Below are 249,219 nucleotides of genomic sequence, written 5' to 3' on the forward strand. Positions count from 1 at the left end.
CGGATTATCACCCATTTTCACTCGACCAACAAGTTAGCTTGTCCAACTATTTAGGCGAACCCATTACCAGGCGATCGCGATGGCGATGGTGGATCCGGAGGCGTCCGGTGGGGCAGACACACCTGATACGAGCGAATGCTCATCTCATGAAAAATTGTCTTCGACACCCAGAGACCTGGCCAGCTCCACAGCACACAATGGGAGACCGGATCCCAACTCTCGCCAAGCCGGCATGCTGATAATTTGAGTATGCGAATAGACGAGCCAACACATGGCTATATGGCAACTATAACTGAGGATGAGGCACTGCCCAAGGCGCTGGCTTTAATGCACTTGAAGAAAATTCTGAAAAAAGAAGCAATCATTTTTCATATGTCGTATGTAAATCAAGTGATTAGTTATAGTTTTATCAAACAATCCTTACTTATAGATCCTTAATAATTTCTTTTTGAATTGAAGAAGATACGACCTAATAGAATTTCAACCTTAAGTTGTTGCCTTGCCAATTTGTGCGCTATTACTTTTCCTGAGTGTGGGCTTAAAATGACATACAATCATATTAAAAATGGTTGCCGTAGTATTTTTGCAACGTTTTGAGGTGACCTCTTGCAGCTCCTCGGGCCGCCCGCCCGATCCGCCTGTGTGGCTCTACCCACCGCATTATTAATAATGCCTGAGCTGAGCTGGGCCAGGCAGAGCGTTTTGACCACCGCCAAAGCGGTTTCAAATGCTGGCCCAATGCAATTTTATTAACGCAACGACAAATGATCGCTCCATGTTGAAGTCAAGCGCTGCTGGCAACTGAGAGAAACTGAGGCTGAGACCGGGACCCGCAGCAAAGGCTTTGTAAGGAGACCTGAGCAGAGACCCTATTAAAATTGAAAATGTCGCGAGATCACTTATCGGACGGCAATAAAAATGGTGCTTTTAAAAAACAATTTGGCTTTTGGGTGCCACAACAACAGCAGGGCGACCTGAAGCCCCGCACTATGTAGATGTAGGTTGTATTGTAATTTATATCACCTTTTGGTGCGTGGACGGAGGCTCGGGGGCGAGAAGATCATCAGGGGGCTCTGTAATACAAGCCACTAAATATTTATGATCTGGCTAACGGGTTGCAGACAGTTTCGTATTACTGCTCAGTAAACTAGCAATCGGGGTTAATATGCCCAAAGTCCTGCTTTACTAAGGCCAAAATATTTAATTTGCTATGAACTCTTAAACTTTCTTTTGTTTTATTTACATTTTAAACTATCCTATCAGAGGATTTCATAACTTTAAAGCCAGAAGTTCTATAACAAATTTTTCCACCTCAAAAGAAAGGTGCTAACCATAGGCTGAGCAACCGACAATTCGAAGTGCAAACAAACATGTCAAAGTTCTCCCCATTCGAAATCCCACAATGCCTGCCAAATAAAGCTCACACAGTACCAATAGTTCGGTCGCCATTGTTTAGAGTTTAATAAACGTCTAAATCATACTTTTGTGAGGCATATGCTAAAGACAAACGAATATGTAATGAGGGGGTGTTCGGCTCCGATTTGAGTATGAAGTTCGTTTTGTGGGATCTAATGGTAATGTGTGTGGTCTTTTGAGGTCTGGACCTGAACAATCAAAGTGTGTCAAATTAAACAAAGATGAATAAACCGTTCTAAACTGGTAATTTGGCTGGTGTTTGTGGGAGATGAAATAGAAGTAGCACGCAGACGACTTAATATCTTTTAAGAATTCCCAGGGAAATACTTAGAATCAACATCAGCTAAGCTGCAATTATACGGTGCTAAAAGCCCCCTTTTAGTGGCACCCCTGGAAAATGTCGGATAATTGGCATGCAACTCGAATAACTGACAGAAATCAAAGCCACACAAAACAAATCAAAATGCATGCATATAATATGTTGTTATATGATTAATGCCCTGCACAGGGCATAAAATCAAGATATCAAAACGGAGGGCTACTGAAATTCTTAATAAAGATAAAGATAAACATAAAGGCTGGGCACTGCAGGGCAGGGCAGGAAAAGGATCTGTATGTAGCTCTTCCTCATTTTGGAATTGAATGTGAGCTGCGACAGCAACTCAATCGTGGACTCTTTTAGGCAATTCGCAGGCCAATCACGTACGGAGCGTGAGCAAACTTTAAGTTAGATTAATCGAGGCATTGATTATGTTAAGGAGAAATGTCAAAACGAAAGGATATGAGCATTTCCTTTTTTGAGTTACGACCGGTTTCCGGTTGGCTAAATATGATTTGCAGGCAGCAAGGTACGAAATGTAAAGAAATCGCCAGACTCGCATCGCGCCCTCTGATTTATAAGGCTCTTGGATCCAGCTTATGTTTGATTTATGTCCCAGTTGCTTGCACAGGACTTTTTTCCCTTCCTCCCTCTCCTTTTTTCCCAGTCCCTGCCACCACCTACTGTTTCCCAATAACAATGAGATCGATCCCTGCAGCTGCCCCTGGTCGAGTTTGTTGCTTGTCCCAACATAAAGACATAATAACCTAAATAGATCACTTGTCCGGCTCGCACCTTCGAGCAAGTGTGTGGTCCTTGTCCCGAGACTGGCGCCAGTTTGTCACTCTTTCTGTGGTTTACCAATTGTGCAGGTTGGGTCTTTCTCTAAGGTCGATCTATGGCCATTTTCCGGGAAATCATTTCACGTTCGACCAGATGAGATCGCCTGCGTAGGACCTTTGATTTGGTGCTCTGTGGGAAAAATCCACGTTTCTTATGCAAAAGTTAAGATTAAGATTGAGTCTTCAAAAGATCGAATAGGAGATGTATTAACATTTACGAAAATAAGTTTATATGATTAATGGCCAAACTTTAATGAAATATTTTTTTAACAAAGAGATCTAGAATGCATTTATTATTAATTATTAGCTGCGACAGCAGCTTATATTCTAATTCCCTGACAGATGCGTACCAACTAAAGTTCGTTTCCTGAGTCTTTTGTCTACCACATCAAAATATAAGCCAAAAAATCCTAATAAATAAAATCAACTTACTACATTTTGTATTACAGCTAAGACAGAAATTCACATGTATAGCAAGTGTAAGCAATTTGACTGGAAATGTTGGAAACCAATTCAGATCACATGCAGGTTGAGCCCAACCCATTCTGTTACCGATTCCGTATAACCATGATTCATCACCGTGATCTCCATCATTGGCATTGTCATTGTGATTGCGGTTCATTGTCCACAAGCCCACACTCGATGGGCACTCGAGCCCCTGTCCCTGTCTCAGTTTCAGGCGCCCGTCTCAAGACTCTAATTGAAGCCTCTCTGGGGCAAACAAAACTGGGCAAAAATTAGCTCAAAGTTATGCAGAAGCCAAGCGAGATGAAAGAACAATATTATTCTTTTGGGCGACGGCAATATTTAGCCCAAGTGTTGCTTAAGCTTGCCCCAAAGACACCGCGTTTACGCACAATGCCCCAAAAGGCCGCCTCTTCATCGAAACTCGCCAAATACTTGGATAAACAAATCGGTGACCGCAAAAAAAGCGGAAAAGAAAACAAACCGAATCAGACTAGGGTCTTTTGCTCTTAGAATGAGAGTTTTGAAATCACTTATGGGTTTTTTTCCGATGATTAATTGTGGAATTTCTGGGGCTTAAGATGTGCGCTATAAATATGTAGATGAAATAATGCGGGGCCTTTACCTTAACACAATTGCCTGGCCGGCAGATCGGCGATGATTAAAATAAAACGCTCGGCCAGTTTTTGAAAAATAACTTTGACAATATGCCAAAGGGGGACACCGGCTTAAGGCAATTAATTTCGATAATAATTGTTCAATGTGGAGCTTTGGCAAAAGTTACTGAAGCGTCGACAATAATAATAACTTCCCCAACTTAACCCTGAAATCTATATATATACCTATATACGTGCACGGGTATATATGGGGAGCAAGTCATTAACGAGCTCTCGAACAGCTCTCGAACAATGAACAATTTCAGTTTTCTGTGTCACTGAAAATCACACAACTCAGTCCAACTCAGCCAACTATAGCCAGCTTGTAATTGGCGGCCCCCAGACGGGGGAGGCTCAAGATCGGCGATATGTACATATATACGGCGCTGGTGTCTCTGGCAATTGTCAAAGATTGTCAAGTTTTTGGCCTCTTGGTCGTGTGCCTGAGTTTAGTGGGTGAAATTGGTTGCCTGACTTAATACCGGCGACCTTCCTCGCGTTTAATAAATGCATAGGAAAAACCTTGCAGATACAGGTTGCATCATAAAATACTTATACCCTTACTTCTACTTACATTCATTACATGTACCTGTACCTATCTCCCCCCGCTGGCACACTTCTGGCATTGTCTCTTATTACTTCTTATACCGTTCGACTCATTGAACTTAAGCACATGAGCATGACTCTGGTGGACGACGACTGTAACAGTGACAAGCTCCGCACAGCACACTATAGTTTGAGATATATGTAGCTGCAGCTATAGCTTCGGCAGATTGCTAGAAGAATACTGCCCAGAGACCGGCGACGTATTCTTTTGTCTTATTGTTGAGCAGCGGCGAAACTTTTCTGGGTTAATTTTCATGTTTTTCAATACAATTTTCAGCAGATTTGCTGTCAAGGCTTGAATAATTTTCCATGTCTTGGCGGGCGGCAAATTAATCAAGCACACGCATAATAAAAACAAAGAACAAATTAGTCGGATGGCCTTGAAGAGAATTGTCCACAATGCAGACAATAAGTCAAGATATGTTGCATTCTAGAGTCCTTAGCTACTAACTAATGGGTTAAAGAAAAGCACAGAATGCAAGAAAATTTATATTTTAGAAACGTCACCCTAAATTAAATATCAGAAATGTTCGGAATCGTTTTACAACGATCTTTGGCATTGATCGATTTCATACAGCTCGCCGTGCTTATGCTCCAAGATTTCTGGGAAATCCCTTGCTGGTTCCCATTAGTCTTCACCCGAGGCCAGACTTCGATAACATGTGCTACAATTTGTCTCCGGAGCGGAAGCACACAGGTCGACTTCCTTCCAGATCGGGAAACCGAATAAAAACACCGAGATGCATCCTCACCGGGGAAGCAAAAGGGTTCTTCGATATCGCTTTGTTCGGTCGGCATTCAACAGCTGTAGAGACTGGAGACTCTCCCCACTATTAGAAATTATTACCCTAGATATCCGATTGTCTTAACTGATTGTCAATGGCCATAAATTTATTGAGGTATACAAATGAATGGCCCTTGCAGAGGCAGAAGAAATATTAATGATAACGCACACATGCATACGAAATCAAGGCAAATGCAGGAGGACTGAGACTTTTTCCCCGGGGCAAGTGCAGCATTTGTCGACCAACTGCTGGCACTTTTTGTCCGCTCATTTCGTTTTTACCCATCATAGACAGCCATGGTCAAGTCATCAGCAACTCGGCAGCCTGCTGTTGACTTAGAATACTAATTCAGTTCGCTGCTCGGGCCGGATGTGGTGACATTTGGTCGGGCTAGCCTGGCCATCAGCTCTAGCTCTAGCCCTAGCCGCTCCCGCCCTTTTTTCTCTCTTGGCCCTAACAAATATTGGTTGCAATAAAAAGCTAATAAAGAATATGGAAAGACAAATGCCTGGCTGACAAGTGCATGGAGCCCAGGGATGGAAAGTAGTTTTTCCTCGTAAAGAGCCATTTAACATTTGGCCGAGAGTAGGGGAAGAGTTTTCCTAGTTATCAAGCATATAAGAATGTGGCATACATGAGAGTTCGCAATTAGTAATAACCGTACTATATTTTGTACACCTAATAATAGGAATTTATGATTAAAATATATATTATTGTAACAAAGAAACAACTAATAAGGAATATAATCGACTAAACCAATGAATCTCTACAAAAGGTAGAATAAACTATGCCTAAATTAAAAATACATGTATTTTGGGCAGGCTTTATAGACTACTTCCATATCACAAACTTCGTGGAAACCCATATCTTCTGAAATATTTCTGTTCCCATAGCCAATAATGGATTTCCACATCCCTGGCGCTATTGTGCATGTCACTTGCTTTCCTTTTGTTTGCTTCTCGGGTAATGCAGCGGCGTTTAACAATTCATAAACATGGCCTGCACTGACGCCACTCGTCTCGGATTTGTCGTCGTCTCCCGTCTGGTTTTTGGTTCACTTTTCAGAGCTCAGTTGGTCTGGAGTGGAATGGGAGGGAGGCCAAGTACAAGTCCAAGTCCAAGTCCATCTATCCCCAGACAAGAGACTATCCCGAAGGGAAGTAGTGCAGACAGGGCCATGTTTATGTATGCAAAACTAGTTTCTTTTTTAGGGCCATGTCTGGGAATCGATTCGGAATCGGAATCGAAAGCGAGCCAGACCCAAAACAAAACCAAAACCAAACCCAATCCAAATCCCCAATCCCAAACCGAAACTGAAACCAAAATTAAATGCAATACTATTTGGTCTACGGGAGGATGGCACGCATTTACACGGCCTGGAAGACCATTTTGCGTGTTCGACAAATTTGTAGCTGCCTGTCCAGAGCCTGATCACGTTTTAATTGTACAAAAGCGACGACAACAAAATGTTTCGCTACTGTCGGCTGTAGACTGGCGCCTACCGTGGGCTAATTAACATTGTCGGTGGCTACGGGGGATATGGGGTATGCGGGGGGCGATTTGGCTTTTAGGTCCGACGAAAAATGCTGGCTGTGTTCCCATTCACACTCGCTAAACATTTTACTTTCTTAAATCGTTTTTAATTGTGTTTGTCAAATGGCAATGTGAAACCGATAGACCGCATTTGATAAGGCCCCAAGGTGAAGGAGCCGCCGAGGGGTTGACTCTCGAGGTGAAACTGGGTGTTCGAGATGGGTCCACAGGCACGACTCACGCGCAGTCAAGTAAAAACTCTAGTTACATAATTTGGGGTTTAAAGTAGAAGATGCAATGTGCACCTTAATATAATCCTTTTACGACTCAGTAGCCAAGATAACGTATTAACATAAGAAACTATTCTAGTTTATTTATCGCAGCATAATGATTTGGTTTTGGATTCACGGCATCGTGTCACGTGGCCACCTCTAACCCTGGATCATTGGAAAGCGCTCGATTCTCAAGGGTTACCCCAAAAGATTGTTATGCCTGGCATTTAATTGCCTTGTAAGTGAGGAGCACCGGTAGCAGCTTCTCATTGTTTCGATGTCTTCTCGATTCGCGTTGCACGCATTTCACAGGCCAGTTCCAAACAACAGCCGCAACATCGGTAGCAAAATCAGCCGCAGCAGACGCAGCAGCAATATCTTCACAACAGCAGCAACATCAACTGCGAACTGCAACAACTTGCTACGTTTTTGGCATCTCGGACGTCCACGTAAGAGATATCGGGTATCGACGGCGGCTACTGATTTTGCACCTGTTTAAATGCTTTCGATATTTGTGATCGCATTGATAATGGCTGGACATAAAACTAGGATGCCATCGACCAGCCAGCGCGACTTGATTGCGGAAATGAGTCGGCTGAACAACGGCGATTCCAGCGAATGAGACGCGTTTATTGGCACGCTACCAAGGCACGGATAAAGGCACGACCCATCGCATCGGATCGGATCGGATCGGACCTGCAACAGTAGCAGCAACTCTAAATTATATATAAAGCACATGTCACCGGGCACATCCCCGCATACAAATGATGGCCAAATGATGAAGTGGCCAACTTCTAGACATGCCCAGGGCACAAACGGCGAAAAGTACATAAACAGAATGGCTAAGGGCGCGGCTCGATAGTGCGTCCGATCTGGCAAAGGGTACCATAAATATTCCATGAAGCCAAGTTTTCGGTTCGGGCTGCGATGGAGTGACACATAAGGCAGTTCTAAAATTTCACTAGCTTAGGTTTTAAATTGTCATAGTATGAGTATAGGATTTTCCCTAATCCGATTTACTTTTACCTCTTAAATCTATTTGAGATCTAATATTTTAAAATTTAACATGTAAAATGTAATATTTCTCTGAGTAATAACAATTCTAACACTTGAATATTAGAATTTTTCATCCACATATTGATTAAATTAACACCTTCTCAAAGCCAATCCCCGTTTAAGAGTACCCTAGAATTGGCCTTTTGTTTCTGTGCGACTTTTGCGTGAATTATGCAAATGAGTTCGGCCCTGGCCAGTTGAATTACGCTCAATGGCAATTGCAATTGCAAGAGGTTTAGCAGCGCAGACGGAGACGACCGAAGCCAAAGCCAAACATCACATCTTCGTGGCCGCCGTGATGATGATGGGTCCGCAGCCACTTGCCCAATCCCAATGTGTCTTGAGCAGCACTAACTGCAGCAACAAATGCACGGACACATCGGGCACTTGGACCACGGTCAATAAAGACGAAGACCAAAGGCCGAGGACCGAGAACCAGAACAAGAGCTCTTTGATCTGCGGCCGCCCCAAAGCGGGCCATTCATTGAAGTCGATTCCCTGACACCTCATCCTCCGCCTCTGCCTCTGCCTCTGCCCAAGTCCACTCTGAAATGGTCTAAAAGGCCGCGGCCATTAGCCAATATAACAGCCACGCAACGTTTTGTATTTTATCATGTCTACAAAAGTCAAAAAGCCATATTACATCATAACGCAGCCGAGGGAGATGTGAGAGATGAGATGCTGATGCAGATGCTGTTGCTGTTTCTGATGCTGATGCAGTGGGAAATGGAAATGGACACGGAGTTGGAGTTTGAGTTGGAGTAGGAGGTGGGGAATGATTCGTTTCGTGCCTAAGTGGCCTTTTGGGAAAAGTGTTCTAATAACAAGCCTAAAAATAGAGGGGAAAACAAAAACTGTTTTAACTGGAAAGCGGTCAGAACGATATTGTTTGCATTTGTCAAATAGATCGCGGCCCAAAAGGGTTTTCCTTCGGCTTTTTCAACTGACCGCCATAAAGGGGTTGGGGGCGTGAGGCCAGCGTGAAATTACACATGGAAAAAAATGTTATCATTAAATATATATTGTTCTGAATATAAAGTTTTCAAATTAAAGCAATCCCTTCTTGTCCCCTAAGATTTCCAATATTGTATGCATTTAGAGGGGATTCTTAGGAGTTAGGCTCAGAAAACTATATGCTCTTTTTTCTCGGTGCTAAATCCCTTTAGCACTAGCTTACCTTCGTCGTGAGTGGTGTGAACTCGTCACTAGCACAGGGTCCTATTCAAATGGTCGGCAAACAATGCAACACCCAGCTGAAATCACCTCCCTCCCCAAAGGGCCGTTCTAATAAGCCGAACTCGCGGAGCGATCACGGGCAAACAGGCGGCGGTCAGCACGCTTGAAAGAGGGCCCAAAGGGATGAACGAATACCGACTAACAAGGCCATGAAAGGAGTGCATTGTGCGTCGTCCGTCGGTCACTTTGAGTGTCATAAAAACGGTCGGTCGGAGGGCTAAAAACTTAAAAGCCAGCAAACAAAACGCTGCTCTGCATTCTGTGCTGCCCAGCTAGAGCAGTTAATTAGAATGTGGAGGAGCGCGAGATGGATGCTGCATGCTGGACCGGGAACAGGTACCATAAAGGTCTCATGGCAAACCATGGCATCTTAACCCACACCATACCATCATCCTGCGATGGCGGTGGTGTGAGCGGCGAAGTGCGCTAGACAAACAAGCTGGAACCAAAAGGCGGCTTGATTGAGTGGCTCTGCCCCTGGAGGAGAAGGTTGCGAAAGCCACGAAAAAGCAAAAAATAGTCCGTATGAAAATCAAATCAAGTCATAGTCACCAGGCTCAACACCCGAGCAGTTGAAGCCAAGCCACCAGTTATGGAGTCACGTCTTCAACGGCAACTGCTGCTCAATGGTGTGCAGACCTTGGCAATATTTACCAAATGTCAATGCAAAAAGTAGACGGTGCAATGCAGAAGAGTTGTGAAGAAATCGGAAAAATAAACCGAGGAAAAGGGCGCAGGAAAGCACTGACACGAACCATGAATGCTCTGCAGGAAAGGGTTGTCTGAAAAACGAATTACCCTGCCTATAATTTCAATCATTTGGCTTTTGTATATAGATTTGAGCATATTTTCCTTTAATTTAAAGCTGCGTTCTTACGAGCATAGGTGTGATTTTAAAATTAAGCAAGCTAAAGAAAGACTGTGCCACTTTATGTGCATATCTATGCAAATGGCGACCCCCCTGATGCACTTCCAAATAGTTTCCCACCGTTCTGTGATAATCGACCTGCCTCATTTCGCAAGAGTATGTGGCCCACCGAAAAAAATAAATAAATATCACTAAACACAGGCGCAAACGATCGCGCACGTTTGGTAATGGATCACACGATCTTTTAGCAGGCAAAAGACTTGAGCTTGAGCTTGAGTTTGAGCCAAGTGCACGGCCTGCCTGTGAGTCTGGCTCTTCGACTGGGATCTGGGACTGCGACTGGGTCTCCACGAGGGTATGGCCATAGCCAGGCTATGGCCATGGCTATGGTATGGGCCTGGCTATGGGTAGAGCTCTGCCGGGGTAAAATGACATTGACAGTGACACTGCTCCAGCAACTGCAGAAGCCGGAGCGATCGAGTGCGGAGTGCAGAGTGGTTCTGGGTTAATACGTGCACTAAGCGTATCAGTTAACCACACAATAACCCGGCGACCGTTCGCATAAGTGTTGCTAGCTGCTGAAGAAGCCTTAAGTGTCAGCTCAGGTGATTGCTGGCTTGAAGTGCAGCGATTCTGCCGTTCGAAAAAGGAGGCATCGGTGGAAATTCGCTGAGGAATGGCACCCAAGAAGGTCGCACACGTTGCAATCGCAGCACTGGTTTCGTCGTTGTTTTGGTGGCCCAAAGCTAGATCGAGATCCGTCCTAATGATGTCAACCCTTTCCACAGCCTGGCCTGGCTTAGAACCACCAACCACTGGACAGCTGGCTCTGCCCCATTAGACTAATTTAACGAGCTGTAACATAAATTCCCTGTCTCTACTCGATCGGTTGCAGCTAGAGCTCCTGCTGCGGTGGTCGATACTCAACGATACAGCGTGCATCGTGGGTTTTCCCACTAAAAATTTTGACTTCTTTACGAGCTATCAAAATCACTTGTGGCCCAGCCTCACGCAGACCTTTAAATCTAATTTCGTTTTTCAAAAATAAATAAGGGTAACAAGATAAGAGGCACTAAAAAACAACAACCAATAATCAGGCAACCAGATAGGTCATATACACTCGAAAAAGTACTAAGGCCATTCTGTTGAAAAGCTACCTAGGTTGAATAAAATATATGATATTATAATATTCTACATTCGTAACTTAAACTTAACAGTTTCCCATACCATTAGATATTAATTCTTTCTAAAGCTTAAGAACTAGCATCTTCGGTTTTAGGGTTACAATCAGTTTAGCACCACTGAGTTCACTAATCATATTTTTCTTTTTATCTCAAACTATGGATAGAATTTTTTTGAGTGCTCTTCTCCCGATAAGGATCAGGCCCCTGAGTTGATTTGAGCTCGAGTTCGTTAGGCGTTTTGTCCTCGTAAATGTTCGAGGTGCTGGCTGCACAAATTAATATTGTGGATTGTGGTGTGCGGTCCTCGGAGTTCGGAGGTCTGTCCTCGGTGCTCGGTGGACATGGGACCTTGCTGGTGGAGAGAGGCACGCTGTCGGGGGCCAAACACACCGAACGCAAAGACAAAAGGACATCATCAGGCGGTCAAAGCAGAACAATGGGCAAATTTGTCGTAAAGAAGCAGGCCCCAGAGAGAAAGTCCACGAAAGGATTTATGCAGCTGTAACCGTGTCTGGGTTAGGTCAAACTGGTGATGATGATGCTGCTGCTGATGCTCTTACCCGTTCTCATCATGATCATTTCACTGGCAGTGCAACCTCAACTTTATCGTTGGCATGCGTATGCTTGACCTGTAAGTTCACTGGACACGCATGCGCCTCGGAAAGCAAAGGAATCATTTGAAAGACCTGCAAGGGAATGCTCGAAATGCAATTGATGGTCGAGGTAGTTACCCTACATTGAATTACTTTCCTCTCAGAATTTATTAAATAAACTTCTTTAGGATCTACGGTTGTATTATAATTGCATGTAAATATATTCGACTTTAATATACCTATTTGGGATCATCTTTATTTAAATGATATATTGAAGGTCGCAGTAAAATCGTTAAGCTCACCACGACACTAATAAAGGCAAGTTTTATGCCCTAACTTGATCGTTTAACTCCCATGAGGCAATATACCCAAAGACAAGTGGTCACCAAAAATCAGAAAAAAGGAATGAAACAGATACCAGAAGACCGGATCAGCTCGTACCTTAATCGCAGCACTTTAATCGACACGCAAAGTTCGTTTAAGTTAAATAAACGTTTAAACGAGAACACGGCGCGCGAAGGGAATGGCAATGGAGAAGCACAGCCAAACCAAAGGCACCAGAATGAGAATGAGAATGAGACTGGGAATGGGTCAGAAACAAGCGAACGGCATGCGCTACACGCAAAACTTGTCCGAGGACCAGGATGAGACCCCAAGGAATCAGAAGAAGGGCCCCCAGTCGGATGAAAGAATATATACAATGAAAAAAAGGAGAAAAATCAGAATGCGTGCCCCGACTGGGTGTGTACGAAATGTTTAAATTAAGGTGCATATCAAGTGCACCAGATCACTAATTACCAGCGCCAGTTTTAAGCCAACTCCGGGCCAGGAATCCCTTTCGGCCAAGTCCGATCTCGTGTGAGCCAAGCGCCCCCAAAGCTCAGAGTTTGTTTTTCCATTCGATCCGTCCGTAAGTCCAACCGAAAAGGGGGTTAAAGGTGGTGGCGGCGGATTCGAAATCAATAAAGATGAGCCTCCGATTGGCCATGTGCCATGTGATTTGCCCAACTCGGGCTCTGCGTTCTCCCGGCCACATTAAGTGGGTTAATGTCTTGCTGGGTGGAAGAACAATGGAACTGTCCGTCATCCGATCGGATCTTGGGATAGCACTGAAATGCAGTCGGAATATGGTTAAGGAAAAGAGGCAGAGAAAGAGTTCAGCTCTGGGGTCAAGTGGGAAGTGCCACACATCGCAGTTCATTAAATGCAACTCTTAATATACGGATTATAGCTAAATGAAATTAGCTAAGGAAAAAGCTATAATACACGGCTTAGCTGTACTAAAACAATCTTTCAGTACCAGAACCACTATTAATATAAGTTTCATTTTTGCTTCCTCAATCCACGACTCCTTGAAAGTTAATGATCTCGGCTCTTCAGTCCAACTGGCAGCTGAAGATATAAATATGATGCGGTATGTCATAGTTTGTTTTGACTATTTGTCAGCGAGTTGTGAGTCTACGAACACGCCCCTTACCCTCTAGAGAATCTCGGCGGTAATTAAGGCCGCTACCGGACGCAAAAGCGGTTGAGGCATTGACTCTGTTCAGATTGCTGACTTGCCTTTAACAAAATTTTATGCAAATCTTTGCATAATTTCTCATTAAAGACATGTTTCCACCATATAATGTGTCAATAATATTTGCGATTTTTTCTATATTGTTTCTTCAATTCCATTGTCAGCGATCGAATGCAAATTGGGAATTTTTTTTTTCAGCGCGATGCCACTCCACTCCGGCTGCAATTATTTAATTTAATAAACATGTTCTTACTGCGCACGTATTATATATGTCTTGCATGAATTAATTTGAAAGCTTTAACTGATGGAGCATTAGCATTGCGAACGGTCATAAATAATTAAATGCGAATACCCGTAGAAAAAGGCATTTGCAGGTGCTTGTCTTGAACTATTTTTAAAGATGTGCTCAGCCCGAGTCGCAGTTCAAGTCGGAGTCTTTGTCCATAACTCGGCGAACTCTCTTAGTATTGCATCTATCATAGATCACCCGACAAGCACACTCACACACATGGATACCCTACACGGGGTCAATAAAGCATCTTGAAAGACCCCTTTGGCGCCAGGTAACTTGATCTAGCCCGCTTGTCTGCGGACATTTTCGTTCGGCGCCTGCATTTTGACAGTCAATAAAATTTTGAAATGTTATACTTTCAGCCCATTTTAATGCTGAATCGATTTTATTTCCCTCCGCAGGTCTCATTCTTTTCGTCTTTCTTGTCTAAATGGGTTTTTGATTGGAGAGATTTGGGCGATGAGGCAAATGAACCACTTTTTCAGTTTGACAGCAGGGTGAACCCAAAAAACGAAAGTCTTGGGCAACGAACTTGACGAATGATATCGATATACCCTGACATCGGGTTAAAGAATACTGAAATTAGACGCAAGCTTTGTTATTGTTGAGGCGTGTGCTTCTTATCAGTCATAAAGAAAGCTGAACTCGTTCCATTAATTTTATCGAATGCTAAACAAAAGACTTAGGAAGCGAACTTGATTTGGCGGCATATCTAGATGGTAAATCTGTGCTAGAACTGAGTTAAATGGAATATTCCTACTACTCTAACTAGCTCTCAAGTAAATATTCTGTCAATTGATCTTAATTTAGTACTATTTATTAGAGAAAAGTTTGGTATCCAAAATAAGAATTATTAATTAGCTTCAACAGTGTTTTTTTTATTTCTTACCAAAGCGTAGAGATGGGCGAAATTGCATTTGCTGTTTTTGTTTTATGTGAAACCTACTTAAGCGTATATTGACTTCTATGGCTCGAGTGTATTGTATTTATTTTATTTTACTATGACTCTTTAATAAACTATAAAAATAAATTTAGAAACAATGACGACAAAACACACGTCGGAATGCGATCGTCAGCGATACAATGGCGTGCGCTGCTCATCCAACCGCCCCTCCTCCCCGTTTAACCCATATATAGGCCCCATCATGCATATTGATGATATGCTGTTCGCCTGCCCATCTCTCCACCACGGACCGATACTTCCAAATCCCACTTGGATGGTTTATTGTCACTGACGCCTCACGGGTATTACTTTTGACACAGCCAATGTCGAGCATTACGATATTTTGCATCCAAGAATGCCGGGGATCCTGCATAGTTCTCGTGCCGCGGCCGACTGTCCCATTCATCATCGGGTGGATAAGGCAGTCAGTCAGCCAGTCAGGCCGTCGGGCCATAAACAAAGTTCGGCCCGATCGGCCAGTCAGCCGCCTAATTAAGTGATTAAAATTCTGGCCATCAACGGGGCGTATGACTTTTGTATGTGTTAATATAAAGTTTATTATTTGAAGCAGCACGTGGTCGCACTGCCAGGCAGAATCGGCACTGCCGGAGATATCGAGTCGGCCCATATCGGAGGCACTGGCATAGGCCTAATGCTCATGACCGCAGCATATAAAACATGGAGCTTAGGGGGGCTAGCATCGAATTTCTGTGCGTAACATTTGTGGCATTTTTAATTTACTACACAACTGCCTTACAGCAATCGCGAGTGCAATGGGCAGGCACAGCAAGGCACTTAACGGCTGCTATATCGGTTTTATTATCGGCCATCGCCGATCGACTTGCAACCGAATGTTGATTGAATTTATGCCAAAGCATTTGTTTTCCGTCTCTGCTTGGTGTTGCCATTGACAGGCCACGCCCATTTGGCCCGTGGTTAACGAACATCGAGCCAAAGACACCGCCGATCAGATATTGTATATAGATATATGCTCGCATGCTCGAACAGAACTGATTTTGAAACAAGAGCGGTAGCTGAATACGTAAATAATTTATTGGCTTTGATCCTATGGAATGTGCGGTAGCAGATACATCCGAATGATAGTTTGCACCTGGCATATGGTCCATAAAAATGTGCTCAAGTGGGGTAAACAAATTAGAAGGGTTCGTTAACTTTGAGGTACTACGAAAATGTTTTTTGAGTATTTTTTAAAGTAATCTTCCCAAGTTGCTTAAACTGCATGTTTTGTAATTTAAACACATTTTTCAATGACGAAGTAAACGTGCCATGGAATTAATGAGTTTCAAGACGACATTGTAAATAATTTAGTTCAATTATCCGTAAGCAAAAACTGTAGAAATGTATTTGTGTATTCTGTAATTTTAAATAGATAGTTCTGAAATACACCCAGAAGCATTTGAAACGACAAAAGTTTAATATTTAATAGTTTTTATTTTTCTTTGTATAAAACTAAATGCCAATCTTTAGACATACCATAACTAGGACTAAAATATAATAAAATACTTAGAGACAATAAAGATCATTCTTAGACTTAACAATTTGTATGTACAATAGCATTTGAGGGTGGGAATGATTACTACTTCTACGGCTCTTCCGCCGGCTAACTTTAAAATACAATTGCAAACAAGCTCAAAGATATATTTACAATTTTAACGTTTTCATAAAAATAATTTTTGGATCCGAGCTCAATAGGTTAGTGTGAGTGTGTGTGATGGTTTATAGGTGTATGTGTGCGAGTGCAATGCAACTACCTGGTCAGGCCGTCTCTTTCCAGCAAAACCTGTCTGTCCCTATCTCTTTCCACTTCCCTAAGTGTGAGCGAGCACACGAATAAATTTACATTTTCTTTAAGTAACAAAAAATAAACAACGAGGGTTTTTGGGGCGACTCCTCCCACTTGGTTTTTTCGCCGTGTACTTAGACACACACGAATATTCCCCGCATGGCACTAGCCGCATTGTGGGCCACCGCAAAGCCACCGAAGTGGGTGGCCTCTGCACCACCTAGCTTCTGCCGCTTGACTTCCGCATGGGCGGTGGTGGTGTTCGGTGAGTGGGCGGCGGAGTGGGAGGAACTGCTGCTGCTGGTGGTCAGGCACTCGGCCTCCAGTTGGTAGAACTTCCGGCGCGGAGCCACCTCCACTTCATGATCCTCGGAGCCGCTGTCGTTGAAGCTGTGCACGGAGCTCCTCGAGGTCTTCATGCTCAGATCCATGGGTCCATCTTGGGCGGAAACGGTGGGGGGATGCACTGGCGCAACGCTGGTAGTTTCACCGCCAATGGAGCAAACCGAAACGGGCGACAAGCTCTGCATCTTGGCCGCAAAACTCAGCGGGCTGCTGCTAGTCGGAGTGGTGGGAGTGGCTCGGATGGCAATGGGATGCAGGAGGCTTCCGGTCGACTGATGGCTGTGCACGGAGTGAACATCCTCCTCCAGGCAGACATCGATGGGCGACTGGCGGGCCGAGGAGGTGGGCTGCACCACTGGTGGCTGGCTGGCGGGACTAAAGCGGTTCTGCGACTCAACGGAATCCACGCTCTGGCGGTGTTTGTACATCTCCTGGCGGTAAGCGGCATCCGCAGCAGAAGCCGCTGCAGCGGCAGCACTGGCATGGTAGCCTGGGAACAGGAGGTGCGGGGGCAGCTGGAAGGGCGACTGGTGCGGTACACTGCCCATCATGCTGAAGAAGGGCAGGGCGGCGGATGGGTCGGGCAGATAGCTGGGATAGCCCAGCAGAGGCATATGTGGATGACGCGGCACCTGCTGTTGCTGCTGCTGATGATGGTGGTGCAGATGGGCGGCCATGTCCCCGAATCCGGGTGTGTGTGGCGAGCCCACCGGGGAGGAGGCCGACGGGGCACCACCCACCGATACGCCACCCGCTGATGGAGGCGCCTTGCCCGCCGCTGCGGCGGCCTGTTCGTGCTCCTGCAGCAGACAGTGGATCTTGAACCAGTTGGAGCGACGTCCGTAGCGGGATCCCCCCTTCGACATGCCCACGTTGTAGCACTTCCTCAAGCGGCACGCCTTGCAGGTGGTGCGGTTCTTCTTGTCGATGATGCACTTGCCCTCGTTCTTGCACTCGCTGATGGTGCTGATGTTGTTGTAAGAGCGGCCAAAGAAGGACTGCAATGGCAAAGGGAAGGAAGAATGTGGGTTAGTTAAGTGGTATGAAACTGATTAGGGGCAGAGCAGAAATTCATTCAAGAACTTAAGGCCAATGTTATAGACAACGTTTTGAATTGCCGATGGCCTGTCTTCGAACATGTATCTGAAACCTAACCCCTTGGGGTCTCTGGAATACGTTCTGCTATTCATTTGTCAATGGATTTCTTGAGACACAACTTACCTTGCAGCCCTCGCAGGTGAAGGCGCCAAAATGGAAGCCCGCCGCCGGCTCACCGCACACTTTGCATGTCTGGTTCATCTGGAAGATAGTAAAGAAATCCCGCGTTAGTAAGGGTTTAATCCACTGGTCGAGAGGTATATGTGTAATCCACAAGGAGGCGAACGGCTCTGGACACTAACCAAGTTGAACACCATTTTGGAATGATATTTGTTGGAATTTTGAATGCTTTTCTCACGATCGCTGTGAGGATCTGCTGTATGATCTGTTCGCTTGGAATGCTGCTGAGCAACTGATGCTGAGCTCTAGGCGGGCCAGGATATATATAGGAAACTGGGAAATACTAGACAGGATGGGCGTTTTTTATGATCACAACAGGCCAAAAAACTTAAGCTGCCGGATTATGCAACCCTATGCGTTCATTTTCATTTTTTTCGCGCTGTCCAGTCATAAAACTCAGGTAGATTTTCTTTTTTATTCGAAGTCATTACGAGTGCTGCGAAAATAGTGTTCCCTAAAAAAATGCAGCAGCACTCCAGACCTTGACGTTCGGCCATAAAAACTCACGCCGATTTTTCCCGAGTCAAACAAAAAATTGAAAATTCAGCTTATGAAAATTGTGATTTTTTTCCCGCGGCCTCGGGCCGCAAAAAAATAGGGAAAAGATGGAAATATGGCCGTTAGTTTTTCGCGTGAAACAGTAAAAAATAAAAGTAGTGCACAAGGGATCGTAAAATCTGCCGACGGCCGCGACCCAAAAACAAGAACCGTGAATTGACTTTGATCTCATGTTGTCTCCCTCGCTCAGAACTTACCTTTTTGCCTTTTTTTTTGTTGGATGGGCACTAGGTTTATGACGACTTTTTAATTGCAGCGATTCGCGATCGTTGCTGCACGTTTTCTCACTTTGGCAATTTGTGTCTGTTGTTTTTGTTTTTTTGGGCTTGAAAGCACTTTTCGATCAGTCTGGGTGATTCAGGTTTTCAACACTTTGATTATAATTTTGGATACGATTTGATGTGTGGTTTTTGATCGCCGAAGCAACGCGGTTTGGGAACCCTCGATGTGTGTAACTGACACTTCGGCTACTAGCTGACGACTGATTTCTGGCTGAGAGGTTCGACTGGCAAGAAGCGTTTCTGTGTTTCGCCTACTGGCCGAACTCTTTGGCTTATGTACTCGCACTCACACCAACGCAGACTTACCAGTTTTCAGCCCCAGCTCTCTGATAAATCACGGCTGAAACCACCACCTTTAAGACTCGGATCGAGTGAGAGAGCGATCGAGCACGCACACATGCGCATTGAGTTCGAACCCCACTCGAGCGAAATGTTAGCAGAATGTTAGCGCTCTGTTATTGAATGAATAGAAAACACTCACTCATTCAGATCTCACGCTCACTCTCTCTCTCTCTCTCTCTGTCTGTCGATTTTGAGTCCGCTGTAATCGGGCTATTTGCATGGCCCTGATATTATTCGTTTATTTATTAAAGATACTCGCGTGCTAAGGGCGGCTGGATTTCTCACTCACTCGAACACCACACACACACACCGCCTCGACTAAGCTATTGACTTCATTTTTAACAGATGCTCATTTTTTTGGCATGGGCGGAGCCGTTTTGGCCGCTCGAAATCGAAATGGTTGGAGGCCAATTCGCTGGGGGTTCTCTTTTCAAAGTCCGCCGGTTTTTGGATACATTTAGAGTTGCCTGTATGCCTAGCCCCTAGATTGATTTTCAAAACCTTTTTCCGCGGGAAATATTCCCTCATGCTGTGTGATTCACAAACTGATTCTCAAGATTTCAGTAAATATGTTAAAATTTGCATAACCGCGACTTAGCAATAAATGGAAACGCTTAAATTAGAAGTTGATCAATAAGAGATCAGTATTGATTCATACCTATAAAGTGATAGTTGAGTATTATTGAGTATGTAATTGCGTCCGAAAAGTTATAAAAAATACTTTTTAGACGGGCTATTACCCGGATTCAGAATGAGTCATATAAAAATAGTTGATTTGCAAGCAGCTTATAAAATAGCATACAAAAAATAGGTTTAAATCATGCAAATTGAATATGAATAGAATATGATTATATTTATTATAACAATTTTATAATTTTTACATTTTTAGTAGAGTAATATTTCGCAAAGATATCACAAAATTTTCTTTATATATTATAAAACTGTTGTATCCTCACCTTCTCCATCATTCTGCTCAATAAAATAAAAATAGCAATCGAATTTAATTGTAACCCTTTTAAAAGTCAACTTCCAACATAATTTCTCCTTTGTGTAAACAAAGAGCCTTATGGCGGCACTTAACTCTTTTTACGAATATTTATTGTTGTTTGCTCGGAGCCAAAAGGGAAAAAGGAGCTACCTGTTTAACCCTTTTATGCCGCTAACCGATGTGCTTAACCCTTTTATGGACGTGCATTGTACCGAAAGGGTTGTTCAGACCAAAAGACAGGAACCTTGACTTTTTCACTCCGAAGTGTGGCTAGTATTATAAAATATAAAACTACAACCGATGTACTAAACCATGTCTAAGGTATGCTCTTAACAAAAACTCGTTAGCTGACTTCCCAGAAGATTTCCCATTTGACTTTCATTTGTTGCATCAGGCAGAGGAATTCCGCGTAAAAACGGGAAAAAACGCACAAAAGGCTTGTAAAAAAGTCAAAAAGCAACTAGAACCATCCTTCGCTTCGATTCCGGCATCTCGTTTTTCGCTCAGCCACCCACCTTTTTTCTAATCGATTCATTTTTATTGCTCACCGTTTTTTTTTCTATTTTCTCACACCATAAAAAAGACTCGTTGTCGAAAATTCGTTGCAAAAAAACGCAGTTGAGGCGTTTTCGCGAATTTCCGCGCAAGCCAAATGGGTAATTTTCCCGGGGTAATTAGTTAGCCCGAAAGGAGAGGAAAAAATGAGAACAATGTGACTTTAATCCGGTTTAATCCCCGGCTTAAGTTTTTTGCCGCCCAGCAATGCGTTCGCATCTTTCAAAAATAATAAAAAAAAAACCGAGCCGAGTGTCGCGTCCGCCGTCATAATTATGATCCTAGGATAATCTGCAGCTTAGGTAAGCTGATCCCGCGATTAGGTAACGAAATCGCTGGCTTAGGTACCCACAAGAATTGGCCTAAAAAACTCAGCCTGCGTTCGGGCCACGTTTGCTCGCTGTGGGCCGTGCGAGTCATAAAGTCAGGCCGGTCGGTCGTAACCATAAAAATTGTCGAGCAGCCGATGGTTATAACCCGAGCCAAACAAGAGCACCCGAATTCCACCCATCCGTCCACCCATCCGCAATTTTTTAAGCGGAAAAGGGATAAAACGGCTGCATCTCGGCATATGTCTTCACCTTGAGAGACAGCGGGTCTGAACCAGAACCAGGACCTCATATAAAAAAGTCAATTGCCGCCGCGGAGTTGCGTAAAAAATGACAAATTTTCCCGGGAAATAGCCTCAAGGCAAGCATATTACTAGAAGGCTAAAAAACGGTCGATTGGTAAAAAACACAATAAAAAAAGTAACGCACAAATCTGCGCTGACTTTTTGACTTTTCAACTTTGGCTTAATTGCCCAATGTCGTAAAAAGGCAGAAGCTGTCGGAAATGGCAGCTACTAAATTGTGCCTAGGTATGAACATAACCCCTTCCGATCCGCACGGTTCCGGATTTCTGGCTATATTGCCATATCAGCCTTAAATACCCGAAATGTCAGAGAAGCCGAGAGGCCCCCGTTCGCATTTACATAGTTTTGATTGCATCATTTTGGCCAAATGACTGTATAACCAGCACATATCAATCAAATCGACCCCAGGTCCGTCCGAACTTGTTCGGATTCGATTTTCAGACTCGTATTCGCTCACAAAGGTAATTTGCATATTTTTGATTTAACAGCTCGGACTTAGCATTTTGTTTTGCCATCTTTGTTATTGTAATTATGTGCGAGGAATTTGCATTTTCGATATCCTACACAACGGGCTGCTCATCTGTCCGGCTGGCCTGGTCCACAAAGATAAGATTCAGCTGGATTCTGCTAAATATTCGATGGGCAACATTACAATTAGTAAATTAATGGCTTACAGGCCACAGATTTGGGCATAATGCCTCAGATAATCCAATGAATCACATCACGTTGGATAACAACGGCATCGAGCTGATGGACTGAGATGCGTTCATTATCTCCGATGACTGTTCAGGTTTCATTATATAGTAAAAATAGCTGTGATGGCCGGCGACGGGCGGCGACAGGAGAACCTCGGCTTTTCGTTATATAAAATTGGAGGCGGAAAATATTTATCACACACAACGGCTTTTCTATCTCACATCGGTGTAAATTAAGAATTGTTCGGTTTAAGCACTATTATTATCCGGTGTAGTTTAGAATGTACTGAAGCTGCATGTAGTTGAGTTACTGATCTGGCATATATTATTTATTTTATAATGTTATTTATCTATGTTATTTATCTTTTTTTATAACTTAAAAAAAGATATTTTGGGAAGTATATATTTTTTATAATTATTATATATCATTTATAAAACGATAGTTAATAAGTTGAGATTTTCAAAGCAAAATACATCTCTTTTAAAGTTTGAAAATTGTTAAATATTTTGGAAGATCAGTTTGCAAATCAATATAATCATACACTGTATGATTAACATCTATATTCTATATTCATGTATATTCTAAATTTATAATTATTTCTTTATTATTGGTTTTTGCAGGGTATCAAGATTATTTTTCAGCCGAACTAACCCTACTCCGTGATTAGTTTTATATATATTAGATTTACTTTTTGCGCACATTCTCGAAAAATTAGAAATTCAGCTTGGGGGCTAGGAAAAGTCAATAAAACTTGTTTGGCTAATTTCTCAAGGCATCTGGAAGTTCTCGATGTCTTTGATATGTGGTTGGTTCGGTTTCGCCTGACAAATGTCTTGTGTTTAATTGTGTTTCAGTAATGTCTTCATTACGCTTTCGATGCTCCTCTCACCTAAAACTCGTTTCGATGGCTTAGCGGGCTTTGTATTTGATATATGGCCAGCGTTTATTGATTCTCTCGGCGGGAATTCTTCAGCTTATCACTGGATCGGACAATTGATATTGTATTGGAATTATGAAATTATGCAAATTCCAAAATATGATTATTGATGGCAGCACAAAAGGCGAACAATGCTGGCGCAAAGGGGTTGAAAACGCTCCTAAGACATTTGGCAAATATGAGATTTGTAATCGAGTGTGACAGCATAAATAATAATTACGCTACAATTATGACAGTAGGGTTTATCCGATCCGGTGAGCGGATGGAATGGAAATAGTTCCGATCTAAGCCTTTCGCCAAATCTGCGAGTTTTCCGTTGGAGTTTCCCTCAGGTTCAGTTTCAGTTTCAGTGCGAGTCTGGCTTGGACCAACGCCAAACTTCCCACGGATCACAGTCCGGAGATCTAAGATCGCTAACGATATGTTAATGTAAACCGAAGTACCCACATGTTTGAGATTAAACTCTGCTCCGGGACTGGGCAAAACCAACGAGCGGAAGTCGGAGCTGCGGTTTGGCAATCAAATTTCCAGCCAGGCGGGAAATGCGGCAAATTTTCCAAAGCGTTTCGCGGTTTTTCACACAGTTTCCGTCGCTGGCTGGCTGGGTGGCTGATCTCAATTAAATCCGCCTGGCCGGCGACTCGGGACTTGTTTGATCGGATCCTGGCTTTGGAATTTACACAGATTGCACAAGTCGATGAGATAGCGACCCCGAAGGACTTCGCCGGCTGACTGCCTGGCACAACACCGACCCGTAATCCTGGTCTAATGCTCGATAATCTATCTAAGCCGCAAGCAAGTTAAGCTAACTGGGAAAAAACGCCGTCAATGGACAGCCTGCCGGGAATTCCTCGTTTCACTGAGCATCGTGATCTCGAGCGATTCGTCCTACGAAATCGCCCTTACTACGAAGCCAGATTAGCCAACATGACTTTGGTTATACCCAGGTTGGTCTATAAGATCATAATTATCGCGGCGAAAGTAAGCAAGCTGGGAGCAAAAAAATAATCATGATCTTTCTGCGAAGAGAATTGTAATACCAAACGCGATTACATAACTTCCGAAAACAGTAATTACTTTTGGTTTATTATCCCATAAATACTCATACTTATGATGTCTTTACATATCCGCTAAGTTCTCATACAAAATTAGTGTTATAAAACTGCAGTCTATGAAATAAATGTTATAGAAATAAATAACAAAGTTTTATTGCAACAGAGCTTAACAATAAAAATATAGAATTTTCTTCAGGTTACAAACTGTTTTCCGGCACTTATTTTCTATTTCTGGCACGATCAGTTCGATCACAAGCCCAACTTTGATTCCCAGGCAATTGCAAACAGTCCGTGGCCCACACACATTAGTTTCCTGGAAACATATTTCATTGCGTATAAATATGATTTCTCTTATCGATTTTAATGATCGCCCATAAAAAATCTGACCGGATACCCCCGGATCCACCCCCTCTAACTTTTTTAATACTTAACTTCAATCACTGAAAATAAAGGATTCACCCTTATGAGCTATGATGTGCAGTCAATATTTTGAGCTAAACTAAAAATTAAATTAATTCTTAATAGGCAGATACTACTTTATTAACTCTTTCAAGTATCCGTTGCATTTCTCTATACGTATTTTTTCCAGTGTAGGGAGTCATCTGCCGTTTCATGCCAACAAGTGCAGCAAACGCCCCAAAAGCGGCGGCAGCGCCAGTCGTCAACGTCATCGTTTGCTTTGAGGTTGAGTACAAAAGTACTCAGTTATGCAAAGCGCATTTATGCAACGATACTCAACCAATGGTGGGTGGGGGGAGGGGTTGATTGGGGAAAGGGTTGCCAACGAACGTCGACCATTGACCATCGAACGATCATTTGGAATACGCCTTGGCATTCAGAACGCGCTGCATTTCCTGCCCGCCAACGGGTCAAAAAACTCGCCCACACTTCATAGACCTGGCTGAAAACTGTTGAATGAAATTGAGTAGTGCACTGGGGAAAAATAATAAATGAATAAATAAAATGTTTCTTGAAACCACAAAAAACTGATAAAATCCTTCAATTAAGTTATGGTTAAGTGTAAAAAATCCATTGCAAATTTGGTTTAGTAAATGTGTTGTCAAGATAACTTCTTCTATCGTTTAAGGAACCATTAAAAATATCACACTATTCACTGTATTCACAGAAAACTGCTAACGTTTTATAGTTCGTTCAGTTATGGTTCAATATATAAAGTCCCATAGCTAATCTAGCTTAGTATTGGTGATTGCCAGATAACCTGATCTGTGCTTCCTTAAACTTTTATACCAACCATTAATCTCGACCCTTTTTTCTCTGTGTAACTGCATTCAGTTGTTTCGTGTAACTGTTATACTATTAATTAATTGTGTGCCCTTTGGCCGATTTAAAATGCACCACATCGACCCGTGATCGGCAATAAAGACGTCTGGCTGGCGCCGGTGGCCAGAATTTAGGGGTCTACATGCGATTACCCTTCGATTTTCCAAGTTGGTCGGGTGAGTACTGGACTCCCATGCCCATTGCCACTTCATTCATGCTGATCTGTTCCATTTCCAATTAGCTGCACGTTCGCTATGCTAATGACTGCATTTTCCACCTTATCATGTCCTTCCGCCAGCTTTTGTGGCCAAGACGACTCGGCTTTGCAGCGGCACTTTGAGCCGGCTTTTTTGACAAACTCACATGTCATTTGATTTTATGTTCACACGGGACAATTTATATGCTAATTTGCAGTGCGCATCCGCATCAAAGGCGAGCCGTTGACGGTTGCCTCTGATGAAGGTGTTAGAGAAGTAATTACGCTGCATTTAAATGCTCAATTAGTGCGAAGACAGTACCGCATCGCCTGTCTTTCGGCCCACAGTGAAGCTCCCCCTTGGACGCTTTTCTTCCCGATTCTGCACCACCCCGCCACAGATTTTCCCCTCCTTGATTGCTGGAACCGCGCACATGTCACAAACGAGCGCATCGAACTTCAAACGCTTGGAGATGTGGTTCCTTTTGCGGCTCAGCATCGTTATCCACCCACCAATGTGGTTTCGCTGACCGCATAGATCTTGGCTAAATAGGGATAGAATGAAGACGGTTGCGGTAGTTCCACGAAGCCCTAAACATACGTATAAGTAAAGAAAGAAGTAAGATCCATCCTTACGAGCTAAGACCAGTCTCTCGACTACTAAATAAAGAGGCTTAAACTAGAAGTATTTTATTAAATATATAATTTTCATATTAGGCTTATGAAAAATGGCCCGCCTGTCAAGGGAAAGTTGACCATGCTCTGTCCACATCTCACTTTCTCTAGACCCACTCCAAGTCCCTTATCTCTGCAGCTCCATTTGCCCATTTTGACCATTTGGCGATCTCTTTTCGCTCAGTACCTTTCCAGGTCACCTGCTCGTAAAAAGGAATTACACAAACTAAACACTCCTATCTAAGTTATTCAGCACTAAGTGGTCTCACCTCGGCCACATCCCCATCCTCGTCCACTGCAAAATGCCTTTGTCACCGACTTTCCCAAGGCCCCGACTGGTCGCATTCGATGCGATCGAGGAGTAAACTCCTAAATTATAATAAACGTGCAATCGTAATGTGTGCTTATGAACATAATCTTCGGGTGATTTCGCATGAATTAGCGATGCTAAATGTCAAATCGAAACGATATCAGTGCAGTTCAAAAGCATCGCAGTTCGCCGGTCCCCCAACCGGTATCCCAATCTCACTGGCCGTCGTAAAAACTGAGAAAAAGGAGGAAACCAATCTGACTCAGCGATTGATTCAAATGTGCATGCGAACGCATTTCGCAAATGCCAAACACACATAAAATCCAGAGTTGACTTTCTGTAAATGGTGCACTGCACCATGGACATACATATACTGGCCATCGTCGACGGAATCCGCGAATCGAGCTGGGGCCTAAGCTGCACGGAAATGCAAATTAGTTCAGTTCTACTTTTAAAGCAGATCGAAACAGACTTCGAGTTTAAATGGAGCATTTAAGATCTTCCCTATATATCTGTGGAAAAAGAGCAAAAACCAAAACAAAATAGTTTTAACTATTTGTAAAATGTAAAGACAATTTATGGTAAGATAATTCATTATATTGCTAACATTATATATTCATTTATAAATCATGTATTTACAATAACTGAGTAAACTAATTTTAATAATTTCACTTTTATGTTAACTATAGTCACAATAAATGAATAAATTTGTTAGATATAATATTTGATATATTTTATAGCAGCATTTTTCCAATTTCATGTAATATTCCTCAGTGTTTGGCCACCTGGGAATGGGAACGCGTCGGACTTTTGCACTTGTTCTGGCAGCAGTGGGCAAATAAAAACCAAATTTGCATAGCATTTTGTACACGGGACTGTGCCTGATAAACTGGGCTGCTCCAGGCAGGTGGCCCAGGTCCCAAGTGGCCGGTGTCCCCGATCCTCCCGAGGAGCTGCCACTAAAGAGGAACATTTTGATGATCGCGTTGGACTTTTACGACACACTTTGTGGCTATTTATGCGGTGCATCTATAACCGACTTGGGTGGTATATCGAGCATTTCGGACCGCCACTCATTAGCCGCGCTGGCCATAAATATTTTGATTTGTGGCAAACGCAGTTTTCCGCTGCAACAAATGCAGCACGAAGTGCACATGCGATGGCCGCAACTGGAGTGACGTTTTAATGAGCCACAACGGCTAAGAGCCAGCGAAAAGCTAAGAAGTCGAACCCAGTTGAACTTTGACTTGGCGTTTGTTCAAGTGTTTAATGGCTTTCGAACGGCTCGAGGGAGTTGCCCAGTTCCAGATGCAAAGTGGAATGCAAATCTTGTGAAAGCGATCGCCGCAAATTGAAAATCATATTTGTCTTGGCCAGCACTTTCGGCCTCTCTTTCTCCGCTAGCATTACAATCGAAATGTGGAACAAGTTCAATCGCAAGGGCCTTAGGTAAAATAAGGTGGACACACTGAAAAAAAGTATCCTTTTAAAATATAAGTCGTTTCATTCAGATTCTCTGAAAGAGAATTGATTACAAGTTTTCTTAGCAACACATGCCACACATTTAATCAAGCAAATTGAACAATGTATTAGCCCTCTTCAGAGCCAAAACAATTTATTTAAATAATAGCTGTAAACGGTCCATGTTTTTGTTTAAATTGTAAAATCCTTAAATTACTTATATATCCATTGATTTTCTTACACTTCTTCTTAGTGTAACAATTCAAAGCCAGGCTAAAGCGAGTCATAGTCACTGGCTATCATCAGCCAGCCGGCCAGCATCGATCTGGCCCAAAAGCAAAGTCAAACTCAAACCCATTCCGAAAACTCAAAGGCAAAGCAACCGCACCCGCACCACCAGGGCAAAGATAAAAAAAAAACAAAAGCAAAAGCAGCAGAGCACCACTCGTGATCATTGTTTGATGTCTGCTGGATTTTGCCATTTGTGCCACGCCGTGTGGGTGTGGGTGTCTGTGGGAGTTGAATGATCTGCGCCCGAGCGCTTTCCCATGCCCCAAACCCCAAGTCCCCGGCGCGAGCCCAGTTCGAATCCTACTTTCGGGCAGTTTTTGGAGCGAAAAGATCGGCAATTAATGATCTCGAATGTGGTTTATCTGGAGGCTGTCAAATACTATATACTAACATATAATATCCGCCAGCCAGCAGCGAGATCATCTTCGTGTGTGAAGGCATTCCGAACCGAAAGGTTTGTCAGCTCGTTGGCCTCGTGGTCACCTGGCTTTAATTTGAACCCAAGCCCAAGCTCAATCCCAAACCAAAGCCGAATGCCAAGCAGAAAGCCCGAATCCGAATCCCGAAACGATAGCCACGATTCGATAAGTTTTTCTCACACACGAACAAAAGCAGCGAACAAAGGGAAAAGTGGAAAGTCAGAGGCGATTGCAAAGATCGCTGCGATCAAATATGTTATGGAAAATTGAGCACATACCGCAAATCGAACGCGAGGAAGAAGAAGGCTCTTCCATTGGCCAACATTGGCTCACTTTGATTTGTTTATTTCGATGTACAGTGGAGACTCCTCACAACGTTCCCGCCATTTAAAATCAGGGTTGGCTTAATTTTAAAGTAGGAAAGTAAATACAAAAATCACATAAAATTCACATAAAATCAAACGCATAGAGTAGTTTAAACAAACGTTTTTAAACACATTCAAAAACTTGCATCTTCCATGAACATTTTCAAAATACAATCCTAATGGATAGTTAATATACAAAATTAATTGTTATCCCCAATGCTCCTCTATTTCCATTAGAATCCATCTAGAATTATAAATCTTTAGATTTCGGTTCTCTAATTTGTCTTAAATGGTAAACACTGTACCTTCGCTCGCAATCCCACTCCAATGGGATACAGCTCCCTGGGCAGCAGTTTTCCGCTTGCTCCGGCTGCTTTTCTTGGCCACATCTTGACCTTTCACTGGCTCCGATTTGCCGGAAGCGCTCACCCAAAATATATCACCAAGCGAATATCTACGAAATGATGATTGGAGCAGCTCCAGCTTCAGCTACGGCATCAGTATCAGCATTTTTGCCACAGCTCCAACAATGAGAGGGCACAGCCTTTGTGGACTGGACTTGTGAAATTGTAAACAATATCTGTAAAAATAAAAACGCCCAACGCCGCCGAATGCACCGCCGAAAAAACGTATACAAATGCCCATTGTTGTCTTGCAAATGTAATGCAGTCGAAGTCAGTCAGTCAAATGGCCCGGGGCCATCAGCTCGACTCCTCCGATTTCGGGGAGCACATTTGGAGGCTCTGCAACCTTAGGAAGCTAGAGTTCGCATTTCGGATTTTCGGGGTTGGGCCCCAGCGAACTTGAGAGCTGCCCACTCTGAGGGTCAAATGCGGTGAACTAGTTAAATCATTTGAATAATCACCGAGCATCGATTTGGAATTGAATTTGGGTTGCAACGGCATTGTCTAGCATCTTCATGGCTGTGGTAGCCCAACAGGAGGTGAGCCCAATAATAGACCAAAGTTCAAGTATGTTGTGGTAGTAAAGTCGTAGAATGAAGTCTTCTAGGCCCAAAACTCCTTAATCTTAAGCTGATTCATATTTAAATATGATTTGAAAGGTATATAATATATTCTCTATTGGAAGCCCTTACTAAACCTACTACTTCTTATATTATCTTTTGCTAACTCAACCATTAAATTCTTAGAATAAATATATATTAAAATAATATGAAAGATAATGTTAATTTCGAAATAGAGCAATCAAGCCGTCCATTTGTCACCTATCTGGACCCACGGAACCCACTGCTCGCACGTTCCGATAAGATCAAAGTGAAATTCCAGCGGATGATAGACAAGTTGTGGCCTAACCATAAGATGCCATGAATTACTCTATTCCGATCCCCAGTCGGGCTATCGTTGCGAGCCATCTCAGTTGGCCAGTGTGTCCGGGCAGAATGCATCAACGTGCACTCCTTACAAATTATGTTTAATTAAAATTTCTGTATTAAATATGACACAATGCTCCGAATTCCAACGCGAAGCGTCTGCCCAATGCCCAATGAAGAGGGTTTGCGAATGCGAATGCGGACTGTAATTATTATATAGCACCCAGGATCGGATCCATCCATTCCACGATCGTTGAGTGCAGCATTTATGATTTTGTTTTATTTATACTTATGAAATGCCCAGCGATCGCTGGCTGCGACCAATGATGATATTTACAATTTTCCTTCTGCTGCCTCTTTATTTCATTTTTTACCAATTTTGATTTGTATTCTTTCCCCCTCTTACATTTGTCGCATAGTTCGGATCTTGGCCAGGCTCAAAAGCATCCTTGGTCTGCTGGCCTTTGTCTTTTGGCGGGGCTCGAAGGTTTCGCGCCCGGCGCAACAGCATCGGATGTCCATATCTGGTGTTATGACAAATGCTGTATGTAATTATTGGTCGCTCTGATCGCCGAGTGTGTATATATATATATATATATTCTACAGCATCGGTCTTCCTCTTCCCGGGCAGCCGCAAAAAGATATCAAAAATGTCGCATATTAATAACGCTCTTCATTGGCGGACACAGGACGCGAAATGCGTTTTGTGCCTTAATTAACCCTTTTTAAATTGGGCATAATTAGGGTGGAGCAGGTGCACTGAAAGAAATAGTTCAAGGGTTTGTTGCAACATTTATGCCATCTTTATTAAATGAGCGTGCCATTATTAATTATAATAATTATACAAATCTGAGTAATAGATTCAAAAAAATTCTCATCTTGTAACTTAGAAATTCATTGAGATACACCTGCAGTTTTCCTAAAAGATATATTCTAAATATTTTTTAAAGTGCCTTTTGACATCCATCGCCTCATCATTATATCATTCACATTCGTTAATATTTTTGAAATATTTTCGCGTAATTTGTTGATATCAATTTACACAGAGCCGCCCTTCAGACCTGGCCATAATTATATCATTTCGATTGATCGATGCGCATCGCTCCTCAGCCAGCCCTATATGTACACTACATATCGGGGCCATAATGGGATGCCACGGATTCCGGACGGATTTCTCATTGTTCTCAATATGAGAGTTATTTAGTTGCTGGCAGTGTAGGATCCCTGCAGCTCATTATTATGGCTGGGCTCCAGTTAGATGACTTTGAGAAGTGGAACCCCATTCAGCCCAGCGGGTGTGCCTGCTACAATGTGTAATTAAAGATCTCTCCCCTCCCCCACCAAACCAAAAGATTCCCCACCCAATGGACCCCAATCTGGTTCTCTTAGCAGCAGACAGGTGCAGGTGGGTTTCGTTACTTGACGATGATAAATGTGTCGCATGAGCCAGACATAAATGGTTTGATTTGGTGGCAGCAGCCCCATCTCGAGATCCTCCCATTCCATCACAAGTCGTCGCCACCAGCGCCTTCGGGCATCGGAACGCCTCGATACCGATACCGAGAGTATTTAAAGCAACTTTCACACTACACTCAATTGTCTGTTTTAGGGCCAAAGCGCCCTAAAAGGCAAAAACAAGCGCAAGCTCAACAAAGCTGGGCAAAAACTAAGACAACTTATGAAATCAAGTCGCATCTCAGGAGGGTACTATTTAAGCAGATGGATACCCTGTAAAGTTATTTTATTACGTGCTCATTTATAATACTGCGGATTTCAATAATCAAAGGTTTGATTATTCTATATATCATTGTTTTAAAAAATATTCATTTGCTTTGTCAGGGTATCTCCTCTAACTCAACATAGTTATTTTTCCACAGTTTTTATTTGTATGCTGCACAAATTTGGACACATGTTGCATGCTAAAAACGCACAACGTAAAAGGATACTTTTTGCCCCGATTCCGATGCCAACTCGAGTCCCGGCAAACGCCAATAATTTATAAAGCGGACAATAAAATGTTATCAAACAAAAAGTATATATGTGTGTACATATAAGCAAGCCACAGAGGAATCTTCGCAATCGGGGCCAAAAGGAGGGACAATCGAGAGTCGACAGGCTGAACTAAATGCCGCACGCCTGCGCATTCTGAACAAAATGAGTAAAGTGGGAGGAGGAGGGTCCTCCGTGGCTCCGATGATATATGAAATCATATAACAGCAATCGGCAGGCCACAACAACATGAAGCGCAGATCGCATAAAGTGTGTGTAGTTTATTAAGCGCGCCGGGAAAATGACACAACAACCACACTGGCCAACTGAGTTGTTGTGGCTCTGGGGCTTATAATTTATGGGCCTTCAGCGAGTTGGCTTAGAGAATTTGCCACAGTTTATTTATGAGGCAGACAACCGCGCGAGAGATCAATGCCTCAATAGAAATGGAAATGAAGTCAACTCCATCAGCTTTGATGTGCAAAACAATCGAAAGAGATTTGATATTCACAGGAGCAGAAGATGGACTTTTAATGGCCAATAATATTGATCGTTTCCATAATTTTATTAGGGGAAAAGATTCAAAAGTCAAACTGGTAGCAACATAAAAAGAAAGGTAAATGGAACTACAAATTTCCACAATTCAATCAAATGTCCACGAATTTAGTCGAAAAATGAATTTAAAAATATTTAAGGATTAGCCACAAATACTTAATGGCAAGGCGAACGTTCGCATTAAATCAAATGAATTTCATCGAAAAATGTTAGCGTCGTAAATCACTGTTCTATTAAAACATCGTAAATCAAATCCATAAAACTTACAATAATTCAATCCATTGGGGATCATCAAAAAGCTGCTCCCTCCTTCACTTTTGCATTCCGATAAAGCACCTTCGTCACATGATATTCGAAAAACAAAGAACAGAATAAATAAATAAGCCACAGCCACATTTAAATAATTCGACGAGGCATTCAATCTATATTTAAAGCGAAAATTGATCATAAAGTTTGCCAGGCACGTTTCGAAATTAAATCATTTTAGTTGAGCATAAGCAAAGGTTTCGTGCAGTAAAAACAAAACAGAGACCACAAAAAATCATCAAATCTACGGCCATCTCGGCTTTTAAATGATTTTTATAACACTTCTACATGGCAGCTTTTCAATAAAACAAAAAAATCGATGAATTTTATGGCGTGGCAAAAATTTAATGACATCAATCGAACTCCCTCCCCATTGTTTCGCTTTTCTAATATACAAAAAGGCTTTAATGGATTTTCTGTTTCGCCTCGATTCGGTTTTGTATTTCCATTTATTTAAGCATATAAACGTTACCGTAAAAACAACAAACATGGACTCCCTGAAAGCGTGTTAAAAGTAGACTAATGGGTTTTAATTTAAGCCAACGAACCTTGTAAAATACCAAACTTTTCATCCGCTGAACGCAACAACGGAAAAGTCAACCAAATAATTGAATAATTGTATGCCGGCCAGCGAACGAGTGAGTGTGAGTGTTTGATGAACTTTCTCCGCCGTTCATTCAAAATTAAATCACTTTACGCACTTTAGGCTCCGCCTTTCCAGAGCCTCGATAGCGCAGCTCCGAGATTTTTATCTCCATTCAAAGCGGCGCCTTAAACAAACAACAATTTGCCCGTTTTTTGTGTTTTTCTATTTTGTCTACACACAAACGCATGTATGTATCTTGAAGATACATTTGCGTGCCAATGGCGTAATTTACCACTTAACATATCAATTGTGCGGCTATTAATCAAACAACAGACGAGCCGGGGGCTCGGGGCCTCTGACTCTGGATTCCTGCTTTGATTTGTACGCATCGGTTGTCAAACAAGTGAGACAAAAGCTGAAAAGATTTAAAAAACTCCACGCACATGTATACTCGAAGAAATGCGACTTCAATCTAGGATTTTTTGCATTTCATTCGATCAAATATACTTTAACAACATTGAAGGTAAGGTATTTATCTCTCTCTCAGAAATAACTTATTAATTATTATAATTTATTTATTTAATTTTAAGAAGGAATACATTTTTTTTAAGTGCACAATCAGATACTTCTCATATCGTAAACGTCCATCAAAGTCCACAAGCAGCGAGTCAAATCATAATAGGAGCATAAAGAGTAGAATTTTTAACACCTCACTCCTCCGCAGTGGAGCTCTTTTGTTCTGCGCCCTGGATACAGTGGCCCCCCCTCGTCCCATTTGTATTTCACTTATTTTTTATTCGGCCCGGTCTCATTGGCAGTTGGACATCCCATCAGAGGGCGATCGATCGATAAACGCTGCGGCATTCCTCCGGTATTCGCTCCGAAAACTATTCCATTGAGGCTGTCAGATGACGCCGTCTAATTGCTTTTGTTTGCTCCACTAAGGTGCCTAACGAACTCGAGTGCACGGAGCCACAGAAAATATAACAACTCAATTCGAAAAGCGAAACAAATATCTCGAACTCCTTCACTTGATAGCTGGCGATGAGGCTACGGAGTGGCGGGAAAACACTTAAGCGCCAAAGTGTATCTTTGATCTTTTCAAGATGAAGAACTGACCCCACTCGACTGCCGTTGATGGTCGATTTTTGGGCCAAAGGGGCTTGGAATTGGAATTGGAGTTGGGGTTTTAGAACGCTGCTTTATTCGCCAGGTAGTTACTAATGCTTGGAAGCAGGGCAGGTGAGTCGGTGGTTTTCGTGTACTTGCTTAATTATAATTTGCCTATTCCAAAGGTAAGTCACTATACTAAATAAATATATGAATTTGCATTTGTTTATGCGGCTGCTTCCATGAAATTGTTTAAAAAGCTTCGGCTGGCAAGGGAAAAATAATATAAATGGATCATCATTTAGCATTTTGATAACTGACATAACCATTAAAAACTTAATTTTAATAAGCACACGACTAACTGAAATAATTCACTTTATAAAAACATTTATTTCATTAACGATATCTACAAGAATAGGAGAAAACTAAACAATTTCCACGAAGGAATTGGTGCGACACCTAGCGCCTGGCAGTTGAACCTACTGAATTCTACATGTATAACTTACACGTTTTCAACATCCTCTTAACAGGTGCATACCCTACGGATAAAACAATAGTTAGCCATTACCCATTATGTAACTATACCCTGCGAGTAAAATAAATGTAAAATATAAGAAGAAAAATATAAGTAAGTTCATCGTGAAAATTATAAGATTTGGTTTGTTTGTTTTATATGCGACGAATTAAATTTGTTTGGATTTGTTTAAATTTAATTGAGTATTTCTGGCAATTTATTTGCATTAATTAAAAAATACGTATGCAAATACAAACAGCATAATTTTTTGATTTTAATATCAAAAAGGTTGACGAGTAGATAAAAAGTAGAAGTAAGCTTTTTCGACCCTATAAAGAATATATATTCTTAATCCGCATTCAAGTCGATTTGGACGTATGCGTTTGTGCACAAACCACCCAATAAATGGGTTAATTATTTTGTATACCCGTTACTCGTATACTTGATTCGTTGAAAAGTATGTAATAGGTAGAAGGAAGTGTTTCCGACCAAATAAAGTATATATATTCCTGATAAGGAATAATAGCCGAGTCGTTCTGGCCATGTCCTTATTAACGTCGAGATTTCAGGAACTTTAAAAGCTTCAGGGTTGAAATTAGGCATAATTCTATAGAAGAGAAGCCCTTATTATAAACTATTAAGTCCCATAATAAAGACAATCAAGTTTCGCTTTGTTTTCTGACCACTTATATATTTTCGATGCTGTTTCAGTTAGCAAAATTTGTCATTCGGCTTTATTGTTTATTGAATGGCTTGACTTAGGCCTATGGAAAATTCCAACATTTTGCACATTTCGTATTTGTTATTTGTTTAAAGCAATAACATTTTGTAAATGTTTTCCAATTATTGTTTTGTATATTTTCTTTTCGGGGGCAGTAGGAATAAAAATTGCAAATTTATACATACGTACGCGCTTTCTAAAAACAATAAAGTAACAAATGTCTTAGGATACATACATTTTTGTCTTTTTTGTCTATGTCTCATATGTACTTTTTCCTCATGTATATGTATATGTTGTTATATATGTACGTTATTAATAATAGCCATATAATTAGTTAGAAGTAAGCATACTATCTGTACAGAGATTCCACATTTTGTTTTATTGAGTTAAGAGCTGAGAACGCGGAAAGTCGCAGTGGCACATTCAGGCCTCAATCCTTCAAGATGATGCTAAAAAAAAGGGAATTTTGCTATTAAATACAAATTAGAGAAATCACTTCAGCTTTGAAAACCATTATAAAGGGTATCTAAAAGTTCACAATAAGCAATTGAGCAATTGAGACTAAAAAGATGCATACTTTTAGACACCTTTTTATAAGATTTCAAGCCCTTGGTTATACTTACATTCGTTTCTTTAAAGATTTTCGCTTTCTGCGCAGTTTTTTGTATGTGAATTTGCTCGGTGAGATTTTGTAGTCTTCATCGAATTCCTGTTCGAGTTTTATTAGATTTTGAAGATTCAACTGGCAGTCCTGGCGGGAAATCAAGGCGTATTAGAAGGGAAATTTCTGCGTGTGAGTGGATGGATGTACCAACCTCTAGGTTCTTGAAGTGCCAGCGAGAGTCGTCGGGGGATCCCCCATCGCTGGTCAGTTCGCTGAGACAGGTGCGCATAGTTGGCCAGCACTGGCAGCGTTTGTTGGTGATCTCGCAGCCCGGCTCCAAAACAATCGAATCGCTGTCGGAACAATTATCGTGCTGACTGTAGGTCAGGGCGGTCAGGTGCTGCAAATCTATTTCAAACATACAAGCAAAACAAATGCGGTTATTAACACCAATTCGGTGAAAAGGGGAGCATTTCTGGGTCGTATTAATCACACATTAAATGGTAATTAAGCCCCACAATGAACTTTGATTCTTAACGCATCAAAAGAGATTATGGTGGCGTTTATTTTAAATTATGCGAGGCCTATATAAGCCGACCCAAATCCAATTTTTCGCTTTAGTTTGGCATAATGCTGGCCCGGTTTTCGTTTTTCGTGATTATTCTACCTCTGCAATTCGGACTGGCAAAGGTTTGTTGTACTTGCCCCGCCTAATATTTTAAAAAGAAACTCTACCCGCCAGAACAACTATGACATCGCGATCAAAACACTGAGCTGCCAAATTGTAGCCAAGAAATATGTCAATAGCTTGGAATGTCTACTTGTGAGACCAAGGATTGCAATGGTATCTTTTAAATTCAGTTTAAATCAAACCATCGAGCACTTCGACGTGCTTGCAACATTTGATTTGATGAAAAAGGATAAAAGCCGCATGAATATAGCCGATATCAAGATGGACGGATGCAAATACTTGGGATCGATGTACCAAAACAACATCGTTGGCAAATTGTTCAAAAGGCTCAAGTCGGTCAGCAATTTACCAGCCAGCTGTCCTGTTTTAAAGGTTAGTGAAGAAGGCATCCTTAAAATGTCATTCTTAATTTGCTCTAGATGCGGAATATGTTGATGAAACATTAGCTTTCCAGTCATTGTTACAATTTGAGAACTTCAGCTTTTATCAAATTTTTCGATGACAACAAGCCAGGAGAGCAATTTAATGAAATAGGACTTCCGCTTGTTTTTTTGGAGCCAGTCAAACTTTGCCCCTGCCCTGCACAGCAGAATGAAGACAAATATTTTCCCTTGAGATACAACTTTCAATGAATAAAAGCAAATATTTGTCAACATTTCGTGTTGAGGCACTCTCGTCGAACGAAACTAGTTAAAATTGAACAACATTCTGCAGTTATTTCATTTACCATTTTCCATTTTCATTGAAAATTGCTGCACAAGCGGGACGCATTAATTCCCCAAACACGATTATACACAAAACCCGAATTGATGCCATCAAATTATGCAGGGAAAACTGTACGAGATCCGCAACTATACATTCAATTCGGACGAATTCCCGCCAGGAGCTCCGCAGGCCAAATGGCAAGTGCGACTGAAATTGCAGAAGCGATCCGAACTGGTTGCGGACATATCAATTGAGGGCGCTGTGGTCTATAATACGTGATGTTAATGCATAATGGATGCGACTAAATACGAATGCTCCATAACCCAACCATAACCAGCTCGCCGGTGCCCCGCCCACCACGCCCGCCCTTTTCATTATTTTTACAAGTGATAAATGCACGTTGGAAAAAACCTATGTTTCAAAAACCTATAACCTAGCAATAAAGAAAATTGTAATGTATTAATAGCTTTAAATGTACCAAATATGTACCAATAATATCAATAATAACATCCTTAATAATATTATTTTAAGATCCAATCCACAAGTTAAGCTAGATATTTGTACAAAAATAAAGTCCACTCACATACCCTCTTTCTTATGAACATATACATATAATATAGCTCATTGGACTACCCTTTTTTCTGAGTGCACATTTGTAGTGTGTACATAAAACTAAGGACTCACCCATGCACACGCCCAATCCGCTGCTAATGGGCAGCTTGGTCACACACTGCAGGGGCGGCTCACATTGACCGGAAAATCCGCCCGGACCGCCGCAGGATTCGCCCAAAGTTTTGGCGCATATGCGGCAACATCTGCGAATAGTTGGAGGTATGTATATGACATATAGAATAAATTGATGTGGGCATAATCCTCGCAATGGACTATGAATGGAATGAATCCCAGTAGTAATTGATTAGATTCCGTCTTCGATTCGATAAGCGTTAACAATTAGTTAACACTCTCTACTCGGAGTGAGCTGAGCAGAAGGATGCCTGATGTGAATTCCAATCAGTCCATTACGTGACTTACGATGCGAATTGGGTTGGAATTCGGAGGAGACACTCTGATGTCTGACGCTCTTAATTATATCAATGCCAATTATTAAGATCGTGGTGAGCTTATGAATTTGTGACCATTTCATGCTTAGTTAGGTAATAGTAAAAACGTCACAGCTCTCTGCGAATCATTTAAACTAAACAATTTATTATAGGTAAAGTAGAATTTAAGTACGATTCAAAACTATAACCATGTCGAATAATGATCTAATAGGCATTGTTATATCAAAGTTTGCATCTTTGTATTATTCAAATAACTTGTAAATAATTAGTATATTTATTCAATCATAAAATCATGGGAGTTTAACACTAGTATAATTTGGTCTATGTGTATACATAAAACAAAAACGTTGATAACCCTGCGGGTAATCATCAAAGCATCAGAATTACGCACTATTAAATTGTTTTCTATTGTTTTGACCACCATTGTTCAACCAACGTTAATATAATGAAAATAAGGCTCGTTCGTGTGTTAGGCAATCAGAACAACAAAGCTTTGTGCATTAAACCTAATTTTGAGTCTGCCTATTTATTTTGGAAACTAACATTTTGGTAAAGGAACAAACCGAAATTTAAAATTAATTTAATTGGCTTGATAACAACACTATAGCGCGAAATGAAATGGGGACACTGTATAAATAATTAAATCATAGAATGATTTTATGATTACTGGCGTACAGAAAATTGTATTCCATTATACCAAAAGTCAGAAGCTTAGAACAAAATGAAAATTTTAAACAGAGCTCGACCGCTGGAATAAATCCTAATATCAATTTCTTTGGTTTGGCTCACATACAAAATGGATGGCATGTGCAGGCCGGAATATATCGTTTTAATTGGAGCTCTGGGAGCGGGACTTACTTGCAGGGATCCCACAGCATTAGTCCTTTTCCGGGGCAGTCGGGTGAGCGGATCACGTCGCACTCCTTCGGATTGCAATAGCATTTGAGGCCATTTACCACGTGGTTGCTGCCGCCAGATGCTGCCATAACCAGGAGCAGATAGCACCACAAGTAGATGAGCAGCGCGCTCACGTTCAGGCGGCCAAAATAACTTCCGTTCGAGCGCATCCTAAGCGGAAGCTTGGCATTGTTGTGCTGCTGTTTGCCAGCGAGCCCCCTCTTCCGCTCCCCCTGCGACGACCTTGTGCGTACATCCTGCTCCAGGACCACGCCCCTCCGCCCCACGCCTCTGGCACTTCCGCCCATTTATAGGCAATTTTTATTGCGCCCTGTTGGCTGGCTCTACGGTGCGTTTGCGTTCCACTGCCTCCAATGATGATGATGCTGCTGCTGACGATGAGGATGCCTGGCAAGGATTCTGGCCCTGGATTCGACTGCGGGTCCGGCGCAGACAATTTGCATGTTGACTGCAAAGAGCAAGAGCGTTTCTAGATGATTAAAATGCCATAAACTGCGGACAGGAGCTCTGTGCCCCATCCCCAAATAGCTCCAGAATTGGCGTTTTACAATTGAAAATTTGCGGAAATCGCGTGCCGGTCTAATTTCATTAAAATTTCATTGACGCCTGCCTACTTTCGATGGTCATAAATTTGTAAAATGGTTCCGCAATGTGTTTCGCCAAATTGAAATATCCTAAAATGGTGACACTTTATGAGCTAATCAAATTATTCATTAATAACATTTATGCAACATTTCATTTAAAACACAATTTATTCCATTTCTTTTTTTTTTATATTATGGAAATGTAATTTTTCCGAAAGGAATATGTAAAATTAAAGTTTTCAAGCGCTGGAATAAATTAAATATGAAATTAAGTGCATAGCTTTCTACCAATTTCGTGTTGAGCCATAAATTAGTAATTAGTGGCTTACAAAACTTTTAGATGAAAAAAAGCGAAAGTGGAGTTTTGACATACACAATGTACATATATAAAAAGACATAGCTAATACTAAACTTTTTAGGGCATTGAATTAAACAAAAAAAACTTTAACTTATTTTTGCTTACGGACTTAAATGAATTGCGCCTTAGTGGGAGCGAGCTAATCCAAATTGCATTTTTATCGCATTTTAACTAATTAAAATTAAAACGGATTCGCATAAGCAAATTAATTGCCTTTTACATAAAAACAACATATTAACAATCTCATAGATTAGCGAATTATTGCCCTTGTGATGCCAGAAAAACTTTGTTAATGTATAACAGAAAATATGTAAAGGTCAATGTGCTGCTTCCTGCTATTTCCACAGAAAATGTTTTTTAATTGACTGTGAAAACTTTCACAGAAACCTAATCAGATTCAAATTAAAAAGTAATTTTTGAAAGCAAGCTCGACGTCCATCAGTCCATCAAAGTTTCCGCAACCGTTGCTCCCAATTAAAGTTTTCCAATTCAACTTGGTGACACCATCGACATTTTTTTTAATCAATGTCTGCTCAAGCTGGCTTCAAATCGCACTCCGGCGACTCCGCTGGCTTAATTAACCAAAACGTGGTCAGGGCCAAAATCAGAGCCTGGAAAATGAACTCGCTGCCCATACACCACAAAAAAACAAAAAAAGGAAAAATACATCGAAACAGAAAACAGAACTTCGGAAATTAATTTCAACGAAACCCGAAAAAGTATGCCACATGCCAAAAAGTTGTTGAAAATTCAACACAGAAAGAGACGGAACGACGCGTGTGCGAATGAGACAGCGTGATGGGGAAATCGAATTTGTTGGAACACATGCCATACTAATTTGTATTTGAACGTTTGATGTTCTGTGACTACTCCCACTCTCACAATCAAACGGAAGAGTCCAGGCTTACAACATATTTTCGGAATTGTTGCTCACTCTATTTGCTGGGAAATCAATGGAAAAATAATAGGCTTTCGGCAATTGCAACTTGCTTTTCGATCGCTGTTTTGTGTATTTTCTCTATTTTTCGGATGCGTATTGCTTTCACTTTGCCTTGGCCGAAAGGACACTCGAAGCTATTGCCTTGGCTCTTGTTGTTTTTCCAGTTGCCTGTCAACCACTTTCAATTTGGCATTCAATTGTTGTTGTGTTTTTTAACAACGTCACTGACACAGTCACAAATCCTCCACACACACACACACACAGGAGCACACCTCGTTACACCTAACGATAGACGTTTAGGACTAGCACTCGATATACTATATTCGCTATAGTAGTGCCGTGGTCCTTGTTGTTGTCGCTATCCTGACGCTAAACTTTCGGTTCCGACGGTTCCCAATGAATTTTTCATGCGCTTTTGTCTGCCGCACGCGGCCATTTGAGGCAAGAGACTGAACTAACCTGCTGCCGCCGTCGCTGCACAGACCATTTGCCAGTCAGAACGGACATATATCGCTCCGATTTCGGGATTTTCCAGTGTTTTTGTTCTTGTTTCTGGTGTTCCACAGAGGAATATCCCACTATTTCCTCTCACCACGCAGGCGCTCTCGCCGTTGAGCCTGGAAGGCAGAGTCATCAGACGCAACACGCGAAGGACCCTCGTAGTACTACTGAAATTCGGGTTCACACGGTGGCAGATTTCCGAATAATGACAGTGAGGAAGGTATGAGAAAAATTTCCCATTTTTATTTTAAACGGAAATATTAAGTCTTAGTGCCAATATATGTTTATAGTTTGTAACCGAATATATATATTAAAATATAACTAGCAGGCTTATCATTATTTTGTGTTATTTTTGTAGCTCTTTTAGGTAATTAAATACTTTTTATCGGGCTAGAAAAATATTGATTTAAAGAATTGAATTTCAAATTTTAATAATAAATTGCCCGAAATTTCACCCACTATTTTTAAAATCACAACTTTCGGCACCGCATAAACACCGCGTTAGCGAAGAGCTCTTGATGATAATGGCGCGACGAGAGCAAACAGCGGATGCAGAAACATCCTTCAAAATATAAAGTCATTTTTGTTTATTATAATTACAAATAAAGAGCAGGATGCAGGGGCTTAAGACTAAGCTGATTTTGGGAAGGGCGTAGCCGAGATTCTCTGACAGGGCCTATCGCGAAAGCGGGCTAATGGCCAATTTAAAAGTATGAAAGTCAGGTCGTTTGTCTTGTGATTATTTTGTATACGTATTTTTTAAGCTGCTCGCAGTTTAGGCCGCAACTTTGATGATGAGACAGCCGTAGCCATGTCAGCTGCTAATAAGCATCGCTCTAAGCAATTTGCCTCCAATAAAAGCCACACACCGCACGGGCCTATCGAGTAAAGTCCGCCCCCTGCCATTTAGGCCCCCCTAACTGGCAAAAAGCGGGGCAAAAAACTTGCAACTTTTCCAATTAGCGTAAAACAGACGTTTGAGTCCAAAAGTACACGAGAGAGTTCAAGTCCGAGCTGCAGAGATGTGGGTGCCCACGTACGCCCACCGCCACCCCACCAAAAATTTCCACCGAAGATGAGTCCGATGCCACAGCAAATGTTGCGTAAAACAACTGCGGACCGGGGCTGCCGAATATACCCATCCCCGCCGAAGCCCCCACTGAGTATCCACCCAACACCCCTCACCCCTCAGATTTACAATTGAGCAAAAGAGCAATCGGGAATTATGAGCGGGCAAACTTTTTCAACAGCAATAATGGAACGTAAAGAAAACACTCAACCCACAAAATGTAAAAATGCAAAAAATGGGCAAAAAACAACTGAACCGAAAATATGAAAAAATCGGTGCAGTGTGGAAAAAATTGGTAATCAATGCGGCGTTCCAGTGGGAATCAAAACATCCGGTTAAGATAAAAAAGATATATATATTTTAAAACAACATGTTGACTGCCCATAAAAAGTTCCTATTCATAATATTTAAATGCAGTAGAGTTTGTACAAATGAAAATCCAAATAGCAGGAAACGTGTATATATTATTAAATAATATTTTTGCTTGGCATTATTTGCATAAATACTTTCAGTTAAAATTAAACATTGTTACCTTCGCCAGGAAGGTACTTTCATCCCTTAATTTATTTGTATAATACAAATATGATATTAATTTACTTTCTTGAGATTTAAACGTACGTGTTTAGTAGTGTATCAATTTGACAATAAATTGAAATGCAACAGCACGCCATTTAATTTATAACGATTTTTTTCCCGTGCGGTTCGATGGCCAGGCAAAAAATATGGAAAACTTATGCGCTCAACTTGATATGCTGCAAAAAGTAAATGTGCAACAATGGTGGGTGGGTTGTGGGTGGTGGGTGGCAGCAGTAGCTTAAATTGTAAGTGCCCCACCCCAAAGAATTCAGCATTTCGGCTATTAATTCTTGAACAATTGCCAGAGGCAAAAGTTTGCTTCACTGGTCGGGGAAACAAGTAAAAGAAAAAAAAAGCAAGAGTGGCAGAGGAGAAGAGACTTCCCGCAGTCGGTGCACACATTTATTTTCAATGTTTCATTACTTAACAACTTTTTGATGACAGTTTTATTGGCATTTAAACAAAAATTGAAGTGTTCTGCTCAGCCATACATATTTTTCACAATTTTTGTTCGCTTTGTTAGGTTTTTGTTTTCTGAGTACGTCATAAAACATTAAACACGAGAAAAACGCACACAAAAAGTTTTCTACGATTGGAGAGGCTGCGGCTGGAAAATGAAACCATCAAAGCCGGGCGGAAAATGGCGATGGAAAGAAGGTTTTCATGTTGCCATCGACGGCGCGCTGGTTGGCTTGTAATCTGCATTATATTGAGGTATTCAGACTCTGATAGAAGCAACACCCTCTGCGAAAAGTTGGATAAACTTTGATGCACAAACACAAAAATGTGATTCAAATAAAGTTGCACAGCCTGAGTACGCTTCAGAAATAACTAAATGTTAACTTCAAGAGGCAGAGATAAAATCAAGACAAACTAAAAGATTTCAATAGGAGAAATAAATTGAGATATTCGGCAGAAGTACAAGAAAAATCCGTCCGCACTTTTAAGCTTTATTTTCGTATTGATTTAATGATACCTACTTCAAAAGACATAAAATATTTTTCAAATGTATTCCACACACTTGAAATGGAGAAAATAATAAAATAATTGGATGTGGTAGGATAGCTAGTGGTTTTGTATTTTAAATAAATTGTTTAGCCAACGCTATATATTTTAAAATCAATATTTCTTCGATTTCCGAATATTAAAGTCATGTGAAAATTGCAAGTGCATCTTTGAAATGATTCTACATGTTTTAAAGTTTTTAAACTTTTTATTTTCGATTGTCCACTAATCAGCGTTGATCCACAGCTCTCTCATATCGTCCTTTCGACCAGCCAATTAGCCATTATTTCGAAATAAATTTGAATTACAAATTAATGCAAGCCAATCCTGGACGAGGAAAAATATAAAAACCAAATTTACGCAACGCCCACACAATTTATTTGAGCAATTTTTTAAGGGATTTCTTCGGGGTAATTTGCGTGTTTTTTTCGCCGCTTGGATTTTACTGTCCTCGGATTTTTAGGGGTTAGGAGTTTGCGGATTGGGGTGCGGAAAGTCCGCAACGGCCGAGTAATTTGCCACTCGACCATTTTAAATTACATTAGCTGAGTCGCGGGCAAGAAGTTGGGAGTTTTGGAGGGGCAGAGTTCTGGCCAAATGCATATTTTGCGTTTCAATTACTTTGGCGGAGGGAGAAACACTGATGGCAGCGGATGGCCGCACTAGCGGATATTTTCACCCCCAGACAACCGCATTTTCCTTAATGAAATTTGCATATAAATTGCAGGACCCAAAGTTGGAAGTTGAAGGTTGATTTCGATTATTTGATGGGCGACTTTCATGGAGTTCATCGCAACGCGAGCTCGCCATCATCATCCATTGTTCCATCTTGTTTTTTACCCGTCGTCGTCTGTTGTTGGCTTCTTTCATTCCGCACGGGATTTATTCTTTACTTTTTAGGTTGTCAAAATGTCGACTTGTTTATCTTTTACATGACGCAACACTGTGGCATCGCTATCATCATCGTCATCATCATCATCGCCGCCGCTCCGTTGCAATGTCATACGGATCCGGAGCGTTGTGGCATGCCGCACGCCAAGTGGAGCGCACTGCTGCAAAAGTATGCAACTGCATTCTCCCTCCGCCACATCCCCCCCCCCTCGAAAGCCACGCCCCTTTAGCGGCCCCAACAGCCACGCCCCCTTGTCGTATAACCAAGCCCTGGAAAATGAGTGAACTAAAGCTGGCTGGCTGACTGAGTGGCATTTAATGCACAGCTAGGACAAAAAGTCGGGACAGCCGGAGATACCTTCAACCGCAGAAATGGCAGCACACGCGGAATTTGGCTCTTGCACGTGGCCTCGAATGGCAACTTTAGACGGGGAAATGTCCTGGCAGGATATCCGCCTTACCCATCCCCATAAAATTTGATCTCTGGATTAAGAAGAGCTCTACTTTTTAATAAGCTGAGGGGTTCAACTTCTTTCAAACTCAGTGATTTCAGACATAGGTTGAAAGGTTATTAGGAACTATAAAAAAATAAAGAAATCGTTTAGGTTTTAATATCTCACCAATGAATCATTTGTAAACATCTGGAAGACTGGGAACTGGTCCACTGTTTCATAAATTTGTTATAATTTCATTAAGAATATAAAAAGGGGAATCACACCCAGACTTGCTGACATGTGAGCAAATGACAAAAAGACAACTTGCCATAAACTCTGCCTAACTGCAAAAACTAAGCCAGAAATCCGCTTATGCTCGCTGTATGGAATTGCTGAGAATATTATTTTCTATCGCATAAAACACAACCATCGAGGCCATTTTAAATCAAGATTTTGTGACGTTTTAAGGGCAAATAACACGCTCGCCTGCCCGAAAATCCCTTTGTGCCGACCATCAAACGCAGGTGTTCTGGCCAGGTGAACCATTCTACCCGAGGAGGAAACGCTCACGCCCAGGTGGCATCAATATTTGCCAAAGGGTTTGGCTCCTGATTCCGCTTTTCCGCCTGCTGCTGATGTTTCCGTTGCCTGCGGAACTCCCCGTAATATGTAACGTGTAATATAGATGCCATCTCCCATCCCATCCGATCCCATACCATCCGCTCCTTTGTCAACTATGTCATATTTCATTTCGCTCAAGTCCTAATACCTTAGATATGCAAACACACACGGAGGAGCCACATTGGAGCGGCGGCCAGGCCGGAGCACTTAATGTCGAGCCCGTTCCGTTGATTTTGCGAGCACATGCAGCCAAAAGCCCACATCCAACATCCACGTTCCCGCAGCCTGTATCCGTCCGCATCTCCGGCATTTGTACGCTTGCTCCAGTTTTGAGCATGCAAATTCCGGGCCAGCTCCTTCATGCCTGGCCACACATGTCGGCCAGACTCCGCCTCCGCCCCCACGCCACCCACTACACTGGGAAAAACAGTTTGAAGATTGTGGGACTCCTTGCAACGGGCAGCCAGCTATTACCTCTTTGTTAGACGTAGAGCTCTCTAGGTATATAAGCCAATATGATTCATAAGTACTTTACATTAACCTTGAAAAGGACATAGTTCACTGAAGATTTTATCATTAAAATATAATAAAGAAAATATTTTTGTGCAGAATTAATAGAATGCATGATCCAAATTGGTGGAAAACTTAATTTTCCTCAGTGCGTACTCTCGTATTCTTGTAGGATCCTTATGGTTAGTCAACATCGTCATCGAGTCAATGAGCAAATGAAATTTATTTCATTATAAAACAGGCTACTTTTCTGGAGCCGTGGACCAAAGAGCGAAGAAGTAGACCAGACCAGACCAGACCAAACCAAACCAGACCGCACAAACATTTGTTTTAGCCTAAATGCCCCGCCCATTCCACTGGCCGCCCTTCACCGCATGCCATACCAGGCAGCCGCAAGAAAATTTCATTTTGAAATATGCTTTCTGAAATTATTCCGCTCTTATATGACAGGCGGGTTGAAAGCAAAAATTGCAATATTAATTTTGTGTACAACCGAACAAGAGGCGAAGGGCCAATGCGGCAGGCCGACCCTTTGCCCCGAGTTTTCCTGCTTTTCCGGGTTTTCCGCCCCTCCGGACTGCGAAAACAATGAGCCAGGAGCCCCATAATGGAATTTGGTGGTAACGGCCCTTCGGGGTCGACTTCTCCATCCGGACTACCTCGGCGGCAGTTGTCTTTGTCAAAAAAGACGGAACGGAGTCAAGGCGGAACGGAAACAGGTTCCGGAAACGGTTAGACAAGCGACGGAAGATGTAGATCCTTCTGTTAACTTTATTATGGCACTGCAGTCTGTGTGCGGCTGGATTTGCGGAGATGGAAAAGAAGGGGGTTTTCCAAACACTAAATTTGTTCGGACAAAAGTGTCGCCTGGGAATTAGGCTCATCAAGGCTTGATGTGCCACCAGGATTCAAAGTCCGCAGCCAGAACTCATCCAATTGCGAAAAAGCGAGCGATAAGACCACAGCGGGCAGTCGGAAATCCGACACTTCGTTGTCAGAAGTACTCCTTTGGGTCTTGGGATTGATTTAAGATAATTACGGATGCTCTATCAGCACTTTATAAAATATTACAATTATTAAACAACTGACTATGTAAAATTATACAATCAAAACAAACAATATTTTTATTGCGTAAATTTAGTAATAAAGTTCACAATTATAAATCCACTGTAAATACTAACACTGCTCTATTCCCAGCGCCGTAGTTTTCACTTTTCCGACTTTTCCCCAGCGTGTCTAACATTTATTCTGAAAGATGGCAAGAAGTGCTGGAAAATAAGTGAAAACAAAGCAGACAGCGAAAAGAACGCAGAAGATGGGGCTAAATCTGGTGTTGGCATTGGTTTGGCTTTCTGCGAAAAGGTAATCAAAATAAATGAGCGACGCTTTTTTCGTACCGCTGATGGAGGGCCGAGAAAAAGCAGGGGGAAAATCCGTGCTGGACCGCAGAATATAACTCGTTAGCCGTAAATGATGGCCAACAGAAGAGCAGCCAAGGGGGCAGCCAAGTGATGGCCGAAAAAGGGACCGCGATGAAGACGGGCTCCCTCGAAATTATGAATTGTTTGTCTAGTAGGTGTCAGGTGCTTACCTTGTGCATCTAGCCGTAATCACTTTGGTAATCGCTCAAATGCACACACAAAATGATGTTGGAATTTTCCCCAGCGTTTTTTCGACCTGCACCTCGTCTCCATCATCGTCTTCTTACACACTGTCACTGTCAAGTGTCTCTTTTATCCGCCGAGACTTTCCCGCCAAGTTGAAAATGGGCGGCCAAAAGGTGGGTGAGTGGCTGTGCGCTTCGGCTTGTGACCTTGGTGTCAGCCCACATGGGAATAGAGTGTGCCACCAAATAATTGATAATAATGGTTTTCTTAATAATTCATCGCATAAGGGTGGCAAAGAATTTGATGAGATGGTATTTAATTAATATGATATTGTATATGCCTGTACCTTAGGAAATTTAGTTTAATAATGTACGCTCTTTATAAGATGGAAACATAATAAATAAATGAGATTTTACTTGAAAATTATTTATTCTTCTACTGTACTGAAACCGAAACAACTTTATTAATATCGAAATCAGCCCTTTTATTTCAAAATTGTGCGAATCCTAAATTACAGAACTTTGCTCCTTTTTTCTTGACTGAACTTTTTCGTCCTTTAACCGTTTTTTCACATTAACAATTCCCTTTCCCATTTTGCGTTGGGTTTTTAACCTTTTTAGGCGCTTCACCCCGCTAAGCGTTTCGTTCAACTTTCCCCTTTTGGCTTTATAACTCACTCAAGTAAGGTTCCACATCTTTTCCATTTTACATTCCCCCTTCATGTCTTTACCCACTTTCACTCAACCAAGTTAAGTAGAACACGTTGATTTGCTGCTTTTAATTTGTGCCCACCTTTACGTAGTCAAATTCATCTTGGCCCACTTAAGTCCATGACTCGTACATCCATCCAATCCAGGCCACATTTTGCCTTCCTTTTCTTTTGCGTTGGCTCCCACTGATGAAAAAACTGGAACTTTAGCTAACAGATTTCTTGACACCTCGCAGTTTCATATAGTTCCGCCCATAAATTATCATTTGGCAGCTACACCAGCTCCATAGAACACCGAAACTGACACGCCTCCTCCTTAAACATCCTGCTGTAGGATCCCAAAATGATAACTTTTTTGGTTTGGGGAAAGGCCAAGTCAATGGGGTTGGATTGTAGGGGATGCACAACATTATATGCCTCTCACTACCGCAAGTCGTTGGCTCTTATCAGCGCTTCCTGCGGGCCGATTTAGCAAAAACAGTCGTCTAAATGGATCCCAGTTAACTTGGACTTGGCACTTAGAAAAAATATTTCTTCAACTAATCTTTTGGATAGACGGTACAGTATCCATACAGCGTAGCATAGCTAGCTGATCTCAGAATAGTGCTCACCGAAAATATATAATTTATAGAAATATACATTGTATGTAATAGTTTATTTTAATCTGCAAAATATTTTTAGAGCTACAATATACATATCTACATATATACAGGAAATACCAATAGCAAGAGTGGCACTTTATTTTTACTTTTAACTCTTTAAGTACATATACATATGTATATTGAGATAAAAGTAAATTGGGGGTTTTTGCATGAACTTTTCTATGGGCGCTATCCCATTAGTCATTTGAAATATCTTTTCTCATAAGCATTCATATGGAATCCAAAGTGTTGAAACTGAAAAACAGGCATATAATGTATGTTTAATTCAAATCTAGTTTGTTTTAACATTTTCTTGCAGTGTCATTTCGAAAACGCCGAAGTTTGAAACAGGACCAAGTAGTCCTAACTGCGCTTTAGAATGATTCTGAGGCGCTGGCGACAGAAGCCGACACGTTCCTTAGCCCCTTATCATCGTTTATTGTTGGCTCGTGTTTTATTTTTGGGAGTTTTTGGGCTGCAAGGCGCAACAACTTTCACCCAGCCTTGGCTCGTTATTATCCTATTAGGATGTGACGGCAAAAGTTTTCATCCAGTGGAATACACAACGCCACCAGCAGCAGTACCATGCCAACTGCGTGCTTGCTGCGTGGCCCACATGTCGTATACATAACGCTTTTTATATACTTTTGCCGCTGAGCCGGCTCAAAGACATTACAAGCTCGTTAAAGTGAAATCAATGTGGTTGTCTCCGGGTTTTTGCTGCTATTGCCGTAGCTGTTCATTTTGATTCCGTCCGTCCGTCCGTACGTCCGTCCTATTTATTTAGCTATGTATTTTTATTTCATTATACGGATTTTTCCTGCCTTTCTGCTGTTATCTGCTGGCAGTTTATGCGACAACAACACTCTGGCTAACTGACCATGAAAACGGCCACGAGGAGTGGAAATGCGGAAAAGCAGCAGGAAAAGCGACAAACTTAAGTAAAATATACCCGCACTCGCTGCAATGTCAGAGAAAATCTAATGGCGTCGAGATAGAGAAAGTATCCGATTTCTTCTCTGGCTTCGTTAATGTTCTTTTAGAAAGAGAAAAATGAGAAAATAGTAGAGTCAATGTGATTTAGTACTCGGAACTGCATGTGGTAAAGGTTTAACTGCATTAAGTCTGTAGAAATTAAAGCAAATAACAATAATCGCAATAAACACATAAAAAAGAGATACAACTTAATTAAATAATAATAAATATTTTTGCTAAATACATAATGCACACATAAGCAAAAACGCATATACACATACAATTTTTTTCAGTATTTTAAACTATTGTAAGCTCATTAAACGAAAAGAAAATGGGAATAGCCATTTACTTTTCATAAATATTTCACATATAAAATGTTATATGCATATTTTTGTATATTTGCACAAATGGTGAGTTAGAAACATTTTGTTTAAATATAGAAATGACATTCACTTTATCAGATCAAAAAAGGCAGGTATGATGATATTTGATCGTTAATTTCAGAACAATTTAAGTTGTGATATAGTGTCATCGAATTAATGGCAGGGTAATTAAGTATATATTAAATGTTTTGGGGTCATCATGAAGTGTTTTAACCTGTTGATGATAATGACAACATTTAACGCACCTCAATATCATACTGATACTGACATCATGATATAATGAAAGAACCAATTATCTTGAATTGCATATAAAAGGCAAACAGTTTCAGGCGTAAGCATTCCGACTTGAATAAGTCCGTTTATAATATCCAAATTCCGCATTCCCCCAATTCGAATGACTCCCAGCCAGATCGAAACAATACATTTATGCCAGATCTGTAAATATGCAAATCCAATAATTTCAGAAGCAGTATTCCCTTGACATTGTTGTATCTGACTCCAGACACTTGCAACAGATACCAACCTACGAATCCGAATCGGAAAATTACTCATTCGCCAACGCGCCGCTCACTTAGCAATTAGTCACCTGAACAATCTGCAAGTACAAGCGGATTATACTGACTCCCAAATAAACGCATGCGAAGATCTCTGCAGTCGCAAGTGGTACACTGAAAAAAACGATTCTTAAAATATTTAACTTTATATCACAATAAATAGTAAGTACAATTTCAAGTAGCAAAATAATTTTTAAGTTAAATTTGAAGGCTAAAATAATGTAAAATAAATTGTATATATTTTGATCTGTTTCAAATTTTATAAATTTTAAGTAATTCTTATTTTTAATATCAAATAATCGAATATTCTTTTTCGTATGTCATACTCATAGATTTCTCAGAAAGATCTCAGCACATCAAGGCTTTATAAATGGTTAAAACAATATTATTAAAACGAGTGAAAGCATATTTTGAAGTGCATAAGTATGTAAATAAATTGCTGGCATATTTTGCATTTTACATTAATCCGCAGCTCTTCTGCTGATTCGATGGGCGTGAGCGGGTGTTGTCATGATATTCCATTTCGCAGTTAGCACTTCACATTTAACATTTTGCATGGCGCACACGCCTTGGCCTGAAAAAGCGGAATGAAGGCAACGATCTTTACGCTTTTCGCCAGATTCTTCGGTTTCCCAGATACAATTAATATGCGTGTGATCGATCGCCGCTGCAGTTTTTGCGAATTTGCGTATACGGGAATTTGTGCACGTGATGCACTCGCCGAAATTCCATCTGCTCACTTGCTCTGAAAATTTACGACCTGTTGTTTTTGACGTTGATCTATGCTTTTTGCCTCCAATCAAACAGCTTTGAGAGAGAGAGAAAGCTTCTTGCGGTGAGCGTAAGAAGGCTTGAAGAGCGAAGATCACAAGAGAAGACTGGTAGAAAAGAAGCCGGCTGCCGGCCAAAGATCAACAAAAAAAGATTTAATGCATGGCTGCGAAGAATGCGGGCCAAAAGAGAGCGAGCTTTTCTCCCGATCGTGAGATAACGCTCCATTCTCTCCCCCAAAACCGCGAACGCTCCCCCCTTAAGAGAGCGTGCCCAAGCGATTCCCACAAGCTATAAAGTTTTTGTGGATCGAGCTTGGAAACTCAGTTGAATTTGAGCAGTGATCGCGGAAGCCTCATAAGCTAAAAAAAAAAACACAAAATTCATGCACCCACAATTAATTTTCGTTTTGTGAAGTGAACAGAAACCGTGCTATAAAAAAGAAAAAACTACAGCTAACCAAGCCCAATAAACCGCAGAAAAATACAAAATAAATACAAAACAAGTGTAGTGCGAATAACTAAAAGCAAACCATGTGAGCAAGCAGAATTTATGCTCGAGTGACAAGAGAAAAAACACGAATTTTACGTGGCAGGTGTGTAGAAGCGCATTCCACAGATTGTACATAATCTATATAATATAGGCACTGGCGGAATCTGCGACCAAGTTGATTTTTTCGCTCCCCTCACTCTGCTCGCATTACCTTCTTTATAATTTTTTCCTACCGCCGCCGACGATTATATAAGCCAGCATAAAAGTAGAAGGGTAATGACGGTAGCGTTGTTGGCCCATACAAACACCCAATATGGCTATACAAACAAACACCGACACGCACATTGGGACACGCTGAGCGTACATAGATAAGATAGCATAGCTAATAATATAACCAGGGGAAAACTGTACAATAACGTCATTTATAAAATATTTATGGATTTGGCGTACGTTTTTTTCAATTTGTGCTTCGGATTTTGGCTCCTAAGCAATTTCCAGATGCTGCTGCCCTAGGGTATATTTAAACATTATTCGCACGCATTTGATAAATAATAAACAAATTATAAATAGGTAACTTAATAAAAAGCCCGATAGCGAGAACAGATGAAAACGGCAAACACCAGATGAGTAGAATACACAGGGACAAATAGTCGGCGCGACTGACAGATCGTCAAATGCTGAAAGCTTTTCGTACTACTCTATGCTCGATGGATGTATCTTTGTATCTCGGCATCGTTTATCATGTGTCTCACTCCCACTCGCTGGCTGTCACTCGCCTGGGTAGCGTTTTTATTTGTATTTAATTTTGTTGTATTTTTTCCGATTTTTTCACTTTTTGTTTACACTGAGAAATCAAGGTTAAAAGCGCAAAGCGGCGTGCGTAAATGGACAGAAATTAGGCAGAGTTGCTATTGAATTTATCGCAATGATCAAACAATTTGATTTCATTAGCCATATCATGCCATGCCCATGCCCAGCCAGTACCTATACTATACAATTCCCCCTCCCCTGCGACACGCACAGTCCATTAAAGACTTATTTAAGCTTGGCAGCCAACTACTCACAGCAAAAAACACCAATAAAAAAAGAAAGAAAGAAGCCGGCCAAGCTTTAAAGAGCCGAAAGCGAAAAAGCAACGCCGAATCCGAATGTATGAAAACCAGAGCAAATAAATAAAAGCCACAGGGGAAGTGCTTACGTGACGGAGTCGAAGCATCAATGCCCTAGGGAAAATGGTTTAAGATCTGCTCGACAAGAGTTATTACCCCATATTTCAGATTTTCAAGACATGCTTTAGGGTTATCATCCAAAAATGTGCAAACTTATCTCTTCGCGATAAATCAATCAAATATATAAATTAAAGGGTGTATGAACAACAACGCAAAAATAACTCTTCAACAATCCTGCGGTTCCCCGAAATAAAAAACCTAAGTAGACAAATAAGCAACGCCGCAAAATAAGAAACTAGAGTAAATAAAGAGAAGTCGGAATCTGAGAAATAACTTTTCAGATGTAGCCGAAGATTAGATACTCTACAAACATGCCAGCATACATAAAAAATGTTGAAGAATGTAAAATAATGGCGTTAGATTCGATATTTATTAGACAAAAATAGAAAAGATATGTACATGAAAATTATCCAATGATTCTTTTAGTAAGGATCTATGTAAAACTGCTTCAGTTTCAATCTAGAACAGCAGTTTTACGATTCATTCAAGGCAATGAACTTCAAAACCTTTGAACTTCCACCAGACCATCTTTTCATGCTTTAAACCCGTGAAAGGCCCGATAAAAGCCCAATGGCGCTCCGGTCAGGGTTCAAAGCGATTCCCATTAGCAGCCCAGCGAAATGCAAATGGAAGTTCGCCAATTGATGGGCAATGCCAATTGCCGTGGAAAACTTTACAGACTCCACCTCGAAAGAGTATTCTGGGCAAAAAGCGAACGGCATCGCCATCGAGCAAATTCAGAGGTCAGAGCGAGGCAAAAGCAAAAGCAAAAGCGACCAAAAGCATAACAAAGCCGTTGAGAAACGAGACGAGACGACGACTTCAACCAGGCGGTCTACACTGCGATGAAATCCGATACCATGTGGCGTCAATTGGAAGCCAATTCGATACATGAGAAAAAATTGTATGTTTCTGTCACCGCTGCCAAGTTGAATGCAAATTTTGAATATGCTTTGCATACAATTTGTATACGTTCTGTCGTAAGGAATCCTGTCCATGAACTTCAGAAAATCATATAATTTGTTAATGCCAAAGCAAAAATATTACTATGTATTAGCTTCTCGAGATTTGACACAAAATGTGTGCTAATATATCACCATAACAAGATGATCTTAAATATTTTCGTCTTGTCTCTTGCCCTATTTATAATACAGCGACGGAATTCAACATAAACAAACGAACCTCCAATGAAGCATTAAATACGTACAAATAAGCATATTAATCCCATAATACGTATTTTTAATTTTATTGCACCGGGAAAAATGGAAAAAACCGACCTAACTTTTATGATTCGAGCGAAATTCCTACATGTAATTAAATTCATTTAATATTTTTCGTATGGTCCGTAACGACGTATTTAACTCAAGATGAGACTGTGACGTAAAAACTATAAATTTCCCACTAAATTCCACAGCAGAAAGCTGATTTATTTAGCATTTCGCATAATCACTTGACGTCATCGCTATCAACATTTTAATTGACCATTTACGATCTCACAAGTGCAAGCTAATATTTATAATTTTTATTTGCACTGTACATTGATTAAATCGTATATTTGGGCTTTAGTTTCACCAGCATCTAGTTTAAGTGTCGTACTGATTTTAGAATGGGGATGTTTTACTACAACAAATGAAAGTTGCTTCGATCATAATACGTTAAAACTACAATCCACCCTCTGCTTTCACTATTTTCACTTAACGAAGTGCATTTTAATTCATAAAGGAATCTGTTAGATTTATAGAACTGAATTTGTTCCCAGATAATTTAGAGTCTTGGAAGCCTGAAATGGTTAGTATGTTGGCACTTTTTCGCCGTGAAATGCTATCAATTTTTATCTACGAGATAAGATATAGATAAATTGGTCTGGGTTCTGATAACTTTTCGAACCGTGTACTTTTCGCTTTAAGTTTCGCCAGCCAGCTCCGAGTTGCAGTGCGCTGAAAAGAGGTGAGAAGAGGAGCTTTATGGCAGTAGCAGTAGCGGTGGCTATGGCAACAGAAAGAGCCAAACTGCCCGCACATGAGGTTCGCTCTTAGCCCCCCTAAGCCCCCAAAAAACCCCTCTCTGGGCCCCATGGTGCCCATTGTAATCGCCCCGCCCTGCCCTGCAGTCCCCTCCCCATACAAAACGTACCTTTCAAGTGCGGGCTGCCGATGTAGCTGCTGCGATGATGTTGCTGCTGCTGCTGTTGTTGCTGCTGCTGCTGTTGCTGTTGTTGCTGCTGCTGTTGCTGCTGGCTCATCAAAAAGCCAAAAGTTGTTGAACGTGAAATTATTGTACGCGAACACGAGCAAATACCAAGGCAGATGTGTGTGTTCGCAAGTATTTATGCACACAGAGCCCGTCGGGTTTTGCATGTGTTGCCTTGCCGCTCCAAGATAAACAGCTGAAAAAAAGAAAAAGCTATAGCTAGCTAGCGCCGATGCTAAAGCCAAAGCTAAAGCCGAACTGGAAGCATCGCATAGATGCATCAGATTTCGCATTCAAGTGAAATTTATGGCAAAAATAAAGCTTAACTCGCGTTCGAGGTAAAAAGATGATGAACTATGCAGAACCGAGCACAAAAGGAACTGGAAGTTGCCATTCGTCAGCGTTTCATACTTCATTTGCCGTTGCCAACTCACAATCAACCATTCAGCCAACCAGCCAACAACCTCCCACTTTTCAGACCCCTTGACTTTACGCGGGAAAAAGATACTTAGCCGCTATCACAGTTTAGTCATCTACACAAATATGCGATTACCGCACAAAGCGCAAGATACAGATACATAGAGTCAAATACCGCTATATAAGCTATACAAGATATGTAGAAGCTCAGAAGAATGCGCGAAGGTGATCGTACATGTAAGAACTTTTCTATAAAGTAAATATTACTTTGAACAGTCTTTGATTTCCAAACATTCTGAGAGCGATTTGTATACTCAATCTGACAGAAAAATAGACAATTTTTACTTCAAAAAATGATGGACTATCGAATACCAGTTAGTTTGATTTAAGGAGAAAGTTCTAATGATTATCACATCACTGTGCCACACTAGTAATGCACTTGGATTGCATTCAACTAATTTCGAGAGGAAATCAAAGTGTCATATTTGCTGGTATTGATGCAGGGAAAGTTCTACCCAAAATGAAAGTCTGGAGGTGAGAGTGTAGAAAAGAAAACAAGTGACAACAGGAAGCTGAGATTAAAAGATCCGACAAAATGCGACCCATATAAGATAAGATCTGTTTGGTAAAGCCAACGAGACGATAATTAAAATTCCTCCAGATACAAACAATATCTGAGTGCTGATTGTTGTCGGGCCAACTTCTCGGAATATCCCATTCAGTTCGCCGCCAGTTTGCCATTTAAATCCAATTTTCGGACTACTTGTTCGCTCGATTTTTCTTATATTGTATATCATTTTTCGTGAGTTCATTAATCTGGAAATGTTTATGGCTACGCTTAGACAAATAGATGATGTTTATGGGGTACTCTCTTTGGAGCGTCAGCACACTTCGCAGGTTACTGAACCTGCAATACTCGTACTCTCGTTCATATGAAGCTCGTCCAAAGCAAACAAATTCCCAGAAATTTCTATGGTCGCCAGCACTCTGTTTTCACATCTACAATATCGCAGTTGGATGTGTAATCAGCGTGGACTTCTAGACGAACTTACTCGGTAGATATTCACATATATATGGATGTATATACATACGTGCAACAGGAAACTGGCATCTCGGTTTTATCGGCCAAGTGAAAAACAACACTACGCAATTAATGCGTTTTCCTCGAATTTTGTCTACCTGCTGTGAGCAACGCAAATTGTGCAACTGATAAGATAAAGCCGAAAGGCTCTCATTTGCACATTTGCTCTGAGGACAAGCTGCTGTATCCAGCCATCGGAAATTCGATGAAAGGAAGTTCAGTTTCCCCAGAAATTAAACGGAGCTTCTGTGAACGGCACACAGCTCGTATCTTATAAATCTTCGGCCTCCTTTAAAGGAGACTGGATGGATACGTTTAGAATTTGATTGAATGGATATGAAAAGCAAATCATCGCCCGGCATTCAATGCCAATAAAGCACTGGGAGAAAAGGGGATGAAGTTGATAAGTATGTATTCCGGAGCTGTTTTTTAAAATGTTGGTTTAATCATATTGGTATTTTGCCTAACTATTTTTAAATTCCTAACCCTTCGAATTATTATAAGTGTATATGCAATAAATGTGTTATTATTTTGCCCAGTGAGCACATGCAAAATTTGTTCGATTTGGACACGTAGGCGGACCTGGACAGGTCTTTTATGGTACCTGGGACAAGCCAGCAGTGACTGGCCCCCATTTCCCAATTCCCCCCTCCCGACAATGTGGGGCTGTGTGCCTTTATCAGTGCCTTTTCAGTGGCGGGCCCATTCAGCAAAGCCAGAAAACATGCACAAACATTTTCAGTTGCCGGGGAAATGGTGACCCCGACCCTCGCTGATACCCCGCACATACCCATGCCCATACGTCCCAAAAATGAGAGACTGGCACTTGGTCATTAAAACTACTCGCAGAGCCAAAAAAAAAGGCTGCTATTTTTAGCAGTGACGAACCGGCAAACCAAACCAAAGCAAACCAAACCAAAACCAATCCGAAACCGCGAAAGAATGAGAGGGCATTTGGCTGTAGACTCTAGAGGCACCTTCTTATTGACGCTTCGAGTGTTTACTGCCTTTCTGGCCCGCTTTTATTCCCTCCGAATGCAATTAAATTAGAACTCGCATTTCATCAGATGTACGAAATAACAAATGAAATCAGTAGAGCATTTTTAGCGGAGGAAACGAATTTGTAAAATGGGAACACCATTTATAATGCCATTGCGAGTGCTTAGTCGCTGACTTAATACGTACTATTCTTTTGAGGTGACAACTAAAGAGAAATACTCCCTTCAGGGATTAAACAGACCGCTTTATATGGTTATTTGTATTTGCAAAAGTCTGCAATGGATTAATATAATCTTAATCTTAATATTAATATTAAGATAAGTAACAATAACAAGCATCAAACTTAACTTAAGACAAATACTAAACAACAAATATTTCTCAACACTACAGTGTGCTCTTGTTTTCTCTTTTCAGTCGATTTGCCGAGAAGATGCCAATTGATTTTGATTTTCGCAAATTATAACGAGACATTTATATGATTTGATAGCTGGCCAGAAATTCGCAAACAATTCCCGGCGACCAGGCAAGGTCATATCGATTGTCATCAGCTGCTGTCGCCGCCCCACCACCCACCGCCCATCACTCGCCACCAACGAGCCACCGCCCACCGCCCACCGACTGACACCACCCAACAACCCTCTGAAGAGCAAACAGAGCAAATATGCCATACTCGCTTACGCCAAGGAGGTGCTTGCACCAGATGCTAATAATATATGTGCTAATATTTGTTTCCAGTGCAACGACACGTAAGTAAAGTCACCCCTTTCATGGGATTCTGTATGCTATCACTACATATGGATATATACATATATTTACCCAACCTTAACAAGGGAACAAATTAATTTATATTTATTTATGGCCATTGTCTGGGGAGTTTGTCAGCTATTGGTTTAGGACTTTATCAAACTGTATCAGTATCATGAGATATTCCAGTATTGCACCCACGATGCAAAAGAGTAACGCATTGTTCAGCTTAAATAGTCCACAGGCGCTGACGGCATATACATGCTCCACATTCTTCAGATACAGGCCGTAGTAGTGCATCTGGGGAAAAAGATACATTATTGAAATTCTGGCTAAAGATATAAATATGACTTGCACACAAGCTGTTTATCATATGCTACCATAAAAGCCGATAAAAATTAGCTATAATTTCTACTTTTCCACTGACTATGAGTGGTGAAAAAATTATAGAAATCCCGCTTATTATATTCATAAACTGGAATGAGTAATACGTAACGACGTCGGTATTTCTCTTTGATGATTACTTTTTTGTTTCGATCACAGTCGAAGTTATTTAGGTATTCCAATCACTTTCGATAACTATTTTATGAAGTGCGATTTACAATCAACACCTGCTGAATATAAATGGCACTTATTAAATTAAACCTATTTGCTAGCTTGCTGCAACAAAAATAGATATTTAGATATTTTTGACAGAGCAATATTTAGATTGAGGTCACTTATAGAATGGGACTTACAGTGTGCCTGAGTTGCTTTACAGTGATCCTGGATGGAAAGGCCAATCCTCCGCCTTTGATGATTTCCCTGGTACAGTTGAATCTTCTTTCTGAGTAGTAGGTGGGTAAAATGACCAGCAAAAGATTGGTGAAGAGACCCACCAAAAAGGCGATGGCTAAGTAGTTCAACGGAAACGATCTTCCATATTTTCGCAAAATAAACTTGCTGTACTTCATGAAGTATGTGAAGAACAGGTGAATCATGCACTCCAAGGGCACATATCCCAAAAAGCAGACGGCCTGAACTGCGCACAACGAGCATATGGAGCGATGGAGCTTCAACAGTTGCTGATGTACATGAAGTAATCTCCACAATTCGAGGGCCAACCACTTTTGTTGGCCTTTGTACAGCTCCTGGCGGTTGGGCCAAAATCCGGCCTTCTGGGAACTTTCAAAAATGTGCTCGAGGTGACCCAGAAATAGTAGGGCCAGTGTGTACATCCCCAGGGAGAGCTGTAGGATGGCCTGGCATACGGTTATGAAAACCAAAGAGCAGGCGTACATAAAGTTCCTTCGCACTTCCGGATCATCCTTGAGTATCTGAATGGGCTGTGACATGGAGAGCAGATAGGAACCGAGTAGCACCACCACTTCTAGCAGGTGTCCCTTGGTGGCCAGACAATCCATGGAATCCCTTAGCTTCCGAGTGTGCATGAGTCTCCTTAACCGCCTTCGACACTTCAGCAAACGATTGAGACACCCAATAATCTCCGCCTGCTTGGAGCAGTGTATCCACAGAGTCATAAAAGCACAGACCAGCAGCAGGACATATCGATTAAAGCCAATCATTAGCAGAATTCGGTTTTGCCGCAGAAAGGCCATCCTTTGGAAAATGCACCAGAAGGCGAAGGGCGAGAAACAGCCCACAAAGATCAGCATCGCCCAGCCGTATATGCGAAGATAGAGGCTCTGTCTGACCCTCTTAATGCCTCGAGGACTCCAGTTGGCGGTGGCCATTAGGCCAAACACCCTGGTCAGACTGTACAGTATACCCAGGGCCGACATGCCCAGGAGTAGTAGCCAACGCGGCATCGCTGTGATTCGAATGTATCCGAGCTGAGGCGAAACTGCTAGTGCTAGTGGGTCACCCAAAGGCAATGGCATAATCGAATCACAGCCAGAGGCAGCACTCAAGGCAATGCACTCGGAAAAAATGTGTGCCATTTTAGGGGTAGTTTAAATAAATAAAAAATATTTTTATTTTTGAAATTGATGGTTGGATTGCAACTTTTTGCGTTAAATATTATATTTACGAAGACCAAACAAAGCACTCAAAAGGTAAACCAATAACTATATAATATGGAAATAGTAAGAACAGAAAAAATTGTAAACATGCATGATTGTATGTTACATCTGAAAATGTATCCCAGTTGTTTCTTTCAAATTCTCGCAAAACTGTGAAGTCGTATGGCAAGGGAAAACTCCCATTTATGAACGACTTGTTTCCGAGTGTGGTTACGCCAGCTATTAGCCTGATTGAATTTCGTTTAGCCAAGGCGTTCACTCAGCCAGATAATCTGTCCAGATAACACACTCAGTGAGCAGCCCAATAGTGCCACAACAAAAGGGTTTCGCCGATAGATGGATGCATGGACGGAAAGCTGGATGGCTGGATGGCTGATTGGCCAACAAGACAGGGGAAAATCACATTGGAATACTTGGATGGAAATTAGGCAAAAGCTGAGAGTTTATGGTCTGTGGCTCACTTTCCACCGTTGGATGGATGCAGAATGTATCTCACAGAAGCCAGCCTTCGGAATCACTCAATTTTCAAGTGGCTTCATGTGCTTGCTTCGCACCTGTAAATGGGGTTAAACTGGATTTGCAATCAGTGCCGAACGCAGATAAAGCTAACAATTTAAATTCCTGAAACAGTTGCCCCAGTCTCTCTCTCTCTTTCTCTCGCTGTCGACTGAAGATCTCGTATCTTCGTATTTGTATCTGTATCCGCAGGCCACAAAGTCAGGACGTTGTCGCTGGATTATTAAAAAAGTTTTTCGCTTTTAAAGAGTTTTTCCCCCTCTTGACTGTTTTTTCCCCATTTTTTTTTTGCATTCATGCTACATAAAATGCAAAACACTCGAGTGTCTATATGTGAGAGTGTGTTTTTGTACTTCCATCCTTTATGAAAACTTTCCACGGCTGTTTATAAGTTTCTCACCGAAGAGCAAAAGTGGCAGCAGTAGTGCGGGGGGTGGGGGAAAATATATAGAAAAATAGCCAACCATGTATGTATGTATGTAGGTAAAGTCTGTGTGCGCTTTTGTCCTCCTGCTCGGATCTTGTACATGGCTGTAACCCTGGTTCCAGATTCTATAGCTTCTGGTTTTGGCTCCGTCGCCTGCTCCGACTTTATCTGAATAGGCAGCCAAGTGTGCGGTTTGGTTTTATCTGGGTTAGGTGGCCGGCTAGTCTGACAGTTTGCTCCGCAGCTCGCTGCAAATTGCTGTGCAATGTCCTCGTCTGACGGCTAATTCATTCACATTTTTTTTTGAGTTCTCTACAACAGCGCTAGAGGTATACCAGCAATTCGAAACATTTGTATATATACTTTAAATATATACTTTATATATATACTTTATATATTTGATATACGACTAGTTTCGATTTCGTAGTTTCAGATATTAATAACATTAGCTCATTGTTTTCATTAATTATGGCTGTCATATAGAATAGAGTATTTATCATACTTTATTAGGAAACAACAGATTTGAAGTTGTTCTAGTTAGTCGAGATAAAATCCTTTTTGCTTCTGGAAAATGGTATAGTTTTAAGTAGTTTGTTGAAAAAAGAAAGAAGTAGGTTATAAAAGTTAAACATGATAAACTTGGACATTGTGACCATAATAAATACGGAAACAATTAAGATCACATCCATAAAAGAGCATAAGACCTCCTCCTAATCCCGAGTATTTGCACACTTTTGTAACGACATCAAGTTGAGCGGCGCATTTAAATTATTTCCATTTTTTGGACATGCCTCGTTTAAATCTAACCTCCCGCCGCCAAACTTCAAAGTCGAACTGCGGATACGAGGGCGGCTGACAACTGTCCCAGCTGTCCCACTGATAACACGACAGCGTCAGCGAACAAATGCGAAAAACAACGAACAAGTAAACTTTAATTAAATAAAGTGTAAGAAGTTTGTTGAGCTCCTTCAAAGCAGCCGCCGTCGACCCACCGAAAATCCAGCGACCCACCAAACAATCCCCAGCAATCCCCCAAAAAGCATTCTGCTCCCCCGACATCAAAGTGCAGGTCCAAAAGAAAAACCGAAAAAGTTTAGTTTTTAATATTCGACAGGCTGCGGAGGTTCTTGTGCTTAAAATCAAGTAGATTTTTCCAGCCAGATATTTACTTTTGTCCCGACCAGATCCTGATTGTTTACCCGGAAAAGGGAAAAGCCGAGGACCGAAAAGTCAAAGGGCACGGAACAGAGAGAAAATTCCCATTATATGGCCGAGTGAAAATGACAAATTAACTTGAACAATGAGCGCACACATTTCGCAGAAAGGAGAAAACTCCAAAGGAAGGAACAAAATGAATAAAATGGGGATTTAGTCTCAGGTATAGAATACAAAATTAATGGAACTCAAACAGGCAGGACTCAACAATCAATGGCAAGTGGAAAAACTTTAATTGGTATAAGTTTACTACATTACTTCGGGGCCAATGAATCACCTGGCTAGATAAGCACTGGACATTCGATCCGATAAGTTGACCTTAATGCATTACGCTTTTCATTTTCATTTTTTTTTTTTTTGACCCTTTAAAAAAGAGGGTGTGTAATTAAAACACAGAAGTGGGTGGTGAACTCTGAAAAATATGCTGCAAGGTGGGAGGATAATAAGTTGTTTGTAGTGTTCAGTTGCAAAGACCTTTAGCTAATGTTTCAAAAAAGAAGAATAATATATAAGGATGGGATTCTTTCTCCTTTGGGCTTTCTCTTTAAACTAAACTAAATAAATTAAATATAATTCCTTTAAAGTTAAACTACTTACAAAAGGTACACCTTTGCGCCAGGCTTACCTTTTTTGTACTTTTAAAATCAGCTTACAAGCCGAGCATCTTAGTTATTTTCTAGTTGGTAAATTTAAGCACCGCACTCTGCTATAAATAAGACAGCACCGCTTGAGGTGACCTCCATTACCCACCCACGCATTGCGCCCACTCCTACTTAAGTACACCTAAGCTGCAACTGAGACCTTCATGTTTTATTGACCACCACTAACGGCTGCAATTTCTCCACCCATAATTTCGTTACAGTTGACCAGGAGCCCCTGCCGGATTTGTGTGAGTCGGTTAAATGCCCTCCGGATGCCGAAATGCAGTGCCCGGCGGACAGTTCCATACGCCATAACCTACTTGCGGTGGACTTGATTAAATCGAATGCGGTGGAGTTGCCCAACGCGAGTGAGATGGCGTCAGCCGCCGACGGGGTATCCTACAATAGAGGTCTGATCTCCGATGAGGATTACGTTCAGTGCTGCTTGAACCGGAAGTGCGTATGCAAGACCTGTTACATTCCGGACTGTCCCTTGGATGCGGACGAGGACGCGGTGGTGGTTGAACTGGTGCCGGAGAATAATCAAACGCCCGGAGAATGTTGCGGCACCTACGAGTGCCAGGCGGAGCCAAATTGCACCGTGGTGCGGGACACTGACTTCCACTGGCTGAAGCAATGCGGGCGATGCAAGTGCGAGTCCGGACTGAAGATATGCCACAAGACTTGCGATGAGAGGGCCGAAGGTGTGTGCCAGTCGAAGATTTCGGGCATGTTCTACAAGGATGGGGAGAACTGGACGGAGAACTGCAAGACGTGCGAATGCGAGAAGGGGGAGCCGAAGTGCACGATGTCCTTCTGCGGCAACCTCAACTGTCCCAGTGAGCAGCAGGTGATGCTCAAGGACACCTGTTGTCCGGTTTGCTGGCCCAAGTGTGCGCCCATGCCGCACGAGAAGCAGGACGATGGGTCCTATGCGGACTATGTCGATGAGTCCGAGACGCCGGAGGAGGAATCCTTGCCGCCACTGTTGCCTGATCCACTCACCACGCAGCAAAGTGCCGAGCTAATAGCCACGAGCACCCCCACAAGCAGCGGTGGCACGACCTCAACCACAGCTGCTCCACTGGCCGCCACCATAAATTGCAACAACGCCTTTGACCAACCGAAAGTCGTAGAGGTGGTAAACCAAACCAACTATTATTTCTACTGGCTTGTGCCCTATTCGGTTATAGCCTCGATTGCGATTGTGGTAATGAGCTTCTATATTTACCAGCAGCGTGCCAAGAAACGTTCCTACGATCCGGTCTCCATTCTGGACCACAGCATCTAAGCAAGAGACCTTTCGAAATACTAACAATACTACTAAAATTGAAACTAATTTAGTCCTAAGTATTCCGTCTTTTCCAATTTTACGTTGCTAGCTTTTTGAGTGTGACCAGATGAGCTGGAAACGTAACTGTGCTTTACTTTCAGGCCTGGTCACTTTAAATTAATCAGTTTAACAGCATAGAAAGGAATACCAAATCCAAGCCTTTCTAATGCCTTTGCCTTTATTTGTTTGGTATTGATCTCATTTAAACTTTTCACTTTTCACTTGCAACGAAAACAAAAATTAATCGAATGAAAACTACACAAAAATATAAGCAACGAACTTAAGCAGCAACAAAATCAAAGTATTCTTATGAAATTACGCAAAAATATTTAATTACAAACGAAACAAGAGTTACTATTTCTAAACAAACGCAAATGATGTATGTACATACTGTAGCCTTCCTCTTTCCATGGGAAGTCGACTTTTTAAGCTTAAAGTTTGATTTAAGAGAAATATAATACCAAATCACACTTAAAAGCGAGTAAGCAAAACTCGAAACTAATCGAGACACGTCTTAGATTTTAGTGTTAGCTTCTAATTTAGGAAGTATGTGATATATATGCTAATTAGCCTATGTAATTTGTCATCCAAGGCGTGCAGCTGTTTAAAAACATGGAAAACAGTATTTGCAACACAAGACCCGAAAGCCCCTAAACGAAATGTAACGCATCGCAATCGCTGAAGGAGGTTCAACTTTAGCTAATGTCATAACGTTGCCACTTAAATGTATACTATAAAATCATTATTTAAATTTATGTTTAAAAATAAACCAAAATTGGTATGCAAAGCGATGAAACCAATTAAATTTAATGTTGTTCATTATAAAGGGGATCGTAATTTATGGGTTCATTACATGACTGCTGTGCTGAGAAGCCTGTAATGGAGACTACCCAATTATTAATTGAAAGGTCGGCATTTTATGCTGAATATAGGGAAAAGCTCTCGAAATCTTTCCAGCTGTCATAAAGTAAAAGCCAATCATTTCAATATATAGCCCGTAAAAGTACTTTATTTGTATACGGTATACAACAACTTGCCGCAAAAGTTTTGTACTCATTTTAAATTCGACCTTCAGAGCCGAACGAAGACAGAGTGGCAAAAGGTCGCTCCTTGGCAAATTGTATGCTAAGCATAATGTCAGGCCATGATATGATTTATAATATGTAATAAGTTCCAGGGCAACTTGAAGTGGGTAACATAAAATACGCAAAGGTGGGGTTGCGCGACTGGGGAGGAAGTCCGGATAGACCCTTGGAAAAAGAATTCGAATATGCATGGGAAATTGGGTCTTTGGCGGCGCCTTGTTGAGCCTTCCCGTTTTGCCTTTGTTACGTGGGCGAACCACTTCACGCAAATGGGAGCCCCACAATGTCATACATTTTGTTTTGATTTTTATCAAATACTAAAACACCCTGAACAAGGTACATACCCAACCGTACACTCGAAGAAACAGTTCTATTAAAATAAAAATCAAAATATGCAAACCTTAGTCTTTTTGCACCATAAATTATTTATAAAGACACAATTTATACACACTTTGGAAAGTGATTCTGAAGGTTATCAGCTTTGGGTGCCTATTTCACAATATCGGTTATCCTAGATCAAACGAAAAATAATCCAGACATACATATATGGCCTTAATAGGAATTCAGTTAACAGTGAAGCATGTATTTGTTTGGGCATTTATTGGATGGAGTAAGTATGTAGTTGAGTGGGTGGCATAGTGATTTACGGAGGCATACACCTAATAAAAATGCCACTCGAAGAGGGATAGTGGCGTATTGCATATTGGTTCGATTCATCTAAAAGCAAAGCTAAATAATAACGCCCCCCGCTTGAGCCGCCGTGGAAACACGTGTAAAACCCAAACAACTGCAGCCGTCAAACGTTTTGTAAGGATAACGCAGCGGGCAAAGGACAACCGGTGGGGAAGCGGAATGAGGGAATACAACAAACAACAAAGGGCCAACACAATAGACTTCAAGAGTTTGGATGACACTTTGAGTTATTTTGTTGTTGATGCTGTAAAAGCATGAAAGCAAGACCCAAAGATATGGGAGGGTAGATTTATTGGAGCTCGGCCGGAACGGCGGCAAAAAGCATCTGGGATCTGAGGAGGCTTCGATAGCGAAAGGACAAGCGCCCACGACACAGATTTGCTTTTGAGCCGCAGAGCAAAAAAAAAGAAATATAGAAAGCATAAAGTGGGTGAAAAAGTATACTGTTGAAATTTATATCTCGGCACCAGCATTCAACAGAGCAATAATCTAGACCAGAGGAGAACTGGTTTAACCCATCGATATTAAGGCTTTAGTTTTAGAAAATCATTCTTAAATTATAAATCGTATCGTATCCTACTAATGTCATTTACAACACTTACTTCATAAAAGTTGTGAAATTTGTTTTGCAGCTTTTGTTATAAGCAACTAAGGCTAAACACACTTACTCAAATACCAAACTCGATTCATTTTCATCTGTCTTATATTCAATTGAACTCTGACTGGTCGATTCTCGCCCACTGGCAAAAAATCGGTTAAAAGTGGAGAGACACTGAAAAGCATCGGAGCCATCAAATCCATGTCTCGAGAACAGCCATTGGCAAACATTGCACAAAAAAATACACAAAAACAAGGCGGAAGGGAGAGGAAAACCGAGAGGAGATTGGAAAGTGCAGACAACAAAGCCGGCCAACGGAGGAAAAGTTGAAAGGAAATGGGAAAATATTTTCAGCAGTCAAAGGGCAATGGCAAAAACTATCAACCGATACAACCGGTATCGAGCAAACAGTAAAGTGCTATTGTTTCCTGGAACGCTTTAATTGGTGCTTAACTTTGAAATAAAGCCAAACTAACCAAAATTTATTCTTAACAATTAATAGTTGGTTCATATTAATTAAATATCACTTTTATTTTGATAAAACTTAAGTACTGGCGTAGTAAAATAAAATTGAAACTATCTTCCATTTCATCAGACATAAAACAAACCATATCGGGGCTAAATCGCATTGAAACTGACATCTCTCAACGTTTTAGTCTACTGAACCAAAAACAGGCACCACTTCAAAATAAAATATCCGGCAATTCAAATCCAAACCAATAGTTAGTGCATTAAAGTGATCCGTTCTGCATTCGAACAGGAAACGGAAGCAGTCGATTTGAATCCATGTTTAATGGAAGTGCCATCAATTCAGATCAAAACCGGCCGTCATTAAAAAGAGACGCACAGTCGAATAGAGAAAGAGATGTCAGCAGGACTTGTCACATGCCATAAATGCAAATGATTTATCCAAAAAGGCAACCGAAAGCTAATAAAATCATCACAGACGCCTTGCCGTTGATAGTCACAATTGAGTGTGGCCAGGGATCTATTTGAATGCATATGTACATATATATACAGATTAAGTGTATGTATATTGCTTGCTGACGGATGCTCGAAAACCTCAATCCATATATCAAAAGCACATTAGCACCAATTTGAATTGGCAATTGGTATTTACTTGGCGAGCTGTACATACAGATGACAAAACCCCAAGCACATGTCAAAATTAAATAATGTACCGCACGTTTGCTGACTCGTCCTGCATTTTCCATGGCCTTCCGCCCGCTTTTCCGCTCACTTTTCCGTACCACCACCCACTTGTAGACACGGCATTGGCATTGGCTTTTATTTGAATTCAGTGCGTGCGACTGTCACTTGTCTGTTGTCTGTTACATTCGCCGTGTAAACACAACCGCAGGCAATTTTGGCAATTTGCGTCAACAGGCGAAACACGGAACCAAAACCTCACCCAACAAAACCAAATACGAGCTCAACCTATGCAGTGGAAAAAAGTACAATAATTGTTTCGCACTTTATTGGATGAACATATATTGTTTTCGGTCATAAAGTTGTATTTGCCCATCCCAAATAATAATATGAATGAATTACAAATATAACTGGAATTATAACAAAAAGGATTACAATACAATGGGTTGTCCTATTGCGCCACCTTAAGATTACTTCTGAAAATGCCTTTTATTTCTATATGGAGATTCTCTTCAGATTTTGGTGTTGATATTTTTTTCCGTGCTCCAGCAAGCCCCGAAACCCGAAAACAGATCTGGCGGCCAAGAGACAAACGTCTCGCCTTGGCTTAAGTCGAGAGGTAAATATAAGCCATGGGGGCTTTTGCCTAGACGGGCCAGATAAAGGGGCTATGATGGGGAAAGGGGAAAGGGCAAAAAGGGGGCGAAAAAGGGGGCTATGTAAAGTCGCCTACCCAAGAAAATGTTTGCTTTTGTGCCGAACAGGCGGCACGCAAGGGCGGAAAAAATAAAACGAAAATCCGAGAAGAACAAAAGGGAGACAAAAATTACAAAATACTGAAACAAACAGAGAATGCCTCGCGAAATAACAGGTGAGTGGCTAAAATACCCTATAGATACAATACAATACCCTATATAATACAATTATTAAAGTATTGTAAGCATGAGTCACAAGATGCTAAAATCCCCATTTTACTTTACAACACTACCCTGGAGCGTTTCGTCACTACGTGAAACATAAATGTATATATGGATTATATTATATTACTATTATCATATTATCTAAGCCATTATACTTAACGCCTATCAAATATTTACTAGAAAATGACCAATTTGCCATTCCCCGACCTATAAATTTAATTAAAAATTGCACTTAAAAACTTATAATTAAAAAATGTTTCTGTTGCAACGATATGCAACTCTAGTATTCCCCCGTGCCAATGATTCCTGGTCTCATTTTACAGGGTGCATGAGCGAAAACAAAATAAATGACACAGATACAAAAAATTTGCCATCTCAAACATAAACACTCACACACGCGCTAAAAGTTTCACGTAGACCAACACACTGACAAATCCACATATATTCATACATGTATAGATATATAGAAAGAGAGACATGCAGTAATTTTATATTATGTACCAACCATATATAAATATTTGTGCAAGGTAAGCGGAATATTTTATATTTGCCGACGCTTCGCAACGTACCAAGGCGGGAACGAAATGAAAATCCGCCACATTACGTATACGTACGTATACGTAACCTATCGAGGATGCTTTTTGCTGGATGGGGAATTCGGATTCAGGGCGGTGGAGCGGCTTGGGTGTGGAAACCTTAAAATCGGTTGGCGTAAGCATCTGCATGCACCGCGGAAATAAATCAAGAAATAACATTTACACGTTCGTTTTATGTTGTATTTGCCACGTAACAATAAAAGACTCAACCCCCAATCTCCCGTAGACCAATTTCCACACAGTCCAAACCCCATCCCCTTTTCCATTCCATCCTTCAAGGCACGTAAACACCCACTAGACAACCGTGGGATGGCAGTCCAGGGAGTTCTGGGATTTCACGAAGAGATTGGGGGACAAAAGGACGAGCGCCAAATGCTGCAAAGCCAACCAAGACAATGCCACAAAGGAATTATTTACTACGTGATACAACACTGAAGTCATTCCCGGATAAATGTGCTCTGGTGCTCAGTTTCCCGCCACGGGTTTCTGGGCGATGGTTCCCATCGAGCCCAGTGATGGTAGCGTGATGGCCGCATATGATGGGTGGGTATGGGGATTGGTAATTTTCATCATTTATTCACGCACCTCAGTTACGGACACTTTGAAATTACAAAATCATGTAATTTTGCACTCATTAGCTGGGTTACTTATTAGCTAGTTGGAATATTGCTAAATACATGCATTTAATTTTATATTATTCAAAATATGCATATTATTTAATTTTAAAAATACTAAAAAGGTAGATAACTCTTCTAGGTGATGCTTATGATATATACCCTTGCAATTATTAATTAGCTATTTATTTTTATACAGTTCCTACTGCCCTTTATAATTAATAAAAACAAAAATATATATTTTTTTACATTTTTTTTATATGTTTTCTTCAATTATTGACTTAGATACTACTTGAAATAAAGTTTCATACAGATAGCTTCAAAACTGGAAGTCTACATTGCGTAGAAACTGACACTGATAAAAGATACCTACTGAATGAATATAAAAAGGGGGGACATTTTCAAACCCCAATTTGCGTGTCATTTTTATTTCAATAAAACATAAATATTTTAATTGTTTCACTAGCTAAACATGGTTTGCATAATTTTCTACTTCGATCAAAAAACATGCTTTTTGCCTGACCAAAATAAAAGCACATAAAACATGTCGTGCCGCAATAAATTGTTTATGAGCCAAAAACGAGATTCTCTTTCTCTTGGTTATGCAAATATTTTTAACGACACTTTGATTAGGTAAATCACTCGTATTTTATTTGGTTTTTTTACCGATATGGTGTGAATTTTATGAAAACGCACTTTAAATCGTATTTCTCCTTTTAGAGATTCTCTAAATTAGACCAAAATCGATTTTAAATGAACTGTCAACTAAATGAAAAGCTTCTTGGCTTTGGCTGATTGATGTTATTCACAAATCTCTGTCTTCGTAAATAAGTTGCAAATTAAATTCCAAATTTATTAAACACATATTGATGTTGACAAAACATTTAGAAATTATATAAATGAGACTAAAGCAACAAGGTATTTCATTTTAATTAGGACAGTGTCATCTTTCTATGCTTTGTGTTCCAATAGGAGCATTCATTGAAATCCCATTTAAATAATAGTTAATTAATAATATATTAACACATCCCTACTAAGCTTACACAATAAAAACGTGGAAAATTATACCGATTCCATATTTTAAGCTGATTTAACTTTTTGCGAAAACATGTAAGCTACCAAAATAAAACTTAAACTTTTTCCGACCCAATAAAGAGACAATTTGCAAAATGTACAAACTAAATTAATACTTTATGAAGTCGTTGCCATCAGGCATTAACTCAAACTTCAGGGGGCGTTGGGCATTAAGCTCCAATCACGCTGCCATCCTTAGCCCGACTTTCGAGTGGTAAAGGGAGTGAAAGTACTATTAATACATAAAGAAAGCATTTCTCAGCCATAAGCGCCGAAAGGCCATCGTCACGGCCATCCTCATCTCCATCGCCACGGCCATTGCTTTGGCTATAGCCATGGCTAGATAGCTATAGCCGTGGCTATCTGGCGGATCGGAACGGGGCGAAAGGCACGCGGCGCATTAAGCAAACGACCGCGGCGAGCGTTTTTGTTGTCGGCCAGCTGCAGAAGCGCAATAATAAAATTTTGCCGCAGCTGGAGTGCGAGGGCGGGAAATTGGCTTTAAGATGAGCGGTGGAAAGCGGACGCCAGCACCAACAACCGAAGCGGGGTGGTGAGCAAAGGGGAGGAGGTGGGAAAATCTCCAACGCAGTTGCCATAAGAGAGTGGAAAGCCGGTCGGGCTAATCAGCTGTGCGCACGCTAAGTAAGTTTATTAGACTATTATTTTGAATTGGGTTTCTTCTCGCATTTTTTGGGCCATTGTCTGTTTGCTGGTCCACTGCATCTGGCTGTAAGCTGAGCTTCATTCTAAGGCCACCATTGTTCGGCTGCAGCAGTGAACGGGAAAATTGCACTTTGGAGAAACTAAAGCTCGGCGAAATTAGAGCAAAAGATATAAATCTTCAATAAAAGCCATCCTTTGAAAAATATCTACTTGAGCACCATTGGTGGTAAATAAATTAATATAAAAACTCGGTTTGGTGAGACAATATTATATAGTATACCATAATTTTTAGATAATTAAGCTAAGCTTAATTTAAATTAAAAAAAAAATAAAATAAAACATTAGTATTTAATTTAATTAATTTGTCAACTAATACAATAACCAAGAACACCTTTAAAACATACCAACATTAGTATTAAAACATAACTTGCTTTAATACGGATATCAAATTTACAACTTTCGTACATATGTACTAAAGATAAAGACATAAATGACGAATTTCCCTGCACAAAATTACCAGTGTTGACAAACAACGCAAAAAATTCTGAAGAACACGAACCATAAAATATCCGCGTATGGCGGATATGCCGGGTACGCTGAAAAATTTATTACATTTGTGACCTCTTTGTGGGACAATCCACAAGAATCCAGACCAACTGAAAAACAGAAAATCTGGGCGCCAATTACCAAAAAGACCATTGAACCTGAGAAATATATAAAAAATGACCCAAAATACTTTGCAATCTCGCACAATTGTGAACACATGTTTGGCCGGAAATGGTTTTGGATTTTTTTTAAAGAGGGTATAGCATTGTTTAGTTCTCCCTCTTCAACTAACGAACATTGGTAAAGAATTGCATAACAAGAAGCTATCAATTCAAAAGAAAATATATAGAACTATTCAATAGAAAGCGTTCAACGAATTCCAATTTCTGGGCCAATAAAAATCAAGTGGTTCTGTACCAGAGATGAGGCTTTAGTGCGATACCCTATAGAACAATATATTATTAATTTGTTACAAATTTCAATATATATGTTTGAGCTGCTCAACACAAACTTGTAATTAGTGTACCTAATGGATATACACATTCTGTATTGTATAGGTATACAAAACAATTGCCCAACTCTGTAAAGAAGAGGGGACATGGAATCCGGTTAACCCATTGAATGCGTTTGTCAACCAAGGCCGTTAAAGGAAATAAACACGAACACTTTCGCCCATATATGGTAGAGAGCCACTTGTCAGTTCTAATTGACAATAGAGACTGAAACAGGTCGCCAGGGAAATGGAGGGAAATAGCGGGAAAGTGGGCGAAAGCGGGAAAGTGACCAAGTGGTTGGGGCCTTTCAGAAATCTTTGCCGGGGGCACGAGGACAAGTCGACCCTTGTTGAAACTCAATCAAACGCCCACGTATCCGTTGAAAAGTTCAAACAATGAAGTTCCTGCCACTTTCGAGAAACGAAAGTGCTGCTGATTCTGATACTAAGGCCAACGCTGATGCTGATGACGATGCGAATGCTAAAGCTTCTGCCTGGCCCCAGTTAAATAGACAATTTTGCACACAAATCCATTTAATCTGGAGATAAATAACATTTAGGTCCGGGCTCAACAGCCAGTGCGTGCTGAATGTGAGACCCTATATCAGCACTAAGAAAGTTTATATATACATAAGTTTTTGGAAATACATTAAAGTTGATTTCAGTAAGGCTTCTATTATTTTAGTAATTTTTATTCTGAAAAAATTATGTAAATTTTTACAAAAGCCAGAGATAAACACATAAATATGAATATATTTATATATTTAAATAGTTGCTTATAAACGAAAACTTTTTCTAAAGAGCCTTTAAAAATATTACCGATTAAATAATGAAATACATTTTTTACTCAACCTTTGTAGTTCAATAATAATATATATGAGTTCGAACGTTATTAGTAAGAAATTACATACAAAAATTTCTTTTAGTGCACACGAAAAGCCCAAAAGGTCCTTTTGGGGGGCACTTAACGCACCCGGAAAATTCTTACGCAGCAACCTAATGATTCCCCCACAGTTTCTGCGGTCCGCCCACAAATGGTTGCCCAGGACCTTCGGCTCCGTTGCGCTTCCGTTTCCCTTCCTTCCGCATCCGCATCCGCATCCACAGCCATGTCCGCATCCGCATTCGAATCCGCTCGCATCGATTTGTGAGGCGGCAATAAAATCCACTGTGATTAGGTTAAAACTGTTGACTTTCAAACAGGGCCCTCTGTGTGTTCGGTCTGCTGATGTTTTGCCTTTCCATCGAGGGCGAATCAAAGTGGTTAACCCCCCTTGGAAGCCCCTTGAATGACTGGGTAAATCGAAAGAGATAAAAATACCCAAATAGCATTCGGCACCAGCATCAACCGAAATGTGATTGTGTCGCGTTCCCCCTTCGTTCTTCGATTCCTGGCACCAGCCCCGCTGTGTGACACTCATTTATTTAATGGTTTTAACTTCCAATTTTCCAATTGTCAGGCATGCAGTCTGGTGGCCATTAACCAGGACCAAAAGGGGCAAAAATAGGAACCACAGTGGAAAGTGCTTTTGAATAGAGAGCGAATAGTTAGATCAGGCGAAGGGCGAAGTTTGAGTACCCTTTTAGAGTAAGTAGGTAAAATAATAATATTATGAATCATACAAATCTTTATTCCGGTTGCTTGTTTAGTAAAAAGGTTATCCTACATACATTGAAAATTATGTAACAGGTTAAAGAAACAGTTTCCGTCCCTATAAAGTATATATATTTGCTTGTGTCCGCCCGTCTGTCCGTCTGTTTGTCCGTATAACGCCTCGATATCAGTAACTATAAAAGCTATGGAGCTAGGATTAAGTATCTGATAATAGCATGTTGGCTTCTTTGCAATATGACACTTTTAGAAAGATGATTTTAAATATCCACCACCCTTTCACAATTAGGTTTAGATACCATACATTCTTTATTAAGCTCGTCTTTGGAATGAAGATACATTATTTGCATTACAATTATATATTTATAGTGTCTGGTCATCGCTGTTTTGATCGCCTTGTCTTATCAAGTAAGTGTCCAATACAATTTGGTTATAGCTCTATTAATCTCGTAGGCTAACCAGTGTATTTCAATCATATAATTTCCCTCTGGGAAGGGCAGTATTTTGGTGATCTTATTATTTATGCTATGATATGGCATCTTATCCAGCACAATATCATGCTGAAATGAATATAATTTGAATATTTAATTAATACACTATGCGTATACCTACGTTAAAAGGACATGTGTGGTTCATGTTGGAATACTCTTTGAAACAATTATAAAAAAAAAGAGCGACCGGATTGGAATTCGGCGATTTAAGGAATTTACACGCATCCAAAGTCGCATTGTAGAGAAAAGGCTTATATCCAGTCAATCGTTTATAGAGACCAAAGCGTATCTGAGTTAAAGAATAAAAACTTATTATATTCGCTTTAAATATAATTAGACATATTTTAAGCAGTATACCTTGACTTTGTATATGGGTATCTTTAGGAGGTTAACTTTAATCGAAACATATTTGTAAGATCGGTTTACAGATTTCAGATAACAATATTCAATTAAAGCAAAGTTCTTATCCAGAGACTCGCACTGAACGTTTGTAAATTCCACTAGGGAATAAACCTAAAAGTAGTTTTTTTTAAATATTTTTTTAGTATTAACAATTTGTTACCTCTGTGAAATAATATGTAGAGATCATCAGAAAGGCAATGAACAAATTCAGCTTTATTTCCATTATAAATTTTTGGCGTGTGTATTAAACTGGCTAATAAACTTGTACAACACTTTATCTACAAACATATACAAACAGCAATTATAATTATAATGCAGATATACAAAGCACAAAAGTAAAAAATTACGTCTGATACGTGAACGTTGAGTTCAAACTATTCACTTTTGTGATGCGCTTCATTTAGTATAGTTTAATGACTATTATAATTATTTAATGAAACAAAAGGTTGCTTCCGAATCAAATCCTTTTGTACAGCACTTTATTAAATACATATATTAAAATTTAGAGCAGTGGTTCAGCACAAATTTTATTCTTCACTATGACAGTCAATAAAGTTTATAGCGAAATAGACTCATTACTGATTTTCGGCAATTACGGACCTATTCGGCATCAAGCAACAAAACGACAGTGGAACAACACACTCGCTGATGGTTTTAAAATATCGATGAATCCATTAAAAACCTTTTACATTAGCTCAGTTTGAACCCATCAATTAAAAAAGATAAGACTTATCAAGAGAATTACCTATTATTCAATACGTATATTATCTAATTATATATATTTATATATGTATATAAAACATCCGATCACAATTGATAAACTTAATAAACAGGTTATTATATTAAAAAATCACCACAAAACAAAGACAATAGGTCTATGCTCTATAGAGCATGCATATTCTTGATCAGGATTACTAGCCGATAGTATCGGGCAACGTTTGTCCGTTTGTCCGTCCGTATGAACGTAGAGATATCGGGAACTACAAAAGCTTTAAATTTGATATTAAGCAAAGACATTCGAGAGAAAAGATTCAGTTTGTTTCAGAACGCTACCACACCCACTTCCAACGCCCACAAACAAGCCGAAAGTATCACGACGAGATTTTTCATTTAATTTTTTAATGCCAATTCTAATCGATATGCCATAAAAATTTTGTGTTTTTCCCTGAGTAAAGGGCATCTAATAGTCGTTTCCTTCTTGTTCTTATGTCTTGATTATACAGTTAACCATTAAATAATAATCTTCCAAACCGATTATTCTTTAATGTTAAAGAACTGACTTTTCAAATTACCTTTATACTTGTGTATTTACATACCGGTTCAATTAAATTCAATTCAAATTAATTCAACGAATAAAAATAGCAACTTTTGGGTTGTAACCGGTGGAATCTTAATAGATTTCCCACAACATAAATATTTACTTAATAGTTAACACCGATCATTAAAAGTCATTATGCAAACCAAAACTACTCAATTTAATTTCGATTTGGATTAGCCCCAAACATATGCAACACAATTTCCACACAATTGTTCTGCATCAGTTAACTATTTAAATACCATTTAACCGTAGTTAAACGAGCACTGCTTTAATTATCCAAATATCAAACTGTCTACTTCTGATTTCATTCCAGCACATCCATCAATAGCAAAATCCTCTCTAAGCCAAATTCTAATATGTAAATTCAATGCGATTGAATGGGAGTTACACAAGTGTTGAGATTCGCAAAATTAACAAATCAAAACCGGTAAAATATTCGTTATACCTTCGAAATGCTTCACACGTCAGTGAATAATGTGCTGATGCTGCACTTGATTTGTGCCACTGGAAAAGGAGGGAAAATCAGAAATGGAAAAATGCCCTTAAAAGCTAATGAGTTTCAAATAAATATAATAAATGTATGCACGTGTGCAAGGATATAAAATGCAAAATCAGTAGGACAGGATAGACCAAAAAATCCAAAAACAAATGAACAAAATGGCACACTAAAGTTTACAAATGCAAATAAGATACTAAGCAAAGTCAGCAGCTACAAATATGTCATAAGGCCAGGGAAAGAGACAGCCACATGCGACAGACAGAGATGGAAGCGGAAGCAGATAGACAGATGCAAATGAAAGGAAAGAGACGGGTAGACGGCTAGTGAAAGGGAGAGCACGAGCTGACAAACGAAAACATTTATGAGCGCTTCGTCCGTCTGTTGTTGACTTTTACAAAAGAATTGTAGAATATTTTTTAGCTATATGTGGGTATGCAAAATATTCCACGACATTCAAATGCACCGAAAAAAACGAACTCTCGAAACAAAAAAAGACGTTTTAAACAATTTTAATGACTATTAAACTAACCTTAAGTTTGCAATCTTGCACTTAATACTTAACTTTAAAACAGCTAAATATTATATGTTTGATCTTCAAGGACATAAACTTTTGCTATGAAAACGATTATTATGAAAATCTAGGATACGAAGAAGTCCTCCTTTTTTCCTGTGCACGTGTTTGGCACACGCATACACATGTAGCTACAAGCTGTAGCTCAAACACAGGAAATGTAATTTGCATAAGAATAACACACAGACATGGGGTAGGGAAATTGGGGAAATTGGGGAAAACAGGAGGCGAATCGGGGCGAAAACCATGTGAATGTGGCTGCCAAGATATAGAGGGGCATATGGCACACATATTGAAGTGTAGTCTATATGGGATGCGAGGGGCGGAGCCTGAAGTGTCCTTTAACGAGATTTGCATCTCATCATAATAATGTAAATGACGAAGAGGGCCAACAGAGGAAAATGTATGGGGTAAGCAACATTTTGGCCTGGCCGCAGCACAAGTTTGGCCAAAAGGGTTTTCTATTTAAGGCGGGATTACATACATTACATATCGCAATGAGGCCCATTCACTTTGGCTCAACGGAGACGAAGCGATTCAATTAGCCTAACCACTTTGGACTTCAATTGGAATTTGGCCCCGGCAGCAACAGTTGAAGTTGCACAATTAAAGTCGGGTAATCCTGGATAAAACCCAATGTATTTGGCTCATGTGCCACAGGCAGAACACAGGCAGGAATTTTGATTGCCTCATAGTAAAGTACATAGAAATGTTCTACTCGCTTCATGGTATTGAATGAAAGTGATGTTTTTGAAATAAATGTCTTGTTTGTTTGCTTTCAATCCGATTTGAAACATTTTTCATTGTGTAGGAAAGTCAAGCTCTCAAAAACAGACGTCTTGTGGTCATTAAGAGAATTGGCAAAAATAAATCGATTACAGCAGCTGAGTTTTAAGTGGAACATTTTAAAAGTGGATTTAAAATATCTGGAATTGATGGCACTTTCTCCCTCTTAAGTAAACTTAATTTATTTTATTTTTAGAATGTGCAATCTCGCTGATTTACATGAAAATTTTGTTTCAATAGCCCAACTAACTCTAATATGTATATCTATTGTTATGCTAATCGTTTGCTAAGTTGCACTGTAATAACACTTGAAATAATTATATCTTTAATTAATTAAATGAAAAATTATAAGCTAAATATTGTGAATATTGTTGAATTCCACTCTAGTTTTGAATAATCAATTCTTGTTCAAATGAATTATTCGGATTACTGTAACGCATATACTAAATTTGGTGATGAAATCACCTCTATTTGCATGGAAATGAGATATAAATAAGAAAACGAATTGCTGTTGCAAACTTAAAAGACTACTCAGGTCATAAAAATATTTAGTTTATTTGGAGAATTCAAAAAGTTAGCACCGGTATGAGAGTCTTCGGAACTATTTTTCTGTTGGGTAATCAGCTTCTTTCATATAAATAATCCAATTATATACATTAATTTTATTTGTTAACAGCAATTTTAGCCCTAGATGTGTGCAATGCAGTAAAATGTGTTTTAACGTGTCATACATCAGCTGGCGACTACGAAGTCATTGAGATATAAGTTGTGTGCGATCTTTAAAACTATAAATTCGCTTTAAATGAATGTTGGATAATTCTGCAATAAAATATATATTGGATTTAAAATCATTATTCATACCTGTGGAAACAGATGAATAATTTACGCTATTATTATTGGTAGTATTGATATGCAATGAGTTTTTCTTATTACGTCTGTCTCTTCTATCCAATCGAAATCTCTAGTCTGACTACCAACCGCAATAAATTACAGAAATCAAATCTTATTGCTCTTCATCTCTTTATGACATTTTCTTGTGCACATTGCTTTTCGGTCGACAAAATCGAAACCAAGTAGCTGTAGCTTGTTACAATGTCAAGTTGATTTTTCCGATGATTCTTCAAGTAGTTCCTTATTGATGACCATCAGTCGGGAATAGCTGGGCATCGAGGAAATCCCTCCCACAGAAATTCCTCGAACAAGTTTTCAGCATTCCCATCTCGCCTTGGTTGCCAATCATTTACTCACTTTCGATACCATTCGAGCTTAAGATTAATCCGGCATTTGTTTCGAGATATTCGCTTGAAAGTATCACCTTATTGATGACCCAGTTTTCCGGGAGGGGAGCTGTTGCGAAAACCCTTTAGTTTGGCCCGTCACCTACGGCATAGCAATTTATTCCTCAACACTCCCCCTTCGACGGCAGGGCAAAGTTTTGTTTCTCGGTTTATGGGCAATGGCTTCCAGGACTCCGGCACTCCGGCCACGTCCAATATCCAACCATGCACGCAAAAGTTTGCCAAAAACTTCTCTCGAGTCTAACAAATTCAATTTGTCAGGCCTGGCGCGCCTCGGAGTGCGGCTAATCCATTTACAATTTCAAAGTAAACAAACAAAATGTATCTGCAGCTCGAGCTGCTCGGCATCCGAAGCTCGGCATAAGCTCGTCGAGACATTTAGCCCCGGCTTGAGTTTGAATTTCGTTGGTATTTCCAATGAAAATGCAGCGGAAACTTGACTGCCAACAGCCAGCCGACTCACTTGGTAGTTTATGCAGTTTTCCCTGCCTACTTTTCACACACTCGAACCAAAATACTTCAAATGTTCTCGAAAACAAAAACTGGGAAAGACTGGGAACATCAACAGTGAGTATTGCCCAATTATTTTGGCAAACAAGGTACATTTTACGCAAATTCAAGTGTTTCTTTTCAAAGTTCTCAAAGCTAAAAAAACTTTTGTTGAAATAATTGCATTTTCTACCAGTCTCTTTGGCCTGAATAAAATGCATCATAGTCATAGCTAAACGGAGTTTATATAATTAAGTTAACTATTTCATAAATATATACCAAGTTAAGGCTTAGTTTAAATTCCGAAATAATAGATATAATATATTTATTGATTAGGTTAAGCTAGTTGGTTAGTTGCTTGCATGTAACTCTAATCTACCATACCATTTTTCTCAGTGCAGGTGAAAGCAACGACACGGTACTTGAGTGAAATAAAAAGCCCCATTCTTCTTACACTTTTCGCCTTTGCCCAAATAAACAGCCAGCTGGTGGGAGGCGTTGGCGAAAGTTTATTTGGCTTTAAAGCAGCAGTTGCTATCCTTTAATATTCTGCTCCTGAATTGGCCCAAACAAAAGGAAAACTGTGTGGCAAACTAAAGCTGTGCGTTCCTGGTGCGAAATACTTATTCAGTGGGCGTGCCAGAGCCGACATCCCATATTTTAGTTGGAATTGGTTTTTAAGGCTTAAGTTCTTAAGTCCTCAAAATCACATTTAAGCCTTGATTTATGAGTTGTGAAGAGGGAATTTGTGAATACTGAACGTTGAGTATATATTGCTGGATTTAGCTAATAGTTAAAATTATTAATTCTTTGCTATCGGGCACTTAAAATTGCCATTTAAATTGCTCACAATTGGGGCATTCGAAAAACGCTTACACGCCCGGGGTTCACGCCTGGATTTGTGTGCCAAGATTATTTGAATTTAATTAACTGCTTACAATTTAATTGCTTTTTCTGGCTTCATAAGTGCCTAGCTTTTCTCATACATTTAGAGCAGCAAAATTGTCAATTAAATATCACGCATACGCCCTGAGTGTTTACTTATTTCAAATGTTAACGATATTATATATTCAATATGCAATTACTTATTTCTTAATTAAGACTAAAATTACTCCAAACTTGAGAGCAACAAATCGGTCAATTAAATATCGCGCATACGAAAAGTGAGCACGATTTCCTCTTAACCTGAATTTAATTAAAAATGTCCCAGCATTTAATGACTTCCGTATGCCACTTGCGGTATTTATTTAAATAACAGCCTTCAATAGCTCATAGTTAAAGTGGGTGGTTGAAGTGAGGCCCCTTTGTAAATTGTTCAACTATATAACGCGCATACGCCCCGTGGACAAGTTTCCTTTTCGATTGCCGCGAATTAACCTGAAAATTCAATTCGACGGCTTGGCATCCAGGCAAGAAATCTATATATAGCTATGTACTAATGTACATATATATACGTATGTATGTATATATATGCGCCTCTGTGTTTTTCCCTGTATTTTCGTGTAATGCCAACGGCGGCAATTTCTTGTACAACAATTTGTAAGTCTGCTGCGCTCAGCACTCACGTAATGAGCATAAACTAAAGGCACAAAAAGGCCAACACCCACACACTCACAGCAGGGCCCACTAACACCGAGTTGGCTAAGAGAATATCGCGCTGCCGTGCACATAATTGGTGCAAAAAGTTGGAAAATTATCACGGAAGCAAAGCCGAAACACGTACATACATCACCGTCGGCGGACGCGAGATGGCATAATGTGAGAGGGCACTTCCTCCGATCCTGCACTTCCCAAAAACCAGGACTATGCTTCTAACAATACCAATAACTGGGAAATTAAATGCCACTAAGACATCCGTTGCCAGTTAATCATTTTTGGATGCAACTAAAAAGAAAGGAACTGTATGTATCTAGAAATGGTGATTAATATGCGCCATTATTGCGCTATTGTTTAGGTATTTAAAGAAGTATTAAGAAATAAATTTAAGCTTGCTACAAACATTTTTATTTCCTGCCCACTCTATATTATTTTCATTCTTATTCTTATTTATATATTATATATAGTATGAGTATATATTATTACATTGCAGCTTTAAACGTTTTGCTCAGTGTTTTCCCCTCACATTTTCTCGTTTTTAGGCCATTTTAAGGCGGAACACCTTGTGACCCGGGATGAGCCTTAAATATCCATCGCCGGGAGCTGGGTGCCGGGTGCCGGGAACCGGGTTCACTTGGCCTTTGGGCGGCCAACGGCCAAAATTTATTGAAGAAAAGGCGACTGAACTAATCCCCGACCCTAATTACTCATAGAGCCCGTGGGTTACAAACCTTGTCCAGCAATTACATCCGTGCAAAGTCCTATCCGCCGGAACGGAAAGGCGGAAAATGTTTCACTCTATGTTAAACTGAAGAGTTTCCGCTTTTCGGTTTTTTGGGCAAGCAATTAGCCCGGGCATAGTGATTAAAAAGTGGAAAAGCTTAAGTCAAGTTGATTACATGACGATTGCAATCTACAAATGTGTGTTGTATTTACTGAGTATGGAAAATGATTAAAAGTGCCTGAGTATGAGATTACTTACACTAATAGTAAGTAAGTAAGTTAAATAGAGTAAGTAATTAGGTTCTTAATATAAAAATCCTTTGATAAATCCTGGAATAGATTTCAATGTCATGCATGTGGTATATTAAATTCCCTTTTCTAGTTATTTATCTTAGTTATTTTTAACTAAATTACCCTTATTCAATTGCGATCTCTCTCTCTCTCGACACATTAATTTACCTAGAACTGTGGCAAAAAGTAATAAATTTCACCCCTTTTCTCGCAGCAGGCAAAAAAGTTCATTTGGTTTGCCCCAAAGACATGTTGATTCACATTTAATTTAGTGTAAAAAGGAACTTCTTTTGCATTATTATTCATGTTTACCAACTAATAAAAAGCAAAACGTTTCACTTCACGCCGAAACTGGGGAAGACTTTGAGCCCCATGGCGACTAAGAATTACACTGGCCAGCAAGAGTGCTATAAAGTGAGCATGGTGTGTGTGTGTGTGCGCTGGCCATTAAAAAGTTTTCCTTTACCTCGACCGCCATTCCTCCGCTTTTCCGCTCTCCAGCTGCTTCTGTTACTTACTGGGTGGATAGTTGGATACTGCTCCCGATTCCGATTCAAATCCTGGTGGTGCTGCCATTGGCACCTGTGTGTTGCCAGTTGCCAGTTGCCGGTGCAACTGAAAATACGTTTGCATATGAATTTTTCAAAATGTTTTTTCCGCTGACCTCGTTTACGGGTCAGAGCAGCTATGAAAAGTTTGCCCTGCAAACTAAATTGCCGTTTGCAAGCGGCGGAGGGAAGACGCGGTAGCCGGCTTTGAGTTTTCCTTTCTTTCTCCTCGTTTTTTTTATATTTTTAACATTTTTTCTTTTAGGGCAGTACTGCTCTGAACCCACTTCTTGTTTTCTTGTTTTTTTTTTCCTTTTGCACAGGCGGTGCAGAATATTGAAATGCGATTACAGGGGTGCCCTGGTGGCTCGTGGATTCATGTTCATTAAACATGCATAAACTCACACTAGCGCACACCCACTCACACAAGCACAGTGACACGGACACGGAGAAAGTGAGACGGAAATGGTTGGGGGATAGAGATAGCGAAAAGCTGTACGCTTGGAAAAATGACTGAGGAGTGTTTTTAATCCCTATTTAATTAGGGTTGACCAGAGGGAAAAGTTTCAAAATAAAAGTGTTAAGTAAGATGAAACTTAATATCAATACTGTGGCATCAGTTTTTAGTTGTAGTAATCTTTTATTGCCAGTAAAAACTTTTATAAATTACCTCTTTTTTAGGATTTAATACTCAGAACAACAAATTAGTTAAAGTGTAGGGAATGACAGAGCTCGTAGGCAGAACTCTTAGAAACTAAAGCATTTCCAGAGCAGATGTCCCCAGGCACAAGTAAACAGTTTAAATTTTCAAAGCAATGTGCTAATTTAAAATCAATTACCCGACGTGACGACGACACTTTCGCCAAAAAATACAAGAACAAGGCCCAAAAATCCCCCGCCAGAATCCTCAAGTGCTGGCAGTGAAATTACAAACAATAGGCGAGCAAATAGCAATTGGAAATGCGTACAAGTCAGCAATGTTTGGCAACAGTTGGTGTGAAAAGTTTGTGCCTGTCGAAAGTGAATTTACTTACGACAGAAAGTTGCAGCCAATACCAATACCAATGCGAATGGGAAAACATCAAAGCCCCCAGGCAACGGCATCTTTTCTATTGGCAACCAATTTCCACACACCGCGGAAAATTATTTCGCAGCATTGAATTGATATTTAATACAAGAATATATGGAACTATTTACACATTATTTTTCTCTCTGCAAAGAAGACGCTTGAACAAGAAAGAAAGTTTAGCTTCAAGATACGCGACTCAAAGATACCCGGTACTTTACGAACCTCGCAGTACCTGTTACGTTCCTTTCAGCAAGTGCATCATACCCATTTATTCTACGAGTAACGGGTGTAAATATATAGGCTTGGGGAAAAACTTTTCCTAGTGCTACATTTGGCGACACAGCAAACTGCCGAACTGAAGCCATCTGCCTGTGGTTGGGTGGGTTTAGTGGCTTCAGATGGTTTCGGGTGGCTCCTGGCTGGTTTCCCACCAAGTTGAGGTGGACTTAGTGTCATGTCTTCTTGCCTCCACGAGTTCAGGCACACATATGTACGTTTCCCCGAAGGCTGAGGAAAATTGAGACTGGAGGAGAGCAACAGTTTTTCGTGCACTGAAAAAAAACTGAAAAAAATGTGTGGGAAGGGGAAAGCTGTTTGTGTTTTTGTAAAATTGAATGAAATGGTAATTGGGTTGAAATTCATACAGGAACTACTCAAAATGTCTTGCAATTTAAGTAGACAGCGTAAAAAATGTGAAGTCCATATATCTAAACGTTGTAAGAAAAAAGGCCAGCGCATTGACAAAATCAAATGGGCATTTTCTTATGCTCCAAAAGCAACGAAATCAGCTGGAAGAGCATTATTATAATGTCAAACATAAAATTATACACCCTTTCGTAAACTATTTTTGCTCCATTGATTTTCCTCGGAGTGTTTTCACATCCGCTTTCACAGCATACACAGCATACGTATAAGTGTATATGCGATTCAACAGGCCCACATTTTCCCGGACACTTTCCATTCCTTTTCTTTTTATTCGACTTAAATAAATACATTCAAGTGGATATAGCGGAGGGTGTCAGTGCCACGTTCTTTATGGTAAAAAGTTCGGGCCGTCAAAGAAAAGTCGAGTGGAGTCGGCCGGGTTGGGCAAATATATGTGTTTGTTCAGACACACTCGCACAGAAGTAGGTATATATATAATTTAGTGAACTTGAAACTTGCCTCCTGTTCGTCCTGCGGCATACATACACACTCTTATATTTGTATATCGGATGTCAAGGAGCTGGCCCCTTCAATAAAAGCAGATAGAGGAGGGAAGTAAGGTGGGGAGCTGAGGGGAGTTTCATGCTAAGTAATTTATATCGACGCGTACAGTGGTTGCCGAAAATCTGAAGGCCGAGGGATTCTTGCTCCATTTAGTTTATTTAATTAAAATAAATTGCTTCGTCCTTGCACTTAATGAAATTCTCTCCAATCAATTAGGTCCGCAACTATTACTCATAAATTAAGAAAGTGCCCGCACACCAATACGTTCAAAAAGTTGTGCACTTAATAAGATTTTAATTTAATGTTTTCCGGAAGGAAAATCACAATTATGGCAAAATATTCAAGCTGCAAAGTGCCTTAATCAAATTGAAAATATTTTGGTTATTCTTTTAATAAAAATGTATTTTGCCTATAACAGTATTAAAATATTAAGCCCTTTGCTTTTACAGCAACTTTTAAAGAGACAAAGCAAATTTATTGTACAATATTTTCGCTTGAATTAATAAAAAATCTTATGAAATGCCACAGTGGTCGTGTGTTCATGTGGCAAGAACACACGTAAAAAAAATGTATTATGTGTGTATGACGCAGCATGGCCAAGGAAGGCAGAATCGGCTTATTAAAGATTTAAAAAATATTCCATGCAACGCATCGGGGAGCAGGAAATTGATATGCACTTACCGGCAACACGAAAGTCAGAGGAAAAAGTAAAAGGATATCAGGATATGAGAATGAAGCTGGAAGAAAGGCGATTCTGGGGAGAAAGCAGCTGGGCAGCTGTAAAGTATGCTAAGAATCTTACTGGAAAAAAGGGAACAACATAACTAGTTAGTAATACTGCAAAAATATGTAATATGCACAATAATTGTAATGTGGTATTAATATCTCTTAGTAATGTCATTATTTAATATATAGTTATAATAAAATTAAAAATATTAAAGCCAGCAAATCTTTTTAAAAGTGTCGTGTTCTATATAAGGGAATAAATCATGTAATTAATAAAATGGTCAATTAATGTAAGATCTTAAGCCCCAATTAAATATTTAATGCAATTGTAAGAAGGTGTAAAAAAAAAGGATCGAGTAGAATGTGAAGACTATATTGACCGACCGGAAAGATAGTTCCGTTCCTCATTTTATCTTTTCCATTGCTTTTTTGTTTAGCCAGCTGCGTGTAAATTGAAAGATAATAACGAAGGCGGAACAGGATACGGAAACCAGGTGAGCGGAGCGGCAAAAATGAAGCGCAGCAGAAAGATGTACCAGAATGCCAAAGGAAATCAATTCCCCCTCCTCGCATCAATCACACATGGAGTCTGATTGAAAGCAAATCGCAGGTAAACAATGGATATAATGATGATGGGGAGAGCGTAATCGATATCCTTGTTCGCTACTCCTTCGAGCATTTGATTAAAATTTGTCGAGTTACCCAGTGCCGGCCGAATCAATCAATTTCAAAGACAACAAAATTAACGTTCGACATTTAATATATTTCACTTGAGCTCTCTGACGTCTTTAATTATATTAATATAAACAAGAAAGGAAATATCTTTGGTAACTTGTGTACACTGAATAGGAACATTTTTAGATCATAAAACAACGAAACTATGGTTTCATATGGAATATTTTCACTTCATTTTTCGACCTTCGATTTAAATTCGAAATTTTATATTGTCAAAAAAATGGTTTACAGCGAGAGTTCATTTCCAGTTATTCCTATGTCAGATATATTAGTTATTGGCCCGATTTGAACCGTTCTCACTTATATACTACCCTCAATTAAAATAAGACTTTTCGAAAATTGTGATGCAGACAGACTTAAAATTAAGTTACTTGTTTGCGTAAAAACTATATGGACACCACTGTTGATATTGGTTAATAATATAAACATATACTATAGGGAATGTGAATGAAACCAATATAGCCACTGCTAGCGTATTTTATTTATTTCCAAATGCAGTTGATGTTGCAGTTGCCTTCCGAAGTTGTTTTGTAATTATAATATTTTAAAAAATATATGTTTAAAACCTATTTTTCTGAATTCAAACATGTTAGGTTAAAGGTTTAGGATCTAACAATTTTTATCATGGATACAACAAGTGTATGTGTTCGGTGGATTTCGCACTTACCGACAAATTTAATGTTTGTACACTTTCGTTTCACGACCACAGCACCGCCGAATTTTTGAACGAGTACCTCAAATCAAAAAAGCCATTTCACTTTATGACACTTATCAAACGCTTCACGCAACATAAAGCAGCCGGACACTAAATAATTCTCGTTCAGAGTGCAAAATAAATCGCATGCGAAATAAACTAGTCTAAACTGCAATTCACCTGGAATCGCAGAAGCATCCTGGCAGCTGGCCAACTATCAGCTGATTCTGAGGGCGGGATATTTGAGTGAAGAGTCCATAAGTATATTCATTTATTATATTGTTGTAAATGTATTCTTTTCTTTACTAAACAAATCAAATACATAAGTTATTTTCAGGAAGATTCTTATGCCCAATCAATTTATAATTACTACATTTTTTAGATAAATGTATTTTGTTCTTATTACACTTTCGAGTTTGTTGAACTTTTATGTTCATAAAATAGCTGCCATATGGGAAAGTTTATTTATTCAGCGTCCTGCGGTAGTTCCTTTGCTGGGCAGAGGACCCGCCGAACGTTTCAGGACTATTTTGAAGTTCTCGCTAACCGTGTAGTCCTCTTTAAATACAACAATCAGATTAAGTTCAAACTCTGAAAGGAAGAAATATAATAAATATTGCCACGCGTAATAATAAATAACCAATACAATCCTCACCGATTTTGAAGTTCTTGGTGAGCAAAGTGGGGCAGGTGAACAATCTGGGCAGGACCATATGGATGGGTAGTTCTAGCTTCGGCAGCACATTGCCATCGGCTATTTGAATGGTCTGGATTTCGGTGGCATCCTTGGAGTAGCCCTCGTCGCAACCGCAGGTTTCCACACGAACCAATTGCATCTCAATGGACTTAATGGCCGCCTCCGTGTGTTGCACCGTAATGCTGCCAGTAATCGGAGTTGTTACGCAGAATTCACTTCGGTCCAAACGCCCTGTGATGAGGAATCTGGGCATGGACAGTCTCTCCTTGGCGCTGGCATTCTTCTGCAGTGAGTCCGGACTCAAGCTGAAAGGAACCACCTTCTTTGAATCCTCTCTTAGAGGCACCGGTTTGTATTGCACGCAGAACTGCTGGATTTTGGTCAACGCTTTGCCCAGGAAATTCCTTTTCACAGTGCAAGTGAGTTGGTAGTTCACGTTGATGAAAACTCCGTGGTATGTTTCATAAAGAATTCGCGGTTCCTTTTTGCACACCAAAGGCAGTTCAAAATGGAACTCCGAACGGCCGGCGCTCAGTTTTCCGGGCGCAGATAACTCCAGGCTATTCTGCAGCAGATTAATGGGTTTCACCGAGTTATAGAAAGCATCGAAAAGCCCAACGGTCTTAGCACTAAGTTGCAGATTAACGATTCCCTCCAGATACAATATAATTCCTTCGTGTTTTGTCTCCTGGGCGCACTGAAACTGCACGCAGCCCAATAGCATGTCCTAGGGAATAGATGTTTTGGTAAACTAAGACCTTAAGTAATCGTTAATTACTTACATTTTCATGGTAAACCTTATTCTCTCTCTTTAATTTTATATCGAAGAGCAGTGAACTCATTTTAATCAGCAAATGAAAACAAATATAACAGCTGATGTATCCTACGGCGATCTGGCATCCCTGGCACCAGCTGTCCAGCAAGTGGGCAGTCCCAAAATCGAGGAAACGAAAACAATCTCGTTTTTATATAAGTTTAATTTAAGCATTTTCATTCAATAACAAATGCCTCGCAATCAAAACGCAGAGCGGGATAATCCCTGCCTAAAGGTTTGTTAGCCATAAGAAAGTTTATAAATAATTAATTCTATCTTTTCAAATAGGAACAAGAGCTGTCATTCAAATGCCTCAACCAAAACAACTTTGATCGCGACAAGTGCGAAATATATTTTGCCAATTATAACAATTGCAAGGAGTTCTGGGTGGGTTTTTCAATTAAAGTGATTGTTTTATGAACTACATTTTAATATTCCTACAGAACAAAGTCAAAATCGAAAGGAGAGCAAAGGGAATAGCTCCTTATTTACCGCCCTTGGAAGAACGCGATGGGATTAAAGCAGAATATATGAAAGGAAAACCCCAACAAAGTTGATTTGTGTATCTTCCTATTTAATACTTTTGTGTATATAAATAACATATAGATCAGGCACCAAAGCTTGCACAACATTAGACCTCCTTGTTGTCTAAAAGGCTCTATCAAATCTGATATTTACAACAACCCTTTTACATGAAGATCTAGATATTTTGTTATTAATAACATTTGTATTTAACTAAACTTAAAAATCGCAAAGTTCACTTATTTAGCCTTAGCTGTGAATAGCGTCGGCGCCAACAATTTTTAAAGCGGGCATGGACTCCTCCAACATGACCGTGGCCAATTCCAATTCTAGAGTCTCCTTCGGATCATTCAGGATCAGTAATTTAAGCTTAGGAAAACGATACAGACACGCCAAGCCATTGGTGGTGATTTGGGTGCCCGAGAGGTCGAGCACTTCCAGGTTAGGGAAGCCACCTCCCGAAATCCTATCCAGGCACCAGTCATCAAAGCTTTCCACGTTGTGAAAGGACAGGAACTTAAGGGAGTCCAGGCAGCGCAGGTTCTCCAGCCCCTCGTAGTAGAGTTCCATGTTATCACACCTCAAGGCCTCCACTTTATAGCGAGGATCGAACTTATTGGGCAGGTTAAACTCGCCATCCTTGGAGGCCCGGCGCCAGTGGGTATCGTTGATGAACTTGACGGCCCCGCCGCGGTACAGTATGAAATGCGCCGCAGCCAGTTCGGCGCCCAAAATCTTGTGCCTTTCCGGGACAAACTGCTGCATGTGCCGCTCAATACGCTCCTCCCGGTTCTCCCACCACTGTCGTATGCTCCGCGGACTTAGATCGATGGGCTTCTGCATCATCACGATGAAGTCTGAGGTTTGCTCCGCATTGGAGAACAGCTTCAGCTTGCTGTTCCAATCCTCCGGCCGGTCGCCAATCGGAGTGCGCCACTTAAGTTTCTGCTTATCCGCTGCCAATTCCGAGCGGATCCTCTTCACCGTCGCACTGACCTCCGCCTCCTCCTCGCCCGGCTGCGCCTGATTTGTGGGCACAGTGGATGCCGATCTCAGGCCGCATCGTCTTAAGGAGGGAAGTCCACGCGACACGCGCTGCAACATCCTTCGAGTGTGATATCAATTTATAAATTTAGTGGGTAAGTGTATTAGAGATGAGCATGTTATGTGAACTGCGGCGTGACTCACGACGCGATCTAAACTCTAGGATAGTGGCTTAATAAATTACCTGATTACTCTAACTGCGTTAGGTTTATATGTAAAATTAAAAAGCGAATACATAAAAATAAAATATTTAAGCCAATATTTAATCACAAAAATTACGATTTAACAGTCAGATCTGTAGACATTTTCACAAATTGCTTGATATATTTAAATTGTGCCTGACTCACGAGATGCGCGCATGGAATCTCAGCAGCTGATGCATCAGCTGCTAGCACCGAATTTCTCGCCGAGTTGGCAGCACGAACCCGATGCGACGCCATCTTGCTTTAGCACGCTGAATTTCACATTTCCACCACAAGAAAAAAGAAGAGACAAAAGAAACGCAGACGACCTTTGCTGAAGTGCGTGAGATACCACCGAAAAAACGAGCTAAATCACTTAAATGCTGATTAACCGCCAGCCAAACGATTGAAAACAACGGCAGCCAGGCGAACGCCGCATAAACCTGCCGACAATTACGTGAACCAACGCAAGGGCACCCGTGCAATTGGCATTTTAATTGGCGACTTTAGCTGCGAACGGCGCGCCGAAAATGGTCAATTCGTCTGGCAGCGAGGATGGCCAGCTGCGGAGCCCCAACGATGTGCACTATCACAGGTGTGTATTATCCCTGGGGTCCTGGGAAAACTCAGATATTCGGTGTTCTCAAAATGCGATTCATGGAAAATTGTTGCTGCATACATACATAAAGAGGCGTACACATATACACACGGGTGCTGGTGGCGCGGCGAGAATTCCGCTAGAACTCTAGCCAGATTTCCTGTGGCATCCCGCCGTTGACATATCTCGCCCATTCATACAGCTGTGTTCATGATAATAGTGGTGTTTAAAATAGGGGCTTAAAATTGGTTACGGGTATTTTAAAAGAATACCCTAAACATTTTTTTATCAATAATTGGATCTACAAAGGTCGATTGTGTAAAAAGTTTATGTTTGAAACTAATAATATTGAATTTTCCTTACTTTACATCTACCATTAATGGTTAGTATATTAATTTAGAAAATTACTAGTCATGTTTATGCATTGACTTCATTGGCGAATCCAACTATTATTTTGAACACACGTGTACGAATAACTGTTGCATGTGTGTATGCAGAGAGTGGACAATTTTCCACCAACCATCTTTATAAGTTGACTATAATGAATAGTACATGCTAATTCTTTAATCTCGATACGAAATTTGCGTTTGTACAAAGAACATTCGCCCCCAATATATACATGTATATCACCCCAACATCCCTTTCGCGCTTGTTTGCTCTCCTTGAAAATGATAACCAAAATACCAAATCAAAAGAAAACAAAACCAATTTATGACGATTTAAAACTTATTGCTTTTATTGAACCGTTTAATTGACTTGAATTTTTTCGTTGCAAATAGGCCAAAAAGTGTGTACTTGTCCCAAGACCGAGGCGCGCGATGGCCAACAACAAACCTAATAATAATCGTAATAAAAGTAAAAATAAAAACCAACCAAAAAAAAAAAAACAAAAATGCTAAATAAAAACGAACGAAAAAGTGCAAGCTAGATGCAAAATTCGAGTTTAAAACTGTGCACCTGCAGTGTCAACGGCAGACGGGACCGAATCTTCTCAAGCCAACCTACATTAATCTCGCTTGACCCGCCGCTGTCAAGTTAATTGTGTTCCGAGAACCGAATACAGAAAACCTGAGATTCGCAATAGAGATCCGATAAGCTCCGAACCGATGGATCGATCAATTCGATCCCTCTCATGTGCTGCTGGCGGTAAATTGTAATACTCTGTAATAATCTCAATTGAATGAAACACACACAATATTGTACTTATACTACTTTGCTAATGCCTCTTTCCAAGTCCTGTCTCAATGTCTTTCGTGTCTCTCTGTCTCTCAAAAGATAACTACTCCCATTCCCAGCAGGTTGCGCAGTCAGTCGTGTAAGTGTTTGCATTTTACAGCCCTTGGAAGCTTTGGAGCTCCGAGCTCCATGGAATAGTTACGGGATCCGGGATCAGGTAAGTACTCCATTTGATAGCACTCAATGGTGGGTCGATTTTTAGTTTTGTGTTTGTATATATTCCTATTTAAACAATTTATAAAAGACTAAGCTTAGAATAATATTACTAGATTCACAGACTTATGCGAACATTTGTTCCTAAACGACTCCGTGATTAGCTTCCAACCTTGTTTACTTGCCTTCAATCGACCCACCAAATTTCACCCGTTGATGCTCAAATATGGAACAAAAACGCCAATTATCTGAGCAACACCGAGTCGATTGCCTCAAATAAATCACTAATGATTCGCTTTTGTACTGCACCAAAGTTTATGTATCTAATCTCGAAAGAATTCCAGAGCTAGCGTGGACTCGAGCTTTTAAGGTCTCCAAGGGCTAGAGTAAAATGTAATCCAAACACCGACTGCAGCAAAACACGCAACCTGCAACGAGCAACATGCAACACGGTCAGAGCAGCGACTGTTCTACTGGGTCTTCGGCAGGCATCGGTCCAGAATCATCAGCAGATGGGACGGAAACCACTTAAAGCATGACACCATAATTTTGGACTTTCTCTCTTACTTTTAGCCGAGGCGAGGATGATGAGCACGAGGTCGACGCTGATGCTTTGTACATACAACCACCGCAGGCCAGCCGAGAATCAGGATCCGGTTCCCGGCGTGAGAAGAAGAAACATTCCCGTGAGCGTCGACGCCACAAGGAGCGCGAAGACGTGGGCGGTGCTGCACTAGGACTAGAACGGGATCATCGATATGACTATCGAAACCGGGAGGAGCACTACCACCACCACCATCGCGAACGGAGCAGCAACGCGGCTGCAGCTTATGCGAAACACCACCTAGGCCATGCCTATCATTACCCTCAGCCGCCTCAACAGCAGCAACAGCCTCTACCGCCGGCGCCCAGCTATGCTGCCCATCATTATCATCATCACCAGCATTTAAGTGGAGCTCGACCTGCTCCCCGCGATTACCATTCCCATCCATCGGGCTACCATTCGGGCAGTCGACACGGCGAGTACCCAATGGAGGAGCCAACGCGACGCAGCAGTAAATACGCGGAGAGCAAGGATGCTGAGAGCCTGGAACAGGATCTGCGATCGAGGTTGCTAAAAAAGCGGCATAACTACGTTAAGGATTATGAAACGGAGGAGAACTATGAGCATCGGATCGAGAGGAGTGATCGCCGGGAGGGAGGACGCAAAGAGCGGGAGCGGACTGGGAGAAGTACCCACAAGCAAAACCGTCACGACCGAGTCATTGAGCTGCTGGACAGTCCTGAGCAGGAGCACCACCATCAGCACCAGCACAAATCGCATCGCAGCAAGTGGCGCGAAGAGGTTGAGGTCAGCAGACGAAAGGTGCCCGAGGACTTGGAGCTGTTGGCTCGCAGGGAAAAACTTCTTGCCGCTGAACGGGAAAGCCGCCAGCGAAAACAGACGGCTCGTGAGGAACTGGAGGCTCGGCGGGAGTTGCTCCGCGAGCGAAACGAGCACAGTGATGCACTTAGTCCAACAACAGTTGCTGCAAGTGTAACCGCAGGTCTGAACATTCATGTGAAGAGGAAGTCCAAGCCGGATGACTATGAGAAGGAAATCAAACTCAAGAAACGGCGGGAGGAGGATATCGAGGTTATCCGAGATGATGACGATGAGGAAAGCGAGGAGAGCGACTCAAACGAGGAGGTTCCTGAGCAGGACAGCGCAGGTAGCGCAACAGAATCTGGAAGTGAAGACAGCTATGCTAGCAAAAAGAAGAGCAAGATTAAATCCAAGTCTCAATTGGAAGACGACGACGAGGATTTACCCTTGCCCGACAGTCCACTTAGCGTGGGTGAGCTATACAAGTCGCCCAAGCAACGTCAGCGATCTCGCTCTGTGAGCTCCAAGAGCAGCTCCCAGTCCAGTCGAAGCACTCGGTCCAGATCCCGTTCTAGAAGTCAAAGCAGCCTGGAGGACGAAGTAGATCGGCAAGACGCGGGGGCAGCTGCCTCACCCAGCAGCAGCACGCGTAGCGAGGAACGCGGAATGACCCAAGAGCAGACGGAAGAGAAGTCCGAGGAGAAACTCAAAGAGAAACAAAAGTCTTTGGAGGAGCAAATTCCGTGCGATGACAAGGGCGTTCCCCTGCCCAACTATTACCCCGGTGTGCAGGGCTGCCGGTCTGTGGAGGAATTCCAGTGTCTAAACCGCATTGAAGAGGGAACCTATGGAGTGGTATACCGAGCCAAGGACAAAAGAACCAATGAGATTGTGGCTCTTAAACGTCTGAAAATGGAGAAGGAAAAGGAGGGATTTCCCATAACATCACTCAGGGAGATCAACACTCTTCTCAAGGGTCAGCACCCGAATATCGTGACCGTTCGCGAGATCGTGGTCGGATCCAACATGGATAAGATATTTATTGTGATGGACTATGTAGAACATGACCTGAAATCCCTGATGGAAACGATGAAGAATCGTAAGCAGAGCTTTTTCCCCGGAGAAGTGAAATGCCTGACGCAGCAGCTTCTGCGGGCGGTGGCCCACCTCCATGACAATTGGATATTGCATCGTGACCTGAAAACCTCCAATCTCCTCTTGTCCCACAAGGGAATTCTCAAGGTGGGTGATTTCGGATTGGCCAGGGAGTATGGATCGCCGATCAAGAAGTATACCTCACTTGTTGTCACTCTCTGGTATCGTGCACCCGAGCTGCTTCTCTGCTCGCCGGTTTACTCCACGCCCATAGACGTCTGGTCGGTGGGCTGCATTTTCGCCGAATTCTTGCAGATGCTGCCGCTCTTTCCGGGAAAATCTGAAATCGATGAGCTTAACAGGATCTTTAAGGTAAGCTATGGTTGACCATTAATGTTTAGGTATTAAAAGCAGCTTGTTGATTGATTGTTAGTGTTAACTTTGAAATTCATTTTCCGAGAATGCTCATTGACTTTTGATTTATTGTTGTAGGAATTGGGCACTCCGAACGAGAAGATCTGGCCCGGATACACCGAGCTCCCCGCCGTGAAGAACATGTTGTCGCAGAACTCTCAGTTCACCGAGTATCCCGTCTCGCAACTGCGCAAGCACTTCCAGGAGAAGACCTCTGAAATGGGTTTGTCGCTGCTGCAGGGTCTGCTCACGTACGATCCGAAACAAAGACTGAGCGCTGACGCGGCACTGAAGCACGGCTTCTTCAAGGAGCTGCCATTGCCCATCGATCCCTCCATGTTTCCCACCTGGCCGGCCAAGAGCGAGTTGGGAGCCCGCAAGGCGCAAGCCTCGTCCCCCAAACCGCCGTCCGGTGGCTCGCAGTTCAAGCAGCTAGGCCGCGACGAGCCCATCATCGTGGGACCGGGAAACAAGCTCTCATCTGGGATTATCACTGGCAACAAGAAGAGCCACGGAGCTGGTGGATCGTCGGCTAGCACGGGATTTGTCCTGAACGCTGGACTAACGCAACGCCAGTTGGCCATGGGACCGGGATTCAGTCTGAAGTTCTGATTCTGTGTGTTTTTAGCCCATTACGATTACGATTAATTGTTATGTATAGTTAGCGATGTAAGAGAAAAATTTCGTTTAATTGTATGTGTATAAATATTGTTCCATATATAATTTAAAAAGCCATACAAAACAATTGCGATGTATAATCATTTTTCACTTCAAGAGCTGCAATCCCATGTGGGTGGGTCAATTCAAGGAACATGAAAGTTGACTATAAACATATCGAAGATTGCTCCATCGTTTTATTGTGTAAACAACTTTCCCAGGACCAAAAGTCAACCCACCCTCTGTACACTCCGAAAGCGTGCACACCTGTAACTTTAAAACTTAGCCTAGGGGAATACTAACGCTCTACCTGAAATGCCTAAGTGGACCACAGATAGAAGTAAGTGCTTTGCCACGTGGGAATGTAATCTTTGAGGGGTTTGGCCACCACCTTAGCAATGGGCACACTTGTCGCCACAAAGTCGAGGATCCGCTCCAGTCTGGATTTGGTGAAGCTGTCATAGAACGGCGATCGGACCAGGAAGTACATGATGTTTATGCATCGCCTGCTCAGCTCCAGTTTTTGTTGCTTGGACATGAGGTCGCGATGCTGACGGTAGAGGTGAATGCTATACAAATCAATGGATAATGCCAACATATATTGCTTCCAACTTCTCCGGCCGAACAGCCCCATGGCGACCAGGTGGATTAGTGGCTTCGATATATACAGGTATTCTGCTTGCAGGAGTTTCCTAGGAATTTGCGTCTTCGCCGCTTCATTGTTGTCTATATGAAGCTTGAAGTCGCGGTATTGCAGGGGAGGAGCACCCTCCACTTTACGAATCACACGGCCAGATCGCTTCAATTGGAAGGTGATGGAGTGCTGGGACTGCAGCAAATCGTTCGTGGAGGAAGCCGCACCATCCCCCGAATTCTTCCTCTGCTTGCCAATGGCCCTTCGATTCAGTGCGGCGATGGGCGGTGAGGTGATTATATCCGAGGTGGAGTGTTTCAAGATAAAGAAACGGCCCGCTGCCTTGAAGGCCTGTATTAGCGCTATCACCAGCCACTTGCCGGATTGACCGAAAAGCCGGCGGGCTGATATCTCGATGAAAACCTCGCTATATTCGAGTGTCGTCAGCGTGACCTTTAGACGGTAGCAAAGTTTCGATTGCAGTTGGATCACCGAATTTTTCTCGGCATTGCGAGCCTTTTCGATGATCCGATCGTTGTAGAACACCAGCATGTTGGACAGCGTGTACACCAGCTCACTGACCACATTTGATGAGGAAATGCGACCTGGAAGCCGGCCAAAGAGATGAGTCTGTAGGCCCTATGTAAACAAGGAGTTCACTTTACCTGCTATAAAGTAGGATACCCACTTGGCTGTGGTCTCGAAATCTCCCACCACGTCGGGGTTTTTGCCCACCCACGCCTCGTACGCCTTCAGCATGTCCTTCAGAGTGTCCATTATGTCCGGAAAATATTGCCTGTTCCTCCAAATAAAAAAAATAATGAGGTGTTTCGGTCTACAGGTAATCAAATCTGTGCAGCTGTGGTGTTCTGGCGTTTTGGACAAGGCGTTAGTGCCTTCATGCACACAAGATAGAAGGTGGCGCAATATGAATACATATATGAATGCAAACACTGATAGCATTGATTAAACGACTTGGATTAATAAAATTGTAACAAAAATAAATACCAAATGCGGTGCTTAACTGCAATTCACCAAGGTCACGAGCTTATCGCCTTAACAATTTAAAATATTATTATAATAGAAAAAAAATAATAATTAAAGACACGCCACCAACAATTTGTAAGAACCGTGTTTGGCACATCTGCCACCAACCTTTCATAGCCTATTTTATTCTTCAATGTAAATATATGCTGGTTTAGTCTCGGCATCTTAATTCAAGTTTTCTGATTCTTTGTACTGCAGTATATTTTTATTGGGACGTATTAACAATAGAAACATTTTTTACCAAATTTTTCTGAAAAAAAAGTTTTTCCAAGTTCCCATTTTTATTACGTCACAAATTACCTGAATTTTATATGCTCCCACATAATAACTGCAGAAACGCTAATGCATTAGCGATTCCGAGAGCAGCAAAGTGTTTGGTCACACTTTTGTTTTTGTGCACTTTGCAATCGAATTGCTCGTGAATTCGGATTCAGTCCGTTTTGGTGTGGATTAGCTAGGCAAGATTGAATTAAGGGTCGATATACGGATGTCCAGCAACAACACGGATACTGGGGACACCAGCGTCATGGCGACGGCTACCTCGGTGCAGCACGATGTCGAGGCCGACGCAGATGAGCAATTGCCCCGAGAGTCGCTGGTAATATTTGTTCAACCCCTTCAAGTTTGCCTAATCTATAATCCGACTATTCGCCGCAGATAACCACTGCAGTCAGTTTTCTACAAAACACCAAGGTGCGCCACACGACACTTATCCAGAAGCAGCAGTTCCTACGGTCCAAAGGTCTCACCGCTCACGAAATCCAGCTGGCCTGTGAACGGGCCGGCGTTTTCACCCAAGACCCAAACAATCCCAATCCCAGTCCGAACACCGTCATTAGCATTGGATCCCAGTTGCACGCGCTGCAGCCGCAGCCGACTGCCTTGGGCCGGATCAGGGAAATCATCCATTCGGCAGCCCTGTTCAGCGGAGTCGTCTACGCAGTCTACCTCTTCTGGAAGGTGAGATGCAGTGGGATTTCTATTTCGGAGTCTTTTTAAAAGATTTATTATATTTACTCCACCAAGTCGAGTGCGATTTTAAAGATCACCATCTTGTCTAAAGCTAAGATACATATATATTTGATGACACTTTTACGAGACGACGTTGGATTATTATTATTATTAACACATTTTGTAAAAGTGTTAGGACCTATAAATAAGTTTTAAGTGGTCCACAGTGGTCCAGTCAGTTCAAAGTTCATGATTGCTAATAACTTCTAAAACCTGTATAACTTCAGAAATACATTGCGCCTTACCTGTTCGGCAAGCCCAAGAAGAAGGCGGTCGATGAAGTCCTGGATGACATAGACAAGAAGGTGGAGACGCGCACCAACGACCTCAACAAGGAGATTTTGGCGGTCAGGGATCTGATCACCACACAGCAAAGGGAACACGCCCAGCAGCTGAACCGCGAATTTAGTAACTTCCGCAGCGATCTGGATGCCATCAAGGGCCTGCTTTTGAACCGAAAGCAGTTCGCCGGCCCTGTGGCCCCCATCGCAGTGCCATCCATTCCCGCCTGGCAGTTGGCCGGCTCCCCGCACCACCATCACCGGCACAGCGGTTCGGACGACAACGAGAAGGGCGATGATGCTGGATCCGGGTCCGGCTCGTCGGAGACCGAGGTGGTCACCAAGAATAGTGACTCCAGCTTGGAGATCATGTAATGCAATCAGAATACTGGCTGGCTATATAGACGTAGTATATAGTTAAGCTGTAAATTGATTTTCCCCTTAAATGCCTTCAAGACTTTTTGGTTTTTTTCTTTGCGTTTATAGCATTTAAGTTTTCTTTATAGTCAACAGCTAATCCATATCCAAAAGTACATACACACACTCACATATACACACTTATGCGATACGATGTCTATACAATGTAATAATAAAAAGTTTACATAATAACAGGTTTGAATTGAAAGAAACTGTTTAATTAAGCGCAAAAATGCTTTGTGTTGTTTTTTTTTTGCTTATCGGTACATACGGGGTGGGGATAGCATATCGGTTTAGACAATAAATTTCGACTTAGACGATAATTGGTTTCTAAAAATTTTGCCGAGTGCTACTTTCTATAAATTGGCTAAATTCCCTTAGGTTTGATTTAAGATTATGCCGGGCGGAGCGCCTCGAGGTTTTGTCTAGTAGACTCCACCCATATCCTAAACGGATTTAAATTATTTATTTATTGTGCGGTGCGTAGTTATGGGTTTGTTTCAATTACAAATTTGGTTCTCTGCGCATTCCCTTCGTTAAATTTCCTTCACTACTTACGTTAGTTATCGATTTGTACATACGATAATTTAGTATTCAAATAATTGTTTGCCATTTTCGTTAAAGTTAATGTATTCTAGTAAGTTAATAGTCTCACAAAAGATTGTTAAGGGCTTCACAGTTCACTTGAATGTGTTCTTTATTTCTCATTTCGTTTTGTGAATGGGCAAGCCATTGCGAAATACCCTGAAACAAGGATAGAGAACAGTACCCCTACCCATACTAAGTATGCATTATTAGAGTCTTTTGTTGGGTAGCTTGGCCCTTGTTTGTTGGGTACAATCGTATAAGATAAACAGCGGCCAGGCCGGCATTTTTATCAGCTATTTCAAATTAAATATAACATATTTACAATAATTATACCTTGCGATGGGGGCAATACCAGCTGCCGAAGGCCGAGCACTGTGTACATTTGAAAATTAAAGCTTTGACAAGAAGTACAAAAATGTGTAACAAAATATTTAGTGTTTTAAAGCCTGTTGTTTGACCCAAACGTAATTTACAATTCGGACAGGCATCATTTGATTAACACCGAGCGATGTGTAACGTTACAAATTAAGTTTTAAAATAAGAAACTACAAAATATTGCGTAATATGCATATGCGTTTTCCTGGTTCCAATGATTCATTTTGAAAACGGAATTGGATAGTTGTACTCTTTCGGAAAAATATAAGTTGCCATTCCTTAGGCTTCCGTGTTTGATTAAATTAAAGCGATTATCATCCGATTACACAAAACTAAACCTCGGAACTGGGAGCATGGCCGCTAGTGTGGCTTCAGGCCCAATTGGTTTCTTCTTCCTCAAATGTAACCCTAATTTATGCTAACAGAAAGTGCACAGATAGTATGGACAAAATAGAACCATGTGTGGATAGCAAGATCCCAAAAAGAATCAAATCTAGACGGCTGAGTTGATGACCGCTTGCGTGGATGCGGAACTACTGATGCTATTGGCCTGGCCAAATGCAGATCCCGCTCCAGCAGCCGATGTGCTAGTCGTTGCCGTAATGCTCACCGCTGCCGCTGTGGCCGATGTCACTCCATCCGGATAGCCGCCCGAAGCAGGTGCCGGTGAAAGGGACATCGTCGACGAGGAGGGCGAAGAGCAATCACTTTGCACACTCATTGTGGGCGAGGCGGCCACCAAATTGCTGCTGCTGCTGGTGTTGCTGATGGTCATCGGAAACTGCGGCGGCGGATTCCCGGTGGGCGTGTGCGGGGACAGTGGCGACATTGAGGACGATGTTGTGGTCAGCGACGGACTGCTGCTTGTGCTCGTTGTAGTGGCTGTGGATGAGCTGTTGCTATTGACTCCACTGATCGTACTGGAGTTGGTTGTTGGAGCCGTGGATGCGGCGGATGGGGGAGTCGATGGCGAATGCTGGCTGGAGGTTACCCCAGCTGCTGCCGCCGCAACTGCAGCGCGCTCACGCTCCCGATCTCGTTGTGGCCTGAAGGCCTCGCGCAGTGCCTCCACGCGAATTTCATTGGGTCCCCATCGCGCGTATCCGGCGCTATTTTGCAACCACACCACCTGTGTGCCCTGCATGCACTTGATTAGCACATCAGACCTGGGGTGAAATTAGCAGAGTTAAATAAGTATGAATGGGAGGGAAAGTCGAGTTTAACCCACTTTTGCAACATGTGCTGATAGCCGTGTCTGTACTCGTGGGCCATGCCCAATACCACCATTGAACGGCGCTTGTACATGCTGTCGTCCAGCTTGGATATGCTCTTCCACTCCGGCAGAAACACTATAAAGCTGGATTGAGTAAAACAAGAATAAATAGTATTATACTCATAAGCAACATCAAACTGAAGTTTAATCCCACCTCAGAGGCTCCATGGTGTCGGTGAGCAGTTTGTCGATGTGCAGCAAAGAAGCCTCAATCAGCTCCTCGCAATGAGGAGGGTTTACTTGGAAGGAACCGGAAACGGGCTTGAAGTCGAGGAAGGGACTGTAAGGGTCACACATTTCACTTAGATTCAGCTCATTAAAATGCACTTATTTGGCTACATACCCCCTGGAACCGAAGTAGGCATCCGTGTCGGCAAACGCAGAGCAGTACTGTCGGAAATAGGAATTGAATGGCGAGGCGAAGCACTCGAAGCTTACACCAAAGTGCCTATGTAGGCACTCGAACACTGGCACTGGCAAGGCAGCCTGGGTAAGCTCCGCCTCCTGGGAGGAATTCAGGGCATTGCCCAGGAAGGTCTGGTACCTCTTGAGCAAACACCATACCCGGCCAATGAACAGATCGAACTTCTTGTCGTCGAAACAGTTGTGGCGGTACAGCTGTTCCAGCTTCTGCAGATAGGTGAGGTTGATGTACTGAGCATCCGGCTGGTTGATCGTGGCAGGCGTGTACTTGATGATCATGTGGTCGCGATCCTGTAAGTACTCGATCGTCGGCATCCGTGGCGATGGGACGGCAAACTGTATGGGATAGCACCACACTTTCTTTAGATGTGGCGGCGGCGGCGGAGGCGTGGGTTCCGGTATTCCGTGCTCCTTGAGCAGCTGCGAATGGCGCTCACGGATCTTGCGGGCATGATCAGCTGACAAGTGATAGATTTTCACGCACAAGGTCTCCACGGAACTCTTGACGGTCTCAACCAAATGTGGCTCACATTGCCGTTTAAGATGGGCCAAACGGTCCTGAAAATCTTCGTAGCTCGCGCCCACGGTACGCCTCAGCCATTGGAATGTGTCCTCCACATTCCACTTGACGACCTTCTTGGATTCCGCCGGCGCGGATCGGGATTCTATTATCTGCTTAGCGGCCTCTGCGTAACGGGAAAGCTGCTTCCTAGCATCCCCTGTGAACTTGGGCTTCACTATCTTGATAGGTATATCCGACATGATCTCGCGGTACATGGAGCTGGAGATCTCCGGCAGGCAGCTGCTGGGCAACAGTGGGTCGCAGCCGGTGTCTATCACCTTGCGTTCCATCAGCCAGCGGTTGAAGGAATCTCTGGGTGCCTTTATATTTTCTCTTCGCATGCACAAATCTTCGTAGGTTTTCAGCAGCTTCATGGTGAAGGCTGCCCGCAAAGCCTCCACCTCAGGATGCGGTTGCGGCAGAAGAGTCGGCGGTCGCTCTACAATCACGGCATTGGTGCACACCTCCAGGTCCCAGGGACCGGCCAGAACAAACTTCTTCATTGGAGGTCCACCGCCCATGTGATGCTGGTTGGGATGGATGTGCATGTCATCCGACGGCCGCCGCTTTAGGTGATGATGCTGGTGCTGTTGCTGCTGGTGCATATTGGGGGTCATCGGCGTCGGACCGCCCGCATGGCAGATGCCCAAAGGGTCGGTGAGCGGATCAAAGGGTCTGGTGCCGGGCATCTCCCACAGCGATTCTCCGGTGACTTTGTTCCAATAGTATGGGCGGTTTTCCCTCTTGGACCAGAATTTCCGCCATCCCTGGTTTACCAGCTCGGCGGTTAGCTCCTCGCCATAACCACCGGGTCCCAAGGTTGGCGGACCTTGCGGTGTATGAGCCATGCTCTCCAGCGGTGAGGGCGCATGTGTTTTCGTGGGCGTGGAGGGAGAGGAGCAACTGGCCACCGGTGAACTGCCCGCTCCTCCGCCCGGATTGTCCGGTAGAATGGGTCCCGTGACCGTAGGCGCTCCTGCCGTGGGTGAAGGTGACATGTTGTTGGAGGCACTCGCCGTCAGTTGATCCCAAGCACTCTGTGCGGCGGAGGAGGCGGACGATGAGGATGCTCTGGAGGGCACGGGCAAGGAACCCATACCAGGAGTCCCCGTCGACGCAATCACGGAGGACAGCAAGCCCTCCGTGCCCGCGCCCAGGTTGTGTATGTTGCTATTGTTGTTGTTAGCTGCCATGCTGCGAAATATTTCTGCAAGAGCGAGGTAAACAAAAACAAGTGTTTTCAATCGGAGATGAGAGTGAGAGCAAGGCAGTGAAAAGAAAAGATAATCAATGGCCAGTGATGACAAATTGGGTTTTCGGAAAATAGCTATTCTCTTGTTTAATATATGTTAAAATGACAAATCGATGTTATATATTAAACAATCAATATATATATATATAACAATAGTTATAGTTGTAGTGCTAAATACTAATAATAGTTTTTCAACACGTCTTGACCATCTATATTTCTCTTTAGTTCAGCTTTGTTTTTTTTATACTTAATACCATAAATCTAAAACCCCTTAATTTAGGAAAAAAAAACTATGTGTTTAACACATAGACTTGACAAAGTGGCCGAATTGAACCTCTTGCTTAGAAAAAATAATTCAAATGAAGGATAAAAATCGCCAAGTCCCGCTTTGGCTAGAAAAAAGCCAACGCGACACTGTCACGACGGCAGATAATGAAGTGAGCGCGCACCGCAATCGAATCGAAGAAACCAGAACCACCACCAGAGAGCTATAACTGCCGTTAGTCAGCCAGTCGACAACAGCCACTCAGCGGAGCGAGATCGGGGGCACGCTAGAGTCGGACGGAATGATGCGTGGGGATCGTGGGGAGTAATAGAAATTAACACTAAATGTTGGCATGATAAATCCAAAAAATGCAGAAGGGAGCCCATGACCAGAAAACAGTTAATACGACGCCCACTCAAACAAGGCGAAGAAGGCGCGCATGAGCGAGAGAGCCAGAGAGAGCGAACACAGCTCTGCTCTCGCACGAATGAGAAATCAAAACAAATTGCAAAAGAATAGAGATTTTCTGCCTGGGTTATGTGTATATGTTTTGACGAGCGTGTACCAAGCGTATGCGCACCGCCACAAGCGGAATAAAAAATATACAAAATAATTTGCTGCACTCGCACGCACACACACCAGCACACCTCCACCTGCACACACACCCGCACCAACTGCAGGCATTATGCACGCCATATAAACAATTGCGAAAAAAAATTACACTTGGTTTCGTGGCCCTCGACGGCTACGTCATAGCACTAAAATAATGGCGCGCTTTTTCAGTGCACCCACAAAAAGTCGCTTATAATTAAAGGAAAATGCAAATAATATCAATCAGGGGAACTTTGCAACGCTCAATTTCAGGCGAACTCGAGCAACTCGCTGCTCGACGGCGTAAACAAACAACATTCTGGATGCAACGAAAATTTCTCTACACTTTCTTTTTTGCACCCACCAAGGCACAGGCACATCAATATTTTCCATTTTATGTACTGCCTGGGCATCGTGTGGCCGCACTGCGTTGAAACGCCCTAAAACGCCACAAAACTCACCTAGTTTTAACTATCCTAGTCTGATAAGCACGCGCTACGTGTTTGCAAACATTTAGGCGTGCGATTGGCGTAAATATTCCCGCGATTTTCTTTGGAAATGAAAAATAAGTTCTTCTCAAATTCTTTTTCAGCGACGAAACTTGGAGCAGTCGAATCGAGATGGCATTGCTGCGATAGGCAGCACGATATCGATTGCCTGCTCTTTCCGTACTATCGCTTGCCTTTCGCAACTTTTCGTGTACGATAGTTCTGTGGTATTTGTTGTTAATCTATTAAATTTGAATTAAATAAATTAAAGAGATATAAAACTATTTATAACATTAGTTTATTTCTCTAATACTTTTCTAGTGGAATCCAAGGAGGCTCACCTAATTTGACCCAAAATCCGCTTGCTTGGAATGTCTAACAATATCTCTACTTTAATTTATCGTCTGCAATTTTAGACAAATTTCTATGCTTATATTGAGATCCGGTTTGTATCTGTTAATTAGCCGCAGTAAGTTGTACTTTTTCGCCTTGGAGTTGTTTGATTCCAGCTCATACAGCGTCGAGAGATTGACCAGCAAACTCTCGTTGAGGGACTTCTGGGGATTCAGGTTGATAGCGCGTTCGTACAGATTTATAGCATCCTTTAGCTTTCCGGCGTACAGAAGGCACACTCCCATGTTGTTCAGGATCATTGTGTTGCCGGTGTCCAGGTGCAGAGCCTTCTGGAATATCACATAGGCCTCGGGAAAGTCGTTCTTGGCCACAGCTATTAATCCCTTATCGACCAAGTCTCTGAGATCAGGCGCGGAATTTCTACAACAAAAGCATATCATTGAACTGAAAATCGAGTTGGTTAGAATCGGGCCTTACATCTCTCTTAATCTCCTCGAGACAGCAATCTTCTGCTCTGCTCCAAATATGTCACCAATTTGCAGATAAATGCGGCCCCAAGCAGAGTACAAAGATCGCCGATCCTCCTTGCTCAGGTTGGAGCGTTTTAAAAGCGTTCCCTCCATTATGTCGTCTATCATACTGAATTTCTTCATCTGCAAAAATTAAATGGGTAATGTTACACCCAATTAAAATTGATTTTTGATAAACATACCATTAATCCACAGTTGATGATTGAATGCAAAACCCGTTCGCATCTCCTTTGCCAAAACTCCTCTGCCGCCTTGTTGTGCAGACTTATATAGTGCTCCTTGATTTCCCGCGTGGTCACATGAAGTTCTGAAAGTCTGTCCAGGGCGATGTGCGGTTTGCCCAGATAAATGGGCAGCTCTGCAAGCAAGAGCCGGAAAGAAAAGCAGGCTATTGATCCACTCTTGCCGTTGTACATCTCCGGATAGAAGTCGTAGAAGACATCGGGGCTGGTAAGTTGGCCAAAAGGTTCTGCCTCGGAATTCAGCAGCTCAAACTCGCCCAACTTGGCGAGCAGCGCGAGGCGCGTGAACCACAGTTGCAGGGAGTGAGGCGAGTGCTTGGCTGGCTGACCAGATCGCCCGTAACCCTGTCCATAAATGGTCAGGAGACGACCCGTAAGATTCACGGCAGTGCGATAGCAACCGGCGTGGATTAGTGTTCTCAAGCCGCGCTCGTCCTGGGTGACATCATCGACTCGGAGGATCTTGCGGTAGGTCAACTCTGCCTCTCCGAGGTGTTGAGTCACCGCCACGCTGATGGGATCTACCTAAAACAGTCAACATAAAGTAAAAGTGTCATTACCTTTTAAAATAAGTATAGAATGCTACGCACCAAGTCAGTTTGCAGGTGTATGCCCGGCATAATAAGTTTGCCAGGCTCGTTTTCCCGCGGCAACTCCCACAGATTTCTTACGTCGTCACCGACTTTTACGAAATCCTCTCCTGCCTCAGGTGTCTCAACATATTCAGGTGGCTGGAAGAACCCGGCGAAGGTGTTGGACATCATGTTTGGGGCTGAACTGGTGCTACCGGCGCTGTTGGAACTCCCTTCTGGTGGCAAGTTGTTGCCCTTGGGTTTGGTGGCCAGCTCATCGAAGAAACTGGGCGGATCGTTTGCGAAATATTCGCTTATTTTGTGTGACATGTCTTTCTTTGATGGTTTTTCGATAGGTTTTCAGAGATGTCACTATCGCTGCTGCCACAGCAAGAGCTATCGGCCGCGAATGGCGCCAATACTTCAGTGGTTTGAAATTTGCATAATAAACAAAAAGTCGAAACACAAAAATAATCATGTATTCGAAAATCATAATGATTTTCGCATTCTAATATTATATATTTTTTCTGGACCATATTAGGAACTTGTGCTGCTCGACAAGCTAATAATTTAAAGTCTTAAGATTTTTAATTTTTTAATTTTCTTTAATTTCCTCTTTTTAAAAATGTCTATATTTCATTGCGTAACGGATATTAATATTTGTAGCGTTGGAATATGTGCTACATAACTTTTAAATATGATTTTAGTCTTAAGTCTTAGGATTGGGTTAGCGCAAGTGACTAGTTTGGCCACTTGTTTGTATTAGTTTTTACAAAAATAATGATTTTATAAGCAAAGGGTGGATTTTTTGCCAAGGGAAAGAAAGCAGCGTTTAACTAAAAATTATATAATCACATAAACATATTGTCTCTGGTTTATCTATATTGTATCCCTTTTGTTCGTAAGCCAGCATTTTCCATTTAATTAGCCCATCAAAATTATAGCTTATAGAAAGAAAGAAAGAAATTATCCATATTATCCATATGCAATGATTTTCAGATTCAGTGAATATATATTATTTTCCTTTTACATAACCAGATTTCCCAAATAAAAGGCGTTTAAATTCATTTGTTTGAGTTTATTGATCTACTGTCATTTGTTTATTATTCAAGTTATACAATACATAAAGCAAAAATTGGTTAATTCTAGAGCTAACAAAGATGGCCATTTGATGGCCACTTTCCAGTTGCCTGTGTCCTAACATAAAAACGCATTACTCTTTATTTACACGAAAACAGCCTCCTCCGATCGCAGTTTATTGCCCATTGAAAATCGTTTCGGGATAATAGCTTGGAGCATTGAACATGCGCGGGAATCCATTGCCATCCAGTTGGCCCACGGGCAGCACCGACATCATGTCCCTAAAATCAAACAATTAGTTTTTTAAATAAATTTTATAACTTTGCAGTTATAATATATTAAAATATATTTTAGTTTTAGGAAGTGGGACTATCTATGGCATCTCCCTTACTATGAGTCCCTTAAAATTCCCTTAACAATTATCAAAGTAAGGGAAGCATGACTCCATTTTTTAAGATCGCTGTGCGTTTTCCAAATGGTTCTAGTCATGGAAGTGCGACTGTGAGTTTTCGAGCAGCTAAAAAGAACACATTTACTCCACTTGTGAGCTCGGGTGTGGTATGTGCTGCAATTTGACGCCCTGGAGAGGCGATGCGATCAAACAGCGGGATGCGGACGGAGGAGGAGGATGGGAATGGTGAGGAGGATGAGGGGCATATGCTACACGCATGCGCTGCGTTAGGAGTCGGGCACGTCCCGAGTCCCTGGGCTCTATAAATATGCAGAGGACCGTGCAAGGAGCCGGCCGAAATTGGACATAAAACACGCTCAAGTGGGCGGCCTGGAGGCACAAGTGCCGCACGGAACGGTCACTTACAAACGATTTTTAATGCCAATTCCAGAACAATTGATTATATTCGTTCGCATTTCGGATTTCGGAGTTCGGTTCTGGGGCGCAACAAGCTCAAGTGTTGAATGAATTGTTTTACGAGTTATGAGGAAGTGGAAATTACCATGCCGCACTACATTCCTCTCCTAACGAACTTGGTTGTTCAGGGGAAATGTGAAAAGAAAATCTAACTACACTTCAAATGGTATCTTTTCTAAGTTGTTGTTTAGGGAAATTTTAAGAATCTCTAATTGCATCAAATCGATAGTATTATGAGCTCTTTTGATGGATTTTTTGACGACTTTGAGTTCTTGAAATATGGAAAAATCCTATTTTGTGTGTTCAAGAAAGGATTTGGGTAATAATTAGAAGGCTACGTTATATAGTGGATTTAATGGATGCCATTAAATGATATTCTATGACTTCAACTTACGGTCTTTGCTGGGGCGTGCGATCCCGCTGGCGACGATTCTTGAACCAGTTGGAGACCTGGGTGAGCGTGAGGCCGGTCTTCTTGGCCAGCGTCTTCTTCTCGTCGGGCGTGGGATAGCGGTTGGTCAGGTAGCAGTCCTTGAGGGCGTTGCGCGACTTCTCCTTGAAGCAGTAGACCGTCTCCTCGCCATCCCAGATCGTCTTGGGCAGGGGATACTTCTTGCGCAGACGGTACTTGTCCACGGCTCCCAGTGGACGACCACGCACCTTCTCGGCCTCCTTGTAGTGGGCCTTGAACCAGAGGTTCTGCAGGTCCACGTGGTACTTGATCGAGAAGCAGTGCGTCTCCAGCAGGTTGTACAGCTCGTGGAACTGGCCCAGATTGTAGGCCACCATGGCGCGGGCTCGCAGGACACTCTCGTTGGTCTTGAAGAACTCGCTGGGCGGCAGGCTGCAGAGGAATGTGGTCAGCTTCTCGATGTCGCCCTTCTGCTGCAGTGCCTCGCACATGCACTGGATCTGAAGAAGAAGTTCATAGCACTATATGTCTGAAAAGTCTGGGAGATATGTGAGAAGTATCCTACCTGATCCGTGGAGAACTGCAGCATTTTGGCGTCGATGGGAAAGCTGCTCACTGCGGACATGTTGTGGGCGGCTGTGAGATTGGATATGAGGTGGCCACCACTCCCGGCATTGCCCCCCAATCCGCCGCCACTTCTCTGCAGGCCGCCGCATAGATCCGTCTTCGTGTTCCCGTTGAGATCGCCCAGGTTGCCACTGCTCCCATTCTCGAATATTATGCTGTTCAGGCTGGGATAGTGTGTGGGCGTGGTCGAGGCGGTGGGCGGCGGCGACTTGTCGTAGTCGTTGGTGATGTCCTGGAACCGCCGCTCCAGCAGGTGATCCTTCTCCACGCCCTCGTAGGGTGCGAACTTGTCCAGCTGCAGGACCGTTTTGCATGACAGGTTGCCACGATAACCTGAAGATTGAAAATCGGAAACTTATGTCAAGCAAATACCTTAAATTTGTATTACCAAATGTTATTCAATGATAAAATAATTTAAATAATAATAAAAATACTCAGCTTAAAGCTGTCCAATTCAGATTCGTATAATCTGTTATGTTGCCAAGTAATTCCGTTTCTGGGACATCCAGATGAGCACCAGAAGATTTGCCAAAGAATCAGGTTGTAATGATCACATCTATCTGACACCTTGGATTAGCTATTGGTTCGTTCTTTCCCACGTGCCACTTCAGTGGTGGTCAATGAAAGCCCCACCTTCCCCGGGTGCCCCAAGCTCAGAAGTGACTAATCGAATACCCGACTTGACCAAAACGATCGCCGTCTTTCGACACCTCGGACGAAGTGGACAGCCACTGTGGATCATATTGAGCCCGAAAGAGACATCGGCAAATAAATAAATGCGATATGCTTTACACAGCTAAATGTGTGTGGATATGCAGTTGTGAATATGTAAATCTTAATACAATTTAATACAATTTAATTGATGGGCGAACTGCGGTTGCCCTTCAATAGTGTGGAATACCCTTTAGTTTAGAAATAATAAGATGATCTGAAGAAATACTATGTAAAGGATTACTGAAGTAGAGAAATTCTAATTAAATTTATTCGAATTGAAATATGTTTGAAGCAATCAAAAAATTGTTAACAAAACGTTAATCGGTAAGCCGCCTCGACTTCAATAATTATAGAGAATGATTCACACGATTCAATATTTAACTTCGTATATTAAACTTAATAAGCTGCCTGCCATAACTGCATTACCCACATCATGCACGCCATTCATGCAGTCCTCAAAAATGTGTGCTCCTCAGCAGAATAAAAGTCCCAGGCTTTAATTGTTTATGCAGCGCCTCATTGACGCCTCTGTCCCGAAACTTGATACCCTGGGTCTTCGGTCTCTGGAATATTTGCACCGATAAGACTAGACCTAGTTGGATCCGTTGGATTCGATGCATATATCTAATACCGGACTCACCAGCATTTGGCAGGAAGAGGGAGCCGTAGGCCATCGGCGAGCTGAGATTGTCCTGCTGGACAGCCGAGTGATCCGAGGATGTGCCGCCGGAACTCGTCGAGTCCAAATCTCCACCGATGGAGACCGACAGATTGTTGCCGTCCAAGTTCTTGTCAAACATGATGCACCACCGATTTACTGAACAAAGTTCAGATTGGTTGTTAACTTTAATTGGATTAGTTTTTATATTTTTCTCTCTTTGTTTTTATATTTTTATTTCAGTTTATCATTTTAGTTTCGTTCCACATTGTACATTTTATAGAAGCTTAATGTTTTTATACTATTTTACTTTGCACTTTGGTAACTGCTTTAATTGCTTTGAAACTTTCCGCCAATAGAACTATCCTTAAATTGACTTGACTTAAATCACTCGGTTAATCCCAATTTGTGTTGCTTTGACTTGATCAGTTGAATCACTAAATTGCATTCACTTGTCGTAAGATTATTTAGCTATATTTTGTGAACATATCTTATTTTAAACTTGTTGCTGACTCGATATTCTGTTTGTGTGTTATTTAATAATATGCCAGGAACTTTGAATTTATTTAGTTATTTTCCGGGACCGATTCTTCCCAGCGACTGGACGCGACCGCTCTTCAAACTCGACTGCAAGCCAGCGAAAACTGCATTCCGAGGGTGTGTTTCGTGCCGTGCCATTCCCTTCGTTCACCTCGGCCTGCGGAACGAGTGGTCAAGTGGAACGCCAGCCGCTCACTGGCTGCTATACCGCTAGTTTAGGGGTGGTTCCGTTTCCGCTTCCCGTCCGCGGGCGGTGGGCGTGGCACTCGGCAGCCATTTTGTCCCGCTGCCTCGAAACTGAGGAGTAACTTCTTTTTTTGCCATCTATGGGCAGAATGGGTCTTGGATTGGCAAACATCATGACCTCATTAGCGATTTCGAGGGTGTCTGATGATTGCCGTGTGCTGTTTCTCGGAATTTACATCGGGTTTCTGTGATATTGCTTCATTTGCGAGCAGCAACGAGTTCTCCTCGCACAGATGACCTTCTCGAATTGGAACTTTAGATGCCTTAAATTACTAAGATTCGGCTGAAACAGAAATATAGAAATAGATTCCATCAATTCTTACTTTTAATGTGGATTAAATCTGTGTGCTGAAATACTATTTACAACAGACTTGTTAGACAACCAAATCTTAATTTTAAACAGGAAAGTAAATTAAACGAAGCCTTTTTTCAACTTTAAAAGTTTATTATTTTGTGTTGATATGTTTATGAATCATTTCTTCATTTGCTTATAATGAAATATAAGTTACGCTTTTGGTTATATTATTTTATTAGCATTTCAAGAAATAAACAACAAACATAATTTGTTAGGGTTCAAGCCAATAAAACATGCAAATAGTATATTTATGTTTGTTATATTGTTTTGCTCTGTTCATGAATAATTTGTATATTTATTTACCATGAAATATAAGCTAAGCATTGGTTATTATTCTTAATTAGCAAATAAAGAAATAAATAATTGACAAAAATGTCCAGCTCCAGACTTGAATTTGTCTATGTATGCATATATTTATGTACTTACATAGGTATAAAGTCAGACGCGATGCAATTTGATGCTCGACTGAGGATGAGTTTGGGAAAAATTCCTTGGGCTGCGCATCCAAGGCGATCAAATTTCAATTACAAAGCGCTGCTCTCGACTGCATTCGGCGCAAAATGGTGTGATGGAATAAAATGAAATAAAGTGACATGACAAAGGTGACAATCCACAAAAAGGCCAAACAATTGCGTTGCCCCCGGGAACAGGAGCAGCAAAAGCAGCAGGAGCAGGAATAGAAACAGGAGCACTCCTCGGATTCTGATTGTTGTCGGATGGGAATTCATTAGCACCAAAAACCGTGAGGGTTGACGATTTCGTCACACTCGCAGTCCCAAAAACCCAGATTTGTCACACCGCACATCATCAGCACTCCCCTCGAACAATACTCCAGCTTCCTATCCCTTCTGTTTTCATCGCAGGATCACACAGGTGTCGAGCGTGATGGCGGATTAGGTCCACTTACTCGGGGATTACTTAATTTCATGTGTCCTTGCCGTCGTCAGATTCGAAACAGTTTGTTTAATATGTTGTTAGATCCTTAAAGTGCTTTATTGACATTTGAAAAAATATGCAGCTGATTACAATGGTGCATTTGAAATAAACAACTAATGTTAGGCATGTTTAAAATTGATTTATTTATGCACATATATGCATGTATCTACATCTTGTTGTTTAACCTCTCCCTTGTTATAAATCACCTATTTAAATGTTGCTAAGCAACTCCCCTTTTCGAAGGTGTGCCCTTTAATTGACCGCAGTGAAAGGATTGTAATCCCATCCGCGCTAATTCCATTATCAAATCACGTGTCAGGACTTAGGCAAAACAAAATAAGCTTTATTTTATATACTTTATGTTTTCCAAAGCCCTTTTGGTTCCCACACTATTGGGTTTAGCTGAGCCAAGCTGAATTTTTCACTCGCTCGCCTGGTGTCTGTTTCAAAAATAATGCAAGCGCACAAAAGCCATTCAAAAGTATTACAAGTTTGGGCGAAAAATAATAGAAAACTTGGGACTAGAAGTATAAAAATTGGTATAAAACAGGGCTTGGATTAAAAATAAGAGTAAAGAAATTTTCAATTAAAAATCATATATTAATGGATGAGTAAAGGTAAAGGTATATATCTATAATCTTAAAAAATTTGATAACATTTACAAATACGCTGGCGAATATTTGTATAAATTGTATATTACCCATCTGAAATCTTGGTAATCCACATTTCCTTCAACCACAACTACTTCCTGGCTTTCCTGGCTAATACTTTTTAAGTAGCTCCTCACATTTCACCTCAGTTCCCACTTTTGCATCATGCAGCATTATAATACCCCTAGATACCCGGAATTTCCAAGCACTTTGCGATAATCTGCGACTATTACTCAATTTTCCATAGCTCCTCTCAAATCGTTGTGTTCACCAGTAACTTCTTGCATAACCATTTGTGGCTGGCCAGCCCATCGTTTGCAATAGTTTTTCAATGGCCTTCCATTGTAGCCCATTGTTTGCCCCGTCGACGCTCAACAAATTGCTTAACTTCTCGCAAAAAGAGACAGGACGCTCCAGGATATTTAGCAAACGTCATCGTCCTGCGGCAGGAGAAGGGAAAAACTGCCCGGTTAATCCCAAAATTCCAGATTCAGACCTGAAAATAGAGCAGAAACAGCTTACCATCTGTAATCCCGAAACGGGCAACAATGCAAGGTGTCACCTTGTCGCTATCCTGTCTGCTCCCATTCACTCGCAGGATCTCTTTATCCTGTCGATCACCCAATAATGGGCATTGTGTGGGAGTTTCGTCTGGCGATGCCAAACGATTTTCGCACCTTTAGCTGGAAAATTTTTGGGCATTACGCGCTGCACACAAAAGGTGTTTATAGACACATCGCAGGGCAATCCAATTAATACGATTTGGAAACTAAGCAAACCCAGTGTAAATAATAAAATAAAATACTATAAACAAAATAATCAAAATAATACAAAAACTTGTTGATACTCATTCTTTATATCTTTAACTATTAGAAGTCACGCCATTTTAGATCGAAAATACTTTGATGTTATATTTTTGGGGACAGGCATCACGAGACACTCAAATTAATCAGAACAAGCAGGAAAACAGTTCATTTTCCCCGCCACTTAGTAACGCAAATCAATCAGTCGCGACTTTCCTTCGGTAATTTCGAACATATGCTGGGATTCTCGATTCCCGAGCACCCAAACAATTTCCACGGCTAATTGGGCGGCCGAGTTCCATGGGTCCAGTGCACTTTCCCATTGGGAACTCGGAAGGGGGTGTAAGACGATCCTTGGTTGGCAACCAGCTCATTGTTCTCATCAAGGAAAGCTCGCTGGTGTTTCCTTTCTCAACTCGACCGCTAAACAACAAAACTACAACTTTTCCACCTAATACTCTTCAGCTATTTGTATACCTGCCCAGATTTGAATATGATAATTGATTGCAGTTTACCTTCTCGATAGGAATTCTGTTGAAAGTCGGAAACCCGAGCAGATTGGCAACTGATTTCCATCATTCTAGCTGATCTAGATCAGTTTTTTCGATTTGCTCTTTCTAAATTTGGTATGCAGAGTTCTTGGGAAATTTTGGCCAAAAATGAATGAATTGGAAGGAAGAAACTTGATAAAATCAGAGCACCATTCATAAATTGGTTTTCCAAGTACCAGACGGCTGTTTCTCACCATTACAAAGGAAAAAAATGTTCATATATACTCCCTATATTATTTATATTCAAGTTCTATATTATTTATGCCCTGCTTTAAACGGAATTTTAATTTCTCTTGTGTATCGTTGTTTTCTAACGACTTTATTAAGCGAAAATTGTAAACTAATTATGCGCTGCGAAATGAAATTCCCGCGGGACACAATTAGTGCGTGATTTTTATTTTTTATTTTGGACATATGCTTTCCCCGGCCGCAAAATGAGCAAATAAATCATAAATGTTTCATTCAACGTAATTGAGCCCGAACTTACCCCTAAGTTCTCCTTCTCCGAGGGGCAGGGGTGGGTCACCATGCCTACACTTCTGTGAAACGAGAAAAACAATGTAATCCGAGAAGGTTTTTAGGAATGTGCGTAATATTGTGTGCGGGTTGCGAGGAGAAGGGGAAGTTGGTGGAAGAACTTCCTCAGTTTTAGGGGTTGTAATGGCTCCGCCCCCGGGAACAAGTGAAAACGAAACGAAACGGGCAACGGAACAAAATGGAAATGGAAATTAAACTGATTCAATAGGGGAATCCTTTTAAATAAACTGATTCAATAGGGGAAACCTTTTAAATTTATACTTTATAATAATAATATAATTTTCTGTCTTTAATTTAAAATAAGTAGAAATTATATAAAGTTGGTACTTATTTTTAATATAGCAAGAAAAACACTTCGAAAACGAACAATAACAATTTAACAGCGAAAACGAAACGAAACTCAAACCTCCTTGGCCAGCTTATGGACCTGGCGATAGTTGACGTCCACCAATCGGATACTGCCGCCCACCGTGGCCAGCGGTTTCATCAAGTTATTCAGGGTGGTGGCCACCGGATCGAGGATGTCCCTGGCGGAGCACAGTACATTGTATAGGAAAATCAGCGGCGGCTGCAGGTAGCCGTTGAAGAGCATGGTCAGGAGGGGCTTGACCAAGTAGTCGGAGGTCATGTGGAGCAGTCCAACGATGAGGGTGTTCACCAGGGAGTAGAGGACAAATCGGTAGCTCTGCAGGATGAAGGCCACCACGAAGGCCACGGCGATGTGCAGCAGTCCGAAGAGCTCCGCCCAGAAGTGGGTGGCATAGGTGGTGGCGCGGTCGGCCAGGACAATCGCATTGATCTTCGGATGCGAGTCCGTGGTGCTCAGATAGTCGGCGCAGCCGTGCTCGAAGGGATAGATGCCGATGCAGGTGTGCCGGTTGGCCTCCTTGCGATTCCACTGCGGCTCCGGCAGATCGTCGATGATGGAATTCTGGCTCTGCGGCTGGCACTTGCACATCTTGTCCAGCGACTCCACCAAACGGGTCAGAAAGCCACCGTTCTGCTTCTGCTTCTGCGCCTGCGATGATTTGTGGGACTTTGTGGCACGACCCTTCACCTTGGGCGCAGTTCTCGTTGGGACGCGCACTCGGGGACGCCGCTTGGAGTAACGCTGGAACTCGATCCTTTGTGGCTTGTTCTTGCTCAGGCTAAGCAGACTCTTCTCCGGCTCCGCGTGCATCTCGTACAGAGTGTGTGGTGAGCTCCCCGAATCCGTGGAAGCGGTCATCTCCCCTTGCGCCACATCCTTGAACATGATGTACTGCGCCTGACTGTGCTGATATGCGTCGGAATCGGTGGAGGAGTTCAGCCGTGGGAAGATCTTCTTCAGGGGAGACTGCAGCTTGGCCGTCACCCCCACGTGGTTAACCTTGATCAGGTTCGACTTGGATGTGGCGCAGTGGGGATCGGTTGACTCTGACATTGTGACTTTATGTTCTAAACTAATTACGTGCTACTTCAAAGCCAACTGACGTCTTTTCCGATCATATGATCTAAATTCAAGTTTAGCGTACCGAAAAGTCAACTTATTAGCTTTTTACCACAGAAAAGGACATGTACTTTTTGGCCTAGAGACAAGAATATATAATTTAATTTAAAAATTTATTATTATTATTTGTTTTTGTCCGTGCTATAATACGTTTCATTTCCGGTTTGCGCCACCACTACGTTTGCTGGTATGTTTCAGTATATTCCCGGTAGATGGTGTACTTGTCAGTGGTTTCCTTTGCCGGCCCGCAAACGGTCACACTCGTCCACACTAAGCAGATTTGGAGAAAAAAACAACTGTAATTAGGAGCCATAATTAATTCATTTCGAATCGCACACGCTTTTCAGTTTAGCTAGCCGAAAGCACAGAATGTTCGCCTCCGCCTGGCGCAGCGTGGCCACCTCCGTGGAGACCCAGTTGACGGCCACCTACTTCCGAGGTTCGTCCAGCAATCCGAAACTGCTCCTGCGTTCCTGGCGGACGATTCCTCGAGCGGATGCCCCTGGTTTCGGAGCGATTCGGCGGCGTTTTCTGGCTGTGCCCGTCATCTGTCCAAGTCTCGTCAAGCGTAATCTATCCGTACATACGTGTTTAATCTAATCTCTGCCTGCGCTGCACTTCCATTTCCCAGTATCTACGCTTTTTGTTCGTCCGTAGCTAGTCAGTCTGTTTATCTGTTGGCCATCTATGTAGCTAAATGTGAAACCATCGCTTCGTTTCAGTGCAAAAGCTACGCAAAGTCGGCTTCAGAGGCATGCACAGCACATTGGAGGACGTGCAGCTGGAGGGCATGGAGATCAAGATCCTGCCGGCCCTGCAGGACAACTACATGTATCTGATTGTGGACACCAAGACGCGCGAGGCGGCTGTGGTAGATCCCGTGGAGCCGGAACTGGTCATCAAGACGGTGCAGGAGCAGCAGCTGACCCTCAGCAAGGTGCTGACCACGCACCATCACTGGGACCACGCCGGCGGCAATGAGAAGCTGCTCAAGCTGTGGCAGAAGGAGCTGGACGTGTATGGCGGCGATGACCGCATCGGGGCCTTGAACAAAAAGGTTCAGCAGGACGACACCTTCACCATTGGCGGCCTGCATGTCAAGTGCTTGTCCACGCCGTGCCACACCACCGGCCACATCTGCTACCACGTCACCGCGCAGGATGGCAGCGGCGAGGGAGCCGTCTTCACCGGCGACACCCTCTTCCAGGGCGGATGCGGCCGCTTCTTCGAGGGCACTCCCGAGGAAATGTACGAGGCGCTGTGCACAAAGCTCTCCGCCTTGCCGGACGCCACAAAGGTGTTCTGTGGCCACGAGTACACGCTGCAGAACATGAGCTTCGCCCGTCACGTCGAGCCCGACAACGAGGTCATCCAGCAGAGGATCGAGTGGGCCAAGCACCGGCGCGCCTCCCAGGATCCCACTGTGCCCTCGACCATTGGCGAGGAGAAGTCCTGGAACCCCTTTATGCGCGTCCACGAGGCTACCGTGCAGAAGCACGCCGGCGGAGCCACCGATCCCGTCGTCACCATGGGCAAGCTGCGCAAGGAAAAGGACACCTTTAAGGCCTGATCTATTTGCTCGAAATTTTCGAAACTTGTGATTTAATATTGGATTTTAATGGTTAATAAAATTAACGCTGTGTGTGGAGTGCAGACAATGGCTTTTTAATAATTCGCAATTTATCGGAAATTGTCGTGACGAATTTTAGATTAAAATATTTTTCGTTTTATTGAAAAATTATTAATTAATATTAATTAATTATTTATACTTATTTAAAAGAATTTATTTTTGTTATTCTGGTCTAGCAATACTCTAGTGAAGAAAGTACTCGGATTTATATCGTTGATTCATAGAAGCAATGAATTGAACATTTTGTAAATCCAAAGATTTTATTGAATTTCGTAAAATTTGAATCCCAACGGTTTTGGTTAGGCGTTAGTGCTTTTTGAGCATATCAAAAATACCTTTGGTATTTCTAGCGACTCACCGCCAACGATCTGGCAACGCCGTCTGCCATTAACACAAAAATCGCGGCGTCTGTCCAATGGGATTTTGAAATAAAAACAAGTTAACAGCACGGCGCGATGAACGCAAACAAACGCAGAAGTTCGGTGAGTTCTTCGAAAACTAATTGATTGAGAAGCGCTCATGGTAGATCTATTACTTCTTGCAGCTGCGCAAGGCGCCGACCAAGGAAGATGAGACGAACACAACAGCGTCCGCGATCAAACAACAAATCAAGCGACGCATCAGTTTCAGTGGCAAGAAGTCCGTGAGGTACGTACAGTAAATATATGCGATGTACAACACTCACCCGCCCTCCACACAGGGAATTCGTGAACACCAAGGAGACCAACAACTGGGACGACTCGTACGAGGTGTCGGAACACCATGCTGAGGACAGCTCGGGATCGAAGTGCTGCAGCACAGTATCAGCATCAGTGGCGAGGGTTGTCGAACATGCCGACAAGGAGAACATTCCCCTGCCCAGCCACTGCGAGCGTGGGCATGTCGATCTGTCTGTGAATCTGCATGCCAGCGTGGATTTCACCCTCCTGCCCTGCGAAATGATGGACAAATCAAGGAAAACATCCTCAACCTCAGCTGTGTCCTTTTGCGTATCCTCTGAGGAGCGAAAACTGTTGCAAAGCAGTCTCAGTGACCGCCAGTTGGTAGACAAGACCATGGATCTGATGTCCGGATCTCTCGTCAACCGCCACCAAATCGCGTCGAGCGTTTGTGAGGAATCCTCCATCAAAGTGGCAAGCAACGAACGGGAGAAGGTGGTATTCACGCCAGCTGTCAAGGCTGTAAGTGACTCCTTCATGGACATCACGCCATTGGGATTTACTGATCCCACTCCTGCTGCTCCTGCTCCAGCTCCAGTTGAAACTCTATGTCCTCCAACGCAACAAAGTTTAATGGAGCTGGAAGAGGACAGCATTGTGAGGGAGATGCGTGAATCTACCAAAAACCAGAGCAAAACTCCGGCGCAGAAATCGCTTTTCATGGACATGGGGGAGACCAAGAATAAAACCCAACAGGGAGCTGGAGGTGTATCCTTCCCATTAAATGGTTAGTATTATCTCAGTTAAATCGATTCCTTAAAGTTTCTAATCACCAAGCTTTCGGTTATGCCACTTTATTTTGCAGTTTCCAATGACCGAGATCGTTCGCCATCGAACTCCTTTGAGAGCCTTAATAGCACCATGAACTTTACGAGAGATGAGTCCATGCTGATACCATTCGACATGATTTCGGGGAAAAACATAAGCAAGAAACTCAATTTCCGTCAACTCAACGAAGACCTGGAGGCGGGTAAGATCCAGATATTTCCAAATGGCCCAAAAACGCCGACCACGGATCGTAAGGCCAAGAAAAATCGTTTTTGGTCTGGCCTGGAAGAGGAGGGCACGGATGACACTAGTCCAAAGAAGGATATAAGAAGCATAGTACCACGAGGAACGTTAAATTTCAGTGAGAACATGACCTTGACGCCTACGAAAACAAGTCCAGTTGAAAAAGAGAAACTGAAGGCGGCGGATGAGAAGCAAAAGTATCGACTATCCCAGGCGGATGAGATGATGCTGGACAATACAAACTTCTTGGCCCATGCCAGACTAGGCGACGAAACGCAGTCGAGAAATACGTCGAAGAACTCGACGAGAAGGGAGACAACTTGCGAGACCTCGGAACTGAATTTGGAATATCCTACGATAAGTCAGGACTTTCAACCCATTCCGAGTTCGAAGCCTCGTAAAACAGATTTTATAGCAGAGGAAATGCAGCTGAGCCAGACAGATTACCCTGCTATTCCTGCATTGCAAACTGCTCCCACGCGACGTACCTTGCATCTCAATGAATCCATGGATCATGAAGCAACGAAGTCCACGTACGTTAGGAAGGAGATTTCGGTAACCACGCAGGAGACTATCTACGAAAAATCCACAACCAACGAGCAGAACAGCAACCAAAATCGCACCACATGGGGCTGCACTAAAACCAAGCGCAGGGAGACGCTTTTGATGCAGGAGAGCATGGAGGAGGACATCATTAGTCCTCTCAAGGACTTACAATTAAAGCCCAACGCGGCTCCTGGGAAAACAGGGCAATCCAAAGTGAACCATACGCTGTATCTAGCAGAACCACTGGAGGAAGTGGACATAAACCAAAGTAATATGATACCTAATAAAAATGTCGCCCCTAGAGAACAACTTAAGGCGAGGAAAACGCTGCTATTAGAGGAACCCATGGAAGAGGAAATGAGCAGTAACATTGGTTACAAGTCCAAAAGAAAGACTCTCCACTTAGCGGAACCTCTGGTGGAGGAGGGGGAGGATGTCATTTCGGAGAAGCACATACCAATGAAAGGAGTGGCGCATCAAAAAAACAAATTCAAGGGTAGGCAAACTCTTCTGTTAGCAGAGCCCATGGAGGAGGAAATGTTTTACAATACGAAAGATCCACAGGAATGTGATTTGAAAAGAAACAAGACTGGACCTCTGGAATACAGTCAATTAAACCAGGGGAAGAGTTTCACTTCGCAAAGCAGATCCAAAGCTAGGCAAACCATCCTGGTCGAAGAACCCATGGAGGAGGACACGGATTGTAACAATAAAGATAATACTGCCAAACCTGGAGAGGACCACATAAACAAGGTAGTCAAACCCAGACAAACACTCCTTATGTCAGAACCTTTAGAGGAGGATATGTGTCTTCCACCGCCAAAGAATAAGTCAATAGTGACACATAAAACAATAGATAAATCAACCGAGCAGCAGCGATCAAAATCGAGGCACACGCTATTATTATCCGAACCTATTGAAGAGGAACATGTTCATCAGGATTTGCCAGCTGGAAAGGAGCACAATTCAGCTAGACAGCAAAGATTCAAGCCAAGGCAAACGCTCATCATGGCAGAACCCATTGAAGAAGATGTTGGAGAGACGGAACGTAAATCACATGCGAATAGGGCGCAAACTAACATCACAGGTTCGACAACTTCCAGACCAAGGCACACTCTTCTGATGTCCGAACCAATTGAAGAAGAACTAACTAACGAAGATAAAAGCACGAATGCCAGCACCAATAGGACCCTAAGATCGAGGAGAACCATTCTGATGGCGGAACCGATAGAGGAAGAGGGCAATATGTCTATCGCTAAAAAAATAGGTCAATTTCCTAAAGAATCTTCTGAAGAAGTGGTATTTCAAACCTCCAAACCTCGTCAAACTCTGCTGATAGCCGAGCCTATAGAGGAAGATGTCTTCAATCAGTCAAATGGTCAGCCAAAGCCACACTCTGTATCTAAGGATAACATCACTAGGAAGACCTCAAGACGCCACACGCTTATTAATGCCGAACCCATTGAAGAGGATTTGGATGTTCGTAAACCGCTGGAAAATTCAAAGGAGTCATCTTTGACCGCCAGAATTATTCAGTCATTCGCCGAGCCCATTGAAAGTGCCCTATTTTCAATTACTGATCAAATAGCTAAACAGCAATTTTCCGAATCGGTTCAAACTCTTCCAAAGGAACCCCTAAACCATCTCCACCAGAAGCCTCGGAATACCCTCACCTCGCATGAAACTATTCAGGAGGATTTAGAAGTCGAAAAGGAAAACTCATCAGTTAGGCCTATGAGATCTAGTTGCAGAAAGACCCTAATCATGGCAGAGCCCATCGAAGAAGATGTTTATAGCCACAATATGACCAAACAAAATAGGATCTGTGACTCTTTAAATGGTCCACAGTCCGGTGGATATATGGCTGCCAAAACAAGACAATCCGTGCATATACCGGTACCCATTGAGGAGGATCTTATTCCGGGCCAACAGCATAGAGAATTCAAAGCGGCGGCGAAGGGCATAACTACACTGCTTTCGACTGAGTCCATAGAAGATGATGTACCCGCGCAACATACTCGAATTTCTAAAAATAAACCAATGGGCTCGAAGGTTTCGGCGGAGCACATCACCGAGGATTTGGATTCCAAAAGACCAGAGATTTCACAATCCGCGGAAGCGTCTTTACCCCAAAGGAGCCAGTTTCCTGATGTTCCGTCATCCAGAAGACATACACTACTTTTATCGGAACCCATGGAAGAGGATGATGTGGGTATTTTCGAACATATCTACCCCACACGAGACACAAAAATTTCCGAAAAATTAGAAAAACCAGAAGGACACATTCATTCGCCCAACAATTCTGTGGACAACGAAGAGGTAGGCACTTCTCCCAGTGCCATGGCCCAGCAATCCATGGCAATGTCCGAATCAATGGACTTCCAAAGCCCGCAGTTCAGGCCCAGGGGTCCGGACTTTAATGCAATCACGCCGGGAATGTCCTTGACTGAATTTGTGGATCAGGAAGAGATGTGCAAGACCCCGATTCACAAAAAAGTTCTCCTGACTTCCCATCGGAAAAAATTGTCCATGTACCAACCAGTGCCAATAGACCTTGAGGCGGATGCCTCCGGCTTTGGAACTCCAAAAAATCACGTCCAGCTAAAGCGTCTACCCACGCACCTCACGCCCAACCTTCCGGAGTCCAAGAAACGACACACCCATCTGTTTACGAATGGCAACATGGACATCGAAATGGAGGAGGATCAGGAAGGTGCTTGGGGGACGAAAAGTATTCAAATGCACACAGGGACAAGTAAATCTCGCAGGACCTACACGGTAGAGCAGTTGGACGCGTCGGTGCAGCCAGTAAGGGACTACAATCCTGTAGTGACTGAGCTGAACAAACAGGGCGGTCTTAATGTGCTGAAGGTGCCACGAAAATCGGCTTATAACATGGATCTAGAGGATAAACCCATCAGTATCTCCGATGTAAACAATTACTTCCAGGGGCAAAAGGAGGAGGAGCGCCAGTCTAGCGAAAGACAGAGCGGTAGCTCCAACGATAGAACCTTCAAGAGCTACGCAGCAACTAACTCAAAATTCATCAATCTGACCGGGAACACAACCATCTTTGCAGCCGCAGAAGATTTGGGTGGTGAGGGGAATGACCAGCCCCACCAGTTAGACAACGAGCACCTAAGTCTGGTTTCCACGCTGGCGGAGGAAACAGACGATGACGGCGACGAGGAGGAGGAAGAGCAGGAGCAGGAGCAAGAGCAGCATCTCTTACAACCTGAAATCTGCGAGGCTCAGCTGAATTCAATGATAAAAGCTGGCAGCGAAGGCTCCTGCAAAAAGTGCAGGAATTGCAATCATACTTTGAGCGAAACGAGGCTAAGTAGCGATTCATTTGTCCTACCACCTCGGAAATTGTGGGACTTTTCAAGGCTACAGCAACGGTTGCGCAAGATAAGGCAGAAGCCGTCGTGGAAGGAAGTGAACACTTACTGGGAGATCGAGGAGGAGGCTAGGCTGTCCAGGAACCAGGACTCCGACGATTCAATGGACCAGACCAAGGTGGAGGAGGAGGCCACCAAGTGGAACAAAGCGGCGCTTCTTGAAATGTGCAGGCTGTGAGTACCGAATACACTTGGAATTTTGAATCATTTCTTCAACATTTACTATTTCCCCAACAGACGAACAGAAGACAATGCCATAACCAAGCCCCCGGAATCCTTCTTTTCGAGACTCAAACGTTTGTTGGCCGAACAGCAGCCCAACTGGATCTTCGACTACCAGCGTAAAGTGTCCCAGCAAATGATATTTTACAACCGACAGCTGACCACGATCCGAATCGTGGTGAACTACCAAATCGAAGACTTGGTGGACGAGTCCACCATTAGCGTGTGTTCCATTGAACTAGACAATGAGGTGCCCACTCCCAAGGACCAATGGTCATCGCGTGAACACTTTTTAAACTTCCACCTAAGTCTCCGCCTGCCGCTGAATCCTGGCGACGAGATCGAGGGCAGTGATGAGACGGCTTTCTTGAAATTTCTAAACAGCATTGATCGCCGAATTGCAGAGGTCAAGCAAAAGTTACACAAAGTTTTAGCTCTTCTATCGCAGAAGAGAGCTAGGCTAACAAGGTAAGGCCTTCTCCAAGTTGTATTTCAATACATTACTAATTTAAGTGTTCCCTTTTTAGAGAAGCAAATCGAACTATTGTCAGAAAGATAGTGCGAAAGTGCATCGATCAGGAACCCATCGTGCGTCTCGAGAAGATAAGTTTCCTAATTGAAATTGGCAATATTGAGGACGTTTCCTTCACGGATATCCTACGCCCCGAACTGCATCTCTTCAATGAAAACATTCAGTATCTGCCCAAGGGAATTCCTTTCCTGGAAGCCTTTCTCACCGATCCCGAGCAGTACCTTAGAAACTAAATTCGTATGTTAGACTACCTTTTAAATTGTTTTAAATTAAAATAAATGCATTCGTCTGCGTTTTTTAACGAATCAACATTGACAGTGTAAATGGGCAAAGTGGATTTCCATTGAATGAAATAAAACAAATAAAGAGCAAGGAAGGATTTTGTTTGAATTTAAGTTTACTCGCTTCTCGTACTCGTTTACAATAATTAAAATAATAATAAAACTTAAAAGTAATTTAGTTTCCTCTTGCGTGGCTGCTGAAAATTCGTTTCGTTCATCCGGATCACTTGGAAGCTGGAACTAGTTGAGTGCGTGTTTGCTTGCATTTGCATTGTTTATGTTTATTTCACGAAGACAACACAGACATATTAAGATCCAAAATATATATATGTTTTATATATATATATATATATTTATATATATATGTATGTTATGTATTTAGGGTTTGTGTTTTGAGTGGTTCCGTGGCCTTCTGCCCGCTGGCCTCCCAGCCACATGGAGATGGATGCGTGTGAGTATGTGTGGTGTTCCTTGTTTTGTGTGAGTGTGTGTGTGACGTCATTCGAGGGTGGAAAGTGGAGGAGTGTGTGATCTCCGGCTTAGACGCGAGACAACTGCTGCAGCAGATTGCACGGCCAGAACGCCTCGATGCGCTCCTTGAGCAGCTGAAACGGATACGATATCCAGGTAAGTACGGTCTGTGCCAAATGACCCATGGGCTCCGGATACTGGTGGGTGGCCAAGGCCAGCAGGGCGGTAATGGAGCACAGTCCCGCCGTGAACAGGATGAAGAAGGGCAGCTCCTTCTTGGGATAAACAGACACCTCGTGGAACGCCGGCAGCAGTTCGCGATCCGCGCACTCTGTGCACGTTGGATATGGATAGAAGAGGTGGCCGCGCTCCAGCGGATACGGCAGCATGCGAAACGTGCCCTCCCAGGTGCAGTGCAGCAGATTCAGGGCGCCCTCCACCTGCTTCCAGTGCTTCAGATGGAAGAACGCGTAGGCCAGTGCCTCCGAATCGCCGCGCTTCAAAATGTGCTCTGGCGGTAGAATAAGTCGCTTTGTCTCCAGCAGATACTTGGGCACATGCGGATTGAACTCCACCGCCCGATGAATGGCCTCAACGGCGCTCATTTCTGCTGGACTTAGACCTCGCTTGGATGCTATGTCTGGCGAAAACTTATCGGCCACGGCGCGCGCCTTCAGCAGAGCAGCTGTATAGCAGATAGTCGCCGATTTCGGCAGCGAGATGTCATCGTACTTGGCCAGAATGGCATGGCAATCGGCGTAGGCCTGCATCTCCAGAAGCGTTTCGATTAGATTCTCGTGGATGTTCAGTACGCTCATGATCGAGGGTATCTCCTTGGTGAGATCGCGAAACATCTTAGCCGCCTCCTTCAGCTTGCCCAGCTTGCGGGCGCACATGGCAAGCCTTCGCTTGATGTAGATCAGCACATTGGTGTCGCGCCGATGCATGCCATCCGCAATGGCGCCCTGATGTTGGGTGGCCTGCGACTTGCGGTAGTTGATCTCGGCGACCTTTAGGGCCGTCTTCAGGATCTTCTCCGCCTCCATAATGGTCATGGCTTCCTCCTCGGCCAGCAGTATATAGGCAGGCGCACATTCCGCATTGATTTCCAGAGCACTGTGAGCGGACTTGATGCGCTGCATGGGATTGCGTTCGCGCCAGGCCGTCTGCATGATCTCATACTCCTCCTTGCGGGCGTCGCCTTCGCAGGTGAAAAATGTTTGATGATCCTGGGCACTTAAGTTCATGTCGTAGTAGGTCAATGGCTCCTTGCTGGTAGCCCAAAAGAATCTCTGGTACTCGGCGCCGCGAAAGAGATTAAGTGGATTCCGCCAGACCTTACACTCGGGCATTTGGGTGCCCGTACTTGTGGTGGCGCTGCCACTGCCTGATGCCCCTGCTCCTCCAGATCCTCCACCGCCTGCTCCGCCATTGCTGCTGCTGCTGGAGCCACTGCTGCTGCTGCTGCCACTGCCATTGCTGGACTCTGATTGGCCATCACTGCCATTTATCCAGGGGCTAATGTGGTTGATTGAGACTTGCTCTGCGGAACAGGGACAGTGAAACAGAAGTCGAAGTAAGCGGAGGAAGGGGAACCCCACTACTCACCTATAAACGAAGTGCCATACTTCCGGAAATACCACCACTCAAAGATCAGGATCAGGCCCGAGATCAGGCTGGAGGTCCCTGTAAGCGCCACGTAGAACTTGGGCGTCAGAGTGCTGAGAAACATGGACGAATCCCACATCCTGCTGCCTGCTGCCCCCTGCCTGCGAAGTTCTGTATTCGACGCTCGTTTAGCTTTGGCCCCAGCTCCGTCCGGATTTTGCCGCTCGCCGGGATTAGCCTGCGCCTGGGGGTTCGCGGATACTCTGTGCTCTGGCACTGACCACCGCAGAGGGGTTGGATCAATTAACGGTTGCCTTTCTTGGCGCTATCCTTGCGCGAATCCTTGCTGCAGATGAGACTTTTTTCCATCAAGTATTCGAAAGGGGATGAGCGGGGGGTAAATACCAGCGCAACGTGACCGTTCTTCGTCGCCTTCGAAATGCCACTGAATGTAATGGTCACTCTGAAAAGTTCTTGCGAGAAAACCTTTCAACTACATTCAGAAATATTCCACGCATGTAATTAAAATCTATTGCATTGCCAGAATATATCCTCATTTCCCACTGTTATCTATTATTTCTTATATTTGTTTTAATAGCTTGGTACTTATTTTGCTTATCATATTTCGACAGTTATTTCTTACGATCATTCTTGGGCCTTACTCTAATAGCAAAAGCGGTAATATATTTTAAAATATTTAAGCGAACTACCTGGAATCTATTTAATGCTAATTGTGGTTAAAATTTAATAAAAAATGTAATTCTCGAACCATCCACTCTTTCCGATAGTTTCACGCCTATCGATAGACCCACCTGCGCACCACTACAAAAAATGGCCGCTGTGCTGCAAGTGCACTTTTTTTTATAATAGACCAATCCGATAGAAACCAGCACGCGAAGCCCTTAATTTGGAACTCCTGTTGAACGGAAAGCCATCAGTGGTGCAGTGGAATCATGGAGCAGGTGTCGGATACTGCAGTGACAACTCTGGAGTCAACCCAAGCAGAGGAACCACCACTAGGAGTCGAAAAATCTGAGAACCTAGAACCAAAAACGACGGCGTTGGAAACACTCTCAGAAAGTGCGGGTCCCACTGATTTGGAGAATGAGCTGGCCAATCTCAACGGATCTGAAGAGGGTCCCGGCTTGGACGAGCTGAGCACGCTGGAGCGGGAGATAGCTAAGCTGCATAACATTCGACCACCGGATGCGGCGTCCGAAACTGCGGATTCCGTCACACCAAGTGGCGGATCAGAAAATGGTGGCTTAGAGCCCCGCCTGGCCCCAGATGAACCTAAATGTCGATCCCCAATAATCGAAGAAGGCAACACTGCCTCAGGCAACGGCCAGTCCAGCGAATCCCCCTTGGAAGAGGTAGATCTCATTGCCCTGCTCAAGGGGACGGATACCAGCCATGACCAGCCAACGGGACAGGAAAAGTGCACCTTGGAGAAGGCTCTTTCCGAGCTTGACGGCGTTGGAGAAGATGGGGATGTAGGTGTTACCATCGAGGGCGAAGGACAGTTCGAAATCATGGAAATTGACGACGACGAGGGAGAGTCATCGAGTCGAAAAGCCAGCCCCAAGGTACCTGCGTCCAAGCCCATCAAAACGAACTCCTTGCCTTCTATTTCCAAGCATAAGCTTTCCCCGGAACAAGCCAGAGCTGTTGCTCTGGAGCAGATGGCCGGTCTAAAGCCAAAGTCGCGTCGTAAGGAGCCGCCTGCTCCGCCTTCTGTGGTCAAGCCAATAGATATTGTCAGCTCGCTGAACGATGACTGGGACGACTACGACTCTGAGGAAGACAAGCCGGCTTCCGCGTTGGTGACAGAAGTGATAACTATGCCTCCAGCACACGTAGTCACTAAGAAGCCACCTGTGCCTGTGAAAAAGTTGTCATCCCCAGTTAAGCACAGCCCGAACTCAGCAATTTTGCTAAACAACAAGATCAGCGGAGTAAAAGTAATGTTAAAGACCGTGAGCCAAAAGCAACTTGCAGCCTCAACAGGGGCAGCAGCGGAAAAACCCAAGCCGACTGTCGTTGTGTCACCTCCCAAGAACACCGAAGAGCATACTACCGGTACAGTAAAGGTGGAATTCATTAAATCATTGTTAACAAACTAAACTTTCAGGGTTCAAGCGCATGCGTGTAATTAAAAGGAAGATAATCTGGGACCCCGATGTACCCGAGACGAAAAAATCGTTTGCGCAGTATGCCAACCCAAAGGCAGTATCTCCAGCACCCCCCACACCAAAAACAAATATCAAAAGCATTTCGCCCACTACGACGACTAAGAAGGAGGTGGCGCCCAAAAAACGGTCAGCTACACCTACTGCTCGGTCTACTAAAGCTGGCACGCCGGTCGGAGGAACAGAGCGGGGTCCCTCGCCCGTCAAACGACGGGCGCAAACTCCGAACACAGGTCTAGCCAATGGCGGAACTCAAAAAAAGAAAAAAGTCTCTGAGATCGATCGCCTGATGGGCGACGAGGGAGCTGCCAATATGATTCATGCAGTGGAGCATGAGCAGCGGGAATTGAGTGGTGGTGAGGTGTCCAATAAGCCGCTGATGCGCAAACGAGCCATGACCATAACCGGAAGGGTAAGTACTTCTGCTATAGAAATCCGCTATACCTATTATCGATTATCGAATATTTATGATTTCCAATACAAGAACCAGACAGCACGAGTTGCAGTGGAACCAACACCGCCCAAGAAAGAGTCAGCCCATTCGGCCGCCAAACGAACGCCTGCAGCAGCTGATTCCGTTTTTACTAAGGCCACCGCCAACACATCTGCCCGTAAGCCTCGCGCCTCCGACTCGTGGGACTTCGTTTACAAACAGCGCGCCAGCGAGGAATCGATGATCATGCGTCGGCGCTCCAACAGCTCGTACTCCAGTAACGCCTCCGTCAGTCGAAATTCGCTGGACAATAGGCCCGGAGCAGCCAGTCTGTCTGATGATGCAGGCGAGGGCTCAGACCCGTCATTTAAGTTTGTAAAGCCCGTAAGCAAGTCCAGCCAAAGGGGCGGCGAAGATACCTCCTCGCATACGTTGGCTAACGATATGAAGGCGAACAACGGTAGCGAACTGGTGTGCCTGCACAAGGTTAACAAAGTTGCTCACCTGGTCATCCACACGCAACGAGGAAACTTTGGTCATACGTACAGCACGCAGCTGCTGGAGCAGTTGAACGACACACTGTCCAGTGTTGCCCGCAAAGGCGAGTTCAACACGGTGTTGCTTACCGTCGAGGGTCCACAGTTTTGTCACGGCATCGATTGCCAAGAACTGATTCAGGGTTCCCTGGAGAAGCGAAAGGATAGTGCCAGTCAACTGGTTGCGGCCCTAAAGTAAGTATTTCGAATGGATCTTTGAGAAAAGGCTTATTAACGAAACCATTACATTTTAGAGGCTATCTACGCACTCTGGCCACTTTTCCTAAACCCTTGGTGGCGGGCATTGTTGGCAGCCAAATTAATTTGGGCGTTATGCAGCTTCCCTTTGCTGACTACGTGGTGGCCTCTGATGATTGTAGCTTCGAGACTAACTATGCCAAATTGGGTCAGCTGCCCGAGGGCTTTGCTCTGTGGCATGGTCACCAAAGAGTTTCCAGTGAAGTGGTAAATATTCATAGTCCTCTATTAAGCCTATCTACAGCTCATTCTATGAATCCTTCAGCACTCTCGTTTGTTTCTTCTGGGTGAAAGACTGTTCGCAACGGAACTTTTGGAATCGAATAGTTTCGTTGACAAGATCTGCAAGGCCCGTAATGTCAACGAAGAGGCTCTGGCCATAGCCAAACAGATATCCACTAGCTCTGCGGAGGTAAAAAGTAAAATCGAGTGGTATTATTAGTTAACTAATTTCGAAAATCCCGTAGATGTATCGTACGCTGAAGAAACTCAACCACTCCGCCATCAATGCCACGAAATTCCCGCGTCTGGATGAGGAACTAAAAGTTATAGGCGAGCAATGGGTTACTGCCAATTGCTTGGCCAATTTCAAACGCTATCTTAACGACGTTGATTTCTAGAGAATAGATTTATAGTTACTGTATACCATTTGGGAATGGTAGACATTCATGCATACAAACCATTTAAAGATTAATTGATACTTTTAGTTGAGTCCTTTTAGGAGTTTTATTCTGGACCATGAGACTATCGCCCTAAGAATTTTTGTACTCCTTCCCATAAACACACGTGTAAAATGTTTGATCCTATTGTAAAGTACGAACGCTGTGTAAATTGTAAGAAATTCGGAGGCAGGAGTTATATCCTGTTCTATTATGGTTTGAAAGGTAACTCGTTTAGTTGGAAAGTTTGGGTTGGAAAGTTCGCGAATCAAATTATCGCTTACATGTTTTCAATTCGAAATTTTATTTTCCGTCATCCGAAATCCCCAAATAGTTAACTTTTCAATAAAACAATGAAGTTTAAGATCCCATGCAATATATCTTGTGTTATATGAAAAACTGTTAAGCCTCAAAATGAAATAAAATAAGATGAACAGCTCCCATAAACGGAACTAATCAATTGAAATCTATTTGTCGACTGATTTATTATGGGAGGCTAGAAAAGGTTTTATAATGTACAATGTAATGCATGCAACTAGTTTAAACATTATTTATGATCGACAGCACGCTTCTGCTGGCTAAATGCACTATAACTCAACTCAGTTCCTGATAGCCAACTGAATCCCCACCTAGTTGTCCTTGTGGACCTCGAAGTAGGCGGGTAGCTCTGCTTGGAGGCGCAACAAACGCACGTAGGTCAGCAGTTTCCATTCGCTCAGCGGTTGATCCTCGGGGTGCACGAAGGTGGACATGTATGTGACTAGCTCCTGAGATCCGTCCTGGTCGAGATCTGCGACAAGCATCGAGTGGTCCTGGTTGTTCAGATCCGGTTGGCACACCACCTCCTTGCGGTCGTGGCGGCAAAACTGGACTATGTTGCTTCGCGAGGTGTTCTCGATGTGGGTATCAGCCCCCACGAAAACCACTAGTAGCATGGTTTCTGTAATCATGTTCATTTTGTAGCTTCCGCCGGGAGAGATTCCACTCGATTTGGTCAGGTTCTTATTGGGAGATGGCAGTCCAAATGATTCCCTCTTCTGCTTCACATGCTCGAAGACATCGAACTCCTGGTGAGGCGGTTGAAACTCTTGATCTTTCGCCTCCGTGCTCCTTCTTAGACGTTGGTGCTGCTGTTGTTTCTTTGCCTGAGCCTGAGACTTTTCTTTATCCTTGATAGCATTCATGTTCTTCGTGTGATTGTTGCTGCCACTCTTCTGCACATTGTTGCTGTTACTGCTGGCGGAAGTCTGTTTGGAAGGCTTAGCCACCCCATGCCACTTCCAGAACTTCATCACGAAGCCGGACATTTGCGACTTGGTATTCTTGAAGTGCCATTCGGCGGGCTTCATGCCGTACATTCCGCTCGTGATGAAGTTTTCCACCACATGGGGTTTGCCATCGCGGACTTCACTAAGAACAAATGTAACGTTGCAATCCTCCGGACAGCGTCCTCGGTTCTCCACCACGAGTTCCCGTCCACTTAGAGAATATATGTTCCTCTGGGCATCCAGCTCCCGCCGCTGGCCATGGTTTCTATGCTGCGAGATCTTTGAAGTGCCTAGTCGTTGGCTTACAATGGATTTGTTGGTGATCAGGGCATACAGCTCGGCCAGACTCTTGGAACGCTGCTGCTCAGTGCCATTGGCCCGCTGACAGGTGAAGCTCACGTTGCCCGCCTCAAGCTTCACGTTGCTCAGAGTGTCGCAGTCGTGGATGGTGAAGCCATCACCAATAGGTGCTCCCCTTTTGCCCGACAGCATGCGCAGAACATTGCGAGCCTCTAGTTTTTCTGGAGATTCATGTTTGAGCTGGGCAAGCGATTTAGTGCGCTGTACCAGTGACAAACTGGTCACGAGCAGCAGGTCCAGCACTCCATCTGCATCCAGATCAGGCAGGATGACTGGGAAGTCATAGGCATCCACCTTTCGGGCTGATCGCTCCTTAAACCACCAGAGCCATTCACCAGAGACGGGATGAATGGCTCCAAGTTCGCCATACTCATCCAGTACCAAGCAAGCTGGTTTCCCATTGCCATCTATATCTATGAGGGTGCAGTCCAGGGCCACAGGCTCATCAACCATCTCCACAAACCAAGCCACAGCTCCCGAGGAGCCAATCAAACAGATGATGCCATTACGCCGCTCGTTACCTGGGCGGAATTCCGGGAAAAAGGCATCACCGCGGTACATGAATATCAGGTTGTTCTCCCAGGCTCTTAGACCACCGACCACATTAACTCCTCCCTTAAGTTCCGCTTTTGTGTAATTATTGAACCAGTTGTGGGTCTTTATCCTGTCTCCGACGGCTGGACAGGATCCAGTGCCATCGGGATTACCGCAGGGCACCAGCCACACAAAGGATACGACGGCAAGGAAGCACAGGAGTAGGCTGCCTATGAAACAGCATTTCCTTGCCGGTGACATGGGGGTCCGTTTGGACAAATCCTCGCCGGTCTGATCATGATCCCCTAAGATGGCTACATTGTCTGCATTCGCATCGAAATCACTGTTGAAGTGGGACAACTCCGAGCCCACTCCACCATTATCGCTTAACATAACGGAACGGAAAGTATTCTGCATATTGGTAGCGTAGCTACTGCCCTCGAGTTGGAACTTCTGGGTACTCCCGGCAGGATTTCGAGTCACAATCCTAGTGGCCGTGGGAGATGCTCTCGTATGTGGTGATTTCAGGGCTAGAGTGTTCGGCGGGATGCGTATTCTTTGGGCTTGGAGCTGCTCCGGCGGACTGGGCTGATGAGCTTGCTTAAGTTTCTGTTGCAATTTTTGTCGATGATTGGCGGCGTTGTGGATCTCAATTTCCTCGTCGGATTCAGAATCGCTCATTGCCTGACTTAGTGGAGCATAGATGCCCTGGTGGCCAGCGGGGGGCAGTAATTCGGAGTGCAGCATTTTGGCTGTCAAAAACAGAGAACAAATCCGGAAAAATCAATACCAGCCGGTCAAAACCAATGGCAAATAGTCTAAAATAGAAGGAAATCCCAAGTAAACCCACCTCCGTTGATTGGCTCAAACACGCTTTGACATCTAACATCCACATAGCTACTGCTTTTGATCTTTATTGGATTAGGCGAAACATTAATTCCAGCGAACGAAAACACCCTTCGAAAAAGCTCTTCTTTCCGCAATTTAAATTCGGGCGATTGTTATGCACAAAAGCTGTTATCGATAAGCCGTGTTGCGCAAAAGTGAAACCTATCGATATGTGCGTGACTACATCAGACGCTCACCACTACATGCAGCCCAAAAAAAAACAACAACGTTTGACGTGCGTGAAAATTGGTTAAGTTTTTATGAAAAAAACTTAGTTAACTGACTTTTTGACAGCCATCGAGCAATCCATATGCTGCGGGGGAGTGCGGGGCTAAGGGCATTAATCATCAGGACATTGCAAAAAGGTCCGTTAACGTGAATTTTGCCAAGTGAAAACGGGGTTGTGCTGTGTGTGTGGAAAACGGAACAAAACGGTGCCAAAAACGCAAGGAAAAGCTGCGAAAGCGGTGCACAGCAAACGGGTTGATAAAGCAGCAGGCTTAGACAAACGCGGCAGCCCAAGATATAGCCATTTTATCAGTGCTTTTAACCGATTTGCCAGCGAAACAATAACCAACATCCAGTAACCACCCACACAAACATATTGTGTACATAATATATACATTCATACGTACATACGTATATTTTGCGTAGTGCGGCGCTTGAAAGCTGTTTCCCATCACCATATCATCACCGCCATTCATTGCAAACCCACTCTGGAACCCATCCCATCTCCACCGTACCACATGTCCTACATGATGGCCAAAACGCTGGAGGAGCAGAGCCTGCGGGAGTGCGAACACTACATCCAGACGCATGGGATTCAGCGAGTCCTCAAGGACTGCATCGTCCAGCTGTGCGTCTGCAGGCCCGAGAATCCCGTGCAGTTCCTGCGACAGTACTTTCAGAAACTCGAGAGGGTGAGTCCAAAACCCAAATAATTATTGGTAGATTAAAAATAGGTAGAAATTTGATCAGACACATAAAACCTTTATTTCTAAATAGTACAATCGCTTATCGTTGCGTTGAGGATCAATGCTTGGGCCTTCCCGTCTTAGGTACTTGGTTTATCAGATCTGTTTGAGCTCCCTTTACCGCTAATTCAGTTAGCATTCTTTCCCGATTTCTCAATTTCCTGGTTCACTGGAGGTTCCCCAAGTTCATAGATTCTAGCAACGCCCAATCACATCAGTTGGGAAATTTTGACTGGTTCCTGATCGATAAAAATGGCCGAAAAGTAGTGGGGGTAAGGGTGTGGGATTACATCGAGCACTTGGGCTTGGTCCTCTTGGGCTTAAGACACCTTGACTTTGCCTTCGGCTTGGCGCACGCCCTCTTGGGGCGGGCACATGCCTTCCGGGGTCGGGCGCACTTGGGCTTCGGTTTGGCGCAACCGCGACGTTGCCTCGATGCCCGCGGTTTGGGGCAACTCTTTCGCATCCTGGGCTTGGAACACTTGCTCTCCTTTCTAATAGTGCAGCTATTGGAGCCACCGGCACCGAAGAAAGTGTCTGCGCAGCCACTTATTTCAGCGTGCATTCTGTGCTCGTCATCACTAGAGCGATGAAAACTGCTCACACTGTTCGGCTCTACCAAATCGGGTTCCAGATGAAAAGTGTCCAATGGTTCCTGCGGAAGTGCATTACGATTGCATACATGTGCATTTCGTCTGTATTTGACACCTTTAACTTACCGCAGAGTACTGGCATCGATGACGGAATGACATTTCGTTCCATCGGGCTTCAGCTGCCCGTCTTATCTGGTTAATCGAGTAATATTCTCCATAGCGCTTCTTAAAGTCCCTAAAAAAGTTAACAAAGCCTGACGATGAGGCGTAATCACCCCCTGCCTTGTTGATATCTTCTTCAATGTCGATGGAGGCGTCGGAATAATCATGTTCAATTGGTTTTCTAGAGGTTTTTACTGATTTTGAAACTGCCACGTCCGGCATGCTATCCTTTTGTTTCAGATTGCTCATTTTGTTACTGATTATTGAGTAAATTCTTGATCGAGAAAAATTTTTACAAACAAATTTGTTACTCAGACTTATACAAAAAAAAAAAAAATTTCTATAAAAAACTGTACTCAATTTTATATGAATATTTGAGTTGTTTCTCGTTCAAAGGGATCGTACTAACTGATTGTATGCTGGCTTCTACGTGGGGACATGGAAATTGGATTTGAATGAAGGCTCAATGCTAACTATGATCATGAAAAAGTTCCCAAAAAAATGAAATACTTTTTTTAAACCGAGTGGGCTGTTTTCGCAGTACATTTCCCAGATCGGCGCCATATTTCCATGGTTATTTTTGTATACTAGATTCGTTGTAGGAAAAAGAGTTTTCTTCCTTTAAGGTAGGTACATTCTTGATCAGTATCATTCGAGCTGGCCATATTCGTCCGTCTGTCCCACAAATCGCGCGAAACTCTTACGCCACACTTTTGAAAAATGTTTTAATATTCTGTTTGCAATCCGACTAGCTGAGTAACGCATATCTGATAGTCAAGAAATTGACTGATGCGTAATTCCTTGTTTTCAAACGAGTACTTCCAAAACAAAAATTGGAAGTTAGCCTAAATAGCTTTGATAGCATTAAATGAACAACTATTTTTACAAAAGCAAAATATCGTATTTTAATGTTTACAAAATATGTAAGAAATCCAGAAATTACTTTAGGTGAGGGAAGGTGTTTAAATTATCCTGTGCGACTAGGTTCCTTTCCGGGGTTTCAACCCCTTGGTAAGCAACAAGCGGCAATTTGCTGGCCATTTGGCTGCCGCTTAAACGAAAATCAATACAACTTGCGGTCTATTTTCGAACGGAGTGTTAAAAAAAACCGTTCATAGGCGGATTTCCCAGCACGGATGCTTTATTTTCGGCTTCCTGTTTCGGAGAACTGCATTCTCTCCGTTCATTGTGAAGCTTTAAAGTTTATTTTGTGAGGCAGGCTGCAGCAAAAGCTTGCAATGCTGCAATGTAAATAGAGCAGCGCACCTGTGGAGGTCCTTTCCACATCGTCCTGTTCCACCTCTCACTTGCCAAGCGACTTTCCTTACCCCTTTTTCTCCCAACTTTGATTTTGAGTACGCCTGTGTGTGTGCGCCGGACTCTCTGGGGCAAGTTGCCTGTTGAATGCCGGACCCGCTGTCAGTTGGATTAGCATCCTGACGCCGTGCAGAAGCATCCTGCTTCCACCTAGTTCACTCCGCTCGTTTGGTTTTTTTTGTTTGCCTCCGCGCGCCATGGGCAACCAGTTGAGTGTGAACAGCATCCAGGATGCGGTCATCGATCGCTTCCGCTCGGTGGCTTTGACCACCGATGCCAACGGCGCCATGCGCATCCGTTCGTTCTCGGAGGGCGTGGTGGCCACCACCCACCATCATCATCAGCATCAGCAGAATCAGCAGCAGAGTCCCCATTGCAGTGGACGCGGCGGACGCATCCTGCGCGAAAGTAGCATCGATGGCGGGGTGGCCATGTTCGATGCTCTGCTCCGCGATGATCACGAACACCGGCTGAGCTTGGATGCAGTGCATCGCATGCGGCATGTTCGCACCTCCTGCACCACAATTCCCGAGGAGGATGCTGTCAGCGATCGCAGCCTGCAAATTCATCTCTCCACTCTGGCCCGCGAACGTGAGCAGGAACTTGAGCTTGAGCGCCAGCGGGAACGCGAAGTAAGTTGGAAAGTCGAAAAAGTTTCCAATTGCGGAAAACGGTAGGAAATTACTGGGAATTTGTGCTGAAAAGCTTTTGGCGGAAAAAGATTTAAAGTGTGGGAGTGTGCGCATACTAGAAAGCTTTGAATCGTTTGGAATTGGTGTCTTGTTGATTCGATTTGTGACTGCAAATCACGATGTCGTTAGTTGTAACACAAATAAAAACATGCACAAATTTTTACCCTATTCCGGGAGCACCTAATACCCTAAATTGCACTTGAAACTTTAGAGCAATCTTTTATTATATTTATATTAATACTTTAAAGTTTGTTATGCTATTGCCAACTTTTTTCGAATGTCTGTAAAATTTCGTCTTAACCTTTCAAAATATCTTTTGTATCTAAAGAGACAGAACGAACGAGAATGTTCACATTTTATTTAAACATTCTAAACTTATCTTTTGCCATAACGCTAATGAAAAGGGTTAGTTTTTGGGATACAGTAGAATATAGTAACTTAAACTTTATTCTAATTTAGAGACAGTGCAGTTCATAAGGGTATGCCTGCTTACCTGCCTCACGAGCAGCTTTTTGCCAGCAAATGTCGTGTTTGCACTTGAAACTCGAATTCTAACGAAATCAAAGCGCTCCCTTCGCTTCTCCCTCAGCACTTCTGGCCCTTTTCTCCCGTGAAAGCTTTTCCCTTCGCCAGGACTTGCGTCACAAGTGCGAGTGTATGTGTGCGAGTGGGTGGGCGGGTGTACTTTTTGGCCAGTCGTATTTGTATGTATATATTTGTGTATATATAGAACGGTTGCCTTCGCTGTGCGTGTTGGTGAAGGTCATCCTGTCGTCGTCGAGATTGTGTTTGTGTCTGTGGCTGCTAGAGTTTGCTTTCGTCCTTTCGCTTGTCTCAGTCACTTTTTGGCCACCGTCAGTTGCCCATCGTCGTTCCCAATTTTCGTTTCTTTCGCCAATTTAACTGCTCAATTTGCTAGTTACCATTCACCTTTTGCGGTCGTTACTTTTCGACTTTCTTGCCTGATTGATGGCCACGCGAATTCCACTGCTCCGATCATCGAATTGTCCGGTTTAACGGCCGTGTTAATGCCGCTTTTACGGCTGTCATCGCTCCGTCCGGCGCTGTTTACGCCGGCTTCTGATTAACAGCGGAATCGTGCCAAAAACTACGCCGGACACTTTGTCCCCAGTGTCCGCCGAATTGGGCCATAAAGTAAAGACAAACAACAATCAATTGTGTTGGCCAAACGAGGTTGGAAAAGTGCCAAACCGGAAGTGAAACGAACTCAACCAGCAAAATGGTGGGTAAAATTCGAAGTGTTAAATACGGTTAACTTGGTAAATATTTCGAAAAGAATTGGTTTCAATTGCGTTTTTATAGTTCTGGAAATTTATGATATAGGGCTTAAGAATCCTTTATCTTTAACATTCAAGTATGCATTCTTCTTCCGTTCCTTCATTTTTCTGTGATATCCCATTGAAAGGTATACAATTATTATTCTAAGATATTTATTAGAACTAAAAGTTATTAAGTTATTATCAAGGTATAATTATTATTATTATTAAATCATATAAATAGCCTCCTTGAGGAAATACAAGCTTACAACATTTTTTAAATGAAAATTAAGGAAAACCCTCGTAAAATTCAAATAAGTAAAACGAATCCCACCTTTTATTCAATCTGTTTGTTTCCTTCCAGAACGCAAAAGCATTTACCATTATGATTTTAAGTGGCTGTTGACTGGTATACAATTCCAATGAAAAATGTCCCCGAAATATGGCCTCGAATTATGCTCTGTTTACTTGATTAAATTGTTATTTTACTAGGGTTTATTTCCTTTTTATGCACTCGCATCGCACAAAAACGATTGCTGTGATATTTTTAAGTGGGTCCGATGAAAGTGATTTATGATTAGGATACCGAGGGGATTATGGTGAATACTCTGGATATCGAAATTTGGCACAAAAGCTTTGCTTATTTTGGCACTGCCATCGAAGTTTGTGAATAATTGAGTATCGGAAAGGTAATATAACCACCAGGAACCTTGCTCCTCCTCCCCACCCCTCTGCTGCTCTGGTTTCGCATAAATAAATTATCGTTTATTAACGCTTGAGTTGGGGGCGGCATTTATCGGGTATCCAGAAGTTGTATGTAAATAATACGAACAATGAAAGGTATGCTACACGTATAAAGAATACCTTTTGGATTGGGGAAAAGTGGTTGGCCAAACGCGCATCCGTATCTGCCGGATGTGTCGACCTTTTTGTGTTTGTATGTGTGTGTGCCGATCCATTAGGCGGCTTATGAGCGCAGCTCCATCCGAGTGTCCATGAATAATTTGGCCAATAAAGAAGGAAAACGCTTCTCAAGCGCAACAGTTTGCAAATTATAAATTTCTCGGTCACCTTCTCTCATTCGTCCTGGCCAAAAACAAACCTGCAAACCTGACGTCACTGGGTAATATTGAAGGGGATTCAGCTGTCAATTTGCTGGATGGCTGCTCGTTTCGGTTTCCCTTGGCAGCTGTGACGACGACGAGTGTGGCGTGTCCTTTTCCGCAGGACATTGGCTGGCCATCAAGTGGGCAGCTGGATAACCCAGAATCGATGGGGGTATAAATACGCCTTTTGTGTGTCCCCAAAAATAATGTTTATGCAGGCCAACGCCGACGAAGGTTTTCCCAGCACAACTGGTGGATTCGTAAAGAGTAAAACAAAAAGTTCACTGAATTGGAAATTTCGCTGAAGCAACTTTCGTGGCGCCGGAGGTTGGGCGGAAAAGCAGGATGCAGCTATGTGGGAAAATTTGAAGCGCGAAAAGCACACGGGAGTGCGAGCGAGTAGGATTACTCCTGCGTCAAGTAGGGCGCAAAATTTTAATTAATTCGATTATAAAACGCAGTCACATATACAAACACGAAAATCTGCGGAAAAAAGGGGCCAGGAAGCGAGCAGACAAAAAGCTTTTCCGCATTTTAGTGCACCCAGTGCCACCCGCATCCTGCTGCTCACATGCAGAATGGTGGAGGAGCCCCAGGTCCAGGTCCATGGAAACTTTGCACGTTGACAAAGTGAATCCAAGTGTGAAGCGATAGAAAGTTATGGCCAATGTTTTGTTTGGCCCGCATTTAATGAGTTCCTGGGTGCTTGGGGCTCTTCAAGGAATTTAAAGTGCCAACGAGCCACAACGACAAAAGGAAAGGGAAAACGAGAGAATTTTAAATGTTCCCATTATACATAATTAATTTCTTCAGAGCGAATATTTACGCAAAGTACAGTGACTCTTATTTATGAACATGCACATTCTAAAATTAAAAGGGCTGAAATTGTAGTTAAAATAAATAAAAAGTAAGAGTAAGTTTGTAGTGATATTTACAAAAAACTTGGAAAGGACCTCTTTTGCGCTGGAAGTGGGGTATATCCTTATGTGCTAATTAACTGAATATTTCTAATGACAGATACAAGTTGTATATTCAATGTAAAATCTATGAGTTTGCTAATGACAAATGTGAAATTCCTTCACAGAGCAATCAGTGGGAAATCAAGTGCCACGTAGCGTTGTTCCTGCTAGACATTTTAATTTGTAAGACAGCTAAGTAAAAGAATATACATATATTCTGACTCACCCGAGAGATGCAATTTGAAATGACACGAACTGAGAGTAGGAATCGGCTTTCCCAGATGCTGCCAATTGTCGTCGGCATAAGACTCTCTTGAGAGGCTTTTCGCCTCCAGGCGATGCACAAATTGGCATACTTAAACTGTCCCGTGCCACCAGCGTTGCCTCAAGGTTCCGCCCACCGCCCAGAACCACCCACTCGCAATGCAACTGCCACAGTGAGAATCCCAACTAGGCGACTTCGAGGGTTCTCGCGGACACCTTGGACACCTTGGACACCTTGAGTTCTCACTAACGAGTGCATTGCATCCATGGCTTCAAGTGACTCGCCTTTGGGCGTTGCGTATACGCCATGTGTGACTACAGAAGTGAACAGGCTCTCATCCACATCATAATTGCTAGTGTAATTATTATTGACAATTTATCAAAGTGAGTGCAAAGGAATTTGCATGTTTATGGGCTCGCGAAACTATAAATCGCTGGCGTAACAAATCAAATTTGTTTTCGGCTGCTACCTTGAGCACCTAACATTAATATATAAAACCGCCTACAATCTTTTGGATTTCTCTTTGTTTTCCACTTCTGGGTTTTTTGCTTGTCTTCTTGGCACTGGCGTTCAAATTGATTTGTTTTGTACACTGAGAGAAGGGTGAGAAATCCCTCCAGTTCTCCCATTTTAACCCAATATTTTGGCCAATATCTCTTTTGGCCACTTTGCTTGTAGCCATCATTAGCTGCTCTCTTGTAGTTTGTTTTTGCCGAGTATGATTTCAATTTGGCGGTTTGTTCTTTTCATTATTTCTGTGGGTTTTGTGGCGACTTTTACTTTCTTCTACGTCGCTTGTGATTGGTAGCTTTGTGGCTGCACTGGGAGAAATGTCTTACGTTTTAACGTTATATTGAAGAAAAAGTAGAATGAAGTAATACAATTATTATTCTTAAAATAACATGACTAGTTTGCTCAAAGGGATGTTTCGGTGACATATTGGTATGCCCATAAACAAGCACGCATAAATCTCAGTGCACATTTTAATTCCAAATTTTGAAGTTAATTTTTTTCTGTTCGAAGTTTTATTGGCATTGAAATTGTGCAATATCATTTTCGGTCTTAATTAATCCTCTTATTGTTGCTCATTACACCTACCTCTTTCCATTTTTGCTTGGTTTAGCAATGTTTTTTTGGGCTTACCTCCTTTTATACATGTAGAAAACAATATTTAGAAATGTTCGAAAATGTTAAGTTGCAAGATTAGTAAAAATATTTTTGAGTATTTTAAAGCTATTGGAATAGAACTCTATGAAGTCTTAGGGTTGTTTTCTTGGAAAACTAAAACCTATAAAATGTGTTCAAAATTATGTTATGATTTTTCTCTGTATATTTGGTCACCAAATCCACTGGCCATTACATCGTGGATCTTTCGACTGCTTTGAAACCTACCACAAACCGCAAAATGGTCGGCAGTTTAACCGCCCTACGCCGCATAACGGTATCGCCCACCCACCCAGCGCACATAGATACAAATACACACACTCTCACACACACACACATGTGAAGGCAACTAGTGTGGAAAGATGAAGCCGCTGCCTCTGCTGACGTCGACGCAACGTCGACTGCGCAGCCAACGTCGATTGTCGCAAGTTGAACGCGAATTTCGAATTGAGTTTTCAGTTTGTGTCGCGCCTCCGTTTTGTAAATACGCGAAAAAAGACATTCGCCAAGTCGAACAGCAAAATAGCAAGAAGAGCTCACAGCAACTAAATAATTAAAACGGAAACAGCGGGTAGACAAACAAAAACGAGAACCATATGAACTAGAATTGAATTAATTAAGCAATTACAAATGGCAGGAAAAACAGCGAAAGCAGCAAAAAACGCAGTCAGCACAGCAAGGAGGAGCAAAGTGGAAAAATTAAATTGGATACTAGCTCTACTAGCGGGAAAATTAAATCAAATATTTATGTGTGGAACGCGGGGGCCTAGTGACGCACGATCTCATAAATATATTTTTAGGATTTCTTTTTTATATAATTTTATATTTTATTGCCGTGCCCGCACATTTATGCCAATTAAATTCGCGGCGATTTCTTTTAATAGCCCCAAAGATATTAATCATACGCAGTGGAGAGCAATCTTAACATTAATTGATTCTTTGATATTCAAGGGCTAGCTTTGTTTTTTTTTTTAATTTTTCTGTGATATGAAACAACATATTTTTGTATGTTCTTATAAATTCCAGTATTAATCATACGCGATGGGGACAACGATTCTTTACTCGGCCTCTTTGTATCATGCGTTTTTAAGGGCTTACTTAATATATAGAGCAATTTAATGATTTTCTGTTTTATTGTTTTACAATACAACAACAGTTTGCAACAGTTAGGTACACGCAATGAGGACCGATTATGTGTTCTTAACTCTTACATTCCTTTAATTTGTTTACTTATTCGAAAGTCCGCTTCTTGGCTACCCAAAAGTATTTATAATTTAAAGAAAATTGTTTCAGAGCTGTTCGGGGCATTTTTGAATATTTATTTTTATAAAACTTTGACATTGGATTTGTCATTGCTGCTGGCGGCTGTTTTTGCTCGCCTGTCCACGCCGCGTATACGTAATATCTGTATAATTCTGTCCGCTCTTCGCGCTTTTGTCTTTCTTGTCAGCAGAGCAGCGTTTTTACAAATCCGAGAGTGAAATTCTCCGAGATTTTCCACAGAAATCCCACGTCGCGACGTGCGTCTTCCGAATACTACATCTACTACTACTGTTTGTTGTTTGTTTTTCTGTGTCCATATTAGAAGCGAAGCGTTTTCACAATTTGTTGCACATAAGTAGCACAAGCACCAACACAGGGATAACTAAAGAACCAAAACTCACACACACGCACACACTATCACACCGACACCGACACCAACACCGACACACAGGAGTATACAACCACAGAAAAATGCCTAAGGTTTGCCATAAATAAATGAGTCTGTTAGTGGCTGTCATAGTTTGTAGACCATAAGTCTAGTATGTACTTGTATTCAATAAGCGCTCATTCATCTACGCAAGCAGAAAGTAACTAAACAAAAAGATTACAAAAAATACACCCTCATAGGGGGAAACATTTAGAATTCGGTTGCACAATTGTATGCATATTACACTTTTGCTTTTCCCGTTCTTTCTGTGGACTGTCCCCTTCCGAAGTCGTCGCCTCCGTCGTTTTTTATTTATGCACACACATGGTTGCAACAATACCACCATGTCCACAATTGCAAGCGGCGACCATTGTACTATATATGTAGGTAGATGATGCACGATGGCTATATGTTCTGGGTCCTACCTCACAGCATGTGGACCCATTTGCCGCCTCATCAGTGTTTCATTGTCGCCGTTGTAATCCGACTTCTTTTTTCCCACTCGAAGGTATCTTCTTCGGTTAAGAGCTGTTTGTTAAAGCAGAAAGCTGTATTTTTCTACGCTTTATGTACTTTATTGAGTATGGGATTAAAGTGGAAAATAAAGTACCCCTTATCAACCCCTTAAGCGGCACAATTCAACTATTTTTCTTTGTAATTTACAAAATCTGGAATTATGTAACTTTATGATTATAGGAGCAATTTAAGTTAATCAGCTTTGAACCCGTTACTCGCAGCGTAAATGTCTATATTAGGTTTGTAAAAAGTATTCTACAGGTAAAAGGGTCGTTTTGCATCTGACCATGTCCGTCCGTATGAACACTGTGATCTCGGGAGCTAACGTTCCAACGTCCACAAACCGCTTAAAACTGCAACCCTTTCCTGTTGATATTTTTAAAAAATTGAAATTTCTCCCTTACACTTCTACTATTTAAGTAACGGGTACGCGATAGTCGAGGAAATCAACGAAAGCATTTGTCTCTTGTTTCTTGTAGCTCTGTTGGCAGCCGTACAAGATTGTTAAACATAATTGATTTGGTAATAGGTGAAAATGTGTGGTAATTAGTCAGCGTTACCCAACCTTCACCGCATCTTGGCCCACCCTTCACACATGGCCCCACCCTTTCGCCGACAATTGTCGTCATCTAATCAAAAGCAGCATTTGTCATGATTCCTATAAATGTTGTTTGCTGTTTTATTAGCGAGCTGGTTGATAAGGCTGACTGGTGACAAGACTCCACTTTAAAGTCAGAGCCTATGGAATTGAAAATCAGCGAACACCGTCCAATCAGGCGGGGCCAGACCGCAAAGTCAACCCATCCGGGCGGGGATTGGATTCAATTTGCAATTTGCGAAATCGATTTCCGTTTAATATGTCACAGGGAACGACGCCAAAAGCTGAAAGCTGAAGCAGCGCAGCTCCGCCCCGGGAAAATCGCGAGCAATATCGGAGGGTCAAAGGGTGGAACAGTGGGTTGACTTGTGGGCTGTTTGTTGGGTTCTCTGCTCTTCATGGCCACGTCCCCATGGCCATGGCTAGGGCCAGGGCTACAAGTCGGCTGGGCGCCGACTCCGCGTCTGCACAAAGGTCACGGTCATATCGCTGGCACACGCGTCTTCCAGTTGCCGGGTTCTGGTCTATGGGTTCTCTGTTCTGGGCGCTGTCCCTGGCCAAATGGCCATAAACAAAGTTGCACTATGGCGAATGCTAAAAAGGAGGGGAATGTTTTGATACTGCCACCCAGTAAGCTGACTGCATAATAAAGTAGAGTGAGCCATTTGCATACTGAACTTTAGCGCGTCGCGAATAATTCATTCAACTATTCAGTCAATGGACTATGTTATAGTATACTACATATAATGAGTTTAGAAAAGAGAAAGCTATTAATAAAGAATAATATTCATTATGAGTATCTTTATTAAACTGTGATGGTATAAAAACTAAGCTGATCGAACTTCCTTGTAGTTCAAAGCATTAGTTTTAGCGTTGCTCCGCCTAATTAAATAGGCATTTGTATGCCTAACGTTGATGATTCTGGGCGGCAGCACTCGATTATCTTCTGTTTTGACACCTGACTTCAGGTTCCTTCAGCTGACTGGCAACCACCCAAGACATTCGTCAATTTATGGAGGCGACATTCGATTCGGATGGCGATTCATTGAGTAGTTCGTTATCGTCACCTACAATCCATGATCGGCTGCAAATTGCTTAGCTCACCAATTAATTGCGGTTCCCTGCTTTTATTTTCCATATTTGTTTACACTTCTCATGCGTACTTCATGCGATTTTTGGCTTGGTTTGTTTAGACAATAAAAATTAATGAGCAGCGTCGTTCATTTGAAGTTTTTCGCGGGTTTATGGACGGCGTAAAACCATTTCGTTCAAGAGTTTGCGGTCGGATGGGGAAATCAAATCAAGTGCAATTGCTTGGATGTTAGATGCAAATACTTTGATATGGCTAGGAAAACATGTTGATTTTTAGGATTAGCCGGAACAGAGATTTATTTATTAAATCTAGAAAAATATAAATAAGAAATGTATTGCTTGTAAAAATGAGTTGGTTAGCGAATCATTTTATAAACTAAGCCCATTTACCAATACTAGTTGCTTTGAGTTCGGATCTTTGATGTCACACTTAATCCATATAATGCCTGCTTTGGCTAACAAAAATACCATCTGTTCATGCAATATATCGTAATGGACCAGCCTATTTATAGGACACCGATCCTAACGCATTTCAAATGCAGCCATAACTGCCAGGGGCGGCCACTTGCAGTCACAAGTGAGTGACAATTTAATGCAACTTAATCAGCATCTTTGGCCAGCTGGCCATTTTGCTTGACTGGTTTGACGTCACTATGGGAAACCGACAGCAATTGGACTGCCGGACCGTGCAGCTTTGGGGCGCACTTTGGAAATTTGTTTAGGGACAGGGATTCAAGGCACCGGAATGCGCAGCAAGCAAGAGTCAGGATGCAAAGCTCTTCAGCTCCCCCGGTTGGCTCTTTTGACTGCCGACGCAGTGATGGAGCTTATGAGTTACGGATGTGGGCGGGTGGAGCTTTTCCGGGCGCGTCTCCGGACAATATGCACAATGCTGCAGAGAACAACCACTGGTTGCAGTTACCATACATCCATCGAGAGTGACGCACATTAATCTGGCATTTGGTCGCTAACGCACTGGGGCAATTGAATCCTGCAGCAGATAATTAAGTTTGCACCACCGAGGTTCCATAAAGTGAGAGAGTTTGAGGGAATCTATCGAACTTTTTCAATCTGCAATTGTTAGACCTGCGCTTTGATATTCATATATAGTACATATCACTAAGTCCGTTCTCATACTTATATAAAACTTAAATCTGGCCAGATACTATGCAAAATCGTGCAACATTTCCAGCCTGGCCATTATCTTTATTCAAACTCTGATATCAATGTTCAACCAATATGATAATGAATCGAGACTTGTGTGCAATAAAGCAAACCCAAAATACTCACGATATTGTTATTTTTATCTTTGGCAGGAACAAGTCAAACTGGATGCCAGTAGACAGGTAATCAGCCCCGACGACTGCGAAGATCTCAGCCCGATGCCACAAACAGCTGCTCCACCGGTTCGCAGGCGAGGCGGAATCTCCGCCGAACCCGTAACCGAAGAGGATGCCACCAACTATGTTAAGAAGGTGGTGCCCAAGGACTACAAGACGATGAATGCCCTGTCCAAGGCGATTGCCAAGAACGTCCTGTTCGCCCACTTGGACGAGAGCGAGCGATCCGATATATTTGATGCCATGTTTCCTGTGAATCACATTGCCGGCGAGAACATCATCCAGCAGGGCGATGAAGGCGACAACTTCTACGTGATTGATGTGGGAGAGGTCGATGTAAGTATATTTATTTTGCTTGCTATGAGCTTTGAATTGGGTTTGCATCACTGTGAACATGTTCACATCTCCGTCAGGTTTTCGTCAACTCCGAACTGGTGACCACCATCAGCGAGGGCGGCAGCTTTGGTGAACTGGCCCTCATCTATGGCACTCCTCGCGCCGCCACCGTGCGCGCCAAAACCGATGTGAAGCTGTGGGGCATCGACCGCGACTCCTACCGCCGCATCCTGATGGGCTCAACCATCCGCAAGCGCAAGATGTACGAGGAGTTCTTGTCGCGCGTGTCCATCCTGGAGAGCCTGGACAAATGGGAGCGCCTCACCGTGGCCGATTCCCTGGAGACGTGCTCCTTCGATGACGGTGAGACGATTGTCAAGCAGGGAGCCGCTGGCGATGACTTCTACATCATCCTCGAGGGCTGTGCGGTGGTGCTGCAACAGCGTTCTGAGGTGAGTGACCGTGATCAGAAACATGGGACACCTGAAAAGAGGCACTCTAATCAACTGGTTTATCTAATCAGCAGGGCGAGGATCCCGCCGAGGTGGGCCGTCTGGGTAGCAGCGATTACTTTGGCGAGATTGCTCTGCTTTTGGATCGACCACGTGCGGCGACTGTTGTGGCTCGTGGGCCGCTAAAGTGCGTCAAACTGGACAGGGCGAGGTAAGTGCAGTGGCTTGAGTGCAATGACAAATGGACAGGTGTATGTTATAAGTTATAAAATCAATTGTCACCAGTAGCTAACTTTCCAATTTTTTTGGGTTTTGTTGCAGATTTGAACGCGTTTTGGGACCCTGCGCCGATATACTCAAACGCAACATCACGCAGTACAACAGTTTCGTATCGTTGTCCGTTTAAGGCCGCAACAACGACAAGAACCACTACAGCAGATCAACAACAAAGAGCAGCAGCAGCAAAGAAAGCAACAACAACCGACAAAACAAACAGAAACAACAACGCAGCGAACGTGAGAAACCAACAGGAAGACGATGGGAACTAGTTGGATAGATACATAGAAAAGAAAAACAAACGCTCAGCAGCATAAACATGAAGTCGTAAATTATATAAGTGTGTAAAATTAATTGTCACAGCCATTTGATTCTCGATTCTGTCGGAGATTCAGATTCAGATTCAGAGTGCACGGGGGCTGAGGGCTAAACAAATATTAATTATCCGATTCTGTATGTTGTGCTGAAGTTATATAATTGTGTATGTGTGTGTCTCTGTGCAAAGGTTGCGGCGGCATGTTCCACACCCCGCAACCCCCGATATCGGAGATAGCTTTCCCCGGATTCATCTATATATACTTCTATCAACTTCTTTCAAATTCTCCGGGTCTTTCGAAAAAGAGAGCCCATTTGTATAATCTATGGGACATGCTGCCTCCTCGAAAACGTTTCATTAAATATCCAACAGACATCTGAATGTTTTTTAAAAAAGAAATAAACAAGATGAATATATGTGTAATAACTTAAATCATAAAAGGCAACACACACAGGCACAAAACACAGACACACCAACTCACACACTCTCATACGAGGCATGAAGTCATGGAATTAATAGGACATGAATGAAACAATTGTATTTTGCTTGTATGATTCGTTGTTTTTTGTCTAGAACAAAAGCACAACGGCAGCAATTAATTAACCATTTTAATTATAATTTTAGTAAATTATTCTTACAAGTAAACGCGTAGCACATGAACTCAGCGAGCGTAAGCTTTTTAATTAAACATTAAAATCAGTGAAAACTTCATGTTTTTCCCACATGTTTCTTGTTTCTTCATCGAAAGGTGTTTCGTAATCTTAACATAGTTTTATGATTTTTTATTAACTAATTTAAGCTTGAGCACAGCGAATGCCTAGTTTTAACTGTTATCAAAGAGGTATTTCCGTTCTTCAAAAAATGTACATATGTCAAGTTTATATTGTAAGACTGTAATTTTTGGAGTTTTGGGCTTTAAAAAACCCATAAAATACTTTTTGATCAAGTTATGATAGTTGAAAATTTTAAATTAAAACTGATTGATTATACATATTTCTTGGAATACCTCTAAAGTTTCAAAACTAATGTACTAGGCATTTCCCAAAACTGCCAGCTAACGAGAAGATAACTTTACAACAATTTAAATCGCAGAGTATGGGTTTGCGTGTGTGTTGGGTGAGTGTGCGTGTGTATCTGTGTGAACTATTGAATATTACCCAAACGAGAAGTTGCATTTACAACACTCAGAAAAAAACGCAGCCAACAAAAACATTTGTGTGTATATATTTATAAAGCTTATATCTGCTCGATAGATCATGAAACATTATCTACAGCTGTTGCTACATCACACGCGCACACACTCATCCACCCACTCTCAAACATGAAGTCATAACTCAAAAATGCGATTTTGAAATGCACACATGCTGAGATAAAGCTAAAATTTTGACAGTTTTACAGAAAAGCCAGAAGCTTGAGTCGAAAATATCTGTGCTGATATTTTAGCAATGAGACACTGTTAGAAAATGAGCAAAATGCAAAATGCTAAAGGTTGCGCCTATGTAGAACATTTGTAAGGGGTCTGCGCCGTGTGCAGGCCACGACCATGTGGGCGTAGATGGAACCCGCCGGCGGGTTAGAAACGAAAATAAATGGCAAAATCATTGGGAGGTCACGCAAAAATCAACTTTAAGCCGACGTGCAGGCAGTGGAGGCAAGGAGATCGAGTGGAATACAATTAAATTACAAGCATAATATTATCAATGTAAAATCGTATGTAAAAAACAAGGCAGAAATCCATAAAAAAATTGACAACAAACAAACAACAAAAAATAAACCAAAAAAAATACAGAAACTACGAAATAAATACATTTACATAGATGTTGCAAAAACCAAGAGATTCGAAGCTCCTCCCATGGATTCCCGTAACCCTCTCTGTAGATTTGCGTATCCTGTCAGTGAGCTAGCACTTCCGGATCAGCGACCCCATGTTTCTGGACGCCATCTTCTTTATACCGACACTGTTCACTTACCTGCTTATCGGACTGCTCATCGTCATCCTGTGCTTCGTGGTGGTCTATATCAGCCACAAGATCTATGTCTCCGTCTACGACAACCTGCCTCTGGCCGCCTTGCCCGGCAACTCCCGACAACAGTTCCTGGGACTGCGTCACTCCAATCATGCGATGACCATACGGGAATACCTGGACAGCTCGCTCCGCAGTCCACGGTCCAATCAGCCGAGCTTACGCTCAGTTTGGATTCAGAACCGGTCACAGATCCTGGAGACCTCTTCGGGTAAGCTCAGTGCCAGTGAGACAGTTGCTCGGCCTACTCTTCCTCCCGGACTCTCTTCTTCTAGTGCTGCGTATAGTGCTCTCTCTGGAGCCCTGCTATCTGGTCAGCGCCGAGTTCGATGTGAGTTCCAGCCGGAAGGCCATCAGTTTCTTGTGCAACTGCCGGGATCAGCCCGTGTGTGCTGCCTCTGAACCGAGGACTTTTGGGTCCTTGCACATAGTGAGGTTCTATGACCACCTCTCCAAGATTCCGCGCCTCAAAGTCATGCTCAAGTGCAACCAAAGGCGGCCGGACCCTAGGCCGGACAGTCGTATCCAGTTGACCCTCGACGACGTGATCCAGGAGGCCAGAGATAACCAGGATGCCAGGTGCACGGATAACGCGGCCGCCTGCCGACCTGGTTCCTCAAGACGGAACTCCCGGATACCGGATTAAAGGGACTAAAGAGTGTGGCCATTGGATAGGGGGTATATGTCGTCTGTCCTGGGCAGCTTGGTTGCGGTATAACTTGTTTTATTAAATTGTATACAAAGATCAATGAGCTGGAGGCTCCAGGGTCGACGGCTGGTTCAGTGGGCCGGGCACTGCGCTCACGCTAGTTTATGATAATCGCGTGACAACGAAGGTGAAAGCCAGCGGAACAGGGGCGTACACATGTGTGTTCTAGTAGGGGTGTTAATTAAACTTCCTTTTTTTGGGTGAATATATTTACCAGCTACTCGCGCTAGGAAATTTAATTTTCAGCCCTAATTCCCCATTAATGAATGAATGAATTCAATAACAATTTTGATTTCCATTCGCTCTGCATGAACTGAATCCCGCATTTAATGACCTCTTCAAGAAAACAAAAACATACTTAGAATTCTTTCAACGCTGAACAAATCAAAAGTTTACAGCTCGTTAGGTAATTTTCCACATACACAAGTTTGTCACGTTACATTAAAATGTTTGGTGTTTAATATAAAAAAAAGGTTGAGTCGAGAGTCTTCACTTGAAAACAGCTAACAAAAGTATATTTACAAGACTATAATATAAGGTGATATAAGCTCCAAGTTTGATTTCTAACAATTGGATTTCCCTACTCCCATGGCACCGCTCGCAACCTTAACTTGTGGGGTCTGCGTTCTTTGGGGCTTATCATTGTGACTGTGGAATTCGTTATCAGTAGATAAAAAGCTTTCCAGGCCGCGTCGATAGCCTGGCTATCATGCCTAATTGCCGAAATCACTACCCCCAACCAGATCTCGCCACCTCCACGAGACGCGGGACCCCAAGCATTTGTTTGACGCCATTTCATTCTTTATTGACGCGGCCAATTAAGAAGGCAGCGTTGTTGATTTGATTGCGAGGCGAATATGAATGCGACTGGAATTCCTCCATGAGTTATAAATAAAGCTGGGGTCCGAATAGTTGCCAGATGTAAAGAGCGGCTCTCAGCGGGAGCGGGAACTCCAAGAAGTGGAGGCGATTTTCTAATCTTGGCCCAAGTTGCAGACTCTATTGCACAAGGCGCTTATCAAAACCAAGCCAAAAACAAAAACTCAAAACTGGACGCACAACATATAGCAAGATCTACAGCGGCAACGGTCTGGCAACGAAGCGTATACGTAATGCCAAGCAAAGTTCCATTCATTTAACGCTCTCGGCTCGTTTCAGTTCTCGGGCAGGTGTCAAGCGACGTACACACGAAACGCCGACGCGGTCACAATTCCAGAATATCATATACATGCTATATATGTGTATGCTCGAGTGGCTAATTTACATACGCGTTCCGACCCGTCTCTTTACCTGAACCTGAGCTGTCTGTACTACACTCTTTCACATTTCCTTACGGGGGAAGCTAGTGTACGAAGTCACAACAAATTTTCAAGACATATATTCTCGGTACATAAATATATTTCTGTATCCAAACAACGATCGCCATGCTGGACCCCATTTCGGACGCACCGCTGGTCTTGGCCTACGCCTTTATGTCGCTGCTGGTGCTCATTCTGTGCTTCATACTGGTCAATGTGGTCCACAAGCTGTATCGCAGTCTCAACGGCGAGGTATCAGCGGGTCTGGTTTCCCCGGCACAGCAGCTGAAGACCTCCATCATGGAGCTAGACGCCATGAAAACCGGTTAGGATGGGTGCAGCGCAGCTGGCGATGAGAGGCGCGAGAATCTCAAGTCTCAGTCTCCGATGTCAGAGCTCCGGTTTTAATTCGGGCGATTGGAGCGATGTACGAGGAACGACAGCTGCTGACCACCCACACGCACGAACCACACAACCTAGACGCCTGTTGATATATTAAGCTATGCAATTAGTCTAGACGTAAATAAATACACGAAACTAGGCTTACGAGTAGAAATTAACTACATTAAACGCGCTGGTCCTCTAGTCACTTAATTGTTCCCTAAGGTTAGGTTACATGTACATTGATATTGTAAATAAAATAACGTGAACGATAGCTGAACTGCAATTAAGGTAGATTGGGGGCAAGTACAAAGCACTTAACCGATCCGTACCGACAGTAAAACGTCGCCTGATCGAACGATGCGTAAAAAGGCACAACAGCCTTATCGTTGCAGTATCGAGACGTATAATTTGTGAGTCAATCAAAAGCGTGATAAGGATCCCCTGACTTAGTCATAGATTTATACATAGTTTATTTAAAATAGCATGTTCATCTTTAAATTTGCAATAAGAGCGCAGTTTGTTGTTGTGGTAGCTGAATGAGTACGGACTGCAAGAGTCGTCAGCTTTCGGGCCCAGGGCCTCGCGGCTTCGACAAGATCTGGTAAACGGTGTTGGGGATTGGATGAGCGTAGAAATGATAACAGCAGGCTGCTGCTGGTGGTTCTGTGGCAGTGGCATTATCAATCTGTGGGATCACTGTAACAATGAAAATATTACTAACAATTCTCGGTACGCTTATATTCTAAATCTCACCCCGAGAAAGTCTTTGGGTGCTGCGACGTTAGGTCATCATCCTGGCTGCCAAGAGCCTTTTTCACATACTGCAAAATGGAATTTAAACCAATAACATATAACCAATAACCTTACAACACCACCTACCATTGGATTTAAAATGATCTCCTCCTCCATTTTGTTGATTTGCCTAACTTGATCCAGAACATGTGTTATATTATTTTGCACGTTAAGGAACATCTCCGGTGAGTTGTATTTCTCTGGGTCGTCTTTGAACAAAACCATACCGTCCTTTTGATTGATGCTGGCATAAATTTCACCCGATTTGATCTGCAATTAGTTATTAAATTGGTATAAATAAAATAATGGAAACAAAGACACTTCCTTACCATGTTGAGAATGTAACGCTCCGCTTCGACTGCGCTGGCAAGTTGGACACGACTGGCTACATCGCTCAGGGAAAGGGTCAAGAAGGTTTTAGTGAGCCGCTGGATGTTTCTCTTATACAAGGAGGTGGCTACCTAAGGGATACATGTTAAAATGTCATAGTTTATTATCCAATTATTTTTTAAAAACTCTTTTGTTTAGAATACAGCATAATCTAAATTTCAGTGCCACCGGAAATAATTTTATGTTAGGCATAAATGTTTGCTTTCGATAAACTTCCGCATAAATAAATTATTTTCTTTATTTGAAACGGTGAGTAATTAAAAGTTTAATTTGTAGCACTGTTACACCTTGAAAAGACTTAGGTGTTTTAAATTTTTTCGAATAACAGCTTACTTTTCACATACGGAAGCAAGAGATTAGAAAAGAAAAATTCTATAAGACAAACACTACTTTTTGAACTACTTGCCTGTTTGGCCAGCCCCATATTGTTATCACGCGTAAATGCTTCACTGTACTTGAGTATGATGATGCGCAGCTCTTCGCTAGACGAATTCGCGTACACATTGACCAGGTCGTGGTAGTGATTGGCCATCGGCTTCATAAAACGGCCAATGACCTGTGTGTTTTTTGGTATATACGCTATCTGTAAGTGATACAAGATTTCCAGATTGAGAGACTGATATATGAAACGAACTTATTTTTTGTCCAGCTCACCTTGCCCTCGACGATGAGTGAAACCATGAGAAACTTCTTGTAGGCCTCCAGCATGATGTGCGACATGGCCATTGCCGGCGTGGTGATGCAGACCTCGAAGAAGTACAAAGCACGCTCGTAGTTCTTAACCGCCGTGTAGATCATGCCGCCGTAGTAGAAGTACAGCAAGAAATACTTGGCATCGTTGTTGGCATCCTAAAAAAGGAAACTATGAGTTCTAATAGTTCAGAAGTTCATTTTCAACCGTTAGTACCGCGTGCTGGGACTGCTGCTGCTGCTGGGTCTTGCACTCGGCTGCTACGGTGGAGATATCCGTAATGTCCGCGTCCAGATACGGCAGCACCACACTGAAGTTTTTCGCTTTCAGGCTGAGCAGGCAGAGATCGGCATGTATGGGAGTTAGCTGGGTGTCCAACTGTCGAATCTGGTCGATGGCGCGCGAAATGATGCGTATGCCCAGGATGCTGAGGTTCTTTTGCACTACAAATTCGGTGAACAGATGGCATGTTTCGTAGACTATATGGGATATGTGATTAGTTTTAGGGTACTTTTGGAACAGAAGAGTCATGTCTCACAGGCGCACACCGCATAGCGCAGCTGCTCGTTATTGTTGCGCTGCACAAAGTCCCGCATCAGCTGGATAAGTTGCACCGGCTCCGGATTCGCGGTGGACGCACTGTGCAGCTTGGCCAGGAGCACATAGAGCACGCCCAGCGAGTGCTGCTGCATGTCTAGCGTCTCCAGCACGTTGTCCAGGATGCTCCAGTTGCGGGCTAGCAGCGACAGCGACTCCGGCAGCTCCTCGGCCAGCTCCCGATAGCTTCCTGTGATGAAAAGCCGGCCAGCAAAGTCAGTTGTGAATCGCTTTAATATCAAAACAAAGGCGGCAACGAGCCCGGTTTCTTGAGTATCGTGCTCCGCCGGTCGGTCAACTTACCGGACGCACTCAGTGTGCGCACTTGATTCACATAGTTTTCCAGCGCGCTGCCCATATTAGGTAACTCCGAGACTACTTTTTGGCCTATTAACTTGCAAAAGTGCGAAAAATAATTTCGCGAAATAACAAATGACTGCCGACGGATTAGAGCTGGGACTAAAACGATGAATATTGGGTGCTGTCGATTTCGTACAGCTCAGCACTATCGATTAGTGGTATAAAGTAAGCGTTGTTCTACACTGGCTCTGTAAAAACACGCCATCTATAACTTTTAGAACTACTACTCAGCTGGAAAATTTAGAACAGGCACACAAATTAAAGTATTAAGACACTTGTTGCTTTTCTTTGTACTCTATATTTATATATATTTGCATTCGCACACTCGCCATTAGAATCAGCGTTCTGCCATGCTTATAAATTAGTTTATGAAATTTTAAGAAAATTGTTCTAAGACAACGTATTTAAATTTCGATAGTACAGCCGCGATAGAGCTCCCTATTTTCGATAACACTTTGTTGCTATGTTATTGAATTGCTGTTAATATCCTAATACGAAATGTAACTAATATAAAATGCAAAATTCTGCGCGAATCGTATATGTGTGCATTCTGTGCCTTCGTCAATATGATCTCCAGGAGGATCTTCGAGGACATCTCGTCTACTTTCACGGCTATGAGCCCATCTCTACGCCCAGTGTCAAAAACAAAACTGCGAAGACTTCAACTAAGGAACAAACTGCAGCTGGTAGGAAGAACCAGGATAAACAAACCGTTGTAGAGCGATCGGAGGACTCGGAACCCCCGGCAAGTGAACTGCAGCCCATGCCTTTCAAGGACTTTCGGCTGGTGCTAAGGGCCAACATGTTAGATCCGTAAGTATGTCCATATTATCACGATAAGCTTCTGACAAACTCGTTTGTTAAAGGTGCTCCTTTGGAAAGGAATGTCCCTTCAAGTTCCAAGATGCTACCAGAATGGAGCTTCACTCCAGTTGCCATAAGGGTGGCAGCTTTTCCTGCTGCGAATGTGGCATGGAACTGCCCAACTGGCGGCGGTGCTCCGCCCACCTGTGGAAAGCCCACCAGGTGGATGTGGACCTACTGGAGTGTCCCGTCATCGAATGCAACTATAAGTCGCCCATATCCGCTCTCGTGTGGCGCCACATGCAGGTTCACAAAAAGTGGCGACCCAGGGTGCTCCGCTCACTGGCTGCCGTTCAGCGGAGAAAGAAGCTCAAGGAACAGTCCGCAGAGATGGCCGCGCAACCTGTAGCTCTGCCACCATCGTCAAAGAAGAACAAATACTATGCCGAAAAGACCTGCGAGATTTGCAATCGCAAGTTCGTCAACGGCAAAACGCTCTCTAAACACGTGAAGACTGTTCACAACAAAATCAAGCCATTTATCTGCAATGTGTGTGGCAAAAAGACGGCTCGCAAGGCTAGCTTAATAGTGAGTTCAGCTTAGATAGCAATTTACGATCTTAATGCTACCTACTCTTTCCAGATTCACATGCGTCAGCACACGGGCGAGAAGCCGCTGCAATGTGGCGAATGCAAGTTCTCCACTCGTGATCCCAGTGTCCTGCACAAGCATCGGCAGCGTCATGATAGCCAGGACACAAGGAGCAGTCTGAAATGTAGTCAGTGCGAGTACTTCTGCATCCAAGCCAATGCTCTTAAGCGCCACATGCGACTCAATCATGCCGAAGCCTATCGGGACTTGTGCTGTGATATCTGCAGCTTCACCTCCATTAATGCAGAGCGACTACAAGCCCACAAACAGGATCATCGACAGGGCTTGATCACAAATTGTGAGGATTCTATGGATGCGCGAGCCGCCGGCTTCAAGTATCCTCGAAAAGTGGGCGACAAAAACGGGGAGGTATGGCTTCTCATCATCTTTTATCATTTGGATAAGCTATAGTTTATTTTGCAGATTTCAGCTGACTGTTTTATGCCGTTGGAGAGCGTGGATTCTTTGCCCCATGAACCAGCTCTGGATACCGGTGGTGTAACCATACCAGCTCCTCCATCTGAAGATACTCAATTTCCCACGTACTTAAAGGACTAAAATTATAACATTTTAAGTTGGTAGATTAAGGGTAAGCGTTGAGTTGATTTACTTCCCATTTTTTATTGATTACTTTGTTTTTATGTACTATGTTTTTATGTACAATTCAATTTGTTGAATATGGCGTGTCCAATGCGCTGTAAAGAGTTTTGTATAAAATAATGTTCTCATGCAGTTTGTTTTGGGGATTTAAATGCTTGTTTATTAAGTTGTTCAGTTTTCCATTTAAATTTAATATCATTTTAGAATCTGATATGATTTTTTTGTTCAACATTCGAATTATTTAGTCATGCTGGTTTACCGTGTTCCGTTTAATTATCAGTTACGCTTTACTTTAAACTAAGTTAAAATTTAAAAATCTACTCTGCCAGCGATAATCATCCGGTTTCAGTTCGGTTTCAAGATCAGCGCTTTTAAATCTAGTTTACGACAGAAATGTTTTCATTCGGGCAGTTCGCTAATAACTTGTGTAAGTTGTTAATATTTAATTTGATTTAATTAGTTCAGTAGTTGAGCTTTACTTTGGTTTAATATATTTATTTACGCTCGCATTTAATCAGCTGCAGGACTTCGCAGACCAAGTGATCTGGAGAGTCCAAAAGTTATGCACCTCCTGTCCTCTTGTTCGCTATAGTAATGAAAATAAGTTACCACCGAGTTACAAAATAGATTTTAACGTTTATTGTCTGAGTTTGATTCGAATATCAAAACATATTCACTATTTGAGAGTGCAACTGAGTAGTACAGCAAAATGGAAAATAAAACACTCAATATAAAATTGTTAATATCATACAGCTTCTATTTGTTTTATTTACAGTTCTTAAAAAGGAAGAAGAGTTTAAACAAAAATATCATTTCGACTGATTCACACTCTGCTGTGTTGTATTTTCCGAGTCCCTGATCCCTGCTCCCTCCTTTTTGGCCAGGCCGGGCTTTTTGCTTTGCTTTCGATCCCCGAGCCTTTGATCTTGGTTTCAACGACGGGTTTTTTCTTCGACACAAAAGGGATGTTCAAAGAGAGAATACAAAATAGAAAAGGATTCGATTAAGTCGCTGCCATTGAGCCCAGAGCCAACATACGAGGATAACCATGCAAAGATTGGTTTGGTTTTGATTTGATTTGATTTTGATCTGATTTGGTTTGGTTTGGTGGTGAGGGAGCAGGCGCTAGATGATGTGGCATGAAGCGAACTGTGCACTTTGGAGACAACAACATTAACAACAATGGGCGTGAGTTCTGAATGACTTCGATTCGACTGGGTTTTTTGAGTACTTTGAATACGACGAGATACCTATAAACTGTTGGCTTGATTTAGCTTTGATTATGCTGATATTATCCATGATCACTACAACGTCTATTAAACAACTAACGAATTCATCTAGCTTCTATGTATATTGACATATTCGACTAACCACTGCGTCCCTCTGGCGACTAAATTACGTTTACGATGCATCCATCAATCTTAAAATGTAAAACATGTTCCACTTACGATCTACTCTGGGAATGGTCGATTAATCATCTCCCTTCCGTCAGCTTACTCCTTTGGATTTTTACTATTTTTGTTTTGTTTTTGATTTCATTACTTTTTTGTTTTGTGCGCCGCATAATAAATGCTGTGTGAGTTTCTCAAACGATCCCCAAAAAAACTAACTCTTCCCCATCTAAACTCGTGATGATGATCATCACTTGTCTGTCGGTTTCGATTAGCATAGTACGATACACTTAAAGGCTATTAGGAAACAGTTGTATCTACATAGGTTTATGAGTACTCTGTAAGAACCAAGGACACGAACATAGTGGAAGTTATAACTGGTCAGATCTGTCCGATTTCTGGTCCTCGTCGTCCTGTGCTACGCAATCGTTAGTATGTACAGTGTGTTGGTTTTTGTGGGTCGAGTTTGGGAAATCATATAGAAAATACATACGAAAAACCCTAGGCCTAGAAAATTGCTTATAAAATTGCGCGACACTAAAAACCAGGGGAACACTTTGTCATCTGAGTCTTTCGATCTATAAAATAGAGATTAATACAAATAGAATCAACAAAATCCTGCGATCTGTAGCGGATACGCTCTCATATAAATGCAGTTTAAAAAACAGGCGAACGATTTTGATTCTGGTTGTTCGGTTTTGATTTCGAAAAAGAGTTGCCTTTTTCTTTCTCATCGATTCATTGTTGCGTTTCGCATTCGCGTCAGTTGAAATTGTGGTTTCTGTTTCTTGGTTGACTTGTGGTGGCGATACTGGTGTCTGTTCCGGGGCACAATTCTGCACGTTACTGGTCGTCGAGCATCAGACCGTGGTCACACGATCGATCTCCACGTAACGTACAGAATTGTCGCTTTGTCAGCAAATCACCTCCTTTTCATCCAGAACGGCCGTGTCCATCGAGCTCAGCGATTTGAGTCGCGTCTGCAGCACCGAGGAGCCGCGCAGCTTGCGTTTGATTTTCCTATTTCGGATGTGGTAATGTAATTAATTAGTGAATTAGTTGACATGCACTGTATTAGATCACATACTTGTAGGCAAAGGCAGCGAAAGCACAACACGAGAGCACAAAGATCAGGCAGAGCGTGGCCAGGATCTCGGCGGGCAGTTTCATCAAAGCTGAACACTGCAGGAAGGTCTCATCGTCCCCGGAAGGACAGTGGACTACGCCATCACACCAAACACTGGCATTTACACAGGCACCCAGTTCGGCACACTTAAACTGGCAGTCCTCTGCGAGATTGGATCCATTAGAAGACCATTTGACTCGAGATCATCTATTAAGCTTACCCGCCATGCTAAGTGTGGGCCTGGGAATCAGTTCCATCCAGTTGAAGGAGTACTCCCCGTTGCCAGGACGCAGGAACTCGACGCTGATGGCTCGGGATCGATTGACAAGCGCAAAATTGGGCCTTTCATTCCAACCGGAACTAAAGATCTCCACAAATTCGTAGGCATTCGAGTCGGGACTCAGTGGACAAGCCACAATTGTTAGACCTAAGGGAAGTACGGATTGTAGACCTGGACGAATAATGGAACATCTTATAGCCTACCCTCCGACGTGGTTAGCACAGCTCTGGACTTGGTCTCACATCTCCAAGTATCTGTCTGCACATAGGTCGCGTTCAGTGTCTGGGTGGGATTGTGTTTGCTCAAGAATATGGCCTTCAGTCGGACGTACAGAAACTTATTGCCATTAGAAGGCTCAATGAGCCAGGGTCTCGAGCGGCACTCCACCTGATATATATAAGAATATTATTTGTGTCTCATAAAGCTTACGGATCTACATACGTCTCCGAAGGTCATATCTATAGTGCCACTTGGTCCGAATTTCCTGCGTCCATCCTTGCAGCTTGTTGGAGCCTTTACGAACTCAAACATTCCCTCGAAGTTAACCGTATCTGGATCGTCCAAGGTGGTCATGTTTTGGGCGATGAAGTGCACCTCCACATCGCGACTTGTGGAAGTGTACTCCACCGGCAGGTGGGATTGGTTAGAAGAGTTGCACATGCAGCCTCGATGAAGTAAAATGGAATCGTGGTAGGGTCGCTCAAAGATCTAAAGTAAAAGTTATTAATAAGTATGATGGAAAGCACAACGTGGGTTGTACCTACCTCAATTCGGACATTGGTATCGCCATAGCAAAAAGATCGATTAATGTCCTCATCCACACGTGAATAGCAAGGTCTGTTGGTGGTTGTCACTTTTCTCATCTTGATTCTGACCCTTTCGCCTCGCTGTGCCTCGAATTTGTAGATGCACTTCAGGTTCCTAGTTCCTCCTCTGCCAAATAGGAATATGTTGCGCACACTTCGGAAAATGGCAGGATCCTTGCGATCCATCATGCTGCTAAGGAACTTCCGGTTGCAATCGTGCTCCCCACCACCCCAAGGCAAACCATCCTGATGCAAGTCAATGAACTCGTACTTCAGCTTGAAATCCAGTGGTCTAAAAAAGAGGGTTACCATTGATTTGGACATTTACTTCAAAAGAAACCATACCTCAATACTGTGGATTCAGTGTTGCGTAGCTCGAGCGTAATGGCATCGCTGCTGGACACATAGCTCTCCGAGATGGTGCAGGGTCTTGCGTAGGTCTCGTTTATGTTGGATCGATCACAGGTGCGTGGGATTGTGCCCCGACAAAATCTGGCAATCACACTGGTGGAGTTATGGGTGTAGTGACCCAAGGTGTTATAACTACTCGTCTCGGTGGCACTATAGAAATTAGAAATTAGTGTGGCTTCCTTTGTGTCTAAGATGAATCATCTACCAGTTCAAGTCCTTGCAAACAGGTGCATCCCTTAGAGTTCCATCCCAGATGCGCAGCATTCCGCTGCAATCCTCCTGCGTCTGCAGCACGCCAATGGCGCCCACGGATGTCTCATCTATCTGCCCAAACTCCGGATCCAAGTTGAACTTCAGAACAGAAATCCACACCTTGAACCGGGAGAGCGGCTGATGCATCCCCGACTGACTGCTCGTCCTGCGCGACAAACTCAGGTGGTCAAAGGTCTTGAAGACGCCTAGTCCTTGGAGGTGATACAGGCACGTGGAATTCGGAGCCAGCGAGTGCTTGGGACTCTCGAGGATGCCACGACCTGCACCGCGAATCCAAAACTCGCAGGGTTTCTTGTTTTTCGAGTACGTGGGACTCTGGATGTCCACGAATTGAACTTCGACCTGCGAAGGGGAAAAACAAAGTCAAGCATTTTCCCCAGACGAGTGCCTTGCCATTTGGCGACCGGTGACCCACTCACCTCCAGCTGGAATCCGTAGAGCGGCAGTACCTGCGACGAGGTGCCGGTGAAGGTGCCAAACGGCGACGTGCTGAACTCGACCAAAAGCTCCGGGCCGCTGGAAACGGCCGCCGGCACCGCCTGACCACCGCCGCAGAACTTCAATATGATGGGGTCACGTGTGGTGTAGCCGTCGTACACGGTCACGTAGTCCTGCGGGTAGCGAAAGGACATCGAGAGACAAGAGGAGAACGAGAAAGAGAGCAGGGCGAAAAAGAAGGAGAACAGAGTGGGTGAGGAGAGAGCGAAATGAGTGAGTCGGCGACAAATGTGGGTGGTGCTTGTTGATTTCACCATGTGGGTGGCACTAACTAACTACACAGGGAAGAACGCTATCTAAATTGTTTTAAACTGCAAGTTTTTGTTTAAGAACAGCAGATCCTATTTAGGTTGAAGTTTGTTTAATAGCAAATCTTATCTAAGACGGAGCTGTTTTAACATTGCAAAGGTGATCAGTGTGACGCAAAAAGGTGATACTTGTTTTTCTAAGTGTAGTGATTGAAGTTAAAGGCCGAGTGTGGCCAAAAAGCGGGCGATATGGTGGGGGGGATCGGGGTCGAACTGAGTGCAAAGGGACGGTAATTGCTGTAAAGAAGTGGACCCAAAGTGCAGCATCTCTCGTATTACTTAATGGCTACTGTACGTATACGTGATTTTTGGTTACATTCCGCTTGCCAGGAACGATGGCAAGTAATGGTGCGGTATGTTAGTCTGGGGAAATTCTGGGAAACGTAAGAAGGACTTGGAGCTGGCCTAAGTAGTTGAGCACAGTGGCTTTGATGTGTCCGACACTTGATGCGCACTAAATGTCGAGCATTTTGAGACCATTTAAAGTTGGCTTTAAATGAAAGTAACATGTTTATGCGGTTAACTGGAGGGTTCAAGTTTGGAGAGCTCTTTTTACCCTTTTACTAACATTTACAGATTGTTGGGTGGAATTTTGATTATTAAAAAGTTATTTGGGCTGAGGATTACTAAGGATAGTCTGTGGAAAGGAATTGTTATATGGAGTAGTCCGTTCTTGGAACTGCGCTTTCTTCAGGAAACTATATAGTAGTTACTTCATTAAGGTTTTGAATCTGTAGGTAGCAGCGTAATACCCGATTTCACATCTCCCATCAACGAAACGCGTTCATTTTTGTGCGGTTTCTGCTCGCTTTGGCATTTGGCGCATAATTGTGCGAATTTTAATTGAGTTGGCCTTGCCAATGGGGATTCTGAGTGGGAGTATAATGGCATTCGGGCCGAGTCCTTGTCCACGGGGCGTTTCCTACCTTTGGCCAACGCATGACAAATTAGTTTTGTGGCCGGCGACTTTTTGCATTAATTTAGCTGAGGTTTCTGTTTCCGGGTCGTCCTTGTTTGTGCAGCTGGCCGCAAATTTAAACTATGCCCGAGACCGCAGACCAGATTCCGGGTCAGAACCACAGTCCGCACACCCGTGAATGTGGTCCAGGTAATTTGTGACCGCAAATTTATTGAAAGCGCGGCATTTGTACAAATTAGTGGAGACACATATGGAGGATACATACTCGTATTTTCCCTTATGGTGCTCCTTACTTTTTTGGTCTATATATATAGGCCAGAGAAAAATTGTCGGTTTTAATATGACACATTTTTGGGTGATTTCATTTCATTAGGGATTTTATGTGCATCCAATGCTTTTTGAAATAACACTGCAAGCACCGTTTATTTGACTGAATTATTTATATGCAATTCTATAATGCAGAACATTCTTAACAAATCGATCGTTTATTTTAATACATTCGAATGGAATTTTTTTTCATGTGTGTACTTTCGTTCTATTGCCCAGTGTCCCATTCCTTTCGTGAATCACAGGCAGCGAGGCTTTCGCATCCGGCGATTATTCACACATGCCGCACCAAAATGGCCAGCACTTTTGGACATTTTGGCTTAAGAGCGCGAGACAAAAAGTTGGAAAAAACGAGGTGGAAATGGCAGAAGCAGGACAATGTGTAGGCAGAGTGCAGGCCGGCCCAGGATCCTGCAATCCTTGCAAATGGCGCTAACGTCCGAGCGGATTGCTTTCCAACTGAATAAGCAAAAAGTAAAGGGGTTAGCCCTCTTGGTCTACGGGTTAGGAGGCAGGCATTGGCACGGCTTGCTGCCAGAACGAGCATTTAATGGGGGAATTACTGTGGGGATCTGGAGCACAGGGGTCATCCTCCCCTTCCTTATCCTGCTGGGATTTTGTTGCGAAGCTAAATTGAATAGTTGCTGATGACTAAATGGGCAACTAAAAGCAAAATTCCTCGACACGGAAATCGTCAAAACGTTTTACTGGGGATTCCCCCATCCCCATCCGCCACTTTTGGATGGCAGATGCTGTGTATGGGATGGAATGTCTTTGACCGCTGCGGCGGATCAACTTAAAGCGCTCTGAATGGAGCCCGGAAGTGGGAAATCCATCAGGAGTGGCATCCTTGGCTCTTCTGCTTTTCTGTATGATGAATGCCCGGGGCAATTATTTACATGGAACCCAGGCACGTTCGTCCACTAATGTCCTTGATGTCCTCGGCTCTCGGTGTCCTCAGACCCCAGACCTCAGAACGCAAACCTGCTTTGTGTGCGATTTATGATGTGCGTGCCAAGTGTTCATTAATATAAATCCAATGACAGATTCCTCCCCTCGCGTGTGTGCTAATGAATATATTATCTAGTCTATAGATATTCCATAGATGTCGATTTACCCAGATCATTTTGATTTGTTGTTGGTTTGCTGGGCTTCCAGGGGGCAGTGCATACATTTATCTTGATTAATTGTTCTTGAACAGCGAAAGATGGCAAATAATTGTTGCTAATAAGTGGGGTGGATCAATAGAGAGATAGAGAGAGAGAGTGAAATAGGGGGTGTGGGTGGGTGGTAGGGTGCCAGAGGTCAAGTGCTCACTAACTATGTACATATACGACTAAAATTGATTGGTGGCAACATGAGTTTTGAATTGAGTCGCATTGAACTGAACTGAGCGAGAAATGTTCTTTAGTTTTGCATTACCGTGGATTTCCATTTGGGCTTTACATTTTCCTATTGGAGAAAATACATACATACATTTATAGGTACTTCAGATTTAACGAATTTTATAGCAATTTCTAGTTTGGTGCAGTTTGAGAAACTAAGTGATTTTTTAAAGGGAAAGTTTGTAAGGATTTTCTTAAGTAGATACTACCTTTTAAGAAAATTTGGAAGAATTCAAGCAATTCTTCTGTCAGTAGTATGATATTTTAAAATTTCCTGTATTTTTCATAACTTCTTTCAATTTGAAGTATAACTTTATTGGCATTCCTTTGAGTATTAAGAAAATAATTAAGCTAAATGAAAACGGTCAAGGGAATAGCAATCATAGAAGTTTCTTGGCACAGTTAAACGTATTTCCCTTTCAAAGCCTCTTTATTTTTAACATTATTATGGCGCCATTATTAAAGTCTACTCTTGGAGCCATTCCTTTCAAGCATATCCCTTTCGCCAGCTTATCTCCATACTTCGTATCCTTCATATTTCACATTTTGCCGGCTTATCCCCCATTAATGCTTCATTTTGCATACACAACGCTCATTAAGAGCTCATGCAAAAGTTGCCCCTTTTAAGTTGTAGGCTCCATGGACAGAAGTCCAGGATGAGCTCCATCCCGCTCCGCCTGCTAGAAGACAAACAAAAAGAAACGCCACGAAATTAACACTTCCCGCGACTGGCCAGAGGAGCCTATCGAGTGCTCAAGGCAATGTCGGACGGAGGACTTCGTCCTGGTACTCGGACGAGGACATGACCATCGGAAGACACAATGCCGGGGCTATGACAGTGGAAAATCAGGGGAAAAGTCCGCAGGGGTGCGGTTGCAATGGAAAGGGTAGTGCAAACAACTGATTTCAGATTTTTGCTCATTTCTTTTTCAATTTGTCGTTTTTTGCGCAGTTTTTCCACCAGTTTTCCGCCCACCCATCCACTCCGTCCGAATATTTCCATTGGCCCTGTTTGCCGGCCACTGGCCAACAGAGGAAGTAATTTTTATGCTGGACTCCCTCGTTAAAGTTGGCAAATGCAAACACAGAGGAGTTCATCGCAGGGACATTTGCAGATACAGATACAGATACGGGATAATGGCGAGATATACTGAGCTCCAGATACAGATACAGATAGATAGAGAAAAGGAGGAGCAAAGTGCATTTAAAGGCAGATTTAATTACCTGAATGTAGTCGCAGTCATTCCATGTTTTCAGCCTCGGCTCGAATTTCTTATCCTTGTCGCTGGCACTCGGTGGCGGTGCCATTTTGTTCGCCGCGGCCGTTTCCTGGGTGGAAATCCAGACCAGATTGCCCTTGGGCTGTTTGACTAGAATCAGGGCGTGTTTGCCATGGGGCACGTCGTGCTGTGTGGACAGGAGAATTAAATGCAAATTAATGAGCCGCAGCGCACAGAATGTTTTGTTTGACAGCGCCATTCCTTTTGTGGGGATCGGAATAGGAGTCGGAATGGGAGGATTAATTGGAGCATTTAAATTGCGCAATTTTCTGGTCGGTGTTGTAAATGGTGATTGATCCTTGCGCCTTACATTGGATTTGAACTCAAATGGGTAATTTATGGGACGCATGGAGAACGTAAAACGTTTGTAAAAAAAGTATCTATGCGCTTTACTCGCAGTGTTAAAGGGTATACTAGATTCGTTGAATGGTATGTAATAGTTAGAAGGAAGCTTTTCCGACATATATTTTTTTTTATATTTCCGACATATTTTTTTCCAAAGAATTCTGTTATTCCTATTATAGATGCTTAAATTCGGACATTTATTTTTAATCTTTCAGTAGAGCATAACAACATTTTGTTTTTATTATATTGCAACCTGTTTGTAATACTACGTTTATAAACTCTCATTTATAAGCTACTTTAATAAAACCTGAAAAGCAGAGTTACTTTTGTATACGCCAATTTCGCCCATGACGTTGATCTACGTGACTCCCAAATATAGCCGCATTAAGTTCAATGACACAAAGGCAGGGGAGCCAGTAAACAATTTGTAATTTTAAAAGGACATCCACAGTATGTGAGACCTTTAACAGTTGATTGCCAATGGCAACGACTCGTCCTGCCAGGAGGATTCCCGACGAACAGGAGCAGACATATTAAAAAGAACGCTTCAGACGGCAGTCTCTGCTCCTCCAGTTAATTATAATAAAAGCCCATTCTATTTTGGAATGTAAATTGCCATTTAATTTTTTTTTGCCTTGCCCCCTTGATTTTTGAACTTTGTTGTGGCATGAATAAAAATAAGGCAGGGTGTATTTTTATGACCCAGGAGGAAGAATCCAGTCCGCAAAGCCCTGTGTTGTTAGGAGGTGCCTAACCTTTTTGGCCTGGCACGGGTTGTAGCCCCTGAACATTGGACTGCCTGGCAGGAGTTTAATTTCGTTTTAATTATTCTCTGCTCACCTGTCGCACTGCGTAGTAGCAGGTGAGGTTGCGCGGATAGATGCCCGGAAAGTTGGGCGACTGCAGGCGACACGGCTTCTTGTCGCAGTCGCTGAAGATCCTGGAGCAGTACGTTCCGGGTATGAGGTCACCTGGAAAGCGGAAGGCAGATGTCACAGTCAGAAATAATATTCAATTAGCCATTAAGGACATTCTGCTCTGGGGACATTAATTTTAAAATTTAAATATTGGTTTCCTTAGACGTGTTATATATTATTTTAATAATATTAAAAAATATATACAAATTATAATTATAATGATTATATGTAGCTGTTCATCTCTAAAGAAACTTAATAAATATTTTAGGTCGAAACATTTATTATTTGAAAGATATCCTTTCCAAAGAGACATCCTTTAAATTTAGTTAAGATTTACAAACTACGTATGTACTGGTTCATCCACTGACTAAATGTCATTCGTTTTAATCAGTCTTAAAATAAACAATCCAAAGGTCATTTAAGCCTTTCTCCCCAACTCACCCAGATAGTACTTGGGCTCCGTGTAGTTCTGCTCGTCCTTGGCCAAGGATTTCTCCAGTGAGGCCATGAAGGTCTTGTTGTTGGCATAAGCGCTGAAAAGGCTAAAGTCCTGGCCATAGCGGTCCGAACGGGCTCCACTGGAGTTGGTAAAATCCTCCAGGATACCGGGAGCGCCTTGTTGTTGCTGCTGCTGTTGCTGCTGCTGATTGAGAAAGCTGCTGCGGTTGTGCCACTGGGCCAGCTCTGGGAAGAGAAACGGGAGGATTAGGGCTGGATTTGGAATCGACTCCAATCCCTGCGGTCGCACGCACCTGCCAGCTTAATGCCCCCGTAGCGGGTCACCGAACTGTCCCTGGACAAAACCTTGTATCTGATGCGAAAGTCGAAGTTGTAGCCACTCTGATCCCTCGCCAGTCTGTGGATGGTATTTATAGACATGAATCGGGTCAGTTAATTATGTACCGGACTCGGGACGCACCTGTTCAGCCGGATGGTGAATATCAGGGAGCGGGTCTCGCTGTAGAAGAGCACTGGTCCCCAGGAGCTGCCACACCACATGCCGCCGATGGGCGTCCGTGCCGACTCCGCTATCTGCATGTATCCATCTGGACAACCCTCATGGACGTACGAGGTGAACCTGCCAATCGTGAAGCTGTCCAGGGTGACCTAGGGCGATTCGCACAATAAACGTGAGAGCCGTGTTGTGGGGTGGGTCTCTAATTTGTGGTGCCCAAATGACCATTTGGGTAAAGGTACTTCCTGACTTGCTTAATTATAATAATATTGCATCACAGTAAATCTTAACAGTGTCAACACCAAATGAGGAACATAAACGAGACATGCTCCCATATTAATCATGTATTATGATTAATACTTTTTGAAATAGTTTTATATAATATATCAAACTATTGATTTGGATTTTTAAGTTTTTTGGTGAAGGAACAAAACTTAGTGTGCAATTTCTGTTCCTTTTTCAATTATTATATGAACGATTTGGGAAGGAGCACCGTTCACAGGACTCCCTATTGCATACAGCCGTCCGAATCTAGTCTATATAGTCGCTCTGCTGGGCATAAAATATTCGCCGGATTTGCCGAAGGGAGGGTGTCAGTAATAAAGTTTCGGTCAGTGCTCGTAGCTCAGTCGATATCAGTGCCGAATGCTCTTGGGACGCACTCGAGCATGCCAAAGGCTTTGGCTGGATGCCGGGTGCTTCTCCTTGTTGCCTCCGCTGCTCCTCCCACTCCATCGGCTCCTGCAGCATCCTTCATTCCAATTGGAGGTGTGAAGTGGCGTAATAACTAACAGGCGCCGGCACTTGCTCTCCATCGCCGCCCCCTGCCCCAAAATACGGGTGTTGTGCCGGATTTGGTTCGCTCCGGCGAGTGGCTTTGAAATCAATATTGCCTCTGCAACCCACTGCCCACCATCCAATCGTAGCCCCCCCCATCAACACCCCCCTCCCCACTCCTACAAGCGCCTTTGTTAGTGCTTATCTTTTAATGGCGTAGTTTATCCCGTTACAAAATGAAATGTGAAAGGCAATGGCGAATGCAGAAGGGCCTACCCCTTCACCTCAGCAACCCTCGATGCACTGAGAGAAATTCTAATAACATAAAATTTATCATGATATTGTTAATGTGTTATGACAAAGTGTGGTTTCTTTTTTGATCGAACAATTCAAATATTTTCAGTATTTCCATTTATAAGCATTTATCTATAAGCATGCATCTATGATACATACATTTTGAAGTACTAAGAGTATACATGAAGTACTAAGTTAAGGAAAGCTTTAAGAACTGTTCCCTATGACCCATTGACTAAAAGTATTTATGGGGCACTTTGAAGCCATAGTGGCATCTGACTCACCTGCACCACATCGCCGTGTTGTCCACCTGCCGCCGTGAAGGTGAGCACGCACACGAAGGGCACGCGATCCTGTTTGGGGCGGTGCAGCTCCAGGGCGTAGGTCTGTCCAATGTCTCCGTAGTAGGTGCGATTACAGCCTGCAAGTATATGTAACATGGAGTAAGGCTGAAGGCTGGCAACAACCCGGTTGGCAGCGCTGTTGAGCAGCAACATGATTGTCGGAAATCGAAGTTATCGACAATCAGTCATCGAAGGAACGATCGCAAGGCAGTAGTGGAGTTGAGTGGAAGTCAGCGTTGCAGGCAGTCGAGTTCTCAGCAGCAGTCGTTCGGTCACAAACTAAGAATACTTTATATAATTACCGCATTTAGAATTAAACTAATAATTAAATTAATAATAAACAATAATAATAAACAATCTTACATATATATATATATATATGTATATTAAATGCAATTAGCGATGGTTTGCTTGCTCCACGCGCTGCCAGGCAACCGCAACTGACATTCCTCCCAAAAACCCCAAAAAGGGGAGCCAGGGGGGAATACCCCGATTATCACCCAGGACTTGGACGTGGGGAATGGCATTTGTCACGCCATAAATTATCGGCAGACCAAGGCAGATGCTAACACAAAGTATCAAATTAACATAGCATTAACTTCATATGCAAACTGATTGAAACGCAAAGTAAACTAATCCATTTACGTGAATAATTTAAGGTACTCAGCTTTTAATGTATTCACATTTCGGAGGAGGGTGGAAAATGTTTGCCGCACAATTTGTGGTAAATTTATTCAACTTTATCTTAAGGACTACATGTGATTTACTACTTTGATTTGGTTTCAGATTGCTCTTGTCTGAGTATTTAGCTTACTGAACATTAACTTCGGATTCCTTCCTTGCATATATGCTACATTCAAATATTTTTAAATAAATCTAGTTAGCTCTAATTCACTGTTGTTGAATAATGGTTTACCTTAGTTTTCTTCCATTTCACATTGGAATGTAGTTCTTCAGTATATTGTTTATATTAAAACTCGATGCACAAATGAAGTTGATTGAGCTTAAAGGCTGGCAAAACAAGCTATCTTAAATTCCATTTGAACTGGAATTGTTATCAAGAGCAAGTTTCAATATTATTTTTGTTTTCTCTTATTCAGAGAATTTTTCAATTGAATTGTTTACGCCTTGCGAATGGCAAATACAGCAACTTTTTTTTCCAGCTTTCACTCGATTACGTATTCGAATTCGGAAATCCTTTTCATAATTGAATAACCACAAACCGGAATGATTTATGCTTGTGCGATTTGCATATCATATATGGCATTAAGTCCTGCCCTTTGTAGTTGTCTCCGAAAATAAAGTGAGAGTCATAGCAAAAGTAGTTTGCATAGAAATTGGCAATTTCTTTTGGTTCCTTTCAGTACGATTCGCTTCTCCTCTGGCGTTTCAATTAGTTTTATTAAAAATGCATATGAATTGGACGGAGAGACAGCCCCCGGGATAAAATAATTCGATTCGGAATAAATTGCTCAAGTGTTGCTAGTTGTTGTGCTCTAATTGCTCTCTGGGCATTCAATCAAATTTATTATGCGCCCAGCCATCAATAGTCAATTAGATAATTATAGGATTGCTGGGGAAATCAATTTCGCTCGCTGTAGGCTGCTTCTAGTTTGATTGCCTGCCTGATTGCCAGTTTGTCAGTCTATCATGCTGTCAGTCTGTCTGACATGCATGAAAGCCATTTTCCATTTGGCGGGGGTGTGTCTATAATTGTTGGTGCAATGATAACTAATCACTAGCAACAGCCATTAATTTATAGTTTTTACGCGGCAGATAAGATAATTTAATTCAACATTTTGGTAATTAGTAGTAAAGTTTTTGTTTGCTTTGGGGCAAAACTATTTTGCCTTAATTAAATGAAAACAGAATTTATTATTTTATAAATCAGGTAATGAATTATATATATTCAATTTCACAATAATGAAGAAATATTAGGAATTTAATCAGCAATCTCGCTCAGAATTCATTTATTTCAAGGTCTACAAGGACACTTAACTTGCACTTTGTGTGTTTGGACAAATATTTGTTTCTTATGAAAGTGGTTTTTAGCAACTTTTAGTCAAGGATCTAGTGAGAGTTTTACAACAGTTTCTAAATAAAACAAGGGAGTTCCTCGACCAACAGGTGACAGTTTTAGGAGGGGGTATGTGGGTCTGCGTCACTAGAATATTGATTCTTAGTCTCAACACTATAGGTCGCATTCGCTAGTGATTCTGATAAAGAATATATACATTTTTTGAAGAGTCGGAAACATTTTTCAACCAATTTTCAACCAAAGTATACGCTTGTCTCACGAGTATTTGGGTATATGTACATATAAGATGACACTTCCCTTTTTTCCATTTGGCTTCAACAAACAAGTGCAAATATATGTGACCCAGTCGATAAGCTCGTTGTTCAATTAAAAACGCCACGAGTTGTCGCTGTCCCTGTTCAACACAGCGATTGCCGCCCACTTTGGGCACCCGTCTCATTGAATGTCATTGAAAAATACTTAATTAAATTCATCAACGCTTGACATGGCGCGCCCTGCAGCAGCTGGAACAGCAGCAGGCAGGAGCAGGAGCAGGACATCCCGGAAGAAGCAGTAGGATGAAAATGATGGGGCTTGCTGGCAGCCAATTGGCAAAAGTGAGAAGTTCACTTCGCCGCCATTATGAGGGCCAATGGGGAGTAGAGTGGGTGGCTCGTCGGGATGGTTGCCAATCAGTGTGGTGCTCCATGTGCGAGTGGGGAGTGCTTAATTACATTTACACATGAAGGCCGTGTTTACAAGAGCGGCCAGTGAATGGATGCAGTGGAGGGAGATGATTGCCGGACGGTCATGGGGTTTGACAAGCTTGAATGCTTCCAGGCTCGTACCTGCCTCTCCTCCACGAGAATAGCGGGCGGAAGCCATTGAGGGCCACACCAATCGATTTGGCGGGGGATCTCAGACCTTATTCGCTTAATACTGCACGGTGTGAGGGTATTCTCATGATACATTCAGCCTTGAGCTCCAAAGAAGCATGGAAACAATTGACAATGGTGCGTATACGCAATAAAATGCCAGGAGGGAGTAGAAGAAACGAAATGGTCGACATGGCGTATACGTATTAAAACGAAAGCCAAATTAAGTAGATATTGCTTGGCTAAAAGTAAAAGATCTAGACAGTACTGTAGAAGACTTTAATGTCTGTGACTTAACTTAAATTTAAATCGAGCAAGAAAGTATGTAAGCCTCATTCCATAGTCGATGTACCCGACTCTTTCAATTACGCACTCTTCAACCATCGATTGCCTGGTAAATTGAACAAACAATACTTTCGCAGGCCGTTTCGGGTTGCCTCTCATTATGCTCCGCTTTACATAATTACCTTCGACACATTGTTATGTTGCCTTCGCTTCATTACTCAACCTTTCACCCCTGCTACACTGTCAAAAAAATGTGCTTAAGTATATTGAAAATATTTGTTCAACATTTCTTGTATGATATGATATGAAATCTATATAAGTTGCAATTTAATGGTCGTCATGGGAGTTAATTTCCTCGATTATTCCATTAATTTTCACCACAAACCTATCTTAGTTGGTTAAAGATTTGGCGCTACTTACGTGTACAAAATCGCGGCTCGTCACTCCCGTCGCCGCAGTCGTTTAGATTGTTGCAGTACTTGCTGAGTGGCACGCATCTTCCGTTGGAGCAGCTGAATTCGGCGAGGGAACAGCCCGTCGAGGAGGAGCCGGGTGCCAGTTGCAAATTGGCAGGTTTGCCCGGCCCCAAGGAGCTTGAGATGGAGCTAGAACTGGATGGGAAGCCAGCTGCTCCGGATCCGGAACCGGGTGCAGCTCCGCCTCCGCCACCTCCTCCTCCACCGCTCCCTCCTCCGCCGGCGGCTGCTGCTGTGGCAGCCATGCCCAAACTGATTCCCAGGCAGAGGAGCAGCGTCAGCGTCGCCGGAAGTGGATGTCGCCGCTGTTGATGTTGCGACTGCTGATGCTGCTGCTGCTGCTGTTTTGGTTGCTGCAACTGGTGCTGCTGCTGTTGCGACTGACAATGGGCGCTGCAGCTGGAAGTCATTGTGGATGTTGCTGGTATTTCTGTTGCTTTAATTGCGCGACATTGTGTTGCACTTGTCGACACTTTCAGCAGCATTTTAGCTACATTTCTGTGTCGTTCACTTGGCAGACATTTCTTGTGCCTCCTCAGTTTGCATCTTGGTTCTCTCAGTCTGCTGGTTGCTTTTGTTGTTGCTTTATGGTTTGGTGTTGTTGTTGTTGTTGCTTTTGCTGGGGCAGTGTTTGTTGCAATTATTCGTTGTCTTAGTTTCTTTGGCCTTTTTCTGCTTTTGTATTTCTGGCGCCATTTCAATGTCATTACTGTTGTGTCTGCAAAAAATTCAAGAAATGCAAAATTTCTTAGTATTGAACATATATATTGCCTTATATTTTAGTTAAATGTTAAGTGCGATAAAAATATTTTCAGTTTTGGGACATACATTTTGGATATACTATTTCTGTAATTATTATTACTTATTACATTGTATTATGCAGTGAATCATCGTTGTAATCCAAAGATCTTTTGCAAGTTTTGATTCTTTACTTTTTGCTCTAGTTTTATATTGAATTAATCTGTATTAAATAAATCTTTATAAATCGAGGATTATATAACACTTGAACTGAAGTCCTGCGCTTATTTTTATTCTCTTTGACCCTTTGGCTAGGCATTGAGTGTTCCCGTTTAATAAAAAATATGCGTATTGCAACAAAGTGTTACAATGTTTTGGCTGCTATTCTTTATAACCGTACTGGAGTACAGTGGTCATTAGATATAAGCAAATGAATACATATTAATTTTCTTGTATCTACTATTTAACTAGCACACCTTATTTGCACACAAATTGTAAATTATTTGTCATGATCTAGTCGCCTTGGAACAGTTTAATATTTAATTAATTCTCCGCATACAGATTAACAATCAAGGTGCATCAGTGAAATAATTTAAAATATTCAAATGCCTGCGGCAAACGAATTTCCACACGCCTCGCTGCCCGATTACACGCCAAATTTATGGGCAAATATTTATCGCTGCGTATACGAGTATATACTATATATATATTATATAGCCGTCGTATTCGAACATTGGAATAAATTCTCGCGATGCGGCCAATCCTTCGACCAGTGAAAATCATAAATATTTGCAGCGTAAACAATTTATCCTCATGTTTTTGGCCTTTTTACACAGCCAACCATTTTTTTTTTCGTTTGGTTTTTCGGTTTCACTGCGACTTACTCGCGTTTTTTCGCGCAGGACTAAGGACGAATTTTCACGCGCGTTGCACATTATGGAAAGTTACGAGTAGTTTTTATGATTTCCTTTTTTCCGTGTTGTTGCGCTCGCTGAGCGTGTAACGGTTTCATTTTGTCCTTGTTTTCCCGACTTTCCACGATCCACTCTACACAATGAATATATGTATATGCATGGCGGTCTGGCTGGTCCGCAAGTCGGTCGGAATTGATTAATGTGTTTTCAGTGCAACGCTGCTCTGGCGTTTTCTGCGAAAAAGGGGTTTTCCTGGGGGCTGTCGATTGCAGCTTGCCAGTGATAATGATGAGTAGAAAAACAACAACCGCTCTCCTCTCTTTCCCACCACTGCCAATGATTTATGAATGTTGTTCGGGGGCCTTGCAACGCATGACCCCAAAACACTGCCCACCAAACAGCTAGTAAATGAGTGCCACAACTGGGAAATTATAGCGTTCGGCCAGCGAGAGCAAAAATTGCAAAAAACCAGAAAAAAAAAAATGGAAAAATAAAAGTAGTTGCATAATTTTAAATTAGATGCTCAGACATGGTGCAGACGAGCCAATGGTTGGGGTGCACTGGAGCTTTCCCTGGGGGAAACGAATTCTCGGGGACAGATTCAGTTCAGAGATTCAGTGGCGTCAGCAGACAGCAGATGACGCCGGCAACCAGACGGAAACTGATGCCCATGTTTTTTCCAGACAGCTTGTTGCACCATGGAACACGAAAACACCAGAGGTTTATTTGGAATCGAGGGTTATGGTTACTTCCGGGGAGTTAAGGGGACAATTTTTGGTAATCCCCCGACGTACAAGTGCAGTTAAGTCAGTTTTAATAAAACTTTTTTTCACAAATTGGCTTTGGATGTGTTTTTATATCAAGATAAATGAGCTGGCTTATGTGGTCCTAAACGAATTACTGATTTATTTTTCTTTCAATCATGTTTAAATGTTTTTGGATATTTCTTATTGCTTATACAAGTTTTCTTTACAATTTCTTTTGATATGCCAAAAAAAGTGTTTAAGCTTTCCCGCTAGTAAGGGGTATCTGATAGTCGAGAATGACGACTACAGCTGACAGTCGACTCCTGTTCTTAAAATTTTTTATAAAATTTCAAGCTAGTTATTTAAGAAATGGACTAAAAACTGTATATTTTCATGCTTGCCCATTTTTTAATATTTAAGAAATCCTTAATCTCCCATAACACTACACATGAACATTTATACCTTAGTCTTAACAAAGGTTATTAATTTTTAACTATAGTAACTATAAGTTCAAGCACATTCCGCTGAAACCAATATGCCAGTGGCGATTGTAGCGAGGTCAGCAGGATGTTTTTAACAATTTTATGGCCGAGAGCCACTGCGCCACTCCTGCCAATCTCTCTCTGCCTTTTGGCCATTACAATGTCTGGCGTCAGTGAAACTCGCCACAAAATCGTGCAGTACTAAAGTAATTCCCCTGGCGGGGTTTGGAAATCTTGACGTTGTCTAGTCGTGCATTAAATTGCTAATAAGTTTTAATGTGGGTAGCTCTATCCGGCCAAATGCGCTGTCTTAAAGCAAAACATTTTCGTTTAAATGGCTTCGCCTTAACTCAATGTCAAAGCTATTTGCTGCGATTCCTCACGAGCAGAGAGCGTAAACAGGAGCTGTTTTTTTCCTCATTTTTATCCATCACATCACTGCAGTGGCTTATCAGGCGGGAGCCACACCACGCAGATATAGCCATCCCCATATCTGTTTACGAGCCAGAAGATGGATATGGAGCCTGCTGCCGCTTTAATGGATCTCAAAGGGATGGCGTCGATATCAACTTTCGTCAGGCACTGGGATGTGTGTGTGAACGTGCCTCCCCCTTTTGGCCTAACCGCCCACCGTGACTCTCGTAACCGCACGTTTTGCGCCCTCCACCTTCACATATGCAAAATAGTTGCACATAAAAAGTGTGGCAGGACTTGAGAATTCTTGCAACCAACGGCTGGTGTCAGTTGTCGTTACTGTTGCTGCTGTGTGTTGGCACTGTCGGTAGTCATCATCGTGTCTATCATCATTGCTCCGCCCCTGGCTCCTTCGCTCATCCGCAGAAACTTTCTGTGGCAAGCCGGAATGGAGCTTGACTTATGGTACACAGTGAAAAAGCAGCGAGATTCTTGTCCTATTTTCAATACCCATATCTAATAGCATTGCCCTTGTGACTAAGGAAGATTTGAAAACTTGAAATCATTTTGTGTAAAAAAGCCTTTTTGAATATTTTCCAAGATATATGAGTACAATTTTAATCCCTGTGCATGTCACTCATTTTTTGTTCTCTATGTTCCTTTTGATTTTCCCCCTTCACGGCGTTTTCCAAATGGCATTGCGATGGCGCAGCGGAAAGGGAAGTGCAGCTGCACACGCACACAAATTGCATTTGTGTTCGTGTGGCTTTAAATTCTGCATATGCGAGGGCGTTTTGGCCGCTGTGGTTCAATGTATTCAATGGCGGCCCAGACGCCTCATTAGCGCTGCGATTCGCAAGCCAAAATGCCAAATGATAATTGCAGCAATTTGGCCCCGAAATATAAGACGAGACAAATTGTATCGCACAACTTGAAAAGTTGGTCGACGTAAATTGAAGACTCGCTTTTTGGGTTACGCGAAAGTTGGCAATGGGGCTAAATTGTAACGAGCTAAGCGCACACAGGCATATTCCCAGAAATCCCAAGTTGCCCCTTTTCCATGAAGTCAAATTTCATTTCGGCACGTTAAACTCAAGCTCACGTCATCAAAGTTTCGCTGGCAATGTGTTCGCCATTACGACCGGAAATGCCACTCAGGAGTTTGTTTCTATGTGTGTGTGCATACAGAAAGAGCGTCAAAGTTATTTAAACACCAAAGTGACTTTCATCATCTCAAGTTCTCTCGCAAAAAAGGCTCTTACATGCAGATACTCCTTGCCGTTGCTTTTTTCCATTTCCAAAGGACTTTCACTAAGCCGCTTAGTGACACGAATGCTGGAGATCCCGAATCCAGGATTCCGAATCCTATCTGAGAGCCTCTGTTTGCGGGCGTGCTTGTTTACTTAACATGGCTAATGAAACTGGAGAGAGCTGGAAGCCTTGATTTCTTTTGGCAGAGCTGTTCGTTTTAAGTTGAAAAAATTCGATTGATAAAGGGGGCCAGGATGTGTTTGTTTTAGTGCACTGAGTAAAGAATATGCATTTACACACGCACTATAAACTCAATAAAAATCAATATAAATGTTAATACCTAATTGTCAGCAAAATCTACTTATTTCATTCTCACATTTTTTCCAGAATTATGCTGGACATTACACTGGGCTTAACCGGATTTACCCCTTTCATTTCCCCATCATATTTCGCTACTCCAGGAAGTCATAAAGCTGGCACATGAGCAAATTAAGCTTACTTAAATGGCCATTCGAGATGTCAGAATTTAATTACTCGAACAGCACGCAACACTTGAAGCCTTCATGGTGGGATTTTCGGTGAAAATTGATGGCATTTTCCTTACGGCTGTCACTCGGCAATAAAAACTGCGAGCATTCAAAATCGTTTCAGTCATCCGGGCCGAATGTTTTCGAATCGATTCGCTGTCATTCCATTGTTTAGCCTTTGATTGTCATTCACTCGGCGCGGCGTTAAAGTGTATTTTAATTTGATTTCATTGTTCGCTGTCATTTGCCGTCATTTGATGGCCGGAATGAATATGAATTGAATTGGCTGCGATGGAAGTGGGTTTTGGGTGGCCGTTTTGGACTCTTTCGTTCTTCAATGACATTCGTTTCATTGCGTTCCAACAATTCGATTAGCACCGATTTTTGGGATAGCTTGATGCCCCGACGTCGGTCCTTTCCAACGACACGGCTCTTTAATTAGTTTTTAGTTTAGGGGCGGACTGCCATTCGATGTGGAATGGCTAATTAATGTGACAGACGCAGGACAGGAAGAGGGAAATTTGATTTTCAATGGAGGGCTTCAATGAGATTTTGGGACAGAACCATTGGGTATTTAATGAGGGGCATGCGACTATGTTCCTAACTAATGGGTCACACAGGGAATGAATAATTAAAGGCACTCGAGGTTCGGTCGGTATTTACGAACGAAAAACGGAAGCCAAAAAATATCCAATTCATATTTCATTTGAACCCACAAAATCACCGCATTCAATTCAATAATGCATGACAATCATGTCCAACAGTTTGTAGATCTGTGTACAAAAAAGTCACAACCCATACGCGTTCAAATAAAATCTTAATAAACGAAAAATACGACCACTAGCCCGCTGGCTTTTTAATTAAAAATTTAGAGAGCGTGATGTGGGCTAGTTTATATGTGAAATATCAAGCATACGCCGTGCTGTTCCACTCGAATGCATTGATTACTTTTGAATGATTTCCCATATATGTGTATTCCAAGCATGACGAGTAAATATTGGTACAGCCCTCGGCAAATTTGGAAAGCCTTTGATTGATATGCGTTTAAATCGATTGGAGTTTGGCACTGAATCTTGTGCATATGTCATTAATTTTAATGCCCAGCTATGCATGCACACGGGCAAAGGACAGCCCTCGACATAACTGTCAGGCCTGTCATCGGCGTGTCCTTCGTCCTTTCGTCCTCCTTCGTGAACCATCAACCATTCATCGTCGTCACATCTCCGCCTGATTCCGCTTCATGCCACCAAAGTTTTTGTTATTATTATTTCGCTTAGCAAATATTCAGAATGTGTGCGTTGATTCTTCTTCGGGCGCATTGCATGAATTACTTCTGCCTTTGTTGGAGCAAACACAATGCCTAAGCTGATGACGGGAGCCTGACGCTCCTGCTGGTGTGCGTGCCAAGGATTTGTAAGCTGTGAAACATTCAAGGATGCGCGACCCACATGTATGAAATGCGCACGGAGAATAAAAAATAGAGAGTCGGATACAAACTACCAGTTAATATTTCGGATACTTTATAAATATTTATAAACATGATTGTGAAGGATATATTTTTAAGAATCACAAACGACAGCATTATTTGCTTAATGAATGAAAACTGTTAAGTAAACTAAGTCAGGAAGTTTTTATTTAATATTTATTAAAAATAATACATTTTTAACAATGTTTTTTCCTAAAAATGTTATATTTTGAGTTGATTGACCAGCACATAAATACTATGCATCCAAGGATTTATGACCAAATTTTTATAGATTTAATCGCATTGCTATTAACGTAGGGAAAAGTGCAACCTATGACAGCTTATTTTTTTACTGTGCATTCGCAAAACATTAAATACAAGGCCTAGCAAATGGCGATGGTGGCTGAAGGAATTCTCCCAATGCTAAATATTCAAATCAGGATGGAGACCGAGGCGTTGTCGTATTTTGTATTTTGTAGCTGCTAAACATTCTTCACAATGTCTGCTCGCATCTGCCGTTGTTGGGAAATGGGAAGGAAAAGATTTTCCCAACCACTTGGCAATGGGGCATAATTCCTCACGAGTTTGAGTGCGTGGTGCGAAATAATGTTACGCCTCGTGTTATTTAAAGGGAAAATTGTTTTTCCGCACAGTAATTTGTTTTCCATTTAAATTTACATCAGAAAAATGCCTCAAATTTGCTGTCTTGAGAGGATGAAGGTGGGGATTTAAGGGGCTCGGGTTTTCTGTAATTCGATTGAAGTGCCGAAAATCAATGCCGAAAAGAAGCCGCTGAGCGTTAGCCACTTTTGGCCAAAAGGCAGATGAATGGCCCACCCACAGAGCCTTTTTTTTTTTTTTTTGTCGGCGCAAAGTGGCTTGCGTTTTGAATTTTGCAACAAATGGCAAAGAGAAATCGAAGTAGAAATTGAGAGAAGAATAAAAAAATCAAATTTCGAGTGCTAGTCGAGAGCTATTTGCATAATGCGACTGCTGCATGAATAAACCATGTCGAACCAGGCTCCCCCAATTCGCGGAGTTTCCACTCCGGCCCCCGCCTTCCCACTTTTCCCCCGTTTTCCGGCTTGCCCCTTTTCATTTCCACTGTCTGTGGAAGTAAAACGTTTAAATCAAATCAGGCAAGGAATGTTTTTTATCCCAACGAAAGCTGCAGACAGCAGAGGTTATGATGATGCCCACATATATATCCTTAAGCTCAGACGGAGAGAAAAGGACCTTGGGATTTGTATGAAGGAATTAATTTGAAAAGTATAAAAAAATATGAAAATCTTTTACTGAATATCTTCACCAAAGCATGGCAAAGTAATGTGTTTTAAAGGACCTTCAATATTTTGAGTTACGCCTTATAAACAATAACTGTTAAATTAGGGTCATTTTCTCTGTGTATGCGATAAGGTCCCTAACGCTTGATTGAGCATTTTTCACCCAGAGCAGCTGCAAAGTACCTTTTCGTATCCCCGAAACCTTGTTCCCCCGCCCTCATCGAGGACGATTTATGTGGCTTTAAGGACAAAAGCGTCTGCCGATGGGCCTTTGCCCTCATAAGTATGCCATGAAAAATGTATGGCGGCGTGCATAAAAAAGCGTGCATAAAGGAAAACCCTTTGGAAAACTACACACACAACTGACAATGAATATCAAATGTCAATGACAGCCGCAGCGTGGAAACTATTCCGCAGGACGACCAGCACCCAGGCCAAATATGAAATAAATCACTGGACGGGTTATTGACACGTAAGCAAATATTTGCAGCCACCAAGGAAATGTCAACTTGTTCCTATCGACCGAGTTTCCACACCCACCGCTTCTCGGCCTTACCACCTTTCCAGCTGGCAAACACGTCGGCATGCAAAGCAGTGGGAAAACTCCGAAGAACTTTCCCCCGGAAAACTGGCAGCCGCCTGCTCGTCAAAACTGCGCTAGCATGTCGACAGCAAAGTCCACTTAATCCAAATTCTGTAAAAATTGTCAGCGCTGGGAAATGGGGAGCTGATTTTCCTTCAACGACGTTGACTTTCCCGGCGATAAGGACGGCAATGTCAACCAGCTGACGTGTGTGTGTGAAGCTAGATGTATGTGTGTGAGGACATTTCAGTGGGTGAGTATGTGTGTGTGCTGTTTGCTTGGCATGCCATGTCATCAATTTCGCCTTGAATTTGTTTACCCGCTTGGCCTGGTGACTGTCATTCCTGCCGAGTGCTGGGAAATTGAGGAAAACCAGGAAAATGAGCAGAGATGAGGTGGATATTTGCCGTAATTTGAGGAAGAACCGTTTTGTGGCACAGGGAGGGCAATATGCTTTTCTACCTCTAATTAGGATGTTATCAGATGGGAAAGGAAAAGGTATTTTCGAAGGAAATTCAACTGGAATAGAAGTATTTTTAGTTTTAATTAAGATTTAACTCTAACTATAAACCCTTTTTTATTATAGAGGAAAACAACAACGTAAGCTACATAGCTAAGGCAAAAGGATATCTGAAAAATCTTCCTTTCTGTATACTGTAAAAGTCAATAAAACTCATTAACTTACCCCTTGTGAAAAAACTGCATCCCCAAGCGCTTTTGGTTTTAAAGAAATCTTCCTCTATTTACTTCTATTCATTGACGACGTTTCTTTCAAATTTTCTTGGAGTAAGCTATATGAAAGAAGGTTCTAACCAACTCCCTTGAATAGACACCGTATTTTCCGATACAAAACTAATGGCCAAAGGGAGTGCCAACATTACTCAGGCTAACGAGTGAGCGACGTTAGAGTTCAACAACATAATCAGGGTCACGATGCTTTTCGTCTATTTTGGCGATGTCTGCATCCTCAGGTGAGTACACGCATTTTTCGCCCTGGTGAAATGTTCACTGCATGTCCTTAGAGAACAGACCCACACACAGGTTGCCACTTCGTCATCCAGGATCCTTCAACTCATCGCTTCTTTCTGCGTCCCCCGCATTCCGCAGTTAAGTGATTGGTGAAATGTATTTGCATAATTTTTACAGATTTCTCAATGGCTGTCATGCATAATGCTCCGCAAAGGACCTGCCGCAGCAGCAGTTGCAATGATAGCACAGGTCCTGGAGCCAGAGATCCTTGGTTAGCCACCTAAGCCACCATCCCCTCCCCCCTTTCACGAGTTGGCAAACATGCCAGTTAAGCTTCTCCTTTGCCGATGGTGATGGAAGTTTTTGCATATGCGAATATTTTATGCAGATTTATGTCAACTTTTTCGGGCTACGTGTCCTGCATCCTGGCCACGTGCATTTATTGAATTAGTCTGTGTGTCGGTGAGCCGCCTGCCAGCCACCGTTGTAAACTGCCCTAAAATGTTGTAAATTTTTCGGGCATCAGCTTGTTCCGACACCGGGAAATTCGGGTGATGGTGCCACTGCGGGAGGCGGAGGTAGAAATAAGTAGAGAACACGGGCCCAACTGTCAGGCAAACAACGAAAAGTTGTTTGTGCCCTACTCAGAAAGGCGCCTCCTCGCCACCCACCCATTTACCATCCACCATTTGCCCACCCAAGCAACACCCACCCACACACGCATGCAGGACAACAAACATTCTCATTTGTTGTTGCCGATGTCGCCTGTCGCTGAAGCCTGTTTCCTGTCGCGTTGCGACCCCATCCCCCACTCCCGTGCTCCTCTCCTGTGACCAACCACTGCCCATTTTCCCCGTATTTTCCTTGCATACCCTGTGACTTTTTTAGTACCGAAGGTATATTGGAGTTTTAACTAAGATGTCCTCGTTCGTCATACAAAAAACTAAGCTTGTCTGACCTTTAAAAATACGTAAATTAATCGTTGATCATTTTATAAAAATATACAGACCTCTTTAATGTGCTTAACAACTTATCTATTGAAAAACGTAATTAAATGTTATTTCTCGTAATTTACGATTAACATTTTGGTAATCTATCATATTTCAACAAATTAAATATAAGGTTATAACAAATTGAACTAATGTATTTACGTATATTGCTGTCTGAAGTAGAGGGTATCCTTCAGAGGAGGAGCTCGCATTATTTCCTATGTTTTCCTTTTTTTTAATAGAAAGAGAAAACTTATCTCCAACTTTATGATGATTTGCACAAAGAGACAACCGAGGAGGAGGGCAGGAAAAAAGACTTCAAGTTGGAGCTTGAGATTGAGAAAGAGAATGAGAATGAGAACGAGAATGAGAACGAGAATGAGATTCGGGACGGGAGCAAGTTTTCCTTCTTCAAGTTGTCGCTGCGACTTCTTGTTTGTGTTGTGCGCAGCTTTTCCATTTTCATTTCCTTTATGCCGTGTGTGTGTGAGTTTCCCCCGTCAAGTCGGCCGAAGACTGAAGTGGGACAACACTTAATTTTGTGTAAGTACTCACTCAGCTCATTAACTGAGCCAGAAAAGGAAACTGGGCCTCGTCTCGCACCGGAAAATGCAAATACCGAAATTCAAAAGCCCTGGCCCCAAGAAACGCTGGGGAAATTAAATTTAAGCACCGAAATGGACGAGTAAAAAGAGGCATCCGGAAAAGCATGAGCAGAATGGCTAAAGCAATTTACCAATGGCAGTGCGCGGCATCTTCTTTGGGCCAAGTGGTAAAATGGGTAATGGGAATTACAGGACGTATGCGAAAGGAGGCAGGGTGGCTCAAATCCGTTTAGTTAGCGCCAAGTAGAGCCATCAATCAGGAAAACACACTCACTCACGCACGCTCGCACGCATGCAATCATTGTGATTTAAAGAGGGGAGTGGGGGTTTCCGGCGCTTTCCTGGGGCTTTCCAGATGCGATCGTTGACCATAACTCAGCTTGACGCTCTCTGGCAGTTTGTGGTCAACAGCAAAGCCAAAACTGCAGTTTCTGCCGCTTGAGTTATGGCCATAAAATGGCATTCAAAATTGCGGAAATGCCAAACCATGAATTTCTTTGGAGCAACTGAATGGAAATTTTTTGGCAGAAAATTGCAGTTTCTCAACAATAAAATGGTCGTGCCATTGATATTGAAACTATCACTAAATTTCACTCTCTTTAGATTAATGGTGTGTGCAACTTGAATGGAAGTGAAGTGTCGAATGGAAAGTTTAAAATTAGTTTTAAGATCAAGATGCCATTATACAAGTCAAGTCACATTCACAATTGCTTAAATGACAAGCAATAAATCGATTCGTATCAGCTAAAACATCTGAGCAAAAAGTACTGTGTGTGAACACATAAAATATTTCTTATTAAATGGCATATAAATCTAAATTCTTGCTTATAAATCGCTCCCAAGAAAATACAATTTAGTTTAAAAGAGCAGAAGACATTTATGAAAATGTAGTGTGGCAAAATAAAATGTATAAAATTCGATTTGAAAACTAACAAAATGTATTCTATGTTCTACTTGCTCAAAGATTAAAAGTAAAAAAAACTCTTTTTGATATTAAATATAATGTCACTGTCTAACTTCCCATCCGTAAGACAGAAATGTGTCAAATAATATGTCAAGTAAATTCAATTTGCCCCGGAGTAGCAAACAATTTCCGGAACTCGTTCTGCCAAATAAACGAGACGTGTGAGCTAAATAAATCCCAGAGAGTTTTTCTTCGACATCACCTGCGAGACTTCCCACGCAGGATGTCTCTTGGGATTTCAGGTAAACTGCATCTGGCGAATCTTCCATCAGGAATTTCAACACAAATGTTCTAAGCCCAATAAACCCTGAAATATCGTCTAGAATAAATATATTTTTACAATATTGATGGCAAAAAGAAATTATTGCTTCGCAGATATGGAAATTCAATTTGAAACGAAGAAATGAAGATAGCTTCGGCAAGCCGAATATTATATACCCTTGCAGTAATTATACATTTAAAAAACGTTCCTATAAGAACACATTTGTTCAAGTGAGCAATATTATTTTAGGGTTTTATCTATCTACCTGTAATGTAATCATACCTGTAAATGAATCATGCAGATAGCTTTAAAACTGAGGGTCTAGTTTGTGTAGAATCGGGCGGGTGGACAAAAAGACAGCTGGACATGGCTATATGGATTCTATCAAATATAAACATTTTACTTGGCCTAATATTTCTGAATTTAATATGCTCTTTGCAAGGGGATAACAACAATTAAGCCACGATCGATAATGGTTCAGTTCGACTACTTATGTATCTGATTTAATTTGTATGCCCATCGGTAATTTCATATTTTAATTAAAAATTGGCGAACATACTTCAGAATTGTTCGTACGATTTCATGTAAATACCTTTTTTGCGCTTTAACGTGAGAGTAAGATAAAACCACTTCAAATAATTACAATGCACAGGAGGGCAGCACATATTACAATATGGGAAGCCATCCGAAACGAAGCGCAAAAAACCAAAAAGAGAGAATTACAATATGAAAATATATGTAGATGCGCCGACCGCAAAGCACACATAAACATGTATAAACAAACAAAACCACAATGGCAAAACAACATTTCACTTAAATTAGAAGCGAAAATGGCGGAAAATAATTCAGAGGAAGTCCCCGTCTGGAAGGAACAACCACACGATTTTATTTCAGACAATAATATCTGTGTCAGCCACAACAAAACAACAACAGCGGGAACGGCAACAACAATGGCTTGAAGAGGGGCATGCCCCGTGTCACGCCCCCCAACTCGCAACCCACTTCAACCCCTGGTGGCCAGGTAAATGGCGGCTAAGCACCAGGAACTCAAAAACTTAAATCTCCGTGTAATATTTTTCCATAAACCCAACCGAGGAGTTGGGAGTCCTGGCCACATATTTAATGCTGCAAGTTGAACTGCCAAGTGGGCCAGGCCAGCAGGTGCTGATAGGACTCATTCGAGTTGCAGCAAAAGTTCCATGGAGTTGCATGAGGAGCAGGAGCAGGAGTAGTGGAGCTGGAGCTGGAGCAGGAGCTGGAGGAGCCACTGGAGTAACTGGAGCATGCAAAGCACATCCGAGTGGATGCAATGGGTCTCCGGGGAGCGAACGGAATGGCTATTGCTCGGCTGCGACAGGTTTAAAGAGGTCAGCCTGCTGAACGGGCTGAACAATGCTCGAAACGGACCCAACTGGGCATTCGGTTTCTGGCCAGGAAGCGACGGAACGAGAGTCACCAGCAAAAGTTTCCCATTCAACCAATTAGCCAGAGATTATTTCATCGATTTTTGCTAACTCCCGTTGGCAAACGGAATTGTCAGGGAGCGCAAAGGATGCAAACTGAAAGGCACAGGGAAAAATTAAAAAACTTTATTGTCAATAAAACTATTGGATAATAGGTACAAAATGTTGTACAGATGTTTAAATCTCTATTTAATAAAAATAAAAAATTAAAGTAATAAAAAATATGTTTGACCAAATTTCATCTTCTTACCTCTTTTTAAGTTTGTTTAAATATTTAGAATTTTTTGTATAATTCTACAGCCTAAGTAGAAGTAATATTTTAATTTTTACTGTGCAAGGACGGGACAAAACCACTTTTGCGTGCGCCCAAGGCAAAGACAAAGCCAACGCAGCGGGGGATTCCGAATCCCCCATCCAGCTGGGAGCCGCCCGCTGTTCCGACTGGCTTTTGTGCGGTCCAGGATCCCAGCACTGCATGTGTGATAAAAAAGGATAAGAGGGAACTTTAGCACGCCCACTCCAGCGCCCCCGAAAACTCCACAAACACCCCAACACCCCAACACCAGGACGCCATCCGCTGCCAAAGCCAAGACAATATGCTCAGGGCTCCATGGATAACTTCGTGGTTTGACAAAGCGACGACGACGGCGTTGGCGTTGGCGTCAGCATTGCATGAAAAATGGCACTTGATAAGGTGCCCGGGGGTGTGGCAGCAGGGCGCAGGACGCAGGACGCGGCACGGAGGAGTCATCCTGTCGAGCAGGAAGTGTGAAGCGGCGTGCATAACAAAATGGAGCAGCCTCCAAGTCTGGCTGTGTGTGTGTGTGTGTTGGTGCTGGCTGCTGTTTTGGGAGCAGCAGCGAAGTTGCATTTTGCCCCGCGGGCTGCCATTTGTCTCTCCACGAGTTCCCTTAACCCCCTTTTTTCCCACTGAGTAAATAGCAAAAGGCGCGTAAGGATCCGTTGCCGAGGAGGCCCCACTACACCCACTTCCACCCACTCCTGTGGCTTATGGCCGTAAGTAAGTGGCTCTTGGTTAGTTCGTTTGCGTTGCCACTTCCGCATCACGAGCGCCGTTGTTGTGGCTCCTATTCCAGCGAGTCCTGACCAGGACCGTCTTGTCCCAATTTGGCCACCAGCCCCGTTTCCCAATTGGCTCAGCCAGCGAAACATGATGACCCCCGGTAATCGCTGTAATCAACCTAATGGATAATAACCAGCGGAAGTCATAATTGTGCAACGGCAAATGCAACTGCCACTCATTACTGTCAACGAGCATTACCGAAAATCAGCGGAACGAATCTGGAGCAGAGAAAAGAGGTCCTTGCAGTGCAGCTCTTATTTATTGCCATCAATCTGCAAATGGTATGTTCTTCTTTGTCTTTCAGAAAGGGATTTTGGTTTGTGTTGTGAATTATTAATGGCTTAGTTAAGGTATGGTAAAAGAAGCGCATCCAAAACGAGAGAGCTGCATACAGCATTATGACACGAAATTACATTTTTGTTTTGAAAGAAGTTGTGACAGCAAAAACAGCTTAATCTTATCCTTTAGAATAGCTTTAAGTTGTCTTCTATTCTATGATTATGTAGTTCAGGGTATCTTCGAGAAACCAAAGCTGAGAGTCTATGCACGACCTTCGGGTGACAAAGTGGCAATGCAATTTGCAACATAATGTCACAATGAAGGCGCCTCGCAGGATGCTCAATGTGTGTGATGGCCTAATCAAGGACAGCTCGCTGGAGGAGCCATCTGCCGTCGGGTGTACCGTGACTGCACTGCCAATTGCAGCAAATCAGCGCGGAATTACCTCATCGATGGGAAAGAAAGAAGGGCGAATCGGACGACAAGATGACTATAGCATACTTTTCTGGGCCCTCAGCTGCGCACGTTGCAAATTAACTTAATGCTGGATTTCCTTCGGGTGCGAGAGGTGGCGGGAACGGGACGCATCCTGGTAAGTTTGCTTGTCTGCTTCCGCTTGGCAAAAGTGTCCTTGAGTGCTGCTAATGCCGCACTGCAATGGCGGGGGAAACGGAAACTGCCGACGAGACAAGTCGCACATACACTTAACGAACGGGCTAATGGCTGACTCCTTGCCTCTTGGCACTTGGCAACTTTTTTGCTTGTTAAGTTTTTAATAAAATAAGAGATTCCTCATTTCCCCATTCCCTTTTCCCTGGCGAAGCTTCGAGTGGCTGCACTTCATCTAGCCATAGATAACTTGCCGCATGAAAACATCAACAGCAATTGAAGCTTTCCCCTTTCCACTCGCCAGTGAGCGGATATTATAAATTTTCAATTTCATATCCTTGCTCTTGACTTGCTGCCTTTCAGCCTTTTAGTCGGCGTCTTGGGTTCTTGGTTCTTGCTTCTTTGGTATTTTTGCAGCGCTCTAATGAGTTTTCCCTTATGCCGAAGCGCTTAAAATGAAAATATGTTTGCTTTGTGGTCCTGCATCCTTCGCATCCTATCTTCACATCCTCCTACACCTTTGGCTAAGCTAGTAGGCACAAAATGTCTTTGAATTTCACGAGCCATCGCTTCGATGCATTATGTCACTTATTACATCCATTAAATATTCATTTTTAAAACATTAAAAATTAAATATATGAAAATATTCAAATATTTTTAGACATGCGGTGCTACTTTTGCGACCGCTGCTGTAAAAGCTCACACACTGCATTTCGATGTGAGGCTTCTGCTCAAGTACTTCGCCACTTTACTACTTCCTTTTTTTCTGCGATCTGATGAGAGCGTATCCTTGAGTTCTTTTCAGGTCCTTTTGTTTTCTCCTCGCAAGATTGGGAAGGTGCCGAGGCATGCCAGGAGCCGGATAAATTCAAAAGGTAGCGACCGAGCGTCTGGCCAGGAATGTGGAGGCGGTGGATTTATGTTCCATTTATTCTGCATATGCTGATTGCTATTTTGCTCCATTCACGTTTTGTTCGGCTCTTTGTAGCCGAACTCCCGCACTGCGAATTATGCCATCGATTTGGGCTGGCTCTGCTAATATTTCCCACAAATGGAATGGAAACTTTTGGAAGTGCTCTTCAAAGGCCAAATAAAGTTAGTTCGCTCGCATGCCAATAATTCAAACTCCACTTTAATCCCACTTTAAAGTGAATTAGTTATTATGGATATCAGAAGTGTGCATCAAACAGAAATTGTTTATTCTAAAATATGGAAATATCATTTATATAATATAATCAAAATTAAATATTTCCAACCAGCAAAAGGAAAACTATTCAATTAGGCTTAACGAACACTGACAAATGACAAATATTCACGTCATTTATCGATTTGCTTCAAATGACAAGCACTTTAAAAGTCAACGACATATGATTGCCCTTTTTGAACTTGTCTGAATTGTTGTTTAAAGCTCATAGGTATGGAAAATACTTGCGAGATCATTCGTTTTTCCGCTCCTGTAGCTTCAGTAATGCGAATGCAAAATTGTGGAAAATGGAAAAAATTATTATAATGCATTGGCAGTCGTGTTTCATTTCACCCATCCTTAGTGGCAGCTACGCAAGTTGTATTTAATTTAATTGCGCATAATTTGTATTTTTTATTGTTGTCGTGACGGGTGACTGCATTTGATATAGTCGTATGACGGTGTGGTGGGTGTGGATATGAATTACTGGAAAAAAAGAGGAAAATGTCAGGCGCGCAAAAATGTCAACGCGACATGCAACAACATGGACCGCAACAACTGAACTGAATGCAGCAACAATGGGGCGAAATATGCAACTGGTAGAAGGAAAGGCAGGTGGGCGGCAGTTGTGGGCGTGGCCCTCTGGTACTTGCGCTAGTACATGGCACTAGTGCAGTAGTTTGCAGCTGCCGTTGACACAGATTTAAGCTCGCAAAGACACACACACATGGTCGCACGCATATGCAAAAATGTGGCCATAAATAAGCGTTGCACACTTTTAAGCATGCATTAAATGAAATTGTGGGCGTGGCAGCCTGGCACAGGGGCGGCTGCGAGGGGGTGCGCCTTTAGTTTCATTTCAAGAGGCGCCTTTTAGACGATCCGAGTGCTGCCCCAAATCGATTTTGGATAGGCTATTACGGCGCATATTGCATAGGCCACACTCGAGGGCGCTTATTTGGGTAGGCGTCCATGGATGGGGTTCATCGAAGTGGGCCACCCAAGCCGATGCGACTTATAGGTGGTTAAGTGCTTCAGCCGGCTTGGGTGATAATGGTGCAGCATTATTACAGCGTTTAAGCACGATAGAATCGAAATTATAGTAAATGCTTTTGGGGTTAAATAAATTGGTCGATTAAACATGCTAAGGGAATTCAATAGTGTGGAATCCCATACCATACATTTCACAAAAAGTCGGTTAATTAAGACATTAAGAATACCCCAGGTTCATACTCTAAGTTAAGCATTATAGCCAGCACGGTAAGGAAATCAGCACGGTAGACCCACCCAGCATCCACTGTCCAGTGCAGCTGCTTCATTAGCACATTAGCCACCCACCTAGTCCTTTATTTCCGCTTTTTCCCCCCAACCGGCTGCAGTGCATCTGCTGCCACTCGAGGCGTGCGAAAGTTGAATTTTCATTTGAATGTGACCAACTTCATGACTTCGAGACAGGTTCAACAGGAGGAAAGAGGATCATGTTGAGGCAATGATGTTTGCACAAAGGTACTCTGGCCGAGGAAAAATATAAACAAACAGATACACAAATAAACACACAAAAATAAACAAGTGGAAAACGCAGGCAAATGCATCAAACTCACAGACTTTTACATACCTCGAGCATTACTTTGCATAACACATATTTCCGCTTGCTGATTTCGATTTAAATGCTGAAGTGCTTTTTTATTGAATTTTATTTCGTAAAAATGTCCGGTATTCAATTGTAAATTCAGTAGAACTTATTTTATAACAGAATAAATACATATTTCTGTTTCTGTTGGGTGGGTTTCGTCAAAGACACTAGAATAATAAGATGCGTAACGGCCATACAAATTTTTGGCACGCGATTTTTTGGCCGTGGCTCTAGAGCACTATGGGGCATTTGGCCTGTTTTTTTTACAAAAATTAATAACTCCTAAACTATGGGAGATATTTGGATGAATTTTTTTTTATGTGTTACATATGCCCCCAGGAATATTTTGGAAAAGTGGGCGTGCCCCCAACTCCGCCCCAATTTTTTATTTTTATTTTTTTTTTTAATATTATATTTTTAAAGTTAATTTTTTATTTCAATATTGTATACAAATTCATAATCGTCTTCGTCTTTACAATCAATAGAGTCTGAAGAATCGGTGTCAGGTTCAAATTCGCAAGCTAACATTTGAAATTCAAATTTTGAATGACTTCTGGTGGAAGAGATAGTCGCTTATGTTTTCAAACGCGCCTCTTTATATTTATTGATGATATTATGGGATATTATTTATATTTGCCTTGGCTGGGTTCAAAAAAAGAATTTTAAGTATGTCTGCAAGATCCAGCAGGCCGCCCTTTCGTGCAGCTAGCATTGCAGCTTGACTCAAAAGACGTTCGTTGTGGTTCTGCGACCATACGAGTTCATCTACTTGCTGTCTTCGGCCACTCAAACTTTTAAAATAATATGACGTTTTCGGGCATTCACCTAATTTCCTTTCCTTTTAATTTTTCTCTTTTACCTTCAGGACTAGGTGATCTTCTAACCACTTTGAAAAAACTTGCATATATTTTTTGATTGCATTTTCTCCAATTTCGCAAAAGATTGACTGAAAACATTCGTTATTATTACTAATCGTTAATCATTCATTAAAGTCTAGCTTGCTATCAGAAAAATGCCCACTAATAAAAGTGCAAAAAGAATTTTCCTTTTGACGAACACCCTTTTGCTTGCGCCACACTTCCAGCAGGGCAGCATTGGCAATCGAGATGTTGTTCCCTAAAAAATGAAATTTCTCAAAAACCCGCAAAAAACGCACATAGAGACTACCTGATATGAGTTAGGAATTGAACACACTACAACATGGATATAAACACATACTGAACAAATTTGAACAAATTTTTATAGCTCTATTCAAAGTTGAAATTTTTTTCTAACAGCTACATGTTGACACCACTTGCTAAATGTATAAATTGTTAGAAATAGACGCACACAATAAACAATATATTAATATATATACATAATACAAACCTGAATATTGATTATCTATTTCAAATTTTACTCTTTTACGATCTTCTTTTAAAATTTTAACACTTTGAAAGTTAGGCTAAATTTTGCGCGTTTTGCAGCCACCTGGTATATGCTCGCAACAGCCGACTTTAACAGCTGTTATTATAACAGTACACTGTTAAAATTACTTTTGCCGGCTAAAACATAATAGTCTAACGTATTTCCAATGTATTAATACTAAAATACTTCAATTTTGTATACTTGTGAAAAACACATTTTTGCAAAAAAAACAGGCCAAATGCCCCATAGTGTAGAGGTGGCTCCAGGCTCTCTTGAGTTTTTGTTCGAGAGAGAAAGAGCGGAGAGCGCTACAACAAACAGCTCTTTTCTACGCATACAGTGATAGCATACAACTGTATGTGTGCACACGTATGCTCATGTATTGTAAATTTGACAAAATATGCCCTTCACCTTAGAAGTTCGTTGACTTTAAATCTATATTATTTTTTATCAATTGGCACCATGCGAAAAATTCTTGTTTTGCATTGCCTCAACGTTATTATTATTTAAATAAAGCTTAGAAATAGTAATAGACGAATCTATGTACATCACAAAATAAATTTCGAAAATGACTTTATATTAGAATACTTGTCATTAGGGTATTCAGCTTGCGGCGTGAGAAAAATTAATAAGGCAATGATTGTTGAGTGCTTGTGTCCGCACTTCGTGCCTGTTTTCATATTTTTATTTATTTTATTAATTTTTATTTTCTACTACGTATTATTATTTTTTATGAAATATTATTATGAAATATTATTATTTTTATTATTTATTAATAAAATTATTATTTTTATTATTTATTAATTAAATTATTATTTTTTTATGAAATTAAAAAATAATTATTATTTTTATGAAATATTTATTTCTCAATGTTATGTCTTCTTTTTGGAAAATTTATGTTTCAAATTACAGTAGTTATAATAATTTCCTTTGTATTTGCTTTAATTATTATTATAATAATTATTATAATAGTCAGGGAATTTTTATTTTATTTCATCATATTGCTACGAAATTGGCCACAACTCCAAATATGTAAATTCGTTTCTTCGATCAGAATTGATTTCGGCCCGAAAATCGTCTTCTAGCACAACACGCACACATATACGCGTTCTCGTCTCTTGTTTTTACTCACACAAGCAAGCAAATTCTATTTTTATATTTCTTACGCTCTCAACGTGAGCGAGCGGAAAGAGAGCAAATTTGGCCTTCACCAAAAAAGTGGCTGCATAGTGCCAAACGAATGTATGGCCGTTACGCATCTTGTTATTCTAGTGTCTTTGGTTTCGTGTAATCATAAATAAAAGGCAAATTGTTTTGTGGCCGTAAAAACTCTGGCAGATCTCTGCCGGCGAAAAACTTGTTTATTTGCAGGACCCTCTGTGTGTGTGTGTGTGTGAGTTTGTTTTGTGTTTAAAAGAAAATTTCTCCCATTGCCTGTTTGTTGTTTTTCGCCTCCTTGTGGTGCGTAATGGGGCAGCTGGTGCTGGGGATTTGTGGATGGAGCAGGTCCCGGAGCTTTATTAGAGCCAACTTGCTGCGGAACGTGCTGGCGGATTCCGACAGGATATATGTAATAAGGATACGCTCGCCATTAACACAACGTCTTTAGAGGCAAATCCTCCGGCGAATAAAAATAAACACAACACATAAACAGAGGACAAAGGACAAAGGAAGCCGATGAAGCTGGCAACGACGGCATTTGTTTATGCCAGCCATAATTCATACCCAACAGTCCAAACAAATAGAAAAACACACACGGATACACTGGAAAATGCTGCTTGCGGTTTTAAAATCATTCCCTCTGATAGGATACAACATATTTCATTGCAATTGTTTTTACGATTTATCATTAAAAGTTATAACTATTATTCAATATTTTTTATTATTCATAGAAAACATCTTCACATCTAATCTAATCTTCGCTGCCCTTTTCTCTGGAATTTGGGGAATTTACAACTAAATAATTTCCAAATTTTCCCAGTGCACCCCAACACGAAAATCATGCAGACTTTGATAGAACAATTAAATGGAAATTGGTAGGCAGACATGGCGCACGCTTAGAAAACGACAATGAGACGAACGACATGGAATCGTTTCCAGAACTCGTTTATGCCACAATAATAATTCGAAGACATTTGTATAAATTTGCTATTGCATTTTATTGGCCCGTCCTGTGAGTCATAATATTTGCATATGTGTGCGTTCGGCATACGTAATGTGCGCCCTTATGGCTCGTTGCGTATACGCAACGTGGTAAATGGCAAATCAATGCAATCAGTTCGAGAAATTGACCAAATATTCTTGCTAAGACAAAGCCTGCACTCGCCTGATCAGGTTGTTCAATTATGTATAGGATACATATATCAGATGTGTCAGTTTCCAAAGGGATTTCATTTTGATTTTGGATCCAAATATTTTTCCTTTGCCCATTTGGAAGCCATAAATTATGATTAGCTTGCGGAACTTTAAAGAAAACCGTTGAAAGTGCAGAGACAGCAGCGGTGCAGCAACAATTTCATTGACACACTTTTCCGCATTTCTTCTCCGGCGGAAAAACAACGGCGGAAAAACAACAGAATAGCAAAATCGATGGCCTGAAAAAGTCGGGGCGAGAATAAAACAAAATAAAAAGCGAAAGCAAAGTCGCAGTAAATCGCACAGAATTCGCCACGCTCCGCACTTTCCCTCATTTTCCCTCGAATCTGTGGCAGTTGTACGTGTCATTTGGCTGCAGTTTTATTTGCTTGGCCATAATGCAAGTTTATGTTTATGGCCCTGCTCCGAAGGGCTCCCAGCTGGAGCAGCCCCTGACTCTGGCCATTGAAGTTAGCTGATCTTGCACTCGACTAAGCGGAAAGCACACAAAGCTCAAAGCTGGGCGAAAAACAATAAATGGGCCAAAGGCTATTCGTTTTTTTTAGAGCGAAAGCGGTTTTACCCTTAGATTGAGAATGTTTTCTCTTAATAAAGGAATTCAATTAATATCCTTTCTGAATAAAAATATTCATTAATTCGCTGATGTGCCAAACCTAATTTTTTTTATTTCCAAAAAATATATCATTAAAACCTAGCAGATAGAAGATAGTATATATGCTCATATTTCGGATCAGAGGATTTCTTACAGCAATTAGCTGGGAAATCCTTTCGAACCGAAAGATAAAAAGCTAATACCCTTTCACATTGGGGTAGTTCGGCCGCTGACCCTAATCGTTGGCACATGACGTCGCAGCGATTTTCACGAGATGCTGCAAACTGTTAAAAATAGATTTTGCTTGGCATTTTACAGGACGAAGGACCTGGACTTGGGCACGTTTCCCTTGCGCTGCCGAGCAATGAAATGCTCCTAATGCCATTTGCAAGTGGAGCGGATGGGAAAACTGTGAGAGTGTGGGCATTTTCACAGGCTGGGTGCTCTGGCTTTTCAGCTGGCAGACAGACGGGCGACAGTTTTTTCGGGGCGAAATAAAAATGGAAAGTTGGCATAAAAAGTAAACAGCAGACTGTTCGAGGGGAAGTGGCGCTGAAGGTAACTAAACGGAAAGCAAAAGCCAATGCTGCAAAAACGAAATCAGGTCAGGGATTTGGTTTCAGAATGCTTCTCTCTGCACTTTTCCTTACATTTTTAGTGTTGCTTTGTTTCGCTTTCCTTTGGCTTTTGCCGAATACTTTTTATTTGGCTTTTTTAAGCGGTCCTGGCAAAAAAGTAATATGGAAACTACGTATACGACGCGGTGGTCCCGATGCAAGCATTAATTTAATTACAGCCAACAGACGACAAACAACAAATTGAACTGAAAAGCCGGCCAAATGAGTGCGCCACATATTCAAGTCTCTTTATGCTTTGTGTGTCACTGGAGCAGTCAGTTGGCAGTTGGCAGCTGGCTAAATGGGGGTTTCGGGTTGGCCAGAAGCGGGTGGGGTATTTGCCCGACAACCGCAAGCTGCATTTTTAATTGCGCACACGTGCGAAGCAGCAGCCTCGGGAAAACTGAGCAGGGAGTAGGCTGGGATGTTGGGGGTCTGAGAGGAGCAGCTGGAAAAGCCGCCCGGAGGATGTGGCAGCTCTACTTGAACTCATTCGGCGTGGAAATTATGGCACGCTCAAGTTGATTTTGACAGGCAGCAGGCGCAAGGATTTCCAGCACAAAACTCAAATACACACTCACACGCACACGCACACTGTGGTATGCATCCTTGAATCCTAGAAAACTTTTGCGAAAAGGTTCGGCACAGGGACAATTTTGAAAATCACCTTTAAGGTTTTTCAGAATTTGTTTGACTTTTAAATGATTTAATGATAAGTTTGGTTTTAAGGTTGTTACTCAATAATATTTTATTGAAACCAAATTAAACCAATCACGGAATGAAATTCTATATGCAATTTGAGGGCTTGTAAACTGTTTGTTGGACTTGATTTTGCTTTTTACTTAGGACAGTGGAGTAATTCAGTCAGGCATTTCAAGAAATTAGTTCTGAATCAGCTAGTTTCTTTAGTTATTTAAAGCAATGGAAGTAGAAAATTCGAGCAAATTTCTTCTTAGTTGCTAATCAACTCTTAAATACTCGTGAGATGTAAAAGTAAATGTTTTAGAACTCGAAGGTTGACTAGGGGCGAATTCCAATTAAAATGAAAGCACTGCCTTAAGTCACAATAATAATGGTTAAAGGAAAGCACAGTTTTTTCTCTGTGTAGCAATAAGTGTCTAACGCGCAAGTGGCAGAGCAGACTGCTGCTCCTGGGCAGGCTCTTAATTGATATGCAATAAACATTGGCCACCGAACGGCAGGCGAAATGGCAGGCAGTCGGATCGATGGAGGAGCTGGATGCTTGACTGACAGACAAAAGCTGGCACAACTCCGACAAGTAAATCCGGGCAGGACTCTGTCTTGCCCGCACTTGCCACTTTCTCAGCTTCTGTTTTGTTTCCTTTCCGACGCTCCCATTTCCGTTTCCGCTCTGTCTTCTTTCCCCCCGTTTCCCTCTTCACCGCCTTCCCCTGCCTGTCAGGCATTCAAGTTTAATGCGCTTAGTTGTTCTGACTCCATCTGCGTTTCTGTTTCTGTTCCTGGCCTGGATCCGCTCTGTCTTACTTTGTTTCACCGAATGCGAGCAGCAGTGTTGGGCATTGTGTAACATTTAGGAAAATTGAATTACAATGTATTTTGGTAAATTTAGCAAAAATTGTTGCCTCCTAATTGAGTCTGTGTGGTCGAACCCCTGACGCTTGAAATGTATGTGAATGGTAGTACAAGCCCATTCGGGCATAATTAAATGGCTATCTTAAGTCGCTCAAAATGCTGATTTAGCTGGAAATTGATTCAATAATGAGATCTAAGTTCCATAGCTCACTCTTCTCATTGTGATCGATTGCAAATTGACGTAGATGAACACTTTAGTAAACAAAGGACTGCAATTAAGGTGTCTTAAATGTTAACTAGTAGATTTATGTTGAACACTTGAAATATTGACAGTCAATCTTAATCATTAATAATAAATACTTTACTTTTAAATGCAATGGTACAAATTACTTACTCATATCGTCAGACGCAACAATTCCGGCTGTCGAACTGGTAGCCTTTACGTAATGGCTTTGGTTAGATTTTATCACGTATACGCCTAGGTGCGCATTGTTGGGTAGCACCAATGTGGACTGAACTTAATAGCAATATAATTCACAGTTAAATTTGAAGTTTGCGCTTCGATTCGCGATTCCAATGCTGAATTACACACAAAACAGACAAAATAGACAAAATAAAATACGAATTCGTTATAACAGACGAGCACGCACACATTAAGATAAATGCCAGCTGCTGTTTTAGATGTCGATGTGTTTTTGTATTCCCACGCTAGTGCTACAAATTTGTCGCTGCTTTTGATTGCCATTTAAATGTGCATATTTAATTTGTTTATTTATCGAATGGAGCGAGGCCTTAAGAGGAGGAAAGCACGCAGCTGAAATGCAATTTAGGCTTTCATTTTAATTTATTTATGGCCATTTATTTAAATTCTTGCAAAAATATTTACCAGAACGCCATTTTATTTGGACGGCATTTGGGCTTTTGTTGCGATAATTTATGCAAATTATTTTCGAATTCTCCAAGCCAGCTCAGTGGGGCATTTCTCAGTCGACTTTTCCCTATGGCTGCCGCTTCAATAATTCTTTATTGATTGGCAGAAGTTGTGTCGAATGGATAAACTTTGACTGAACTCAGATGAATCTACAGAAATTGATTTAAATTTCGATGATAATTCGTGTTGCCTAAAAGTTACATCGATTGAAGTATTTAAGTGGATTTATGGACAGGAAATAATAATTAAAATTAGCATCAACAAACAATAAGTGCTTTTAATTAATCTCACATACTATTTAAGCTCGAAATCACAACAACGCTTCCACTAAACATATATTCCCTTGAACATTTAAATTATCGCCTGACTTAGCAGATATCCGCCAGTTTTCTGCATCATAATTCTTGCATTCCCTTAATCTGCCTTTGAGCCAAAGGATTTCTCCGTCCCTTTTAATTTTGTGAATGGAATTTGCGTGCAATTAATAAATTGTTGGCTCGCTTCTTGCGGAATTTATGCAACGCACAAAATTAATATTAACGCTTGAGCGTGTAATTGCCGTTTTGCTGCCAACAGAGAGATTTAACCGAACGGTTGATTAAATTTTTATGAGTGCAGCTTATTTATTCACTGTTGTAACAATATAGTTCACCACCAGTTAGTTAACAGAACTTCTGAAGGCAAATTGCCAATTAAAGTGCAAGTTAGCATGACACGAGGCTCTCAACTTTTAATTATCCTCTTTTCTTTGTCAAACTTCGGAAATAGTTTTACAAACAGGAAACATTTTGTTTTGTCAGGTTCTGTTTTTAATATTTTTTTAGTCCTTGCAAATCACAAGTAATTATGTAGCTCTTACTGACTAATATTTCTACTAATATTTTCTAGCAAATACAAAAAAAATCAAACAATAATAATAATATTTCATAGGAAATATGAATTCCAAATTCAATACTGTGCAATTTAATAATTTAATAATTAATTAAACTATATTAATTAAATAATTTATTTTAATAACTTTACATTAAGCGATAAAATAAGACTAAAGTTTGTTATCACCTTCGTGGACCTAATATGCCCTTTGATCTATGTTACCCTGATAAGTTGCAATGTCATTTAATTAAAATAAAAACGACCGCTTCGATAACCCCATATTTTTTAACCAAATTGGCAGCTGGCGTAATTATATTAAGGTCGAGTTGCGGTGTTTTCAGTTAGTTTCACGTTTCACTGAACGAATGTCCAGTATCAGTTTTGTTCAATTTAAAATAATTAAAATGCCGCATGTAAGCATTTGCCTTAATCCTTTTCGAGCTGCCGAACCTTTTCTGAACCGCAAATATTATAATGTGCCCCTTATCCCTAACTGATTTTCAGGGGGTCCTACTCATTCCCAAAATTTCGGAGTACTTGAGCGTTGCTAAGCAAGATTTATGAGCCGCTTGAGGGGACGTGCCATTGGCATGGCTGTGGCCTTTGCACTGGTTATTTACTGTATTTCTTTTTTGGCATTTTGTATTTGCCAAGGTCTTTCCGTTTGTTTGCCATCTTTTGCGGCCTCCGAAAAGTTTTCAACTGGACTTGCTCTCTTCGGGCAGCCCCAACCCCCTCAGAGCATTTGTTCTCATCTACGGGTTGTGGCAGTTAAATAATTTAAAACATTCGAGCATTTTGGGGCAATTTGGTTAATGGCCTGTGCCGGCCAAAGGGTTCGAAGTCTCAAGTCCCCAAACGAGCTCGTAAATAACGCCAAGCAAACGATAACGATTGGGCTGTCTCAGCTGCCTAATGTGCGCTATCTGAGAAATCCGGCAATAGGGGATAAATAAGCCAAGAAAAACCTAAAATCTACTTTAAAGGTCCAGCAGCTTTAAGAACATGTGACGCAAGTCCTTGCAACGCTCGTTTATGTGGCGCACTAGTTCAAGGACTTGTCCAATTCGCTCCAACCCAATTACGCAAAAAGTACACAAGCCCACTCACGAACGAATCACCGGTACACAGAGAAAATGCAGAGCTTCCTTAGTTTGAAAAATACGAAAATGGACAGTTTCATATTTACAGGAAGATTTAAATTAAGTACACATTTTAATTGTACTCATTTTAATGAAAACTATTTTCTGGTGGGAATCATAAGGTTTTTGATACTTCAGTTGAAATTTTTTAATACTTAACAGTATAATTGTGAAATATCGATTACTTTCAAATTTATATATTTCCTAATTGGTTAGGAACTCAGTGCAAGTTGAAATGGGCTCATACCAATGGCTTTTCCCCTGTGTACGTTCGTACGGTAAAATAAATGGCATCCAACCTGCCCTGGCAACCTTTAACCCTAAAAATGCGACCCGACCTAGAAATGTGTGTTTGCCCGCTCTCACATCAGCATAGGGGTATCCTTTCTGCACAAAGCTAGCGTGCCATGCATTTTTGTTTATGCTTGCGGGCAGAAGATAAACACACTCGCACACACCCGCACACTCTCGCTATGAAACACACACACGGACCGCGTAATATGTGCCAATGCCAAAGGATAACGTGGGCTGCCGAGTGACGACTGACAACGACATAACCACAAGCAGATAGCGCAGCTTATGCAAACGTTCAAGGACACCGCTGCAGCGACGTGTGTGTTGGTGCGAGCCTTTCAAAGTGGCGCCTGCAGGTTATGCAACACTTTTGTGTTTGCTATTTCGCCTTTCAGTACGCGCGTGTGTGTGTGTGTGCGCGCTAGTGCCTTTGAGTTGTTCCAAACTCTGGCTTTAATTGCTGGCAATTTGTCAGGCTAATTTGCTAAATTTGACACCTCGGCGAGCACACACACTTGCAAATTAATGACGTCAAAAATACAACTCTCGCTCTCTTTCGCTCTCGCTCCTCGGTCAGCATTTGTGTGTGCGTGCTAGCAGCAGCTCGGCTTGTGTTTGTGTGTGTATGTGTGTGCGTGCTGTGTTCACTTTCACTTTCATTGATTTTCAAGCATCACAGCAAATGCTGGTCACCACACTAGAACACAACTCACTGGATATTCCACCGATTTAAAGCACAATTGCAACTCACGAGAATTATTGGCCAACTTTTCGCGGGAAATATTTATTTTAACTTATGTATAAATTTATTTTTTACTGAACACTTTCTTTGGATTTCTCTCGGTCGCGTGGCATCATCGGTCCGCTGAACAGGCAGCCCGCAATTTTCAACGTCGAACTGCGCTCGCTGTCAAAACTGAACTGAAACCGTGCTTCTGCCAAAAGCGTTGCCATGACCGAAGTGGAAGCAGCAGCACTTCAGCGACTTCGCTGCTGAAAACTGGCTGCGAAATACTGGTAACAGTATGGCAGTTGGCGGCGCAGGCGCGTTACCTGCTTTCAGTTTTCCCTGCCGATTTTCCCCCCTTTTTACGTCACTGTTCGCATCACACTGTTGCGTCCTGTTTTTCACTCTCTTGGCAGCTTTGTTTACATTGTTTGAGTGTTGAGGTATTTTCCCATTTTCGTGCTGGCATCTATAAATAAAGTTACGCATACGCCACGTGGGCCCCAGCGAGGTGAGAAGCCATTAATAGCGTGATTGATGGTGGATATCTATTTTAGGTGTTAACTTGAACTTGATCCAAATCATCCATTATTTGCAGAGCTCTAGTTCTGTTAGCATTGTCGCGTACAACTCAATTGACATATCGATAAAAATGTATATAAAATAGGATATGCATTATCCTTGGTAGTGAAAGAATTCTCTTCTTTTTGTAGTTTTTGGCCAGAAGCTCCATATATTTATTATTATTTATTTATTTCCCAAAAGGAGAATTATTAGTTGCCCATGTGTCCAACAAATTACTTTCTACAACTCAATTTGAAGGCCACAAACGCCCCAAAGAATAACTCGAACACGTTTTCTATTGTTAGTATGTGTGTGTTTTTTTAGGGTAAGCAATTTTCACGCTGATTGGTTTCCAGTCATTTTTCGTTGTTGCCTTCGCCCTTCATTTATTTAGTTCTTGGGCCAAGCAGAAAAAGTCAAAGCGCCAAGCCAAATGTCAACCACCCTTCGCCGCACTTTCGCCCCTTTATCCCTTGTTGGTCCTTCGGAATTTATTAATGAAATAGCCCCGTCCTTGGCCTGCGAACAATTTTCAATTTCCAATTTTCCACTTTCGGCTTTTGGCCTTCGGGCGAAAATGCGTTTGATAAATTTCCCATCGAAATCGAAAGAGGTCAAACTTTATTTATACCACGTATCCTACGCAGTTGCAATTACTGCATCGAATAATCATTAGCAATAACTAATTAAAAGTTTACCCACTGCGGATAATTTCATTTCATTGCTAACTTTTTTCCTGTCGCAATCGATTACATTTCCCCCTCTCCCCCCTTCGCAGCCATGAAGTTGAATGTGGGTCGTAAATAACAAGAAGTTAGGCACTCTCCCTTTCAGGGGCGTGGCAATTTGTGTGGGCGTTGCGGTAGGGAATTCTCTAAGGCTAAAAGTAAAGAAATGTTTGAGACAAGCAGGCTAAGAATATGGGGTCCGATTAGGATATTTATCAATGAACGATGGCAGCGAGTTATTATGCGAAATCAGTGGGCGGCCTGTCCTTTTCGTCCTTGCGTGGGAAGATTGTTGCTACTTTCGATGTGATGCGTGTCATTTGGCTAAGGATATTGGTTGCCGTTCCCAAAGTTGGAAGTCGAGGAAGATTGAATACTCTAAGAATGTGTTGGTATGCTAAACACTGGTTTTCTTGTAACAACATACTTCTTTGAACGAATTTAACCAAAGCAGTTTATTACATTATTTTACATTACTGTAATTATTTGATTATATTACTTAATCCCTACACTAAACCTCACTATTTTTAATGGCAATTGTAAAGTTATTACATTCGATTAGAGCAACATTTATTTTCTAATATAGTTATATAGAAAATATAATATATTTAAAGGTTCAAATATATATTTACAAACTATTGTACGTATAGACATATCTTCTATTTTAAATTTCATTAAAAAATATTGCATTGAAGAGTGTGGAAAGTGGCCATAACAAGAAAGCCCATTTTCCGGACAGTTGCTTCGCAAGGCCTACATCAATTGGGGCTTACTTAAGGGTTTCAAAGACTTTGACTCGAAATCGAGGATGGAATTTCATTCAGTGAGCCATCTGTGGCTTAAAAATTCGTCCTCTTTTCAGGGGCGGCCGGTCTGCCTGCCTGCCACTCAGTTGCCGGTCATATCGTCCTCATTTCGAGGGCCAATCCAATAGCCAGAAGAGACTGGCAATGTTCGAACTTTTACGACATCAGCAGCGAGTACCCGGCTAATCATAACCGATAATGGCCGAGAGGCGGATTTTCGTGCATTCAACTATCTATCCGGCAGTTAGCAAGTTTTTTTCCCCGATTTTTTGGCGGGTGACGAGCGTTTGCTGCTCATTAGGGCGATACTGTTGCAAGACTTTTGGTCCTGGCGAACTTGCTCTTTATGGCGGGGTTGTGTGTGTGTGTTTGTGTGAGTGTGCCCGGCGCACTTACACTTAATTGAATCCTGCGGGCGTAGTGTAAGGATTCCAGTCGATGGGCGGAATGGTGGTTGGGTGGTCGGGTGAGTGGTGGTGAGCCCCTGAGGCATGCGGCATGCCAAAGCGTTTAGCAACCAAATACGCTTTGCTCCCGATTTTCCCCCTGCCCCTCGGAAATGCCCAAGTCTTTGTTGTTGCTAGAGCTCACATCCTGCCGCCGGCGATTCCTCATCTCCATCTCCATCATACCGTTCCCATCGACATTCACATGCACATCCTCATCCTCATCTTCATCCTCGTCCTCATCGTCATAGTCAGCCTGTGAACCATGGAAGAACGAGCCACTGAACGAGGAAGCGAGCGGCTCTAATTCAATTAGCAAGTTCAGCGCCAAAGCGGCAAATGGCTCGTTAAACACGCTGTGTTTTTGTTGCTCCTTACCCTCCTCTCTAAATGCACTCGGAAAACATTTTTAATCTATTTAGGACATTTTTCTGCAATTTTGTTTTAATGTCTTTTCCACGCGAACAAAGCTATTTTCTCACTCATAAACTGTCGCAGAAAAGTTTAAACTAAACATTTTTGGGATAAAGAAATCCAATTTTATTTGCCTAGTTATTTAACTTTTTGTTTCGGCTTAAGCTTAGATTAGCTTATATAGTTAACAAATTTCATATTTGCATATGTTAGTTCTAAGAAAGGGTAGTATAGAACTCTAAATGAACACATAGTAATTTTACTTTTTGTTTTATGTATAACGCTACTCTTTAAGGTCCATTTCCTAACACATGGACTATTTATAAACTATTTATAATTAATTAAATCGTAATACCACGCATTGTTATAACGATTATTATAATATGTATAAGCTTTTTACCCGTTTTTACTAGTGTATTAGTTTAAATTCAGCAATGGGATGGTATCCCATCTGCGAGCATTCGGTTTTGTCCTCCTGCTTAATGCCACTTCACTTGTGTTTGCTCGTTTTTTAAACATGTTTTATTACATTTTTTACGCTAGCTGGCGCCGTTTTCATGGCACCGGAAGTTGCCACACGCACAGAGAAAGACACACACACAGCTATAGAGTGTGTGGCAAAATGAGCAATGAGCAAATGAGGAAAATGTTATAAATTGCCAAAAGTCCGCTTTAGCGTTAGCTCCCTTCATTTCCCGGGCTTTTCTTTGTTCTCAGCGGTTTTTTGTTACCCTGTTTGGTTGTGCAGATAATGCACGGGAAAATCTTGTTCACTCTGGTCACTGACCACCCAAATGTGTGGGCTCAACTCCTCTTTCCCGCAGGATAATTATGAGCTATGCATGGAATGGCCGGGCCACAGTCTTACCTACGTTTAATTTATGCACAAATAACACAAGCAAATTATTCGCTTTGTTCCGCAAATGTTTTTCAAGTGAATTGTGTTTGGTCAGGAAAGGGGGAGTGGAAGCCTTCGCCCGGCGTTTCATCTTCCACTGCAATATCTATGGAGATTAACAGGCATGTGGTAGTGGCTTTCCTTTTCCACACTCTTCCCCACACTGCCCTCCCACCCATTCCTTCCCCAATTCTGACCATAATCGCCTTTTCTTGCCAGTGGCCGGCATATGCCCATCGTTAGCTGGATATCCTGGCTGTCTGGTTTGGTCGCAGGACCAGCAAACTGGATACCGATTTACCAATCCGTTTGCCCTTTGCAGGCGCTTTCTGCCGAATTTCCCTTTTTGCTTTTCACACATTTAGTTGGGTTTCAGTTTTTCGCTTCGACCATTTTTTTCACCCTTTCTGTTTTTCCGCCAGCTGCAGCGGCAACAAAAGTCCATTATCCTTTTCGGCGTTATCGGTAATCAATTTCAGTGGACCATCGACGGAAAAAATAGTTTTTAGCCTTCTAGTAGCGGACCAACAAAGGCGGTAGTTTGCAAAAGTAACAACAACAGTAGCAATTGTTAGTTTTGAAATATGCACGACCCTCACCCTCACAGCCAGCCAATAGCCACCCACTCACACGCATGGAGCCTAACAAAAGCTTTTGAAGTGCTGTTTGCTGGTGCAGCTGTATTTCCATCACCCATGACCTACACTGCAACAAATACTTCAAGCCTATACATTCTGAGAAACTTCTTGCCAAACATTTTATGCGATTAGTACAACGCTCTTTTCTCTCAACAATTATAAAAACTGCTATAAGTTTAAACCATTTGTAGTGTCCAAATGAACTAAACATATTTTATAGTTAAGGACTCGTTTTCAGTTAAAAATGGCTTTACTTAGTAGAGTTGATTAACTAATTCTTGAAATCGAATAATGTTTATTCAAAGTACAACCAAGGGACTGGTTTCGATGTTCGTTTCTAAAATTATCTAATCGTTCAAATATTTTATATTCCAACTAGCAGATACATTTTTTCTGGTACACGTAAGTTCGTGCAAGCAATTTCAGTCGCCACCGACGAATAATTCAATGGCAATGTGAAGCAATTTTCGGTGTTGTTGCCGGCGCTGTTGGCCAGTCACTTACAGAGTTGTCGAGTTGTTGAAAGTTTGATTTTTTTTTGTGAACCAGCTTTTCGCCATTGCCGTTGATGTTGCACTCGCAATTGGCTACAAATTGGCTTGTTGAATTAGGGGCGAAGTCTGAAATGGGGGAGGGTCCAAATCAGGACTCAGCCTTGCGCTAGATTTCAGCAGCAAGTGGTTCATAATTGAATGCGAATAGCTGCAGGAGCTACTGCCAGGGATCTGCTCCCACAGATATAATTACGTTTTCCCTATACCCGTGCACTCTACATACATACATACGTACACCTCTCCTTTAGTTTGCCGGATGAATTATGCAGATGCCTGTGCAACTGCTCCTCCTTTTGTCTGGCTGTTCATTTCAGCGCAGTCCTTTATCCTGACAAGCAGGATTGAAAGGCGGCGTCAGGGAAAAAGTGAAACTGTAGCTCCGTTGCTCGCCCCAGTGAAAAGCGCTTTTCAATTTGGCGGCCTGCCTCAACAGAACTCAAACCATCTGAATTGGACTCTCGGCGTTCGGCTTTCACTTTTCAATTAATTCTTGTGGCGGCCGAGTTGCGGTATTTTATATAAGCGCTCCCTGGTTGGCATTTCCATGCTCTGTGGTTGAGCAAACGGGTTGGTTAGTTTGACCGGATTGTGGGGAAATTGGTTAGTATTTTAGGACATTCCATTGGACAATCCAATGGGAACCTAATTTAATTTTGCAAATTTAAATGCCATTAATATCGATTCATTTAAATTGAGTTATACAAAATAAGAATCTATTGAGTGCAAGTCGAATTTATAATAGATAGCTAGTGCAGTAAATATAATATTAAATAAGGTTCCATAAAGAACTATTTTTTATATTTATTTCAAGTTCGTATATATGATTCTGTGCGATCTTCCCGGGATGTTACCTGTTCAGCATTTTCCTGGGGCCAAAACAACTCTTCTGCCCAGCCATTTTTTGGCTCTGCCTTTTTTATGTGGGTCAGTGCGGAATTTGGCTGGCGCTCAGAGAGGCTGCCAAGCCACGTGACTATTTGGAGCAATTGCAGGGGCAGGGTCCGGGGAAAACACAGTCCAAAACCACGGCAACAATGTGGGGCGAGTGTGTCGATTAGCCAAATTGAAAATGACAAGCTGGAGGCGAACAAGAAGCTCTAGAAACTGGGAGCAGCTTATTATGCCGAAGATGATGCAGTGGAGGTCTGTGATGCAGTGGAGGTCTGGGGGAGGAATCCACCAGGATGTGGGTCAACTGTTTACCGAGTGACTGCCAATAAGGGCGCATAAGAGGGGAGTGTGCAAAAAAATAGGAAAAAATAAACAAACGAAAATGTATATTGGTAAATCTCAATTTTCAGCGGACCACTCGGCGTATGAGTAATTTTCTCTAAGCGGTTTACAGTGCACGGTCCACTCTGTAGTATTTTCAGGACGAACGACTGGGGTTCAATGCAAAATCCGATATACGATTTATTTTGGTTAACTGCACATCCAATAAACTACAGAAAATCGGAACATGTATGGGGTTAATCGGGGGAAAAGCGGAGGAGAGACGATGACGTTGTGTAAATATTGACTTTTGAAAATCGAAATCGTCAAAATGTTCATAAAAGTCGAATGGAAACCGTTCAGCGCAGCAAATATTTGGCTCTGTGAGCAGACATGACTCCACATCCTGCACATCCCCGAGCTCGTTTCACGATTCGGGATTCAGGATTCAGGATTTTTCGACTGCGTCCTGCGGATGTGCATGACCATGGCAACTTTGACCAGCAGCCGGCACTCGCTCCCTTTTTCATTCTGACTTCAGCTTGCTGAAAATCACAGCGTATAAATAATGAAAAGCGATTTAATTTTTAACAGCTGCAGTTTGTGTGTTGCGGAATAGAGAGTGTGGATGGGCATCGCGTGCTGGACCCGACTTTATTTTCCTCCTGTTGTCGCAAGCTGACCATCGCTCCCATCCTCCTGTTCAAACCCAAATATGTATAGGAACTAACCATAGTGGAACGACTTAAATGCTCAAATTTCACACTTCATTTGGGCACGACTTGCAACCATAGCTGGGCTTTGAAGGGATTTGTAGGAGTTTCGCTGATGAAATTCGGGCCATCAATTATGGACATGCACAGGTGGTTGCGGTTTGTGGTCGGAAGATCAAAGGTGTGGGGTTTCATTGATTTTTTTGGTATAGTGAACATTTGTATGAGAATATATTCCATTATGAAGTTTAAAGTAACAATATATAACTCCATTATCATTAGGTAAATTAAGATATTATTAAGACAGCATTATTCAAGATCATTTTAGGATTAAATATTACCACATAATTCTCGGCTCTCCTTACTGCACTCCTATATATAAAAAATATTATTATAAGCGGCGTGCTTTTTACTCGTTTCACGATTATCCGATACATAATCTTACTAACTTTCTTTTTTCTTTTCAATGAATTTTACTATTTTTGTAAAAACAAATGCTCAGTATATAAAAACAAATACCATTTTTTTTCTTAAATTTTCATTGAAGAGAGATGAATGAACATTATTAATAAATCAAATATTTTCGTAATTAAAGCCTCACTTTTATATAAAACTATTTGTCATTTTATGTTGAAAGCAGCTGCTCTACAAAATCATCTTTTAGTGTCATCTTTTGTATTTTGTTATAATTATACTTTACTAGTTGATTGAATCACAGGATTCACCTGAACTGGTTAAAAATATGATTTAATGCCTTATTTAGGGCCGCCTTAATTTGTAATAAAACTTGGTCGTAAAAAGGTAAGTGGTTCGTTTTCAAGTTTAAAGCTAAGAGCAACTTAGTGCCAGTTTTCTTAGCTGCTCGATGGTACATAGCTGACAGCAAAGTTGACATTCATTATGGCCGGCAAAAAGGGAGAGAGGGAGACAAAAGCGGAAGCTGCTTGGCTCGCCATTTTCTTCTTCCATTTCCGCCATTTCATCGAGGGACAATGGCAACAGGCGCTGAATTAGCAGTGGGTCGTAGTATGAGGAGTAGGGAGTGTCCTGTCCGATCCTGGAACTCCTCTGGAGCATGCTGTCCCCCTTTGTTGCCCCCTGGCTCATCAAAAACTGTTTGAAATGAGTTTTTATTAGTTTTTGTTGCTGCCATTTTTTGCTGTCACTTGTTGTTTCCTATCTTTCTCTTCGTTCTTCCCCCTGCATGTGTATGGGTGTTTTTTTGTGTGTGCGTGTTAATTAAATTTCAAATGCACAAAAGAACTAACGACACGTTGAGAGGAGCTCTTCGGAGGGGAAGGGAATGAATGGCGGTCGAATAATGCCAAGCCCATTCTCGCTTTAATTGCATCCATGTGTGTAAATGAAAATGTTTGCTGTGTGCTTTTCCTCATATTTCCATCTTGTCCCTCTGTTTTGGTATTTTTGCATTTAAGCTACACGAGTTGCAACAACAAGGGGATGTGTGGCAAGTTCAGCGGCAAAGATTTAGTCGGACCAACGCCAAGTTTCTGGCCATAAACTTTATTCCGGGGGTTCCTAGTAAAATGCCTTCCTCTTTGCAGCCTCTATTTCCTTTTTTATATATGGATGTTGTTTTGTTATGGTTTTAATTAAGTTTTAACTGGCTCTAGACCAAAAATGCACCACACCAGTTCTGAGCCCCAAGCTTTAGGAGTTGTTATAATTTACCAACAGCACATAGAGAAACATTTCTTTTTTATGATTACAAATTATTAGACTGTCTTTTCGCAAAATAAAAAAGGGTAGTTAAAACTTTATTATATGTTATATATATATATATAATTTATTATATGTTATACGTATTTTAAGAAGATACATACAAGTGCTCACTGTTTCAGAGTTTTATGATATATCGTATTTTACTTTAAATTCATAATATTTCTATATAAATGTCAGTGTTGCTTTTGAAAATATTCTTTTAATATATAGTGTATAATTTTATAATGATAGTATATTTTACTAATTTGTATCCCATGCACACAATATATTCATTTAATTCAGAAGTTTTAAAGCTTTACACCTTTTTTAAAGTCTTTTTCCTCCTAAAGATAGTATCTACGTCGGAACGTTCTTTACTATATAGCTGCCGTGGGAGTAATTGAAATATGAATGCAAGAAAATTTAATTTTGCCAATATATAATATATATCGTATTATATAGGCGGCACGGGAACAGTTCGAAAGTTAATTGCAAATAATAGAAATTAAGTCATAGTATCGTTGTTTTGCATTATGTTCCTATTATGTTCAGTTGTTATAAATACTTTATTACCGCAAGAGTACAGCTTTATCTTTGAGATGCTAGCTTTCTTTCTTGATCCTGTTAATACATTTTACTTTTAGTGTATAAGCCTGTACACAACGGAAACTGAAATCTCGCCCATAAGGCAGCTTTCAACTTTCGGTTTCGCTTGGCCTGGCGGAATCTATTCCGAGCTTGAGAGGGGAAGGGGCGTATTTCGAGGCTGCTGCTGCTGACATGCGCCGGGGAAATTGATTAATGCGACTTGTAAATGGCGCCAGATGGGCAACGGAATGGGAGCGGTTAGTAGTTCCCCAGTACCCCATCCCGATGAAAACGCTCTGCAAATGTTGACTCGAAACTGCAGCAATTTGTGGCAGGAATTGTTGCGCCAAAAGTGTCACATGCAATTGGGCCCCAAGTCAGGCGCACATTCGAAGGACACTCGGCTATGGGAGCACCTATTAGCCAACGTCCTGTGTCCTTGGGGTGCGTTTAGTTAATAGCCTACACCATAATTAACAGCCTCCAAGTAAACAATTTTAATGTTTGCTCCCGAATGAAAAATGATTTTTGGCCTTTGTGGCCTGTTTCACGTGGCAAGACATCATAAATTTACGACCCGCTCTACGGGTTCCAAAATTTCATTATGCGAAAGTGAGTTCCGTTAATGTGTTTTCAGCGAAGGCGACGGAGAAAATGCGGAAAACTCAAGAGAAGCCCCGTCAGACATACAAAATTATGCACAAGGCAAACAGTAAACACTACGATGAGAGAGGAATAACAAGGCATTTTATTAAGGGCCCAGAACTAAACGTGTTTATATACTAGTTTTTTTGGGTGGCGATTTCCAAACTTAACTTAAATACAAACTGAAAACGAATTTACAAATATGCATTGGGCTTGCAAAAATATAAAACAGATTTATTTCTTATGTACGAACTGAATCTAAAAAGTTGGTCACATATATATAAAGATTAGAATAGGTAAAACATTAGTATTTGTGCATTTGTGTATATATTATTTACATATTTCAAAAATGTAAAATCTACCAAGCCTCTTGTTCTAGTTCCCATATATATCAATACCTAGGTCGAAGTCCGCCCGAGGAGCCTTTTTTTATGTATTGCCTTTGGGTAAACACTTCCCTCAAACCGAGAATACGATTCGAATTTCCTTTGAGTTTGTGAAAATAGCTATATATAGTTAAACTTACTGGTAAAATGAATACGATTCGAATTTTCTTTGAGTTAGTGAAAATATTACAAAGGTGTTACCGTGGTTCTACAAACCGAATCTTACTTTTCCTTAAAAGAATCACACAAGCCGTTAGATATTTAAGGCAATTTATGCTCATAATGCTGGAGTCAAGTTGTAAACTTTTTCTGGAATGACTGTCTTTGATATACAATATATAACCAGGTCGATCTACATATATCTAGAAAAGTAAGAATGAACCCCGCTCACTAGAACGCTGTAACCGCCCAAAACGTTCGCGTCCTCAATTTTTAAAAATGTTTAGATCTTTTTATATTATTTTTTTTTTTTGCCAATAAAACTCCTTGGTCTTTTATTTAAAAAATATTAATAAGACGACTTTAATCCAAATTTATCAAATACCATTATGCTACAAAGTCTACATATATACGCCTGGAATAAATTTGCCTCTTTTCTTACAGCTATATTTAATTTATGCCAATAAATTGCTCGAGCGAAAACAACATCCATTTCCGGCGGAGGCTGTCGGCTTACAATTTAATGCCAACACCCTTGACATGCATATAAATGCTGGGTAAAAATAAGTTTACTGACTTCGAATTGGCTGCCTACGCAGCAGGTCCTGTAGCGCGAAATTTGCAATTTCTGCATTAAGTCAACAGGGCGAATGAGTGTTTTCCATGGGCGGGATTGCCTGAGGGAAAGCTGAGTGGGAAAACCCGGGAGAAGCGCTGCTGGTGTGACATTTGTTTGGTTTTAATTTCGGTTCAAAGGTTGCCATGGCTGCCAGACTCCCGCTTTTGCAATTCCCCAAACCAAACCCTACGGCCGATGAAGTGTTCTGGGTGGACCATAACACTTTGCTGTCGTCGCAAATGGTGAATGCAAAATTGAAATATTGCATGAATTGCAGGAATGCACTAAGCCATGAAGTAACCACCAGCCACCCACTTCCAACTTTCCAGCTGCAAGTGCAAAATGGGCATGTCCAACACACGACGTCGTGCAACTATTTAATAAACATCAGCAGGGAACGGAGGCTCCATTCCTCCCCCTCCTCCGCCACATCCTCCACCTCCCCCTTCTGGCAGCCCGCACTTTCTCCACTCATTTTGGCTGTGGTCGGAGGAGCTTTTGATGTCTCGCTCGGTTGCATTTAATAAGCTGCCGGAACGCCAAAGGGGAGGAGGGAGTGGCGGGGTCCTTTGATTCCAAGTCAATGAGGAAGCCTTAGGGAATTCTACGATCACGGATTTCTGGCCTGCAGATGGTAATATACACATGCAGTAGAGAGTCAATTGAAAGTGCTTCTCAAAAAACTGTTTTTGATGCAGACGTACTTCATCCAAAAAAGTAATAGCATTTCCAAGTAAGCTTTATTCCAGGTTTAATACCTTCCAGCTAATTTAATCTTCCATATATTCAACCTCGTCAATGTTAAAATCTTGTTTTTTTACGCAGCAAACTTCAAATTTGGGGCATAGACCTACTGGTCTGTTTATGAAACATTCGTCCTGATTCACACATTGTGCAAGAAGCGAAGATCTGGTTATGTTAGCATTCGTTTCTTCACAAACTGAAAAGTATTATATATCTATTTATGAATTCTCAAGAATTAAGATGACATGCTTACGAAGTGGCTTGTATGTGTGACCCTGTAAAAATCCGATGCTAAGTGTCGCTAGTAAGCAAATCAACACGACCTTTCTCATCATAGTGAGGGGACAAAATGATGATAGTATACTCTCGAAACTACTGAATTTCTTAATTACCGAAGCGGTGCAAATGTAACAGACTTCGTTCTGGTTGAATGTGCCAGCTTATGCAAGGCATTTTCCAGAGCTTCATAATTTATATGCCCTTCGATTTGTTGTGCAATTTATTGGATTCCTGCACAGTTTACTTTCCGAGCAAGTGCGAATGGAATACAAAGAAAAATGCTGTTTGCCAGTCCTGGTAAACAAAGGAAACCCACTGCCAACTGCTAAGCCCGGCCCTTTTAGCTCTTCCAACTGCTCTGGATGGATGCCAGCTGCTTGTTTGGATGGGTGGGAATTCACAATAAACCAGGTCCAGACCAGCACCGGAAGTACGAGGAAGTGACGAAGGCAACGGCGACGGAGCATCTGGAGCAGCAGCAAAAACCAAAAACTATTTGCACTCAACGGCGGCAACAAATGTTGCTGCGGTGTTGCCTTGTGCTACTTACGGCTGCCATTTGATGGCGATGTGGATGTCGAAGCCGATGTCGGTGTTTTTGCCCCAACACTCAGCATCCTCGCCAGGATTCCAAGCCAAAGTATTCCTCGCCGTGCTGAGCAAATATGAAGGCGCCTGGTGATGTGTTTACAAGTTTGTGAATTGTTGTCATTGTCGTCATCTGGTCGGGCTTCAACTGACTGTGCGGCTCCCCCCGATCTTGGCCAGCACTTGGGTGCTTATTCTCAGCCCGCTTTTCATTACCAATAGCTGGAAATCCCCTGCTGCCCCTCCCCTGTTCCCAATTGCAAACATCAATCAAGCTGCATTATGCAAATATTCGCCCGAAAGTTGCAACAAAAGCGCATCGAGCTGGGGAGAAGTGAAAGACGACAAATGGGAAATCGGAAATGGGTTTGGGTTTGGGTTTCGGTTCGGGTTTTGTGTAGGGTTTGGGTTTTTCGGGCGCTTGAGATTGGAGAGCAGCCTGTCAGACGTCAAAAAGCAGTTGCTATCCGTTTCACCGCCTCCCATATCCCATCATCCATCGCTGCTGTCAGTTGCATTACTGAGACAACAAGACGAAGGTTCATCAGTTACACTGCGAAAAAAGATCTCCGATAGTCTTTTTAAACGTTAAAGTTCATTTTTGGAAAGCTTTGTATTATTTAAATTATTTAAATATTTTTATGTAGTATAACTTACCATTATTTTTATTCTCCAACGCTTCGTCCATGGAAACACATATGTATATCTAATCTTAATCATTAAATAAAATATAAAGAATTTAGTTTAATTCATTTCACTAGCATTTTTGAAGATTTGCGGAAATGTTAACATTTTTCAAGTATAGAAAATATAAAGAAAGTTCGGAAAGGTACGGGAAAAGAAAAAATTCAAGTCAGCTGCCAATAGTTCGACTCGACGGGATTCATTTCCACTGATTCTTCTGCTCGCCGTTCGCCTGAATTAAACGATAACGAGTTTTGGCTTCCATCGCTTCATTTTGAAACTAAAAGCAAGTGAAGGGTTGCCGGCTGCCAACTCCAGAAAAGCCAAGAGCCAAGAGCAAGGAGCAGGAGCACTGGAGAAATACGGTTCCTGGCTTGGTTTATGCGTTAACTTTCGCGACTTTGGGGTAGACAACAGGAGAATCCGAATATATATATATATTTATATGTATGAGTTGCTTTCGAAAGACGAAAGACAAGACGAAATTAAAACGTCTGCAGCGATTTATGCCAACATCTTAAAGGCCAACTTCTACCCACAGATCCCTTCGTATATATGCATTGTATTGAAATACCTTGCAGCAAATCCATATTTTCCCAAATTCCATTTCATTTGCCTTTCGCAAAAGTTGCAACGGGAGTGGAGTTCCAACTTTTTTCGCTGCTGACAATAAACAAAGGTAAATTCTTGGAGGATTTGCAAGGGGGCGTGGGAGGCGTGGCTCTCGTCTGCAGTTTGTTTAGCTGGCAACACTTTGCCGGAAACTTTGCATAAAGTTTGCGTTTGGCCTTATTTTTTTCGCCTCCTTTTCGTTTTGGAAAAATCCTGGGGAAAAGTTTTCAAATTACTTTTACGATTTCCGAACAAAATGCAAGACACACACAAGGGCAAAAATTGCCGTGTGCCGTTAATTGCAAGCAATTTGCGATGCATTAAAAGTTAAGGCCAAGTCTGAAACCGGAAAATTCTCGGCTTAAACGCAGCGAACTCCGAAATTTGCAATTTAATAGTAGTTTCGCTATTGAAAGTTCGCTAATGACGGAACACTGTTGGAAATTAACATGCAACTTTGATGCTGCTGCAACTTCAATTCGTTCCGCCCCCGGGCCACGCCCACCTTTGCATAATCCTTCAGCTGTTAAGTAGTTCTGCTGAGCGAAATAAACAATTTAATTAGGCGGCACTGTTTTGGCCATGTGTGTCTGCGAGTGAAATCAAATATGCGTAAACATCAGCTACAAGATTGTGGCGCCCCTGCCTCCGAAGCCCAAAAACACACGCCCAATATCTACATACATATCTAAACAAGACGCAGGCATGCGTAATTAAATTTACATGAATTTGATATTGAGCACACAGCTCACACACACCATAGTGGCGTGGGTGAATTGCGCGGCCTGCAATTAACATTGCCTACTTGCCGGCGCAGAAAGCAGGAAGCTTGAATTTCTGTTGCCTGCTTTCGAGCGCCTGGCTTGGAATAGAACTCTAGCATCTGAAGGCGCAGCTCTGTTACAGTTCGGGTCAGGTTAATAGCACTGACAGGCTTAAAATTTACTGGCAACTATAAATAAATTATAAAGTAAGTAAACATTCATTTGGATATTAGTCGTAATTTACCAATGTCCAAATAAAACCTCACCAAAATAAAATCTATCTTGCCAAAAGTATTCTTCTAATAAAATAATATAATGTATTATATAATAAAAAATATAATATAGAAAAAGGAGCTTAAAAAGCATTGCGTATCGTTAGTTTTGGTTATTGTTTAATTGATATAGCTAGAAAACCGAAAAAGATATTCAAATTATTAAATTTGACATTATGTGGATCCAATATCGTTGACCTCTGCTGTGCTACACATGTAGAAAAGTATGAAGATGAGACAACGTACTGACACAAATGAACTGTTGCAAAAGTTCATTGCGAGGGGAAAAGTTTTGGCATTTGTGATTCTCGGCCCCTCCCTCCTAATTGGCTGCGACCCCGCCCCTCCTGTCGGGCCCAATGAATCTCTAATTTGGCGCATTTTGGAGTTCATAATAATTAAAATTACGCGCTGTCTGCAATGTTGTTTGTACGCGCCGTTGTTGTCCTTGTTATATGTATTATTTATGGCTTGCGAAACTTTGTCCTTGCGACTTTTGCCTTTGACTTGCTGCCAACTTTTGGGTTTTCGTTCGTGACATTCATCAACTTTTTGCGTAAATGTCACCGAATCAGACGAGCGGCGGGAAAGAGTTTTAAATGGAGATATAAGTCAGTGCTTTTGTCACTTTTCGAATCGCAAATCTGATTATGAAAAGCGATTAATTTCAGTGAATAATTGCACTCTCCTGGGTATGCTGATTGAAAAAAAACTTATATGCTGGCGAACGAGCTGTTGGAAATTCTGTTTGACAAGCACACGACAACAAAGCGACATTTTGTTATTATTTTTGTTATTATTCGAGCTCTTGGCAATGTCAACAGTTTTGCGCTTTTATCTGTTTGCACAGCAGCCGGGCTCCCACTCACCCGCCCGCCCGCTTTGCCTACGGATTCAGTGTGTGTTTAACATAAAGCGATTAATTGCTTTTCATTAAACGCAGCTCGTATTCCCCCTCCCCCCTCCAATTTCCACTCCGCCTTTTGCCAGCTGTGCTTATTTAACTTTTAATTTGAAGCCGCGCTCTGTGGCAATTTCAAAATGTGTTTACCTTGGGAAAACGACTTGTGCCAGAAACTTAAGAACAATCTTAAGAATGGCTTGAGTATTCGCGTTCCACACTTTGCGTTTCATTGGTAGCAATTTTTGAAAGCTTAAATTATTATCTTACATATAAAAGTTGTACCAAAATATTTACTAGTGAATAGGATCAACGCAGGAATACATTAACTTTATAATAAAATTTTAAAATACAATTTATCACAATGTGGTAATGTTAATCAATGTACGAGCTACAAATTGTTCCAAGTTTTTAATACATAAATAAGTAAACCATAATTAATATTGCCAAAAAAAAGTTGATTTAATCAAAGCAACTAAGCTGCCAAGCTAAATGTGCACCAATTTGTTGAGCTCTTCGTAATGGGCCGTTAAGCAGTCTGCACTGTGAAAAATGTCACCTGCAGCCAGACAGGTGGGCAAACAGTCAGTCAACTGGCAAATATTCCGCCCAGACAACGCCCAGTTTGCAGGTCAAAGGTGGCTGGAGGTCAAGGCCGGGTCTGCACGGGCGAATTTGAGGCAATCTTCGGCTAGACGATGGGACAACAAAAACAGTTGGCCATGTAATTGGCGTGGGCTTCACTGCAGGGCAATCAACCAGGCGAATATCCCTGGCCAATATCATTCCTAATACCAAAATAAGCGATATATCATCTTATTTCAGCTGTCTGCTGACCAATCGCCTTCTTTTATGGCCCCGAGAAAAACCCATCAAAAGCAATAGAAACTTTACAACTTGCAGACATCTTTTGGGTCAGAGACAAGAATTTTGAACTCGACTTGACTTCATTGATGGCCAAGCCAGTGCAGCATGTTCGTGTATGTAAGTGGGTGTTTGCATACGATGTGGAACATTGGCCCTGAGCCCTCTTTTGGACATTGGCCATCCGATTAAGTTTGCACACCAGCAACAACAGAAGTGCATTGAAATCGAGCAAACTCTCGGCTTGAAGTTTCCGAAAAGCATTTCCTTGTCACCAACGAACTTTTCGACCCATTGTGCGCATTCTGGCCGCATTCGGCCAAACAAGGACCCTGCAGGACCAGCCTTAGCCTTGGCCCCCCGAATAAGCCATGGCTAACAGAACGCTGTTATTAACCACGTGCTTTCCTGCAAGTTGGCGATTCTGCGCAGTGCAGTGCACTGTCCTCACTCTCTGCGCTCGCAGCTGTTCCCAGTATTTGGCTCACGGTGCGTATGATTGATAAACCAAAATAAATATTTGCCAGCCTCCGCAATGCATAAGAGGCCAAAAACTCGGAGCTTGAGAACTCAGCTTGGGAATGGCATTCAGGGGGCTTTTTTAGGCGTTGGTCGCACGTCGTCGAGGGGCTGTGACCCCCAAGCACTGGGGGCGTTCCACCAAACATCTGTGTTATGGGCACAAATTTATACACACACAAACATACACATGCTCAATACAGACTGACACAGCAGTGACCTTGAGGAGGCTTTTGCATTCCCTGTAAAGCTGGAGAGCGCGTGGCTCAGTGTAGTTGTGTGCGTCACGTGTAAGCAGTTTGGCTTATATATTACAGATATATATGCAAATAAATATATAAGTGGAGGTGCTTTTATTTTGGGTGAGCATTGGCCTCCTCGGCGTTGTAAAGGCTAATGGAAATTTAATTTCTGTTTGGGGTGGCATTAGCATACTCTGAGCTGTTGCCATGATTATTATGCTTATTATTTTGAGACTCCGTTTTGTGGGCGAGGTTTAACCGGCCTCAGGTGTCGATTAAAGCTGATTAACTGACAGGGAGCAGCTGTCGTGCCAATTGTGGTTTTCCCAACCAACAACCGTCAATGCATCGAATTACAATTTAATTGTCGAGGCTGCACACCCACAGGATGTCTCGCCAGGATTTGCAACTGTCAAAGTGACAAACTTGGGCCACTACACCCCAATTCACCCACAGTTCATCCAGTTATTTATGCCTTTTGAGCATTTGTACTGAGCACTCGGAGTTCTGCAGTTCAAGTCATATGCTGTGGCAGCCACACACATAAATTGCATTTGACAAGCTCCGTTGACTTTTATGAGCATGGATTGTCTTTGGCCCTCCTACTAATTAGAGCCTGGGGTTAGAGCAGCATCTCATTTAGGGGTGGTTCTTCGTTAAAGGGGATCCATGCCAGTGGCAGACTGCAAAACTGCAACCACAATGGGAAAACTTTGCGAAATAGAAATGTTGCAAAATATTTTGAAGTCGAATCCACTCCCTTTCCACTTCTTTCTCCGTTTGCCATCGCCATTCTTCATTTTTCCATTTTCCATTTTTCCCCGTTCTGGCTGAAACAACTTTTTGTTTCGTTCAGGTTAAATGCGCGCGAATTGTTTTTTGGCCAGCAAAACTTTGTGATTTAACTTTTGAATAACTGCCAAGAAGGGAAAGAGGATTTCTGGGGGAAAGCAAAAAGAGAGAGAGTGTGCCAAAAATTTAAGTGAAATTCTTTTTCAGCTGACTCAGCAGACAAAGGATACTTGCCGGTGTCGTCCTGTTGACTAGTTTGTCATTTGCGAGCGCACTTAACGACCAACTGCCAGTCAGCAACCAGGAATTGCTGTCCCTGAAAATTGGGATACGTTTAATGCTCTAACCTTTTTATGCAAATTACTATTTCCACATTTATCCAGTTCCTGCTTCCTGGTTCCCGAAGCGCTCTTCCCTTCCCTTTTAGTCACATTTGCTGCTAGAAAGGCAAACATGCTTTCTGCTGCAGTCTCAACTTTTTTGTACAAGTTGCTAATCAACCTGTTTGCTTAGGCCTTAGGACTTTGTCCAGGACCTGGGCTAATGACCAGAGGATTTTTAATTTGTGCACACATGCTGAAACGTGGCGTGTAATTAATGCGGGCCAGATCAACCGCTAAGCTAATTAAACAATACTTAAATGGCCTTCTTTAATAACACTGTTTCCAAGGGAAACATTTTTAATTTTACTTGGAGTGTATAATTTTCCCAAGAAAGTGCTAAAAGAAAGTCGTTGGCTTAACATACAAATCTCATTCTTATTTTTGCTACTTTATTTGCATTTCGTAAGTGAAGTTTGCCCCGCTTATACAAGCTGCCTTTTATGGAAAGTTGTGAAAAATATAAATTTGAGAGCTGGAGTTAGTGGTTAGTAGAAGTGGAAGGGACCGAGGCACGCGGTTGACCGACAATTTATTACAACCACGTCAAAACTCATTTGAATGGCCGGCATACTAGCCGCAGTTGCCGCCCATAAATCAGATTCTGCACTGCAGCTGATAATGCTGAATGTCGTGGGAATAAAGTTGGGAACTGGGCGGAAGTAAAACTCCACTGTGGGCCAGCTGCTCAATTGAAAGGCTCGCTGACTTCTGGCCAAAACAAACGCTCCAAAGCAGCAGGATGCGCTGCTCGCCTTTTTGGTTTTCACTTTCTGGGTCAAAGGCAAATGGAGCAGACGTGGAGGAGCCCACGATGAAAGGGCCGCATAAATCACAGCGAAAGTTGCCGAAAATTAAAAGTGAAAATTGCTTTAAATGTAGTACTCCAAAAGAGAAAGTAAAAATATAAAGAATGCAAAAAAAAGGTTATATTAATTAAATTATGAGGCTAAGGTATAAATTAAAAGATATGTTTAAGCCGGGTTGCACATTTCAAGATTTTCAAAATTCAACATTATAAACAGAGAGAATGCTATAGTCGAGTTCCCCAACTATCAGATATTCGTTACTCAGCTAGTGGGAATGCGAACGCGAAATTTGAGAATTTTTTTCTGGGATATCGATATATATTAGGAAATAAAATGAAAAAAAATTTAAAAATTTTCAAAAGTGTGGGCGTGACCTGGAAATCGACAAATTTACACGACTAATAAAATTATGAAAAAATATCCAGGTCGGAGGGATAGTCGGCGGGAAAACTGATTAAAATGTGAAAAATATCAACACATTTTTCAAAAGTGTGGGCGTGACAGTTTTGTGCGGTTTGTGGGAGTTAGAGTGGGCGTGTCAACAAAGGTCAACAAATTCGCGCTATGCGTCTATGTCTCTAAATTCAGTTGACTCTATGTCAACCTTCTAAATTTTATAGTTCCTAAGATCTCGACGTTGATACGGACAGACGGACATGGATAGATAGACTTTTGATCCTGATCAACAATATATGTATATACTTTATATAGTCGGCAACGCTTCCTTCTGTCTGTTACATACTTTTCAACAAATCTAGTATACCCTTTTACTTTACGAGTACCGGGTATAAAAACAACAAAATATGTTTTGAAAATTTGGGCTATTTGTGGGCAAGGCATAGACTTGCACAACTTGGGGTCACTAGAATCTCGCTTAATCTCAACGATATATTTTAGTTCCCGAGATCACTTCGTTCATACGGACAGAATTGATCAAGAATTTTCTCTTTTGATTCGGAAACGCTTTCTTCCGCCTGTTACACATTTCTCAACGAATCTAGTATACCCTTTTAATTAAATCCATCTTTTCAAGTTGATTAACGATTATTACACACTTATACGTCTTGACTTCGGATCTTAAGGTCAATTTAACGTAGCAAGCATTAACGTTCTAATTGTTTTAGTGATTGTAAAGCTTAATTTTCTGTCTTCCTCAATATGTGCAAGTTCTTTTTTACCTTTTGGAAAATACTTTGTAATTCGCAAACAAGTTCTGTGCCAACAAATGCAGACTAAATGAGACTGTTCACACCCGCTGCATATGACATGATTAATGGTATTTTAGTCTATCTAGTTCGCTTGTGGGTTGCCAGCTCAAGATCAAGTTCATCTGTTCCTCTGCCATGGCTGCAACATGACTTGGCTAAACCCAATCTAGTTACTATATAAGCTGGGCTTCGGTTGGATTTAAGGCATCAGTTACTTGGAAGTCACTACCAGCTACGGATATCCAGTTCATCATGCGCTTCGCTCTACTTGCCGTTCTCCTCATCGGAGTGATCTTTGCCTTTGTGTCCGCCGGCGGAGGCGGTGGTGGCGGAGGTGGTGGAGGTGGCCAGGGAAGTTGGCTGAAGAATGGCGGAGGAGGAGGTGGTGGTGGCCAAGGAGGCTGGCAAAAGGGCGGCGGTGGAGGAGGAGGTGGCAAGCATGGAGGTGGTGGCGGAGGAGGTGGCAAGCATGGCGGTGGAAACGGCGGTGGTGGCAAGCACGGCGGCGGCGGCGGTGGCGGTGGAGGTGGTGGAAAGCATGGAGGCGGCGGGTGGTAAATACCAAAGATCCCCAAGCGAACCACAGAAAATACCACCCGATACAAACTGATTTTTTTGGCGACGCTGTCCTACTAAAAACAAAACCTGTCTCGCCTCTTTTCTATACTCAATTGTTTTAACGATGTGTTTTCATTATTTCCTTGTTTAATTTAAAAATAAACCTATTTTCCTGCAATACAAAAAGCCAACATATTTTACTGGGGGTGGTCCACACTGAAGCTCACAAGTACTCGCAACCTTAGCTTCCTGCTGCAAATGAAATCCATTTTCGGGACTTTGCCACTCAAGAGAACCTGCATAAAGCTGCACAAATTGACTTGTTTATGCGATAATTTCGTGGAGAAACTCGAGCAATTCGATTATTTAGTGATTTCGAGGGATTTCTAAAGATTGCCAGGGGAAAGGCTCAGGGAAAAAAGAGGGTAAAAGCACTGAAAGAGGATGGTCTGGGCAGCTCACAGCTGTTTCCAGCTTCACATGCCTCGGAAAATAAAACAAGATTTATTTAGTTGGTTCGGCATTAACTGTTGCCCTTTTGTTATGGCCAAGATGCCCCTTCCTTAACCGACGGGAACTCTTCTATAACGACTTTGTATTCATGTGTGTGTTCCGAAGCAGCCAGCACATAAAACTCGGATGGGTTTTCTTTTCATTAAAAGCGGATTTACGCACACACACAAAGTGGGGAAAGGTGGAGAAAGACACAGGACGCAGGACGCAGGAACGAGACGGGAAGTGAGAGCAGCTTATTGCACAATAAACACGAACCCAACCCCAAGCCAAAAACCAACCCCACACCACAGATGCACACAAATTATGAGGCTGGCCAGGCGAAGAAAAGTCCCTTTGGTGTTCGGATGCTGAGTCAGCTACGAGGAGTTTTTTCTTTCTTCGGCACTGACAGAAAATTACAAAAATGCTTTAGTTTGAAAACATATTCATATATCAAAGATGAGATATTCGTAATAATAATAAACTGGCATATAAGTTAGTCTGTCTTTTGTATTTATTTTACAAATTTTAATAAGGTTTTTAATGAACTTTGTTAGAGTGCACATTTACATAAAGATATTGAACGACAGTGTGTAAAATCAGTTTCTGTGTAAGAACGGAAGAGGATTGCGAATCCACAAAGGCAGGGATATGTGGTGGCCTTTGCGTGTGCTAGTCGTCAACTGGTCAATGTTGTCACAGACGAATGTCAACAAGAGATAAGCCATTCATTTTATTCATTCATTCAGGGCCAGCCACCCAGATCCCCGCTGCCCATCGTCCTTGGCAGTTAACTACTCCGTAATTTGAGACTTGTTTGCTGTCACTCGAGACGAAAATAATCGACTTTGCCACGCCGTCTACTCGCTATCTCGCCCTATCGCAATCCTCAAGGAATTTCGGGCGCGACTCGTGTCCGATTTCGGTTTGCGGAGCGAGCATATAAAAACACGTATACGCAGGGTGGGCGTTGTGGTCCAAAGAATTGTATACCCCGAAGCATACGTCAATTATCGTGACCAATGTTTGAAATAAGCTGTGTGTATAAGACCCATCGATTGGTGCTGTAAGCCGTCAGCAGCAGATGAAAGTTGGCCTGTATTGGATTTGATGAATAGATGGGATTTGTATGTTGTATTTGTTTCAGAAACCGTTTAAATATTTTATGCAACTTGTTGAAAAACTTTAATCATATCAAATGCTTTACTTCTTTTATGAATAATTTGATTTAACTATAATTAAATTTCGTCCGGGCTACCCTAAATTGCACTACCATTTCCTAGGCCAAAAGAATGGGAAGCGAAAGTCCAGTTGCGATATTTTTTGTGCCATGGCTTGAATGATTATTTTTGTGTGTCTGCATGGGAGTAAGAAACCCAAAGTCCTTTTGCTAATTATGCCACAGAGTTTTGCTGTTGACTTTGCCCTGCTCTTGGAAATAAATGATAGGATGCTTGGTCAGCTCATTCACATCCTGGCCATGTTTGTTGACCATTTCTTGGGCTTTTGGCCATTTGCCCGAGACAAAACAAATGTTGCTGCATCCGGAGCAGACTCCTTCTGCCATTCGACTGCCCAGCTGGCTAGCTGGCTGTCTGACTGGATCGGCCTTACACATGTACCCGACGTCGTCCTGCGGCGACCGCCTCCTGTTTTTCTGTGTGGCCACGCCAAATGCATTTTTCAACTGCTGACCAGGGCAGCACTGCGAAATAAAATAAGTATATGAATTTTAAAGAATGGATAACTTATCAATTCTTCATTGTGCTCTTCCAAGGTATGTATGTAAAAGTATACTGCACAAATTAAAAACTCTTTTTGCAAACTCCCACTCTTGATATTTATTGTTGCAATATTATATAGTTACTAAGGATGATCTTTAAAGACATATAAACTTCTATAGAAGTGACATGTCTTGAGGGAAAACGAGTGTAATGTTTTATTCCAGTGCAATGATGACTCCAGTTCTAATGTTTTTGGTCGGTCGGTCGCCTCGTTAGCCACAGCAGCTTCAATAGGGCTGGAGGATTTGGAGGAAACATGGGTTTGGGCCAAATGTTGCACGGTGAAAAATAACAGAGCACAGGATGTGTCGCCTTGCATTCTTCCCTCCTGCAACATCAGCTGGGTTGAGTGCTGTTTGACTTGCGTATAAATGCAATTTACAGTTGCAGGCGACGCCTCATGAATTTTAAGGAGCTGGCAACTTGAACAGGCTGCCACGCCCACTCGGAATTACTTTTTCCGCCTCTCAGAGCCAACGCCATTTTGTGTGTTGTGTGTGTTTGCCTGGGTTGTGTGCGATAAATGCGTTTCTTAATTGTGTGAACTCATTTCTGATAGGTGGACGTAGTGTTACGGAATTGCAAATGCAGAATGCCCAGCTGGAAATTGAAGAATCGAAGAAGATCGCATATTGCGTATACGCCTACGTTCCGGGTATTTACAGTTTGCTGGCCCTTTATTTATTGCACATGTTTTTATTGAATTCTTCGCAGACAAGCAGTCGATGGGTGGGAGGGGGCGTTATAAATATTTATACCCGTACGTATTATATTGCCGGCATTGTCCGGTGGGCGGTTACTGAGCCAGGAACTCCCTTTGGCCGATGGTTTTTAAATTGATTTCTCGCATCCGTTGTGCCAGGGCCGCCACAAACAGACAGCCAGCTTCAGTTCCAGCCATAAAAAAATATATATATGTAGCTTCGCAATCCCATGACCCACGATGGCCAGGCATTTATCTTGCGACCCTTTTGGGACTTCGCAGCCCTTTTTGCCTTGGCCTGAAATTGGCTTGTCCGCACTTAAATAATAATCAATTCTATTAAATTATTGAGTAAGCTGCTTTCGCTAATTGTGGGTGGCGATTGGGAGACCAGCAGCAGTTAGTACAGCTTAGTTGGCCAAAAACTTTTCTTATTTTCCCCTTAGCTGCCTCCTTGGTCTGTCATCGTGGCTGGATAAACTTTATTGCCAACTTTATTTTCGCATTTCCTTTCAGGATTTGTCATTGAAGTCCCCGGAGCATTTTTCTTTCTCTATCTCGATATTTTGACTGTTATCTGGCGCATTACTGTGATTATTGTCGTTTGGAAAAGGATGTGGTAACAGGATACGCTAGCAACATGTGCCTCATGGTTGCAGTCCCTTTCCGATCCGCTTTTTTACCCAGCTATTTCAGCTGGTCTGAATTAAATTGCTTGTCACAGATAAATCAACAATGGTTGCATATATTATGCACTTTTTTATTTCAGATTTAATAAACGAGATGGCGAGATGAAAAATGCAATAAATATATGTATATGGCACCGCAGACAGCCTGACGTCTCTTTAAAACAAAATATTTCTTTAATAGCTTACAACGAGATTTCCTACATGATATATGCATATATTTAATGAAGCTTTTTTGGGTGGCCGTCGCATATAAATATGTTTTTATGTGACACGACCCACAAGCAAATTGTTATTCAATTTATTTATCGGGGGAATTTATTCTTTTCAATAATACCAGTATGATTCTTTTCTACAAAATTTTAGAATTTACCGGAACAGCAATTATTCTATATTTATTATGTGTTACTCAGTCTAATAAAATATTATTTTTTATGTGATTGAACTTTCAAATAATCTATGCAAAATTAGACATCAAATCAATTTAGTTGGCATTTCAATTCCTATAAACATAGCAGTTATAAATATCTCGGCAGGACATCGTGTGGTTGGTGTACGCTCTGTCTTCTTTTAAAGTCTCTCGAAATCATTGCTTTTCCGATTTTGTGATCTTAAGATCTCTCCCGATATCTGTAGTCTCCATCTGCCAAGGAGTATCATTCACCTTACTCTCCATCTTATTAGGGTTGAATATTGACGTTATGCCGTAGACTTGCAAGGCAGATTTTCAGATCGAATTAATATATTCGAACTAAGAAAGAAGCCAAGACATACTTGTAGCCATCGAAAGTACGGAGTGGTTTTCTATCGGTTTTTTTAGATCCAATATACTCCAAGACATTTATAGACCCGAGTATGGAAATAGCTGATCAGCTGTTTGCCCTTCTGGTGAATGTGACACCAGCGCATGTGCTGCACTTGATGCCTATATTTCACTTTCCAGTTAATTTCTCAGAGGCCCAAGGTTACCATGTCTATGAATGGATTCCTAAACATTATGGGAGTACATATGTAGCGATATACTTTCGTATATGACTCTGGCATATCTGATGTATAAAGTGAGTATACGGTGTATAATATACACTCGGTGTAATATACACATATGTACATATACACTCCCGTGCTCGGTCCCGTACTGGTCCCGTACTGGTCCCGTACTGGTCCTGTACTGGTCCCGTACTGGTCCTGTACTGGTCCCGTACTGGTCCCGTAATGATCCCGTACTGTCCTGTTTTTTGTTTTTTTTTTGTGGCTATACAGGCAGTAGAGCAGGGGGCCGAGGACCCTACCTTGTGGATGGTTGTTGTTATTAAATGAATGAAAAATTTCCATCCAATATCGTTTGCAACAAAATGATTTTTCAAACAAAATCACGATTTTCGACTGATTGTTCCTATAGCAGCTAAATGAATAGCATACAATTTTCGCTAATCTCGCCCTGGATATGTATACTAATTTCTTATGTAGAATTCCAAGTTTTCGTTGCCAAATTATTGAAAACAAAAAAGATTTCCATACTAGCACTTAATTTCAAACTGATCGTTCATATGACAGCTATATGTATGATATAGTGGTCCAATCCGGATGATTTTTTCATATAATTTTCCTACAAAACTAAGAACATTTTGTGCTAAGTTTCAAGTGTCTTCCTCAACTATAAGTATTTTTGGCCGCTTGCCCCATACAATGGGAACCACTGTGCAGCGTCGGGAATGTATTTCCATATATGTATACCATATATGTATGTACATATATGTCGAATGGTATATTTCCTTGCAGAACAGTTCAGCCTAAAAGTATGCCTTAATAGAATACAAATTTAACAGAGCTGTTAAGTGCATTAACATAGCACCAAAAACTGAAGTGGATATGCCTCTAAATTGAAAACTCTGAAAAGCAGAATGGAATAAGAAGAGTGGAAATACAAAAACTCACAAAATTAAGCCAACAAATGCAAGTAAATATTGTTTATGGGTACTCCTAAACGCCGCACAGACAAACTTTTAATGAGTCGAACCAACATGGAGATTGGGGAATTGGTGCTTTTGAGTTTAGCATGAAATTTAATTTGCACTCCCTAAACTCTAAACTATGGACTGCAAGCCCTTCTGGGCTCGGGGGTTTTCGGGATTCCGAGTGCGGTTTGAAAATGATTTTGTAATATTGCACACAAGCGGAGCGCTCATCTGGAAATAGCTGAACGCATGGCACAAATGCGCATAAATAAACATTCCAGGACGAACATTCCTGTGTTCCCGCAAAGGGATAATGCGACTGGGTGGGGGAATTCGGTGGCTCCCATGCAGGTAATAACCGGATGCAGCTAATTGAATAAAGCGTGTTTAAGCCGGGACATCGCACACAGGACATTGCACTCGGTCCTGGGATGTCAGAAAATCCGTAAGCCCCGACGGACTGCAGTCCGGTTCAGTTGGGAATTGCTCCTGGGTCACGGAAGCGGAAGTTGCACTCTGCCCATGTGTGTGTGGGTTCGGATATGGCTTAATGGTTTAACTATTTAAATTTTAATTTGCTTAGTGTTAGTGGTACTTTGCTGCAAATAACGCTTTATTTTATATTGCGGATGTTGGAATGGATGTTTTGATAATAATAATAATACCACTCGTAAGTGTGAAAATATGGGCAGAGACTCAAAAAGAGATTTAGACCAAAAATACATTTAATTGCCAAACATTCTTTTATTATTTGTTTATATATAGGGTTTTATTTGTTTTATACATAATTTCATCTAATATAATTAAATATTCTGGGTTGGCAAGACCTGAAACCCTTTCGCTTTATAGACTAAAATAATGAAATTCCCCCGAGAGCTCCAATGTTTTATTTCCGGTTTCTTGCGGTATGTGGCTCAATGGCTAATCCCGCATACATTCAGCAAATCACGTACGGCACATCAGTTCCCGGACATATAAATAAAGTAGCTCAGGCGACTTACCTGCTTTGATGTTGCAATGATGATTAATGAAAATAAATCTATTGAATACGTGCTAGGCTGCCGCTATTGTCGCCTTCGGTCCAAACATAATACCCTTAAGAGCCCGAAAAAAGACCTACAATTTGTTTCCCTTTGATTGATTTGTCGATGGCAGCCCAAACACTACTTAATTGGTAGATTCGATGATTGGCAAAAAATGGGTTTTATGAACTTAAATTTAAGGCGATTTCTGACATGTTGTTGGCACCGAGAGCGGAAGTCCATGTGGAAGTCGGGAAGACAAAGGGGCGAATTGTTGTGTGAAAGTCCCTGTGAGGGAAAATGCCGGAGGAGAGGTAGGAAGGCGAAACAACAATTTGATTTGCCGGAAAATCAAATCAATTTCAAAACCGAAGCCTTGGGTGCTCGAACGGTTTACGGCTGACTGGGCTGGCTAATTATTTTGGCCAGTGCCCACAGACGACCGAGGAGCAAGGGCAGGAACGGTAGGAATGGCAGGACATGTCCGGGGATCAGCATGCAAAGTCCATTTACCATCGAGTGACGCCTACACAGAAGACAGATTAACTAGCCATGTTGCAGGGCTCTCTGCCCACCCATTCCGCACCCAAAAAAGGCAGTCGGCCCAAAGTAGATTACCAAATTTAACACTTCATTGGGTAGCCTGGTGCATGGACATGGCCTGTTGACAGCACAGCCCGTTGACCCTTGGTCTTTGACATATTTAAAATTCCATTTCATATTCCCGCACACTCATCATCAATGGATATTTCATATATTTCATTTCCGTTTTTAATCAAATTCGCACTCATCGCGCTCGCGGTCCCATGAAATATTCAAGTTTCGGCTGTCAACCAGATGTTGTGGGCTGGCCGGGATGGGTCTGACATTCCCGATCTGGTTCGGAATCGTAATCGGCAGTGGGATGTAGGATGTGGGATATGGATATCATGCAGCCCACTGTCAGCCGCCATTTCATTTGCTTTTTGGCTGGCATTTTTATCGCCTTTCGCATACATACATGTATATGAGTTTTCTCTTTTCTACGTTGACAATATTTTTAATGAAGTTCCCTTTGGTTGGGATTTTTGTTTGCCGGCACAAAGTGTCAAATTAAAATAATCAGAACATGACAGCTACCGGTGTGCTGCGAAATCCCAGTCCCCCTCATCATTAAGCCCACGCCCGAAAAAAATAAAGTTGAGCCGCAGAAATATGTTTCATTAGCGCGAATTTCGGCGCATTTCTTGCAACTTATTTTGTGCGCTTCATTAAAGCGACAAATCCGATTAGGTCAGCCCGAAAGTGTTCCAGTTCCAAGTGCCCCAATCTTTTACTAAAATAAATTGAAAATCAAATCGAACGTGAACCGCAACATGAACATTAGGCGGCCAGCGACTAAGCATTTAATGTCAACCGCCGGGATGTTTCCTCATCTCCGCCAAAATCGCCGAGAACCGAAAAAACCATAGCAAACACCAGGCAAAATAAATAAGCAAACGAGAAAATAAGGCGAAATTGCCAGCCAGATCAGCGAATCTCTCGGTACCCTTCTCAATATTCTTTTCGCAAGGGTTCGGCTCGACTGGAAACCTGAGATTTATTAATTCTTAGAATGATTCCTATAAATTTGTCTCTGCATCTGGGTCCACTGACCATCGGATGAGCCGGGACCGGGGAACGGAAACTGACAGACCATGGAAATCTCGGGCTCGCCAACAGCAAATTTTTATCCAGATGAAGTGCACTTCGGCATCGGGCAACGGAGAAGGGGGATGGGTTTGTAAAATATGCTTAATAAACGAAAACACTCAATTAATCTTTGCTATCGGGGAGATACCAATTTCTCGGATACTTCAAATCATTTATTCGGTGTTTTGAGCCCCATTATCCTTTGCCTTCTTTTTTCGACTGAACAGCTGAAGTTGAGAATATTCGATTATGATGAATATATAATATTTCGTAACAATAATATCAAACCAGAAAAGGTCTGGGTCACAAAACCAAAACACCCAACGAAAGGTTAAGTAGGTCTTAGATTTTCCAGCCCCCAGCCCATTCCACTGGAATGTATCTTATCTGCCAATGCAACTCACACAAATATCGCATTTAAGCTATCAGTTTTTATGAAGCTGCGCTTGGATGTTGCTAGTTGCCAGCTGCTGGTTGCTGTTAGGTAGTTGCGGCTTGCAGCCATCGCTGTTGCGGTTGCTTGTGGCCACAAAAGCTGCAACATGGATACTAAACCGTGGAACAAACGAAACTCCCATGCATCATGTTTGGTTACCTAATACATTTCTCATATTTTCGGAAAACAGCTGAGCTTGGAGGAGGAACTCCAAGCACCTGGCATCTGTTGTACTACAATCCTCTCTCCCCCAACAACGTCCCACTTGCCACTTGCCACTTGCAACACCAGCCAACATCAACTCCCCCATGTAAAAGTGTAGCCCTACAAATTGCTTCCTCATTGGCCACAGCAATTAAAAGTAATGAAAAGTTGCGCAGGGCAACAAAAAGTCGCACCACCACCTCCCGTCGCCCATTGCCACATCGTCATCCGCTGCTCCATCATCAACGGCATCGGAGGTCTGGATTCGGTGGAATCGTCGGACTCGTCGCATTCGGCGGATGCGGAGCTGCATTAAAGTCAAACAACGGTAATTATGCAAATTGCAAAATGGAGCGACTGGAGCAACGAATGCAGCGACAGGCAACGGCTGTCAGCCGGGTTCTTCAGCTCCAGATCCCGTCATAGCCCCATCCCCGACCACATCCCCATTTGCCACTCGAGGTCCAGTTCCAGGCTTAGTCCACTGGCCACACATCGACCGCGACGTCGCCTTCGCCGGGGCAAGTGTTGCCAGTAGGAAATCAAATTAGCGCGCCACACCGGACAGCTCTGGCTACTCGCCAACACTGGAAGAAATACTAGTTAATTCTCACAGAAATAAATTCGATCAGGTTTTATTTCCAATTTGTAGACAATGCAATTAAGTAAATTGACATTAATACTTAAGGAACTATTGGACCCGAATATATTGGAGATTTTATATATAAACATAAATCTAAGTATATATATAGCGAATCTATCCATGAAGATAGGCAATTTAATGTGTAATAAATACCAGTTAAATATTCCTAGAACAAAAGGTTATCCGAATACATCCCAATACATCGTTTTCAGTGCATTCCTAGCTCCTGCACTAGATTCCGACCGCAGATATGGCCAGTTGTTGCTGCTGTTGCAGTTGTTGCGGTGACCACCGGCACGCACAGCAGCAACTGCAACTGCACAACAGCAACTGGAAAGCGCAACTGCTCTGCATGTGCTCATATAGGCAAATGTGATTATTGGTCTGGAGGCACAGGAACTGGCCACAAATGAGCGAAGGATGAGGACGAGTGGGTCAGGAGGCATTCGAGTGGAAAAGGAAACTTTGGTCAGCGGAAAGACAGAAAGTACAGGAAATGGCCCCAAGCGATCATCTTCTAAGCTTTTGCTAAGCCATAGCAAATTTGTCCTGATGTGCATGTGCAAGTTTTTGCAAATGCTGCAGTTGTGACTTCCATCCGAGTGTCCAACAAAGTGCCTGAGGATTAATGCCAGCTGGAGAATTTCCAGGCAGGCAAGTGTGGTGAAAATATGGGAAGATTACTCATGCAGCTACTTGCTGAACAGGGAAAATAATGTTTGTGTACGATGGTCGGCAAACATGGATAAGTAGTCAATAAAACTTTTTGAGAGCAAACAATGGCAAACCTAAATTTATTAAATCGGTGTCTATTTAGCTTTGTCAAGTTTCTAATACAAATATAGCATACTTTGTACCATCGCTTACTATAGTTAAGTGACCTTTGACTGCCTGTACTAGATATACGGTCAGTTACAATGAATGTCAAGTTTTAGGAACTTTTAGGGTCAAAACCCATTTAAACACGAGGTCCATGACTGAAGCAATTTTAATTAGTGGCGGCGGCTCGAATCGGGAACACAACTCCCGGCTAGGGACACGTTTTTGGATAATGGACGTTTGACGACTCCAAGACCTCTGACTCCTGGCCAGTTCCTTCGATTTCTTCGGCAATGGCCCGAACTGGCTCGCCTCCAGGCCATAAACTTGAACTCGTTTCGCTGCGTTTGCTGCGACTTTGCTGCTGCTGCCGTTCCTGCTGCGGAGTTGCTGCTGTTGCAGCTGCAATAAACTGGCGGGGCCACTTGCAAGTTTTATGGCCAGTCCGCCTCTTTGCAGGACTAGGGGGAAATGCAAAATAGCGGAAATGGTTCTGCCTGAAAGTGGAATTAGATGGCGAAGTGGCCACCATTTGAGGTGTTGAAAATGGTCGGACTGGAAGGTGACGTCTCGGACAATCTGCCCTGGGTCCGCCCATGACAGCTGCGCTAATTGCAAACCGCCATAAAAATGCGCAACATATTCAAAGTGCTAGATGGCGAAAGATTCCAGGCGGGCGAAAGACTCCTCCAGTGCCACAAATCATGTTCGGCCAGATGCATTTCCCAGAAGCACCGAGACTGATTTAGTCTGAAAAAGATGGCAGCAATGTTTACTTGTCATTTTACAAATAACATTTGTTATTAAAACAGCTTTATCAACATAATCAATGGTTCTTTAAGGTTAAAAATTGAGTCATTATTAATTATCGGAAGCCCTATATAGTTACTTTCTTGATTTTTATGCAAAATCATTTGAATTGGTATGAGTATTTTTGTAGCTATATCGCATGTATAATCCTTTTTAACCTAAAATCCTGCTGTCTGGTAAAATTTTTTAGGTTGTGACTAACAGCATTTGAGCTGCAAGTTAGAAGTTCTGTTTGAAAGTCCACCTCCAATTCTGCGGTTGTGTTCTTTTTCTCGCTTAATTGGCATCGAATTGCTTGGATATTTCAAATCCAAAAACAACATTAATGGGGCTGGGGGGCAGCAGCAGCTCATCAATACAATGGCCCAATCCAATCCGATGTGGAGAGGAGCCCCTTCCGCGGGAGCATTTTTCAAAGTCCGAGGCGCGTTAACAAAAATCCTTTTGAACATGTCTGTGCTCCTAATCAAAATTCCAAAAGTCATCAGCTCTTGTTCGCCGACTCCACTTTGGGCACCCAGTTAACTGCTATCCTCCACGGATACCCATCCCCGAGATCGAACCCCTCGTCGATCCCCCAGTTGCAGCTTAATGACTGCCGGCCAGGAATTCTTAAGCTGACTTGTGGTCCACTCGGCCAGCGAAACGCAACAAAAAAGGACGGCAGAAATGGATTTCTTTAATTTATAATTTATTGATGTTACCGATTCCCCGATGTCCCTGTCCTGTGTACCACTGAATTCCCCACAATTGCTCATTAGGTGCCGGGCATTAATCATCCGGGAGTGACCCAGAGAGACGGCCACTAGGTCATCCGCCTGGATGGGGAAAGTAAACAATTTAACGCCCTCGAGGCAAAGTCCCGAAAACTTGCTAATTATCAACACATTTGATGCGATACAAGATGGCTTGTACGGAAAAGGGAAAGCGGGTATTTCAAAGTTCCTTTAAGTGGGAAGAAAGGATTTGCGGGTATACTGGAAAAAATTTGGCAAAACTGAAATGCTTTTAAATAAATTTGATAGATTTTAAGTTCTCAAATTGAACGAATTTTTTAATCGGATTTCGATACATTATTTATTAAACCCAAATGATTGAATGATCAAGCAGTAAAACTTTTTAAAGATTCAAGTGAATTTCTGTTATGAATGCACAGCATTCTTAAAGTAAATTAATATTTAAGATGCATTTCGATTTGTTTAACGTGTAGATTGAGAAGGGGATAAGTCAGCAGCAGAAATCCAATTTCGTAGCACATCAGACTGCGCCACGCCTCCTTCAACGCCCCAAAGAAACTACCGAAGTAAGTGCTGAACCACCTTGCAGACCCCCTTCCCCTTCGCCCATCCCCTTTCTTCCCTTCCATTCCTCACCACCTCTGCACCCCATGCACTTGCATTCCCTTTACGTTCTTTCCTCATTCTTTGTTTCCTTCCAGTGCGTAGCTGTAACGCAAAGGAAAAAGTGATTAATTTTTGATATTGTTGAAGAGATTGCCTACAGGGGGACCGAAATGGGGAGCAAAGGATGGAGAAAAGAGAAGAAACGAGTGCAGGTGCCGCTGGAACGAGTTAGAGACACCACACCGAAACAGGATACCCCTTCGCACCGTGTTCTCGAGGTCCTCACCTCGCATCTTACCTATGTATGTGTACATATATCCCCTACATACCATCTTGTTTCCTCAACACTCCTTCGTCGCGTCTCGCTTCTGTCTGCCAGCTATCAATCAGCTTTTGACATTTTTAACTGGAATTTCATGAAAATTTATTCGATTTTAAATTAAAATCGAAAAAAGAGTGAAACGAAATAGCGGGTAGAGCGAAAAAGACAATAAACCAGGACGGAGCAGTCCTTGATCCTTTATTAGCCCGCAGAGGCGCCTACAAAATACCAGCAATTTGTGGAATTTACATAAAAATTTCTGCTTTAACGAGTTTTATGTTCTGTTTATTAGGAGTTCTCGCTCAAATCCCCAGAACACAAGAAAAGAAAACAAGAACGCAAACACAGAACGCAGAACAAATAAAGAACCTTAAATGGCGATTTAATGAACTCAAAATCCATGAAGTGAACGTCGAGTATTGGCCATCAAAATTCATTTGCACTCGAGTGTTTCTGTCTGTCAGGCCAAGACCAAAATCCCATCCCAAAAGTCCCGAGAATTCGAACCCAAACTGGATCTCTGTCCGTTTTAAGCCGCTTAAAACATCAGATGATTGCGGCTGATTAATCAGAGGCAAGCATTTAAGCCCCTAGCGATGGAGGGAGGAGCGTTTATTTGGCCCATAAAAGTGTCGTTTATCAATTCGAATAAAAATGAATATGTTTCTGTGTCCGCCACACGCAGTAGGTAGGCATTCCTCCACACACTTCATTCACTTTTAATAGATTTCGCTTAATTGGCCGCTGCTTTCTTATGTTGCGACATCAATCAACAGATACTCAGAGCTCAATTCATAGCCTATTCTTCCACGTATTTCCACCAAAATGCAGTTTCTGTTTCAGTTTCGATTTTACATTGGCCTCGCGCATTCTCAATTTGGGTTTATTACCCATCCGATTTCCACTGATTGGGCTCGAATTTCCAATTTCTCCCTCGCATCAGTTCTTTGTCAATTTTATTTCTAATTGGAATTCGTTTGGCGAGACAGGTGGGAAACTACAATCTAACCGCAATGCCATTAGTCCAGGACCTGCCTTCCATTCTCTCCTTTATTTCCCCCCCAATGTCCCCGAGCACGCACAAAATCAAATAGGACGCACAGAGCTCCTGTCCTGTTTCATCCTGGCGTCGAACTCCTGTCAATATTTACATTAATTCTCTGCGCTACGAGCACGCCTCGAAAACCCCGATTCGGGGCCTAGCAACAGCTGTCTGTTCAGTAATGGACACTGGATTGCAACTAACCCAATAGTCAGCTGCACAATTACACTGAGCGAAAATATCAGCTGAAAGATACAACAAATTATAATATATACCCACATAATGTGAAGTGCAGTTGTTTGCTTAATTCTTCTAAGCCTAGTATATATAGGCTATATATAATAGTAATATAATATAAAAATATATTATATAAAATATAATATATATAATTCAAAATAATTATCATAATTATCATTATCATTTTAAAGATACTTATCTAAAGACGTCATTAGCTGTATGTTGTTCAGTACTTAAGTTTATTCTAATTCCAATTTTAAACTATAAATATTAGCATTTTGTGATGTACACTTCATATGGAATGCATGACCGTATGGAATACATTTTCTTTTCATGCAAAGTTCCTTATTTTCGCCCAGTGTACACCCAGGGTGCTTAACTCCTGCTGCCTGCGGTGGTTAGATGACTTTTATTCGTAAACTGAAACAGAAACTAAACCGAAACCAGGAAAAGTTGTCGAGCAGCCCAAAGTAGAAAAAGCGTTTTTGGTGCGGTCTACGAAAGGATGGGGGATGGAAATTCGGGCGGAGTGGAGTGTATGGAGTGTTTGAGCAAATTTTCTGCCTTGTTGTGGTCAGTCACCCCTAAGTGAGTGCCCGTTAACGTTTTTGGATCATATTGCTCGTTCAACTTGGTTTTTGCTAATTTATTTCAATTAGCAGAAGAATGTGACGCAAACTGTTTCCGATGGGGCAGCTGCAGTTGAAAAGCATCAGCAGCAGCACGACTGACACATGTCATACATACACATAGCCCCATTTCCTTCCCATTGCCACCCCCCTGGCCAGCCCCTTTGACCAACAGTCAACCGCATTAAGCATACGCCACCGGACAAAAGGCAACTTTAACTGTGGCTTTTTGCGCTTTTTCAGTTGCTTGATTTTATGGCTCGTGACAATTGTCCGGGGGGCTTTATTCCAAATACCCCCTCCAGCTTCTCGAATTTATTGTGCGGCAATTGCATTTAAATTTGCCAGCGAATTTCGTTTAATTAACGTCAACTGGACAACGATGCTCTCGACTTGTGCGCTTGTGCCCCATGCCAACCGACTATTGTTATTCTGCAATGAGGCATGAAGCCTCGCCCTGAACTTGGTCGAGAAGAGACTGTGCTTTTAGATTCGATGATTCGCAAACTAAATGTATCCCAACTTTCGTCCACATGACTCTCTAAACTTTGGCCAACAATTTTCGGTTGTAATCGAAACATTTTGAACTGGTCGGCGAAGAGTTTTCATGCATACTTGCACAAAATAGTTGGCGAAAACATGCTGAGCATCGTGTATTCTATGGTAGTTTGAATCAGAAGAACTTTATGCAGATGAAAGTATACGGAGTCCTTTGTCTTCCTGTCAAAATATTGGGAACAGAGGAAGGGTCTCCCCCGCATTCAGCCACTTTTCAAATGGCGGTTAGATCAAAACAGCGACATTGCGAAAATTTATGAGCTACACAATACACAATACAAAAGAGCAAGACACACATGTGGCAGACACGAGACGAAATCGGATGAAATACGTACAGACAATCGGCCAGACAGCGATGAGAACCCCTTTGGATCGTTGAATAAAAATGTGTTTGGGTATGAAAACGGAACGAAACGAAACGAATGAATATATTTCATTTTATGCTCATAATAATGACACCAACTTCAGGGGGCTGCGACCCGAGCCAAAAATGTTATAAAATGGTTGATTATGTGAGCGATTCAGCAGACTTCTGTCTAAAATGTGTGAAGTTTATGAACTACCGAGCGGGCATTGTAAACAAACCAAACTCCCGAACGGCGCGCCGGACATCTGGAGTTGTTTCAAGTGTCCGCCTCATAAAAAAGACATCAATTTCGAGTTTGTTTGGGCATAATAATAATCCAAGAGGCGGCAAAACGAGATCTACGCGAAACTCATTAACAAAGTGATCCAACAAAACATTGTAATTACGAACAAGCCGCCACAGAGAAGAGATGGTCCAGAAGCAATCTTCAGATCGGACCAGCAAACGTGCTTCTCGATATAGCTCGAGGCTATTTTCAGCAGCATTCCGTAATTAAACACTTGAAATGGACTTGGCCGTGGACCAAGTGGAGGCGCAATAGGAGCCGTATTAGGCTCTGTTTTTAATACCCATTAAATTAAGCGAGGATACCCGGACACAAAACTAATGTACTTAAAAAAAATGTATAACTTTGTATAACTGTTGACCATCGGTTTTGGAAGCTACTGTTATCTAAGTCATCATGCTTACTTATCCATATCTTCAAACTTATATGGGTGCTTCGTAGTTGAAATAAACATTTATTCCAAGTGCATGACACCAGGTCCATTGGCTCACCTCCAAATTTGGAGTATGGAGTAGACCCCCATACAAGACTCTCCCATTTGGCACTTTTTTTCGTTGTTTTCGCACATGTTTGCATTATGGTTCATAATTATAGGCGCTGTTCGTGTGCCAGTGGTCGGCGGAGTGTGAGCCTGTGTGTTTGAATGTTTGAATGTCAGAAGTTATGGCTTCCGAAGTGGGCGTGTGCCACAGTCCCTTCGGATTCTGTGGGAGAACGTACCAAAATGAGTTAGCAATAATCGCCGCTGGCCACACCAACGCCAACGCCCACGGGGCGAAGAATTCTTCACCTCTTCAGAACGAGATGGATGACGAGATAGTCCACCTTTCTACCCGCGACTGAAACTTAACAATTTTAAGTACTCTGCGGCCTTTGTTTTTGTGATTTCCAGTGAAACATGAAAACGGCAAATGAACTACGACGAATGGTCGGGAATGACTAACTACTCAGGGCCACTTCAGATGGGCCAAAAGCAGCTGATAAGACGAACAAGGGGCACAAAGAGCATAAAACCCGACGACCCAAAAAACACTTCTAAAGGAGACTTACGGTACGGTAAGGTCTCCATTGCGAGACCGTCATATTTAATAGCTTAAAATTAAACAGCTTTGGTAAGTCGCCTCTTAATATGAATATGAAATTAATTTCTATAACTTAACTGTTAACAGTGAGAAGCGCATAGAAGAGCCCTGTTACGTCCAAACTATCAGTTCTCGCTGTTACCATAAAAATATGTATGACTTTTACTTGTTTAATTTTACTTGTTTAATTTAAGTAGATATATTTTCACTGTACTTTATAGAATTAAGAAGGAGAATGTGATCTTACCTCACCTTCCCTTCTCCATTCACTTTTTCAGAGTTTCTTCTGCTTTTTAGCCACTCAGAATGATGTTAATTTCGACAGAGCAAACAATTGAAATGAGACAAAACACAACCTGGCGCTGAAAGGTGTACCCAATAGTCCCTTCTCACCCCCGCACTCTGTAAACCTCTTTCTCACTCCCATAAACCCACCGCCTTCGGTTGGGCTTGATTCAAGTGCGTGCCGGAGAGGCAAGAGGCAACGCCTGATTAATTTGAACTGATAAGGCCGTCATTTGCTTTTGTGGCTGATGTGTGCGCTGAAGAAACGTTGCGCAGGCGCAAAACATTTTCCAGGTCATAGGAACGACAACAGAAAATTCCCTTTATCTTTATCGCATTTTGAGTGAAACATGAGCAATGGTAACAACAACCCATTGTTGTTGTTTACCGCCGGCCACGTTCGAAAACAATTACCCCACAAAGCAAACGGAGAGCGAATGAAAGGAGGATAGGGCCGATAAGCATCAAGAAAAGGTTTTAACGCATCGTCAACAACGCCACCAGCAACCAAAACGCCCAGCGGCGACTTTTGACGACTGGCAAGCGGCAACATCGAGCCGCTTGTCCGCAGTCCGTTGCGAATTCGGCGTAAACTCGCTGACGGAATCCGCAGGGCTCGATGATCGAAGATTCCTCTGATGCGCCCTAATAAAGTTGTTCAGCCATGTGTTGCTGTTGCATTTGATTTTGCTTTTGGTTTTTGCTCTTCCTGCTTGCAACTTCTGCTGACCGTTAAGTATGTTTGGCAAACGCTAATAGCCTGCGGCTGTGCCTTGCAACTATCTGTTGGCTATCTGAGATCGGAGAAGCAGGCCTCTCCTCCCCCAGCATCGGTTGGAAAGCGCCTGGAAAAGAACCGCCCGACTGTACATAATTTAGCCAAGTTGGGGCCATAAACTGCAGCGGCAGCTTTAAATTATGAGCGGGTTGGCAGCAGCAACTGCAGTTCATTTCGCTGCCTCACATTTCCAATTATAGACAGGGAAGCATATTTCACTTGCTGACTTGGGTATGAGAATTGAAAATACCCATTAACGCACAATGGGATTATTTTCAAAATAGAATGAAATTTTTAATCAAAACCAATATTCTAACAGTGAGAAGCGCAGAGAAGGGATCTGTTATTGTTAACACAAATATAAATGCTAAGATGGATCTTTTACTGTTATCTTACTCATCTTATGAATTCAGAAAGAGGCTTCAAAGAAAGTAAACTTCGATTTTATTTTTAACGTAATCACAACGAAACCCATTATACCCCTGGACTACAGGGTATGGCCTGCTCTGGCACTCACCCCGGACTGGCAGTTGATCTAGTCCGTTGCTCGTTTCACCTGTTGCTGATGCCAAACTGCTGGCGATGCTTGTGATGGTGCTGGAATAGCGAACCCCATTCCGCATCCACGCCCCGATCGCTGGCATGCACAACATAAATTCAGGGGCTGACACACTTGGGTTCCGAAGGCGAGCTGGAGCTCCGTCTCCATCTAAATCTCTCCGGGAGCTCCTGCTGCTGCACTAATTTATAGTTTGCGGACTAGGCTGAGTGACTGACAGGCAGGCAGGCTGAAAGAGTGGCAGTCCAGAAGGACGCTGCGACAGACGGACAAATTATTTGCTTGCCTTCGCGGTCAAAAAAGGTTTGCTACCGGTTCCAGAGCTCGCAGAGATTCGATTCAGAGCTCCGAAGTGACTGCAAAGCTAAGGCATTTCGCTGGCAGGCCAAAATTGAATGCAAACCCCGATGTTGACAGGGCTTGCCATCGATAACAATCGTTCAGATACACTGGGCACGCAGTGAGGCCTGCGCATCTACGAGATACTTTGCGTTCCTTATCGCCGATCAGCTTGTTTCGGGCATTTTCTCGTGTAATTTTCGCCTCGTCGCCAGCTCTGCATACAAATGAGTCCGGAAAAAGCCCTTAAAAATACAAAGCTTGTTGGTAGAGCACTTGCTGTTTGAGCATCGAATCCTTTGCCCAAATACCAGCCAAGAGATTCAATTAAAATTATGATTTGCATAAATCGAGAGCATGGGAACGGATTCGGGGGACTCTCCGCCACAACTTGTATCTAATGAATCACTTGGCCGCAGCTAACCGCAAATTAAATAGTCTTGAACAAAAGAAACCCATCCGCTGTTAACGCGGTTTCGTGGGCGGCGCCAAGTCGAAACGAAAAATACTGGGCTGCCTTTTGTTATTGCCACTGGATTTTCGGTTACGACTCTATCTTTCATTTGCGCTTAGATATGATGAATTAAAATCCCAAAAATTAATAAAGAGTTAAAAGCGATCCAAAAAAATGCGTGTGCCACAAAACTAAAAGTGGAAGCTGGAGACCTCGGGCTCTAAGAGTTTCCAGACTGAAGTTCATTAAATTCTGAGATCCGTAAAATATGCAAAGGCGTGCCCGAGCAAAGCAGATTATCTGAGGGCAAATGCTGCAAACTGACTTTTAATATATGATAATTAATTCATTATCGATGCTGCGACTCCAGACGACGGGCAGCCCGACAGCGCTGACAAGGATTTCACTTGCAATTAAAACGAACAAGGCACAAAAGCTTCAGTACCGGCCCCAGCTCCTTGTTCTCCTGGCAGACAGAAAGGCAGACGGCAGCTTTCATTCATTAAAGCGCGCCCCAAACTGAGCCCCGACATGGACTAAAAACTGATTATCTGCATATAAGCCAACTAAAAACTGGATACAGTCACTGGTCCACTCTGTCCGCATCAGCAGCGAAAAGGCAAAAAATAATTGCCCAGAACTGTTTAACATATCACGAGAGCCGGGACTCGTCGAGTGAGTCTTTTATAAAAATTCGCAACATGTCATTGGAGCCGAGATGCCGTATCGTGAGGATTGGAGGTTCGGGCACCCTCAACTCAACTCAGTCGGCGGACGGAGAGCATTGTCTCTGGCTCAGGACATGGACATGGACATCGTCGGGCATCGACGTGGACATGTCAATGTCTATCTTTCTGCCGCGGGCTCACTCGCTGTCCTGTCTGCGAGCCGAGTACCGCACCGTCTCTGATCCATATCGACCGAAAGTTAACGCTTTAGCGGATTAAACATGGCTTTTAGCGTTAA

General features: G+C 42.3%; 32 protein-coding genes and 1 long non-coding RNA gene across 55 annotated transcripts; 16 read left to right on the plus strand and 17 right to left on the minus strand.

Moving 5' to 3' along the window:
* Positions 1-16,017: 16,017 nt before the first annotated feature.
* LOC117141094 (zygotic gap protein knirps) lies at positions 16,018-19,071 on the minus strand. 2 transcript variants are annotated; one of them, XM_033304410.1, is made up of 3 exons: positions 18,768-19,071; positions 17,956-18,033; positions 16,018-17,732 (listed from the first exon to the last, which is right to left on the minus strand). In XM_033304410.1, exons 2-3 carry the CDS (start codon positions 18,031-18,033, stop codon positions 16,524-16,526), a joined length of 1,287 nt encoding a protein of 428 aa, XP_033160301.1. In that variant the 5' UTR covers positions 18,768-19,071; the 3' UTR covers positions 16,018-16,523. The 2 variants fall into 2 exon arrangements, with proteins under 2 accessions (XP_033160301.1, XP_033160300.1); XM_033304409.1 differs by lacking the exon at positions 18,768-19,071 and adding an exon at positions 18,135-18,284.
* A 17,057-nt stretch (positions 19,072-36,128) lies between these two features.
* Positions 36,129-42,457, minus strand: LOC117141473 (cysteine-rich motor neuron 1 protein). The gene is made up of 6 exons (XM_033304943.1): positions 42,301-42,457; positions 40,087-40,594; positions 38,852-38,982; positions 36,983-37,179; positions 36,791-36,918; positions 36,129-36,616 (listed from the first exon to the last, which is right to left on the minus strand). The coding sequence occupies exons 2-6, from the start codon at positions 40,431-40,433 to the stop codon at positions 36,598-36,600; spliced, it is 822 nt and encodes a 273-aa protein (XP_033160834.1). The 5' UTR covers positions 40,434-40,594; positions 42,301-42,457; the 3' UTR covers positions 36,129-36,597.
* Positions 37,202-38,446, plus strand: LOC117141474. Its single transcript, XM_033304944.1, has 3 exons — positions 37,202-37,461; positions 37,514-37,834; positions 38,291-38,446. Exons 1-3 carry the CDS (start codon positions 37,402-37,404, stop codon positions 38,444-38,446), a joined length of 537 nt encoding a protein of 178 aa, XP_033160835.1. The 5' UTR covers positions 37,202-37,401.
* An 11,150-nt stretch (positions 42,458-53,607) lies between the features above and the next one.
* LOC117140313 lies at positions 53,608-67,385 on the plus strand. Of its 2 annotated transcripts, XM_033303159.1 has the most exons (3): positions 53,608-53,870; positions 60,098-60,429; positions 65,469-67,385. In XM_033303159.1, the coding sequence occupies exons 2-3, from the start codon at positions 60,345-60,347 to the stop codon at positions 66,536-66,538; spliced, it is 1,155 nt and encodes a 384-aa protein (XP_033159050.1). In that variant the 5' UTR covers positions 53,608-53,870; positions 60,098-60,344; the 3' UTR covers positions 66,539-67,385. The 2 variants fall into 2 exon arrangements, with proteins under 2 accessions (XP_033159050.1, XP_033159051.1); XM_033303160.1 differs by lacking the exon at positions 53,608-53,870 and having other exon boundaries at positions 60,074-60,429.
* On the minus strand, positions 60,547-62,345 carry LOC117140314 (putative gustatory receptor 77a). Its single transcript, XM_033303162.1, has 2 exons — positions 61,165-62,345; positions 60,547-60,727 (listed from the first exon to the last, which is right to left on the minus strand). The coding sequence occupies exons 1-2, from the start codon at positions 62,305-62,307 to the stop codon at positions 60,566-60,568; spliced, it is 1,305 nt and encodes a 434-aa protein (XP_033159053.1). The 5' UTR covers positions 62,308-62,345; the 3' UTR covers positions 60,547-60,565.
* Positions 67,386-74,059: 6,674 nt separating the features above from the next.
* On the plus strand, positions 74,060-80,909 carry LOC117140130. 2 transcript variants are annotated; one of them, XR_004459401.1, is made up of 3 exons: positions 74,060-74,231; positions 76,996-77,034; positions 79,151-80,909. It is a non-coding gene; the product is annotated as an uncharacterized LOC117140130 (long non-coding RNA). The 2 variants fall into 2 exon arrangements; XR_004459400.1 differs by having other exon boundaries at positions 74,060-74,201; positions 79,151-80,908.
* On the minus strand, positions 77,017-77,742 carry LOC117140128. The gene is made up of 4 exons (XM_033302892.1): positions 77,680-77,742; positions 77,475-77,630; positions 77,290-77,406; positions 77,017-77,192 (listed from the first exon to the last, which is right to left on the minus strand). Exons 1-4 carry the CDS (start codon positions 77,740-77,742, stop codon positions 77,031-77,033), a joined length of 498 nt encoding a protein of 165 aa, XP_033158783.1. The 3' UTR covers positions 77,017-77,030.
* Positions 80,910-81,205: 296 nt separating the features above from the next.
* On the plus strand, positions 81,206-81,602 carry LOC117140129. Its single transcript, XM_033302893.1, has 2 exons — positions 81,206-81,309; positions 81,370-81,602. Exons 1-2 carry the CDS (start codon positions 81,279-81,281, stop codon positions 81,456-81,458), a joined length of 120 nt encoding a protein of 39 aa, XP_033158784.1. The 5' UTR covers positions 81,206-81,278; the 3' UTR covers positions 81,459-81,602.
* An 8,796-nt stretch (positions 81,603-90,398) lies between these two features.
* LOC117141452 (vacuolar protein sorting-associated protein 26C) lies at positions 90,399-91,627 on the minus strand. The gene is made up of 3 exons (XM_033304905.1): positions 91,551-91,627; positions 90,727-91,495; positions 90,399-90,662 (listed from the first exon to the last, which is right to left on the minus strand). Exons 1-3 carry the CDS (start codon positions 91,608-91,610, stop codon positions 90,541-90,543), a joined length of 951 nt encoding a protein of 316 aa, XP_033160796.1. The 5' UTR covers positions 91,611-91,627; the 3' UTR covers positions 90,399-90,540.
* Positions 91,628-91,687: 60 nt separating this feature from the next.
* LOC117138963 (coiled-coil-helix-coiled-coil-helix domain-containing protein 7) lies at positions 91,688-92,304 on the plus strand. The gene is made up of 3 exons (XM_033301006.1): positions 91,688-91,817; positions 91,871-91,969; positions 92,026-92,304. The coding sequence occupies exons 1-3, from the start codon at positions 91,773-91,775 to the stop codon at positions 92,137-92,139; spliced, it is 258 nt and encodes an 85-aa protein (XP_033156897.1). The 5' UTR covers positions 91,688-91,772; the 3' UTR covers positions 92,140-92,304.
* On the minus strand, positions 92,269-93,264 carry LOC117138962 (distal membrane-arm assembly complex protein 2). Its single transcript, XM_033301004.1, has one exon. The coding sequence runs from the start codon at positions 93,206-93,208 to the stop codon at positions 92,354-92,356; it is 855 nt and encodes a 284-aa protein (XP_033156895.1). The 5' UTR covers positions 93,209-93,264; the 3' UTR covers positions 92,269-92,353.
* An 81-nt stretch (positions 93,265-93,345) lies between these two features.
* LOC117138960 (serine/threonine-protein kinase PITSLRE) lies at positions 93,346-98,937 on the plus strand. 9 transcript variants are annotated; one of them, XM_033301001.1, is made up of 4 exons: positions 93,574-93,669; positions 93,729-93,925; positions 95,891-98,150; positions 98,271-98,937. In XM_033301001.1, exons 2-4 carry the CDS (start codon positions 93,861-93,863, stop codon positions 98,802-98,804), a joined length of 2,859 nt encoding a protein of 952 aa, XP_033156892.1. In that variant the 5' UTR covers positions 93,574-93,669; positions 93,729-93,860; the 3' UTR covers positions 98,805-98,937. The 9 variants fall into 9 exon arrangements, 3 of the variants coding, with proteins under 3 accessions (XP_033156892.1, XP_033156891.1, XP_033156893.1); XM_033301002.1 differs by adding an exon at positions 94,708-95,074 and having other exon boundaries at positions 93,598-93,925; XR_004459341.1 differs by lacking the exon at positions 98,271-98,937 and adding an exon at positions 94,708-95,081 and having other exon boundaries at positions 93,556-93,925; positions 95,204-95,984.
* Positions 98,938-99,007: 70 nt separating this feature from the next.
* LOC117138961 (peroxisomal membrane protein PEX16) lies at positions 99,008-100,363 on the minus strand. Its single transcript, XM_033301003.1, has 2 exons — positions 100,149-100,363; positions 99,008-100,088 (listed from the first exon to the last, which is right to left on the minus strand). The coding sequence occupies exons 1-2, from the start codon at positions 100,258-100,260 to the stop codon at positions 99,169-99,171; spliced, it is 1,032 nt and encodes a 343-aa protein (XP_033156894.1). The 5' UTR covers positions 100,261-100,363; the 3' UTR covers positions 99,008-99,168.
* Positions 100,364-100,901: 538 nt separating this feature from the next.
* LOC117139636 (peroxisomal membrane protein PEX14) lies at positions 100,902-102,441 on the plus strand. Its single transcript, XM_033302096.1, has 3 exons — positions 100,902-101,128; positions 101,188-101,490; positions 101,769-102,441. Exons 1-3 carry the CDS (start codon positions 101,018-101,020, stop codon positions 102,195-102,197), a joined length of 843 nt encoding a protein of 280 aa, XP_033157987.1. The 5' UTR covers positions 100,902-101,017; the 3' UTR covers positions 102,198-102,441.
* A 462-nt stretch (positions 102,442-102,903) lies between these two features.
* Positions 102,904-108,199, minus strand: LOC117139635 (mRNA (2'-O-methyladenosine-N(6)-)-methyltransferase). Its single transcript, XM_033302094.1, has 5 exons — positions 108,030-108,199; positions 104,819-106,667; positions 104,630-104,755; positions 104,431-104,559; positions 102,904-104,368 (listed from the first exon to the last, which is right to left on the minus strand). Exons 2-5 carry the CDS (start codon positions 106,651-106,653, stop codon positions 103,696-103,698), a joined length of 2,763 nt encoding a protein of 920 aa, XP_033157985.1. The 5' UTR covers positions 106,654-106,667; positions 108,030-108,199; the 3' UTR covers positions 102,904-103,695.
* Positions 108,200-108,447: 248 nt separating this feature from the next.
* On the minus strand, positions 108,448-110,103 carry LOC117141230 (trafficking protein particle complex subunit 12). The gene is made up of 4 exons (XM_033304590.1): positions 109,773-110,103; positions 109,123-109,707; positions 108,888-109,063; positions 108,448-108,830 (listed from the first exon to the last, which is right to left on the minus strand). The coding sequence occupies exons 1-4, from the start codon at positions 110,082-110,084 to the stop codon at positions 108,449-108,451; spliced, it is 1,455 nt and encodes a 484-aa protein (XP_033160481.1). The 5' UTR covers positions 110,085-110,103; the 3' UTR covers position 108,448.
* Positions 110,104-110,817: 714 nt separating this feature from the next.
* Positions 110,818-114,724, minus strand: LOC117141530 (homeobox protein SIX6). The gene is made up of 4 exons (XM_033305020.1): positions 114,096-114,724; positions 112,680-113,074; positions 112,097-112,614; positions 110,818-111,115 (listed from the first exon to the last, which is right to left on the minus strand). The coding sequence occupies exons 1-4, from the start codon at positions 114,253-114,255 to the stop codon at positions 111,010-111,012; spliced, it is 1,179 nt and encodes a 392-aa protein (XP_033160911.1). The 5' UTR covers positions 114,256-114,724; the 3' UTR covers positions 110,818-111,009.
* Positions 114,725-119,052: 4,328 nt separating this feature from the next.
* LOC117140412 lies at positions 119,053-120,172 on the minus strand. Its single transcript, XM_033303286.1, has one exon. The coding sequence runs from the start codon at positions 120,152-120,154 to the stop codon at positions 119,132-119,134; it is 1,023 nt and encodes a 340-aa protein (XP_033159177.1). The 5' UTR covers positions 120,155-120,172; the 3' UTR covers positions 119,053-119,131.
* Positions 120,173-120,425: 253 nt separating this feature from the next.
* LOC117141211 (hydroxyacylglutathione hydrolase, mitochondrial) lies at positions 120,426-121,873 on the plus strand. 4 transcript variants are annotated; one of them, XM_033304566.1, is made up of 2 exons: positions 120,426-120,518; positions 120,943-121,873. In XM_033304566.1, the coding sequence occupies exon 2, from the start codon at positions 120,975-120,977 to the stop codon at positions 121,788-121,790; it is 816 nt and encodes a 271-aa protein (XP_033160457.1). In that variant the 5' UTR covers positions 120,426-120,518; positions 120,943-120,974; the 3' UTR covers positions 121,791-121,873. The 4 variants fall into 4 exon arrangements, with proteins under 4 accessions (XP_033160457.1, XP_033160456.1, XP_033160458.1 ...); XM_033304565.1 differs by lacking the exon at positions 120,426-120,518 and adding an exon at positions 120,525-120,788; XM_033304567.1 differs by lacking the exon at positions 120,426-120,518 and adding an exon at positions 120,525-120,659.
* A 351-nt stretch (positions 121,874-122,224) lies between these two features.
* LOC117139017 lies at positions 122,225-128,586 on the plus strand. The gene is made up of 6 exons (XM_033301111.1): positions 122,225-122,332; positions 122,395-122,498; positions 122,551-123,296; positions 123,375-127,701; positions 127,765-128,217; positions 128,277-128,586. The coding sequence occupies exons 1-6, from the start codon at positions 122,306-122,308 to the stop codon at positions 128,512-128,514; spliced, it is 5,895 nt and encodes a 1,964-aa protein (XP_033157002.1). The 5' UTR covers positions 122,225-122,305; the 3' UTR covers positions 128,515-128,586.
* A 74-nt stretch (positions 128,587-128,660) lies between these two features.
* Positions 128,661-131,061, minus strand: LOC117139018 (protein ST7 homolog). The gene is made up of 2 exons (XM_033301112.1): positions 130,642-131,061; positions 128,661-130,576 (listed from the first exon to the last, which is right to left on the minus strand). The coding sequence occupies exons 1-2, from the start codon at positions 130,778-130,780 to the stop codon at positions 129,102-129,104; spliced, it is 1,614 nt and encodes a 537-aa protein (XP_033157003.1). The 5' UTR covers positions 130,781-131,061; the 3' UTR covers positions 128,661-129,101.
* A 400-nt stretch (positions 131,062-131,461) lies between these two features.
* On the plus strand, positions 131,462-135,182 carry LOC117139806. 2 transcript variants are annotated; one of them, XM_033302433.1, is made up of 6 exons: positions 131,462-132,720; positions 132,773-133,242; positions 133,321-133,994; positions 134,054-134,264; positions 134,323-134,469; positions 134,525-135,182. In XM_033302433.1, exons 1-6 carry the CDS (start codon positions 131,595-131,597, stop codon positions 134,675-134,677), a joined length of 2,781 nt encoding a protein of 926 aa, XP_033158324.1. In that variant the 5' UTR covers positions 131,462-131,594; the 3' UTR covers positions 134,678-135,182. The 2 variants fall into 2 exon arrangements, with proteins under 2 accessions (XP_033158324.1, XP_033158323.1); XM_033302432.1 differs by having other exon boundaries at positions 131,463-132,720; positions 133,315-133,994.
* On the minus strand, positions 135,177-137,882 carry LOC117139807. Its single transcript, XM_033302434.1, has 2 exons — positions 137,729-137,882; positions 135,177-137,630 (listed from the first exon to the last, which is right to left on the minus strand). The coding sequence occupies exon 2, from the start codon at positions 137,623-137,625 to the stop codon at positions 135,346-135,348; it is 2,280 nt and encodes a 759-aa protein (XP_033158325.1). The 5' UTR covers positions 137,626-137,630; positions 137,729-137,882; the 3' UTR covers positions 135,177-135,345.
* Positions 137,883-137,955: 73 nt separating this feature from the next.
* Positions 137,956-153,307, plus strand: LOC117139809 (cAMP-dependent protein kinase type I regulatory subunit). Of its 5 annotated transcripts, none has more exons than XM_033302439.1 (6): positions 146,746-146,846; positions 147,861-148,018; positions 151,488-151,847; positions 151,925-152,299; positions 152,374-152,510; positions 152,621-153,307. In XM_033302439.1, the coding sequence occupies exons 2-6, from the start codon at positions 148,010-148,012 to the stop codon at positions 152,703-152,705; spliced, it is 966 nt and encodes a 321-aa protein (XP_033158330.1). In that variant the 5' UTR covers positions 146,746-146,846; positions 147,861-148,009; the 3' UTR covers positions 152,706-153,307. The 5 variants fall into 5 exon arrangements, with proteins under 5 accessions (XP_033158327.1, XP_033158328.1, XP_033158331.1 ...); XM_033302438.1 differs by having other exon boundaries at positions 146,747-146,846; positions 152,371-152,510; XM_033302436.1 differs by lacking the exons at positions 146,746-146,846; positions 147,861-148,018 and adding an exon at positions 137,956-138,686 and having other exon boundaries at positions 152,371-152,510.
* LOC117139813 (histone-like protein 18C) lies at positions 138,736-139,902 on the minus strand. The gene is made up of 2 exons (XM_033302444.1): positions 139,460-139,902; positions 138,736-139,395 (listed from the first exon to the last, which is right to left on the minus strand). Exons 1-2 carry the CDS (start codon positions 139,742-139,744, stop codon positions 139,027-139,029), a joined length of 654 nt encoding a protein of 217 aa, XP_033158335.1. The 5' UTR covers positions 139,745-139,902; the 3' UTR covers positions 138,736-139,026.
* Positions 153,308-153,711: 404 nt separating the features above from the next.
* LOC117139812 lies at positions 153,712-156,623 on the plus strand. The gene is made up of 2 exons (XM_033302443.1): positions 153,712-155,126; positions 155,191-156,623. The coding sequence occupies exons 1-2, from the start codon at positions 154,817-154,819 to the stop codon at positions 155,559-155,561; spliced, it is 681 nt and encodes a 226-aa protein (XP_033158334.1). The 5' UTR covers positions 153,712-154,816; the 3' UTR covers positions 155,562-156,623.
* A 151-nt stretch (positions 156,624-156,774) lies between these two features.
* Positions 156,775-157,577, plus strand: LOC117139814. The gene has a single exon (XM_033302445.1). The coding sequence runs from the start codon at positions 157,049-157,051 to the stop codon at positions 157,250-157,252; it is 204 nt and encodes a 67-aa protein (XP_033158336.1). The 5' UTR covers positions 156,775-157,048; the 3' UTR covers positions 157,253-157,577.
* A 175-nt stretch (positions 157,578-157,752) lies between these two features.
* Positions 157,753-160,243, minus strand: LOC117139811 (COP9 signalosome complex subunit 3). The gene is made up of 9 exons (XM_033302441.1): positions 160,080-160,243; positions 159,718-159,966; positions 159,396-159,658; positions 159,143-159,337; positions 158,895-159,071; positions 158,428-158,559; positions 158,186-158,368; positions 158,060-158,127; positions 157,753-158,002 (listed from the first exon to the last, which is right to left on the minus strand). The coding sequence occupies exons 1-9, from the start codon at positions 160,132-160,134 to the stop codon at positions 157,987-157,989; spliced, it is 1,338 nt and encodes a 445-aa protein (XP_033158332.1). The 5' UTR covers positions 160,135-160,243; the 3' UTR covers positions 157,753-157,986.
* Positions 160,244-160,590: 347 nt separating this feature from the next.
* On the plus strand, positions 160,591-162,919 carry LOC117139808 (zinc finger protein 337). Its single transcript, XM_033302435.1, has 4 exons — positions 160,591-160,949; positions 161,003-161,528; positions 161,583-161,960; positions 162,015-162,919. The coding sequence occupies exons 1-4, from the start codon at positions 160,651-160,653 to the stop codon at positions 162,147-162,149; spliced, it is 1,338 nt and encodes a 445-aa protein (XP_033158326.1). The 5' UTR covers positions 160,591-160,650; the 3' UTR covers positions 162,150-162,919.
* Positions 162,920-162,922: 3 nt separating this feature from the next.
* LOC117139805 lies at positions 162,923-207,606 on the minus strand. 4 transcript variants are annotated; one of them, XM_033302430.1, is made up of 20 exons: positions 207,461-207,606; positions 203,864-204,048; positions 178,425-179,198; positions 174,768-174,904; positions 173,377-173,564; positions 173,210-173,313; positions 172,899-173,141; positions 172,381-172,511; positions 171,140-171,322; positions 169,953-169,982; positions 166,898-167,089; positions 166,411-166,820; positions 166,140-166,355; positions 165,753-166,086; positions 165,430-165,696; positions 165,192-165,375; positions 164,929-165,135; positions 164,670-164,871; positions 164,509-164,602; positions 162,923-163,140 (listed from the first exon to the last, which is right to left on the minus strand). In XM_033302430.1, exons 2-20 carry the CDS (start codon positions 203,865-203,867, stop codon positions 163,015-163,017), a joined length of 4,026 nt encoding a protein of 1,341 aa, XP_033158321.1. In that variant the 5' UTR covers positions 203,868-204,048; positions 207,461-207,606; the 3' UTR covers positions 162,923-163,014. The 4 variants fall into 4 exon arrangements, 3 of the variants coding, with proteins under 3 accessions (XP_033158321.1, XP_033158319.1, XP_033158322.1); XM_033302428.1 differs by having other exon boundaries at positions 207,423-207,606; XR_004459380.1 differs by having other exon boundaries at positions 163,057-163,140; positions 163,640-164,602; positions 207,423-207,605.
* An 11,643-nt stretch (positions 207,607-219,249) lies between these two features.
* On the minus strand, positions 219,250-219,634 carry LOC117140334. Its single transcript, XM_033303181.1, has 2 exons — positions 219,526-219,634; positions 219,250-219,468 (listed from the first exon to the last, which is right to left on the minus strand). The coding sequence occupies exons 1-2, from the start codon at positions 219,605-219,607 to the stop codon at positions 219,299-219,301; spliced, it is 252 nt and encodes an 83-aa protein (XP_033159072.1). The 5' UTR covers positions 219,608-219,634; the 3' UTR covers positions 219,250-219,298.
* A 43-nt stretch (positions 219,635-219,677) lies between these two features.
* Positions 219,678-220,836, plus strand: LOC117140330. The gene is given in 1 exon segment (XM_033303180.1): positions 219,678-220,836. A coding segment is annotated over 1 exon segment (297 nt). The 5' UTR covers positions 219,678-219,913; the 3' UTR covers positions 220,211-220,836.
* A 7,563-nt stretch (positions 220,837-228,399) lies between these two features.
* LOC117141590 (eggshell protein 1) lies at positions 228,400-228,924 on the plus strand. The gene has a single exon (XM_033305104.1). It carries the CDS (start codon positions 228,439-228,441, stop codon positions 228,742-228,744), a length of 306 nt encoding a protein of 101 aa, XP_033160995.1. The 5' UTR covers positions 228,400-228,438; the 3' UTR covers positions 228,745-228,924.
* The last annotated feature ends 20,295 nt before the right edge of the window (positions 228,925-249,219 follow it).

This window comes from Drosophila mauritiana, chromosome 3L, assembly GCF_004382145.1.
Source record: "Drosophila mauritiana strain mau12 chromosome 3L, ASM438214v1, whole genome shotgun sequence".
NCBI classification, from domain to species: Eukaryota; Metazoa; Arthropoda; class Insecta; order Diptera; family Drosophilidae; genus Drosophila; species Drosophila mauritiana.

Bases quoted from the DNA above. Each gene is read 5' to 3' on its own strand.
- LOC117141094 (XM_033304409.1), bottom strand. The intron at 17,733-17,955 runs GTAAGTTGTGTC...TTGCCATTGCAG, and splicing joins TCACCTGCGAGGGCTGCAAG to TCCTTCTTTGGCCGCTCTTA.
- LOC117141474 (XM_033304944.1), top strand. From the start codon at position 37,402: ATGCTGGCCCGGTTTTCGTTTTTCGTGATTATTCTACCTCTGCAATTC. The intron at 37,462-37,513 runs GTTTGTTGTACT...TCTACCCGCCAG, and splicing joins TGCAATTCGGACTGGCAAAG to AACAACTATGACATCGCGAT. The intron at 37,835-38,290 runs GTTAGTGAAGAA...CAAATTATGCAG, and splicing joins CCAGCTGTCCTGTTTTAAAG to GGAAAACTGTACGAGATCCG.
- LOC117141473 (XM_033304943.1), bottom strand. From the start codon at position 40,433: ATGGGCGGAAGTGCCAGAGGCGTGGGGCGGAGGGGCGTGGTCCTGGAG. The intron at 37,180-38,851 runs GTGAGTCCTTAG...TGTTTGAAATAG, and splicing joins CGGATTGGGCGTGTGCATGG to ATTTGCAGCACCTGACCGCC. The intron at 36,919-36,982 runs GTTGGTACATCC...ATTTCCCGCCAG, and splicing joins GGCACTTCAAGAACCTAGAG to GACTGCCAGTTGAATCTTCA.
- LOC117140313 (XM_033303159.1), top strand. From the start codon at position 60,345: ATGCCATACTCGCTTACGCCAAGGAGGTGCTTGCACCAGATGCTAATA. The intron at 60,430-65,468 runs GTAAGTAAAGTC...ATTTCGTTACAG, and splicing joins TGTTTCCAGTGCAACGACAC to TTGACCAGGAGCCCCTGCCG.
- LOC117140314 (XM_033303162.1), bottom strand. From the start codon at position 62,307: ATGCCATTGCCTTTGGGTGACCCACTAGCACTAGCAGTTTCGCCTCAG. The intron at 60,728-61,164 runs GTAAGTCCCATT...CTTTTTCCCCAG, and splicing joins TAAAGCAACTCAGGCACACT to ATGCACTACTACGGCCTGTA.
- LOC117140128 (XM_033302892.1), bottom strand. From the start codon at position 77,742: ATGGAAATAAAGCTGAATTTGTTCATTGCCTTTCTGATGATCTCTACA. The intron at 77,631-77,679 runs GTAACAAATTGT...AACTACTTTTAG, and splicing joins CTACATATTATTTCACAGAG to GTTTATTCCCTAGTGGAATT. The intron at 77,407-77,474 runs GTATACTGCTTA...TCTTTAACTCAG, and splicing joins TACCCATATACAAAGTCAAG to ATACGCTTTGGTCTCTATAA.
- LOC117140129 (XM_033302893.1), top strand. From the start codon at position 81,279: ATGAGAGTCTTCGGAACTATTTTTCTGTTGG. The intron at 81,310-81,369 runs GTAATCAGCTTC...ATTTGTTAACAG, and splicing joins CGGAACTATTTTTCTGTTGG to CAATTTTAGCCCTAGATGTG.
- LOC117141452 (XM_033304905.1), bottom strand. From the start codon at position 91,610: ATGAGTTCACTGCTCTTCGATATAAAATTAAAGAGAGAGAATAAGGTT. The intron at 91,496-91,550 runs GTAAGTAATTAA...TCTATTCCCTAG, and splicing joins ATAAGGTTTACCATGAAAAT to GACATGCTATTGGGCTGCGT. The intron at 90,663-90,726 runs GTGAGGATTGTA...TCTTCCTTTCAG, and splicing joins CACCAAGAACTTCAAAATCG to AGTTTGAACTTAATCTGATT.
- LOC117138963 (XM_033301006.1), top strand. From the start codon at position 91,773: ATGCCTCGCAATCAAAACGCAGAGCGGGATAATCCCTGCCTAAAG. The intron at 91,818-91,870 runs GTTTGTTAGCCA...CTTTTCAAATAG, and splicing joins GGGATAATCCCTGCCTAAAG to GAACAAGAGCTGTCATTCAA. The intron at 91,970-92,025 runs GTGGGTTTTTCA...ATATTCCTACAG, and splicing joins ACAATTGCAAGGAGTTCTGG to AACAAAGTCAAAATCGAAAG.
- LOC117138962 (XM_033301004.1), bottom strand. From the start codon at position 93,208: ATGTTGCAGCGCGTGTCGCGTGGACTTCCCTCCTTAAGACGATGCGGC.
- LOC117138960 (XM_033301001.1), top strand. From the start codon at position 93,861: ATGGTCAATTCGTCTGGCAGCGAGGATGGCCAGCTGCGGAGCCCCAAC. The intron at 93,926-95,890 runs GTGTGTATTATC...TCTTACTTTTAG, and splicing joins AACGATGTGCACTATCACAG to CCGAGGCGAGGATGATGAGC. The intron at 98,151-98,270 runs GTAAGCTATGGT...TTATTGTTGTAG, and splicing joins AGCTTAACAGGATCTTTAAG to GAATTGGGCACTCCGAACGA.
- LOC117138961 (XM_033301003.1), bottom strand. From the start codon at position 100,260: ATGGACACTCTGAAGGACATGCTGAAGGCGTACGAGGCGTGGGTGGGC. The intron at 100,089-100,148 runs GTAAAGTGAACT...GCCGGCTTCCAG, and splicing joins GGTATCCTACTTTATAGCAG to GTCGCATTTCCTCATCAAAT.
- LOC117139636 (XM_033302096.1), top strand. From the start codon at position 101,018: ATGTCCAGCAACAACACGGATACTGGGGACACCAGCGTCATGGCGACG. The intron at 101,129-101,187 runs GTAATATTTGTT...TATTCGCCGCAG, and splicing joins AATTGCCCCGAGAGTCGCTG to ATAACCACTGCAGTCAGTTT. The intron at 101,491-101,768 runs GTGAGATGCAGT...GTATAACTTCAG, and splicing joins CAGTCTACCTCTTCTGGAAG to AAATACATTGCGCCTTACCT.
- LOC117139635 (XM_033302094.1), bottom strand. From the start codon at position 106,653: ATGGCAGCTAACAACAACAATAGCAACATACACAACCTGGGCGCGGGC. The intron at 104,756-104,818 runs GTATGTAGCCAA...TGACCCTTACAG, and splicing joins GCCTACTTCGGTTCCAGGGG to TCCCTTCCTCGACTTCAAGC. The intron at 104,560-104,629 runs GTGGGATTAAAC...TACTCAATCCAG, and splicing joins GACACCATGGAGCCTCTGAG to CTTTATAGTGTTTCTGCCGG.
- LOC117141230 (XM_033304590.1), bottom strand. From the start codon at position 110,084: ATGTCACACAAAATAAGCGAATATTTCGCAAACGATCCGCCCAGTTTC. The intron at 109,708-109,772 runs GTGCGTAGCATT...TGACTGTTTTAG, and splicing joins TACACCTGCAAACTGACTTG to GTAGATCCCATCAGCGTGGC. The intron at 108,831-108,887 runs GTAAGGCCCGAT...CTTTTGTTGTAG, and splicing joins TCGAGGAGATTAAGAGAGAT to AAATTCCGCGCCTGATCTCA.
- LOC117141530 (XM_033305020.1), bottom strand. From the start codon at position 114,255: ATGTTTGACAAGAACTTGGACGGCAACAATCTGTCGGTCTCCATCGGT. The intron at 113,075-114,095 runs GTGAGTCCGGTA...TTCAATCTTCAG, and splicing joins CCTCTTCCTGCCAAATGCTG to GTTATCGTGGCAACCTGTCA. The intron at 111,116-112,096 runs GTAAGTTGAAGT...GTTTGATTTTAG, and splicing joins CGCACGCCCCAGCAAAGACC to GGACATGATGTCGGTGCTGC.
- LOC117140412 (XM_033303286.1), bottom strand. From the start codon at position 120,154: ATGTCAGAGTCAACCGATCCCCACTGCGCCACATCCAAGTCGAACCTG.
- LOC117141211 (XM_033304565.1), top strand. From the start codon at position 120,590: ATGTTCGCCTCCGCCTGGCGCAGCGTGGCCACCTCCGTGGAGACCCAG. The intron at 120,789-120,942 runs GTAATCTATCCG...GCTTCGTTTCAG, and splicing joins CTGTCCAAGTCTCGTCAAGC to TGCAAAAGCTACGCAAAGTC.
- LOC117139017 (XM_033301111.1), top strand. From the start codon at position 122,306: ATGAACGCAAACAAACGCAGAAGTTCG. The intron at 123,297-123,374 runs GTTAGTATTATC...TTTATTTTGCAG, and splicing joins TGTATCCTTCCCATTAAATG to TTTCCAATGACCGAGATCGT. The intron at 128,218-128,276 runs GTAAGGCCTTCT...TTCCCTTTTTAG, and splicing joins AAGAGAGCTAGGCTAACAAG to AGAAGCAAATCGAACTATTG.
- LOC117139018 (XM_033301112.1), bottom strand. From the start codon at position 130,780: ATGTGGGATTCGTCCATGTTTCTCAGCACTCTGACGCCCAAGTTCTAC. The intron at 130,577-130,641 runs GTGAGTAGTGGG...CCTGTTCCGCAG, and splicing joins GTATGGCACTTCGTTTATAG to AGCAAGTCTCAATCAACCAC.
- LOC117139806 (XM_033302432.1), top strand. From the start codon at position 131,595: ATGGAGCAGGTGTCGGATACTGCAGTGACAACTCTGGAGTCAACCCAA. The intron at 132,721-132,772 runs GTACAGTAAAGG...CTAAACTTTCAG, and splicing joins CACCGAAGAGCATACTACCG to GGTTCAAGCGCATGCGTGTA. The intron at 134,470-134,524 runs GTAAAAAGTAAA...AAAATCCCGTAG, and splicing joins TATCCACTAGCTCTGCGGAG to ATGTATCGTACGCTGAAGAA.
- LOC117139807 (XM_033302434.1), bottom strand. From the start codon at position 137,625: ATGCTGCACTCCGAATTACTGCCCCCCGCTGGCCACCAGGGCATCTAT.
- LOC117139809 (XM_033302436.1), top strand. From the start codon at position 138,513: ATGTCCTACATGATGGCCAAAACGCTGGAGGAGCAGAGCCTGCGGGAG. The intron at 151,848-151,924 runs GTAAGTATATTT...CATCTCCGTCAG, and splicing joins TTGATGTGGGAGAGGTCGAT to GTTTTCGTCAACTCCGAACT. The intron at 152,300-152,370 runs GTGAGTGACCGT...TTATCTAATCAG, and splicing joins TGCTGCAACAGCGTTCTGAG to CAGGGCGAGGATCCCGCCGA.
- LOC117139813 (XM_033302444.1), bottom strand. From the start codon at position 139,744: ATGAGCAATCTGAAACAAAAGGATAGCATGCCGGACGTGGCAGTTTCA. The intron at 139,396-139,459 runs GTAAGTTAAAGG...GCACTTCCGCAG, and splicing joins ATCGATGCCAGTACTCTGCG to GAACCATTGGACACTTTTCA.
- LOC117139812 (XM_033302443.1), top strand. From the start codon at position 154,817: ATGTTTCTGGACGCCATCTTCTTTATACCGACACTGTTCACTTACCTG. The intron at 155,127-155,190 runs GTAAGCTCAGTG...CTCTTCTTCTAG, and splicing joins GATCCTGGAGACCTCTTCGG to TGCTGCGTATAGTGCTCTCT.
- LOC117139814 (XM_033302445.1), top strand. From the start codon at position 157,049: ATGCTGGACCCCATTTCGGACGCACCGCTGGTCTTGGCCTACGCCTTT.
- LOC117139811 (XM_033302441.1), bottom strand. From the start codon at position 160,134: ATGGGCAGCGCGCTGGAAAACTATGTGAATCAAGTGCGCACACTGAGT. The intron at 159,967-160,079 runs GTAAGTTGACCG...TTTTCATCACAG, and splicing joins GCGCACACTGAGTGCGTCCG to GAAGCTATCGGGAGCTGGCC. The intron at 158,560-158,894 runs GCAAGTAGTTCA...TGTATCCCTTAG, and splicing joins ATATGGGGCTGGCCAAACAG to GTAGCCACCTCCTTGTATAA.
- LOC117139808 (XM_033302435.1), top strand. From the start codon at position 160,651: ATGCAAAATTCTGCGCGAATCGTATATGTGTGCATTCTGTGCCTTCGT. The intron at 160,950-161,002 runs GTAAGTATGTCC...CGTTTGTTAAAG, and splicing joins AGGGCCAACATGTTAGATCC to GTGCTCCTTTGGAAAGGAAT. The intron at 161,961-162,014 runs GTATGGCTTCTC...TTTATTTTGCAG, and splicing joins TGGGCGACAAAAACGGGGAG to ATTTCAGCTGACTGTTTTAT.
- LOC117139805 (XM_033302430.1), bottom strand. The intron at 173,565-174,767 runs GTGAGTCAGATG...GAATCGCCCTAG, and splicing joins AACACGGCGATGTGGTGCAG to GTCACCCTGGACAGCTTCAC. The intron at 169,983-171,139 runs GTAATTAAATCT...TTTCTCCAATAG, and splicing joins ATGACTGCGACTACATTCAG to GAAAATGTAAAGCCCAAATG.
- LOC117140334 (XM_033303181.1), bottom strand. From the start codon at position 219,607: ATGATGAGAAAGGTCGTGTTGATTTGCTTACTAGCGACACTTAGCATC. The intron at 219,469-219,525 runs GTAAGCATGTCA...AATACTTTTCAG, and splicing joins TCACACATACAAGCCACTTC to TTTGTGAAGAAACGAATGCT.
- LOC117141590 (XM_033305104.1), top strand. From the start codon at position 228,439: ATGCGCTTCGCTCTACTTGCCGTTCTCCTCATCGGAGTGATCTTTGCC.